This window comes from Lytechinus pictus, chromosome 4, assembly GCF_037042905.1.
Source record: "Lytechinus pictus isolate F3 Inbred chromosome 4, Lp3.0, whole genome shotgun sequence".
Taxonomy (NCBI): Eukaryota; Metazoa; Echinodermata; class Echinoidea; order Temnopleuroida; family Toxopneustidae; genus Lytechinus; species Lytechinus pictus.
In genome coordinates, this window is record NC_087248.1 from 26,571,479 (window position 1) to 26,815,949 (window position 244,471).

The window sequence follows — 244,471 nt, forward strand, 5'->3', positions numbered from 1 at the left end:
GCTTAGGGAAATTTTGCCCCCCCCCCCCCCCAATAAAAAAATAATAAATAAAATAAATAAATAAATAATAAAAAAAAATTAAATAAAAAAATCGCCTTTCATTGCAATGCTAAACCTTATCCAATTTTGCAAATTTAAAAGCAGTAAGTTTTGAAGAGTAGCCACCAAAAATAATTGTTAAAAATAATCATTGCCTGTCTCATAATATTATGTCTTTTTAAATTTTGCCTGATTATGACAGGGACCCATGACGTCCATCTATTGGAGAGTATGAGCGAATTGGAACAGCACCGGCAAAGCAGAATACATGAATTAATACAGACAGAACAGGCCTATGTAGATGATATGCAGCTTGCAGTTGAGGTATGTTCTTGTTTATGTAGTGTCAGTTTGTTTGTAGGAAGGAAGGGAGAGGGAGGGGGAGGGAGGGAAGTGAAGGAAGAAGGGAAGGGGGAAGGAAGAAGGAGAACGAAAAAAAGGAAGGGATAAAATTGCATTTGTTCACCAACAGGTACTAGGTTTGAAGACAGACATTTTTCCTCATTGGTATTATGCCTTTTCTTGTATGTACATGTACTTCTTTTATTTATTTTTTTATTTTTTGCTCTTTTCTAAGTGCCTTGATCATTTAATCAAAATGGTAAAGGCACCATATAAATCCTGTGTATTTACATGTATATGAGTATTACCAATAAAGAATGAAAGAGAAGAAAAATAGGAAGAGAGAATTAGAAGAAAGAAAAGAAGAAGGGAATAAAGAATGAAAGAAAAGAAAAGAAAAAAAAGAGAGGAAGAGGGAAAGTAACAAAATGAGAAAGGAAGAAATATAAGTAGAAAGGAGGAAAGAAAGAAGTGAATCCCCAACAAGAATTATAATTGTCAAGTCTTACACCTCTGCCCCTTACATGTATATCATTATATCTTTTTTCCCTGCTGACTGACCTCAGGTGTTCCAGAAACCGATGTTAGAATCTCAGATTATGACCCCTCAAGAGATGGCCGCGGTCTTTGTCAATTGGAAGGAACTCATTCAGTGCAATACAAAGCTACTCAAGTATGACACCAGGGCCGTGTCTTACAAAGAGTTGTGATTGATCCAAACAACCACAACTATGGAAAGCCAGTAACGTCAACATGTAAAATGCATGTTTGTTCAAAAAGTAAATTCTAGACATGCTGTTTATTCATACATTCCTTGCTTTTTGGAAAGTGAGGGTGCTTTTCTTTGTTTACAAAGGACATTGCGCAAATTTTCTGTCGAAAAACTGTCGAAAAACACATGACACTGATGGATTTTCATACATTTGAGGTTGATCGGATCGAATGAAACTCTTTGTAAGACGGGGTCCTCTTTTTACTCTCTCTGTTTCTTTTTCTTATCACTCGTTTCTGCCCTCTTGCCCAATTAAAGATACTAAAAATTGATATTAATTTTCTCCTCAAATTTGCAACAGTCAGTGATACATGTATCTATTCATTTCCATAAATGTTTTGATAAAATAAATCATGGATGTAAATGAAACTTTAATCAAAATATGTGGTAAGCAATAATTTTAAAATGAAATTAATATGTCAAGTGAAATTATATTTATCTCCATCTAAGTTTTTTTTCTATTAATGACCATAAAGTACATTTAGTTGAATTAATATAATTATTAATATGATTATCATATTGTTTAGTGTCTATTGTAAATATTTATCTACATGTATGATATTGTCATAATGTATATATTTGTATATTATTCATTTATATCTTTGTACTTTCTTTTCTTGTCAAATTGACTTGAGTTGAAATGAAAATAAACCAACTGAACATCCTTTTGACTTGAGAAGTTGCATTTAATCTCTGGGATATGTTTGAAGTACATGTACTGAAATGATCTTGTTTTTCAATGATCATTCTCTGTCTATCTTTGCCTGCAGAGCCCTTCGTGTGAGGAAAAAGATGAGTGGTGAGGACCAACCCGTTCATATGATAGGAGATATCTTGTGTGAACAGGTCAGTAGAATATCGAGGATTCAGTGGAATAATCCAAATAATTTCTAAATTATCCCACACATATACATGTATGGGGCGTTGTAATCCAGTGGATAAGTCTCCGGACTTTGAAACAGAGGGTCGTGGGTTCGAATCCCAGCCATGGCGTAATTTCCTTCGGCAAGAAATTTATCCATATTGTGCTGCACTCAACCAAGGTGAGGTGAATGGGTATCTGGCAGGAATTTATTCCTTGAAATGCGTGTGCGCTGTAATCTTAGTAATTACGGCAGCCAAGCTACAGCCGGGGTAATAATATCCAAGTCCTTTGGAAGCGCATAGAGACATTATTCATAATTGTGATATGCGCTATACAAGAACTGTTTATTATTATTATTATTATATATGTATAGGGGATTGGAATTATGGAATTGCTCAAGTCAGTATAAGTCTTGGTGAGCTTCTATCTCAAGATTCAATCAGAAATGCAGCCTATATATCAGACAAGAATATCTAGAGCTTTTTAAAGGTCAAGTCTACCTAAGAAGTATGTTAATTAAAGTCAATAGAGAAAAATCATACAACTTTAATGATGAAATTTTATAAAAATTGGATGTTAAACAAGAAAGTTTTGATATCGCTTATTTTTAACAAAACAGTGACATTTGCACAACTCAGTGATATTCAAATGAGAGAGTCAATGTTGCTTGCAATTTTATTTATACAGAAGTGACATTGAGGAGGAATAAGACTTTGTTCTGCATGACAATGAGAAAATTAGAATATTATTCATTTCATATAATGAAATACAAAAGAAATAATGAGTGGGTGGCGTCACCAGTCCCCTCATCTTCATACCGACCAGGGCCCCGTAACACAAAACCTAGCAATGATCATAGAACATGATTCCATTGACTACAATGTACAATCAGTCGAAAAAATCAAGCGTACGATCAATCACTAACCTTTGTGTTACGGGACCCAGGAGATGAATATAACTTTTGTGAAACTAAGCAAATCCGATTTTGATGAAACTTTCAGTGCTGCATGTTTGATTTTGCTCTTTTTATCAAATCAACTTTTTGGGGGTTTGGGTGGACTTGTCTTTTAGTTTAAGGTACATGTAAGCTAGCAGTTGACTACAATTCTGTTGATTTTTTTTAAATCTGTTTTGCTGATTTTCCCATTTCACTGCAGCTTCCTCGCATGACGCCCTACATCCGTTTCTGCAGTTGTCAGCTGAGTGCATCCAGCATGCTTTCAAAGAAGATAGAAAGTGATGCGGACTTCAAAGAGCATGTCAAGGTATTGATGATGATCATAATCATCAGTGGCATACAGATTGCCCCCCCAAAAAAAAAAATCACACAAAATCACACAAAAAAGGAGAGAAGGGTGAAATATGATATTATCTTCTGAACATTATGTTAAAGTCTATCACAAAATTTCATTATTTGTAATTAAAATGTAAAATTTTTAAAAATTAATTTTGCCCAATGTGCCATATCTCACCCCCTCAAAATGTTTGGCTAATAGCGGCACTGATAATCATGATAATAATAGTGCTTCATACTTTGTGTTCCTCTGTACATGTTATTGTTATTACCCCGGTCATTGGATCCCATCACTTTTTCCACCCATCCCATGCACCATCCCCACTCCCTGGGGAGCATCCTCACCATGGAGCAATTTTTATAATTATTATTAAAATAACCTGTGCTCACATGTCAATTTTTTCCACCTTTACTTTGCTCTTTCTGCATGTTATAACGATGTAGAGAACTTTTTCAGCAACTTTTTCCAATCAGTTATGAATTATTTGCTTGTCAAGTGAGCTGACAAATTGAACTTGTACTGTTAGAGATACCTGTCTCAATTGGCTAGCCAGAGTTAAACAACAACCTTAGACCACAGCTTAATGCCGATTTTAGAATATTGGCCATGGTATTTGAACAAAAAAAGATAGATAGATAGATAGATGGGTGGGTGAGTGAGTGGATGGGTGGATGGATGGATGGGTGGGTGGGTGGATTGATGGATGGATGGATGGATGGGTGGGTGGGTGGGTGGATAGGTAGGTAGGTAGGTGGGTGGATGGATGGATGGATGGAAGGATGGATGGATGGATGGATGGATGGATGGATGGATGGATGGATGGATGGATGGATGGGTGGGTGGGTGGGTGGGTGGGTGGGTGGGTGGGTGGGTGGGTAGGTGGGTAGGTAGGTAGGTAGGTAGGTAGGTAGGTAGGTAGGTAGGTAGGTAGGTAGGTAGGTAGGTAGGTGGATAGAAAGATAGATAGATACATGGATGGAAAGATAGATAGATAGATAGATAGATAGAGCAATGACGAGAGGGATTCGTGGTGTGAAATTGATGGATAGGAAAAAGACTGATGACTTGAAGCACATGTTGGGTTTAGAAGATGCTGTGGGCGGGTAGCTAACGACAAATGGGATATCTTGGTACGGGCATGTGTGGATGGATGAGAGCTGACAGGCATGTTATAAGAATAATTTTGAATTCAAGTTGGGTGGTTTTAGGAGGAAGACACGAAAGAAGCGAGTGGAGGAGGATAGTCGGAGGGTTGGATTGAGGATGTAGGACGCACTGAATCGGGCAAAGAAGAGAGAGGGGATATGGATGATTGCCTTGAGTATGGGGTTTAGCCAGAGGTTCCCTTTCTAACTACATAAATACAGACTGACAAGGGACAATACCAGTGTTGGCCTTTCATGTACACATATATGATAATAAGTCATGTACTATTTCTTTCAGAAATTAGCCACAGACACTCGAACGAAAGGTATGCCAGTCAGCAGTTACCTGATCAAGCCCATGCAGCGTATCACGAGATATCCGCTTCTTACACAGAAGGTGAGACTTAACCTATTGCCCCCTGGGGCCAGGTGATCCCTGTACAAAGCGTATGAGAATCAATGAATTTGTTAATCAAAAGGTTAATCTATTACCTTCTGGAGCCAGGAGGTCCCTGTGCAAAGCCTATGAGAATTACAGAATTAAGTAGTCGACATGTTAAAGACCCTTTCTCACACTGTTTAAAGGCCAAGTCCACTCCAGAAAAATGTTGATTTGAATCAATAGAGAAAAATCTAACAGCATAATGATGAATGATTTCATCAAAATGGGATGTAGAATGAGAAAGTTGTGACATTTTAAAGTTTCGCTTATTTTTCTCAAAACAGTTATATGCACAGCTCAGTGATATGCAGATGAGAGAGTCGATGATGTCCATCACTCACTTTTTCTTTTGTTTTTCATTGTTTGAATTATACAATATCTCAAATTTTCAATAATGTACATGTAAAACTTGACTGAACCACGTAATTAAACAATGTTAATTCCACATGTTCAGGGAGGAATAAAACTCAATTTCGCATGACAAGGGGGAGAAGATCAAAATATTTCATATACATGTAGTAGAATACAAAACAAATAGTGAGTGGGTGCTGTCATCAGTCCCCTCATTTGCATACCAACCAGGTTATAACTGTTTTGTGAAATTAAGCGAAACTTTAAAATGCCATAACTTTGTTAATTTACATCCGATCTTGACAAAATTTTCAGTGTTATGCTTGTTGGATTTTTCACTTTTTATTCAAATCAACTTTTGGGGTGGACCTGTCCTTCAAACTACTGAATTATGCATTGCAAAGTGTACATGTAGTAGACTATGAATGGACATTAAGGTCTACTCTCATTAAGAATCTTTTTTTTTTAATGCATTACTCAATGTAATTTTAAAACAAAAACCCAAATATTTGTATAGTGATCAGCTGACGCTTTCCTTTTATTTACTTTTGATGGGAGTACCAGTAATTATTTTACCACTAAAGGAGGCATTTCATAAACCAAACAATCAGTGGATTTCAGTAGCTTATAACAGTTTGCAGTGAAAATCACTTAACATTTGTTTAATAAAATGCTGCCATGATCTTTTTTTTCCCTCACATAGATTCTGAAATACACACCTGAAACCCATGCCGACTACGCCAACATCAAAACGGCGTGTGAGAAGGCAGAGGAACTGTGATTGTTCACTGACTTGTTCTGAGGCAAAAGGATGCAATGATTTCAGTAGCTTATAACAATGGGTAGTGAAAATCGTTGAAAATTTGTTTAATGAAAGGCTCCCTTGATCTTTTTTTCCCTCACGTAGATTCTGAAATACACACCTGAAACCCATGCCGACTACGCCAACATCAAAACGGCGTGTGAGAAGGCGGAGGAACTGTGTCAACAGGTCAACGAAGGGGTGAGAGAGAAAGAGAACTCGGACAGACTGGAGTGGCTCCAGAATCATGTAGACTGCGCTGGACTAGCAGAGGTGAGGTCAGAGGTCATGGACCCATTTCATGATACTTTGTTTTGTCGGTGCAGGAGTGTCTTTAGCACCACATTTTTGTGCATTGCATGTGCGCAGAAACGCCCTTTGCAGCGCGCATATGGGCATTGCATAAGGGTGTTTCTGCACTGATGATGATGAGGTGCGCGGAAGTACGGTGCTTAGGGGTGTCCTGCTCTGACATGACGACTTGTTATGATAACAAATTTGCAATAACTGTTAAAAGCTACTGAAATCCCTCATTCTGATTAGCTGACAGTAAAAGTCTTTATAGAAATTGTACATTTGTTATTATAACTAATCTTTATGAAACGGGACCCATATCGGGCATTGGCAAACAGTAGGCCTCGACTTTTATACAGATATTGCCTACCTAGAGTTTAAATATAACATTTCCTCTCCCCGACGGAGTTATATTTTTCCCAAGGGATTATATTCTCCCGAGGGAAAAATATAGCTTCGGAGGGGAGTTGAAATGTTATTTATTAAAACGATAGACCAGGCAATATCTGTTATATTATAAAGTCTATGTGGATTTGCCATCAGAGATTGCATTCATCATCTGGCTCCAACCTGAAATTCTTGCTACAGCTCTGATCCATCTACATCATAATAGAACTTTTTTTGAAAATACATCAAGCGCGTTCTTCATGCAATCGATGCGCTAACACTAGCGCGTACATCAAATAAACTGTTTGATTATGCAACTTGTAAGCAGCGAGTGACGTCACCTTAGTGAATATAACGCCGCAATTGACAATACAACGCAGTTATATTCACTGAGGTGACGTCAAAAACCAGAATATAACAAATGTGATCCTAGCAGCTATGGTCAAGTGATGGCGTATTGACCTATCACTGATTCGAATCTACATTACCTATGTAATATATATAGATATTTAATCGTGTTTACCTAGCCTATCTGTTGAGGCTTGAAACACCTGTTTAAAGCGCCCTACAAATGGTATTATTATTATGTGATGAAGTGTTATTCTGCTTTATAAAGCTCTCTTTAAAAATGTTGAATAATTTGTTCCTCTGATTGGTCAAAAGCTCATAAAATATAATTATATGGACTGCTTTGATATTAGAGACATGGTCGTTTCTTTTGTCTCGCGGGTAGCTTACCGGCCAGACCATGCCCTCGGGCATTGTCACATTGCGGTCCCCTTGTGCCTCTGAAAACAACCATGCCTCTCATAGCAGTCCATATATCTATGTTATAAAATGGTGATATGGGTCCCTATCAAATGATTGGCTGGAATCTATCACATGACCAGTCATCTATTTTTTATTATTGATCGTATCAGACATCTGAGCAGGGCAACTTTAATACATTATTGCCTGCTTAAGACTTAGATCAAGTGGTCGGTCAATAAGTCTCCATTCCTTTAACCACGGACAAATTTATTGCCCGCTCAGGAAAGTCGATGAGAAAATGCGTGGAAATGTAGCGGGCAATAAGGCAGAGTTAACATCCGGGTATTCTACGCGTTTTTTTACGCGCCCTTGAACCGCGCAGTGCTGTACGTCAAGTTGAGACAATGCGCTGGATACTGCGTCCTTGGGCCAGGGACGCGTCATGTCAATTACGTCACAATGGTTAAATTCAGAGTCCCGGTCTGCCCTATATAGATTCCCATTCTTAAACCGTAAAATACCTAAATTTTCATGATATTTGCTCTAGATGTCTGATTTGGTTCATAATAGCAATGTTGACTTGCCTGGGGGCAAAAGGACATGTATTGCCCTCACTAAATTGATATCACCCTCGTCTACGACTCAGGCGATATAAATAGAGTTTTGGCGATATATGTCGTATCGCCCCGAGGCCAGACAATATTGCTTAATTAGCTAACAGGAATATTTGCTACGACTGGTACTATTGACTAGTTTTGTTGACCAGACATGGTGCTAAGAAGAGGATGGTTTATCAAATAACAACAAGGACATCATCACTTTGTACGCTTGATACCTGTGAAACAATCCAAATTCTCTCGGCTGTGCCTTGGGCATGTTAGACCTGTTTCAAAGGTAAAATGTGCATGCGATTGATTTGATATCTTTCATTTGTATAATAAAGGTAATATAAAGTTGAATTGAGTTACGGCTATATGCTCTAGGAGGAATATGAGAAGAATTAAGATTTTTATCAGCTGAATGATTTACCTATTGAAATTAAGGCTTATCAATATAATTTGTTGATTATTTTATTTAATTACATTTTTTTTTCTTTCCAGGAATTGATTTTCAACTCACTGACTAATTGCCTAGGTCCAAGGAAATATCTCCACTCAGGAAGACTCAATAAGGTAACGATAAAAATTGATGAACTGATAAATAATCGATAAATTGTAGTTGATAAAAAAAATGATAACAAAGTGATGAATTGTAGTTTTGTCGAAATATATAAAACAAAATTGTTGAATACATATGCCAGTATTCCAAACTCTGGTTTGTAAACTCTGATTTGAAGTTGTGTTTTAAGTCTTACCCCATCTGGCATTTATTTTTAAACAAAAAGATCTCTTATACCCCTTTCACTCGCTTGTCCGGACCAGGCCCGGGCTCAGTCGTAAAATTTTGAGTTTATGAATGGCGCGGGCTAAAGAAGCCCATGCTCGGCTTGGGCTAATTTGGTGCTGCTTTTATCATCACCAGGCCTGCACCAGGCGCCGACCAAAGAGTTTATGAAGGATAGCAGCACCAGGCCCCGGCCACAAAATTTTTGCACGGACAAAGGAACAAAACGGAGCACTTCCGCTCTGTACATGGCGTGTTCAGTTACCTTGACAGTTATCCTTCATATGCTCAAGTTTTAAAATGGGTGATCGTAAAAGTAGCGAAGCTCTGCTATAGTTACTGAACGCAATTTTTATTGTGTGGTGTGCAGGGATGCCAGTTTTCAGGCAAAAGCCTGAATTCAGGCTCTGGCACTTTATTTTCAGGCCATAGTTTTAGCATTTTTGTGTACAAAATATTGTATTCTAGGTGATTTTCAGGCCCTCTGATCAATTCCAACTGGCATCCCTAGGTGTGGACTATTTTAGTGTGGGCCTGGTACGGACCAATTAATCAGGAATTACTGAAAGCGGCATTAGCCTGATACACATTCTGAATCTTTGTAATTTCTTGTGCAGCCCAGCCACATTAATTTCCCTTCATGGATTTTAAAAGTGACAGAGACTCATTCACTCTCCCTCTCCACTTCTCCCTTTTCCCTCTCCTTTGCCAGGCCAAGAGTAGCAAGGAGCTGTATGTCTTTCTCTTCAATGACTTCTTACTCTTCACTCAACCTGTCAAGTCCGGTCTCCCGATGCCTTTCACAACGTCAGATAACAAGAATGTGGTGGAATACAAAATGTACAAGCATGTAAGTTTATATTTTATTTAAAAAAAATTAATATTAAGGTAACTTTTCCATGCAATGGTAGCTTGTATAGAATCCTTAAAGGGGAAGTTCACCCTGACAAAAAGTTCATTGTAAAAATAGCAGTAAAAATATTGCCGATGGTTTGAGAAAAATACATCAAATAATTAAAAAGTTATTAGAATTTCAATTATTTGATTTGTGACGTCATATGCGAGCAGCATTCCTACATAGCGAATGGTAAAAAATCAATGAAATGTCATTTTCTCAGAAAATTGAAAATGGTTTTCACTGTACCTTTTGTATATCAATAGACAAATCATTTCACACCCGATCATGAATAGAAAACAAAATTAAGTCATCAGGAACCATACAAAATTTGAAATTCATGCATTTTATATTACATAACACATGGGGCAGCTGCTCGTTTATGACGTCACAAATCCAAAACTTTGAACTCTAATAACTTTTTTACTCTTTAACGGATTTTCCTCAAACCTTCACCAATATTTTTTCTGTTATTTTTACAACAAAGTTTTTTTCAGGGTGAACTTCCCCTTTAATTTTGATTGGCTGTTGATCAGCGTTACCATGGTAGTTACCAATGTATGGCAAAGTTAACATAGTAGTAACTTTTGTGCCACGGGGCCCTGGTACAGTCAAATAAACTGAACTTTGTGAAATCATGAAATTGAAGCTCAAAATGATCTCGCTGAACATTGCCAACACAGATATATACATGTGGGACAGTGTATTTTTATTGATTGGAAAAAGACCCAACAATTTGGTGGTGCTTATTTTGCTTATTTCTCAACAATTATGAAATTTCTTCCAGAATCCTTTGGCGCATACTTTTTATTCATACATACAGACACTTGAACAGTCCTTTTATTAGATTCTGTACGAACTAATTTTAGAATTGTAAACCAAAACCGGCATTTATCTTTTAAAAAAAAATTATTTTCCTTTCCATCCAGCCTCTGTTCCTGAACGAAGTGGAGCTAAAAATTCCCACTGACGCGGCAGCCGATGATTTCATCTTTCACATAAATCACATAGACAAGGTCTATGCACTGAGAGGAGAGAGCAACAATGACAGGTATCATTTCATAAAGGACTTGCAACTGTTGTAACTTTGCCATTGATTGATTGATTGATTGATTGATTGAATTTATTTTTTCTTCATTTCAAACAAATTGACAAAGTAAGTAGGAACAAAACACAATATGAATAACAGAAATGAAAAAAAGGGAACTCACTGGAAAGCTTCGCTTGTTTATGTGAGTCCCCTGAAATAAATAACTGATTAAAATTTATCAAATACAAATATAAATTAACAATGTTCAATAAAATATTTGAAGACTACTAATGGGGTCAAGCTTCGTATGTTTATGCAATATACAAAAATTAATACAATCAAGATGATATATTCATACCCATGGTATACAAATATATATATATACAAGATAACTATTCAAATATTGTATGTAAGATAAATTTAACAAGACAAGAGGGAATATTAACAGAGAAATAAACACAAAACAAAACAAAGACAGTGTACCGAAGAGGACAAGACAGGACAAAAAAGGACAGAGAACCAAAAAACAAAACAAACACTACAGATAACAACCAAAAGACCAGAACAGACAAAACAAACAAGAAATATGCACATTAAGAATAGAAAGAGAAGATGAAAGTGTGAGGAGAGGGGAATAGAAAATAAGAAAAAAAAATAAATAAAAAGAGAATGCTGCTTAAGTAGAGACGTTGGATATCTGCGGTTTATATTTGTGGAGAAGAATTTTCTTTAACCCATTACTGAAACTAAAATGTGTCGGTTTATTGCGCACGGATTCCAAAAGAGAGTTCCAAAGTTGTGTACCGGTAAAAATAAATGTTTTATTCAGAAGGATGGTTCTAGCTCTTGGTGGGTGAAATAGTCCGGCGGACCTTGTTGGATAATGATGAATATTGACATTTTTAGTGAACATGGAATAAAAAATATTTGGTAGTTCATTTCTATCTAAAGTATACATAAGCTTTCCAAGATTATAACTATATAAATCACCGACCTTCAAAATATTATGATTGTAGAAAAGTACATCAGTGTGTGCACGAAAATCTGTATGACAAATAATACGCAAAGCCTTTTTCTGCAAAAGTAGAATTCTGTTGACGAGGTAGTCAGCACAATTCCCCCAAGCTATTATGCCATAGTTTAAGTGCGGCAGAATCAAAGTTGAATACAAATTAAATAATATATGGGTTGGGAAGAAAAATTTTACTTTATTTATGATACCAATATTTCTCGAAATTATTTTACAAATGTGATCTACGTGTTCCTTCCAGGATAAATTGCTGTCAATAGTTATACCAAGAAACTTAGTACTGTTAACTCTTTGTATGCTAGTATTTTAAAAAATAACATTGCCTGGAAGATCATCTATAATATTACTGAAGAGCATATAGTTTGTTTTTTGAAGATTAAGTGATAATTTATTGGCTTTGATCCATTCTGAAACCTGTTCGAGTTCATGATTAATGGTGGCAAGTAAATGGCGTGGATCCTTGTGGGAGAAAAAAATATTAGAGTCGTCAGCAAACAAAGTAAAAGATAAAATATTGGAAGACTTGCAAAAATCATTAATATATATAAGGAAAAGTAGGGGACCCAAGATAGAGCCCTGCGGAACACCACAGTTAACCATTTTTGTTTCGGAGATAGTATTTTCGATAGAGACAAGTTGTTTTCTATTGTCTAGGTAGTTCCTGAACCACTCCAAGGCTATTCCTCTGACTCCATTATGACAACTACCATGGAAACCTTGATTCTGATTGGCTGCTGAGCCCTGTTACCACGGTAGTTGCCATAATGGCAAAGTTACAACAGTTGCAAGTCCTTTATGAAACGGGCCCCTGGTCCACGATCCAATTTTGTAAGAAATCTCATCTCGCTCATTTTCTGAAAATGTGGATGAAAAGTATCTAATTTTTTTTGGTTCAAATTAAGAATAAGTAAGAATACTGCTATACCAATTTTGGATGATTACAAGCCTTTATTTTGAAGTGAAGCCCATACTGGTTTCAAATCAGAGCTATGATCATGCAAGATGTCATTAGGACTATATTGAATTGAATTTCGCTTTTATTCTGACAAGGATGGTAGCATAGTCACAGATTTGAACATACTGTACGTATTTGTGCAATGCTTTAGAACTTTACACAGTTCGATGTTCCACGTCTCAATATTTTGAATTTTACTACATTTTATTTCAAAATCGGGTTGCACACCTATTGTAAGATGTTCGGTGGCCTGTATATATTTGCATCATGTCTCATTGTTGGCAGTCGTGTGGACTCGAGCATTACATGAAAGGGCTTGGTTGGGTTTATTTGCCAACAAATTTTGTTTAATCTGACAGTTACCATAGTAATTTTAACAAAGTGGTGCTCCACAGTCAATCAAATGATTAAAACCAAGGAAAGGTGTCAAATCTGTTCATGATTGAAATGCTCTTCTTGATAGAGGGGAGGGGGATTTGCCAACCAGCTATTATAAAAGACAATTTTTGCTTCCCTGAACTATTTGACAACCCCCCCCCCCCAAAAAAAAAAAAGAACAATATAAGGGTTATTAATCCTGAAGAGGATTTAATTTGCACCAGCCCCCCCCCCCCCCCTTAATGGGGTGGGGTATTATCACTTACAAAAGTAGGGACACTTCTCATATATATGTTGATATACAGTGTTCAGTCTTGACCGCATTTGGGGTCAGGTGTTTGGTGATTTTGCGTGTTATGGCAAAATATGATTTCTGATTAATTTCTATCAAGCAAATTTGTTGAGATGTGATGAAGTGTAACCTGTAGATCATTTTACTTTCAAGTGATGGGAAGTTGGTTTTCAAATCTGTAAGTGTTACTGAATTTTCTGGCACCAAACATCTCAAATAGCCAGAAAGTGAATTACCGTAATTCCTTCAGTTCGTCAAACCTTTATGTATTTTTCTTTGTACAGGAATCGTTGGAAAGACAAGATAGAAAAGGCTTCCAAACACTACATTGAAACAGAGAAGAAGAAACGGGAGAAGCTGCAGAGAGGTGAGAGATTTCATCCATCAAAAATCTGTAGAATCCTCAGTTTGTGTATCACCATTTTGTTCCCAATTTGCACTCAGTTAGGTATCTTTCCAGATAGTTTGTATACAACCTTTCTGTCAACTTACCACTGAGTCTGATTGTCATTTAGCCAGTTTCTTCTACATGTAAACTTCCTAAGGCTATATCATTTTGTATGTAACCCTCTTATTTTAATTCCAAAGTGTATATGATAAGATGAACCCTTTATAAACCAAATTTTATATTTGACAAAGAGTGATGAAGAAGCACAGTGACACTTAATAAGAGGACTCAACAGCATTTGAATTTGACATAAACTCAGCATTTGACTATGATACAGTATTCATTTATGAAGATATTTGTTAACCCCACAGCTCGGTCTCAGAGAAGCAAAGGTGTAGGACGTCTGATGGCAGTCATCATCGAGGGATACGATTTAAAACCATCCAATTCACTCACAGGTATGAACACATCCACATTTGTTTACCATCTGTTACAGTTGACCTAATGAAGAACTAGTACCTCTGTTCACATGTATTTTATCTGATGAGTGCACATTGAAAAGCTTAAGTGTTTTTATATTTCATTCATTCTCTTCTTCAAGTCGACTGATCCATATTGCAAGCTCGGCATAGAAACTTTTATACTGGCAAGCATTTGAATTTCAGAACCTTATTTTGCATGGGTTTTGATGTTCAGAACCATAGGGGATTGACCTCCATAGGTCCTTGACCTTTCCCAATCCCCTACATCCACTGAATATAGGTTGTTACCCTTTCCTCTTGTTCATTTTATTGATCTTTCATTTGTTAATTTCTAATTGCTCCTATATTGTATTATTTTTGTTCTTTTTTAATAGATGTGAATAGAGTGAATTCGAATTTGAATTTGAAAGATTGTTCTGACTCACTTTGCAAGCTTGGCATGGGATCACCGAAACTCAACAATCCACACACTATATAGTGATCTAAAACGGCTGAAAAACTTTGAATATATGGACCTTTTTATTTTCTTCAAAATTCTCCAGGTCGCTCTGACCCATACTGCGAGGTCAGCATGGGGTCACAGGAACACAAGACCAAGGTAGTACTTGATAACCTGAACCCGATCTGGGATTCCTCCATGCAGTTCATTGTCCGAGACCTGGAGCAAGATGTCCTCTGTATCACCGTCTATGATAGGGACTTCTTCTCCCCCAATGGTAAGCTTAGAAAGATGTCCTCTGTATCACTGTCTATGATAGAGACTTCTTCTCTCCCAATGGTAAGCTTAGGAAGATGTCCTCTGTATCACTGTCTATGATAGGGACTTTTTCTCTCCCAATGGTAAGCTTAGCGAGATGTCCTCTGTATCACTGCCTATGATAGGGACTTCTTCTCTCCCAATGGTAAGCTTAGCAAGATGTCCTCTGTATCACTGCCTATGATAGGGACTTCTTCTCTCGCAAAGGTAAGCTTAGCAAGATGTCCTCTGTATCACTGTCTATGATAGGGACTTCTTCTCACCCAATGGTAAGCTTAGCAAGATGTCCTCTGTATCACTGCCTATGATAGGGACTTCTTCTCACCCAATGGTAAGCTTAGCAAGATGTCCTCTGTATCACTGTGTATGATAGGACTTCTTCTCTCCCAATGGTAAGCTTAGCAAGATGTCCTCTGTATCACTGTCTATGATAGGACTTCTTCTCTCCCAATGGTAAGCTTAGCAAGATGTCCTCTGTATCACTGTCTATGATAGAGTCTTCTTCTCTCTCAATGGTAAGCTTATCAAGATGTCCTCTGTATCAATGTCTATGATAGGGACTTCTTCTCTCCCAATGGTAAGCTTATTAAGATGTCCACTGTATCACTGTCTATGATAGGGACTTCTTCTCACCTAATGGTAAGCTTATCAAGATGTCCTCTGTATCACCATCTATGATAGGGACTTCTTCTCTCCCAATGGTAAGCTTAGCAAGATGTCCTCTGTATCACTGTCTATGATAGGGACTTCTTCTCTCCCAATGGTAAGCTTAGCAAGATGTCCTCTGTATCACTGTCTATGATAGGGACTTCTTCTCTCCCAATGGAAAGCTTAGCAAGATGTCCTCTGTATCACTGTCTATGATAGAGACTTCTTCTCTCCCAATGGTAAGCTTGTCAAGATGTCCTCTGTATCACTGTCTATGATAGGGACTTCATTTCCCCCAAAGGTAAGCTTAGCGAGATGTCCTCTGTATCACTGTCTATGATAGGGACTTCTTCTCAACCAATGGTAAGATTAGCAAGATGTCCTCTGTATCACCGTCTATGATAGGGACTTCTTCTCACCCAATGGTAAGCTTAGCGAGATGTCCTCTGTATCACTGTCTATGATAGGGACTTCTTCTCTCCCAATGGTAAGCTTAGCAAGATGTCCTCTGTATCACTGTCTATGATAGGGACTTCTTCTCTCCCAATGGTAAGCTTAGCGAGATGTCCTCTGTATCACTGTCTATGATAGGGACTTCATTTCCCCCAAAGGTAAGCTTAGCGAGATGTCCACTGTATCACTGTCTATGATAGGGACTTCTTCTCACCCAATGGTAAGCTTAGAAAGATGTCCTCTGTATCACTGTCTATGATAGGGACTTCTTCTCCCCAATGGTAAGCTTAGCAAGATGTCCTCTCAATTACTGTCTATGATAGGAACTTCTTCTTTTTATGGTGGTACCGATAAGACAGCAATTTAATGTTGACAATGTAGATTTGATTTAGGAAGATTTCAAAAGAAAATAAATGTGAAATCAAATGAAAGAGGGCTTCATAATTGATAGGCAAGGAGACTAGAAGCATTTGAGATTTTGGTTAACTCTTTCTTGAAACAAGTCCTTAAAATGACAGGGGGGAGGGAGAGAGAGGGGCAAGTGTATCCTCTCTTGAGAATTGGTGAACTTCTTATAAGTCAACAGCAAGTCATGTACAATAGAATTAGAAGTTTTATTGTATGTGAATATGGCCCAATAAACAGAAAAAGAATTGGAATCACATTTCATATACCTATTGACCAATTAGCTGTCCTGTTTTTCCCTCTCTTTTATCAGATTTCTTGGGAAGGACTGAAGTGAGAGTTGCTGACATCCTAAAAGAGACTCAGGGAAGGGGACCGATGACCAAGAGACTCTTACTCCATGAAGTGTCCACTGGTGAGGTCAAGGTCAAGCTTACCCTTCACCTTTTTGACCAGTCATGACCTTTGACAGCAGCAAGGGATGATGTCGGTGTTTTCCAATTAGCAGAGGCTAGATGATATGTCTGTATGCTTGACTGATGTCTTTATTGTAATTTTGCAATTTGTTGTCCTTCATTGAAAAATGAACAAGAAAAAGTTTTCCTCTTTCCCCTGCATTCATTAGATACACTGAGTTTCACCGAGGTTTAACTTGGCAATGTAACTCATTAAATTTGTGACTCATATGGTCCCAATCCCCAACAGTATATGTTTGGGTTATTCAAAGGAACAACTGAATATGTAAGAATGAGGTGATTCATTAAAGGCCAGGGATTTCATTCATGTACAAGGAGCATTCTACAAAAAAAGAATAAATAGATAAAAGTGGGCCACTGAGCACAGGTGTAACGGTAAAAATTGTTTTTAATACCAAACTAATTGTCCATGGGCAAGACGCTACAAGCCAAAAGGTGGTTGGAACAATTAATTACAATGTGCTATTTTTTAGAATGGCCTTAACTTATACATAAAAACACAGTATATGAATCATTGCTCTGTAAAGTATTTGAATATAACACTTTTTTAATGAGAGTAACGTTTTCAAAACAATTTTATGTCTATCTCTGGTCATCAAATTTGTCAAAATAAGGTAAAGGATAACACAGAGCATTATGCTAAGTAAGGGATATGAGATACACTTTGTTTCTCCAACACCATACTTCTTTAACTTTTAAAACTATATCAATTATGAGACACGTATTATTTTACTTACAATAAAACTTCTGTTGACATGATGTTGTGAAAGTACCGAACATGTAATGTCAGTGAGACTGTACTAGCCCATCTGATTTTTACAACCTTAGTTTTAAAAAGGGTATCATAAAGTGTTTGAGAAGTCTTGCAATATTTCAACTGTGCCCATTGTCATTCATAAGCCTGCCAACATTCAGTAGGCAAAGTGTTCATTCAAAAAATAATCTCAATCTAAATTAATTTGATTGTTTTACATAATATATACACCAGGGTGCTTTTCATTCGTATTTTGTTTTGTTACTCTGTGTTTATCAATCATGCAAATCTCATCTGAAATATAACTCAGCTAGCGTAAATGCAGAAAAGGTGAGAAACCCTGATTTGAATTTTCTTGTCCTCCTATTAGATGGCTCTATATTTGTGATGGAACCTCTGACACAAGATATTCAAATATATTGTTGTGTGCCTGAGCAGAGCAGCTACTCCTTGTGTTGTGCAGTTGGGTGTGCCACAGACTCGACAGTGACACACCACAAACACACTGCATACACATTGTAAAAACACTGTGCGACTCGCTGCAAACACACTGAGTCTCAGAATACACTGAACACACAGAGAACACACTGTGAACACACCATGAACACACAGAGAACACACTATGAACACACTGGACACACTATGAACACACTGAGAACACACTATGAACATACTGTGAACACACTGAGAATACACTGAACACACTCAGAATACACTGTGAGCTCACTTAGAATACACTTTCAGCACAATGAGAACATATTGTAAGCACACTCAGAATACACTGAGAACACAATCCGAATAAACTGTACAAAATGTGAACATGCTGAGAACACACTGTGTACACATGGTGAACACATTGTGAACACACTGATAACACACTGAGAACACAATCCGAATAAACTGTGCACAAAATGTGAACATGCTGAGAACACACTGAGAACACACTGTGAACACACTGAGAACACACTGTGAACACACTGAGAACATAGCTGAACATGCTATGAAGACACTGTTAACACTTTGCAAACACATAGTATGACACTATTCTTTTCCAACTGGTCCATCTTCAGGAAGAGATTAAATACCCCTGCAGTTGTGTTGAATTGATTCACTGCAATATCAAATGTTACAGTCCTGAGCAAATATAAGATCTGTATTTCAGATGCGTGATTTGTGTTATATTGTTTTTAACCATGCGTACTTACATTCATACATTCCATTAGTTTCCAACCATGATACTTATAGTGGTTTATTTATACATGTAGTGAAATATACATAGACAAATTATAGATATATAATAGGATAGGCTAAAACAGGCCACAGTAGTGCTAAGTGTAGAAGTCCTTAGCATGTCCATGAAGCAGAAAGTTAGTTATCAATCTAGCTTCCCTGTCTCTTTTAATTGCAAGTTTAGGTTTGATACAGAGTACAATCATCAATAAGAATCGATAAGTTATGAATTCATGATATTGTCCCTCCACAATGTTTAGGCTGCATGTGTATTGAGAAATGTAAGTGATCATTGGTCAAGTTTCTGGGTCCTGTTTCATAAAGACCTGTTATAGTAACAAATGCACAATTTCTAAAGCAAGTTTAACTGTTATTGCACATTTATTATGAAACTGGCATTTGGACTCTGATTTTTGACCTGGGGTCACAAGTTCAGGGTTGAGTTCTAACAATGCACTGTACAGTCCTTTTGCATGGTATTCATCTAGTTTTGCCGCTCTCTACCCAGGTGCTAAGCTGGTACCAAATGCATGGGCCTGCAGTGTATTTTGAACTCTGATTAATGTAAACTGTGGTCTAAAGTTGTGGTTTAACTATGGATAGCCAATCTCTGTAACAGTATATGTCCGATACATCAGCTCATCTGTCTATTAGATCTTGCGTGATCGTCCGGGAATAATAATTGATCTTTTCCCCCCATTATAGCATGATGAAATAGCACATTGGAAATCAGATATATGCAATGTTAACCAAATTTTGGCTTTTCATAATCATAGCACAGGGTTAGATCATGGCCTGTGTCAAACAAGACTTCACAATATGGGCTATTGGGTATTATTATACAAAGTTAGAGTTTTTATCTCAATCTGAAGATCTTTAGCAATAATGACCTCTGAAGCACTTACACATGAAATACATAATGCCTACATACATAGGCCCGTATTCTGAACTCGGGTTTAAATTAAACCGTGGTTTAAACTTATGGTTTAACTATGGATAGCCAATTGGGGCACAAAACCCTATTATTACATGTTCAATGAATTAACTCACATGACACTCAAATCATTCATAACAGCTGGGAATGATAACTCAAGTAATTTTTCTCATTATGAAATCAAAATGCAAACGAAATAGTAAACATAAGAAATAAACAATGTAAACAGAATTTTCTAATGTTTGGCTCCCATGATTTTATCACAGAGTTAGGCCGCAGTCTAAGTTAAACCTGACTTCAAAATACGGGCTTATGTTTAAATTACTGCTCTCTCTCTGTCTTTATTTTGGAGAAATAGAGCCCTTTTTTCCAAGAAGCTGATGAGCAATCCCATTTTTTTTTTGCATGACATTAGACTGATTTGGGAAACCCAAATAGTTTTGCATGATATTCAGTTTCTTGCAAGCCATGGCCCCATTCGTTTTGAATAATTACTAAAAAATATTTTTTAATTGTACTTGCTTCTCCTACAGGTAGTAATGATAATCCCCATTTTTTAAGTCTGTGGAGTTACTGTGATAGATGTTGAATATGATTAACATAGTGCACGATAGTATAAATATGTATGCCCATCCACACATTAATAGTTCATGTATTTGAGACATTTTTTTTTTCACTCTAAGAGGTCTATTGAGCAATATGTATGTTTGCAATGTTTGTATTAACTAGTGTTCTATTTAATAGAAAAAATAACTTTATATTATTCCTTTAATAATACTTACTCCCCTTGCCTATAGAAAGATATCGTAAATTGATGTGATGCTACTTGAGATCAAACATGTGACACTTTGCTTGTAGTTAGTCTGACTTTATTTAGTCTGCATTTTCATTTACTGTATATGAAATTTTGTAATGAATATAAAAGTCATGTTACATGTAGTGTCATTATTGTTAGATTATAGCTTGGGCTATATCGCCATTGTCTCAGAACGAGAAACAAGGTAAGCTTGTTTTTCCATAATTGTTTGACAAGCAGTGTTTTTGTACACAAATATTGGTGGTTTATTTTTATCTACCTATTGTCTTTTTAATTATTGAATTCCACTTTGAGTGTTGGTAAATCTAAAATTATTCATGTTCATATTCAAATTCATTGTCGGGTTAAATGAAGAATCAAGTCATGATACAGATGTGGTCTAAAAGATGTGATCTGAGAAATGCAATTGAACTATGTAAATTGAAAATTTTGTTTCTGACCTTTATAGCAACCAGTAATTATTCGATTTTGGCATGCATAAAAACGTTCCTCTACTTTTCAACATAGATACATGTAGCTAATTCCTACACTGTTAATCACAGAACAAGTGGGTTCAGTAAACTTTTTTTTGGGGGGGGAGTTGGGGATGTTTATTTTGTGTGTCGGTTTTTTATTTCCAATGTTAGAGTATCAGCTACTTGTATTATTATTTTTTATTTATTTGACACATTGTAGCAATCTAAAGCACATAATTCTCAGTTCAGATAACCCAATCTCTTGATAAAGGTCTTATAATGTTAGAGAGTCAACAAAGCTTACTGGTTCCATTGTTGAAGATTACAAAAAGACATGAAACTGCTGAAATTAAACTATGCTTGATAATTAAAAGAAAATATGCTCAAAGCTTTTTAACTGATATTTCCTGGTATATACCCATGGGGTAAGACGTATCGTATGATATTTAGATGGAAGAAACATTATTACATGTATTTCAATGTCTTCTATGAATATAAAATGAAATCAAGTTGAATATATTATATTGCCAAAAATGCATCTAAGTAGTGAATTCAGTCCCTCGTGATGAAAATAACCATTCTAATTTGTTTATGTAAATTGTATCTGTGTACAATAATCCAATGATTCAAAGCTTATTAATAAAGTATGAATTTTTCAAACTAATTATTGGAGTCTACAATCCTTTCTATGAGATTATCTTTTACTTATATTTTTTGTTTTAATGTTTAATTCAATTCAATTCAATTCAAATTTATTTATTTCACTTCCATCAAACAAAAACAAATTGTATACCATATATAAACATAAATATTTGTATCCGTTGCAAAAAAAATTAATGATACATATGTTGTGAAAAAACACTTAGACAATTTGGGCAACACATTGTAGGTTTTAAATATGTATACTATTTTTCGATAGAAATTAAATTAAGATGGAAATGGGGGGACCCACTAAAAAGCAATGCTTGTACAATGTGGGCCCCTCAAAAAATAGATAACACAACAAATAACAAAATAACAAAGTATAAATACAGATAATCAAATGAGAAAAAATTAAATACATGAGAGGGAAATACTCACAAAATAAATACAAAGTTATCAAAAATATATAGTTTGATAAAGGACAAACAACCCGTCCTAAAAATATCCACCCTTCCCCACCCCACCCCCCCCCCCCAGAAAAAGAGAAGAAAAAGGGGGAGAATGCCCTGAGAAGATGGATGGGTGCTGCTGTACGTAGATAGAACACATGCCGTCGTGGACTCAAGCAAACTGGATTCAATGATGTGTATAAAAGGAGAAAAAAATATATAAAATAACCTGGAAAGAATATAATGCACGAAGAATGTGATTGATGCCGTGAACAAATTACCGGTAGGAAGGCGGATAAGCGGACAGGAGAGGAGAAAATAGAGAGGATAGACACAATAATGTATGAGGTTCAATAATGAGCACATCTGAGAAGGACTTGTGCCAGATTTTAATTTTTTTTTATAGAAAAGGATAATAATTATTTTATGTTTTAATTGTAGTCTTTAAAGTAATAATGATGACTTGACAGAGATGATGAATTAAACTTAATTTAGGAGTATATTATAAGGTTTTAATAGAGATAATTTGAATTTAGTCTTAAAAGAGTTCAAAGATTTTGCATTTGTTATATCATTATGAAGTGAGTTCCATAACTTCGGTCCATCATATATAAATGTGTTCTGAGCCCGCAAAGTTCTTAAAAGTGGTAAATGAAATTCACCCAATCGCCTTGTTGGATAGTTGTGAATGGATTGATTTTTTGGAAACATTGAATTAAATACATTTGGGAGGTTGTTGTTGTTATAGTTATACATAAACTGACCGAGATTAAACAAATATAAGTCTTTAATTTTCAATATTTTATGTTAAAAAAATAATGGGTCAGTATGAGACAAATATGCCGTGTGACATATAATACGTAGAGACTTCTTTTGTAATAGGAGTAATTTGTCTAAGAGTGTTTGTTGTGTATTACCCCACGCTAAAATTCCATAATTTAAATAAGGCAATATAAGGGATGAATATGATGTAAGCAGGGACGATAATGGTAAACAAAATTTAAGCTTGTTAATTATACCAATGTTGCGTGAAATAGTTTTACATGTGTTATCTATGTGAAATTTCCATGAGAGCTTATTATCGACTGTTATTCCAAGAAACTTAATATGGGATACATTTTCCAAGGGAGTTCCATCTAAAATAATATCAACAGGAAGTGTATTTATAGTTGCTAAACAACATATATTTTGTTTTTTGAAGATTTGGTGACAATTTATTTGCTCTTATCCATTCGGTGACATTTTCAGAGTTGATTATATTAGCAAGGTGAAGAGGATTTTTATGTGAAAAAAATAAGTTAGAGTCGTCCGCAAAGAGAATGAAAGAAAGAACATCTGATGATTTACAAAAAAAAATCATTAATATAAACTATAAACAAAATCGAGCCTAAAAGACTTCCCTGGGGAACTCCACAATTAATTTTTTTCATTTGAGAATTGCAACCGTTTAAAAAGACATATTGCTTCCTATTCAAGAGGTGGCTCCTGAACCACTCCATAATTGATGTTAGTGTACAAATGAATTTTACTCAACAACGTGAGCATATCGGCAAATAATGTCTATACACGCCAAGGTGCAGAGGTCGGCAAGTAGATCTTTGGAATAGAGATACTTGACCTAATACGGCTGTTTTTGTGCTCTTCTTTCTCGTCTCTTCCATTATTTTTTTTTTTTTGGGGGGGGAGGTTGCTTTTCTCCCTCGCCCCCCATGGGCCTGGGAAGCGGAGGTGCTCGGACGTTTTATCCGACAAGTCTCAATTTTATCTGACAGTTACCATAGTAACAGTGCTGCTCAGCCAATCAAAACCAAGGAAGTTGTCGGACCTGACAACTTGTCTTGTCAGATAAAAATGTTGATGAAACACTCCCCAGTTTGACAAGCGACAGAGATTTTGGAGCAATAAACTTAGTTAAAAAAAAGAATAATAACAATTGTTTCCAGCGCCCTGCCCTCTGTAGTGCCACACCAGCTCTTCAGTTGTGTTAATTTATCATCATCATCATCACCACCACCATCATCATCATCACCATCATCATCACTATCATCATCATCACTAACATCATCATCACCATCACCATCATCATCGTCACCATCATCACCATCATCATCATAATCATCATCATCATCTGTACGGGAGGGTAAGTAGTCCTGTAGATCTCCTGGTCGTAAACACTTGATGCATAATATTAAAAGTCTTAACAAGTACGGTGCGGGCGTGGATGTCAGACAATTTCAAAATGTTTGCTTGACCAAAAATAATCTAATCCGTGTTTAAATAAGTTGATGCTGGAGGACATTACTAGTGTTGCAGGCAAACTATTCCAAGATTGGATCACTCTTTTACTGAAAAAAAAATGCTGCGGGTGTTCAACCGACAGTGAGTAGTGAACATTGTCAGTCGATTAGAATGGTGTTTGTTTATTTATTTACTCGTGTTTTGTGGTGAAAAAAAGACGTATTGGGAATTGTTGAGATGTTCTCTTCTATGTCCTTCATTCAATTTTCTTTGTGTTTATCTTGTCTATATCGTTGTACCTTAATTTCTCTAGTTTCAACATTTGATCAATTTTGTCAATATTAGTCGTAAAGTTGTGAAAGCTACATGAAAAATGAAGCCTCACCTATCAATTGACTTTGCACAAACGTTACCAATCGGAGGAGGAGGTTGATACGAAGAAGAACAAAGAGAGAAGGAGTGAAAAAAATCAAATACATTTTTGTTGCAAATAAAGGTCAAGTAATACTTATTTTATTCGTTTTAAACAAATATTTACCCCAAAATAGTTTGCCGCGGCCAGCAAGCTAACGCGGACGATGAAATTGCGTCATGGGTTTACCCGGAACTTTTCAAGAATTTCCCAGACTTGTCATCTTCGAGGTAGGCTGCAGAGCTCCCTTTAAAGATTACAGCAAATGATGATGATGACGACAAAGATATAACTTATTACGTCACAATGCGCGCAACTTTTTTTCATTGATGACGCGCCTCTATTTCACCGAGCGCCATGGCAACCAACAGGTTGTTTTCATAGCTAGGGGCCGGTGTGCGATACGCGCCTTTCATTTCCAAAATTTATTGCATTTCGTTCATGATATTCATGCGAGATTTTCTATTTTTCGAGGATTCTTTGTTCTTCCAAACGGAAAAACTGATATGCCAAATACACGGAAACAGCTTGACCTTAACACCTGTACGGTGGACGATCTGGAATCCATCGACGGGCTGACGAGGCCTTTGGCAAAACGGATCATCTCTTACCGAAATCGAGAAGGTCAGTTCAACACCATCAGTGAATTGAGCAAAGTCAAGGGGATAGGTGATCGCACGTTGTCGCTGATCTCTGGCCGAGTCTTCATTCTTCCGTCCTCTCCGAGGAGATCACGTCGATCAAGTCTTGCATCGTCGAGAGCCAACTCTCCTCGGCGTAGGACAAGGGCAAGTGTTTCTCGGGTGTCGTTCAGCAGGTCTCCTAGCCCGACTCGTCGCAAGTCGCACAAGCGAGAAGGGTCGCCAACACGAAGGTCGGAGCGAATTTTGTCAAGGTCAAGTCTCTCTCGAAGATCGTCACAAAGTTCGTCCCCCGGTCGTAGTTCTCTCCCTCGTCGTACGTCACCAAAGCGGAAAGGAAGTAGCAGTAAGCAAACTCCTCGGACTAAAAAGTTGTCAAAATTAGGTTCTCGAAGTGGTCCAGTTTTCGTAGACGACGAGAAAAATGTCAGCATCGATCTAGGAAAACTTGCAAGAGACGGATGCAATCTAACCTTGCATAGCGGTGGTAGTAATGGTCAGAGCTCTCCCATTATCACCATAAACGTCAAGGAATTGGCTGGTCCAACTCCAAGTGTGGGTTTATCAATACCGAATCCTAGCAAAGCCATCACCGATCAACGATCATCTTCTCCAGAACGTCCCACCCGAGCGTCGTCCGTTGTCGGCGAGAACCTCAGGGAATACCAAGTTATCCGCGAGACAAAGAGAGTGATTGAGAACTTTTCTGAAGAACAAGGACCCATAGTTGAACTTCCCGAGGAAAAGAAATCTTTAAGACAAGGTCAAAATAGGGGTCCTCATAAGATTGAGCATCGTCATCGGGATAGGAGTGGAGGCCGTCACCATGATCGGAAAAGATCCAGATCTAGGTCTCGGTCTTGCACTCAGTCTTTATCCCGATCTCGGTCACCATCTCTGAAGAAGAGAATTGTACGCAGATCAAGATCTAGAAGTGTAAGCCCACATCATTCTCTCCCACGATCAGGAAGACGACATGCGTCACCGATCAACGATCGTCTGTCCCGCTCTGACATCGAAAACTGGCTGAAAGACGGATCAGCACCGCCACTTCATGTTGACAGAGGTGGGTTATCATGATGATTATGTTAACGTTTCCACTGGGCATGCGAATATTTTCGAAGGACGCCAATGTCCAAGAAAAATGGCAGGATAAATCTAACATTTTCAATTTCATTTTCCATTTATCCGTAGGTCTATACACTAAGAAATTCTTTAACCCTAAGACCTAAAGAAACACTTGTACCAACCTTTTAGATGTAATATTGCAACCTAAGTGGTGGGGGTGCAAACTGCACTTATTTCCGCTAAGAAATCCTCGTTTGCACCCTTAAAGGCACAACTCTTCCACTTTGAAGGTGCATAATACTTACTACAATACATAGTTCAACTCTACCCCCGTTATAGGGTGCTAAAGTATTTGAAGTGCGCCCTTAAAGGTGCACAAATGAGCATAATTGCTCTGCTATTGTACCAACCCCTAATGTTCAAATTTGAACCCATTTTTGTGTATATCTAATTCGTTGAACATGCTCGGGGTTCGGATGTGTTGTCAACTATTCGTTTCTTGTAGTTCATCAGAATATGAAAAAAAAAGGTTCTACGACTTTGTGAACAGATCCAGCATCCCTCAATATCAGTAGCCGGTAACTTAAAAGTCTTCTGAATTTCCGCCCCAAGTTTGGGGAATTTTTTAATCATACTGTAGATCTACTTTTTATCCGAGTAGTCCAGTCCTATATGCAGAACGTTCGCATGCCCATATACTTAATAAATTAAGACCTCATTTTATTTACTGTAAAGTTAAGATTTTACAACGATTATGTTTCCGTTGCTGAAAATTCGTTCAGAATCATCCTTTTGCCCACCCACCCCCCCCCCCCCCGAAAATATGGAAATCTTGATATTATTATCATCATCATCATTTTTTATTAGTAGTAGTACATGTATTATTAATATTATTATTATTATCATTATTATTTTTCATTATCATTATTATAAAAGCGGATCATCGATGTATTCTTAATAAGTATTATTGTGGACAGATATAAATGGAAACCGTGATTTCGATTGGCTATTGAACCATGTTGAGTTCCATGTTGATTGGCAAAGTTCTCATAACCACTATCCTCGAACATGCCAAAGCTACAATGTACACCCCTAGGATGAATACAATTTGAACAAAAACTTAAAATGGTAAATTAAAGCCTAAATTGTTTGGGGGTTACAACTGCAACCTCTCACTCAACCCCCCCCCCCCCCCAACCTGTTTATCTAGTTGTAAAGCAGCTAGTGTTTTCTTCATTCGGTTATCTTTTTTTAAATATTCACCCCCCCCCCCCCCCTCCTGGAAATAGGAATGACTGGACCAAAGGCCACTTCTACACCGGGACGGAGACGGGATAGACGTCGGTCTCCAGGACAGGAAATCGCAAGTACATCACGGGGGAACAACGATGACCATGAGAGCAGATCACCACGACGGAAGCTTGAGCTGGAAGACGATGACGTGCGTGGTCATCGACGAGGCGATGTTGATTCCAAGGACCACGCCGTGGAAACCATGGACAGAAGTCGCAGTCGCTCCCGCGGCCGTCGATCCACGGAGCGACCAGACGAAGATAAAGGCGGCTCAGGGGAGATGGTGTGTCGACATCGCAGCCGTGAGCCACACCGTCACTCGAAGACGGATGGGAAAAGTCACTGTCATCGTAGGCACGATGAGACGAATCCATATGCCCAGGCATCATGGTGCTCAATCGCTTGAAAACAATAGTATATTTTGACAATGATGATAATTAGCTAATCAAATTGGACAAGATTATGATCCAAATTAAGGACGCTGAATTTAAGAGTCCAATTTCAAAAAGCAATTTGACCCTTGATATTGTTGCCATTTCGTTACAATTCTGAGCGAGAATGATAATTATAAAAAGTTTCATTAAATAATAATTGACGAATTTCATTCGAAACATATGTATTTGGATAATTATTCGTGGTTTGACCAAGGATTTATGAATATGGTGTGTATGTAATAATGCAAACAAGTTTCAGATACGCACATTTCAGCAATTTGTCAGATTATGTAGGGGCGTCATGGTCTAGTGGTTACGACTCGGGTCTTTCAATCAGATGGACGCGGGTTCGAATCCCAGCCATGGCGTGTTTTCCTTCATCAAGAAATTTACATGCATTGTGCTGCACTCGACCCAGGTGAGGTGAATGGGTACCCGGTAGGATTCATTCCTTGAATGATTTAGCGCTTATATGGCGGCTCAGCTACAGCCGGGGTAATAATATGGTACAAAGTATGAAGCACAGTTGAATATATGCAATTATAGTAGCTGCGCTATATAAATGGAACATATTATTATCAGATGATTTTGATCAGATTATGTCATTTACCACCTGATCAAATAATCACTTGGTATAACTGTTAATCAGAATCATGCCCAGATGGTAGTGGCGGAATGAGAAAAAAAAATTGAGGGGTCAAGATATGGCGTTTCGCGCTTTTTCTTTTCTTTTTATCTGCGAGCGAGCATATATTTCGACATTTTTATTACAAAGATCCTACTTTGTGAAATATTTTGACATAATATTCAGAAAATAATATCACACTTTAGTAATCCCTTTTCTCTTTCTTTTTCTCTTTTTTTTCTTCTTGATCGTGATTTTTTGGGGGGCAGAGACCCCCCCCCCCCTCATCTGTACGCCACTACCAGATGTTGTAATTTGCCTAAATGTTCTACTTATTACTTTGTGAAATGAAAAGTTGGTTCATATTTCATTTCATCTAATTATGTACCAAGACACCTTAGATTAAGTGAATATTTATATAAATTGGCTGGCCTTGCATGCCTTGAGGGGGAACATCAAATTCATTGCCCGCAAAAGCGCTTGAGTCTTAAGACGAGGGCAATTAGGGTCTATTAAGGGCAACATATTTTATGTTCCCCGAAAGAAAAGCCAGTCAATATTTTATCTAGAGCAAAAAATCGTAAAAGTTTAGGTATTTTACCCTTTAAAAATGGGAAGCTATTTTGTCATGTTGAGCATGATAAATAATTGGAAACTTATTGACCCGCCATTTTGATCACAGTCATAAGCAGGCAATAATGTATTAAAGTTGCCCTAGCTGCTCAGATGTCTGATACGGTTAATCATAGACGAAATATGGCCTTGCGTGAAATTAGACAAAAGGATTAAATAGCAATAATGAGACTAAAATCATATATGGTTAGTGGACGACCTTGAAGGCATTTCGTGAAAAAGTCTTGTCATAACAAATGCACAATTTTCATAAGAAATTAATTTAGTTTTAGCCAATCATAACAGCGGATTCAGTACCATTGAACTGTTCTTTCAAATTTGTTAAAAGTTTTATGAAACGGACCCCTGGGGAGAATAATCATGAAGAGTTTTGTCTGTCTCTAATGCGACATCTGACAGTTACCATACAAACTGAAGGTAACACGATTTATGCTCCTGTGATTATGCTCCTGTCTTTATATCAGAGGGCATATGGTTAAAATAAATATTGTAATAGATTTGTAATGTAAAAATAAGGATTATGGTTTATTTAGTTTTGGAGGTAAGGTGCTCTGTTTGACTTAACGAGTATATTTTCCATAGAAGCAATTGTCGCCGGAGCAAAATACATGTACATTGGAACCGAACTGTATTCTCATTCCAAATTAAGGAAGATTGTCAGGGGTCCGTTGCAGAAATAAAAGAGTTGCATAATCAATCATAAATCCCTGATACGCGAGTTTCATTGGTTGGAAGTCAAGATAATAAATCTGATTTTTGTTGTTGTTGATGTTTTTGGGAATAGTTTTTTTGTTCCGTTTTATCGCAATTCTTTCCGTAACGGACCCCAGACCTGACGGTGACACGACATTCGCTCCGGCGACAATTGGGGTTACACTGCAAAAACTCGGGTGTTGATTTAACACCAGCCCGGAATCTATTATGTCCACACCAGAGAAGTATTGAAACAACACCAGTTTGGAATCAAACCGATGCTGTTTTAAAACTAATTGGAGTTGTATAAACACCTATCTGGTGTTAGACTAATACCAAAACCGGTTTTTTTTAAACACTTCTATGGTGTGGACCTATATACTGTAGATTCCGGACTGGTGTTAAATCAACACCGGAGTTTTTGCAGTGTAGGTTTAGGACCGGATATAGAACCCTAGTGATAAATCCAGGGTCGAAGTTGGTCATTCCATTAGTTTGTGGAATTTAGAGCGGAGCAGTTGTCGCCGGAGTAAATATCATGGAACCGTCATGACAACTTGTCGGAAGAAAAAATATTGATGAAACACTTTCATGGGTTCGAGGATTTAATCAATATTTGTCCTCCGATATCTTGTCAGACGAAGTGGAATTTAGATCTTATGCGCTCATTGGCATGGGCGGAAATCTGTCCCCAAAGGTAGGGGGACCAGGGCCTTAAAAATCTGGAAAGCAAAAAGATATGGGAAAAAGGTTATCACCCAAAGGTAAGGTCATTTTAACCCAAACAAAAATTTTGGTAGGGGGACACGTCCCCCTGTCCCCCGGGGATTTCCGCCCATGCTCATTGGAAGTGACAAGAAAAGATTCAAGAATTTTCAGAATACGGATTTTATTGTAACTATGATGATACAAGAATATTTGTCTTCTTAACAATTTTCAGAATACAGCCCCATGAATGTGGATGAGTCAAACGAAAGTAGATATAATATGGCCCGTATCCTGAAGTCGGGTTTAAAGTTGTGGTTTAAGTATGGAGAGCCAATCGGGGCACAAATCCCTAACAGTAAACATTCAATTTATTAACTCATATGACACCCAAAATGTTCATAATTGTCTGGGAATGATAACTGGAGTATTTTCTTCACTACGAAAGCAAAAGGAAACAAAATATTAAACATAAAAAATGTAAAATATAAACTTAATTTTTTATTTCTTGGCTTCCCATAATTTTAGTACGGAGTTAGACCATGGTCTAAGTTAAACCTGACTTCAGAATACGGGCCTATATGGGTGCAGACCGAATTTAAATTGAAATTATGAGATAACTTTTTATATCTCAGATAAAATTTGAAAAACTCATCACAGATAAGACGATGTCTCACGTAGATGTGAACATGTTACAAGTTCACTTTCCGCAAAATTATGGTAATATTTATAATCTTGTCTAAGGTCTAATTTGAAAACTGACCACGTAAATTTCAGCTTAAAATAGGCAAAATGCCGTTCACGATGGAGCACTCATCCCGTTCACATACGCAATCAAAAGTATCACATCCCAAGGCCGTATTTTTTCATGAATATTCCAGCGTATGTAAACGGGGTTAAATGGAGTTTTGTGTGTCCCATTTCATAAAATGCTGCTATGATAGCAACTCTTGGTAGAATGTCAATATTCATTGGAAGCGCCAATCAAACAGCAGAATTTTGACTGCTGTTATGATAGTTGACATTCCAGCAAAAGTTGTTATATCATTTTTTAATGATTTTTTATGAACCGAAGTATATACCCTAAACCATTTTATAACAAATTTGTTTCAAATTATTATATCTATATTTTGATGTTAATAGATGCTCTGAGACCTTATCTTTGACATGCAATTAACAAAAATAGATTTTGTTCATGCTTGAGCGATCATGGGACGTTTTTGTTGGGGGTTCAAAAAGAGGCTTGCGCCAAAACGGCAGAAATTAGAAATTTGATGATTAGACTTTCGGCTAAACAGCAGACTTCCTCTTAATCTTTTCATTATCTTTGCCATAATTTTCAAAATATGCTGTCAAATTTCATTTACATATTTATTTATTAAGTAACCTGAATTATTTTGTTTTTCATTTAAGCCTCTTTTACCTTTGAATTGTCCTTCATAAGTAAGAAAAGAAGACCTTTTTGTCAACCCAAGTAAGAAGATTTGCATTATCAATTGGGAGAATGTGTAATTATTCAAATCCTTTTATTATGTGAAACAAATTATGTTATGGTACCTATAAAAGACATGAATCCTATTTTCAAGGGGTTATTGAATCCTTCACCAACTATGTGCTTGACAGGACAAACAGGAAAGGATTCATGTCTTTCAATGGCAATGGTGTATTGAGTCGATTTTGAAGGAGCAAGATATGGCAGATCGGGTAAAACGTATTAAAAAGTTGTGAAGCGAGCAAGCAAAAAAAAATCACTTTTTTATCAAAATATCAAATTTTGTGATATAGACATAATATTCATAAAATGATATCATATTTCACTTTCTACGTTTTATGTCATTTTCCTTTCCACTTTTTTTCTTGGTCATTATCTTTTTTATGGGGGGGGGGCACCCCGAGCCCCCACCCATCAGTATGCCACTGTTCAAAGGCACCATAACCTTTGTAGCACACAATAAAAGATTTTCATACTTCGGTTACAAAAAAATGTTCTTGCCTAAAGAAGGAATATTCAAAGCTGAAAGAGAACATAATAAAAAGGAACAACAACAGAACTATTCAAGCAAATAAGTAGATTTGGAAATATAATTTTGACCGCATAATTCGAAAATTATGGCAAAGATAATGAAAAGGAAGTCTGCTGATTAGCGAAAAGTCCGACCATCATATTTATCATTTTATGCCATTTTGGCGCAAGCCTCCTTTTTAGCCCCAGACAAAAACATTCCGTGTTAGCTCAAGCATGAACGAAACTAAATTATTTTAATGGCATTTGAAGGATAAGACTAGCTCAGAGCACCTATTGACACCAAAATATAGAGATCATAATTTGGAACAAAAATTGTATAGACTTTTCTAATTTGTCCTGTTTTTTTTATGCGCACTGTATAATTATATGCTAAAATACTCTATGTCTGTTCAATGCGCATGAAAACCTTGAAAATGAAGAAGTTTTAGGAGTCTTCCGAAGCCCCCAGTGCTGCCGTATTCTGATGTCAGGTCTAATTCAGACTCTGGTCTAAAGTTGTAGTTTATCTATTGATACCAAAAATGTGGCACACATGTCTGACGGCAAAGATTCAATTTATCAGCTCATTTGACATTCAAATAATTCATAAATACTTTGAAATAGTAACTAAAAAGTTTTTTAGTCATTAAAGCATGACGAAGGAGCACAGCAAATGTTAGAAATATACAACGTAAGCAAATCTTGGTCACTTTGAGCCAGTTAGACCAAGGCCTACGTTAAACTTGGCTTCAAAATACGGCCATAATGTCTTTAATGTATTTATCTCACTGAATTAATGAACTCAATCTCACGGCATCGTCGAGTCGAGGAACTTACGCAGCCTCTCCATTACCTCATTGTCTCTCTTCAGCAGCTCACTTTTTTTCCTTTCCAAGGGCGACTGCACCGTTCCGTTTTTACTCTCCGACGCGTCGTTCAATGCGTCCCAACGCGACGAGTCTGCGGAATATACCTTGCAAGTTCTTGGTGTTCCCCTCGTACTACCACCAGGATCTGAAGAACTATGCGATCTTAACCCTCGACTTCCTTGATCGTCGATGTCGTCCTTGATCGTTGGCCTTGAAAGTCGGCGAACTGTTCCAGTTTTGTCCATAAAAAACTGCGGGGAGTCATTGTCCATATTATCTGATGTCGACGGTCGCCTTCTTTTGGGGTCACCGGGTCGACGGGGCAATGACGAACGACGCGCTGGGTGCAGTTGACCGAAAGTCGGTACAGGGTTGACTTTTTTATCTGCTGGTCTTGCCCACGAGGATTTACTCTGCTCTGCTGAACTGTTCCTCAAGATATCAAGGACCTGTGATGATCGTTCTGTTTCCGACGTTTCGGGCCTCGAGGATTCGCACTTCTCCGTCTCATTTTTCGGTTCAATGCTTTCAATTTTATCTGGCGTGTGCGTTGGAGCTAGTTTGTCTTCATTCGCGTGCTTCAATTGCTTTATCCAGTTTATGGTCGAGACACTCTTATTCTTTTCAAGTCGAACTGTTTGATTCTCTGATGTTTCACTCATTTTGTTCTTTTCAGGTATCTTTAATAGAGCTTTGGACAGACACACCGCCATTACTGCCGACCTGAACTTATTCTTTGCGGTGAATTCCGTGTTATCTGTTACGGCAAGGAGTGTCTGAGCAGCGTTCGATCTCCTCCGCTGCCTGACCCTGGGCTGAGTTTGGAATCGCTTCAGTTGAATCTTACGCCAGGACATGACCGGAGCAACCTCGTCATTGTCGATTTCCTCTGGCGTGAAGGTGTGCGTCATTCGACTCTTTTCCATCTGCATCTCGGAGAGGGTGCGTTGTAAGACCCGAACGTCCGAATAGCGCCGGACTCTCTCCATGTGCTCCTTCTGGCGCAGCTCGTCGACCCTGACGCTAAGGGCGTGGTCATGTTTTCGGTTGACTTCATGAACCTTGGTCATTCTGGAGAACAGTTTAGAAATGCCTTTACTGTCATCTTGGACCTTGTGCTGCGTGTTTGATGCCGCCGACATTCTGATCCAATCACTTCCCTCCACGTTATTATCCTTTGTCAACTGGTTTTGAATTTTTTTTCTGAGACAACTTGGATACGACTGCAGAATACGTTTCTTATCGCTCGACAACTTCTCCGACAGCATTAGAATTATCGGACATTCCCCATGGAATGGCTAGTGGTTGAAAAATTAGGAGAATATGAGACGACCTCCTTTTGGAGGACCTGCGATCATGATGATAACAAATGTGCATTCTATGAATATTCGTGGTATAATGTATAACTCTTAAGATATCCCTTTTCGAATGAGTATGAAATCACCTGAGGTTGCTACCCTTGTTTCAAAGAAAAGAAATGCCGATTGCGACATAATTTTCCAACTTGGATTTGGAAGACAGATGTTAACGCCAAGTCATCATGTGCCTACGGTAGTCATTGAATGTTTCCCCGACGTTACCTGCACGAAAAAAAAGAAGGAAACTGATATTATGCGAGGCAGTTTTTTTATTATTTAATTATTTCCTAATTTCGAATTCGCCAATGAATAATTATACACTGTAGTTGAATACTTATCGCGAGGTGCAATATCAAAAACTTCGGTTAAGTATACTTATTAGTAAAAGTATTGCTAATAAAATGGTGATATGGATCCTGCGCAAATGATTGGGCCGAAAATATATCACGTGACCACTTAGTAACTTTAGTTAATGTAAAATTCACTGAAATTAATGTCTAGTTCTACTGACCGGTCACGGCCGGTTATCACCATTTAAATCATTTTACTCTGGTATTGCCCAAATTATGCTACCTATGTAGTTCGGGTAAAAATTCTTACTAATGCCAATGATGTGTATTATTCATATACTATTGCCCTCCAGAACAACGACCAATCATGATGTGCTATTTTCGTTTCACAACGCCTACCGAAGTCGTATTCTTTTATCCGTACCTATAATGTAGGCTATTCCACTGCAGCCACTACGACATTACGGAGAATAGCTTTAAAGGACATATAAAATGTATTGAAAATGCCCGTCAAATAACAATGAACATCTGGAATGTCTTTGTCACAAATTGGTGAAGCGGAACAGCAATTGCCTCCTAAGTTTCGGATCTGACGAAAAAAAATCAAAAATGTCGTCTTCCAGAGTGCAGGGCGAAACAGCTGTTTTGATTCACCACTTTCGACAACCGACACCTTGGCTGTCCTTCGTCATAAAGGGCACTTTACAGCCCATTTTCTGTGTTCTTAAAAGCGTTATACGCAGCGATGCTAAAACTCCCAATTTATGAAAATTCTAAGAACGCACAGTAATACACCATGGTGTCTTCTAAAAATATGTCCCACCAGGTGGGTGTTTCATAAAGCTGCTCGTAAGATAAGAGCGACTTTAAGAACGACTGGTGATCCTTTCTTTTGGTAAATGGTATACACCATACATGCCATAGACGATGGTTTAGCGCGTAAGAAAGGATCACCAGTCGTTCTTAAAGTCGCTCTTAACTTACGAACAGCTTTATGAAACGGGCCCCAGGTTGGTTTATACCTCGGTCACATTTGCTCTACGGCGGCTGTACGGCGAGTCGAAAACACCCGGGTTTTTTAAAACATTTTTTGTACTAGCTATATTTAGGTGGTTTGAATAAAAATTGATAAAGCGGCTGTTTTCGACTCACCGTAGGCGAAATGTGACTGTAGCATTAGTAAGTGTATGGCGACGTATGTACATTCTTAATCGTATGAATTTAGAATGAATCCAGGGTCCCCTAACACAAAGATTCCATGACATATGCTCCGGCCAAGGGCGTAGGCTGGGGTGCACTGCATGGACGCACGTCCACCCTCCCGCTGAGGCGGAAGAGTTCCGACACTGGCAAGCACAAATGAAATTTGTACCCCTTCATGCTTCCAAACTTTAGTACCACCTCCCCAAGATGTGCACCCCCCGCGCCATACCACTTTAGTTCCACCTCTATAGGATGTGCAACTCCCCATGCTCAAACCAACCTACGCCCTTGCTTAATTGTCCGGCGACAATTGCTCCGCTGTAAATTCCACACATTCATGGACGGACCAAATTCAACCCTCGATTTAACACTATGCCCTATCCTTAACCTAACCCAAAACCTTACATAAACCCCTATTGTGACCCTAACCATAATCCAACATCTTAGCCGAAATAAAGCCCGAAGCAATTGTCGTCGGATCAAATGTCGTGTCACCAACATTAACTTGATTTTCACGATTAATTGTATATCAATTATTGTAACAAAAGGGGAAAAATGGTGTACGATGATTGTTAAGCTTTGTGTTAGGCCCTAGACAGTCCTTTATTGTTGTTAAGGACTATTTTAATCACGGACTTTATTTGAATTCTAAAAAAATCAATGTCAAATATCAAGGCATTTGAATATCTATTTTCCTCGTTAGATTGTTTTTTAAATCGATTCTTTAGGACTCATATACTCTTTATTTAAAAAAATAATCATCCAATTTATTTCCATTGGTTCCTACAGTCAATCTGGGTTAATTTTAATCCACGCAATTTAGAGTGCATGACTTGACAAGCTGTTTTATTATTTCATCTCATTTCTTAATGTGAATAAATGTCATTTAAAAACACAAAAATCCATGATATATGCATAAAATTTGTTTGTTTTATAAGATGTTGATATTTCGATTCAATATCTGGATATAGAAATGAAAACCCAGGTGTCAATTTTATAGAATATATTGCTATGCTATAATAATTCCACGCACTAACCGAATGATTAACTTCAACCCTAGATTAAAGATTATACCCTTACCCTATAAACCTAACCTAAAAAATGACTGCAATTCCTACCTTACATCATAGACGAAATAAATCCTTCAAAAATTGTCGCAGAGCAAATGTCGTGTCACCATCACGGACAAAGGTGACAAATTAAAGTGGAACATTGCAGTTCAGATAAAATAAAATGATAACCAGAACTAAACCTAAACACTTTTTTTTCCTATTGCGTATAAAATTTCGTTTATTTTATTAAGAACGGTGTCGAACCTAACCAAAGTTTTGCAGTTGGCCGTGGTATACTGGAATTTCATAAATCATAGCTACAGCTCTATCATTTGACTCGAAAAATAATTACAAAAATATTGTTAGATGATGCTAGGTATATGATAAATTTATTAAAAGTTACCACTGAATAAGGCTACTGGAAGAAGAAAACGAATAAAAAACGATGCTTATTGGATAATACACAACATTTTTGCGCACGACTTATTTTCATTGGTCAAATACATGGGTCGATATATACATAAGGGCTAAGTGGTTACATGTATATTAACATGTAGGTTGAAGCAGGCTTCACTCCTTGGCAAAATTGTTGCAGAATCACTATGACTATGAGGGTGATCATGAGGATTATAATAGAAAGTATTCTTCGTAACCCTGGTTATCCTGGTTATTCTTTTGCTTGTTTATCACTGTGTTTACGGCACCGCTCCACAGTACAATATCACTCTCATTAATAGATATACCCCTTCTCGATCTTTACGGTCCCAAAACTCAGGATTTCTGTTTGTTCCCAAATGTACATCAAAATGGGGGGATAGGGCTTTCATACATGCGGGTCCTTCACTCTGGAACTCTCTTCCTCTTGTTATCCGTGACACCAAGTCTGTAGAATTATTTAAAAAAAAACTGAAAACATACTTGTACAATGCTGCATACACATGATTAACCAATATTATTTTTCACCTCTATATATGCTATTTTTTCTCACTCTTTTCATTTTTTCACCTGTGCGCCTTGAGCATTATATTTTTAATGGATTTGGCGCCTTATAAATTGCATCTATTATTATTATTATTATTATCCGAATCCATTTTGTATACAACTTACCTCAGAACATATAGCTAAATAAATATCAGTCCGCTCGTTTATGATATTTCCAAATCATTCCATAATTCGATTTTTATTTTTATGGTTAAGTCCTCAAAGTATTGTCCAGTACTATCTTCCGATGTTTAGGAGAATAGAAGTGCCGGATATCAAATGATCTGCATTGATTGCATACGACGAAAGTATTGGAGATTGAATGGGTCACAATCACTTGCAGTAAATGTTTTAAGCTGACAAAGAGTGAATAAATCCTTGTTTCTGTTCGATTGGCACGTTGATTGGCAATCTGCTTTAAATGGTTAAATTATTATACAGACACAGAGTAGTCTAGAGTTCCGCTACTCCATAAAATGACTGATAAATCTCAGGTGACCGAATCCCGCACGGGCTTCTCAAGAGCTAGGTAAACGAAAAGCTACTGTAAATGCGATAAACCCTCTCAGGGTTAATCTCTCTTGTATCATTTTGATGTATTGATCGATATCCCTTCGATGTCATCAATCCAAGCTATTGCCAAAGCTCTATAAGCCGACTTATCCCATTCAATATTTCAACGCAATGAAAGAAACGATGATAATGCGATGGTCTACTATCTGTCACACGAACAATGCGAAGATATCAACAAGATTTAGAAGTCTATTGTTGCAGATTTCGGAGCTTGAATTCGTTGAAAAGGAATAACGGGATCAGTAAGAAAGGAAGCACTATTATCGAATTAAGATGCGAGGGAAGGTTTTTATCTTATTGAATTCTGGTTCTTCTCCAATCCGAAATCTCCGTCGCTTCCTCTGCATGTATGGTAAACTCTTCAGGTCAAAGGAAGAAATGCCAACGATTTTTATTTCCCGGGTGCATGTCCACTTTTCTAACACAAAAAATGCAGCAGAAACCTTAACTTTTGCTACTTTTCGCGAAAAGTCACAGTTTACAGGAGTAGTCAAGAATGATTGGAAAGCTTCATACAGACGAAGAATTCAGCCGAACTGTTTTTTTTTTCCACTTGGTGATTTTGGAGCATTCAAAACTGCCAGCGACGTTCTTCGATGTTTCAAACATTGTCACCATCTTTTCCCTGTATGTGACGCCCTATATAAGGTCAAGTCGCAAATGTCAATCTCCGCATTCTCTTCTTCGATTTTAACACTGCCTTTATATAAAAGATAATGACCATGCCACGGTCCAGCCATTGACCACTTGCAATGAAAAGTTATACGAGCATCACACATAATTATGTAACCAATCAATACTTCAATCGATAAAACATACCGCATTCGCGATACCGCGCGTAGCAATGAATGACCCGACGAAGGAATGAGAAGGGAACAGAAGAAAGGAAAATCGAACGACGTTGACATTTAACATAATAGCCATCTGAGATGGATAAGAAGGGACAATAAAACCAAATGTGAATCTAGGAGTTAGTTAAGACAATGAGAGAGTATACGAGGAGAATCGTCCGCTACCGCTTTAAGGAATTTGGTACAACGCTGTTTAAACAGTTTAAACAAGACGTTAGTGTATAAATCTATTGTAAATGCCCATCAAAATAAAAATGGACAGATTAGGGGTCATTATCGAAAGTTGGTGGATCGGGACAGCACATCGTCTTGACCGTCATAACACTGGCATTAATTATGAATTCGTATTTAATACAAATTCATAATTAATGCGAGGGTTATGAGGGTTAAGACGAGTGGAACATCCCCTGGCCAAAGCCATAGTATGATCTATTAATTTAAATAAAACATACTATGGCTTTGGCCAGGGGCTAGCTGTTCCACTGTATAGGTTTTCTGGTCCAATTTCGTCAAATTTCATCCGATTTAACGATGTAATCACTCTGTGATATATGCTGCAATGAAGGCAAATATCTAGATCTCTTTCTCCAAAAATAACAAAACTTCGCTCCTTTAAATACTTTAATAGTAATAAGTTCAAAGAGGATGTAAGTAAAGTTGATTAGAATGAATTTTATTCAGATGGTTTTGATGTTGAAAAGTTATGGCACTGCTATAAAAGCACCGTTAAATGTTTGTGATAGGCATGCCCCGATGATATTTGTGCATCAAAAATAAAGACGGGTGCCTTGAACAGAATACGTTTCAATTTTTTTTTTTTTTTACAAATGGCCAAACAAGGAGTGACAATGAGAAAAGAGATTTTTTGCACTAAATCCTGGAAAATCGATGTACAGTTTTAGTAATCTCAGTTCAATGTGTTTGGGAAAATATATGCATATTTAAGACAGAGGTAATATTGTAATTGATTGTTTATCATTTATAATCACATTTTCCAAGTTTCACCCTATAATATTCCAGATATCCACGGGTCATATCGTGAATAAGATCTTATATCTCTTGATGTTGTTAAGGTCTTTAGGTGTGCGCGGAAGTGTGCGAATCTCATAATAACACATTAATTTTTATATCACAAAAATCGTCTGCTTCTCAAGTTTGCTGCTACAACATGTTGATTAAAAGGTACAGTACATTCTGGAACAGGGCTTTAGACAACGAAGATCAAGTCCAGAGAAACTGTTCAGTTGTGAGATCAGGGGAGCGTTTCATGAAAGGACTTGTCGGACGTTTTATCCGACAAGTCCCATTTTATCCGACAGTTTCCATAGCAACAGTGCCTTTTCAGCCAATCAACATGCAGGGAAAGATGTCAGATCTGACAACTTGTCGGATGAAAATGTTGATGAAACACTCCCCAGATAAGCATTATAGTAGTCATGGTAGTCGCTAAATTATCGCAACACCTGTACGTTCTCATTAATGCACATAAGGTGACGGTGATTATCGGTGCGTCTAAGGAAGATCTGCCTCACTTCATAGGTATGATTATGGTGAGAGCAATACTATCAATACACTCCTAGCTTACTGTCGGGGTTCAGACCATCTTTTTTTCACTGCTACACGTTTAACTTAAGTTTTGTATGATAAACCTTTTAATCAAAACATGTTATTGGTGGTATGTATTTTCCTATAGATCTACATAAAGCTTATGATTTTATTCCTCACAATTTTATTCTTGCAAAGCTTAGCTGCTAGGCTTAGGTATCAAAGAGAGAATACGACTGGGTGAAATCATATTGAAAAAAAAGACAGGAGACAGTTCGTAATACAGTTAATAATTGTTTCAGTGAATCTGTTTACGTTTAGAAATTTTCAGATCCTGTCCATTAAACCATCGAACAGAAGATTAAGTTGAAATGGTATTGAACTTTTATATTGCTTTCAAGTCGAATATGACATCAACAGCCCACGATGGATTTGATGTATGAGTCTGTGGTCATACAGATTTCTGTTTCATTCAGTCAAAAGTACGGTGCCTTTAAAGTGTCATCGACTTGACGACTTGGCGAGATACTTTATCTTGCCATGCATGTCGACATAATAACCTTATTATGTCGACATGGCGAGATAAGTTATCTCGCCAAGTCGACTTATAAAAGGTTTTATGTCGACATGGCGAGATACGTTATCTCGCCAAGTCGACTTATAAAAAGTTATATGTCAACTTGGCGATATATTTGGACTCTCGCCGGGCCATGGACACTTCATATGTAGCCATGTCGACATAATGTTTTATAAGTCGACTTGGCAAGATGAAATATCGCGCTTTGTTGACATATAACGTTTTATATATAAAGTCAACATGGCAAGATAAAGTATCTCGCCAAGTCGTCAAGTCGATGGCACTTTAAAGGCTCCGTACAAATAAAGCACTCTTGATGAACATTTATCTTTTCTTTCACAGCCTCGTGCCCGCGTCTCTATCACACCAAGGATCCTACTATGATCACACCAATAAAACCACATAAAACCGACCGATGGTATATCATTGGGAATGACGTACTAGCTTTGATCCAAATGGAGATAATTTTCATATGATAATGTGACTGGCATGTGATTCAGCGTACATGAACCGACAGTTGGTCATGTGACTCAACCCAGCGATCACGCAATCGCGATCGAGGGTCATTCTGCAACCATATATTGGATATCCATGGAGCTGTGTTTTATAGCTCCATGCATGGACTGTTCCAGACGTAGGATCCATGCATGGGGTTAACGCATGCTGGTACCAAGGAGTTTTAAGACATGGAGGACCATCCAACACATTCCCTTTATAGCCACTTTGATGCCGCAATGATAAAATATGTTTCATTGCATATTTCTTGCAGATTGTAAACAAAAGATTCCTGCCTACACATGGCCTAAACAGACTTACAGGCGAATTACAAAATGAAACATGCTTTTGTAATGATAATTACTTTACGCTGCTTCTGGTTGGATAATATGAGCAGGCACGTTGCTTACTTTTAAAGGGGACAGCAAAAATAAATGTTGCAATATTTCATGAAATATGATTTGAAATTACTCAACTGGCCGCATTTAGCCGCAGTTCTGAAACATAGCTTCACAAATTTATACATTCCAACGAACATTTTTATAGTGTGGAAGTATGGGATTTTGTAAAATGTTGATTAAAAAAATGTCAAATTATTCGGTTTTATCACATTTTGAATTGTTATCATTCAATATTTTACCCAATATCAGGACACGATACGCCTTTAATAAATATTTCGTCATGTGTTCAATATCATTATGTTTGTGCTCAAATAAAAATGGAAATATCCCAGTTATCTTTTTTCGTCACAAATCATTTTTCAGTTTTTCCATGAAACTGGCGGCATCACAACTAGGTCGCCACCAAAGGCCACATTGCACCTGCGTATTTCTTCTGTACTTCTTTAGAAATTGGAAGCTATTTGCATGTCGTTGTCACTCCGTTCTTTTTCCCTCCATGCGGGTACTAAGCGAGTACATTCATGTCCTTCCGAACACGTCCCTGATCAGATATCAGATATCTTAGCATCCACTTCAGTCCCAGACGCTTTCTGCAACTTTCAGAATCTTTTGAAAATGCGCGTCAAATCATATAAAACATATAAAAGTTCATTGTCGAAAGTTGGTGGACCGCGGGACGGCGCATCGTCATATTCGGACTGTACAAAACAATTGAAAATATGTCGTTCTTCCAGATTCAAGGACGACACTGCTGTTTTGATTCACTGATTTTCGACAAAGGCTGCTTTGGTATAAATTAAGGGCCTTTGACAACAGATTCTCTGCGTTATAGAGAGCGTCTGCGAAGTGATTGCTAACATGCCCTACTACCACATTTTGCACATATTGCCCCGTATTCTGAAGTTAGGTTAAAGTTAAACTCAGGTTTAAAGTTGTGGTTTAAGTATGGACAGCCAAAAGTATCAATTTTTTTATTGAGTTGTACGTTTCTTCTGTTTGCTGTGCTGTCTCCTGATTCATCGATGGTGAAGACAATAATCTATATATGCTTCCTAGACAGTTATGAATGATTTGATAGCCAAATGAGCTGAAATATTATATCCCTACTAGGCGGTTTCAAACCGCCTCGATCACAAGAATCCCCGTTAAATTACGAGAACATTTTTAGGCTAAAAAATACCCATTAATTATTCCTGCATTCACACCGCCCCGAAACATACCCTTCGGGATAAATTCCTGAAGTTAGGAGCATGCGCAGTATGGTCTAATAAGCAGGCAAGGCGCGAGATTCAAAACCACTAGCCCAGCAGCCACCCACGGCGCCCGCGCCCAACGACACGCTAGGCTAAAAGTTCCCGTAAATTGCTTTCACATTGCCAAAATACCTGCGACCTTGGAAAAATCCCCGCGAAAGTTCTCGTAATTTTGCCAAGTACCTACTATTTAGCGGGTATTTTCTTTCGGGGAAATTACGCGTAGTTTGCTTTCACATTACCAAAATACCTGGTATTTTCTGATCGGGGTAAATTTCCCGATCAGAGAATACCTGGAACTGACGAACTTCGAGGCGGTCTGAAACCACCTTCTGTTAGTGATTTATGTAACAATTGGCTGTCCATACTTAAACCACAACTTTAAACCTAAGTTTAAGTTAAACTCGACTTCAGAATACGGGCCATTGTGTTTGCACATCTTCCCTGGTCGATAGACCTACTGTCCCATGGACGTGGTTGACGGTTATTCATTTTGGTAGGAATGTTAATTTGGTTTACATCCAAGCTCAAAGGTTAGAAAATATAGTATATTGATAACAAGCGACGTACCGTCTCACATGCAATGCCGATCCCTCGTTAACTAGAGCCGAATTGCCTTTATAGGCCTATATACCTAGCTACGTGAGACACTAGTTTTATTCATTCATTCATTTATCATTAGTTTTTTTTTACTGGCGTAAAACGCTTAACCTATTGTTCAGGGGGGGGGGGTCTATTTCTTCCCATTTCCAACAATATGACGTCACGGATTTATGGCATTGTTTTCGTATTCATGATTATTTTCTCTCTTTTATAAAGGGGTAGGGGTCTGTGACATCATTATCCGATAAATATAAGTTTAGTTATTTATTTGTACAAGGGCGATGATGTTATCGTGACAGAGGTAAACACTAATTTGGTATCCCCTCTTTTTTTTTTATTCCCAAAAGATGACGACTGCATAAACATCCACTGTACCTTTATAAAGGTGCAAAGTTTCTTTCTGACTTAATCTGCAAATTTGATATTCACAAACATGACAAAGAAAGATTGTGTCGGATGAAAACGGAATTAAAATCTAAAATAAGCATAAGCATTATTGGGTGAAAAATGTTAAATTGAATTAAAGATAAATATTTGTATGTTTCGGGGGAGGAGCAATCTTAGAATAGGCCAATTTGCTTTCAATCCACCCCCGCCCCCCCCCCCCCACACACACACACAATGTTTACATTTCTGTATAGGCTTTACAACTCAGTGGCTAATGTATTGAATGAAACAAAAATAGAATATAAAATAAGCCTACAGCATGGATTTTGTATGCTTTGAATCACTGTGATAATTGCAGCATTCAATGTCACATTCATGATTAAGCATTAACCCCCCCCCCCAAAAAAAAAAAGGGGGGGCGGGATGAACCAGTCCCATCAGAATCGCCTACCGTGAATGATCAAAATTGTTGTACTTCGGTGTCCCTACGCCGTCATGCTGATTGCAAGCGCACATCTAAGTCTATGATTAAATAACGTTCAGAAACAACAGAGGAAGTGTTTCGTTCGTATATAATTATACACCGAGACTTAACTGGCTGTTAGTATCCCGTTAACAGTTTTGGAAGTGTTTGATACCAACATGGCAAGGAACTTTTTATTTTGTGTTTTTTGCATGCTGTATCTCGGTCGTACAACAGCAACCGGTAAGCTTTTATCCCCTTACCTTATTATCACAAGAATAAGACCATATTAGGCATATAGTTAAATACTAAATGGTTCATAGATAACAGCGCTTCTTCATGCACGAACTTGTTTACTCAGTGTATAGGCCTACGGTTAATTGTTGGTTCATTTCTTGCTGTTCACTTTAAATCAGAATTATTGCATTAATTTTCTGGAGAGCTTATCATAACAAGTAAATGTAAACAATTATGCCTTTTCTAAAGGAGCATCTGGCTATTTCGTTTTAGTGGGGTATTGGTTGGGGCAAGACAGCCTTGTGACATCATACTGTCTTTCTTCCCGTTTCTTTCTTGATTGTGGTGGTCACCCCAAGGGTAAATTGTCAATTCGTCTATTGCCAGCTCGTCCACTCATCACATGATCTAGCTTCATTAAGGCTGCGTTTATGCGACCTCAAGCCAGAATCATGATTTGAATCATGATTTGAATCATGATTCAAAACACAAACATGAATCACAATATCACAGAATCAGCGTTTAGACGACCTTCATTCCAATGCTGTTTCTCCTCAGATTCGGGCCAATCCAGTGCGCATCACTAGTGCGCAGTTTGACAGAGGAAGTTTTTCGCATGTGTTTCGGCTCTCGAAAATTCTTTTGCTTCCATCAGAATTCAGTCTATACCTCATTTTGTTTACTTCTATCATAAAGGGTCCATATGCTTCTATTCATCTTGTTAGTTTATCCAAAATGGTGTTCGGAAGTGAATTTCAGCGTAGATCCAATATGATATTGATACTGTATACTCAACAACAACTGAGATCATTGTCTGTCCAGTTAATTTTTACTAGAACTTGAAGTTGAAGACATGACCAAAAAATGAAAAGTAGTGGACGATGCGATGACCAACACAGAACTTGAACATGACAAGAAATGAATTCATAGTACATAGTCATGTACATACAATGAGCATATAGAGCGCCTTGAGCTTGGCAAGAGTCAAACCGAAAGTAGCCCGACACAACAGTGAGGTCATATAATCATGATTGTAATCACGATATCGTTTATTCGAACATTTTCGTACGTGATTCTGCAGAAACGTCTTTCCAAACGCCCCTTTTTTCGTGTTTCATGTTTGTGATTCTAATCATGATTATATTCAATTTCGACTAAACGCAATCGTGATTCTGCAGAATCATGATTTGAATCATGATTCAAATCATGATTCTAGGGTAAAAAAGTGGCGGATAAACGCACCCTTAGTCTATGTAATGCCATTCCGTCCATCGATCATTTCGTCTAAAAACCATTCGTTCGATCCAATAACCATTTGGTCCAATCATTACTTCGTCTAATCACCAGTTCGTCTATAACCATTTCGTCTCATAACCATTTGGTCTAATGTCCATTTGATTTTCGTTCGTTTCGCCAATTAACACTTATTCCAATTAAACCAAATTGTATCTATATATGGACTAAATGGTTTTTGGACCAACTGGTTATTAGACGAAATGGTGAGTGGACGAAGTGGCAATTAGACCATAGTGGATGAACTGATGGTAGACCAAATGATAGTGGTCATCTTGGTAATTGGACTAATCGGCATTAGACCACTCCCAGCTGCCTCACCCCCTTGGCCCCGCATCTACTTCTATATAACAGGTGGTGATGTAGGCCTATCAGATTTTTTCCCTTCCTGTTTCCTTGTCTAGCCCGGGGACCGCGTTGCAGAAAGAGTTACAATCAAACATAACTAAAAATCTAACGCAACTTGATTTTCAGCCAATGAAACACGGGCATTTTAAGCTTGGACTTGCGTTTGATTCCTTGAGTTGCATCCCAATAAACGCAAATGTGTTATCATACCTCTGTATGAATCTTACCCAGATCACATTTACTCACGTATATCCCTGTGAAACCCTGCGTGGACTGTGCTGTCCCCATCTAATATTTCTGTTTATGGTAACTCCCGTATGAACTCTACAGGACAGCATTTTGCTGGTAAACACAAAGCAGGATGAGCACAAATAAAAGTTAAAAGTGTCCTTGTTAGCGGACAAAAGGTGCACAATTGGGAAAGGATAAGACGTCCCTTTTCTCTCCACCAACCAATTCAATATAAATCAGTATACTTTAGGCTCATATTCCGAGCTCTGGTGTAACCATGATTTAAATTTGCGGTTCAGTTTTGGCTAGCCAATTGTGACGAAGTTTTCCATAACTAAAAGTTCAGTCATCACATTTGGTTCTCACAGCGTTACAAATTATCTTGGCATTATAGATATAATAGTTTACTTCACTATCAGAACAAGGGAAAAATTCAAGTAAGCTGAAATGAAGCATACGATGTAAAGAAATTTTTTTTTTTAAAGAAACTTAAACCATGGTTTAATTAAGTTAAACTGGAGTTAACAATACGGGCCTACATTATTTTTTCTGGAGAAATTTGATTTTTAGTGTTATTCCCATATGCCTACATATCATTTGAAATAATTATGATTAATAACGAGATGTCTTGGGTGATTCTAATATCATTATTGTATCTTTCTCATTTCAAAACAGTTGTGAGGAGTTGTGAGGGAAATTCTCTGTCTCTGTCCTGTACTTCCGGGTTCGTGATCAGTATCAACAGGGCCAACTATGGCAGGACAACCGGAAGTGAGACCTGTCCTCATCCCATGATCTTGGTGACAGAATGTTACGCATCCAATTCAAAAGCCATCGCAAGGGAACTCTGTAATGGACAGGCAAGCTGTACCTTGTATGCAACCAACGATGCCTTTGGGGACCCCTGTGTGGGTACTTACAAGTATCTTGAGGTCGACTACACGTGCAGGAGATCAAACAGCATTGTGGTGGAAGAACCTACTTGTGTAGATGGAGTGGAATGCAAAACAAAACGCGCTTGTGAAGGTGGCGCCCTCTCTTTATCGTGCTATTCTGGCTCAGTGATCAATATCATCAAAGCCAACTATGGCCGTACGAATGGACAAGAGGCTTGCCCGCATAAAAGGATCCAGACAACGTCATGTTTTGCATCTGGTTCCGCAAACGCAATGAGGAACCTCTGCAATGGACAGACAAGCTGTACCGTTCCTGCGACCAATTCCATTTTCGGCGACCCATGCGTCGGCACGTACAAGTATCTTGAAGCAACCTACACTTGTGAGGATGGCCCTGAAACGAAACGAATCTGTGAAGGAGGTGCCCTCAGTCTCAGCTGCCCGGCTGAATCACCGACTATTTTCATATCAAACGCTATGTACGGCCGCCAGGCCCCCGGATCTCAGATCTGTCCCCATAGAAGTATCCAGACAACCAACTGCGCTGCTTCCAATTCTCTTGATACTGTCCGATCAACCTGCCAGGGTCAGTCCGACTGTACATTGGCTGCCTCGAATCGTATTTTCGGTGATCCCTGTACAGGCACCTACAAGTATTTAGAGGTCGGGTACACTTGTGCTCGCCGAGTTCGTGCCTGTGAGCGTAACGCAGTTCAGATCGTTTGTCCATCCGGGCAAAAGATCGAGATCCTTGACGCTCTCTATGGTCGTATGGAAGGAGGGGACGTCTGTCCTCACCTTTTTGTCTTCAATCAAAATTGTCGTGCATCTTCTTCAATGCGCATCGTGAAGGATAGGTGCAATGGACTGACCACCTGTACAGTCGCAGCCAGTAATAGTATCTTCGGACAACCTTGTTTGGGTACCTTCAAATACTTAGAAGTTCTCTATGACTGTAAACAGTAGGCCCATATGTAGACATGTGGTGTGTTTTACTCAGCGTTGCCACAGCGAAAAGTGTCAATATTGTTAATTAAGACCCGTCTATATCTTGTTCGTTCGTAAAAAATCATACTATCCAATTTTTAGAACTAGCATTTTTCACAAAATTCTCCTAATTAAGAAAAACAGAAACTAAAGGATTTCTCGCCATTTTCAATCACCAGATTCTCGCAATCTCTAAATCGTTTGACGTTATGCCACATTTTCATTTTATATTTTCATATTTTCTACTTGAAGTCTATGATATGTTGGGCCCTTGTAAAATTATGCCTGTTTTCTGTGCCAGGCTCATACACAGAATCATTCTATATTACATGCAAAAGAATGAAAACTGTGATAGAAACATTTAATTATTACTCCTCGCGTAAAAAAAACATCACATTGTGATGTAATTATATTTAAACATGTATATGGGGCGCGGTTGTTTCAAGTGCTCTAGTAAAAGAAAATAACGTGGTTACAATTTCATTGGTTAAAGACTATGCTCAATTCCAGTTTCATAATTTACTCTTTTATACCGTGATGGGTGTTAATCTGATGATGTCAATTAAAAATAATTTTTTCTGAAAACTGAATTAATTAATTAGCTTGAGGTACTTGAGTTGGTGAGCCTTTTCAGAAAGGATTGTGCATGATCACACCTTTATAAAAATGAATCGTACGTTCTTAATGACTGCGCTCCTATTGGTTGCAAAAGAAGTTGCATTTAATCTTTAACAATATTAATACCGCGTGTCATTTGCTGCAATGGGTTTCCGATCCTACTAAAGGGATTTCCCCCAAGCACATACCAAGGAAATAAACGTACCTGGACAACAAACCCGAATAACATTAGACCTGGATCTGTTATTCAAGTTCCTTCCTGAAACAGGTCTTAGATCTTGAAGGGTCGACAGTGGCGGATCTAGGATGGGGTCCCTTTTCCTTGGCTGAGATTTTGTTTATCTTTTTACAATAGTGTGTAAAATAATCACCTTTCCTGTTAGTAAGTCCTGGATCCTCCGCTGATTGGCAGTGTTAATCTATATAATAGCATGATTTCGGTCAACCACGTGGAATCAATCCTAGTTCATAGCAAAATGCAAGTAAAATCACGATGAAAAGCTGGGAAATCTTTGTTGAGAATTGGTGAATCGGAACAGCTGACCGTCCTAAGATCCGGAGCTGACGAAAAATGGCAAATATGTCGTTTGTCCAGAGTCACAGACAACACTGCTGTTTCGATTCTCCAATTTTCGATAAATTACTTTGTCATGGACGGGCTTTTGACAATAGATTCTCTACGTTCCAGAGAGCGTCTACGTCGTGATTGCAAAAAGGACCTAATGTCTTGGTGGAAGAGGACGGTTAAAAAGGAAAAAAAAGTCGCCAGAACACAAATGTGGGTGGAATCGGTTCTTGGGACTCGAGATGCGGGCGCATGAATATTGCTTTTTTCTATCGCCCAACTGCATATATGTGTAAATTGGCCTGGTTGTGATCAGCTAGATACCAGACAAATTTACGTTGATTTCAATGGGTCATGTAAGGCATTCGATAAAGGCCGAACCTTGTGCACATCACAATGAACCGATTCATTATAAAGCTGCAGGGTAATCACAAATGATAATTGTTACTCTATCTTGAGTCCCGGAAAAAATATAATTAAAAACTAATGCATGGTGACCTCTTGTATTGCATATATATGAAGCTGACAGGGGGATATAAAGCTTGTTCGTATTTTTTATGGTTTTTTAAATTAAATTTGAGTGGACTGCGAAAAAAATGCCTCTAGAACTCCATTGTAATTGATGTCTTGTGATTACATGTGTAATTCATGTTTATTTGGTTTATAACTATCAGTGAGAAGTGATAATTTTAATAAACTCTATTTCATCTTTATCTTACAGCAAGAATAAAATCTCTTCTTTGATTTGAGATTAATACTTGGTAAACTGTTCGCGTATATGACAGATTAAAAAAAAATAGATACCAATGTATGCCGGGAACAGTGTTCGCACCTAACTAGTGTATGAATCCAAATCTACTCTCATTTCGAGATTAGTAAAATATGATAACAGAAATTATATACAAATAAAAGGAAATGCGTATGAGCCTTTGTATCCTTTTGTTCTTGACCCATTTTCTGCTCAATTTAGTTTTGACACTGAAATTTCCAACTCTTCTTGCTCACCTTTGCATTATAACTTCATAACGTATCAGATTTCAAATGGCAGAGTTAATTGTGAACTCTCTAAAGGTATCCTAAACCAAATAGAAAATCATTTACTAACTCAAATAACATTTCAATATTCAATCCCACTACCATGAACCACACTTTATTCATGAACTGTATCTTCGCTGAATGATGCACCCCCTCTCCAATAATCGACGAAAATCGTCCGCACATGATTGGTCAAAGAATCCAACCATTTTAAATGTCTCAATTCCATAGATCAATGTTGACATTCTGCCTGCCTTTGTTTAAAAGTTCATGCTCCTCCTACGAAAACAATCCAGACTTTTCGCATTTACAACGAAGAAGCTCTCTACAACGCACAAATTCATTTGAAACTGCAAGTCATATCACAAAAGAGAGCTGTGAGGCTTTTGTCGAAAGTTGATGGACCGGGACAGTATCGGAGTCTCTTGACTCTGGACGACATAACTGCAATTGTTCGTCCGGTGCAAATCTTCGGATGGTCTGCTGTCCCAGTCCATCAACTTACGTCGGCGACAAAAGCCTCTCAGCTCCCCATTATTGTGATTTTAATTGCATTTTCAAATGAATCGATGAGTTGTCGAGAGTGTCCCCGTAGTAAATGCGAAAACTACCTACTATGAGTTTGACGACCACGCCTCGCTGCCGCCGACCTCGCTGAACAGCACTCCACAAGCTTCTACGTTGACGTTAATGTCGGGGGTGCGTATCCTGCCTCAGACTATAATGGGCCATCTATGATCAAATGACGGCCAGAAAATCACTCTCTACTGCATAGTTTTATTGATAGTTATCCATACACTGTTAAAACCCCCCTGATTTTACAGAAAAAAAAGATTTTGCAGAAAGCAATAACAGAATCATTCTGTAAATTCATAAAACGTGAATTTTTCTGCAATTTAACAGAACATGTCTGTTTAAAAAGGGGAAAAGGGTGTTTAAGGAAACTTGTAAGGTTCCATACACCAAATACCAATTTCCTGAAATTTGACATGATATAATGTAAGATTACGCATTCTGGTAAGATTACAGGTGTTCTCGAGACTCTGCTGCAGGAACTTCTTTAATTTTAAGGATAAATTTTCTAACAGTGTAGGCCTATAGAAAACATTTAAACGTCATACAAATTATTTAAAATCACTATTCCTTTCCTACTCTATATACTGCTATATAACAACTTATAAATACCAATGAAATGCTGACAAGAAACTGGGTATTCTCAAACGTTCAGCAATATTTTTTTTTGCAAATTGCCCATAAAGAATATTCATTCACTATAATAAGAAAGTATTATTTATTATAGATTATTGTTTCATTAAAAAAGGCCTACATCCCATTCATCTCTTTCATTAAAAAAATCCTACAAAAGCTCCAAGGTCACCTCATCGGTGGTGCTGAATTCCAATTCAAGATGCTCTCAACCAGTCAAGTTCAAGTTCATGTTTATTTAAACCAATCAAAACAAGAGACATATTACATAGTTTAACAAAAATGAGAATACATGATAGGTTTGGGACCCCATGGAAGCAGAGCTTGTGAGAGGGGCCCCTTATAAAGTACATTACAATGATAATGAGATGAAAAAATATTTACAATGATAATCTAGAGAGTAAATAAGAAAATACATACAAACACACACGCACACACACACACACAAATGGTTTATCAAGAATCATTTTAAGATATTTTGTAATCTTTCAAATAAATATTTTCGACATGAATTTTTAAATATAGGCAGTAATACCTTGGTCACATTTGCTCTACGGCGGCCGTACGGCGAGTCTAAAACAGCCGTTTTAACATTTTTTGTCCAACTACATAATATGTGGTTTGAATCAAAATTAATAAAACGGCTGTTTTCGACTCGCCGTATGGCCGCCGTAGAGGAAATGTGACCAAGGTATAAATGACATAGTCTACTCTCCGACAGATAGGCTTTTCTGCTATCAAACTTGATAACTTTGATTATTCAAAATCAAAGAAATCAGGAAGATCCTAATTTAAAGGTCCGATGATTCTAAAGACGAATTGCAATCATCAATACAATGATGATTCAAGATTCACATGTAAAAAGGCACGAAATCTGTTTTACAATGGAGGTTGACAGCAGCTTCTGGCAAATGAACGTCATATTGTTATTTCTTAATTCAACAAAATATAATAGCATGGTACAATTCATGGCCCTGGGAAGCGGGGTGCAGTGGGGCGAAGCACCCCCTCCCCCCAAAAAAAAATCCTGTGGGGTGCTGCGTGTATTATTCTCCATAGGCAGCAACCCCAGGTATTCTGGGAGATGTGTAAAAACTGAAAAAATGCAACCAAAAAGATCTGAATTTTGTAAAAAAAAAACCTTTCTTTCTTTTTGCTTTCTTTTTTTTTCCTTTTCAAATTTACATCAGCACCCTCACTTAAAAAATCGTTCCCAGAGCCTTGGTGCAGTGCCACCAATAACTAAAAAAAAACCAGCTATTTATAATATATTGTTAGAGAATAAGACGAAAACACATTTTCATATCAGGCCAATCGTCACGGAATGAAACGTTATTGGGTGTGTGGAATCAGCATTATTTCTTCGTTTGTATCGACCAAAACCTGACATGAAAAAAATATATTGACAGTGTATGCAATGTGCTATGCCCCCCCCCCCCAAAAAAAGGAATATTTCATAGATTGTGGAATTATGTTATAAAGAGTGTGATAATTCACTTTACCACGCATTACATGCTATCGGGAAGTTGGGGTGGGATATTTTAAAGCAAAACTACCCTGAACCATAGAATTCTCTAAAAGGGATGATTATAGGCTTACAGGACTAGTTAATTTTCATCAAAGAATCGATATCATGTTTATATCTTATTGCCAGACTTCGGTGCCCGGGCCCCCGGGAAGGCGAAAAAAAGGGGGAGGGGCGCCAAAAAAAGGATGGAAAGGGAGGAAAGGAAAAGGGAGAGGGAAAAGGGAAGTGGAGAAAGAATAGGGGAAAGAAAGAGAGCAAAAGGAAAAACGAAGAAGGGAAAACAGGAGAGAAGAGGGGAAGCGAAGAAGAGAGAGAGGGAGGGAAAAATAAGTAATAAAAAGCTTTAACTTATTTGACTGAATAAAGCTAGTATTTAGTAAGGACTTTACCCTCAGAGAACAACAAAAATCATGCAGCATTTAACTCTCGATCTGGAAAATATGGATGAAAGTATACCCCCCCCAAAAAAAAAAAAAATCATGCTTCGAAATAATCCTTTTTAGCTATAGGATATATCCGAACTTGGATTTCAGCTTGAGAGAGATACAACCATTACGGTAGATATGTGCCATGTAGCATGGTTAGGGTCTAGCAATGTATATCTTGCGATAATTGTGGTGTATGCAGAAAAAAGGCCGAGTAGAGAAACGTTGTTGGGAATACATGTAATCGGAGTTGTACGTTATCTTATCCCGCGCGAAGCGCATTAAAGCAAAATTAAATTTGAGAAAAAAATAGTGAAAAAAAGTTGATAGACTCACAAAGCTGCGTTTCTTCCCACATTCTTCCTCCAACCCCCCCCCCCCCCGATATCAGGCCTACTATGCCGAATAACCGTACTAGGCAAGTTAATATTTTTAACAAGACCAGTAAAAATCAACAGGAGCTGCCGTTGAGGGCAAATTAAGGATACCAGTTATTTTTAGTGTCTTAAGAACAATGACTTTGTTTGCAGATCATTACGAATTATGGAAAATGAACTTATTAAAATGACGGTATTATCATTTATCTTTATTATTAACATTATTATCAACCCCAGCCCCCATAATTCGTAATGATCTGCAAATAAGTCATTATTACGATGTTGGCAAGCGAAAAGATTTCACTGAATTCCATAGGTGTGTGTAAACGTTTGTCCTGTACTATATATATATATACATATATATATACATACATCCCGGATATATATACATATATATATATGACCGCCGAAAGACCGATTTTTCTTCCGTGGAAACGTGCATGAAATTAAAATTCGAAGCTCATTTCCACGGCAGAAAAATCGGTCTTTCGGCGGTCATATATATGTATATATCCGGGATGTATGTATATATACATATATATATATATACAAAAGCTTACACACACCCGCCTATGAATTCAGTGAAATCTGTTCGCTTGCCAACATCGTAAAATTTACTAGGGCGCCTATATCTTCAGAAATATAAATATTTACCATGACGATCTGATCAGTATCAAATGAAACGAGTGTATCAAGCTCATTCACATCATTTGGACTCGTTGGGATTAAAGTATATTTCAGGTGGAATTTTCTTTGAAAAAAAAAGAAGTAATATTCGTGCCAAATGGATTATATTGTTTTTATTATATTTTTCAAACATGCAGAAACATAATAATATAAAGTAAAATCTATGGTTTATATTATATTTTCTATCATGATATATCACCATGCACTGAACAAAAAGTGTAATCTGAAATGTTTGTGGTGAGTAACTATCACAAATATGAAATGTTTCTGTAAAGTTGTTATTTTTGATTTGTCTAAATTAGATTTTTTTTGGGGAAAAAACAATGCATGACACCTTGAAATTTTCCCGAGCTCCCAGTCGATCCTGCATGATGACAAATTAAAGTAGATACGAACCAATAGCGCCATCTCGAGTCCTCAACTACTCATACCTGGCCAGTTTCCTGACCCATAATGCTAATGTAGTCTAGTAATATAGACCCACTTAATGATAACATGCTAATTAACTACTCACTACCGCAAAAATTATGTTGCCAAGTAGCAAAACAATTACTTTTCCTCTCAAAACATTTTAGTTTCTCTACAAATACAAATATATTCTCTGTAGTAAATATCTGAAAAAGTTTATTTTAAGATTATGTATTTATAACACAAAGTCAATGAGAGACCACACTCACTCCCCCCCCCCCGGGGGGGGGGGGCAGTCAAATATATGTCTATACACACGCGTGACCTAAAAAACGCGTTTAAAGGGGTGTTTTTTTTTCAGTTTTGGACTCGTTAAAAGGTATCAAAAACACAGATTTTCAACTAAGAAAAGGGATGGTTTTGAAAGACTGGTCAATGGTCAATCGCGGGGTCAAACGTATTTAGGGTATGTTTTTTTTCCAAAGCTCTTTTTTTTTTATAAAGACTAGCCAAACGTGTTTAGGGTATGTTTTTTTCCCAATTAGCTTTTCCCCCCGAGGTCATATTTTGGCGACTCGATCCTGTTTTAGGGGCCAAAGTGTGTAAATAAAGCCAGCGAAAAACTTGTTTAGGGGATTATTTTGCACACAGAGAAAAAACTCGTTTAGGGGGTGTTTGACAATTTCTTGGTCACTCGTGTGTACAGCAATATATTTGACCACCCCCCCCCCCCCGGCCGGGTCCGCAGCAATGATGAAGGGGCATGACATTTGTTCGCATGGGTGTCGATCGGTATTCTTGGTTGGGGGGATGATTGACACAAATGTTCTTGTGGATGGGGATCTTTCAACATTACCCCCACTAAAATCACAAGTTAGGACAATTGGGAGTGGTTGATATGCATGGTGTTCTTGCAGTGGCGTACCGTGAGTCACGGCATTGGGGGAGGGGGGTACCAGCAAAATTTTTGAGTCACTTAGTGAGTGCGCGAAGCGCGCTCAGTTGCCAGGTATACTGACCTAATATAGGGACATTTTAAGGACAGTGCCATTAAACGGATATGTATCTCACTGCTCAAATAATGCGAGCGCGAAGCGCGAGCTGAAAATTTTTGATATGCAGACCAAAAAAAGGACATTATAAGCAAATTTTTGTAATCATGATACATACCTGTCTCGCTAAACAAACAATGCGAGCGCGAAGCGCGAGCTGAAATTTTTTTAAATATTTACCCCAAACAAGTACATGTTAAGGACTATATTTTAGGAATCCATTAAGAGTATACATATCTCACCATAGTCATCTAATGCGAGTGCAAAGCGCTTGCTGATTTTGCTACATCTAAACACATGAAGCACTTTTTGTAGTCATTGTAATCATGATAATACGCATCTCACTCATAAAATATTGCGAGCGCGAAGCGCGAGCTGAAAATTTAGGATATTCAGACCTGAAGAGAGGCATTCTAAGGCCTGTTTGTAAGAATTCACTAAGACCATACGATACGTATTTCACTAAACAAATGATGCGATCGAAAATTTTTGATATTCAGATCAGAAAAAGGGACATTTTAAGGACTGATTTTTAGGAATTCATGAAGAGCAGTCATATCTCACCAATCTACTAGTGCGAACGTAAGCACGGACAGGAAATTTTTATATTAACACCTTAAAATGGGGCAATCACTTTAAGTAGTCATGAAAAAGAACCATATGTCACTACATAAAACAATAATAAGTCAAAGTGCGAGGAAATATATTTGGTGTATATTGACTTAAAAACGTTAAACAGACAATGCGAGTACCGGGAACAATGAAGAAATCTAGGCCTGAGCAAAATAAAATTATGAAAAAAAAAAGTTTCTTATGTAATAAAACATAACATTATTATAATATAACATTATAATGAACAATAATTTCTTCATTCCCACTACGTTTCTCTTCCTTTCTCCTCTTCCCCGTTTTTTTTTTGGCCAGCCGATTGGGGGGCACGTGCCCCCATGCCCCCCCCCCCGTAGTTACGCCACTGTGTTCTTGGAAATTCTTTCATTATTGCAGTGTACTGTACTTATACTTTTTTTTTGAAAATTCAATTTGTGTTACAAGTAAGCCCATTCTAAACTCATACGAAAGAAAAAATGACAAAAATTGTCTGGACCATGTACAAAGTGATCTGTTTATTGGACATGATGTATACAACTTCTCTCTTAAATCTAACCCGACTGGCGATATTTTTTTTCTTCTTAATGCATGATGATAAAATGCAGATTCGGACAAATTAAGACTAGCACAAAGTACAAACTGTGTGGCTTCTCGTGCGCAATCGGGCTCAGTTACCGTCATTCCTTAGACGATTTTAACCCTGGATTTTAACATGTTTTAAATGCTTTATAAGTGCAATAAACAAAAACAAACATAAAAACAATCAAAACTCAACTGTCATGTTATGATATTTCTCCAACATTTTCTTGAACCATCAGTGTGTAATATCAGCTAATATATGTGTTAAAATGAAATTTACGTACCGCATGAGTGTGCTCATATAGAATGCAAAACTGTCATCCCTTTCCAAACTCAAAAGAGATTTCTTTTTGCCAAAATAAGAAAGAGCCAATCAAGTTTAGTTATTCAAGTCCATAACAATAACAAGAATAACATGGAAAAAAAATCCGATCTTCATATCCGAAGATACGCTTTAGAGAGAAATGAATGATTATTCTTTCTGAAACCATTAATTGATTTCACTTATTAAAAATTGTATAAAAAAAAATATGATCATATTACCACTGGTGGGATGGAACACCCTATCAACAAAAGTTGTTTTTCGTCGGGGTTCTTTTATGTCATGTGTTAAACAATATCATATACGTAAACATTTCATTCTTTTTCATCTTGAACCTCCACCCATCTGTTTAAAAGTCCTGGAAAAGAATGTTTTTATTTAATAACAATATACACAAATTGCGAGGGAAACAAACTGATTGATGGCATACTATAATCATCACTATAATCATCATGATCAAACCTTTACATTTTTTCATCATCATAAATTGTCTACCCTAAATTATTGGGGGGATGATAATACAGGCCATCCCCCCTACTTGAAATATTGGGGGGGATATATCCCCCCCATCCCCCCCGTGATCGACACCCATGTTTGTTCGAGATCAAATTCGTGATAGCATAAACATCTTATAAGATACAGTAAATTTTATGGTGTTTGGCACCTGTCCGCTTTTCTTTGAATTTCCTGGGTGTATCCCCGGGCGGCGTCATGCCTCAACTAGCTGTACCAAAATCCTCCGACATTTCTCCGAACTTGCTCAATTAATCCGGATGGCGAATGCGGATCGCACGTTTTTTTTTGCTTCGGGTAGGTATCCGTACCGGTACCGTATCGATATCCCGGGCGAGTCGAGTGACGTCCTAGTCCTAGACACAAACCGGCTCAAACGACTTACCTTTCTTCGTCTCTTGACAGGCTCCGGCTGACTTTTTTTAAATTGTTGATTCTCAGTGGCCATATTTGGTGAGTAATTATTTTCTAAATAATGAAAAAAAATCAGTTACGCGCAATATGTCTTGATTTGGTGAATGGTATCGTAATTCGTATACTTGTCTGATCCGACTGCGTGTCAATTTCCTCGTGCGGCGATTTACTTAGTGTACAATTCGAATTAGATTATCACGAAATCGGGATATCCCTATTTAATATGTGTGTAATAGAGTTGCATGTCCTGATAAACGCAATATCCATGTCAAAGAATTAGTTTTGCTATTTGCTATTTAAGCTTACGTAAAGTCACGAAGTACATGCACAATCCCCCTTCTCTGCGCACGCGTATCTGGCTATCTGCATGATTCTAGTAAAAAGAGTAAGGAGAGTTTTCTCTTGCCTTTTTGATTTTCTACAACACACATTTAAAAAAATCATAAAAATGTGATTTTTGTAACCAAAAATCCGTCCAGACTACAGTACAGTCATGACAGTTGCAATCTATAATATTAGTAAGGTATGGATCATATTTGTATTCACTGGAGAGACTGGAGTGCTCAGCACAGTGCAATTGTGGCATAGACTCACTGTGTACAACGGATAGACCATCACTCAGACTGAGTCAGAGTCAGACTCAGTCTCGTCTCAGAGCTCAGCGAATTGGAGACCGCTGATTGGTCAATGCGCAGATCATGTCATGACTACGACGGTCGCCAAAATAATTCCCTAGGACTGCGTGCGAAAGTATTGATACTTTAGCGATAACAATATCCGGAAATAGTCTTTGTGCGATCGGATCGCTCCAGTATCGATCGAAAATTATTGAGACTCTGGTGTCTGCAATTTCATGCATATTCATTTTATTATTATACATATTATTTTTGTGCAGGCCCTCTATTGGTGAAAAGTAACACTAAGAAAATTTTCAATTTTCAATCTCTATTTTTGATTCAGAAAAAAATACTTAAAAGACTTCAATTTTTTTAAGAATCAATATATGACGAATAGTTGTATGAAAATTGAGAAGTGTAGAGACCCTTTTTTGACTAAATAAACTGGGGCCTGTTGCATGAAAGGGTCTTTCGTAGAACCATTCTACGTAAGAACGAGATATCGCTCAACTGTTTCACAAAGCCGATTTGGGCGATACGAAGAATGGTCCTTGGAAAGACACCTCCAGACATGTCCTACGTAGGCATGATCTTCTTTGCACACCGCCCGCCACCGTCGGCATTGAGAGAAAATGCGTTTACGGCAAGCCACACTGACATATCACCTTTAAACATTTTTTGGGGTTGCACACTGATGCATTTTATCTGGGATGGCGCCAAGTTATTTTTTATATGGGGGCTATTTGTCATCAATTTCAGGTCGTCTTTTTGCACGGCAAGACGACCAAAAACAGATGTCATTTTAACTTCTCCGGGCATTATGTCCGGGCCTAATGTAGGCCCAAATATTTTTTAAATATGTTTTCTTTTATTCTCCGTCCTATCCCCATACCATTTCCATTAATTTTTTTTGAAATAACGAAATGGGCGGCACTATCTCTCTGACCCCTCATGCTTTCTCAATGTAGATGATTAAATAACATGAAAACAAATTTATTTAAAAGAAATTATGTAAGGTAAAAAACGTGTTAATAACGTTCAGCAAAAAAAAAACACGATACAAAACTAAAATGTTAAACATGGTAAATCATTCATTTATTTTTATTTCATTTTCATTATAATTATTTTTTTTTTGCTGAGATTAATTTCAATCAATGAAAATTAATTGTCGGATTTGGGCTAACTTGAGATGTGAAACAATGAAACAAAACAAAAAATCTGCAGTAACAAAATAGCTAATTGAATTTAAGATACAGATTAGGCCTATAGCTTACGAATCCATCACAATTATTACAAATGAAGATAAGCTAGTTCATTAAAGAAAAGATTATGGGAAGTCCATATGAAGATGCGTATTTCAAATCGTAGGGTAGGCCCCTTTCGGCCCCTATGTAGGCCTAATGTTAAAGCAATAATGTAGTCTCTATACTCCTCAACTTTGAAATGTTGAACATATATATTTTTTATATTCTTAAACCTTATATTCTTATATAAGCTTCCATAAATTAAGTGATCAACTTTAAAGATGACCAACGTTTATGATCATTGTAATATTTAGCATTATTTCTGTAAATAGTATTTTTTCCATTGCGGATTGCACACCTTTTCTATGTTTAAATTGTTATTACAAAGCACTACTTTATCCTCTTGGACATGTTTGCAGCAATTTTCATATTTTCCTGGTCTTCGGTTACTTATCATGCAACTGAGGTATGTCAGGGACTCGGTTTTATAATTATAAGGGGAGCAATAAAAAGCTCTCCTAGAACTTTTAAGGAGAGCGGTAGAGGAGCACTTCAAAAAGCTCTTCTTCAACATACAAGGGGAGCTTTTTGCCCAATTAACAAAATGGATGGAGGAAATGTATGTACTATAAAATTACAATCAACAACCAAAGGAAGTATTTATAATTGTTTTACAATGTATTGTAATTAGATTGTGTGTTGTAAAACCTGTTTTAGTTAGGTTTTGACTTTGGCTAAAAGTTAAGTCACTGACAATTTTTTTTTTTTTTTCGGGGGCTCCATTTTAATTTTTTTGTCAAATTCCGGGGGCTCTTTTTAAATGCTACTTTTTTGTATTTTGAGGAATACCTGTTCACTTATTAAGGAATTATTACTTTTTGTTTAATATTGTATTATTTTTAAAGTTATATATCATGTTTAGAATCTTGGATGTGGGTGTGTGTGGATGGGTGTGTGCGTGTGTGTGTGACTGTGAGTTGGACTTGGATATAAATGAATTCAATATCTAATTTCTACTCCATTTATTCCAGTACAATACCCTAGTCAGCCATGTACATGTAATAAAGGCCCTCTTACCCTAACTTTTCCTGAAGTTCTTTGAAAACGCAGATCTCCATGAAAATTTAATTTCTCTATGGGGGAGTTTAAATTTGGTGAGAATGTATTCATTAAGAACTTAAATATACATGACAATGAAGAAATCATCAAACTTTATTTGCAGTTTTGAATAATATTCCTGAAATGTAAACTCTGTCTGAAACAGAAAATCACCATCATTGAGGCCTTTACTGAGCGAATTGTCCCCCAGAGCTCTGGCAGAGAGACAGAGCTCCAACTGGCTAGCTAGTAAAAGCGCCAATGCGTGAGCCTGCCGCCGTCCTTGTAAAAAAGATGGAGCTTTGTTTGATGATTTATTGTCTGATATAATACCTCATCCCCTAGAAAAAGAAAACAAATGATTTTTTAGTTATAATTGATAAATTAGATAACTTATTTTGGAAGTTAATAAGCCGTTTTGAAAAGCAAAGCCGAATGACAACTCACCAATGCTAGGTTACTAGACTCTGGGATTTATTTCCTGTGTAATTCGAATTATTTTATCACAGAATTGTGATATCTGTAGGGGAAACATGTGCATTCGAAATGGCACACGGTGGTAGTCATAATGGACCCCTATACATGCAACTCTTTCCCGACCGTTGCGTTGATTTTTTTTTCCATACCTGGTACCATGTGTATGGAAATACGTGGTACAGAAAAAATAACGCAACTTCGGAATTTGAAACTGCGCTACTCGCTACTTTTAAGGCTTATTCGTGATTTTGAGTGTGGATTTTGGATGGTTTTTAAATGGTAAGCGGAGCTCGAGCATATGGCACTAGTGGGCCGTTGAGTTGTTATCACTCGGCAATAATTTCGGGGGCGACATTCAGATTTTATGTCGCCCCCGAAAGCATGATTTTGGGTGATTTCGAGGGCGACTTTAGGCATTTTCGCGCAGGTCAGCTATTGCGAGGCGCGCTATTAATCGCGCTACCAAAAATGGATTAAGGCGCGCATGTAGCGCGCGATCGCTCTCGCGCGCCTTAAAATCGAGTCCCTGGTATGTTTATACTCTAAACACTCACATTTGTATTTCTTGCGTTATATCTGACAAATAAAATAAATAAATTAGATTTTTCACAGGCAGCCTCTCATATTTTCCTTTTTAGTCTCATACAATCAGACACTGTTGATTTTGTTTACTTCATTCAAACCCTATTTTTACCTCAACAGATAACATATCAACGGATAATTTGCAAAATCATCATTATATATATGTATTCTATAAAAAATCAGTATATTGAACTAATAGAATGTCGAAATTACTTAGTTAAATCAATTTTTATGTCGGACAAGGGTCTCTTTCGTTGAAATATCAATGAAAGGTGTCTCTAAAAGGACACCGTGTTCTACATAAGGGAAATAATGAAAATTTCGATTTTATCCAGTTATGTTTGTGAATCTTGAAAGTTTTTTCTCTTTTTACCTCATAAAGTACGCTCCATACATCAATTCTACAATCAGTAATAGATAAAACATTATTTGACCCCCTTTTATTGAAATATATGATTTTATGAAAAGTCGTCATTCCGAAATAAAAGGTTCAGGTGACGATGAAGACTAAATATTTTTCCGATACTATCGATATCAAACGATGTCGCGGACTTGAAAGACAAAATTGGCCTCGTGAAACGGAAAGCGCTCATTTGTCGCCAATCTTCCTATCTCGGAAGAATGGTCCTAGGACGTTCCTACGTATCGCTCATCTCGTCATGCAACAGGCCCCAGATGTCTATGGATTTAATTGCACACACTGAAAATTTGACAGATATAGCCATATTTTGTTATGTATTTCCACTCTCCCATCATATGAAATATTTTAGGGCTAGCTATATTATTTTGAACCTTCTCCATATTTTCAATTTCAGTGGGGGGAGGGGGTACATATTGCCATTTTTATAAAGTGAAATAAAGCAAAAGTTTGCATTTATAATGATTTAATCCAGCTTGAAAACATAATACATCTGGGTTCCGTAACACAGAGGTTAGCGATTAATCCCTAAGATGAAATGGCCAATCATGGTCATTGTTGCATGCACATTTTGTAGAGTAAACTGAACAGGAGCCAATCACAATTGTTCTTTCAAATTAGCGATCAATCCCTAACCTTTGTGTTAAAGGGCCCTGTTTGTGATGCTGAGTTATTTTTTTTATTGAATTAAGAAGAAAATTGGCATCTGGGGCCCGTTTCATAATGGACTTTGCCATTATGGCAAAGTTACAACAGTTGCAAGTCCTTTTATGAAACAGGCCCAGGTCAGTCTAATGTATGTATAAAGTTACAACAGTTGCAATTTATTTATGAAACAGGCCCCAGGTCAGTCTAATATTAAAGGAGAATGAAACCCTTGAAACCAGCTGAATCCATATCAAAGAGAAAAATCAAAGAAACATATTGTTGAAAGTTTGAGGAAGATTGAATGAATAATAAGAAAGTTATGAGCATTCGAATATTGAGATCACTAGTGCCATGTAGATCCTCCCAACGGCAATGCGACCATGATCTGTGATATCACACACGTACAACTCCCTCATTACTTTAGTACTTATTTCACTTATATTCTCACTTTTATAGAGTCTATCACAAGGTGAGGTGTTCTCTTTATGAGATGACAAGTACAGAGGTTTCACAACATTATATCATTGATGAATCGTTTGTCATATGATTAAAATGAGCAAAAAGAGATGTTTTGGGGTATATTTTCAGTGTCCAAATGGAAGAGTTGTACGTGTGTGACATCACAGATCTTGGTCGCATTGCCAATGGGAGGATCTCCATAGCATTAGTGATCTCGACATTCAAATGCTCATAACTCTTTTATTGCTAGTCCTATTTTACTCAAAGTTTTGTTGATCTTATTCTTTGATTTTTCTGCTTTCACAAAAGCTAACTTGCTCCAAGAGTTTCATTCTCCTTTAATGTACATGTATGCAACTTGCATAAATATGGAGGAGAAAAGCTGGATGTTGAATTGCCTTCATTCTATGAGAGAGTTAAAATTCCTGCATGGAAGCTCAGGTTAAATTTTGATAAACACTCCTATATGTATCTGGTATTCTCATTCAGGCTGTATTTATAGGAATGGACTACGAATTCAAGCAGCAGACCTCACAGGTGCGGGAGTCCGTGGAAGACCTCTTTGACTTCGAGGGGTGCAAAGTTGGCAGGGGAACTTACGGACATGTCTACAAGGCCACCACCAAGAAGGAACCCAAGAAGGAATATGCCCTGAAGCAGATAGAAGGCACAGGAATATCCATGTCTGCATGTAGGGAAGTAGCTGTGAGTATAGTGCATCAGTCAGGGAATAAGTATAAATTATGCATATCAGGGCAATAGGGAATTATAAGGCACATCATTGAGGGTATGAATAATGCACATCAGACAAGGGCATTAGTATACAAATAATGCACATCAATGAGGGCATTAGTATACAAATGATACATGCACGTGTGGGAGTGCAGTACTACATGTACTCACATCAAGCGCAAGTCCCAAATGGGAGCTCTTGATTGGTTGAAAATCAAGTTGTGCATGATTTTTAGAGTTGCGTTTGATAGAAACTTTACTGCAATGGCCACTAGGGAGGGCATACATGTACAATAGAACATATCGTCGGCTTCCCGCAAGAAGGGACTTTTTTTTATTGCTGAAAAAGCATGTCAAAGTCATTAACTTTTTCTGGTACCATTCTCGAACCTAAATGTGACATCATTATGACGTAATAAGCAAAAACATTCCAACCTGCTTTATGCACATAGATGCATCCTTTCTGGGAACTGGATCGCGTATTTCGTTCCCGGAAAAAAGACAGTTCTTCGTTCAACGTGCTTAGACCAATAGACCGATTTTTGCCAAAAGCGACCTTTTTCCGGGAACTTGATCAGTGGATTGCGTATTTTTGTTCCCAGAAAAGGGCGTACGGTATTCATTCTTAAGATTAGAAAGCGTTTAGAGTGTTTTAAATAAAATCACAAAATATCAATGAATAAAAATCTAGCTTTATCAGAAAGTTTGAGAATAAGGACAGAAAGTAATACACCATCTGCTTGAAGCACAAAAATGATGTTAAAACATAATTTGCATTTTCGTAAAAATGTATGTTTTGTCCCTTCTTGCGGGAAGCCGACGATATATACTATTCAAGTTGCTTTTGGTACAATTCTAACATGCTCAATGAGATAGTCATGGATGTTTACACTTTGGACTAGTTTGAAGGTACCAAGAATAGTTTTCTATTCTGATGACCGATCAAATTAATGAGTATATTGTTTATTTGATGTGGATCCATGTTATATTTGACCCCCACCCTCTTTTTTTGTATGATGAGGCTATGAAATTAATAACCTTGGTTTCCCCTCTTGGCATAATGTGTCCAAGTGCCCATTTCATAAAGAGTTACAACTGTTGTAACTTTGGCATTATGGCAACTACCATGGTAACCTTGATTTTGATTGGCTGTTGAGCCCTGTTGCCATGGTAGTTGCCATAATGGCAAAGTTACAACAGTTGTAACTCTTTATGAAACAGGCCCCTGGAGGTGACAGTTGCTCCAGCAACAATTGCTCCGCTATAAATTCCACATACAAATGGAATGACCAACATTAACCTCGGATGAATAACACTATACCCTATACTAAACCTTACCCTAAACCTAACGTAAAACCCTATTGCCACCCTAAACCTAACTCTATATCTAAGACCAGTCCAGGAACTAAATTCTCCCCTCTTTATCTTTCTTTCCCAGTTACTCAGGGAATTACGTCATCCGAACGTGATCTGTCTACGAAGGGTCTTCCTCTCTCACAGCGATAGAAAGGTGTACCTCCTTTGCGACTTCTCAGAACATGACCTATGGGTAAGTGATCACTGCACCTGATTACACGGCACTCTGATAGCAATTGCTTGTAAGGTTGATCCGATTCATGATAACACATAATGGTCAATATAATCAATTGCAATTATCAACTCTTATGATTGATTACTAACTAAGGTTTGTGCACTGGAACACTTGTCTGACCAACTTAAAGGGAAAGTCCATCCTGTTGCTTTGTTGTAATAAACGCACTGAATAGTGAAACATCAATGAAAATTATTCAGAAAGTTTTTGATTTTGTACAGATTTACATTTTGATATTGTTCGCTTTCATGTTCCAACTCTTAAAATAAAGGGCCTTTTTTAATAGACCTATGCAAAAAAACGTCAGCATCATATTTTGCAGTGGTAACACTTCGTCTATCGGAAAAGACGCAAGTGTTGGTCCTGTGTAGGAGAGTCACAACATACCTGTATGCATGTTAAAACCATTGCGCAGTTCGTCAAAGATAAGGGTGTTCACCTGGACAGGTGTAATGCACCTGTCCATCCCTGGCAAAAGCTCAAGTAGTACGATAATACACCTGGGGTCCATAACACAAAGCTTAGCAATGATCATAGAACATTATTCTGCGATTGATTGCATTGACTACAATGTACAATCAATCGTGAAAATAAAGTGTGTGATCAATCGCTAACCTTTGTGTTACCGGACCCAGAAGGTGGTCTGTACTCAGAGAGGAAGGGATTTAGGTTACGTTTGTACTTTAGGTTTATGTTTGGTTTACTGCACTACGCTGATTTTCAATAGTTGTCGCAGGAGCAAATCTTATGGACCCATCTGAACTAGTCTTTGTTCTTTTCTATTTTCCCCTCTGTTGTTGGTGTAGCATATCATCAAGTACCATCGGGCAAACAAAGCAAGCAAGAAGGGTCCTACATCAGTGCCGCCCATCATGGTTAAGTCTCTCCTCTATCAAATCCTTGATGGAATCCATTATCTTCATTCTAACTGGGTGTTACATCGGGATCTTGTAAGTTTGCACAACTAGGGAGTGTTTCATAATGATGATGACAATAATAATGATAATAACGATAATGATACTTTACGGAATCCATTTTCTTCATTCTAACTGGGTGTTACATCGGGATCTTGTAAGTTTGCACAACTGGGGAGTGTTTCATAATGATGATGATGATAATAATAATTATATTAATGATAATGATTCTTGACCGAATCCATTATCTTCATTCTAACTGGGTGTTACATGTTTGTCACGATCTTGTAAGATTGCACAACTTTGGGTGCTTCGTAATGATAGTAGTAGTAATAAACTTTAGTTTCGGTTAAATCTCCAGTTCTCCTTTTTTATGAACTGCATATTTTAATCTCCATATTCTTTGTACTTTGATGACATGCCAAAAACATAAGGACAAGCAGGCGTTCTTATCACATTTTAAACAGTTTTCTGAAGTAGCCTTGTTCTTTGAAATACCAGCAACCTCCTCCCCCATTTTCATCCCTTGCTCTGTTATGTTTCAATTCTGTGTAAAACTAAAATGTAATTTCTCATTATTGACAGAAACCAGCTAATATTCTTGTAATGGGTGAAGGTCCTGAAAGGGGAAGAGTAAAAATAGGTAAGAATTCATAAAGATTATAATTTTAACACTATTAATTCATGGCTGCATCTTACAAAGAGTTGCGATTGATCCGATCAATCGCAACTATGGAAAGCCAGCAAAGTCAACATCTAAAATGCATGTTTGTTCGAAATTTGTTCTAGATATGAATGTATATCCATAAATTCATTGATTTCTTGACAATTTGGTGTGTTCTCCTTTGTTTACAAAGGACATTTTACAAATTTCCTGTAGAAAAAATTATGACACTGATGGATTTCCATAGACTTACAATTGATTGGATCAATTGTAACTCTTTGTAAGATGGGGCCCAGGTATTAGAAAATAGTCACTTTCAAAATGCAAAGTCTAATTTTGCTAGTGATGAGCATGAATTAACAAACGCCTTGACCCATATTCTGAACTTGGGTTTAATTTAAAATCTGGTCTAAATTTGCAGTTTATCTATGGAAAGCCACTAGTGACAAAAATATTTAACAGTGCAAGTATGATGGGAATGATAACTGAACAAGTTTTTGTCACCATTATAGAGAGCATGATGAACATCATGATAGAAACGTACAATACTAAACAGAATTTTGACATTTTCTGCTTTCCATAGTTTTAGCACAGAGTAAGACCATGGCCTAAGGTAAACCAGACTTAAGAGTATGGGCCACTAAATTAGCTTGTGATTAGCAAGAAAAAGAATTACATGTAGGTTCGATTCCTACATTGAGGATTGCATTGGTGAATCTGCCTCAATCAAATCTGTTGGGACTGGTCACTTCAGGGGCCCGTCTTACAAAGAGTTGCGACTGATCCGATCAACCACAACTCTGGAAAGCCAGCAACGTCAACATCTAAAATGCATGTTTGTTAAAAAAAATTTCTAGATATGCTGTTTATTCATACATTCATTGCTTTCTTGAAAATTCAGTGTGCCTCTCTTTGTTTACAAGGACATTGCATAAATTTCCTGTAGAAAAAAAAATATGACAGTCACACTGACGGATTTTCATACAGTTGAGTTTGATCCGATCAATTGTAACTCTTTGTAAGACGGGGCCCAGAACCATGTTTGGTTGCTGTGAAATTTACATGTAACTTCAAACACATGGTTTGCATGTTCTGATCACTTTCATCTTGAATACGCTGCACTGGCTCCCTATCAAAAATGGGATTATCTTTAAGATTCTGTTGCCTGCTTTTCATAGTATTCTTGGATCAACACCACAATACATTTATCAATTACTACAGACCAAGTAGGTCTTTGCGCTCATCCACTTCTGGCTACCTTGTTATTCCAAAAGTTTCAAAAACCTGGGGGGGGGGGAAGATTATTTGCTTTTGCATGTCCCACTTTGTGGAATAGCCTTCCTGAAGACATAAAAAAATGTACCTGTCAAGGCTTTCAAAAATCTTCTAAAAACTTTTTTATTTAACTCTTAGCTCTTTATGCGCTTTGAGCACTCTACAGAGTGGATTTGGCGCTTTATAAGTCACATTATTATTATTATTATTAGGAAAAGCACTTCCACTTTACACCATGTCAATGTTTTTGCAACTTGTGAATTGATATTACATGTATATATTCACAATTTATGTGATGATTCTGTTATTGAAATGGAATATGACAATCTGTATGACAACCGTCTCTTTTCAGCAGACATGGGATTTGCAAAGTTACATGTATTTAACTCGCCTCTCAAGCCTCTAGCTTACTTTGATCCCTTAGAACTTTTCCATACGGACCACACTGCTCATAAAGACCGCTTTTCTTGGCTCTCATGGGTGGTCCTTACACAGGTTTCACTGTACAATAATCACTTTATGACCATTTTCTCTTTTTTTAGCTGACATGGGTTTTGCAAGGTTATTCAACTCGCCTCTCAAACCTCTAGCTGACCTTGACCCTGTGGTGGTGACCTTCTGGTACAGAGCGCCAGAGCTTCTACTAGGGGCCAGGCACTACACAAAAGCAATAGGTAACAGTCCCATGTATCCGTTTCTGTGTTGTTTTCCCTATTGTCTTGAATGGATTTCTCTGATTTTAAAATATCTACCTACATAATTGCTAACCTTGATCTTGTGGTGGTGATCGTCTGGTACAGAGCGCCTAGCTTCTACTAGGGGCCAGGCATTGCACAAAAGCAATAGGTAACAGTCTCATGTAAATCTGTTCTTATGTTTTCGTTATTATAGTCTTATATGAAACTCTGTTCTTAATGTACAGATGCTTTCTATGTAAAAGTAAAGATATAATTAACGAAATACAAGTTTACAAATAATATTTGTAAACTTGTATGTTGTTGATTAAAAGGATGACACTGATTCGTAACTGAACAATTCATTGAATCTGATGTGTTAGAGGACACAAATGTCTGTGTAATGGTGATGTGGATGATGATATACTCTTCTGTATTTTAGGTGTATAAAATATGGTATATGTATTCTATATTTTGATAAAGGTTTTTATGATGACATTGCATAAAGAGTGTAATTTTGTTTTCTTTGATCTCCTTAGATATATGGGCTATAGGCTGTATATTTGCAGAATTACTAACTTCTGAACCCATCTTCCACTGCCGTCAAGAAGATATTAAAACCAGCAATCCTTATCATCACGATCAACTAGACAGAATATTCAATGTCATGGGCTTCCCACAAGGTAAAGTTGTTGTACCTTTCTTATTCATTGATAAAATTATATGTTTATTCATTAATTTATTCATTTGCCTATTTATTTATTCATCTATCCATCTATCTATCCATCCATCCATCCATCTATCTAATCTATATATCTATTGATAAAGCACGGGATTCGGGTCAAGTGTCAAGCCGACATTCAAAGCAATAATAGTACACTGCCCACGTGCGCTTATCTGTGTTGGTGATATATTTTTCAGCGTAGATTTCAAGATTTCTCAAAGTTCAGTTATAACTGTACCAGATCTAGATCCACGATGATATAGTAATACTTAACCTTGGTTTTACTGACTTTCTCGTGAAATCAGTTTTTACTGCAACTACTTTCATTTATCTTTCATCTCGGCCCAATTTTGCCTTAGGAAGCAGAGATGAACAGGGTGGATTTTCGGATAATTGGCTGAAATATCAATAATTACTGAGGTGATTGTATGCTGTACATATATTAAAGATTGCTTGTTTTGGGGATATACATGTATGAAGAACTGTTCGAGAATTGACTTTAAACTTAACTCATGCTTGCATTTGAGAAGAACAATGAGGAAGGAACAACTGTTTTGAAGTGTCCGAAATACCGTACCCATTTACATGTGAATGTAAGAGTGTAACACTTTTTGTTTTTTGTTTCAACAGAGAAAGATTGGGAGGATATAAAGAAGATGCCTGAACATGGTAATTTGATGAAAGATTTCAGAAGATCAAAGTGAGTAGTTTCTCCATCATTTAGGGTCAGAATATGATTTATTTAAGATTTCAGAAGATCAAAGTGAGTAGTTTGTCCATTTAGGGTCAGAATATTTCAGGATTGCTTTCTATAAGTACTAAATGTGTACCTTGATATGTTAATGAAAGTAATACTGAATTCAGCCACAAGATTGCTCAAGGCATCTGGACCTGGGTCCTGTTTCATAAGGACTTGTCACAATAATAAATGCACAATATCTATAACAAATTTCCCATCAGTCAATCAGATTGGAGGATTTCAGTAGCTTGCAACTGTTATTGAAAATTTGTTATTCTAACAAGTTTTATGAAACAGACTCCTGAAGGGAAACATTTTTACACCTTATTTCTTTGAAAGGAAAATGATGTTGACACACATTGTTGTATTATTGGAAGTTGCTTGTGATGTAAGCTACACTTGAGCATGGATCTTTTCCTCCAAGTTTAGATTAGTGCAAACTTGGATGAGGTTTAGTGATGGATCAGGGGGAAAAAAATTACACTAGGGATCAGGGCGATTCCTCGTCCTCTCTCCGCCTTTCACTGCCCCTCTTCTCCCCTTCTCCTGATTTATCCGCACTCTATCCTATCTCCCTCCCATTCCCTCTTATTATTGCATCTCTGGTTCACAACTGTCCTTCACTTTCTTATCCCCTTCTTCCTTTCTCTTGCCTCCCCTCTCTTTCCCCCCTCCCACCTAATAACTATCCTCTCCACTTTATTTTATGTACATGCATCTGTCTATTTTCCCATGTCCTCTCTCAGTCCCCTCTACCCCTCCTCTTCCCATTTGTCCCCACTCTCTCCTATCTACTTCCATCTTCCTCTTACTTCATCTCCAGTTCCCAAATTTCTCTCACTTTCTTATCCCCCTTCTCTCTTGCCTCTCTCTCCCTCCCCCATCCTCTTTCTTCCTTTCCTCTCTATCTCCATCTATATGCATCTCTTTATTCTCCTGTCCCCTCTCTGCCCCTCTCCCCATTCCCCCTTATACCCTTCCTCACTCTGCTCTCTTCCTTCACTTTCTATTATCCCTCGTCCACTCTCTACCCGTTCTCCCCCCAAACTGCCCCCTCACTTTCTTATCCCTGTTTTCCCTTTCCCTTGCCCCCGTCTACCCTTCTCTCTCTATCTCTCTCTTGCCTTCCCTCTTCCCCCTTTCTCTCCCTCACTAACTCCACACCCACATCTTTCATCTATATTTTACTCTCTCCCTCTCTCTTCCCTTTCTCTTTTACAGTTATGCCAGCTGCTGTTTGCCTAAATACATGGACAAGCACAAAGTGCCCAAGGACAGCAAAGCATTCCAACTGGTGAGTGGTCATACAGCTTCCAATTTCATCACTAGGTTGTACTTGCTTTTATAGTGCTTTACACTTTATCAGGGGCCCGTTCCAGAAAGAGTTGCGATCAAATGCAACTGAAAAAGTCTTGCGCAACTTGATTTTCAGCCAATGAGGCACCCGTATTCAGGACTTGCGCTTGATATTTTGACTTGCTTTTAAACGTAACTCTTTCTGCAACAGGCCCCTGATGTCTCTAAGCTCTAATGCAGTATAATTACCCTGGCTGTAGCAGAGCAGCTGTTCTTCAAGGAATAAATTCTTACCAGGTACCCATTCGGGGATATGACATATATATGCTCCTGCAACACTTGCTCCGGTCTTAATATCTCAGTGAATCAGTTTCTTGCTGTAGGAAAACACGCCATGTCTAGGAGTTGAACCCACGTCCCTCAGATTGAAAGACGAGAGTCATAACCACTAGACCAAGATACCGACATTTAATTAATGAATCAAACCTACTTAAGTTTAATAATTTTCCAGTTGCTTATCCAATGGTGCTTGATACATGTATTTAATACCCGGCTTGAGCTCCAAATGCTGAAGGCGCTTGGTGCATTCAAGGTACCCAGTCACCTCACCTGGGTTGATTGATTTGAAAAATAATATATACTACTTATGACAATATTCAGTTAGTAGATGTGCATCTAAGAATTGTATTTCAGTTGAGTATTGTAACATACTGACACAAAATGCTTTAGGAATAGAGTGAATGTCACTTCCCAAATAAAAGTAGGAATACTGACTATTGTAACACATCTTGGCCAAACAAAAGCACTTTTTTTGTCTTAAATAGGCCAATATTAATTTATTATTCTCCATTGCTATCTTTAATAATATTTTATTTACTTTGAAAATATTATATTACTTGTGAAGGTACAGTAGTGGTGATAGTGCTGCACTCCACATTGTGCTGCAATCGACCCAGGTGAGGTGAATGGGTACCCGGCAGGATTAATTCCTTGAATGCATGAGCGCTGAAAGGCAGCTCGAGCTAAAGCCGGGGTAATAATAATAATAACAACGCGCCTGGGAATAGAATATTTCTAGATAGATGGCGCTATATAAATGCCTATTATCATTATTATTATTACAGTCATAATTTCTAAAACAGTTGATGTATCCCTCTGATTATTGATAATTTTCAGTTATCGAAGCTTCTTACCATGGACCCCACCAAGAGGATGACATCGGAGCAAGCTATGGAAGATCAGTACTTCAAAGAGCAACCACAACACACAGCTGAGTAGGTTTTTAGATAATGATAGTGATGATGAGGAGGATAATGATAATGAGGATGATGATGAAGGCGGGAATAATGATGACAATGATACTGTTGATGATGATGATAAGGAGGAGGATAACAGTCAGTCCGCAAGCCCCTGTGTTAATGAGCAAATGAGCAAGATTTATCCAAGTCCTCTCGTGGCTGAATTCATGTCCCTGCAAAATCTCGTGAATTGTGAGACTTTCTCTCTCAAAGAATTTAACCACTTTCTCCTTGAGTAATATTGATAATTTTTGTACCATGGGCAAGAGTAAATGTTACTCTTTTATATTGGTCATTTCTTTTGAATGAAATATTTTGATAAATAAGTGAATTTTTTACCTGAAAAGATGCATCAAACAGAATTTTCTTCCTCTGTTTTCACTTGCAAATTGTGCAACATTTTGTGTTTTAGGCACCAACATTATTTATATCATCAGAAAGCTCAAACTCTATACTTTCTTACAATGTCACTCTTGATATGTGGCATCTTTTAGATGGGTCAGCAGCCAGCTTTTTCCATCAAGATGCAAGACGAGATTTCTGAAATTTCTGAGTAACATAAAATCCAGAGATCTGATTGGCTGAATACTGTTTACAAAACAAACAGGCTCGGGTAATTTGAAGAGATTACCACATGGTGAGTGTGACCTTGCAGAGGCCCAGTGTGGGGAACATTGGAATTTGCATGGGTTTTGTGGTCTCTATGACCAATCAGAACGCAGTATTCTTGTTTTTGAGCTGCAAAATGTACTTGGCCTATAAAAAGCTGGCTGCTGACCCATCTAAAATACATCTTCTTATAAAAATTATATCATATTAAAGCTTAGATCTTCAGCTTTATCATGATCTAAAAATCATTTGTGCCCAAACAGGAATTAAGTGTGAAAATAACAACTTTTGTTGCATGAAAAAAAATATTTTGTTTCATGTTTTAGATCAAAAGTTTTTTCCTATATTACAACATTCTTTTAAAAATCCAAACACATGACCTAAAAGAATGATTCTTCTTCTTTACAAAGATACCAAAAACATGAAATTTGGTCAATATTTAGAGCAGCAATGGCCGAATAAAAAGAGGTGTTTTGGTTCGCACCAAGCTCATTTACTATGCAAAAACCCTCCAGTCATGAATATCACTTGGATAAAAGAAGCTACTTTTTTAGGGCTTGCGGACTGACTGATAATGATGATAATGAGGATGATGATGAAAGCAAGGAGAATGATGACAATGATAGTGTTGTTGATGATGATGATGATGAGGATGATGAGGAGGAGGATGATGATGATAATGAGGATGATGATGATAGTAAAGATGATGATAAAGGCGAGGATAATGATGACAATGATAGTGTTGATGATGATGATGGTCTTGGTGATAATGATGGACCCCACCAAGAGGATGACATCGGAGCAAGCTATGGAAGATCAGTACTTCAAAGAGCAACCACAACACAGCTGAGTAGGTTTTTAAATAATAATAGTGATCGTGATGATGACGATGATGAGAAGGAGGAGGAGGAGGAGGGTTATGATGATGATGAGGATGATGATGATAATGAGGATGATGATGATAATGAGGATGATGAGGATGATGATGATAATGAGGATGATGATGATAGTAAGGATGATGATGAAGGCGAGGATAATGATGACAATGATAGTGTTTATGATGATGATGATGATTATGATGGACCCCACCAAGAGGATGACATCGGAGCAAGCTATGGAAGATCAGTACTTCAAAGAACAACCACAACACACAGCTGAATAGATTTTTGAATAATGATAGTGATCGTGATGATGAGTAGGAGAAGTAGGATGATGATGAAGATTATGATGATCATGATCATGATGAGGGTAATGATGATGAGGAGGAGGAGGATAACAAAGATGTGGAGGAGGAGGAAGATTATGATGATGATAGTGATGATGATGGTAAGGATGATAATGATATTGATGATGATGGCTGATGATGATGTTGAGGATGATGATGAAGGGGGATAATAATGATGATGATAAGGAGAGGAGGGGAAGGAGATGATTAGGAGGAGGAGGAAGAATGAGAGGAAGAGGATGCATTGTGTATGTCAAAATGTTTGTGAAAGTTCTGAGCAGATATTATATAACCAAAAGTCAAATGTATCCATGCATTTCTAAAATCAGAAGCATGTAATTTCTATTGGTATACCTGCACTTTGACCAATGACACCAACTGAAATTTCAATAAACAATGTTATCAATTATTGTTTTCCTTTTTTTTCCTTGAACATTCCAAAGTGTGTTTGATGGAAAACCAATCCCTTACCCTAAAAGAGAATTTCTCACTGACGATGACAACGATGACAAGTCAGACAACAATAAGGTAAAAATAATGCTCTTGTGCTTTGAATCCTTACTACACACTATTTCAAATGAGAGTACATATAGGGATTTGCATGTAAATATTATGTACATTTACCTGATGGATTTGTGTCTAGGTGTTTACTCAGTTTTCCAGTGGTGCACTCGTTAAATTCGACATGCTCTTTGTTTTTTGCCTTTTTTTATTTGTACATTTGTTTCCTAAATCACTGGCGCAAATAGAGGTGTTGAATTTGCATGACCAATTTGAAAAAAGTTAATAATTGAAAATCAGTTCCTTCATGTTTTGTTTCTTTCACCCATCAACTAGATAAGAATATTTGTCAGTCATTGAAATCAGTGCAGTTTGGAAATATGATTTATTTACATTTAAAATGCAAAGAGTTTCTTAAATCTAAACTGAATATTATTTAAAAATGTTAATTATGAAAGCTTAAATATTTTGTCAATCAGTATATTTGCTTAATATGCACTGCATATCACATGTACATGTATGGTTCTTATATGTTTATACACTGCATGGTTTGTTTTTTTTATTTCAAATAAAAATATTTTTTGTTTTCAAAGCGGTGACGATGCATGCTTGCTAACAAATCAAAGGAATGAATGCAGCATTGCTATGTGTGGGGAAAAAATACTTTATTTATGGAAATGGAAGTGAAATTGGTATTTTGGTCATTCTTGGCATTAGTTTGTACATGAAGCTTCTTATCACATCGGAGTGTGATTCTAATTGACTGTACACCGAGATCAGGGTCTTGTTTATGTTAACTTTACCATGAAAAATTCTAAATGTGTGTAAAATATGCAAAATTTATATACATGTAGCTGGTAGTGTGTGACATCATAGACTCCCTCATTTGCATAGCACCAATAATGTTTGTACTGTATTCACTGATTTGTGAATTTTAATGAAATTTTGGAGTGACTTGCTCATTTTGATATTTCCATATGAGATACACATAATTTTTTGTGGTGTTAAAACCAAATGGGACTGAATTGCCTTTTTTTGGAAAATGTAATTTGCCATCAGATATTTTGCCGTCAGCAACAAGAATTTCAATTTGCAAAGATTAGGTTCCTGTTACACAGAGGGTAGCGATTAATCCTACGGTTGATTGTCACATTGGATTACATTTCAAGGTCAATGCAATCAATTGTAAATATATTCTGTGATGATTGCTATTTAAAGGTCAAGTCCACCCCAGGAAAATGCTGACTTGAATAAAAAGAGGAAAATCAAACTAGCATAGTGCTGAAAATTTCATAAAAATCGGATGTAAAATAAGAAAATAAGAAATTTTAAAGTTTCGCTTATTTTTCACAAAACAGTGATATGCACAACTAGGTGAGTCAGTCGATGATGTCCATCACTCACTATTTCTTTTGTTTTTTATTCTTTGAATTCTACAATATTTCATTTTTTATAGATTTGACAATAAGGACCAACTTGACTGAACCATATCGTATTAAACAATGCTAATTACACATGTTCAGGGAGGAATTAATCGTTGAATCACTTGACAATGAGGAGAAAATCAGAATATTTCATATAATAAAATACAAAAGAAATAGTGAGTGGGTGACGTCATAGTCTCCTCGTTTGCATACCAGCCAGGATGTGCATATAACTGTTTTGTGAAATTAAGCAAAACTTTAAAATGTCATAACTTTCTTATTTTACATCTGATTTTGATGAAATTTTCAGTGTTATGCTTGTTGGATTTTTCTATTTTTATTCAAATCAACTTTTTGTTGGGGTGGACTTGTCCTTTAAGCTTTGTTTTACGGGCCCCAGATTTCAACTTGAGCTGATGGAAATCAAACCAGAATCTCATGTTAATAGTACATTCATGTAAGAACATAGTGCAGGTACAGTCATGTGACATTTTGTAAACAGCGTTGTGACCCCCCCCCCTTTCCGGCCTCATACACTTCAGAACCATTTGGCCTTACTTTTTTTTGTGGTGGCATGATTTGGACTTGGTCGTAGATTTCTTGTTCGGGCTTAGCCATTAACCTACATGTAGTCATAGATTGCACTGATTTTATGCTCCTACAACAATTGCAAAAAAAAAATTGTTTTTTCTTTCTTCAGAGGCACATACGCCATTTTTTTGTGTACAGATATTTCAATGATGTACATACATGTAGGGAAGTTCGCGATAATTCAATTTGACAATTTACTTGGCGTTCGTATGGGTATACATGCAGTATTTTCTAGCAATTGTTGGAGGAGCATATGGGTTACGAAGTCAGTAGAGCTCTCAACAACGTCACCTAACGTTATTATTTGCAAACATGCACGTACATGTATCAGTTTACCCTCTGACAGAGCACTGCACATCTCATTCAATTAACAAAGTTACAAAATAGTTACCTGTGCAGCTCCGTCGTCACAAATTGTAGGTTTTCACCTTTCTCACCCACACCATAGTGTAGTATGTCACGATCCGTGTGAAAAATATTGCCATATTATTTTTTTGTCCTCGATATTCATATTACCGTTCATTTCGTGACCTTTGAAATTCCTTCCCTTATTTGATAATAGCACACGTTCTTTTTGCAGATTCCCATTATTACTTTATGCACTTTTTCCCCTCCTTTCCCGGTGTTCCCCCTCCATACCCAAAACCTCTTCTCATCTGCAGAAATCGTCCTCCAGTCGCAACTCTACCCACCGACAGCGTGTCGCTACCTCCATGGCGGGCTCCACCTCACAGCAAGGAAGTGTAGGTGGAACACTGGTTAATTTAATTATGGGGGCTGGGGCAAGGGCAATTATTCAATAATTCTTATTTCATTCCAAGGCCACTAAGGCCATAGCCTTGGGTGCCATTTTACTTGCATTAATGTCCCTCATCAATGGCCTTGGAGATTTGCTTGTGCCCATTTGAATTTTTTCCTTTTGTGCTGTTAAGATAAAGAGATATGCCCCATAATAAAAGGGGCCTTGCCCAAGAAAATATTGAAATTTATTGTCTCATCGTTTGTACTTCATACAGTATATGTACATGTATGTGGCTTCTGAATCTCTTTATTTATTTCATGATGGTATGGGATAACTGACAGGGCTATGAAGGAAAATGTTATCTGGTTAAAATTAACATGAAGTATGCACAAATGTAAAACAGTAAATGGGTAAAGGGGAAGAAAAATGTTCATCCAATTATTAAGCCATTGTTTTTCTTCATAAAGCAGTGCATGCTTTGCATTTTAAGCGGAGTAGAAAAAAATGCTAACAAAATGCCATTTCAATTTTCACATGGGTGTTACATTCTATAAATCTTTAGAATCTTCGATAAATCTATCATTATTTTATTTACAAATACCTACTAGTACACATATGTTCATGTAAGGCTTTCTAATGCATCCCGTTTTGATTTTACCTCAATGGTTTGTACATTGAGGAAAATTGTTTGAACTGCTTCAAAAATTCATTTATTTTGCTCAATGCTCCATTTCGCTAGTTGGTGCACGCTATTCTTTTGCACTGCCATCATTGAACACACTGGCCCGTATTCTGAACTCGGGTTTAACTTAAACCTTGGTTTAAAGTTGTGGTTTAACTATGGAGAGCCGATTGGGGCACAAATCCCTAACAGCACACATCCAATTTATTAACTCATTGGACACTCAGATTATCCATAATTGTCTGTGAATGATATCTGAAGTATTTTCCTTCATTATGAAAGCAAAAGGAAACAAAATAGTAAACATAAGAAGAAATATATTATTAAAAGGATTTTAAAATTTTTGGCATCCAATAATTCTAGTACAGAGTTAGACCGTGGTCTGAGTTAAACCCGACTTCAGAATACGGGCCACTGTGTTTGCAATTGAGTGAATTTCATTGGAAAAAAAGGTGGAAATGTCATTTAGTGGAGTGTTGATAACTGGATGCTGTATTTTCACAAATGTACCGTATAAGTAAAGTGCTTGTACACCCACCCATCCATGTTTTTCACTTCTTTTTTTTTTTCATTTTGTGGTTGCAGCTTTTTATTTCACAATTTTTTTACCAGTCTATTTATCATCCTTTATTTCTATATGAATTACTGGACTTTGTTTAATAATAAACAAAAAAGTGGTATGCTGCAGGTATAGCGTCCGCATGCTTACGATAACAGCACATACAGAGAGAATCGGTCTTTGTTATTATTATTCTTATTACTATTATTATTATGACTATAATAAAAAAAAAAAAACTGTTACTTTTGCCTTCCAAATAAACAGTACAATGTACAATATGAAAATGTGTAACTTTTGTGTGCACCAGACAGGTCTTTGAATATTATTACCCTGGCTGTAACTTAAGTATTCTGATTCAAAATATATTCAGTGAAAACTTTTTATGTAATAATCATTATTTCACATTGAGCTAGTCAGTAAAACATATTAAAGATTAAGATTAATTTCTTGAAGAATTAGGTTAAATTCTGGAGTAAATTTTTGAAGAACGAAATATCCCTTTATATAAGGAAGCATTTTGCAATCAGTGTGTTAAAAAGTAAATTGAAAAAAAAAGGAATTTTAATATATTTTCAATAATACCTTTTATATCTGTCTTTCTTCATGTCTATGTCGGACTGTCTCCCTCTGTCTCTTAGTCATGTGTCTGTATGTCTCTCTTCTCTCTGTCTCTGTTCCTCCTCTGTCTCCCTGTCTGTATGCTATTTCTCTATCTCTCTGCTTTTTCTCTCTCCCCCACCCTCTCTATCTTCTCATGTATTGTTCTTTGTCATTTCCCGATGACCCTTTGTTCTCTACATCCGGGGAGCATTTCATGAAACGTAGAGTGACTGTCACTGACACCTGTTATAAGCTACCAAAATCCTTGCATCTGATTGGCTCAGAGCAAATTAATCAGTGCTAAATCACCGTCAGCAAATATTTGCTCTGTGAAACACCCCCGTTTTTTTTGCATTTCTCTTCTCACAGACGGGGGGATCTTCAAGCCACGCCCAGGGAGCGAAGCGGCTGAGGGTAGCACCAACCAACACCTCCAGCCATGGGGGAGCTCAGGCAGGGATCATGCCCCAGGAATACCAGCAACAACAGGTGGGCGCTCAAGGATTGTTTAAGGGGGCTTTTACACCAGGAATGGGGGGGGGGGGTTCACCCTGACAAAAAGTTGATTGTAAAAAGAGCTGAAAAAATCATAAAGAAATATTGCCGAAGGTTTTGAGAAAAATCCATCACAGAATAAAAAACTTATTAGAAATTTGATTATTTGATCTGTGATGTCATATATGAGCAACTTTCATATATAACTTATGGTTAAAAAAAATCAATGACATATAATTTCCTCAGAAAATTGACAATATTTTTTACTGTACGCTTAGTATATCAATAGGCGAACCATTTCACACCCTTCGTCAAGGGAAAACAAAAATAAGTCACCATGAACCATTGAAAAATGGAAATTTATGCATTTATATTACATAACTGCCTGTCAGTGCCCTTCTGAGCTTGATGTAGCGTCCCTGCCATGGCCCAAAGAAGCATATCTCTGAATTTCTTTCCTTCTTGATTTCACAGAGAATGTCTGGCTATCAAGGGGGTAACACGACACAAGGAGGCCAGTCTCAGAACAACAAACCTCAACAAGGAATGATGTACTCCTCGTCCGGATCGCATCACTCCAATAAGATGCAACACGGCCAGCACCACCAACATCAGCAGCAACAACAGCAGCAGCAGCAACACCACCCGCAACATCATCAAACTCACCATCAACATCAACAACCGCATCATCAAGGACACAACCAACAACGGCATTATTGAAGTTAACTTTGAAGGCATCTGTAGAACACTTTATTTTTTTTCACTTAATTGATGGTTTTGCTCTGCAAAATGGTGCAACAGACGGAGGTAATCTTCAGAACAGCAGCAACAAAATCAACAACCTCATCATCAAGGACACACCCAACAATGGCATTATTAAAGTTATAGAAAACTTGATATTTTTTTCTGGCTGCTGGTCTGCTAAATGGTACAACACGTGTATGCCTTCTTCAGAACAGCATCAGCAACATCATCAACCACATCATCAAGACATCAACAACTGCACCATCATAAACACAACAAACAAAGGCATTATTAATGTTAGCTTTGAAGGAATCAATGCAAAGACAGTGATGTTTCTCTTGGGTTGGTGATGTTGCTCTCCAAAATGGTCCAACACACGGAGGTCATCTTCAGAACAGCAGCAACATCATCAGCAGCAACATCACCAACATCATTATTAACAAAGATATCAACTCCATTCCCTAAAGGAACTAGGAGATTCTAGACTGCTAGGAAACTTGGGGCCGGACATTATGATTCATGTATTATATTTATCATTTAAAAAATGACCAAGTAGAAGAGATAGCAGAAAGCAAAGGACCTGCCACCTCCAACCAACAATTTTTATAGTCACCCAAATAAAATTTTGATATTTTTATTTTCTTGAAAAAAAAACACTCCCTAAGCTTTGCAATGACATTATATAAAAAAAGCATGTTGGAATTGATCAACAAATAACCCACACAATGCTTCATTCACTGTAGAAGAAATTCAGTGAGAGCATGAAAAAAAGAAGAAAGCAATGATTGATGTTTGGGGTTCACTCAATCATAAGAGTTTCACACTGTGTAATCTCTGTGAAACTTCGAAGCAGTCTGGAAAAAAGTGGTGTCAAACAATCTCTTGTATCTTGCCTTTTACTTAACTGTACCACTTGTTGTTATTCTTACTTTTTGATGACAAAATTATTATTTTGGCTATTTACAGCGAAGCTTCCCTATTGACTTGTTGATTTTGGAGTTAGGGGTCATACATGAATGGTATAGACATGGGCCCCGTTTTACAAAGAGTTACGATTGATGCGATCAATCGTAACTCTTTGTAAGACGCGGCCCTGATAAACTAATTTGACAAACCAAGAAATAAAATTGACAGGTAAAAGACTAATTGCCATCACAATCATGTCAAAGAACATCACTATTCATTTATTGATTTCTATTACAATTCAAAGCAGTAGAAGCTTTGTAATATGCCATTTATTATTTCTGACAAGTTTTGTGAAATCGGGCCTGTGCCTATCTCCTTACCACTTCCATGTACACGTATAAAACAGATTGAATTTCAAAAGGACTCTCATGGTCATATTTCCTGTACATCATGGGGCCGTTTAAAAATGGATACCTTAAAAAAATCTGATATGCAGCATTAAGCGGGATTCCAGCTCAGCGTCTTTTTCTTTCCTCCAATGTCTACATACATGTAGCAAAGCTCTGGATGGTAAACATTGATGCAATCCGGTGGATTCACAATACGGTGCGCCATCTATGGGCTGCAGCGGACAGGCCAATTTCTAGCTTCGGGGTAAACATCGCGCGCAGGCATAGGCAGCAAACAGTGCTGGTACTATAATGTGATCATGATGTTTAAAAAATGAAAGCCATACTGCAAAAGCGGAGGAAGAATTCCTCGAAAACGGTCTAAATTTCGCAAATAAATATACAGCAAATTTCTCTCCCACTTCCTGGACTGAGGTAAACAGCATAGTTTAGTGCAAGCCGGTCAAACCACGTCGGCCAGGTGAAGAGTGTAGTGGTTTCATGGTGCACCACATTTTCTTTCGTCGGAATATTGATTTACTTAGCTTCACAAGTAAAAAAAAGGAATTATTACGGATAGTGCAAGGAATAAAATTTTATTCCTAATTCACATCTATCTCCTCTGCTATCAATTCCATTTCTCACCTTGCCATTTTGGTTCTCTGATATCGGTTCATCATTATTGAAGTGCTCTTATCTCTTTTAAGAGATATTCTCCATGCTTGTCTAGATTTTAAAGAACAAAACCCCAAGGAAAAGTTACCTTGTGTGAAAACTCAAAAATCAAAGAATAAGGTTTTTAGAAAAAAATGACATATATTAAGCATTATATATGACATATATGAGCCTTTGAATGTCAAGATCACTAGTGCTATAAAGATCCTGTTATTGACAATGAGACGACAAAGATTTTTGATGTCACACAGGAACAACTCTCCCCTTTATATACTGAAAATAAACCCCCAAAATGTAGTAAAAACTTTTTGTCCATTATATATTTTTTGTCATCCAATGAAATGAACACTTGCTGTACGGATGGAGTTGATAAAAGTTACCATTTTAAGTGAAATATGTACAAAAGGCCAGAGGCAAAGCGGGCTTTGCCGAAGAATTTCCGGACAGAAATTATAAAGAATTTCATTTTTTACTGTAAATTTTCACACAATTCACTAAAATTCTACACAAAATCCTTCAAATTTACTTTAAAAAATACAAAAGCGCCCTAATGATAAGCTTGATCGCTTCGCTCCCCCGCCTTTGAGTTGTTGTTTTTTTTAAGAAAAAGTTTATGAGTACACTACCCCCCCACTCCCCCCCCTCGCGAAAAAAACCTGCGAACTGCCATGTTAAAGGCATACTTTTTTGTGAGAATTCACATACTTTAATCGTAAAGAAGGAAAGAAAGAATGTCATGTATGAAGATATGATCATACTCTGTAGGCTGATGTGTATTACTTGTTTGATTACCTTCCTAGCTATTGCAGATTAATAATGACATTAAATCATGTGTATACAAGTCAACAGAATCTACATATTTGTTTTCTATATCGCTGTGTTTCAAACTGATGTGAGTTCACAATAGGTGGCGGAAGCGAGGGGACCTGTCCCCCCCCTAAATTTGAGGTGGGGGGACGATCCCCCCTAAATTTATAGTTGATAACCTTTTTTTTTTTTTTTTGCTAGTCAATTTTGTTTCCTGCGTGGTCCCCCCTAAAATTTTGGTTGATAACCTTCTTTTTTTTTTCTTTTTTTTTTGCTTGTCAAAATATTTTGGTGGTCCCCCTCTAAATTTTTTGGCTTCCGCCGCCAATGGAGTTCACCCATTTCTTCAAAGGAATAAAACTGCTCTACGAGAGAGAAAGGGAGAGTATGTTTGGTGGTAACTTTGTTTTTTACGTGATCATGATTTAAAGTAACTGTAGGACAGTAGGCTTTGGAACTCTCCTGGGAATAATACCTCGGTCACAAACCTACGGTGGCTGTACGGCGAGTCGAAAACAGCCATTCATTTTTATTCAAACCACATTATGTAGCTGGTACAAAAAAAATGTTAAAACGTTTGTTTTCGACTCGCCGTACGACCGCCGTATGGCAAATGTGACTGAGGTATTAGTACTGTATGATAACAGAAAAATCAAAGAAGCAAATCAATGAAATTTTTAGAAAAATTTAAGAAATGTAAGAAAATTTATAAACAATAATGTTGGGATCACTAATGATGTGGATTTCTTCCCATTGGCAATGAGACAAACATTGTGTGATATATTTTTAGAACTCTCCAATATACTTTTCACAGTTTTTAAAATTTATTTATTTTGATTTGTTTACCCAGGGTAACCCCATGAGAGGACTAAGCACTGTTTTCTTTGGGGGCCCTGCATACAAGTAACAAATACCTACATAATTATAATAAATACAAACAATGAAAAAGTAAACAAGAAAGAAAATTCGTTCAAAGAGAATATCACCCTGCAGGACAGAAATACATGTGTGTATGTAGAACAAAATTAGTCAATATACATAATAATTGTCTATTTATATATCCATATCGATTTTTTTTTTTGTTGCTTTCTTTTATTGGAGGACAAGTAATAAAGGTTTAATGAAATATATAATGGACAAAAAGTTTGTACTATCATTAGAATGAACACAGACGAATATGTTTTGGGGTATATTTTCATTGTACAAAGGGGGAGATCAGGGACATGGCCATGCATGGAGGATTAATCTATTGTTACTGGGGGTGCTGAGAATGATCGTCACAGCACCCCCAGTATTAAACAATAGATCCTCCGCGCGGCCATGCAGGTCCAATATTGGTTGCATATAAAGGAGCTAGGATCTCCACCAACTGAGCATCCCTGAGAGATGGGGAGTGAGAGGAGAAGGGGGGGGGGGGAATTTCATCGTAAACAAATGAATGTCTTTTATGATTGCCATAACAGTATGCAATGATCATCAGCAAAGCTAGTGTTGACGACCCTGGTTGATGTTAATGTATTTTTTTTTTCTAGAGAGGTCGGTTTGATGGATAGTATCTTACCCCCAAGAAGTGCTCAGTAAAATTCATGTTTTAAGGTCTAAATATATTCATATATTATACAAAACAAAACAAATCATGCGGTAAGCCTATACATACATTTTGTTACATTATGTACACATCGCGCTTGATTGATTGTGTGGGGAAATTACCGGTAATTGCGCAAGCACGGATAATTTCAAGACACCATAGTGGTTCAACTCGATGACAGGTGAGTAACTCCCTCCCTTTGAAAATGTTTCTAGTTTGATCTTTTTCAAGGTAATTTTCTTATAACTTCATGTATTTATAGCTTATTAGACTCTTTATTCTCTTGATATTTTCGAATCAATTTTCGTTGATAACCTTCGCAGAACCTGTCCGTCGTTTTGTTGCTTCGTGTGGCGAGTCTTTGCTGCTGGCCGCGCGAACTAATGAGCGGAAACTCGATTGGTTATTCGCCGGGCCTGACGGGCTAGGTAAACTACGACGTCAAGCCTCGATTATTAAGGCTCGAATCTAGACAGCTGGCAGCCGTCTGTTTCGAGGAGTTTTAATTTTTTTAAATTTCTCCTCATACACAGACGGCTCACTATCGTGCAGCCAAGAATTGTGCCAAAATAAAGATTATATTCTGTTTTGGCCTGAAAGTGAAATGCACCAAAATGCACTTAAAAGTTAAATCTGTAAATAAAGTTTTAAACGGGTAGGCCTAGGCCTAAACCTAAATATAATAAAAAATACAAATTACAACAAGGCCAAGGGCAGTAGAGCCAGAGGCGCCGGTCCAAAAATTGGGATTGTCCCAAAAAACAAGGATATCCTCAGTCATAAACCAGGAGAAATCATGTCTTGATAAATTGAGATTGTCCTTGTTTATGGGGACAGTTTTTTTTCACTTACCCCTGCAAGACATAGACGGCAATTACGGGGATTGAGAGTGCTATTCATTCATTTGTTCATCCATCCATTCATCCATCTATTTATTCATTCATTCGATCAATAAAGATTCATTGGCCCATACGGCCTTTTTGCGTCCAAGTTAAAAACACGTTTTTCATTCATTCATTTGTTTGTTCGTTCGTTCATTATAATAAGTTCATTTAGTTCATAAGTTCATTTTATTTGTCTTCCAACTTTGAGTTTGAATACATAACAAACATATAAGTGTGTATGAAACAATGAGCAGAGTACATGATAAAACATACAGGTATATATAAAACAGAGTATGCAAAAAAACATTGTTTTTAAATGCATTATACAGCTTAAGACAGAAAAGAAATAATTTTAAAGGAATTAAGACGAGGAGACCTAAGTGAAGCAATGCTTGTAAATCAACGTTCTCGCCAGGTTCAGTTTCACGGTTGTCGGAGCGAAGCTCCGACGTGCCGCGCAGCGGCCTCGATGCGTGCGAAGCACGCATAGGGGGGTGGGTGCGGGAGGGGGGATGTGCCCCCCTCCCGCGCGAAGCGCGGTTAGCTTTTGACATTATCCGTATCGAAGAGCTTATATTGCAGCTAAATGCATCACATTAACCACTTTGCTGCGGCGGATAAATGATTTTTTTCGGCGGAGCGCGGTTAGCTTTTGACATTATCCGTATCGAAGAGCTTATATTGCAGCTAAATGCATCACATTAACCACTTTGCTGCGGCGGATAAATGATTTTTTTCGGCGGCTTCGGCATTGAATTCTATCAGCTAATTACACACAGGTCACAGCGCAATGTTGAACTGACAAACGAGCCGAGATTCTCGGCGAGTGGCGAGAGTTCGTGCCCCAACGTCTACCGAGCCTTGCCGTGGAATCCTGACCATGTGGCCGTCTATTCGATTGCGTTGGTGGAATATTTGTCAATTATTAAAATTGTAGGCTTATTACTGTTCCATGTCTCGTAATCTGCATCAATGAAGAATTAAAAAGTTATTCCTTGTTTGTAACCTTGTCCGTATTAGATGTACATTTATCTCTCTAGTACTAAGTTAGTAGTAGCCCCTTTCCTTGCAAACCGCACAAGAACCCTGCCGTTATCGTCAAAGACTTAGTGATAATCCTTCGATCGATCAAAAGGCGCAGCTAGCGCACAGGCGAAGGCTTCAAGATCTTTTTCATTAGCTATTATTTTGCGTCTTTCGATTCAACTTTACAGTTGGATTGGACGCAGTTAATTTATAACAAATGGAATAATTATATGTATTACGAAATCGCATTTTAATGATATCACTCGTTATTAAAAGAAAATGGGAAATTCAAGAATCTACACCTTTGGTTTTCATGTTAAAACTGAGGAAGAAAGACTGAAAGAGAGTGAGAGCAAGAGAGACACTGAAAGGTCCGAACTTGATTAAAATGAGATCAACTTGATACTCACTCTGTCATGGGTCTTTCATAATCACAAAACACGATGCATACTCATTTATTTTATGGGAAAGACTTACTGAATCGTATTTTTTGTCAAACATCTAGGTCTAACTTTTAACAAGAATACAAATCACAATTTGAGAAAAAGTAACGACTAAATATGACCATAAATAGGTCTATGATATGACATAATCATGATCGAATACACCTCTCTTTTCCAAGTACCGCTGTTCATTCTGTGTGTCCTAAAAAGGCACTGACTGACAATAAATCCCTTATTCCCAAGGGCCTCATGAGCTTGACCACAGCCAAGGATTTTCACTGCGTAATCATGATTCGGATCATTCAATTAAGTAGGGCACGCGCCTTTGTTTACAAAACATGCCAAACATGATGCTTGTCTGCAAGTCTGCATATTCAGACTCTATTTTGCTTTGAATTTTCTCTAAATCCGCGATTACAAGTTTTCTCAGGTTCTCATCTTTGAATCGAATCATTAGCGATATGTTGATTTAGATATACAAGTAAATTCAATATTACAGTTACAGGTTATTGATTAACAGTACAGTGCAGCCGAATTGAAGATTAAAATTAAAGCAATTGCAAGTGTGCGTTATAGAGAAAGACTAATCACCAATTGAACGTGGTTACCAACCAAGGAAAGAAGAAGTGGTCCGATTTCTCCCCACGTGGACATCGTGGCAAATCCACATTCATGGCGAGTCGGCCCTTAGTTACGATGCCGGTGGCGCATGGATGGTCAGTACCTATTCATACTTATTATCATCAACGGACCCATTTATCCCTATTTATTGACATGTTCATGATGTGATTCTATTTTGTATTTCTATTTTGTGGTAGTGCGGTATTTCTCATCGAAATCATCTTCAGGATTATATTACCGACCAAGGCAATGTATTTCATCGAACGAGCGAATTTCGAGAAATTGCATTCTAACAACATTCCCTATTATGCGCGGGAATATGTCCTTAGAGAAGGGTAGGGGTTGCCTTCTGATTTTCCGAGTGAAAATTGGGAAGGAGGGAGAAAGAGAAAGAATTGTAAGAAAAGTAGGAAAAACAGGAGAGGTTCGGGCGGGTCGTATTATTCTGATATCTCTATAATTCACAAAATACATTACAGAAAATCACATTGTCTTACGGCTATTGCCCCCTCCGCATTTCAAGTCAAATATCCTGGCACTCAATGCTCCTGCCCTGCCCCATTGAATTTCAATCAGAATATGGCAAAAACGGGAATTTATCTTTTTTTTCTCAGAGTGATAAAACGGCTTATTATTGATTTTGTATTTGTTGTTTTTTTAACTGCAACTTTCGAGGATTTAATATTAACCAAGAACGACTGGTTTAATAATAGTGTCCATCTGAAAACTAGATAAAGACTCAAGCATTGTTTTGGCAGATGATGACATATCCCCACTTGTTCTTATGTATTTTATTAAGGCGGCAATTGCCCTCACGAATACAATTTTTGAGCGAAGAGGAGAGAGGCCACTGCCGCCAAACACGAAGTCTCGTTAGAAAAAAAAGAAAAGGGGGAGAGACGGAGAGATATCCGCTCTGGGCGATATGCATGCAGCGCATGCTGCACAGTCATGACAGTGGGCCTTTCGAGCGAGTTGCACGCACGCTAAATAGTAAGGGCACTGATCGAGCGAAAAGCCAGTGAATGGAGAGAAGACGGAATTTAGGAGGGTTCTCTGCTCGAAACCGAAGCAGACTCAGTGGCGAGGCTCAAATTTCTGACAAGTATGTCTTAAAAACAAAACTTTCATGATGAATCTCGTTCATTTCAAAACTTAGTAATGACAATATCTAGCGTGTTTCACGGTTGTCGGTCAGGGTTGTCGGGGACATTCACGGTTGTCGGCCAAGGCTCACAAAACTTTCACGGTTGTCGGCGGCCGACAAAGGTGACGCGTGTTGGCGAGAACGTTGTTGTAAATTAAGGTTCCTCATTATGAATTCAAAGAACATTGGATAAACAACAAAGAAATGGCAATATAATATAATATGATAACTAAAGAGAGCTCGAGAGAGGAGGGGAGAGAAGAGGGACACATTTATGTACAAAAGGGACAAAAAAGGGGACATGAGGACAGAGACCAGCCAGGCCCGGGAAAGGGGGGGATGTTAAGTATTGATAATTTAGCATTAACTGATAAATAACACATTCATTCATTCATTCAACTTTCAAGATTCTTTTATTTCTTTCCTTTTTCTTTTCTTCATTTCCTTTTTTCTTTTTTTTCTTTCCTTGTAATACTAAGTAATACGCCTCTCCTAGACGGGACGTACAGTATTATGGTATCACGCTCGTTGTCCGTCCGTCCGTTAACTTTTCCTTGTAAACGCAATAACTTCAGTTTGAATTAATCTAGGCTCATATGATTTAGTGTATGATACTAGCATGGATCCCAGGAAGCTTATTGATGTTGAGGTCAAAAGGTCAAGGTCAAAGTGACATATTTTCATCTTACCCTTCTGCAGTCCTTGTAAACGCTGTAACTTCAGTTTAACTTAAAGGGGAATCCAGCCCTGGTCATAATGTGTTGTGTTTGAAAGGAGAAAAATAAATAAAACAGAATGGTGAAAGTTTGAAAGAAATCGGACAAGCAATAAAGCTATGGCTGTTTTAAAATTGAGATCTCTAAGACTATGTAGATTTCAAATTGGCAACTGGGTAAGTAAATTATGATAAGAGGCAAGGACAACTTTCCCATAGGCCATGTACTTTATTATCAATGATTTGTGGTTTTCTCCCAAGTACCCATTCCCCTGGGGCTGTAATCTAAATGAAGCCTAGGTAGTATATTGTTTTATGTCCTCATTAAAGAAAAATGTAATTTGAAGTAAAACATTTGAAAAAAATGTTATTTTAGTCATTTTATGTATTGGGGTACATGGAAGAGTAGTCCTTGCCTTACATCACTTTGACATCACATTTGTTGCCAATTTGAAATCTCCATAGGTATGATTACCAATATTCACAACTTTTAAGAATTCATAACTTTCTTATCGTTTGTCCGATATTGTTCAAACTTTCACCTATCAACTTGTCTGATTTTCTTTTTTCCTCTAAAAGCAAGTTTTTATTTGGGTTGGATTCCCCTTTAACCTAGGCTCATATAATTTGGTGTGTTTGATACTAGCATGGATCCCAGGAAGCCTTTCGATTTTGAGGTCGAAAAGTCAAAGGTCAAGGTCACACTGATATGTTTTCCTCTTGCCCTTCTGCAGTCCTTGTAAACCCGATAACTTCAGTTTAACTTAACCTAGGCTCATATAATTTTGTGTGTATGATACTAGCATGGATCCCAGGAAGCCTCTTGACAAATTGAGGTCAAAAGGTCAAAGGACAAGGTCACACTGACATGTTTTCATCTCTCCCTTCTGCAGTCCTTGTAAACGCGATAACTTCAGTTTACCTTAACCTTTAACCTCATATGATTTGGTGTGTATGATACTAGCATAGATATCAGCAATTCTATTGATTTTCAGGTCAGAAGGTCAAAGGTGAACTCGCATTTTCCACTTTTCGTGCTTGACCAATACCTCCATTTTCCGCATTACAGGTGGGCGTATTATGTGTTCGTCTTGGCAACAATCTTGTTTTCATAACTTGTCGCTGCTAAAAAGTAATTTCCAAAGTGAGAGTTGATAATCTGTAGGCCTTCAAATTAGAACAGTTCCCCCTCTCTGGCTTATGCAACTTTTTTGGAAAGTCGACAAAAACTTGATTTGAATAAAAAGAAAAAAATTCAACAAGCATAACACTGAAAATTTCAGCAAAATCGGATGTAAAATAAGAAAGTTATGATATATTAAAGTTTCGCTTCATTTGACAAAACAGTTATATGCACATCTCGGTCGGTATGCAAATGAGGGAACTGATGACATCACTCACTCACTATTTCTTTTGTATTTTATTATATGAAATATTTTGATTTTCTCGTCATTGTCATGTGAAATGAAGTTTCATTCCTCCCTGAACACGTGGAATTCCATTATTTTAACATTTTGTGGTTCAGGCAAGAAGGTCCTAATTGTCAAATTCGTAAAAATTGAAAAATTGTATAATTCAAACAATAAAAAACAAAATAAATAGTGAGTGAGTGACATCATCGACTCTCTCATTTGGATGTAACTGGCTCGTTCATATAACTATTTTGTTAAAAATAAGCGAAACTTTGAAATGTCATAACTTTCTTATTTTACATCCGATTTTGATGAAATTTTCAGCATTGTGCTTGTCTGATTTTTGTCTATTGATTCAAATCAACATTTTTCTGAGGTGGACTTGACCTTTAAGCAGGAAACCTGCTATAAAGATGCTATGCGCCTTGTCACGGCAGCGTTCGTGCATGGTTCCCCCATTTTATTGTCTATTATGAATCACGAGGATTGGTGATAAAAAAGCCACTTGTAGGATTCCTGCTGAAAGATGCAGCTTCGATTCTTGACAAGATGCCGCGTACGAAATGGGCAATGTTTCTTATTATTGCACTTACAGGTACTCGACACTCCATTGGCACAACATGATGCCGTAGATACTCATCACCTTGCCAAGGTTTGCTGACACGATGAAGTCACTACCCAGACTGACGAAAGCTGTGAGAGTGTTTGCCTCTGTGACTGCTGGTGACGAAACTCCAGATGGAGGGGAGATTAGTCTTGCACAGAAACGCATTTATCAATCACGTCGGAAAACAAAGCAAGGTATGAGCTGTGATTTTTTAAAAGAAATACATATACATAGAAAAGAAATGTATTTAAACGGTTTATTTCAACAAGGGTATCTACTGTGGCTGAAAAGCCGATTGCATTACCCTTTACAGAAATTTACATAAAAATACATTCAACATCCAATCAAAAAGCTCAATTTACACAAATTCTACATCATAAGAAACATCAAAACATACATAGGAAGGTTGTTCATCGAGTTGGGGACGCATGTATTAAATTATGACATGCATCCCCATCATGATAAACCAAAATTGAAAATACATGCGGCCAAATAACTTAAAAACAATGAGTTCTGACTAAACCAAAAAGCAGCATGGAAGGGAGGGAAGAAAAGAAAAAGAAAAAAATACAAGAGAGTAGGTGGTGAAAATAGGCGTATACCTTATGGACAGCTTCAAAATAGTTTTGAGTCATGTTTCATAAATGTAGCTCAATCCTTATTTTGTAAAGACCTGTATTTCTATTTATAGTATTGAGTAAACATCTGTTGGAAAGTAAAGTGTTATTGTGTGATGTTGTCGAGAATTGGTTTTATATTTTATCATTTTTTTTACTTTATCAATACCAGACCGAGGCCCCGTAATCTAAAGGTTAGCAATAAATCGCTAAAAGAGAAATGGCCTATCAAGACCAATGTTGCATGCGCATTTTGCTTAGTAGACTGACTAGGAACCAATCAGAATCATTCTTTCATATACATGTAATCCTGCCAACTGTCCAAATTTTCAACTTTTAAAATAGACGAAAATCTTGACGTCCAGATTTCTGAAATTTTGTGTAAAAAAAAAATTATGGGGGAAAAATGATAAAAATGCACAAGCCCACTTTCATTATCAATACAATATGTTTCAAAAGATTTGGCTACCATCATTACAGAAAGTTTGGAAATTGTGTTTCCTTGGCACCTACAAGTTGCTAAAATCTAGGATCTTTAGGGGACAAGCAGGTCCTGCGCTTTGATCCCGCCAGGGGTCCAGGCAGCTCCCTGCATCGCTGGCCATTAATTGTCCAGATTTTGCATTCAAAATGTTGGCAGGCTTGATTTGATTTTAATTTGTTTAAAAATAAATCTTCTTTTAAATTTTGTATGATTATGTTTACAGGTTTGACTTGGATAGAGTTTGGTGAAGCGATTATAAATCATACCTCAGCAAGCAGAAGTGAGGTCAGAGGAACATTGCGAAATATCATCCATCTTGCAAGGAGTTTTGGTAATATGATTAAAAAAAAATTAATTCATGTTCAAGCAAAACAGTACTTATGGCCCCCAAAATGCTAGTAAGAGCCCTGAAAAACTACATTGCATAAATCATTAACATTGGGTTAGCTTAAATAACATTTTAATGAATGGGGAAAGCAAATTGCCCCAAGTCCCCTTGTAATTTTTCCCCTGATGTTGTATTAGATACAGAATGAATGAACAGAAAAAATACCATCAAGTGTTTGTTGGAAATTGAGTATTTGCTCAGTCATTTGGCAAAATTGTATGTAGCATGTCATTCATCCGCCAGACAGGAACTTTTTTTTCCTACTCTATCATGTGCTTGATTCTCAATTTCTTCATTCTACAAAATCATTATTCTGTTCTCAAACTTATCTTTTTTCAGTGATTTTCCATTCTCTCAAAATGATGTAACATCTTTCCTCCGTCCACATGAGATTTGCCTATGAATTGTTGTATTTGTGAATGGATAATCCATAGTCGTACTGAAACATGGTGGCAGGCTGAGGTGTTCTCATTACTGAGTAATGCTTTATTAATAGCTGTGACTCTGAAATTATTAACATAAACTCAGTATTAATACAGTTTTCTCAAAAGCATGGAGCAAAATGTCTAAACCAGGGATTCTCAAATGGTGGCGCGTGCGCCACTTGTGGCGCACCGAGCCTTGCGAGTGGCGCTTGGGAGCTGTTATCAAAAATAGTAAAAATAAAGAAACATTGGGGAGAAAAAAATGTATCTACCAGTAACCTGGAATGAGGATTTGGTGATCACTTTGATACAAAGAAAAAACAAAAACTCTTTACTTGACACTTAATTGCTAATTTATATCCTCATTTTTTTCAAATTTAGCACTCGATAACCCGGCCTATTATGGAGGATCGATGGTGTTCTCCTTTTTATTCATTCTATGCTGTACAAATTTTATATGCCATGCAGGTGATCTGAAAACCCCGTTTGTAGGTTTTCTATTTCAACGGCGAGAAATTCCAGAGTATACGTTTTGGTTAAGAGTTAAACATCAAATAATGTTATATTCAAAGAACATCCTGATCATGAAAGATTATGAATTTGAGACATAACAAGCAGAAACTTTGTTTCCGGAGCCGATGTTTTGCTCTCCTAAAGCGCCTTGAGCATTTAATCAAAATGGAAAAGACGCTATATAAATCCTATGTATTATTATTATTATTATTATTAAAATCCGAAGTTGTAAAAGTGAAATACATGTATGCTCAGATGTATTGCCTGCCGTGATTGCCTGCATGCACACGAATGATACTGCACGTGAGTTGTAGAGAGAGAGGGGCAGTTTGGAGCGCTAGTGCAGTGCAACGCCTAATTCCCAGCCCTTGCAAATCGGGGAATGTAACTTCAGCCACTGGCGTACAGATGGGGGTGGGGATTGGGGGGCCAAATGTTTCACGGCCAAGAAAAAAAGGAGAAAAGGAAAGGGAAAGAGTGGAATATTGTATTATTATCTTGATATGTCAAAATATAGATTTTATATTGAAAAGTTCAATAGTTTTGCTTCAGCTGCCATATCTAGCCCCTCATTTTTTTACTCATTATGCCACTTGCTTCAGCCAATAGATCTGGTGCAGAACAGTCTGAACTAGTGGTATAATCAGTATGTTGTGAAAAAGTCACTGGTCATTTCTCTTTTAATATTAATATTGTGTAGCTTGTTGGCATTTGTATTTCTTCCGTTGATATTAATTAGAGCCCATCTGGGCAATTCAAAAGGCCTCATATTCCAAAAATTCTGGGGGGCTCTGCCCCTTAGACCCCCACCAGGGACCTCTGGACCCCTCCGCTGATACATTGCTGGATTGCGTAATGGATAGTGGAGCATTACAGATTCTCGACAAGAAATGTGGCGCTTTCAAAAAAGTAATTGAGAATGGCTGGTCTAAACCTTACACAAACATGAATTGACAGGCGAGGATTGTGATCCTTCACTGCCACTTGTTTTCTAGATTTTATTGCGAAAGTTTACTAAAAAATGATAATTATTACTAAAAAGATATCTTCTCTCTGTGATGTTTATTTAATTTTTGAACAAACCATTTTTTGATCTTTGCAAGATGAAGCCTTGTGATCAAACGGTTGAGTTGACACACTTCGGCAAGAAATTTATCCACATTGTGCTGCACTCAACCCAGGTGAGGTGAATGGGTACCTGGCAGGAATTTATTCCTTGAAATGCGTGTGCGCTATAATCTTAGTAATTACGGCTGCCAAGCTACAGCTGGGGTAATAATATCCAAGTCCTTTGGAAGCGCATAGAGACATTATTCATAATCGTGATATGCGCTATACAAGAACTGTTTATTATTATTATTATTATTATAGAGCAAAAAATTTTCTCTCAGAAGTTCTAACGGCAATTTGTTATAAATCTTGCGTCTTTTCATTCTTTATCCCTGATTTTTCTTCTCCAGCTGGAGCTGATGCGAGTCCTGAGGAAGTGTCAGAGACAGCAGTGTGCTTCTGTGAAGTTCTCTATGAGTCGGAGTCGCTAGGCCAGCTGGAAATTCAGGCAGTGCGCTCCAAAATAGGCCCATGCCAGCGAGATCTCCTGTTGAAGATCCAACGGGAGGTCCAAACCCTGGTTTCCCCTGTTCCAGGAGACGTTCTCATCTCTCTGTTCAGCCCCGCTTCGTCCGACACGGACGAAAAGGCCAAGGAGTTTGGTCACAGCTATGCGTTCTCGTTTGACGAGAGAGCCATAGACACGGATAACTTCTTGAGCACCGAAACCGAGACCAGTCCCGCGTCCCCAGCCCTGAACCTCCAGTTCAACCTGAACAATGCTGCCGTGTCCCGTGCCGCTAGTGAACCCACTCCCAAGGATGGGGGTGCGACCAAAGCTGCGCAGCCTGATGCCCAGATGGAGTGGCTTGAGAAGGAGGTGAAGAAGTCCGTAGGAAGCGGAGGTCATAACGCAATGGGTCTGACTGTGGATGCATTGTGTAGCAAGCTTCTGGTGGAATTGACCTCTGGCAAGTCCAACGATGAACTCCAGACAGATGTGAGTGCACACAGCATTTGCTCTCAATCATAAAAAAAGTTACAATTTTTCTGTTTCGAAGACTCTTTATTACATTCTCAACAAATTAAATTCAAAGATTAAAAAATTCAAATTGTATCAGGCTTAGTAATACAAGTAATCCACTGTATTATTTTTTTATTTATTTATGTGTATTTCCTTGTTTTTTCAAGGCCTTATTTTCTTCTTTTTTCTGAATTGCATTTCATTATGAGCAGTATAATTCTACTTATTTCAATTGTCAAATTAGAAATAGTAGCATCTTTGTGAATTTTAGCTGAAAACACATTTGCATGATTTTATACATCAAATCATATTTTTTAAAGCAATTCACACTCCATCATGCAGGTACAAATTTCTGCGTACCGTTTGTGCGCCCATCACAATTTCCTTTCAGAGATGCATGGGATTCATAACAATGAAGAATGCTTCCGTGAGAGCTTGTGTTACATACTATGTATATGTTACTACAGAAATGTCAAGGGGAAGGGGGGGGGGGAGACACGACCCTGAACTAATGCCTCTTTTTTCTTCCCTTTCAGTTGTTCGACCTGTTAGGGTTTGATTGTTTTGAGCTCATTCAGCAACTTCTTGCCAAAAGGACAGACATCGTTGCAGCAGCCACGCAGGCTAGCATGGCCAGAATAGCTGCAGGTACGGGTGGTATTTATATCATTGCAGAACCCAAGAACCGTTCTAAGCAAAATAGAACATGCATAGTAGCTCATGAGCTTTTTCAAATCTTTTTATATTACCCAGTTAAGTTGAAATAACTGTAGCATGGCCATGATTTCATTGCGACGATTTGTTGTGCATGTACTGACTATTTTAGTGACTCACAGGATATATTTTGGAGCAAATATATATGTATATATAAATACACTACTCAAAAAAAGTTAAGGACCACTTTTTAATGTGTGTATACAATTTTCAAACCGGGTGTTGTATTTCTAGAAATACCCGAATATGGCTGTCTTGAATCTCCTCAAACACCCTGTAACAATTTCACACATGGGTGGTTTCAGTTGTTGCATGATGTCTCTCGCATTATTGCATATCCTGAAAAGTGGGCCCATTGTGAAGTGGTACAAATGTGGATTCAAATGCATTTTCTGTCTTTAGTCTCTACAATCAACAAATTGCTGACAACAGCAATGCCAAGATACAGCTGTCCAGGATGCCATCAAACACAATGAAATCAATTTCACACATGCAGTTCTTTCATGTCTCTTGCATCATTGCAATGTGCCCGTACAAAAGTGGCTTCCAAAGCATTTTCTGTCTTTAGTCTCTACAATCAACAACTTGCTGACAATAGCAATGCCAAGATACAGCTGTCCAGAATGCCATCAAACACAATGACATCAATTTCACACATGCAGTTCTTTCATGATGTCTCTGGCATCATTGCAGTGGGCCATAAGACAAGTGTCTTCCAAAGCATTTTCCGTCTTTAGTCTGTACAATCAACAACTTGCCTACAACAGCAATGCCAAGACACCACCTAAGTGAAACAGATGTAGCCAGAGACCTAGGGATGCTGGAAGCTGGCCTCAGTCAGCGAAGAGTAGCCAGAATGATGGGCGTGTCACACAGTGTCATTAGCAGAGCAAATCAAAGACACCGAGAGACAGGGCTATACTCCGAGAGACCCCGCAGTGGCCGACCAGTTTCGACAACCCCTAGAGATGATCGCTACTTGACGAATCTCAGCCTCCGCAACCGCTTTCACAGTGCACGCCGCCTCAACAATGACTTCGCTGCAGCAACTGGAGTGATTGTTTCCACTCAAACAATCCGTAACCGACTTCACAGAGCCAATATGCATGCCAGACGGCCAGCTCAGTGTGTCCCACTCACCCCTGCTCACAGAAGAATTCGTCTCAACTGGGCCCGGGAGCATGTCAGATGGACCAGACAGCAATGGCGTAGAGTTCTGTTCACAGATGAGAGCAGATTTTCCCTTGACCACAATGATGGACGTTCGAGAGTCTGGAGGCGACCAGGAGAGAGATTTGCAGACCCCTGTATTGCAGAACATGACCGTTATGGGGGAGGCAGCGTCATGGTGTGGGGAGGCATCACCTACGCCAACCGTACTCGTCTCTACGTGGTCCCAGGGGGAGCAATGACAGGAGTGAGGTACAGGGATGAGGTCCTTGAACCTATAGTGGTGCCATTTGCAGAAAATGTGGGACAAAACATCATTTTCATGGATGACAATGCCCGTGCCCACCGAGCTAGGGTGGTGACCGAGTTCCTTGAGGGCCAGGGGATTGAGCGTATGGAGTGGCCAGCGAGGTCCCCGGACTTAAACCCGATAGAGCACGTCTGGGACATGATGGGGAGGAGTCTCGAGCAGCTCGAAGCCCATCCACTTGGACTGCAGCAGCTGGGTGTGGCTCTGGAGGCTGCATGGGATGCACTGGACGTCAGAGACATCAATCGCCTCATCAGCTCCATGAGACAGCGCTGTGAAGCCGTTATTGCTGCAGGAGGTGGTCACACTCGTTACTGAACTGCCTGAAAGACACTCAGACATTCGTTTTTACCACTTCATGTCGGTAGCTGATACCCCTCGGGGCCCACTTTTCAGGATGTGCAGTGATGCGAGAGACATTGTGCAACAACTGAAACCACCCATGCGTGAAATTGATTACAGCGTGTTTAAGGACATTTAGGACAGTTGTACTGAGGTATTTCCAGAAATAAAACACCTTGTATAAAATCTTTATGTACGTTTTAAAAAGTGGTCCTTAACTTTTTTTGAGTAGTGTATATACATGTATGTGGGTGCGTCGTGGTCTAGTGGTTCTGACTCTCGCCTATCAAACAGAGGGTCATGTGTTTGAATCGTAGCCATGGCATATTTTCCTTCAGCAAGAAATTTATCCACACTGTGCTGCACTCGACCCAGGTGAGGTGAATGGGTACCCTGCAGGAGTAATTCCTTGCATGCAATGAGCACCGGTGATGGTAGCTCGAGCTAAAGCCGGGGTAATAATAGCAAGCGCTTTGTATCCTCAGGCAAAAAGCGCTGTATAAATCAAGCTGTTATTATTATTATTAACATCTGTGAAATACAATGTAAATAATGGAATGGTTTGTGTATGGCATGATTCATTGAAATAAGTAAGTGATTTTTTTTCTTTGATTATTTAATGAATGAATATGCTTCTTCGATTTTCTACTGTTGGACGTTAATGAATGAATGAATGAATAAATGAATGAATGAATGAAAAAACATTCATGTTTTTATCTTGGATGCAAATAAAAGGCCATATGGACCAATGAATGATACAAAATAAAATAATGATGAATGAATAGATGAATAGATGAATGGATGAAAGAATGAACTCAATAAGAAATTGAACATTTTTGAAATTTCCACTGCTTTTGAATAGAGTGCCATAGAAGGGGCTTAGTAATCATAAACCTTTGTTTGTTTCACCAATCATCTTTCTGTTACAGGGACAAGACTTGGGGAAATGCTCTAACAAAATTGATGAATTAATGAATTGATTGAATGAATGAAGGCATGAATAAACAAATGAATGGATTAATGATTGATGGAATGAAAGAATGAATTAATGAATGGATGGATGGATTGATGGATGAATGAACCAATGAATGAATGAGTGAATGAATGAAAGAATGAATGAATGAATGAAAGAATGAATAAAAAGATCGATTGGAGGGTGGATGAAGGAATGCATTGGAAAATAAATGAAAGAGACACTTCTGCTTTTGCACAGAGAGTCGCAAAGAGAGGCTTAGCAATCAGAAGCCTTCATACGCCACACAGGTCACCGTCCAGTCGGAGAGGGAGAAAGAACTGGAGAAGGCTCTCAGAAAAGAAGAGAAGAAACTTCTAAAGAAAGAAGCCAAAGCTTCTGCAGGAGGGGAAGAAGGAGCAGGGAACGAACAAATCTTGGATCCCCAGTACCTGAAGGCTCAGAGGTACTTCATTTCTTCCTTGAAATATGTTAACACCTGTTGATAACTGATTTCTGTATTTCCCATACACCTTGTACAGGGAACATCCTGTTCCAGCAATTAAGCTCGGTTACTGCATACAGTCTATTTAACTTAATACATGTACTTGGTGTCATTACTGTTTAAAGACACACACATTCTTATAATAAATCAGTTGGAACAATGAAAGATGAATTAGAGGGGATTTACTGAAACTTAAGACAGGCTTTATTATTAGATGGATTATGAGAGGAGTTGTAGCTCATTAGATAAAGCCCCTGGACATGAACCACAAGGTTTGGGGTTCAAACTCCACCGAGTTCCTCTTATCCTTTGGAAAGGTGTTCAACATTTTTTATTCTCCACCAGTAGGAAGGAATTCCTTAGATACTCAAGCACCTGATAACGGTAGTGGTGCTACAGCCGGTGTAATAGTAGGCCTATGCAGCATCACTTAGAAACATTGTTTTAAGTGCTATATAAATGTTGCCTATTTATTATTACTATTATTATTATCATAGTTTTTGTCTCACCTGCATAGCAGTGTGAGACTATAGGCGCCGCTTTTCCGACAGCGGCGGCGGCGTCAACACCAAATCTTAACCAAAGGTTAAGTTTTTGAAATGACAGCATAACTTAGAAAGTATATGGACCTAGTTCATGAAACTTGGCCATAAAGTTAATCAAGTATTACTGAACATCCTGCCTGAGTTTCATGTCACATGACCAAGGTCAAAGGTCATTTAGGGTCAATGAACTTAGACCATGTTGGGGGAATCAACATCAAAATCTTAACCTAAGGTTAAGTTTTTGAAATGTCATCATAACTTAGAAAATATATGGACCTAGTTCATGAAACTTACACATAAGGTTAATCAAGTATCACTGAACATCCTGCGTGAGTTTCACGTCACATGACCAAGGTCAAAGGTCATTTATGGTCAATGAACTTTGGCCGAATTGGGGGTATTTGTTGAATTACCATCATTACTTTGATAGTTTATGGATCTGATTCATGAAACTTAAACATAATAGTAATCAAGTATCACTGAACATCCTGTGCAAGTTTCAGGTCACATGATTAAGGTCAAAGGTCATTTAGGGTCAATGAACTTTGGCCAAATTGGGGGTATTTGTTGAATTACCATCATAACTTTGAAAGTATATTGGTCTAGTTCATTAAACTTGGACATAAGAGTAATCAAGTATCACTTAACATCCTGTGCGAGTTTCAGGTCACATGACCAAGGTCAAAGGTCAATGAACTTTGGCCGAATTGGGGGTATCTGTTGAATTACCATCATAACTTTGAAAGTTTATGGATCTGATTCATGAAACTTGGACATAAGAGTAATCAAGTATCACTGAACATCCTGTGCGAGTTTCAGGTCACATGATCAATGTGAAAGGTCATGTAAGGTCAATGAACTTTGGCCACGTTGGGGGTATTTGTTGAATTACCATCATATCTCTGTAAGTGTATTGGTCTAGTTCATAAAACATGGACATAAGAGTAACCGAGTAATACTGAACATCTTGTGCGAGTTATGGTAGTTTTCAAAGTCAGCACTGCTGCTATATTGAATCGCGTGATGCAGGTGAGACCGCAAGAGGCATTCCACTTGTTATTGTTATTTATCATAATTATCATTATCATCATCAAAATTGATTTAATCTTTTATAGAGAGAAAGCCTTGAAGAATGCCAAACGTACACCCCTCTTCACCTCTACGTTGGGGTTAGAACGGACGACTGGAGCTCCCAAAGAAATCTTCCCGAACGTCTACGACTCTCTTGCTGCGGCTCAGATGTCCTCTTCGTTCATTGCAGGAGCTAAGGTAATAAAACAATTGACCATTCAGTGGTGCTTCATAACCCTGTTTCTCAGTGTGCAGTTCATCCGGCTTTACAAAGACTTCAGTATGACGTTCTGGAACGTGTCAGCTTAAGGTAGCTTAATAGGAAAAATTTCCCTATTTACCATACTTGCATCTACAGGGTCTTACCATCTTTACTTTATGCAACGGGAAATTCTAATGGCTTTCCAGATGGAATTGAATGACACTCCTATGAAATTAGATAATATTTACCTCATGGTATATCATCTATCCTGATATTAACACTAAGTCTAATTAGACCAAATGGTATATGGACTAAATGGCTATTGGACCAACTGGTTATTCGACGAAATGGTGAGTGGGCGATATGGCAATTAGACCATGTGGATATTGGACAAACTGATGGTAGACCAAATGATAGTAGAGGAGATGGCAATTGGACGAATTGGCATTAGACCAAATGAAAATAAACCGTGTTAACATACCAGGCGCCCGTAACACAAAGCTTAACAATCATTGTCAAACAGTTTTCTTACTATTGGTTGCATTGACTACTATGTATAATTAATCCTGAAAATCAAGCGTACAATTTATCGCTGACCTGTGTGTTACAGGACCCATATCTAGATCTACGGTGATAGGGTGGCAAATAACCTTGATTTTGAAAATTTTCTCATGGAATTTCTTGCTTTGCTCTAACAGATGATGTTGCCGATCGGCTTCCAGAAGTCCGCCACCAAGCTTTATGAGGAAGTGATCATACCCCCAGCAGACCGAGCCCCTGTCAGTGTGGGAAAGAATCTTGTACCAATATCCCAACTTGATGAAGTAAGTTGATGATGATGAGGATGATGATGGTGACGAGGATGATTATGATGATGATGATGATTGCAAATTTTGTCTCAAAAGATCGCAAGACTTGAGAGTTAGAAGTAAGTGTGCAGCACAGAATATTTTGTGCAGTGCAATGGTAGCATTTTAGGGATAATATTAATATGGTGGGTAGCATTCAAAGGATGAAGAGGTTGAACCACATTCACTCCGATAGAGCATTATAAGCAGTCATTGCATATCCAAGACACAAAGTGCTTGGATCACTTTGAATATGTGAATGAGTATAATTCCTCAGTTACATTTGCTCTACGGCAAATCAAAAACAGCTGTTTCATTCATTTTCATTCAAACCACCTATATGTAGCTATTACTGAAATGTTAAAACAGCTGTTTTTCACTTGCTGTAGAGCAAATGTGACTGAGGAATTATGCTCATTCACATATTCAAAATGATCCAAGCACTTTGTGTCTTGGATATGCAATGACTGCATATAATGCTCAATTGGAGTGAATGTGATTCAACCTCTTCATGTAGAGCAAATGTAACTGAGGTATTACTAGCATTAAAGGGAATAAAGAGCTTGAATCATATTGATTTTTCCTGAATAATTGTATCCACTATTTTTGTTTTCAACTGTAGATTGGGCGGGTAGCGTTTAAGGGGATGAAGAGCTTGAATCGTATCCAGTCAGTCATCTTTGAGACGGCGTACAACACTATAGATTAACATATCTGGAATACCTGTAATTGTATTTGCTTATTTCTTCAACTGTAGATTGGGCGGGTGGCATTCAAGGGGATGAAGAGCTTGAACCGTATCCAGTCGGTCGTCTTTGAGACAGCATACAACACCAACGAGAACCTGTTGATCTGTGCCCCTACGGGAGCGGGGAAAACAAACATCGCCATGCTGACCATCCTCCAAGAGGTCAAGAAACACATTCAACAAGGGGTCATCAAGAAAGATGAATTCAAGGTAATTCATTTCTCTCCATATTTAAGATGATCCCATAATTGTGAGACAAAAAATGACTTAAAGTTACATACATGTATACATTATTGATCATAGTTTAATGGTATCCTATAAATGGTTAAATGATAAAAAGATGAATTTAAGGTAAATGATTCATTTCAAAAATATAAAATGATATAGTAAATATTCATTTCGTATATAAACAATTTTTTTCTTCCATTTCACAAATTTCTCCATTTTTGTAAACAAAAATTCTTAGTTACAAAATGAATCTGCCATAAAGAATATTATATGTTTACAGAAGAAGATGTAAGTCCCTTGAAAGAAAAAGCTTGTGGCGGGACATATATCCAGTAATAAAAATAATGGGCAATAAATGAATGGAAAATAATGAGTAAAAGATGAATATAAGGTTAATAATTCTTAAGGAAAAATGATTTTTTTGTAATAATAGTACAAAAAATTATGAACTAAAATAATGGCTCTCAGCTTTTTGGTGTAAGAGCGGACTATGTGATTTTAGTGTATTATATGCTGCTTGGAGAATTTCTGTGCTGGTCGGTAAATTCAGTGATGATTGTAAGGCTAAAATTTTTTCTTCTATTTTTTAAGGTCAATATTTTAATGATTCTTAGTCATCCATTCTTATTCAATATGATTGTAGGATTATGTTTTGGTCCGTCATATTCTCAAAAATATTTGCCTACAATGATAACCCGTCTTCCGCAAGAGAATTTATGTGCAATGATGTATATTTCTGATGTATTGTCAAAAGCCTTTGTTACATGTATATTTAAGTTAACATGTGTAATGCAGAAGAAAAATAAATCAAAATTAATCAAATAAAAAAAAAATCATGGTTTCTATCACATTGTGTACATAAATGTACTAATCTCTCATGTAATTTGACCCTGATTAATTTTTATTCTTCTTTTATCTGTTAGATTGTTTATGTAGCTCCCATGAAGGCTCTTGCAGCTGAGATGGTAAGGAACTTTGGCACACGCCTGGCCCCGCTCGGTCTGTCTGTGAAAGAGCTCACTGGAGACATGCAGCTCACCAAGAATGAAATCATGAAAACACAGGTAATGTTGACAAATCAATCAGGAAGCAGTTTATTAGAGCAGAAACGAACCAATAGCCTTAACCCTAAAAAGACTGGGGGGGGGGGGGGGCTGATTCAGCCCCCCCTCGACATTTTTCGCGATAAATCTGTAAAGCATAAAGCTGGTGCCGCGCCGTTCCATGTCTTCTTTCTTTCAAGTCTTGCCCAACTTTTGAGATCAAATTTGTGATGTCCGGGTACGTGGTTCCGAAATTACGCAACATTTTGTAAGTGCATGTCGACCCAAAATTGCTCAAAAACGTGAATTTGTGTACAAATCCAATGCAAATTGTGTTTTTAGCCAAAATTAATAAATGTATCATTATTTTCAATTTTACTAATCAAACTCAATTAATTTCATCTTGTTTATGGTCAAAATAAAGTAGCGGACGATTTCCATTGAAAAAACAATAAAAAACAAAGAAATACATAAGAAATGTTAAAAACAATAAAATACATAAGAAAAGAATTGTGATATTGAATTTTTTTTAAAGTACATTTGATCAGAATCCTACAAAGAGTCTGTGAATAAAAAATTAGCAGTTTAGAGGCCTTATTTAGTAAATTAGAGCAAATCTTTGATTTTACGCATAAATTAGCATAATTAATGAATTATGAGATTTTTCTGAAAATTTGTTCCTACAGTCTTGGAGATTATGCCATGGGTAATGTACGTGCCAATTTTCATCGCGATCGCGCGGTCGACGGCCGAGATCATAGGGGGGGGGGCTGAATCAGCCCCCCCCCCCCCAGTCTTCTTAGGCATCAAAATAGCCCAGTCTATTTAGGGTTAATAGCACCACCTCAAGTCCTAAACTACTCATATATGACTGGTCAGCATAATGCAACACTCTTAGCTGTGTAGTCTCGTAATACATGTATAGGCCTACTTGAATGATAACACTAATTCACGACTCTATACATTCATACTACACTTGTAATGTTAACCAAGTAGCAAGGCAAGTACTTCCTTCCCCAAAACATTTCAGTTGCTCTTTATCTACATGTACATGTAGGTTATACATTTTTTAAACTTTAAATCTGCATTCACTGTAATAATTTATTCATACTATTTTAGAAAGGGTTACATCTTTTTGTATTTTGATTGATTTTTGGAAATAAATGAAATGAAAATAAATGAAATGAAAATAAATGAAATGAATGAAATGAATGAAATGAATGAAATGAATGAAATGAATGAAATGAATGAAATGAATGAAATGAATGAAATGAATGAAATGAATGAAATGAATGAAATGAATGAAATGAATGAAATGAATGAAATGAAATGAAATGAAATGAAATGAATGAAATGAAATAATGAAATGAATAAATGAAATCAAATAAAAGAAATGAAATGAAACAAAAGTAATGAAATGAAATATCTTTGTGTAGATGTTGGTGACAACTCCAGAGAAGTGGGACGTGGTCACACGAAAGAGCACCGGCGATGTGGCCCTCACACAGCTGGTCAAGCTCCTCATCATCGACGAGGTCCATCTTCTCCACGATGACCGAGGGGCGGTCATCGAAAGCCTTGTTGCCCGCACCTTAAGACAGGTTAGTGTCCCAGGGGCCTGTGTCATCTCATTGTAACTTTGCCATTGCGGCATCTACCTCGGTAACAGGGCTCAGCAGCCAATCACAATCAAGGTTTTGATGGTCACTACGTTCTTGGCAAAATTACCATTTGTGAAACAGGGCCCTGGCTTGGCAACCTATTCGCAGAATCAATAAGTAATTTGATACTGAGAACATGTTTTCTTGAGTCGATAAATGAAAGAGAGAGAAAACCATTGTGGCTAGAAGATACTGATGAACCAGTGGATACTGAAATTTTGGTTTTGGAGGGGAAAGGTCACAAAACCTGTTCTGGCTTGAAGACATTAATACATGTACCTAGCATGGATCCAACTCCCCTCCTGGCGGATGACAGATCTATTTCCACTGCTGCCCCACGCCTGTGGAATGAACTCTCAATGTGGATTAGGTCGTCGGCTTCCTAGCATGTTTTTCAGAAGTTGCCGAGAGGTCCATCTATTTAAGGCCCTGTCACACCGTTCAATGGAAGCCTTGCGGGTGAGGTGGGTGCAACTCACCTGCAGTTCAAAACTTTTCTACAGACAAAACAGACTAGCGTGCGCTCCTGCAGGCAACTGCTTGAGAGATACATACTAGACACTGTCAATGCTGGCAACCAGCGGGTAGCAAAATATAGTCACCTGCAAGTCATATGCAGGGCTTGTAACAGGGCCTTAACAATTGAATGCACCTGTATGTTGTTTGAATATTTTCATTGCATTTAGATTACTATCCTGAATTCCTGAATTCAATTTGTCTTTCAAAACAGAAATTGTAGATTTTTATGGAAGCATACTCTTAAAGATCACCTTCCACCCTTCCCGACAGGTTGAGTCCTCCCAGAGCATGATACGCATCGTGGGTCTCTCCGCCACTCTCCCCAACTACGTGGACGTGGCTCGCTTCCTGAACGTCAACCCGTACATTGGACTGTTCTTCTTCGACACCCGATTCAGGCCTGTTCCCCTGGGCCAGACCTTCATCGGGATCAAGACGCCGAACATCATGCAGCAGAGGAGGGATATGGACTTTGTCTGCTATGAGAAGGTCAGGGAGCTAGTGGACCGAGGCCACCAGGTGAGGCTTTCATGAAGTGTGTTGGTTGTAGTTTTCACCAATATGATTGATTCAACCAATCAAATATATGGATTTTAGTAGCGCGTATCAGTGGTTAGATAGATCGAGCATTAATTCATGGAGCTGTTGGATAGAAGCCATCAGGGCTCCATTTCATTCAAACAAGTTGCTATGATAACAAACTCCTGCAGGAATGTCAACTTTCATTAGAAGAGCCAATCAGGAAGCAGAATTTTCACTGTTGCCATGGTACAATATAGTTGACATTTCAGCAAGAGCTTCTATAATATCAAATTTTTATGAAAAGGGGGCCCAGGCTTTTCACAAATTGTTTGGTTTGTAGTTTTCAGTGATAAAATTGATTTCAACTTAACAAAATGCATAGATTTCAGTAGCCCATAATGGTTAGATCAAGCACTATAAGCCAGGGATTTAGTGGACATAGGAAAGGTGAGGCTTTCACGAAGTGTTGGGGTTGTAATATCCACTGATGATTTTGCTTTCAACCAATCAAATACATGGATTTCAGTAAGTTATAATGGTAAGATAGATAAATTGCTAATTCAGGAAGCTAGTAGACAGCAGTCATCAGGGGCCCATAACACAAAGCTTAGCAATGATCGTAGAACATTTTTCTACGATTGATTCCATTGGCTACAATGTACAATTAATCGTAGAAATCAAGTGTATGATTAATCGCTAACCTTTGTGTTACGGGACCCAGGTGAGTGTTTCACAATGTGCTTCGGTTGTAATATTAACTGATGTTGTTTTCAAACGATCAAATACAAGAATTTCAGTAGCTTGTAACAGTGAAAACATGGGGAGCGTTTCATGAAAGGATTTTATCCGACAAGTCCTGTTTTATGCGACAATTACCATAGTAACAGTACCTCTCAGCCAATCAGAATCAAGGAAAGTTGTCAGATTTGACAACATGTCGGACGAAAATGTTGATGAAACACTCCCCTGGGGCATGCAGCCTAGAGACTAGTAAGAGAGTCAGGGAGCTGGTGGCATCATCTAGTGGGTTTGTCAAAGTCATTCAGTTGTATTATTAGTAACATTCTTATCACCAATCATATGTTTGTATTTCAGTTGCTTGTAATCAATGGTTACATAGATGAAGCGCTTAGTTCAGGTAGCTAGTAGACGAAGGTGATCAGGGGTCCGTTTCATAAAGCTGTTCGTAAGTTAAGAGCGACTTTAAGAACGACTGGTGATCCTTTCTTACGCGCTTCACCATCGCCAATGAACAATTTGGTGTATACTCTTTACCACAAGAAATGATCACCTGTCGTACTTAAAGTCGCTCTTAACTTACGAACAGCTTTATGAAACACCCACCAGGAGAGGGCTTCATGAAGTGTTTATTCACTCTGTAATATATTTGTTTATCTTTACCTGTAATTTAGATTGCGATGAATTGTACGGACCTATGTTGTAATAATTACTGCTCTAATCTATTCATTATCATGGTCAGACTTACATGATGCTCTGTGTTCAGAGGAAAGACGTCTTGCCAGGGTGGGGAACAGCAAATCCCTGTATGGATGAATCTCTTGTTGCAGGGAATTAACGCTCGGGGTAGGATTTGAACCCATGGCCCTGTGATCAAGAGACGCAAGTCAGAAACCACTGCACCACCACAATACTTAATCTTAATATTTTTGTTTCATATTGTTTCACTATCTGCCGTAGGTAATGGTGTTTGTGCATGCGAGGAATGCTACGGTCCAGACCGCTATGTATCTGCGTGAGACGGCTAAGGGTAATGGAGAGATCGCCATGTTCCAAGCTCAGCAATCGCCGGAGTATGGATCTGCTCTCAAACAGGTATTAATCTACAAAACCTTATATTGTGAGAATTAAATTTGTTTATTTTTGATAAAATTAACCAAAAATGTGTTTGAATGATATTGTATCATTATTACGTCGTAAATGCATCATAATTTGGCCTTGATGCAATGAACCATTCATCTATCTATATGTATCTATCCATCCATCCATCCTTCCTTCCTTCCTTCCTATCCATCCATCTTTTTCACTGGCTGGGATACCCTCCACAAGGAAGGGAGATTGTGCATACCTTATTCCCTGAGATCATCATCATTGTTACTACATGTACATGTATGAATATGATTATGATTATGGTCCTGATAATAAGAAGATTATCATTACTGCTGGTATTACTATTCTTTCTTTTCTTATTATTAGTGTGGTTCTTGTCATATTTATCTCTTTAGGTGATGAAATCACGGAACAAGCAGCTGCGTGAGCTGTTCCCCGACGGTTTCTCCATCCATCATGCAGGAATGCTGAGACAGGATAGGAACCTGGTCGAGAGGTATTTTGCTGCCGGTCATCTGAAGGCCTTGGTCTGTACCGCCACCCTGGCCTGGGGTGTCAATCTTCCTGCGCATGCTGTGGTTATCAAGGTACGCACCTCTCTCATGGCACTGTCACACGATTCCTTGCAAGCCTCGTGGCAACTCAGCCGCAGCTAAGTTTTGTGCATGTTCAGAACTTTTCTGCCGGCAAACCAGACGTGCATGCACTCCTGTATCTTGCCTTTTATTCAACCTTATAACTTCAATTTTTGACAGTGTGAAGGAGAATTACTCTATCGAATATATTACATGTACATGTAATTTTCTACTTTTTTTGAAGACCAAATTACTATTTTTGCTATTAAAGTGATTGGTTAACATTGGTTTGACTTTAAAAAAATCTGAGTTACATGTAGAAGGTCACACTTGTCACCTGTGTCTGTGATATGTTACCAAAATGAAGCCCAGAAAAAATTGCGTTCGAAAATAATTATTTAGTGCTTCAAAAATTGAAATATAAAGTGACCGAAAACACCATCTTAATTTCATCCCATACACTTATGTGTACTATTTAGGCGTCTACAAGACGCCTATTTACAAAATCGGGGTTTGCCTTGTAGTTTAAGCTTTTCATTCTCAATAATGGTTGTTTTCAGGGTTTATTAGTTCTAATACATGCACTTGTACACATGTTTCATCTTGGTTTGAGAATTTTTTAAATCGGCTGCTCACAAAGTTAAACAATACCTTTAACAGAGAACCTTCCCTTGCGACTTATTGTTAAGGTGGCTGGTCACATATTGGGCATTGCAAGAAACTTAAGCTTAATTCCAAATCAACTGTAATTCCTACAATCAGGGGAAAGCCCTTTTATGGAACACAAATATGTTGATCTGTGTTCAGTTGTAACCTGACCTTCTTGCGATTTATTTTAGGTTATACTCATGGGCCCGTATTCTGAAGTCAGGTTTAACTTAAACTCAGGTTTAAAGTTGTGGTTTAAGTATGGGAAGCCAAAAGTATCAAAATTTTTATTAAGTTGTGTATTTCCTATGTTTACTGCGCTCTTTCCTGATTCATCGATGGTGAAGACAATCATCTATCTATACTTCCTAGACAATTATGAATGATTTGAGAGCCACATGAGCTGAAATATGATATCTCTACTGTTAGTGATTTATGTAACAATTGGCTTCCCATACTTAAACCACAACTTTAAACCTGAGTCTAAGTTAACCCTCAATCTCCCGGGGTATTTTGATTCTTGTCAATCCCGGGGGGGGGGGGGGGGGGGCCATTATGGCCCCCCCTTAAGATCTCGGCCGCCGATTGCGAGAGCGACGCAAAAATTTGCACACTGGTAGTGTGCGATGTAATCTACAAGGCTGTATGGTAAAATTTTCCAAAATAATGAGATTTTATTTTACAGTATATGAATTAATTATGCTAATTTATGCATAAATCATACTTTTTGCTATAATTCACTAAATAAAGCTCCTAGAATGCTAATTTTTGGTAAAAAAATTCTTTGTAGCAATCTTAACAATCGCAATTAAAAAAACTTCGGTTCGGAAATCAATTTCTTATGTATTTTATTGTTTTATGAATTTCTTATGTATTTCTTTGTTTTTTACTTTTTGTTTTTTATTGTTTTTTCAATGGAAATCATTCCAGACTTAGTTCTGATCATAAACAAGGCAAAATTAATTCAGTTTAATCAGTAGAAGTAGAAATAATGATACATTTATGAATTTTGGCTAAATACACAATTTGCATTGGATTTGTACATGAAATCACGTTTATGAGCAATTTTGGGTCTGACATGCACTTACATAATGTTGCGTAATGTCGTAACCGTGTACCCGGGCGTCACAAATTTGGTCTCAAAATTTGCGCGAGACTTGAAAGTAAAAAGTGAGCGGCGAGGTCAAAAAAATTTGCGCAGCAGATATATCGCGAAAATTGTCAAGGGGGGGGCCATTATGGCCCCCCCCCGGGAGAATTAGGGTTAAACCTGACTTCAGAATACGGGCCATCATGTACAATTCTTGCAATGCCTCAGGATGTATGCCAGTTGTGGTAATAATCTCATAGGCCCGTATTCTGTAGTCGGGTTTAACTTAAGCTCAGGTTTAAAGTTGTGGTTTAAGTATGGATAGCCAATTGTTACATAAATCACTAACAATAGAGATATTATATTTCAGCTCATTTGGCTTTCAAATAATTCATAATTGTCTAGAAAGTATAAATAGATTATTGTCTTCACCGTTGAAGAATCAGGAAAGAGCACAGTAAATATAAGAAACATACAACTTAATAGAAATTTTGACACTTTTGGCTTCCCATAATTTTAGCACAGAGTTAGACCATGGTCTAAGTTTAACCTGGCTTCAGAATACAGGCCATAGTCAGTAGAGCGATGGTTTCGGAGTCCAGTGATCCAGGTTCATTAACCATTTGTTGCGCTTTTTTAAGGTGCTTATCATAATTACCAGGACACTCAGAGGGGGTGAGGAGAGCATTTTACGAAAGGATATGTCAGGTCTCATTTTATCTGACAGTTACTATAAATAACACTGCTTCTCGACCAATCAAAATCAAGGAAAATTGTCAGATCTGACAACTTGCCAGAAAGAAATGTTGATGAAATGTTCCCCTAAAGTCTTTGGTACTCTAGTTTCTTACTTACAAGTATTCATGCTTTCTAAGTAATCAGGTAAAATAAAAGTACCCATACCATATGCTTGATTTAATAAGAAAATTGATGCAATTAATCATTTTAAGATACTTGATTCAATTGATCATTTCACTTGTAATTTTTGCAGTGAAACTTGCCTTCTCTTTCCAGGGCACTCAACTCTACGACGCAAACAAAGGAGCCTTCAAGGACCTCGGGATACTGGACGTCCTTCAGATCTTTGGACGTGCAGGGCGCCCTCAATATGATAGCTTTGGAGAGGGTTTCATCATCACGACACACGAGAAACTCAATCACTACTTGAGCCTGATCACCAGACAGAATGCCATTGAGAGTCAGTTCATCAGCAGTTTAGCAGATAATCTCAATGCAGAGGTCAGTTGTTAGTTAGGCTCGTATTTTAACCTAAGACTCTGTTCTCATTACCTTCCTAAAACTACTTTAGTGGAAAATAGTTTAATGTGTAATGAGAACGGTCGAAGCGATCTTCCAAACTGGTTCATAAAACCACCTTGCGATGTAGTTTTTAAGATCGCTTTGCCTCGTTAAACTGGTTTTAGACACAACCGTTATTCGGGAAGCGATCTTCGCACATTTTGAGCGCGCTACTCTACACACTGTGTGTAGAATGCTTATGATGCGGTTTCAAATTTTGCGTGAAACATGTCACCCCACTGAGAGCGTTCCCATAGCAACAAGATCACTTTACGTGAAGTGATTTTGAAAACCACTTTCGGGTGATCAAATGGGAACGCTAGCAAAGCGATCTTCCAAACTGGTTTCCAGTAAACTAGTTTTAGGAAGCGTAATGAGAACGGGGTCTAAAAGTCCATGGTCTAACTCTCCATAATTATGGGAAGCCAAATATGTTAGAACTTGTTTACATCATACGTTTCGTAAGTTCACTCTCTGTGGTCTTTCCTCATTCTTTGATGTTACTATCAACTGTTGTATTTATCTTTTTAAGACGGTTATGAGCGATTTGGGTGTCAAATGATCAGGTAAATCAAACCTTTACTGTTAACGATTTCTGTCACAATTGGCCTTCCATATTAAAACCACAGCTTTCGACCAGAGTTGAAATTAAACTCGAGACCACAATATGGGCTTAAGAATCCTGCGCAAGGAGAAGATGAAATGGAAGAAAAGAAAGAATTAATGTAGCTTGAGTGAGTTAGACATCATGAGTGTCAACAAGCTTGTTGAGTATGTAGAAGACCGAAATCTATTTTTTTTTCTCTCTCTATTTTGTTCTATTTCTCTTTCCATCTAGATTGCTCTTGGAACAGTGAGCAATGTGGACGAGGCTGTACGTTGGCTGAGCTACACTTACCTGTACGTGAGAATGCACCTCAACCCAATGGCCTATGGCCTTATGTACAAAGACACACAGGTGAGATAAAGATTAGGGAATGTTAGCCCTGCTGACTGTTATGGGATTTATCCTAATTTATTTATTTTTGTTTTGGGGGGGGGGGAGGGATGGCTGGTTGGAGATATCTAAGTAAATAATTACCCAATATCATATGGCCTTCTGTACAGAGACACACACGCGAGTGAGATCAAGGTCAAAGAATATTTGCGCTTTTATGTGGGGCGGGGGGGGATTGGAAGTTGCTGATATTTAAGTAAAAATTTATTTGTTTATTCTGTTTTTTACATTCATATATATGAATATGCTTGTTGTTATGTTCATTATTTGAAAATGGAAATAAATAACTAGAACTTGAAACTAGGCGTCTTTGAAAACTTTGTTTCTGGGTAAAAAAAAAGGTGTCAATTTAATGCGACCTTGCAACATTTACATGGATGTTCTACTGTGATTTTGATTTTCAGAGTGACCCAGGCCTTGCCAAGTTTCGTAACGACCTGATCATCACAGCTGCCCGTAGTCTGGACAAGGCCAAGATGATCCGGTTTGTGGAGCACACCGGCGACCTCCATTCGACGGACCTCGGACGGGTCGCAAGCCACTTTTACATCAAGCACGCCACCATCGAGAAGTTTAACGAGATGATGAAATCGGTCATGAGCGAGGCCGAGGTGTTCTCCATGGTCTCGCAGGCGCAAGAGTTTGAGCAAATCAAGGTACAGTTTGGCAGAACCTTTCTTTTATTTTGCATCTTATCTATTGAAATGGCAGAATTTCTATCAAGGTCCATGAATGAAATCTTGTAAATATTTCACCATAAGATCATCTTGAGTTGCCTACCGAAGGTGGAGTAGAGAAACTTACATGTTAAAAAAAATTGATATTTCCTGTGTGATCCAAACCACAGGTTTGTGAGGATGAGACAGCTTCAAGAGCATCCTGATATGCCTGCTCTAGGTTGAGAAGAGAATGTTTCTTGTGACAATGATGTTTCTTGTGTGATCCCAACCCTAGGTTCATGAGGACGAGATGAGAAGGCTGCTGTAGGTGCAGTAGAGAATATTTTTTGTGATGATGATGATATTTCTTGTTTGATCCCAACCCTAGGTTCATGAGGATAGGATGACAAGGCTGCTTGCTGTAGGTGGAGAAGAGAAATGATTCTTGTGACAAAGAGATATTGTTTAATCTAAACCCTAGGGTCATGAGGATGAGGAGGCTTCAAGATCATCCTGATATGCCTGCTGTAGGTGGAATAGAGAATGTTTCATATGAAAATGATGACATTTCTTGATTGACCCCTATCCTAGGTTCACGAGGATTAGATGACAAGGCCACTTTACATGTAGGTTGAGTAGAGAATGTTTCTTGTGACGATGAGATATTTCTTGTTTGATCCAAACCGTAGGTTCATGAGGCTGAGCTGAGAAGGCTGCTCTAGGAAGGAGAAGAAAATGTATTCTTGTTTGATCCAAGCCCAAGGTTCATGAGGATGAGATGGGAAGTCTTCAAGATCAACCTGACATCCTTTGCTGTAGGTGGAGTAGAGAAATGTTTCTTGTGACAAAGAGAAATTTCTTGTTTAATCCAAACCCTAGGGTTGTGAGGATGAGCTGAGAGAGCTGCTCTAGGTTGAGTAGAGAATGTTTCTTGTGACGATGATATATTTCTTGTTTGATCCAAACCCTAGGTTCGTGAGGATGAGATGAGAGAACTCCAGGACCACCTTGAAGACGACTGTGAGATGCCCGCTGCCGGTGGGGTAGAGAACGCTCATGGTAAGGTCAATATCCTCCTCCAAACCTTCATCTCCAGAGGCAACGTGGATAGCTTCTCCCTCGTCTCGGATTCGGCATATGTTGCTCAGGTGAGTGTTCGACATTTGCTCCGGCAACAATCACTCTTGCCACAATTGCTCCAGCAACATTTGCTCTGGAGACATTTGCTCCGGGCTTAATTTTGTCTAAGATGTAGGGTTAGGGTTGCAATGGGGTTTTATGTTAGGTTTAGGATAAGGTATAGTGTTAAATGCAGGGTTGAAGTTGCTCATTCCATTAGTGTGTGGAAATTACAGCGAATCAATTGTCGCCCAAGCAAGATTAATGTCATGGAAACGTGGACACATACAGTTACATCACATAGTTTTATAGATATCAGGTACATGTAGATAGATAGATAGACATATAGATTGATAGATAGATAGATACATGTAGATGGCTGTTTGGCATGTTCAAGACATTACATGGTCTGGGCCTTGTTGCATAAAGGTTACTATTGCCATCCAATGGTAACTAGCCTAAAATCCTAGATTCTGATTGGCTGCTTAGCATTGTTACCATGGTAATTACAATTGGATGGCAAAGGTACTATATTAGTAACTTTTATACAACAGGGCCCTGTGGTGTCAGTTCATAGCATTTTTTTTATCGGCATTTTGCTTTCAGTATCATTCACATTATATCTATGTTATGTTTTGTCACTTGATGCTATTCGAACCAATCATGAGGATTTAATTGAAATTGTATATAATACACTCTAAACTTTGTTCATGCATGATACAATATGGTTAACACATAGTATAAAGCTGATAAATGTGCATTATACACTTCAACTCTAAATAGATTGACCATACATGTAGTTATGTGAAAACTCATGACATCATTATGATGTCACAACTCACAAGATATGGTGTCATAATTTCATTACAACATCTCAAGTCACATTAGATGATGTAATGAGTTTGTTCATCAAAACTCTTGACATTTTTTTTTGCTTACTGATTAAAAAAAATTTGATTGGTATGCAGTTTCTTTGTCTTCTTGCAACACAAAAGTCGTCTCACTCTTTAAACATGCATGTATGGCAGGGGGTCCTAAAGCTGCGCGGGTCCTAAAGCTATGCACCACTCATCGCGCATGCAGTTTTTATGGCAAATGCGCACTCTGTGTGTGGAACTGTGACTGCAGAGTGACGAACGATTCCTATTCAATTTTTTCTACAGAGGCTGCAGTAAATCTCTAATTTAATGCAGAGAAACCAATAACTGTTTGGAATTTTGGAGTTATATTTGCTTGAATTTCATTTTTTCCTATAATAATATGAATATATTTTAGAAATTGAGGCACAGGAAATACTATTTTTTTGCATGATAAATCGAGTGCGTAGCTTTAGGACCCCTTCTACATCCGGTGGCGAAATCAAGAGGTGTTCGGAAAACATGGCGGGATTTTCGTATTAGTGAGTTTTGCGATATTTTCTTCTTGGTTAATGATCTTTAGAATGTTTGCCACAAATTGGTGAAAGATATTTGTTGAAATATTAAAATTGGTATAGTTTTTATTGTTTGAAAACAAAGTGCGTAGCTTTAGGTCCCCCCATCATACATTTAATTATGAAGTTTAATATAAGAACGTGCACAAACTTCTGCTTCCCCTTCTAGAATGCGGCACGTATCATCCGAGCCCTGTTTGAGATCACCCTCCGAACCGGTTGGCCCCTGATGGCTGCAAACCTTCTGATGCTGTCCAAGTCCATCGACAGACGCCTCTGGGCTTGGGAGAACCCTCTTAGACAGTTCTCCGTCCTATCCTTTGAGATACTACGCAAGCTGGAAGCCAAGAAGCTCTCCGTCGATAAGCTCAGGGAGATGGACTCGAAGGAAATAGGTAAGATCAGGTCACAAACTGGTCAAGTTTGAAGAACATTGAGTCTTTAAGAATGGTGTCTCCTCCTTTGATGTTGGATTTCTTGTGAGATACTTTTCAAGCTGGATGATAGGAAAGCTGACATGAGAGATGAACTCAATGAAATAGGTGAGATCAGAACCCCAACTTGTCAGGTTTAAAGAATGTTGAGAGAATTTTTTTTTTTAAAGGTGGCGTGAGGACATGATGTTTAATTGCTTCCTGTGGTTTCTGATGAGATTCTTTTTGAGCTCAGGGAGATGGACTCGAAGGAAATAGGTAAGATCAGTCCTAAAACTTGTGAGGTTTTAAGATTTTTGAAAGAATCGATTTGAAAGGTGTATTCTTGCTTGGGGACATAACCTTTGATTTTTCACGAGATACTACGCAGGCTGGAAGCCAGGAAGTTCTCTATTGATAAGCTCAGGGAGATGAACTAAAAGGAAAAAGGTAAGAATAGGCCATAAAACTTGTTGGTAGGTGCCTTTGAAAGCCGTCTCCTGGCTTGGGGACATGACGATTGATTGCTCCATGTGGTTTCTTATGAGATTTCTTTTCAAGCTGGAAACCAATAAACTCTGTTGATGGACTCAAAGGACATAGGTAAGATCAGTCCAAAAACTTGTCATTTTTAAAGATTTTTGAGAGAATCTTTTTGAAAGGTGTTTCCTGGCTTGGTGACATGATTTTGATTGCTCCATGTGGTTTCTTCTGAGATTCTTTTCAAGCTGGATGACAGGAAAGCTTTCTGTTATTAAATCTCAGGGAGATGGACTCAAAGGACATACATGTATTACATGTAAGTAAAATCAGAACACCACCTTGTCTCGCATGAAGAATTTTGAGAAAATCATTTTGAGAGGTATCTTCTGGCTTGGGGACATGACCTTTGAAATCTTATGAGATCATTTTCAAGCTGGAAACCAAGAAGCTCTGTTGATAAGCTCAGGCGACAAACTTGTCAGTTTTGTAGAACATTGAGAGAGTCTTTTATAGATGTACATGTATCTCCTGGGTTGGAAACATTTGATTTATGAGGTACTTTTCAAGCTGGATGGCAGGGAAGCTTTTTGTTGATAAGCTCAGGGAGATGGACTCGAAGGAAATAGGTAAGATCTGTTCACAAACTTGTCAGGTTTTAAGAATTTTGAGAGAATCTTCTTGAAAGGTTTCATGACGTATGATTTCTTATAAGATAATTTTAAAGTTTTCAGTTGATTAGCTCATGGAGATGGACTCAAAGGAAATAGGTAAGAACAGGCCACAATATTTTCAATTTTAAGAAACGTTAAGAGAGTCTTTTTGTAAATGTGTCTCCTGCCACCTACTAACTTTGATTATGAGTAATCAGACTATTAAAGAGAAACTGCAGATTGAAAGTTTCTCTTTACATGTATTTCAGAGACACTGCATGTATATGAATGGGGTTGTAAAAGTAAATGTACCAATAAGATCGCTTTCTCCTGAATTATTTTATTTTTTTCAGGTTTGATGGTCCACCATGTCAGCATGGGCCCCAAGATCAAGGGGTGTGCCCACCAGCTACCGGCCATCAAACTCGATGCCTCCATCCAGCCAATCACGCGCACCGTGCTAAGGGTGCGTCTGACCATCACGCCGGACTTCACCTGGAACGACCGGGTCCACGGCACCGGGTCCGAATCCTGGTGGATCTGGGTGGAGGACCCCGAGAACAACCACATCTACCATTCGGAGTACTTTCTCCTGCAGAAGAAACAGGTAATTTGGAAGTTCTTTTTTCTGCATTTTTTGGTCTCAACCAGGGAATATTCTTTGGCAGCCTCTATCGTGAATGCCAGCAATTACATATGGAATAGGATTAAAAAAGAAAAGATTTATAAAAAAAAAATTATAAGAAAATCCTTTTCTAGTGTAGGTCCTTGATTAAAGCCATGAAATGTCAGCTAATCATTGCACATTCTGAATTGGCAATGTGATGGAAACAATAAGATCAGTGTAAAGAAATCCAAATAGGCAACTTTTCATACTTTTTGTAATGATTTTATTAACAAGTTTTGGTGGAAAGTGTTTTTCAATCTTCCAGTTTACTGCAACAGATACTACCACTATGTGTGACTGTATATCCTCTAACTATCTTAGTGTAGAAGCGACATGTTTGAAATAATGAAATAATTAACATGTTTCTGTGGATTTATTTTGCTCACAAGTAAAGTGTTTGCTTTATGCATAACACTTTTTAGCAATATCTTGACTGGGCTACTTCAGACCAACATATACGGGGGGGGGGGGGGTTCAAATTGACCCCCCCCCAGATCTCCGCCGTTGATTCCGCAATGTTGTTCTCTCATTTTTATGCATACAGAATCAAGCAAATGTCAAGCAATGCCTCGCAAAAGCAGTTGCTACATTTTATGTATCTGACCTATTGTCGTTTTTTCATTCCTGGGTAACAGGTTTTAAGTGGAGAGGACCAATCTCTGGTGTTCACAATCCCAATCTTTGAGCCTTTACCGTCCCAGTACTACGTGAAGGCTGTATCGGATCGATGGCTCGGATCGGAGACCATCTGTCCAATCTCATTCCAGCATCTGATCCTACCCGAAAGACATCCACCGCACACGGGTGAGTTCATGATGGGAGTGGGAGGGAGGGAGGAGGGATCATGGTTTGGCACAAGGGGACCCTAAAGTTGCAACTTTCTGGATCGATGCCTGCTTTGAGGCAAAGATCCAACAAGGTGGATGTTTGCAAGGTTGACTGTACTGTTTTCTGATTTTTGTTGTTTTGCGTAGAATTGTTGGACCTTGTACCCCTCCCAAAGACGGCCCTCAAGAATGCACAATATCAGATGCTACAGAAATTTGACTACTTCAACCCTATCCAGGTAGGATGTCAAAATATTTGAACATGATGATGGTGATGAAGAGGATGAAGATGGTGATGGTGATGGTGATAATGATGATGATGATGAGGAGGAGAAGGGGGAAGAGGAGGAGGACAATGATGTTGATGCTAATGGTTATTTTGATATACATGTAGGTGATTATGATGGTGATGATGATCATCATATATTTGCTCAAATTTCTATGAGATATTTGGCAAACGCACCATTAGGAATATAGGAACAATATCAACATAATTTTGTGGAAATTTAATGAATTTAATGTTCAATATTAAGTTTAAGTTTTATGTCTGCAGACATGGGACCCCCTTTATACATCTAGTTCATTTTGTCCCTTTGTGTATCAACAGACGCAGATATTTCATACCCTATACCACACGGACCATAACGTGTTGCTGGGTGCCCCCACTGGCTCCGGGAAGACTGTAGCAGCTGAGATAGCCATGTTCAGAGTATTCAACGAACAACCAAAGACAAAGGTAAATATCATGGGACAATATATTTGTCTCAGCGTAGAAAATATGCATGTATGAGGGCGCCGGCGATTTTGCCCTCATGACGGCCCTAATGGCCTCTAAAGTTTCCCCAGAATGCATGCTTTATGGCAACCATTTTTTCTAGAGTCGCCCCAAGATCTGTCACAAACAATAGTCAAGATGATTTTGAAAAATTATTATCCTAACTATGGCGGAATAATGATATTTGCTTTTACTGCATAATTGCTCGCCCCTGAAATGGAAACAAATAGCCCCCCCCCTCCCCCAGATTCTGCACTTGCCCCAATTCATGTGGAAAAAAAGAAAAGCCCCTAAAAAATTATATCCTGATGCATCTGTTTTTTTTTTAACACTTCCATTTATCTGTCTTATAGAGCATTTCACAAAGTAAATCACCAGTAATTTTCACTGACAACTGTTATAAGCTACTAAAGTCCTTGCACCTGATTGGACGATAGCAAATTGATCATTGATTTTCACTGAGTATTTGCCCAATGAATCACTCCCCAGGTTGTATACATAGCGCCCCTGAAGGCTCTGGTACGAGAGAGAATCCAGGACTGGAAAGTCAGACTGGAGGAGAAACTGGGAAAGAGGTAAGTTCATCAATCATGACAGTTCTTCTGTGTTAGTAGAGGTAGTAGCACTAGTAATCTAGGTTTTAAATCTGGTTTAGTCCCCGACTGGGGGGAATCACCTTACACTTACATAGATTATCCTCACCCCCTCCCTCCACTTTAAAGGAGAACGAAACCTTTGGAACAAGATAGCTTGTGTGAAAACAGAAAAATCAAAGAAACAGATCAACGAAAGTTTGAGAAAAATTGGACAAATAATGAGAATTTGAATATGGCGATCACTAATGCTATGGAGATCCTCACATTGGCAATGTGACAAAGATGTGTGATGTCACCTGTGAACAACTCCCCCCATTACTTTAGTATATATTTCACTTAAATTGCCTCTTTTATCACATTTATCAGTACATGTGTAGATCATTGTTCCTTCTATAGGAGGGCATGTAATACAGATTTTTAAAGAATACATCATGGATAAAGAGTTTGTATCACTATAACAAAAAACAAAAAGACATTTTGGGGGTATTTTATAGTCCATCAAAGGGAAAGTTGTTCACATGTGACATCACACATCCTTGTCGCATTGCCAATGGGAGGATCTCCATAGCAGTAGTGATTGCAATATTCAAATGCTCATAACTTTCTCATTGTTTGTCCGATTTTTCTCAAACTTTCGTTGATCTGTTTCTTTGATTTTTCTGTTTCGACAAACGCCTACTTATTCCAAAGGTTCCATTCCCCTTTGATTGATTGATTGATTGATTGCATATATTCTTTTTCATTCAAAAATTCAACAAAAGTTACAATGTAAAGCAAGACACACAGATATAATATACAGAAATGAAAAAAGGGAACCCACTGGAGAGCAAAGCTTGTTAGTATGGGTTCCCTGCAATAAATAGTAAATTGAAGTATATCTTTCATCAATGAAATTCAAATCGTAAAGTTAAAAGGTTTGTACAATGAAAAAGAATACTAGTGGGGTCAAGCTTTTTCTGCCGACATCCTCCCTACAGTGCATCGTCCCTCAACCCATCCCTCCTCTCCACCACTTGCTTGTACCACATCTTCGGCGGTCGCCCCCTTCCCCTCCGACCAGCCACCTCAAACTTAAACGCCCTTCTCAAAAGAAGATAAATTCTAAGTAAGTTGAACAAGCAGACATTATGACAACACCTGAGAAACTAGTGGGACAGATGTATAAGTATTAAAGAAGTAGTAGTAGCTGCGGTTAATTTGGTCTTTGTCATAATGGTGGAAGTACCATAGTGTAGCGGTGTAACAATACATAACGAATAGGCATGAGTGCGATGGTGTGAGATTTCGCACAAGGTGAAAAAAGATGCTCTATTCAACGAAATGATAGTGGTGGAACAGAAGAAGTAGTCAATATTTGCATCAGAGTTTAAATTTCCATCTTTGAACAGGGTGGTGGAGCTTACGGGTGATGTGACGCCAGATGTCAATGCCATCGCCAGGGCAGACGTGATCGTGACGACCCCAGAGAAGTGGGATGGAGTGAGTCGTAGTTGGCAGAATAGGAACTATGTCAAGGCAGTCTCGCTGCTAGTCATTGATGAGATACATCTGCTTGGTAAGGAGTCGTGTGACTAATGATAATTGAAATCATATTGAATATTGAAATAATGTCATAGCAGTGGGGTCTTATATAGCGCTCATATCTGTCAGATATGGGCCTTGTTTCCTAAAGACTTGTTATAGTAACACACGCAGAATTTCTATAACAAATTTACCATCTGCCAATCAGACAGTAGGATTTCAGTAGCTTTTAACTGTTATCGCAATTTTTTTCTTATAACAAGATGATTTTCCTGTTTCGTTAACCAAGTCTCATTGATATCACTTAGTTAATTCCTTTTATCTTTGCTTGGTGAATATATAAAACAGGTGATGAGAGAGGGCCAGTTCTTGAAGTCATCGTTTCCAGGACGAACTTCATCTCGCACCATACCGAGCGGAAGGTGCGAGTGATAGGCCTGTCCACCGCCCTGGCTAATGCCAGAGACCTGGCCGATTGGTTGGGCATCAAGGAGGTAAGGGAACATTAGTCTCACTTTTGGGGAATGTGGGGGGGATGTTGCTTCGCAAAGACGGTTGTGATGATGATGGGAAGACGATGGAGGTGAGGGTGATGATTATGATGATGATGATAAAAATGCTGGTAGTGGTGGTGGTAATGACAATGATGATGATGGATGCTGACAATTATGACATTGATGGTGATGGTGATGATGATACTGAAGATGATGACGGTGTTGGTGGTGATAAAGATGACTGATGATAATGACGATGGTGATGATGGTGATGATGGAGGTGATGATGATGATGGTGATGGCGATGATGATGATGATGATAAACATTGATGGTGGATTATGGTGATGATGGTGATGGAAAAAGTGAAAAAATAAATGAATGCATTAAATTTCCAAGACAAACAACAAGGACATTGAGTCAAATCCAAAGAGCATATATTCTATAGTTTTTGAAGGCCTTGAATTTATGACCGCTCGGTTCTCCATGAAAAGTTTATTTGAAGGAAGGTTATTGTGCATTTTCATGGGGACTTTGACACTATTGGTAAATAAATCATCAGGGGGGGAGGAGATATTTATGATCAGCAGATGTTGTGTAATATTTTGTGAAGTTCCCTGGCCCGACAGTTGCCAGAGGTTAAGCAGGCTCGGCCAAAGATGTCTCTGTCACAGGGATTTCCAAATTTTCACAAAGTCTGGGGTCAGCAAATGATAATCCACTCCACATGAAAGGTGACAGCTATTTAATTTCAAATTTTGCCCTTCTATTGTTATATTATGTTTGTGTGATATACATGTATGCGCTTTGATATCCACTTTAATGACAGGTGGGGCTTTTCAACTTTCGTCCGTCTGTACGACCTGTTCCTCTTGAAGTCCATATCAGCGGCTTTCCAGGAAAACACTACTGCCCGCGTATGGCCACCATGAACAAACCAACATTCCAAGGTGAATATACGCAAGTTACTCTTATTTTAACACTCCTGAATGTTGCTTTCTCGCTCAAATGGCATGTTTTAAAGCTATACATTCCTGGGGTTCAAGAGGGCGCTGTTTGACATACCTACACCCTGCATGCTGCGCCAGCTGCCCATTGACGCCAACGTTAAACAACGCTTATGCAGGAGCCATGTTCTGAATGCCCGAACTCCTGACGAATCTCAGTTTGCGCATCCTTTGGAAGCTGTTCGAAAGACCCTGGCAAGTTGGCTCAGCCTCCTCCTACTGAGTGAAGTGATGTCAGCAGGTGTATCAATTGGCCAGCACCTATGTAGCCAAAATCAGTGCAGCATCTGTGTACTGTGCATGTGCTACATGACTGGCTGATGATTGACATCTGCATGCAAATTACATTGATGATCTTCCTAATAAAGATGGTGGTGAATACAGCAAGCAATAAAACTGTCCAATAGCATCCCCTTAAATCCCAGGAATGTATAGCCAGAAGAGTGCACCAAACTCTGAAGTGTAATCTCCTTCCCATAGGCCGATGGTCATGAGGATCGTCTTCATACCTGTACATATACCCTTTTATCAAACAGTCAGAAAAGTATGAATTTGGGCTCAAAGAACAGTGCATCATACGTCAGATCGAAAATTCCATTTTCCCTGAATATGTTGTTACAGAGGACTGATGAATACTATTTTCATATTACTCAAAAAAAAAAATTCTAATTAAACACAGATTCAATTAGAATCCTTGTGGATCTTCAGATCCATAGCTACATGTAGTCGTGGATCCATTGGATCTTTGACCTGGATCCTAGATCAACTTATCTAATCCAAATCCTTTCATTGATCCCACAGCCATCAAAGTGCATTCCCCGACCAAACCGACTCTGATCTTTGTATCCTCTCGGAGACAGACCAGGCTGACTGCACTAGATCTGATATCCTATCTAGCCGGAGACGACAATCCCAAGCAATGGATGCACATGGAAGAACGACAGGTAGAACGTTCGGAAAGTCTGGTTCAGAGTACCCAGTTTCCTGTGAAACAGAAAATGGGAAAAAATCACCTATTTCAGGGAAAAAACAGCATTAATGGAATTTTATGGAAAAACTCAATTTTTGTTGTCGGAAATTTGAAACATGAAAGTCAGCATCATATCTTATCTGGCAGTCAACACTTACAGCAGGCCTAGTCACATGTTTGGGATTGTGATGTCAAACATCATGATGTATTAAATAACGCGTTGTGGACATTAGGCCACGCTGCGATATTACCGGTTGCTACAGGGCTTCTGGTTTTAGCACTAACAATGTTTATGTGCTGCCAGTACTGATCTGTAGTTCTTGGTCCCATAGGGACAGTGATTTTCCGTTTCAAAAAATTGCCTTTTCCGTTTCAGAAAATCTCAAATTCCGTTTCAGCATGTCAGAAAACGGAAATTCCGTTTCCCCCATAGACTTTGTACACACGGAAAAGTGACGATTCCGTTTACACATTGAATAGCAAAATCACAACACTCGCACTGGTCAAAATTTATATCTGCTACTGTACCAACAACACAATAGAATCCGTTCTAATCGGATCTATGCGGGTGCATAAAAAGTTTTTCCAACCCCATTTAGCATGCATACATTCTCACCTTTCACATTATTAGCATTATTTCACGGTGAAATGATATTTCATCGATAATTTTGGGGTTTTTTGGACATCGTTATCATCAGTCAACGGCTTTTGCCAATCCGCCATCTTGGATTTTAAGACCACGATATCGTGCTGTTACATCTTCAAACGTAGAGGGCAGCAACACACGACCGTGCAGTGAACGATATGTGTGTGCATATCCATGTGAAGCCCAACCCGGCGCCGGCAGGGTACGGGTACGGTGCCAGTGCGGGGTACAATCAAGTGTGCTGATGTCGAGTGCAGTCACGATGTGTGAATTGTCATGAAAGTAGCGAAGTGAGATCGTGTTTTCTGGGGTTTTGTGGCCATTTAATATTCTCATTTTGTTGTGATTTTGGAGTAATTTCTGTTGCTATTCTGTGTATTTTGAGGGAAAATACGTTTTCCGTGATTTTCCGTTTGAAATGACACTTTCCGTTTCAAAACACCCTTTCCGTGAATTCCGTCCGTTTTCCGCGATCGCGAAAAATCACTGTCCCTAGTCCCATCTTACAAAGAGTTGCGATTGATCCGATTAATCACAACTATGGACGGCCAGCAACGTCAACATCTAGAATGCAAATTTGTTTAAAATATTTTCTAGATATGTATATTCATACATTCATTGTTTTCTTGAAAATTCACTGTGCTTCTCTTTGTTTAGAATGGACATTGTTCAAATCTCCCGTAGAATAAATTATGACACTGATGGATTTCCATAGTTACGATTGATTGGATCAATCGTAACTCTTTGTAAGACGGGGCCCTGATCTGTGGTAACCAGACAAACAGAGTCAACTTTGCTTCATTGTTGTTATTTCCAGATGGATCACATTATAGAGTCGGTGAAGGATAGTAATCTACGCTTGACATTGTCCTTTGGTATCGGAATGCATCATGCCGGATTACATGAGAGAGATAGGAAAACGGTGGAGGAACTCTTCTGTAACCAGAGGATACAGGTGAGAGGATGAGCAGTGATGAAGATGACGATGATGATGATGACAATGGTTGTGGTGATAATTATGATGATGATGGTGATGAAGATGACGATGATGATGATGGCAATGGTTGTGGTGATAATTATGATGATGATGGTGATGATGATTATGAAAATGACGTTGACGGTGATGATGATGAGGATAGTGGTTGCGATGATGACGGTGGTGGTGGTGGTGGTGAAGATGGTGATGCTGATGGTGGTTGTGATGATTATGATGATGACATACATGTAGATGGTGATGATGATGATGGTGGTGATGACGATGATGGTAGTGATGATGATGAATGTGGTTGTGGTGATGAAGATGATGGTGATGGTGGTGATGACTATGATGATAATATTGATGATTATGATGGTGATGATATTGATGATGATTATAATGAAGATAATGATGATGATGATAATGACGGTAGTGATGGTGGTGGCAGAGCCGGAAGCAGTGATGATGATAGTAATAATGATGAGGATGACTGTAGTGGTATGTACATGTAGTGTAACATACAACATGAAAACATGTAACATAATACAATTTTGGTTTTGATATTCTCTCTAAAACATCCTGCAGGTTTTGATAGCAACTAGCACCCTAGCCTGGGGAGTCAATTTTCCTGCCCATCTGGTAGTAATCAAAGGCACAGAGTACTTTGATGGCAAGACAAAGAGATATGCTGACTTTCCAATCACAGGTATGTAGCATTTTCAATACTACATGGTCTTTCGTGCACTATTTTACTTCATATTTTATAATCCAAAGGCATATAAAGGGTTCCTTTAGTATACATTTGCAGTTCACAAAAAGTCCACTGTATGTGAGCTTGCATTGTTATAGACATCTTACATGAAGTTGGATTTTATGTGCAAGATGAACCCGCACTGATGCACAGAATGTTTTCATCCCGGGATAGCTTTGAAGCTGCTGAAAGGGATTACTCTTCAAGGTTCAAGGAGACTTCCTTGAGCAAGAGATTTACCCACATTCTGCTGCACTCAACCCAGGTGAGATGAATGGGTACCCGGTAGGAAGAAATTCCTTGAATGCTTGAGCGCCTAGGCAGTCCAGCTGAAGCGGGGATAATGATCATAGCGCGGCCTGCTGGGAGAACACTTTTCGAAACTGAAGTGGGTACCCTCGGTAAATAGATAGGCCAGTATTATTATTATTTCTATTATTATAAGTAAAAAATAAGCGAGCAGCGCGGTCTTAATGATTAACAGAAACATCTAAGATTATTATCTTGAATTTTTTGTCCTCTGTAGATGTTCTTCAGATGATGGGACGAGCAGGGCGCCCTCAGTATGACGACCAAGGAACAGCCGTCATCTTGGTGCACGATATCAAGAAGCACTTCTACAAGAAGTTTCTTTACGAGCCTTTCCCCGTAGAGTCTAAGTAAGTCTAATGCTTTACCTTCACCTCCCCCCCTTACTCCCCAGACCGAAGGGGAAGGGAAGATGCATAGAATATGCTGGAAAAATGTTATTATCTCATCTGGAGGTGGAAGTGTGGTGTAGTGGTCCCTGTAGAAAGTTAAGGGAATCTGTCCAAATTCATTTTTAGACCTACACCGCAACTGGCATATATGTTTAGTTCCATTCGGCGGTCCGTTTCATAAAGGACTCGCAACTGTTGTAACTTTGCCATAATGGCAACTACCATGGTATCAGGGCTCAGCAGCCAATCAGAATCAAGGTTACCATGGCATTTGCCATAATGACAAAGTTACAAGAGTTGCAAGTCCTTTATGAAACGGGCCCCAGGTCTTTTGATACGTGTGCAGTAGTGGCATTTTTTTATAAGTTTTATTTTTTGTATTTCTTTACCCAGTCTCTTGGAGGTACTGCCTGAGCATCTGAATGCAGAGATCGTAGCAGGAACGGTGACCTCCAAACAGGATGCGATGGACTACATCACGTGGACTTACTTCTTCAGAAGGCTCGTCATGAACCCAAGGTATCCAGACAATCGGCGTAGGAAATACACGAGGGCGGCGGGCTAATTCGCCCACATGACAGCCCAAATCGCCCCTAACATTCCCCCAAGATGCATGCTTTGTGGTGACCATCCATTCCAGAGTCGCCCAAAGATCTGTTACAAACAATATACAAGATACTAAATAGGTTCATTATTGCGGATTGAAATAATCGCTAGAGGGTATTCATTTGTCTCGCAATCTACTATGGTCAACAAGGAAATTCGTGATCACTCTCGCAAAAAGTGTTCACTGGCTTTCTAGGAAATTCGTGATCACTCTCGCAAAAAGTGTTCACTGGCTTACAAGTTCACGAGCTTTCGAGTGCCGCTGCAACTCTTTATCAAGTGACGAAAATTATCTGAAAACGTACTCTATTTATACTAATCTCCAGGACCGTACGCACGAACGCGAGAACAATAGGTGGGCATTGATCCGTTGCGTCGGTATGCGGTGCGGCCGGTAATCCGTATATGCAAATAAGCCGGGGGTATATGCAAATACGCCGTGGGTCGGCAATATGCAAATTAGACAAAATTGGCGGGCTCGCTAGTTTCCCGTGGGCGGGGGCTGACTAGCTGAGCGGTCCCTCGTTCGGGGCCGGGAACGATCGGGTCGGCGTGCACTGCCAGGTAAGGGGGTATTGTGCTGTCGGATGGTTCGCATCCAGAAGTCGGGGATGTCGATCCCGCTGTCTCTGTTGAAGTTGTTAGGACAAAGACGTATACTAATAGCCTCCTTAATCCTGCGTGTATACCAATGTCTCTCTTTGGCAATGCAATGTACACCCTCCCAATCTGGGTGGTGTTGCTTCTCCCAAGCATGTTCTGCCACCGCGGATGTGTCATTTCGCTGTAACCGAACATCGCGCTTGTGTTCAGAAATGCGTTCAACTATCGGTCGGGCTGTTTCTCCGATGTAAGACCCGTCACTAGTTTATATATACAAGATTATTCAGAGAATCAGTATTCTAACTATGGCAGCTGAGTGATATTAGCATTGTTGCCCCTAAAAAGTAGCCCTTAAAATGAATGATATACATGTAACCCCCCAAAATTTGCAGTCGCCCCAATGTGGAAAAAAAAATTGCCGCTAAAAAATGAATATTATTTCCTACCTGCAAACAATTCGTTTTGGTTCTGTGCAGTACAAGATTCCCTTCCATGTTGGCCCGGTTGTTACAATGTGTTCAGTGTAAATACAAAGACTCCCCTGTCTCATTTCTATATTGTGCGCTGGGAATTTTTCATTTGGTTGGTATTTGCAAATCTCTCCTTTTTGAGTTGTTATGTCAAGTGTTGTTTGTTTTATTGATGTTTTTGTTTTGGTTATGATTTTGTTTATGTTTATTGTAGTATGAGGAGGGATAGCATTATTATTATTCATTAAAAATTGTTTTATCACCACCACCACCACCATCATCATCATTATCATCATCATCATCATAACTATCATCATCATTATTGCCATTACGATTATCTTACTAATTGTTTCTCCTGTTTATTTTTGTTGCCATAGTTACTATGAACTGGAGGACACTTCTCATGAAGGCATCAATAAGTTCTTATCTGGGCTGGTGGAGAAATCTCTCTTGGATCTTGCCTACTCCTACTGTATAGAGATTGGGGATGTGAGTATATATATAGTTGGGCTTAAAAGCTTGTGAACTCCACCACAAAATGCACTCCTTCGAGCTGAGTGTTGAATGTAGACAACTGACTCTATAATGTTTTGCAAGCCCAGAGAAACAAATTGAATGTAATATTTTATCACCTGACTTCACAATTAAATATATATAAAACCTGGCAGAACTTAAGCACTTTAAATATGTTTATTTTCTGGTGTGGTTCACTAACTCCTCAGTGCGACTGTACATATTAGCCATTCACAGGAATGGGACATACATGTTGATAAGTATAATAAATATACTTGCTTTTATAGGGCTTATTACTTTACTTTATCAGAACCTTCAAATCGCTTTACAGTAATGCAGCATAATTATGTTGGCTTTAGCAGGGCAGCTCTTATTGTGCTCAGGTACCCCTTTTTTTACCTCACCTTGGTCGAGTACAGCTGAATATGGACTAAATTCTTGCTCAGGGAAACCGACACCTGGAGTGAGATTGAACTTGTGATCTTGTGATCCTCTTAATTACGAGATCAGAATCAGAACCCCTACACTATTGCCATGTTACTCATTAAAAAATGCAATTCTGTAAGCATACATGTGTATCCACTCTGAGGGGTACTCAAGATATTAAAGGTCAAGTCCACCCCAGAGAAATGTTGATTTGAATAAATAGAGAAAATTCAAACTAGCAAAACGCTAAAATTTTTATAATAATTGGATGTAAAATAAGAAAGTTATGACACTTGGATGACATCATCAGTCTCCTCATTTGCTAGCACACCAGGATGTGCATAAAACTGTTTTGTGAAATTAAGCAAAATTTTTAAGTGTCATAACTTTCTTATTTAGATCCGATTTTGATGAAATTTTCAGTGTTATGCTTGTTGGATTTTTCTCTTATTGTTCAAATCAACTTTTAGTTGGGGTGGACTTGTCCTTTGATATATAAAAACCTGGCAGAATTTAAGTACTTTAAATATGTTTATTTTCTGGTGGGGTTCACTAACTTCTCAGTACAACTGTAATTAGCCATTCACAGGAATGGGAAATACACGTTGATAAGTATAATAATTATACTTGCTTTTATAGGGCTTATTACTTTACTAGAACCCTCTAATTGCCCTACAGTAATGCAGCTTAATTACTTTGGCTTTAGTGGAGCAGCTCTTATTGTGCTCAGGTACCCCTTTTTTACCTCACCTTGGTCGAGTACAGCTAAATGTGGACTGAATTCCAGCTCAGGGAAACTGACGCCTGGAGTGAGATTGAACTCGTGATCCTCTTCTTAATTACGAGATCAGAATCAGAACCCCTACACTATTGCCATGTTACTCATAAAAAATGCAATTCTGTAATCATGTGTATCCACTCTGAGGAGTACTCAAGACATTAAAGGTCAAGTCCACCCCAGAGAAATGTTGATTTGAATAAATAGAGAAAATTTAAACTAGCAAAACGCTGAAAATTTCAAAAAAATTGGATGTTAAATAAGAAAGTTATGACACTTTAAAGTTTTGCTTATTTTTCACAAAACAGTGATATGCACATCTCAAATGAGAAAGTCGATGTCCCTCACTCACTATTTCTTTTTGTTTTTTATTGTTTGAATTAAGCAATATTTCATTTTTTATAGATTTGACAATAAGGACCAGCTTGACTGAATCATATAGTATTAAACAATGCTCATTCCACATGTTCAGGGAGGAATTAATCGTTGTTTCACTTGACAATGAGGAGAAAAATAGAATATTCCTATTTCGTATAATGAAATACAAAAGAATTAGTGAATGGATGACGTCATCAGTCTCCTCATTTGCTAGCCCACCAGGATGTGCATATAACTGTTTTGTGAAATTAAGCAAAATTTTGTGTCATAACTGAAATTTTCAGTGTTATGCTTGTTGGATTTGTCTCTTTTTATTCAAATCAACTTTTTCTTGGGGTGGACTATTATCACCCTGGATGCTGCTGGCAAGGGTCCCAATTCATAATGATTTGTTACAGCGCAATTTCTATATCAAGTTCACTTACAGCCAGTCGAATCAAATGATGCCACTAGCTTAAAACTGTTAATGGAATTATGTTATTATAACATCAATCTTTATGAAATGGGCCCAAGCTTTTTAGGTGTTTATTGAAGCATATATGAAGGAATGAATGTTCCTGCCAGCTACCCGTTTACTACACCTGGGTAGAGTGCATATTGTGGGTACATTTCTTGCTGAAGGAAATGAAGCCACGGTTGGGATTTGAACTCATGACCTTCTGATTGAAAGGCCAATGTGTTGACTGTAATGGCCACCGCACACCTTACGACTGTTCGCGATCCAATTTTGGAACGAATCGCATTTTGCTCATTTTCTGAAAATGTGAATGGAACGTATCAATTTTTTTAGGTTAAAATTAATTGAAAGAATACTAATATAACCATTTTGAAAGATTGCAAGCCTTTATTTTGGAGTAAAGGCAAAATTGGTTTCAAATCGTAGCCAATCGTACAACTGCTACATGTATGACGTCATTACGACTACATGTAGGTGTTAAATTTGCTTTTATTCCAAAGATGATAGCATAGTCACAGATTTGATCATAGGTATTCGTACAATGACTTCGAACATTACACAGTAAGATATTCCATGTCTCAGTATTAGCATCAAATTCTACTAGGTTTTATTTCAAAATCGGGTCGCAGACCAATCGTAAGGTGTGCGGTCGTCTTAAGACCACAACACTCCTATTTCCCCTTTGTCTTTCTCTCTCTCTCTTTCTCCTCCAGGACAATCGTTCCCTTGAGCCCCAGACGTTGGGCAGGATTTCATCCTACTACTACCTCCACCATAGGACTGTCCGTATGTTCCAAGACAGCCTGGGACCAGAATGTTCCTTACCTGACCTGCTCACAATACTATCAGTAAGTATATTGCAATCAATTTCCATACAAGGCAATCTTTCTATAGGATTGATCTAAAGTTAATCATGTGATAAAATGTAGTTTTGCCGTCAAGCATCACTCATGGTAATGGAACTTTGCATTTGTTTCGCTGATCACTTCAGCCGATTGGATCATAACGCATTATGATCGGTTTTGAGTATGCGCAAAGTGAAAGTGCATTGCCACTCAGTTTTTTTTCTTGTTTATCTTTTTCCATCACACGTACTGTAGTGATGGTTGCTCATTACATATGCATGATAGCAATGAAATTTATGCGAAATAAAAGTGCATTGTACTGCGTTGGTTTTGTTGTGATGGTAAAATTCCTTTGTGACATTACAATTTCTTTGCTCAAGCAAGGTCTAAAAGCTCTGGCGCACTTTAAATATGTGCATACAGGAGCGGTAAAACAAGCATCAACTAAATTAATTTTTCCTAATAGATGTACATGTAGGAAAGTATAAATCTTGGTTTCTTCCTTTATAGTGGTTCCTGATGTGGAAAATATAAAGCATATGGGCTATTCCACGGTTACCCATGTTACATTTGGAGACACTTTGACTCATACTTGGAGCTGTAACTCCATTATTATTGATAGGAACTAAACATCTCTTTATCACAACAAAGTACGCAGTCTGACTATCCTTTGTATACAAACAAAACTTGGGAAATTTCATTATGCTCCTGGCAAATCTTTGAAATGTGTAGGTTACTCATGTTACATGATTTGGACATGCATAAAATGAAAAGTGGACATAAGTGAAAAATGTCCTCATACAAGGCTTTTATGAAAGTTCATTATATCCATTTCAAAGAAGTATATTAGGGAGACAAATTTGTATATAATAAAAAAAATATAGAACACATGGTTTTTACTAGGGGTGCAGATAAAGTGGTTACTCACGTTATGGTTCGGATGGGCTATACAGTACAAAGACACATTGAGCTCATGTCCACCAACCTATGGAATTGCCCATATAGTCTCCTCTTGTTTTCAGATGATGAGGCAAACTATCACTTCCTCGGAGAACTGGATGCGCAGGCTATCTTTCCTCAGCTTCTGGTCAATTGCTCTTGCTTATTAAAATTTCTCTGCAGATACGGGGCTTTGATAAGTGATTCTACATTTCCGTAAAAAATATGGATGCTTTTCCAAAGGTTTTGCAGAAGTGACTGGGCACCATTTATGGACAAACTGGGCTAGTTGGTCCTCATAGAAGTCTACTTTAGGGAAAATTGTTCTGTGATGTGATTTACAGTGACTTGGGATTAATTGGAAGATCTGCTGATCATTCAATAGATGAGAGGAAATAAAGGAAAGGAAGGAATAAGACATAACAATTATTTAAACTATTGATGAGTTTAATGTAAAAAGGAGTTTCAATAATTCCTGCACATGCTACATAAAAAATTCTCTATTTTGGCCTATTTTTAATTGTAGGATGCCCACGAGTATGAAGGTCTTCCTGTGAGGCACAATGAGGATTCACTCAACAGGTATAATATCATTGCTTCATTATAGCTTGCAAAATAAGTCAATATTTTTTTAATTGATATAGCCTAAATTTGTTTTTCCCCTTGATCACGTACCAACACTACATGTATAATGTAACTCTTCGGACTCGAAGTCAGCTTGAAGAAGACGGAAGTCCTCCATCAACCTGCACCCCGGGAAGAGTACCGCCTTCCTCACATCACTATTGGCGAGACTGTGTTGAAGAGCGTTCACCAGTTTACCTACCTGGGATGTACAATTACTTCAGACGCCAAGATTGACAGGGAAGTAGACAACAGACTGGCCAAAGCTAACAGTGCCTTCGGCAGACTGTACAAGCGGGTCTGGAGAAATAAGCATCTGAAAAGGGGCACCAAGATCAGCGTATACAGAGCTGTTGTCCTCACCACCCTACTGTACGGTTCTGAGTCGTGGGTAACTTACCGCCACCACATGCAACTCCTGGAGCGTTTCCATCAGCGCTGTCTCCGGATCATCCTCAACATTCACTGGACCGACTATGTCACAAATGTTGAGGTCCTTGAACAGGCGGAGATCCCCAGTATCGAGGCCATGCTGCTGAAGACTCAGCTCCGTTGGGCAGGACACATCTCAAGAATGGAAGACCATCGCCTGCCCAAGATAGCCCTGTACGGCGAACTTTCTACTGGCAATCGTGACAGAGGGGCTCCAAAGAAACGCTTCAAGGACAACCTGAAGAAGTCCCTCGGTACATGCCATATCGATCATTGCCAGTGGTCTACTCTGGCTGCTGACCGTGCTAGCTGGCGACATATAGTCCATCAGGCTGCCTCTTCTTTCGAGGAATCCCGAAAAGATCACCTGAGGGAGAAACGTCGCCGCAGAAAGAATCGCGAAGCCTCAGCAGCCACACCAAACGTGACTTTTGACTGCGGCCGCTGTGGCCGGGCCTGTCTATCACGTATTGGCCTTGTGAGTCACATGCGTGCCTGCAGTCGACGTGGACTGCCTTTATAAATCTTCGTTCGCGAAGCAAGCCAAGCCAAGAGATATATACCTGTGCAATATCTGATTATACTCTTATCTTACCTTATTCATAGGTGTGACTGTTCTTAATTGATTATATTCTGTAGATTTGCAAGTATCTATTCATTTCATCTATGTTCCGTAAACTTTGTATGTGTCAGTCTCCTGACTGTTTTACAATGTCTTTAATGCAATAAACCGAATTGAATTGAATATTGACTACTGAATTTTGATGTAGATTATCATTCTTATTGGTAACAAACATGTTTATTGTGAAGGCTTTTACCTTCTTGCAATTTATGGTACAAAACATATGGGGCATCTGCTTTTTTGTGACGTCACAAATCAAAAACTTTGAATTCCAATAACTTTCTCAATCTTTGTTTTATTTACCTCAAACCTTTACCAATGTTTATATCTTTTTCTGTTCCTTTTTTTTTTTTGGGGGGGGAATAAAGTTTTCATCAGTGTAAACATCGAATCCCAAGCACCGGGAAGAATGGGATTTATCAGTAGAACTATATTGAAAGAAAACAGATTTGTTATCAACTTGAAAGAATGACGCTGTTTTCAGTGCATGGTGTTGAGTAGACTATGGTCGACTAATCTTTTTGGATTTATGCAAAGGAATGCCATCAAAATAAGGCGCAAGTCGCGCATATTTATTATGAGGTTCACATGTCAACCAACATCTCTCCTGTTTCTTTCTCCCTTTGACGTACAGCAATCTGGCAGAAGGTCTTCCTTTGGAGGTCAACCGGCATTCCTTCGATAGTCCTCACACCAAGACACACCTCCTGCTCCAGGCCCACATGTCAAGAGCTCAGCTGCCATGCAGTGATTACTTCACTGATACCAAGTCGGTCCTGGACCAAGCCATTAGGGTGCTTCAGGTACAATATCAGGGTGGATTGTCCGGCGTGAATTTGGTGACGGTGTGATGATGATTGTGGTAGTAGTGGTTTCATTGTTCCCATTCGGCGATTACTTCTCTGATACCAAGTCGGTCCTTGACCAAGCCATTAGGGTGCTTCAGGTACAGTATCAGGGTGGATTGTCAAGTGTGAATGTGGTGATGATAATTGTGGTAGAAGCGGTTTTAGTGCTCCCATGCAGTGATTACGACACTGATACCAAGTCGGTCCTGGACCAAGCCATTAGGGTGCTTCAGGTACAATATCAGGGTGGATTGTCCGGCGTGAATGTGGTGACGGTGTGATGATGATTGTGGTAGTAGTGGTTTCATTGTTCCCATCCGGTGATTACTTCTCTGATACCAAGTCGGTCCTTGACCAAGCCATGAGGGTGCTTCAGGTACAGTATCAGAATGGATTGTCCAGTGTGACTGTGCTGATGATGATCGTGGTAGAAGTGGTTTCAGTGCCCCCATGCAATGATTACGACACTGATACCAAGTCCGTCCTGGACCCTTGAGGAAAACCGGGTGGGTGTACAAAAATGTTGATTGTTTATGATTGTTTATAAAATCATGACCCTTTTGCTCTCTTCCTTAGGCGATGATTGATGTGGTGTCCTTCAACGGTTGGTTGGTGACGGCCCTTCAGACCATGCATCTCGTACAGAGTATCATCCAGGCAAGGTGGTTCGATGATTCCCCTCTTCTCACCTTACCTCACATAGAGCAGTCACATCTACCACTCTTTAGGTAAAGTGAACATTCCGGGAGGGGGAGGGGGAAGTGTGTGTGATGCATTTACATGTAGGTTGTCAAAAACGCCCAAACTCAGTAAAAAGGGGTGTGCATTTTTTCGAAATTGAGTCATTGTATTTGATGTACATGTACAGTAGTTGACTGTAACAATTACGAATTGTGAAAGTTCTTGTGGACCATGAAAATCTGTTTGATTTACAAGAAATGTGACTTGTAAGAAATGAATGACATATATTTTGCGTAATGAGGGAGATTTTGACAAAAGTGGAAGTGTGATTAAAAGGTGGTTGGTGTACAAGTGCCAGTGCATCTGAACCCTCTGGTAATGTGTTATATACCACAAGCACCAAGGAACTTAAAGGGATGGTCCAGGCTGAAGATATTTTTATCTCAATAAATTGAGTAAAATTCACAGAGCAAAATGCTGAAAATCTTTGACCAAAATCAGATAACAATAACAAAGTTATTGAATTTTAAAGATTTGCATTATTCTGGTGAAACAGTTCTAGGCATGTCTTTATGAATATTCATTAGGTGGGCTGATGATGTCATATCCCAACGTGTTCTTTTGTATTTTATTATATGAAATGACATGTAGGTATATTCAAAAATTTTCTACCAAGAACTGGGGATGTGACATCATTAGCCCACCTAATGAATATTCATGACGATGTGCATATAACCGTTTTTACAAATATAAACTTTAAAATTCAATAAAGTTGTTATTTGTTATCCGATTTTGGTGAAATTTTCAGCATTTTGCTTTGTGAATTTTACTCTATTTAATTAGATATAAATATTTTCAGCCCGGACCATCAATTTAAGTCCCTAGGGCCCTGCTACATAAAGCCTTGCAATTGATCAAATAGTTGATGAATACAAGTGAGTGCACGCAATTGTCATTGCAATCAGTTGGAAAGTTGTGTGAAAAAATTGAATGTATGATCAATCAATCAGCTTTGATAGCATTGCTCAATTTTTATGACAAGTTCGCTATCAGCCAATCAAATCAAATGATTTCTGGAGCTTAAACCGTTATTGTTCATTTCTTATTAAAACAAGTTTCATGAAATAGCCCCCAGGTCTGTTTGATTGACTTAAGCAATTATTTATCTCGTGGTGGTTGATTTTTTTTCAATGTTGACTCACTACTAAGTAATCCCTCTCCTCATTTATTTCTACATCGCACAGGACGAGGGCAGGTTTGATTGAAGGCCTTCCAGAGTTGATGGATACCTGTTCCAACAAACAGTCCCTCAGGTCGATGCTCAAGAATAAGTTCAACGATCGTCAGATTGATGAGGTATTAATGGATAACCTTTTATTCAAGTTGACCAGTATCCAAGTGTAGAAAAGCAACCAAAGATGATTTGTGTAGAGTCCATGTCATTCTGTAACTGGATGATGTTTTTCATATATTGAAATATATTGAGGATTTGATTTGATTATATTCATTGATTTCTGTTTTACAGTTGTACCTACATGTAATATAATGAGCATAATATAAAGTAAATAAAAATACATATATATATTACAAGACATGTACATGTAATATCATAAATTATACATTTGATAAAGACAATTCAGAAATGAAACTAACCCAGATGATTTGTTTATTTTAGGGTGAAATGGAGGGGCTTGATTAATTAACAGATTAATCTAAGCCACAGGAATTACTTATCAGGAGACTTTTAGATCACATTTATGTGCTCTTGTCAACTGTTTAAAATGCTGAATAGAAGGATGATAATAATTGTTGTTTTCATAATTTTTTTAAATTTTTTGTATCCAGATATGGACAACAGTTCAGAAGCTTCCTGTGATAGAGCTTGGTCTATCAATGAATGGATGGTGGGTGGATGGGGGCCAACAGGAAAGCAAACACCTACCAACGACGTTTATACGTAAGTCGATTACATAAATCTGTTCGAAAGTTACAAGCGACTTTATGAAACACTGGTGATCCGTTCTTGACGTGAATTATCTTCACCAAATTTTCTCGTTAAACTTTGTGAATGGGCAGATTAAACCTCGTATCTCGAAATTGAAATGTCTTGATGACGGCTCAGAATACGCTTGATTTTAGAGTTGAAACATGGTTAGCAACCTTCTTTTGCCTTGAAAGAGTTCTTCACAGGTATCAGGAGACTGTTTTCAGACAATACGGATTGCCACCATTGCTATATATTTAAAATACAGCCTTTTCTAAGCTGCCCTCAAAATATTTTTATATTGAGATACAAGATTTCATCACCCCAGCCACGATTAGTGTGAATTAACCTCCCAAGAAAGGGTCACCAGTCGTTAATAAAGTCACTCGTAAATTACAAACAGCTTCATAATGAGACACCCACCTGGCTTCTAATCATAAGACCATTGTGTAAGACTGTACCCCTTCCCATCCCTGCAATTATTCTATGTCAGATGGTCCAGACTGGGATACCAGAATATTCCACGAGTTTAGGGCCAAAATTGGACAAAACGTAGATGAGAACATGACACTATTTTTCTCAAAGTTACGTGAAGCTGTTGATATATTTTTTCTTATCTCTGTATTTTTTCAGATGGTCGGGCAAGAGATAGTGACTTCATCCAGTGCCATGCTGATCAACAGTATGTCCTGCAGGTGGAACTCAGGAGACCCAATAGAGGAAAGGTAAATCTTTTGTTCTTTTGCCCCTTCCATCTTCTATCCAGATGGGCATGTTGTTATCTAGTGGTTATATCTACCCATTATACAAAAGGGGTTATTGGGGTTAGGATGATGATGATTATGGTGAAGAAGGTGATGGCGATTGGATGATGGTGACGATGGTTATGATTTGGACGGTGGTGATAATGATGATCATTGTGATGATGGAGGTGGTGATGTTGATAATGATATTGGTAGTGATTTTGATGATGGCAATGATGATGATGGTGATGATGATGATAAAGGTGATTATGATGGTGGTGATGAAGGTGATTGTACAGTAGTGATGATGGTTATGATTTGGACGGTGGTGATAATGATGATTGTGATGATGGAGGTGGTGGTGATGATGTTGATGATGACGATAATGGTGATGATAATGATGATAATGGTGATGATGATGATATTGGTGATTTTGATGATGATCATTGTAATGATGATTGTGATGATGATGATGGTGATGATGATGGTTACAGTGTTGGTGACTCGACATTTGCTGCTGTGACAATTGCGCTGGGCTGTATTATGCAAAAGATGCAAGGTTAGGGTTGCTATAGGGTTTTACGTATAGGTTTAGGGTAGGGTGTAGTGTTGAATCCAGGGTTGAAGTTAGTCATTGAATTAGTTGGTGGAATTTATGGCCAAGCAGTTGTCACCGGAGCAAATGTCATGGAACTGTGATGATGGTGGTGTTGATGATGATAATAATAGTAATAATAGGCATTTATATAGCGCCATCTACATGTATCTCGAAATATTCCTTTATGAGGCGTGTTGTTATTATTATTACCCCGGCTTTAGCTCGAGCTGCCTTTCAGCGCTCACGCATTCAAGGAATTAATCCTGCCGGGTACCCATTCACCTCACCTGGGTTGAGTGCAGCACAGTGTGGATAAATTTCTTGCTAAAGGAAATTATGCCATGGCTGGGATTCGAACCCACGACCCTCTGTTTCAAAGTCAGAAGACTTGTCCACTGGGCTCCACAATGCTCATGATGATGTGGTGATGATTATGGTATGATGGTGATGATGATTTACAAAACACTTTCTTGTGTGACCAATACAACAATCGTCTGAAAACCTTCCTCTATTATAAATCTCATATTATGCCGTAAATAGCCCTTTGTATCCCCTTGATCTGGAAAAGGTGCTATTGAGATCCAGTGCTGATTATTCTTATTATTCCTAACCATTCAGGATAGCAAAGCCCATTCCCCACGATTCCCCAAGCCCAAGGATGAGGGTTGGTGGTTGGTCTTGGGAGACGTTGATAACAAGGATCTACTAGCCATGAAGCGGTTAGGGTTTGTCCGAGGACGATCGGTGGTTCAACTCTCCTTCTACACACCAGAGAGATTAGGTAAGAGTTCTGGGTTCCGTCTTATAAAGAGTTGCGATTAATCCGATCAATCGAAACTATGGAAATCCAGCAACGTCACCATCTAAAATGCATGTTTGTTCAAAATATTTTCTAGAAATGACGTATATTCATACGTTCACTGTTTTCTTGACAATTCAGTATGCCTCTATTTGTTTTCAAAGGACATTGAGCAAATTTCCTATAGAAAAAAATTATGACATTGATGGATTTCCATATACTTGAGATAGATCGGATCAATCGTAACTCTGTGTACATGTAAGACGGGCCCTGTCTTACAAAGAGCTGCGATTGATCCGATCAATTTCATCTATATCATAAATCGATCAATGTCATATTTTGTTTTACAGGAAATTTGCACAATGTCCTTTGTAAACAAAGAGAAGCATGCTGAATTTCAAGAAAACAATGAAAAAACTAGATTTTAATTCGTCATGCGGACGAATTAGGTGGTCTGTCCTTATTCTCGCCATCATGATCACTATTACCATGTTCAAGCAGATCAATATGATCTTCATGATGACAACGGAATGTTCATTATGGATGGAATACTTGTGAAAGACGGGAGATGATAAAGCACTGTGAAAAGGGTCTCTTTGATATATGAAAATACATGTGATATGAAAAAAGTAATTATAATCTGTTTAATCTTTCATACCTTTTAAATACCAAAAAGGATCATGTACGAGGTGGTAAAAAGAAAGAAAAAAAAAAAAAAATCATGTTGTTCACCCCAGGACTCGAACCTGCGCCCCGAGAACGCAAGTCAAGTGCGTTATCCATTGAGCCACGATATTCCCCATAGAGATTACACGTAAGCAAATTTGAGAATTGCAAATCCAATTTTGCAAGCGAAAAACGGGCATGATCCCGGCATCTGATAAAAAAATAGAGGGCACACTTCTGAAAGCTGAGAATCTCAGCTACAATATATTCAAAGCTCAGAGATAACTGATAAAAGAAAATGGAGATATAGCTCACGAAATAGAGGAATATAGAATCTAGTTTTGAGAAAAAGTCATGTCCCATAGAGATTACACGTAAAATGAGGAAAAATGACATGCCTCTTTTCATCGCAATTTTACACCATGATGCGTTTTTCAAAATGAAAATTCATGATAACTGACGAGAAAGAGTACATTCTAAACTACAACATATCGAAATCTGGGCGAAAAATGATCAATATTCACGGAGTTATGATCAAATTTGCATAAATTTGATGACGTCATTTTTGAAAAAATGAAATTTTCAGTTTAGGCGCAATTTTGATGACGTCATGATCAAATTGAGGGACAATGGTGACATGAAATCAAATCTACAACTCATACTCTATCAATATATGAAAAAAAAATTGGGGTCAACGGACTATTTAAAGAGCTACAGTGAATTTTCAATAGACATGTTTTTGCCCATATATGGCCTGTAGTGAGAGCTCGCGCGCACACGTGCTGCAAAGTTTAACGGGTGATAATTTCGTTATTACTTGTCGTAGAAGGTTGATCAAGGTATCAACTTGTTCAGAATTATATTATCGGTGCATTGATATAAAAAAATTTGGCGATTCTATGTTGGAAGATGCAATTACGCGCGAAAACGCGCGCGCGTTTTTTTGCAAAATGCTTAAAATGGCCTGAAACGTATGGAAAATTAATTTGAAACGAATTTGAACATTTTAAAATTTTAATGCGCGCGTACGTGCGCGTCGAGGTGCGCGCGCGGAATTTGATGAAATTTTTAGTTGACCGTTGACTTGAAGTTGATGTATACCAAATATAGTTGATTTTTTATGACTCGTTATCGAGATATGATAATGACCTGATTTTTACAAAATGGCGCCTGGATGACGTCACGATGACCTAATGACCTTGAAAAAGTTGATTTTACTTGAAATCATATGGCTTGATGCCTGACAGAAATTTGAAGGAAATTGATCATGTCGATTTCGAGTGAACGTGTGTACAAAAAAGTGTACGGAAGAAATAAAAATAAATAAAGAATAAATAAAGAAAGAAAATTCTAGCGAAATCAATAGGTGATCTGTCGTTGACAGACCACCTAATGAATAGCCTATACATATCTAGAAAGTGTTTTGAATAAACATTCATTTTAGCTGTTGAAGTTGCTGGCTTTCCATAAATGCGCTTGATCGGATCAATCGCATTCTTTTTAAGACGGGGCTCAGTTTTATATAATCATAATTTTGTGTTTGGTGACATATTCAAGATTAAAGCAGCTGAACATAGTGAAAATCTTAGAAAACTCTTAAGTATCCTTGACATACATAAACTGCCGTATGCAGATAAAGCTTGGATAAGACAGACACTGAAGAGATTTGATCAGCAGATTTTCCACCAGTGCACAGTTTTGTTCAACAAAATGTGTTAGATTTTCATGATTTCCCTGTATTTTTTGTAAGTAATTTTTTTTCTGCCTGAAAAATTTGTTATCCATTAAATTTTATGTTTTTACAGAATTTCAAAAATTGTAGGTAAGAGACGATTTGGCTTTCCTCTCTCGTAAGGACAAATTTGCCATGTTTGGGTGTTCCTTTGAAGAGGTCAAACAACGTAAATTAAAGATGACAACAAAAACAAGTAAAGTTATTTAATATAATTAAAGTCAAAGTTGCCTTTGAGATTTCCTGTTTTCTTCTATTTTTTCTGCCTTCTCTTGCCGCTTATTGGCATCCTCATTATGTTTTGACCTAGGTGGCTTAATTTAGATTGGTCGGAGGCTTGTCTGTTGAGTATCAAATGAAAGAAGTGTGGAAATTCGTCAGACCAGTTAATATGGCTGAAATGGCTACCCTAGATAGATAAGAGATATCATTAAATTATTATTATGATAGAAGCATTCTGTTTTCTGCTCTGCCTTACAGGTCGCGTTATCTACAGCTTATACCTGATGAGCGATTGCTACATCGGAATAGATCAGCAGTACAGTGTATGTCTAGATGTGATAGAAGCCAACATTGAGACGCAACTCAACACAGAGATCAACCCTGATGAGCTGGACTCAGACCTGGAGCTAGAACTGGAGGCAGAACTTGATGGACTAGACCTGGATCAGTGATCTCTATCTTGTTGTTTTGGTCTTGTTCCTATCATGTCAACACAGAGATCAATCTTAATGAGGTGGACTTGGACCTAATGTCAGAGCTGGAAGTGGAACTTAATGTTGATTATATCTGGATCACTGATCTCTTATTTTGTGGCCCTGGTCTTGTCTTGTTCATGTCACGCAACTCAACACTAAGATCAACCCTGAGGAGCTGGACTCGAACATAGAGCTAGAGCAGGAAGCAGAACTGAATGGTCCAGATCTCTATCTTGTGGACTTAACCCTGGTCTTGTTTGCAGGGGTCATCTGCCATCCATGCATGTACCTCATCACCAAGCAACTGCTTCATCGGTAAGGACCGCCAGAGCAGGGTATGTTTGGACACAAAGGCCAACAAGACACAACTGAATACAGAGCTCAACCCTGACGAACTGGACTCGACTTGAACCTAGAAGCAGAACTGCTTCAGGACTTAAATACAGACCAAGATCTTGATCAGTGATGGCCTACCCCTGGTCTTGGTCATTCTCAATCATTCTTTTATCGTTTATGTGCCTTTTCTAGAAATGAACAAAGATTATTATAGAAATCATGTATTTCTGATCAGCTCATCTGGGATGATAAAGAATTCAATACATTATTGCATAATTAGCCGACAGTTCGTATGAAACAGCCTCTGTGGGTAGTAAGTTTTAATTGAGAAATAATGTACCAAATTATTTTCTTTAGGTTTTTATTAATAAATGGCAATGTATACAACATGTCAGATATTAGGCAGTTAAGGGATTAGGGAAAAATTATACAACAAGAAATCTATTGTCAACAGCCCTTCATGACATAGCAGTTTTTGTCAAAATCAATGAATCCAAAGAGCAGTTTTTTCAGCTCAAAATCTCACAATAATCTGCTGTCCTGGTTCACCAATTTTGACAAAGACCTCCTCTCAGCTGTTCATTGTGGTTTAACATGCATTTTCATTGGATTTTCTATGTTGTAGAATCCGTCCCCTCGCAATCGCAAAAAATCACTATTATCGAGAATAGAACTCTAACAAGCAAAACAAGGAGAGAAAAAATAACAAAGTATGGAAAGATTCTTTGTATAGTGAGTATAAAAATGTTACCTTCTCTTATTTACAAATTTACTTTATACACAATAAGATGGATACACAAATTTTATGAAAGTCATCTCCATTGGTTTTACATGCAATCAGGAGGGCATCTTTGGTATTCCATTGCTCTTTTGGCTACATGTAAGTAATAATAATAATATAGGTATATTTACCCAGGGAAGCCACTTAAGTTATGAAAAATGTTTCCCAGCCGGCCCTGCTATTGTTATTATTTCTATTTATTATCCTGCTATTATTGCTTGATCTAAGCCAGTCGCCTACCTGGCTTAACCCTAAAAAGACTGGGGGGGGGGGCTGATTCAGCCCCCCCCCCTCGACATTTTTCGCGATAAATCTGTAATGCGAAAAGCTGGCGCCGCGCCGTTCCATGACTTTTTTCTTTCAAGTCTTGCGCAACTTTTGAGACCAAATTTGCGACCCCCGGGTACGTGGTTCCGAAATTACGCAACATTTCGTAAGTACATGTCGACCCAAAATTGCTAAAAAAACGTGAATTTGTGTACAAATCCAATGCAAATTGTGTTTTCAGCCAAAATTCATAAATGTATCATTATTTTCAATTTTACTAATCAAACTAAATTAATTTCATCTTGTTTATGGTCAGAATAAAGTCACGGATGATTTTCATTGAAAAAACAATAAAAAACAAAAAGTAAAAAAACAAAGAAATACATAAGAAATTTTTAAAACAATAAAATACATAAGAAAAGAATTGTGATGTTGAATTTTTTTTTCATGTACATTTGATTAGAATCCTACAAAGAGTCTATGAATAAAAAAAATAGCAGTTTAGAGGCCTTATTTAGTTAATTAGAGCAAATCTTTGATTTTACGCATAAATTAGCATAATTAATGAATTTTGAAATTTTTCGGAAAATTTGATCCTACAGTCTTGGAGATTATGCCGTGGGTAATGCACGTGCCATTTTTCGTCGCGATCGCGCGGTCGACGGCCGAGATCATAGGGGGGGGGGGGCTGAATCAGCCCCCCCCCACGTCTTCTTAGGCATCAAAATAGCCCAGTCTATTTAGGGTTAAGTCTGGCTTGTGTGCAATTTACAAATGTGATAAATGCAGTCATACATTCTTCACACAGATGGATACATACATTGCACATTATTTGGCTCAAAATTTATGACGTCGCTACAGTTATTAGTATTTTGTTTGTAAGTAAATAATTTGGCTTGATAAAGTAAAATACTCAGACGCGATCTGAATAGGAATTAAAGCATTTTGCGTAGCCATATAAAATACTGAGTAAAAAACTTACAAAATCAATACTTATAATTGAATACCAGCCTATATCTCTAAGTAATAAAAACACTTAAAAATTTAGAAACATAAACAAAGCGTCTCATAATGAGTAAAAATTTGACCTTGTTTTATTTGACAAGTAATATTTAACATCAATGTTACATGTATGATTTTTTTCTTTGTATTTCCATCCATAGGCTTGTCTTTATGTTACACTGAATGTTCTTCATCTCAGTAAAGTATCATATAGGAAATATATACTTATGTGAAATATCTAAAAGATATTAATTGTACATAGCAAAATTAGGAAGCATAAAGTATGCTTGATGTGAGATTAATATAATATATTTATTTTGTCGTATTTCACTTTGCCACGACTCTCCTTTGAGGAAGTTTATGAAGAATTGTTTCCCTGAAAGAACAAAAAAAAAACGTTGATGCATTTGATTCTGAAAGCCTCTCACACTGAACTGGGCTGGGTCTTGTCCGTGGGCGTCACGGAAATTCATCTGATCCAAAGTCATACTCAAATATGCGTGGTCAATGATATCTTGCCATGTTCACACTCTACTTCATATTGATCAAGGAGACTGCCGTTGTGTTAGCATTGGCACTCACTTCATGTGAACATGACTTTTGGTCATATTCAGTGTGTAGAGGACTTCAACAAAAATTTATGTACCTGTTGGCAGTGCCAATTTGATATCATGTTTTTGAAACATGACAACATACATATGCATGTATGATGAAATAATATTTTTTGCTTCAAGCTTTTTCTCTTCAAGGTGGATAATGCCAAAGTGTTTCCTAATAGGAAATAAAACAAGTATCAGAATAAAGAAGTATTTTGTTCAAAAAACAAAAATATCCAAGTGAGGTTTGCAGTTTTTCTTTGGTCATAAATTCCATTCCATTGGATAAATTACAATATAAACACCTCGAGAGTAAGTTTAGCAATTTATCTTTGGGCTGATATTTATGACAGTTCATACAATACACAATTATCCAATGCAATCAGCCATAGAAAATATAGCCTGTGACGAATCGCTATGCTGTATGTTGAAGGGCACAGGACTGCAAAATTGCTTCAATATAGGCAATCATATGATTTAAGAACAACCAACATGTGCAAACTGGATTTATTGACCCACAACTCATTGGCAACAAAATTTTGAGCACGTTCAACTTGCAAGAGGCAAAAAATAAAGACACGCAAGGCTTGCATGGAACAATGCGACAGGGCCTTTAAAATGAACTGGGGCCTGTTGCAGAAAGAGTTGCAATCAAACGCAACTCTAAATATCACGCGCAACTTCATTTTTAACCAATCAACAGCGCCCATTTTGGACTTGCGATTGATTTTTTGACTTGCGTTTAAACGCAACTCTTTCTGCAACGGGCTCCTGATTGCCTAAAATTGATTATCTTACAGCCAATTATTGTGCTCATAGTACTTTTTGCTGCAAGGGTAAAATGCGGGGTCTTGTGAACTAACAATATAACGAGCAGTATGAAAAATGGTCTACGGAACTACATGTACAAAAGAACAAATCAAACGGTTGAAAAATGAGATCATGGAAACTGCGCAGTAATGAGGACACTCGTACTATTCATAGTACTTGGCAACACTGTATCCTAGCAGTCCTGAAAAGTTTGTAAACTTCAAACTCTTGACGTTAAATCCTACGCACAGCATTCAATCATTCTCAGATTTCTTCAATCTCTTTGTGCCTCTCTCCCTTATCTTCCTCCTTTCTCGGACATCCTCACTTCTATACGAGTCACCGCTTTGCTCCTGGGACTTCTTCTTTGGAAGATTTTCCATCGATCTGTCTCTACCATCATTCACCGACGATAAAACACTCAATCTCTCATGGAAACTGGTGATTACTCCTAGCTGGTTCTGTTGATTTTGAATGGGTTTTGAACCAAGGGCCTGCGGGAGGCCTTGGTGTGGTCCAGCTGGTTGGGTGTTCTCGATCTCGAGAGATTGCTCAATATTTGCTATTCTCTGATGCATGGTGCACATCAATACCTGAAGCTGGGAAAATAATAAAAAAATCAAATGGGATGTATTTTATGCCTGTACATTGCTACTGGTATTGGTCGTGGGGAAGTTGCATGTGACAACCCCCCCACCCCACCTGACCTGAAAGAATACATGTACCACAAGGTCCTTATAAATTGAAGGGCAAGTCCCCCCCCCCCATCAAATAGTTGATTTGAAAAGGGACGTGAGAGGGAGTTGACTTGAATAGAAAGAGAAAAATCAAACCAACTTTTTTAACAATGGTGAAAATTTCATCAAAGTCAAATATAAAATAAGAAAGTTTAGAATAATTTGACAAAAGCATACCCCAGTCGGTATGCAAAGGAGGGAACCGATGATATCACCCAATCACTATTTCTTATGTATTTTATCGTATGAAGTATGAGATATTTGTACATGTATTTTCCTCTCTATGAAAATGTGGAATGGCCATTTTGTATCAAACCTATTCAGATTCGATTGAAGAATTTCCTCATTGTCAAATCTGCGTGAATGACATCAACTCATTTGCATATCACTCTGATGTGCAGAGAACTGTTTTGGGGGAAAAATAAATGATGTTACATGAAAAAATGAAAATGCATATTTTATTGTTTGAAATAGACACGAAATGAAATACTCCGAAAATTTGCTTTGCCCAAATTGATCGTGGGCCCGGCAGCCGCTGTGCAGCTCCAGATCGACGAGGCTCTATCCCTTTTATTGTTGAATGCCTAACAGGGTAGCAGCAACTCCCATCTTTAAACGTCTAATGTTCTGACGCGACTGGGGTTTGAACCCCCGACCTCCCCGTTGTGAGACGGACGCTCTACCAACTGAGCCAACACACTGGTTACATGTCATAATTTTCTCATTTTACATCCAAATTTGATGAAATTTTCAGCATTAATTGGTTTTTCTCTTTTTATTCAAACAAACTTATTTTGGGGGGTGGACTTGACCAACCCAACTTTTTTACTTTTTTTGCAATGCCCCATACCTTCATAACTGTGTCTTTCAATGTCCTTAGATCAGTGATGCTTGGGACAGAACGAGAAGGGCCATCTTCTAAGAAGAGGCTTGTAGTGGAAGATCCTATTTGGTAACTGCAAAAATAAACAGACGCTCATTTTAATATCCGGCAATATAGTAATGATAGCAACAAGAACATGCAATTGTTCATGTCAGGTTGCAAACAGTGCAAGTAAAAATGAACGAAAGAAGAATTACAAAATTCTTGTACATAAACTTTTGCAGAACTTGTCAATGAATAATTGCAGTAATCTTATATTACACATTAGTCTAAATGATCAAATTACACGTTTATTAACTTGTTGAATGAAAACTAATTGACAGGATTAATGTTATTAAAATAGCTGAAAGGTTGATCATGCATGTATATCAAAGAAGAATTATTGAAATAGCTGCCAAATATAATTCTGGGAGTGCATTTTTGCATCGAATAAACAATGAATCATGATAGTATTTGCTTTTCAATCAAACAAAATAGATACAAAGTAACTATAATGGGCTCAGTATTCCTCTCTTGCTATTGAATTTATAGTCTCTGAATAAAAACTACACAAATTAAATCATAAAATGTGTGCCCTTGTACAATGCACTATGTAGAAATAATCCCAATAGCGGCTTGTCATAAAGCTAAACTGGAATGTCTGTGCAATGCGTTGACAGAGTGAAGATCCATGTTTACCACAATGAATGATGGCTATGTGATTTTTTTTCTTTTCCTTTCTATTAAAGGAAACTACTGGTATGTTTAGCAAGTTTGTATTTCAGTCTCCAATTTCACCATCAGATTAAACCTGAACATGTTATAGACTTTATGATTTTATGATTGAAATAAATTGAACTGAACTATTATTTACAATTAAAAAAGTGATGTGCGAACAGATGTGAACTTGTGACTTACATTAAAAGTTTGTTGGCATCTAAGGTGTAGTAATCCCTAAGGTCATCCAGGAGTCTTGGAGTTGTTTTGTAAACCTTCCCCACTACATTGTGGCACTCCTTACATTCCACAGGACTGTATGTACTGAAAAAAATGAAGTAGAAGTACGGTAGGTATTTGTATCTCACAGGTCAGATTCAAATTCAAATTAATTTTATCAGTCCATAAAAGGGAATCAGGTTTCATCATATTACTTTGCTAAGAACTATGCGATGTAAGCAAGAGAACATGGGAATAACTAATCCTCAGGAGACGATGCAAATGGATTGGACATATTCTTAGAATGGATGGCCAGAATATCACCGGTGTAGCTCTCCGACTGGACACCAGAAGGGAGAAGAAAGAGGGGACGGCCCAAGACCACGTGGCGCAAAAACAGTAGAGGGAGAACTAAAAAACCTTAACACACATGGAGAACCAAGGGTAGACATAGCTTATGATCACAGATTCTTACCTTCCTTGGTCCACACCGTGAGTTGATGTTATTCGTCTTGGTGAGAGCCCAACAGAAGAGTTTACTCCTGAGGAAACAAAACAGAAGATAATTAAAAAAATGATATGTGCTACTGTAGCTCTGTATTTGGTTGTGTCAAATTTAGATTGCAAGTCACAGGTAGGACTAGGGACATCATCTACACACACTGTAGTTATTCTAACAATTAAGGGCACCCCAAAATAGAACTTCATTTCCGACATATACCCTAAAAAAAAATTTAAATAATAAAGCTTAAAAAAACAAATTTGTTATGATAAAATGGGATATTACTTACCGATGTTTACATGGCCATCTTTCCTTCTTTGTTGGTACATGTAGCTACAATGCAATGTAAGCTACGAGGCGCATATATAGAGGCCGGCAGACATTTTCTACGCTTTATTATAGATCTTAAAACTTTATTTAAAAGCATATACATGTTGGAAATGAAGTTCGATTTTGGGGTGCCCTTAATTGTGAGAATAACTACGGTGTGTGTAGAGCAAGGCGTTAGTGAATTTCTTTTACTCTTAACCCTAAATAGACTGGGCTATTTTGATGCCTTAGAAGACTGGGGGGGGGGGGGGGGGCTGATTCAGCCCCCCCCTATGATCTCGGCCGTCGAGTGCGCGATCGCGACGAAAATTGGCACGGGCATTACCCATGGCATAATCTCCAAGACTGTAGGATCAAATTTTCCGAAAAATCTCATAATTCATTAATTATGCTAATTTATGCGTAAAATCAAAGATTGGCTCTAATTAACTAAATAAGGCCTCTAAACTGCTAATTTTTTATTCACAGACTCTTTGAAGGATTCTGATCAAATGTAATTAAAAAAAAATTCAATATCACAATTCTTTTCTTATGTATTTTATTGTTTTTAAAATTTCTTATGTATTTCTCTGTTTTTCGACTTTTATTTTTTTATTGTTTTTTCAATGGAAATCGTCCGCTACATTATTTTGACCATAAACAAGATGAAATTAATTGAGTTTGATTAGTAAAATTGAAAATAATGATACATTTATGAATTTTGGCTAAAAACACAATTTGCATTGGATTTGTACACAAATTCACGTTTTTGAGCAATTTCGGGTCGACATGCACTTACAAAAAGTTGCGTAATTTTGGAACCACGTACCCGGGCGTCGCAAATTTGGTCTCAAAAGTTGCGCAAGACTTGAAAGAAAAAAGTCAAGGAACGGCGCGGCTCCAGCTTTTCGTGTTACAGATTTATTGCGAAAAATGTCGAGGGGGGGCTGAATCAGCCCCCCCCCCCCCCCCCAGTCTTTTTAGGGTTAAGCCTCCTGGCTAGTTAAGACCAAGTGCACACACAAAGGAAATACATATATTGTAGATCTAGACCCTGAAGATTTTAAAGAATTTTCATAAGCAACTCGCTTCCTTTGTATTGATCCATTCACTAAAAGCAAGGCAGTATGTTTATTTCTTTCATTCATTCTAAATAGGCATGCAAGGCTACAGCACAGTACTGTACTTTTATTCTATGATCGACATGGACTAACTATATTTCTCAGGCACTCACACTTCTGCAACTTGATGTTGTCTCTCCTCCTTTTATTTGCCTCTCGTCATCTCTTTCTCATTCATCTTCTTGTAGTGCTGGCTGTTGCCTCTAGCTATATCCTATATTGTGCTCCTTTGTCCCAGTGAGGCGTCCCGACAAACCCTTCCCGGGACACCTATTTGTCCCGTATTTCAGAATATTGAACAAAATATAGTCAATTTATTTAAAGGTGAAGAATTTTCATCAAATAACCAACAGATGACGTAGCAGAAACAACAATAAAATCGATAACTAGATCTAGTTGTGTCAGCTTTCGTTTTGAGTCTTGTTGTGACCGATGCGTACTAGTAATGGGATGGGAGAGATGCCTGTGTGTGATGCCGCGTTGTTTCATACAATTCTTAAGTTTGACACTGTTTCACTTTGAAATTTTATTAATTTCTAAATTCTTCCTGCTTGCCCTACGTGCGTCCAAGTTTCAGTTCATCTTCGTGATAGGCTGCAGAGCCCTTTGAAGATTACAGCAGATGATGATGAGATGATTTAAGTTTATTCAAATTAAAAAAATAAATTAAAACCCCAAATATCATTAAGATATTTGTTAGATGATTGTATTTTTTTTCCTTGAAGTTTGAACTTTTTTCCTTATTTTGTTCTTTCTTTCATTTTTCTCTTTTCTATCCTTCTTTCTTCCTGCTTGCCCTATTTTATTCCATCTATCTTTCTTTCCTGATCCTTTCTCTCTGTTATTTTTTCTTTCTTTCCGTCTTCCTCTTACTTTGCTTCTTTTTATTTCCTTCATTCTTTCTTTCCTTAAACTTTTCTTTGCTTCCTACTCCCTTTTCTTATCGTTCTTTCTCTCCTTCCATTATGTTTTTTTTTCATTCTCTCCTCCCTTCATTCTTTCCTCCCTCTCTTTCATTCTTCATTTTTTTCTTCCAATTATTTTCCCTTTAGTCTTTCTTTCCCTCCCTTCCTGTTTTTCTTCTTTCTTTGTTTTTCGCTTTCTGAAGGAAACATTTTTCTTTCCTTCATTCTTTCTTTCTTCCTCCTTTTTCTTACTTCTTTTTTTCCTTTGGCTTTATTTTTCTTTCACACATTTGTGTTTCTTCCCAATTCTTGTTTTATTCCTCTCTTTCTTTATATCGTTTCAAAGAATGACGGAAACCTTTCTGCTCTTTTATTCTTTCTTTCATCCTTCTTTAAATTTTATTCTAACTTTCTTTCTTTTATCCTTCATTATCACAAAGCTTCATTTTTTCTTTCTTTCTACTCAATTCATATCTTTCCTTTCCTCTTTTCTTTCTCTCCTTCATTCTTTCGTTCATCCTTCCTTTCAATTCTTTATAATTTGTTTACAAGTCTAACAACATTGTGTAAGTTAGCCTTCATCTGCCTGGCTCGGTCGATCCGCTCATGCAGCGTGAATTGCCTTTGTCGATGTTCCATATTTCACTTTCCTGAATCCTGGTTCACCGGAACAGCTCACACTCACAGGTATTCGTGCTTTCTTAGCTTAGCAGTCAGGTAAAAAACCTCGGTAAAATAATTATAATAATAGAGACCAAAGCTTTTGGTTTTGCTATAGACTAGCCTAGACTACTACGAAATATCATTATCAACACGCACAAATTATATTGAGTGGGACTACAACTACACGACGTCCAGCACTAGCGATCGAGCTCTTCAAACCGACCGGTTGCCGGGGGATCTTCGGGGTGAAATAGACCTTCGGTACCGTACACGTGTACGGGAGCGACAGACATACCGCGGTACTCACGATTTACGGTGATAGTTTTCAAATCATCATTCGCTGTAAGGAAAGCCAGTGAATCACTCAAAATTGATCTACAGCCCTGACACTGGAACACAACAGGCAATTCTGCGCTGCAATTTTCTCCGTCGTTTTCAGAATCTTTCAAACCATCCATTTCTTTCCTGGTGAGATTCTTACCGGGGCAGGAAGCAGCGGGCAGGGCGGACTTTGCACTACGTACCGTACCGTATACCGTACCGGGGCGCCGCTGCCTGCCCGCCCGGCCCGGCGCCCACCACCGGCCCGGCCCGCATCGGACCCTAGCTAAGCTAAGCTGACACTGACAGACACACCGATGTAGATCATTTGGAAACTATGAGATGAGGCATCTTCGAAAACGAAGGAAAAACAGAATGTCGCGATATACAAGTAAGTAAAGTCGGATTATTATATCTTTTTTGTGGTCATTTGGTAGACCAAAATATGCTGAAAAAGTGAAATGACCAATGTCAATTGTCATGAAGTAGTGTCTAGTGAGCAGAAGGACCAGGCTCTGAATTAAGTTGGCGACTGATTTCATTTTAAGTCTCAATACCGATACTATCATCTTCACAGATGGGTCTGCATTGTCGAACCCAGGTCCTTGCGGAGCAGGCATTGTCATCTACTGGACAGGACTGAACTGCATACCAACCTGCATCGGCAAGCCTGTTGCTAGAAATTCGAGTAGGAGTTTCATGCTGAAATGGTCGCCATAGAAACAGCTGTGGAACATGTCACCCTGAAGAAACCAGCCCTAGTCGTCGTAGTGCACATTCTCACTGACTGTCAAAGTGCTGTCATGGCCATGACCAGTTCTCTCCACTCTTCATCGTTCCCAGAGGTTGTGTCTCGCACTAATAAAAACATCACTCTTCTAAGAAGTAGAGGCACTAGTACCGTACTAGTAGTATACCCAGTTGTTGTGTGTCCGGACAGGTTGTGTGTCCGGACGATCAATTTTAGAAAGTCATTTGGAAGAATTTACAAGCGAAGTTTCGTAATTTTTTAGTACAAAATGTTAGGAAATATTATAAAGAACAAAATAGAAGATGATTACAAGTATTGAATTCATATTTTTAGTGTAATACAAAGACAAAAAAGAAGGCTTCAAAAATATAAAGTGTCCGGACACCCGACCCCCCATCCTAGTACTGTCACCATCACATGGATCGCTGGGCATGCAAATATCATGGGAAATGAACTTGCTGACCAACTAGCCAAGGATGCTGCTTTGGAAGCGCCGTGGCAGGAGGCTATGCGAGAAGGGAAGTCCGATGTATTTTTCGGAAGCTTGTGTGCGCTTTATTCGAGCTGAAACTGTGGATCAATGATGGGTTACTATTATAATTACACCCTGACTTTTAGGAATAATTTTATTGACAATCCTGAAGAACAGAAGCAAAGTGGAGTTTTTTTTTCCTACTTTTACTTGGGTTGATCGGATTCGAACATTTTCTCTTTCGTGAGTGAGCTAGCCTGGCGCTGGCTGGCTGTGCGTGCTTGCTACAAAAAGGCAATTTTCACAGGAATCCCTCGGCCCTCAGACTTTAAACAGGCCACATATAAGTCTTTACAGGGCCAGGCAAGCCCATCTTCCACTACTGCAGCCCTTTCCCCCTCTGGATAATAAAGGTATTTTCTTGTTGAATGCATTCTTTTGTGAATCATTTTATGTTCTACTGTATTGCCTGAAATCAGGCTTGAACTTATTTTTTTAGTCAATGACAGACAATTCATCATTTCATGAAATCTCTCTAATGTGCATTTAATCTATGTGCCAAAAGTTTTGATGGTTTAGACATCTGTCGGATACTATCAAATGTTGTTTCTTAATGAGTTTTGCTACCCAAAACTCCCGTCCGTGGGACATTTCGCCGCGCGCTCCCTCACAAAATCATACCTCCGCGAAATCTTCTGGATTCTATCATCCCAATGTTGGCAGCTGTGACACAGCTCTCTTCCAAGATCCACAGAAGTGAAGCTGATGGGGATGCTCACAGGACATACCAAACTCAATGACAATATGCACAGAATTTTCCCTCACAACCACCCTTCACCTAACTGCAGTTGCAACAGAGACAGGGAAACTATAGAGCATGTCCTTCTCCACTGTTCACTCTATGAGTCCAGTAGACTGAAGATGATACAGACCATAGAGATAGGATACAGCAAAACTAACACTCCATACCATCTCAGAGAGATCTCAGTGGTCACCCTCCTGGGCTTCAACCCTGCAATGACCAAGCAAATGCAATCTATTATTAGAGCATCGGTGGTAGCATTTGTCTCATCCACCAGCGCTAACATCTAGCCAAACTAGCCAACAAAACAATTAGGCTACCTAGCAGTTTTCTACCTTTGAGTTCTCAACACTAAGTGTCTACCGAGGAGACTACTAGGGCGTGAAACAGGCCCAAAACGAACAACAACAACAACAACAATGTCATGACTATTAAATTCAATCAAGCTGGCCCACATCTTTTTTCTGTCTTTTCATCAGGGGCGGTGGAACATATTTTCGTTTTGGGGGCAAAGCCAGGAAAGCAATAATAATGTCAAAATGTGCATTTTGGGGTAAACAGATATATATTTTTCTATGAGTTTACCAGCTGCATGAAGTAGTTGCATATTATGACTATGATTGTGATAACTAAGTAAGTAAAGTAGAGCAAAGCCTTTTTCACTGGTTTTTGAAGTGATTTCTGATGAATGATGAAATATATATTCATGTTCTATTTTTTTCTGCGAGCGAGCATAGTGAGTGAGCGGTTTGGAAAATTGTCAAATCTGAAGTTGTGAAACTTGCTCTTTTGGCGCTATTCACTGTTAAAAGGGCATCCTTGACCTTGTCGCTTTGCGAGATTGATGTTGCCATGCAGCGAGAATCGAAAGCTCAAACTTTTGTAAATTTCATTTAATAACTAAAATAAGACATGAAAACTGAACATCAAAGCATTTTTTTAAACATGAAAAAGTTGTGTAGCCTATCCTAAAGAAATTGACTTGAGCATGAAGTGCGAGCTGAAATTTTTTATATACATGTATACCCAGCTCAGTTGTTGTGTGTCAGGACAGGTTGTGTGTCCGGACGATCAATTTTAGAAAGTCATTTGGAAAAATTTACTTGCGAAGTTTCATAAATTTTTAGTACAAAATGTTAGGAAATATTATAAAGAACAAAATAGAAGATGATTACAAGTATTGAATTCATATTTTTAGTGTAATCCAAATACAAAAAAGAAGGCTTCAAAAATATAAAGTGTCCGGACACCCGACCCCCCATCCTACAGGCCAGAAAAGGGACCTGATAAGGATTGCATTTAGTCACTGTTTATTAAGGGGAAGTTTGAACATCCTGACAAAAAGTGTGTTTTCAAAATAGCAGAACAAATAATTAAAATATATTTGTGAAGTTTTGAGGAAGATCTATCAAAGAATAAAAAGCTATTAGAATTTGGATTATTTGATTTTTGACGTCAAGATATGCGAGCAGATTTCCTATATATCGTATGGTAAAAATATCAATGAAATGTAATTTTCTAATAAAATTGAAAATTTTTGAAAAAAAAAAAATGAAAATGTTTATTGTACCTTCAGTATATCAATACACAATTCAGTTAACATTTGCTCCTAAAAAGAAAATAAAGAATAAGTCATCACGAACCACAACATATGTGGTAGCTGCTCGTCACAGTTAAAAAAACACTATTTCATTCTTGTAAGTTTCTTAATCTTTAATGAATTTCCTCAAACCTTCACCAAATTTTTTTTAATTTTACTATTTTTACAACAGGGTGAACTTCCTCTAATAATTAGCATACATATATCTCATAAAAAATAATGTGAATACAAAACCCGAGCCATAAATTTGTGATGTTCCACCCCGAAAATTGGACATTCTATTGAAAAGCATTTTTGTAACCATGCAAGGACAGAATGAGTACCATACTAACAATGGGCCATAAGGCCTAATTGATGCCAAAATTTTGTGATTTTTTAATCTAAAAATACATACTTCAAAAAGGTATTTCATCTTGAAAAAGGGCACTTTCCATGAGGAAAAAAAGAAATAAGGGTATTTTTTCCTATTTATAAGGAAATTTGCACTTTGGTGATTTTTTGATCTAAAAGTTTTTAAATCTAAAAATACATGTACTTCAAAAAGGTATTTCATCTTGAAAAAGGGCACTTTCCATTAATAGGAAAAAAGGAAATAAGGGTATTTTTTCCTATGATTTTGACGCCCCATGTACATGTAGAAGGGTTCCTAAAGCTATGTCAAATATTCTGTGCCTCAATTTCTAAAATATATTATTACACCATAGGAAAATATGAAATTAAACTTTCTGGTTTTCTGTGCATGTAGTGATTTATTGCAGCCTCTCGAGAAAAATTGAATAGGAACCATTTGTCACTGTGCAGTCACAGTTCCACACATAGATTGTGAATTTTGCCTTTGAAAGCATATAGCTTTACCAGGACCCACGTAGCTTCAGGACCCCTAGCCATATATATTGTAGATCTTGGCCTACTTTTTGTATGTAGATGAAATACTGCAGGATTAATAACCAACATGTGACTAGAGAAAACAAAGTTGAACATTGTTTGTAGTTTATCCTTTTAATGAATTAATCTCAAATATACAGTGTAATCCTTATTTGTTTTCATTTTTTTGTTCTCTCCCTTTTCCATTTCTCTCCACCACAAACACCTTCATTAGAATTACTGCCATCATGCACAACAATGGCGTGGCTACACCGCTATCAAATATAATCCTTATTTGTTTTCATTTTTCTCTCTCACTTTTCCATTTCTCTCCACCACAAACACCTTCATTACCATCACTGCCATCGCGCACCACAACGGCGTGGCTACACCCTATCAACGTCATCATCGCCGGTGTCTTTGCATCCCGTGTAGCAGTATCGGTGGACCATGAAGATCAATACATCTTACTGATGAAGTGGATGAAAGAACATGGATTTAGCTGCAAGCGTTGCTGTCTCAAGCCTGCCTTCTTTCCAGGTAATTAAGTAAAGGGACCCTTATATTCGGAACTTAAGTCGAAGTTCAGCTTAACAGTATAGGCCTCTTTAGCAGGCCGTGTCATGTCAAAGATTGTTGTAAAGTAGCCCCGGGGGGGCCACTTACATTGACGAGTGGATACCATGCGCGACCAAAAAAACACGTAAAAAGGATGTCTTTTTCACGATAGGGCACGTTACGTACGTAACGTGATAAGGGTGTCAAAAACACAAAAATATTGAAAAAAGGGTATCTATTTCGCTAGGACAATTACGTGTTTAGGGTCGAATTTGCGGGGATGATAAAACAAAATTAAAATGTTTTATAAAGGATGTCCTTTTTGCCCCAACACTTCGTGTTTAGAGTCCAATTTGCGCGAGGTGTAGAAGGTGGGGTCGTACTTAACCAAATAAGGTAAAGCCGACGACCGAAGGACCCGTAACAATAAAACATTCCTGTAGGCTGTACTTGTTTAGGGGTTCATTTCAGGGAATATTTGCCAAGAGTATCGTTTTGTTTCACGCCAATACTTATTAAGGGTGCATTTTCAGAATATGGAAATTACGTGTTTAGGGTTCTTTTCGAGACCCCATGGTCGCGCATGGTATCCACTCGTGAATGGAAGTGGCCCCCCCGGGAAAGTAGCCTACACTGCTTCATGCAAAGTGTATTTTGGAATGGATAGGTGGCCCCAAAATAGCCCCATGAAAATGTAATAAAATGTACTACCCCTTTCCCTCCTATTCTGTCATTCAGTATTACATTACCGTTATGAATGCATGAATTACTAACTCATGTACATTTAGGTTTGTATTGTGGACTTGTGGTGTTTGAACAATTTTTATGTTTTGATGAAATTTAGAATTAAAAATGGGGGTGGATCGTTGCTGATTTGTCCCAATCTGCATTCTTTCATTTATAAGTATTATTTCGATAACCTTTTTTTTTTCTCTCTTCATATTATGATGAAGGCTAATTCATATAGAAGTACTGTAATTACATGTGGTCAATTCCAGCGTAACGGACATGACGTTCAGACAAATTTGTGTAATTCAAAGCTTTATACAGTAGAATTAGCAGTCTTTTGATAATTGTTACTGAGCTTATCAGACACATTTAAGTATCAGTTACATACACATGAAATTTCAAATCGTTTCGTTGAACAGTTGCGGAGAAATAGCACTCTTTGTGAGCGTAACGGACATGACACGAAATGGACGAAGCATTTTTACCTCCTATGGCTCATCGATATTCCTGTGAATTCTTAGAACGTATGCACCTGATGTTGGTGTTAATTTAAGTAAGATCATGCTCTGTTCATAAAATGGTGTTTAACAACAGTTTTGCAGTGCATTCTGTATTCATAGCTCAAAATGTAGCGTAACGGACATGACACATGAAGCGTAACGGACATGACAGTTTCGTCCACGTTTTGTAAGCGGATATAATTATGTTATTACAAGATATGGTACAAGTCTCATTGTTTACATGTTAAGGCTAGAGGTTAGAGACACACATCATAACTGGTAATCTGTAATATCTCCTATCATTTTGCAATTTGAGAGAGGGGCTTTTCGTACAATATTTATAAAACCAATTTTTTTAAAGAAAAATGTCTTTAACACCAGTTAACAACAGTTAATGAGAATTTTCCAGTTACTACCATCAGCCACACCTAATTAAAAGAGAAAAAGTTGATAGTAAAGATTATTTTTTATTCATGGCTTACTATTTGACAATATACACTAGCGTAACGGACATGACACCCTTACGAAGTGAACTTCATCATCACTTCTTAATATCAAAATGAAAAAAATATGAATAATGAAAGTTATTATGTAACAGCAAAGTACCTTTACTAACATTCTTATGAAAAACATGTAGATATTATTGGCAGGTATTATTAATTTAATAGCTATAGCCTACATGATAATTTTATATAGAATACAATGCTTACATAGTACCACTACAGCACACTGAGAAGACCAAATCTCATCTTTTGTGAGAAGAAAACAAAATGTACCAGACCTGTATAAATCCAAGATGAACATATGTTATGAAATGTATTTTGTGATAAAGAATGTACTAGTATTAATGTCAGTTTTAAGATTTAAAAAAATGATATAAAAAAGTATTTAAAAATCTAATAGCAGTACCTGGAAAGGTAATCGGAATGTTTGTAAATTGCTTCTGAGATTTTTTTTTCGTTCAAAATAAATATCATCCTGAGTATAATCATCCTTTCATCAAATCTTGGATGTTCTAAATCTTACGACCTTGCTTGCTAACAAATGTGGCGACTGGCTGTATCTAATTTTGTTGCATTGTCTGCGCTGCTTGTGTACAAATGAAGATACATCACTCAAATCGTGATTATGGTTGACCAAAATACTATGATGACATAATTTATTGATTGCACCACATTCCTTCCATGGCCCCTTTGCTTTGTGATATTGCAAAGAAGTGCCACTGTAGATTCATGGATTCACAGAGCTGCATCATGTAACACAGATATCTGAATACAAACTTGTTTTTAAATGTGAGCCCGTGCCATCACTGAAGAAGTTGAGGTTGGTGAAAGTCAGATACTTTGAAGCAATATCATCAATGATCTCATGAATTCACAAGTTGGAATTTTATCATGCTCCAAACTGTCAGCAAACACCTAGATAATCAATTGTATTGTTCAAACACAAATGATGCAGATTGTGATCTGAGTATGTTGCCAGATCTAGCTGCATCTTATCCTAATATTATGTGGCATACCGTTAATTCTCAGAAAAATATACCAGAACAAGAGCTGAACTTTCATCATTTACCAACTACTAAAAATAGCTTGAAAGACATGCAGATTCTAGGAGTTATTACATCCAGCTATCCTCAAGCAACTGAGACTGACCTCAGTCTGTGACACTGAGCCTAATATTTTGTTTTTGTGAATGCTGCCTTTTGTCATATATAAGGCGTCATGTCCGTTACGCAAAGTGTCATGTCCGTTACACCATTTTTATGAAAATGAGAAGTGGTAAGGGAAAATGATTGCTACACATGGTAGGGGGTTTAATTCTAACATAGAATCTGAATCTGCAGTACCTTCAGACAAATTTCCTGAAAGCTGTGAAAACTTTAAGTGAAAAACGTAACGGACATGACACTGATAATGATAAAGAAATCACACAAATCTGAAGATCGATTTCTCTAAAATTGATGAATGGCATAAAATTTAACGATGATTTTCTGTTGATGTAAACATTAATCAACTATTCAAAAGTTAAAAGAGACCCCTGGGACCTTATTTGCTTTTATTAGAGACAGGAAAGATGAATTGTTTAAAAATAGCCACAATTTTTAGATTTTGCAATTTACCATTCTATTTTTTTAATGATGGAAAAAACTACAAAATTTTGTCAATATTGCGATTTTTCAATTGGAAATTGAAACTTTATAGATTACTTTTTAAGAAAATATGACTGCTTAAGTGAGATCTGAAACTTCATTTTTTCTCTAAAGTGAACATTTTCCATGGAATTGCCCATGTTTAGATTTATTGTTATTTTGTGTTATTCCATGTAGGCACCAGCCAATGTGGAGAACCTCTCGACAGAATTTTCAATTCTTTTACTGTAGGTGACCCCCAAGCATTGGCTGGTGCTCAATTTTACATATCTTTTGTAATGTTTCTATTGCTGTCATACTTTCTTGCCTGGAAACGAAATAAATAAATGAATAGATCGTTGTACATTATTTCCAGGTGCCAATTTCATTTAGAATGTAAAGTTATGATTTGGAAACCTTGATTTTAATTGGCTGTACATGTACTGTAATGTTTGTATTGCTGTCATACTTTCTTGCCTGGAAACGAAATAAATAAATAAATAAATAGACCGTTGTACATTATTTCCAGGTGCCAATTTCATTTAGAATGTAAAGTTATGATTTGGAAACCTTGATTTTAATTGGCTGTACATGTACCGAGCCAGGCTGTTGCCACGGTAGTTACTGTAACAAAGAAGTTATTGCAATCACTCTGGGTTAAAGATGTTTATCAAAATATGTTTTGTTGGTAGGTCCACCATCATCATGTAAGTACCATTACAGAGTAATCAAGATGAAAACAATTATTATTCATTTCCGATACAGATACTGGACGAGGACTAATGGCAAGAACGAATTTTAGGGTGAGACGGAGAAGATTATTTCCACCTTTGAAGCCAAAGGTTTTAATTCTAAAGTTTATTATTAATTTTTTTTTAATGAAAGAGCAGAAACAAAATAAAAGTTGTGTGGTTAAAGCTGCATTGTAAATTCTTGATATGGGTCAAAATTTACAATTGAAAAGGCTAGGTTTATGTTTGGCAAAGCATTTCTGAGGCATTGATTGAAATTAAAATGAAGATTTCAGGGTAAAATCATCCCATATGTACCTGTAGGCTCTCTGGTTGGTGCTTCATAAAGCTGTTCATATTTAAGTTAAGAGCAACTTTAGGAACGACTGGTGAACCTTTCTTATGCGTTAAATAATCACTGATGAACATTTCATGGTGATATCATTAACCACAAGAAAGGATCACCTGTTGTTCCTAAAGTAAAATCACTCAAGATTGTGAACAGCTTTATGAAATTGTCCCCTGATGTGCTACCACACCATTTGCAAAATACTCTGATATTTCAGTCATACACTTTAGAAATATTGTCAATTACATTTGAATACATCATCTTTTTAATATGTAGTCAAAATATATGCAGGAGAATCAGTCATGCTCATTGTGTGTTTATACTCCAGCCCGGTGATCTGATAGTTGAGATTCCACGGCGTCTGCTGGTGACCCCGAAAGATGTCTTGAACACAGAATTAGGACCACTTATAAAGAGGTATGAATGATTCTTTTGTTTCTGGTGATTTGTAACGAGATGCACCAGTCGCTCCATGTTAAAGAAAAAGTTATGTGCTTCTAAATGTAATACAGATCGATGGGTTGAGAATACATTGTAGCCTTTTGTTAAGGTTTTGTGACTCATCCTGGTCAAGTAATGCCTGAGACGAGTCCAAAGATCGATAAAGAGTTAGCGAGTCCTGGGTGAACGCGCGTTTGAGATTCTGGCAAAAGTGTGAAGGTATGAATTATTCATGAATGGGTACGTTCGGTTCTGTGGTATGGGGTTCTTTGATGTGAATGATATGCTTACTGCATTGCCGCTCCCTCTCAGGTAGCAATCGCAAGTCAGAAACAACGGTTAATATAAGAAATCCCAGTCGGTTTTCCTATGCACTGTGGCTGAACATGCATTTATTGTTAATCTTTGTTCAGTCAGTAAGCGTTTGATAAGAACACTATAACGACACATAGCCTTGCCTGAAGGCCAGCTTTGTTTTGTCTTTGATTCTATAAAAGGATGATTCTGAAAATAAATAACACATGTATTGCAAATATTGGTTTTCCAACATGTAGGTGGGTGATTCCATACGTGTCGTACGGGACATTTAGAGAACATTTGACAGTTTTTTGACAAGAAAAACAAAAAATATTCCAGTAACTAAAGGTGATCATGAAGTAATACCAGAGTGTTAGAAAAACCAAGACTTAACATGACTTGAATTCACATCCTGTATAATACAGATTTAAAATAGTAATGTGTCGTACGGACGCAGAAAAAGTGGCTTTTTTAGAAACCTCAAGTTTGTACTCTAAAGTCTGTGAGTTGGACAGATAATTTTCATAGAAACTGAACTCAAATTGATATTCAATTACCCAAGAACAAACACATCTATGAAAAAAAAAAAAATAAACATTCATGAATAAATAAAGCAAATTGCAATTTTCGAGAACATTGTGGCGTACGGGACACTCAAAATGTGTTGTACGGGACATCTCTAAATTGAAGCCAAACTTTCTTACTTCATGTCTCTTTGACTTCTTCAATCACTTTATTTGGCTGATGATAATGATAATCCTATCAAACTAAAGACATTCATTATGTTAGAAACCGCTATTGGCTGAATATTTCTGTCAATTATCATAAACAAAATAATGTGTCGTACGGGACACTTGTGTGTCGTACAGGACACTTCTGTGTCATACGGGACATTTCTGTGTTGTACAGGCACTTGCGTGTTGTACTCGGCAGTCTGAATAAAACAATGAACTTTTTATCAATCAGAAGGGGAGCATTGCCGCTAAATTCTTCCTTTTTAATGAAAAGTCTTTTAATAAGTAGTCATTCAGGACAATATAATTAAGTAACCTCAATATATACAATCGGGAGCGAAATGTTATCATTGTTTTTCATGATGGGAAATATACAAGGGTTCACAGCATTTTTATGAGCTGAAAAACTTGAGGTTTTGTGTGAAGTTATATTTAGTGGATCAATTGATGATTTCCAATACACTTTTTAAACAATGAATGAATGAAACTGTAAATTATGGGGCTAAAATGTTATAATTTTTCATATAAAATGTATATATACATGATATATGTCACAACTGTCACTAGTAATTCCACAAAGTATTTTTTTCTAAAGAAATGCGGTTCTACTTTTTCAAACCTTTCTGCATTTCATGAAACCATATGGTTTGTCTTATTTTCCAGATTTTTTGTGAACAACATGGTTTGTCTTATTTTCCAGGTTTTTTTTACAACTTGAAAAAAGGAGTTTCAATACTGTATGTACAAAATAAGTGATCATCAAGGGAAGTCCAAATAGATGACTGATATGTATTTTTTTTTACATCTTATAATAATTCCACATTAGCATGCAAGAGAAAGTCATCTTCCAGGCTAGGGTAAATTAATTATAAAGGTTTTCTTCTCATGCTCAGTGACAAAGAAATTAATCTGCTCTGACCAGTGAAAATCGCCAGTTTAGCTGGAGGGGTTCAGAAAAGAATACGCCTACATGAAATCATATTAAAATGGTTAAAATCACCTATTTCATGTTCTATGGAGATAAAAAAAAGTACTTTTTCAGTTCACTTTATGTCAGATCAATTACTTGAATTAAAATAGGTCTACTATTTATAGTTTCTGAATCCAAATCCTGCAATTAAATGCATAATATATTGTGTGTCGTACGGGACAACTATTAATAGGACAATTATTGAAAAGTGAAGGGCAGTAATTAGATTTTTATGGGATAAATCGATCACTCATGGGTCAAAGATAGAGAAACTGATTTTGTGAAATTGCATCATCAAAAATAAAATTGTAGGTAAAACTTTTGCACTTTCATGTGTCGTACGGGACATTGCCAAAAATAGGTTCGAAAAAATCAGGGCTGCCCCTATTATGGATCATGAAAATGTAGATACTATTTGGAACCATCAATGATACATTATTCCATTGACCTGCAATATTTTCAATCTTCTCGTGCTTTGCCAATAATTGTTTCAGGCAGTGTTTGTACTTGACTATAAGTCTATTTAATCAGCAAAATTATTGAAAATTGAAAATTCCATTGTTCCTTCCAAAAAAAAACTATATCTGACTTCACTTTTGGTTAAAACTCATTATTTTCATAAAATTTAGGTATCATAGTAAAATATTACACTACTTATGACTTATTGAATGCATGTTGAAATTTATGATATTTTTGAAGTTCTAGTGTGGAATCGCCCAGGTAATCCTCAATAGCCAATTCATCCACTATTTAATACCAAAAGGGTGAAAAGAAAAATGCATTACTGTCTTCACTCAAGAATTAATTCATGATTAAATGAGGTATATGTAGGGTAATGCACCATATTACTTAAGAAGCTACTTTGAGCAGTACTCGCTCTATCTACTAACAGAATAGTTTTGTAGATTTTATGGCTATTTCATTCTCGGCCCAACTCCAGACAACCGCAGAAACCAACACCCTACCAAGCGGTCTGTGCATTCCTGATCACCGAAAGGACAAAGGGCAAATCTTCTTTCTGGTACCCTTACATCAATGTCCTCCCAAAGGACTTCACCACACCAGCCTTCTGCTCCGCCACTCAAGCCCAATTTGATCTGCTGCCCTCTCAGGCACGGATCAGTGCCATCAAACAGCTACAGGATATCCGATCAGCATTTGAGAGCGCTTCATGTCTGTTTGAAGACATCGAAAGGACCTTTCCCCGGTACAGAGGTGTCTTCGACTTCGGGTCCTTCCTGTGGGCTTGGTTCGTGATCAACTCTAGGTCGATCTACATGGAGCCCAGCGGCTGCGAGGCGTTTCAACCGAAATCAAAAGACGACTTTGCTCTAGCTCCTTTCCTTGACCTTCTCAACCATTCTCCAGGTGCCGAGGTATGTTCAAGTGATGTGTTGAGTTGTCGAAATGTCACTTTAATTTATAGACCCATCAGGGTCAGGGTCATGTCCGACACATTGGTGTATCTTGGGGTTGGGGCAAGGGATTAATTGTCTTATATGTCTGTTTCTGAGGTGCAAAAAAAGGAAAAGTGAGGGGGGAAAAGGTTGAAATTACTGTAACTCTTATCTGATGGATCGTCTGAAGAATTCATGTAGGGGTACACTTTTAGTGTGTGTTAGATATGTCACTTGTCGGCCATAGCTCGGGGGCTTCCAAACTGCAGATGAAAAGAATATGAAGTGGAATCAATATGCAAAGGTATTGGTATTTTCCCCTGTGATTAAATTCCTGTGTCAGTGTTTTTCCAAATATGTCTGCAACCTGGCCTTGATCAGATAAAGCTACTGGGCAAGACATTTTGAAACTTTCCCTGATGTTCAGTAATATTTGAATTCACACTAACCTTATTTTTGCTTATCCCATATGGAAAGCCCTATACAGTTTTACCACTTTCTGATGTCGCAGATCACAACTGGGGACATTTAAAGTGACAACTTGAGAAAATAAAGTCAGTTTTGAATTATCCAAAGTTTGAATGTATACTGCTGTAACAAAATGAAAAAAAAATTTTGATGTAAATTGGATCAAACAGAATGTCATTTGATAAAATCTTACTTTGGTTGGCCATGTGAATCATACTTGGTAGTGGAAACATGGTGTGGTGGCTGCGACTTCTTTTCAGTCAGAGTGACATCCCCCAACTCCTTTCACCCTATATGCCTGGGAGGCATCATTGTCATTATCACCAAAAATCATCATTATATTTTTATTATTATTGTTGTTGTTCTATTTTACCTTTTTTATCTACCGCCAGGTCAGTGCAGGCTTTGATTCAGCATCTAATACGTATCGGATCAAGACACTAGACAACTACCGTACCTATGACCAAGTCTTCATTCACTATGGCCCCCATGACAATGTGAACCTACTCTTAGAGTATGGCTTCGTGATCCCCTCCAACCCGCATGATGTAGTTTGCTTTGAGCTAGGTGAGCTCTTAATATATATTAGGCAACAATTATTTATGCTTTTTGGGGGGAGAGGAGGAGGGCCTACTTTTCACAACTTACTGCCTAAATCTGTTACTTTGAATAAGCTTTACGCTTGCGATGAATGGAAATTTCCAGAGCTCCTCTGTGTAGTTTCAGGATTTTTGAGCATTTGGGGGATAAGTTGCCTCCAGCCCCCATGAATTGTTCCCCTGGCATGCATTGAGTCCTCCTTTACCCTATGAGATGATCAGTAGTGCTGAGCGATATTTTTATTTTAATAAAATCATGCAATATTTTGAAAAATGTTAAGATAAGATTTTATTAAACTCTATCGACCCCTGATCGGGAGTATGAGAGTCTCAAAAAGAAGATAATACAATAATGGATTTGCATGTAAAAATGAACATATTTACAATAAATAATATGCATGTAAAAATAAACATATTTACAATAATCAATATGTGTATGAAAATGAACATATTTGCAATCAAATGTTTGCATTGTTAAAGTACATTTTGCAAAAGGCTAATACAACAACAACAAAATTCAGAAAGGTTTATGATTATGTTGATATTTCACAGTAACAGTATGCGACCAAAATAATGTTGATTATGAAAAGTTATTTTTAGTCTTCCATCATTTCAAATGTAATCAAGTCTCTCTTGACATTTTTATTTATATTTATGAAGGTGCTGTTGTGGATGCAGTGAAATCCCAACACCAGGGCCCTCTTAGCTGCAGAAGAACTCGAGAGGTCACTGATTTGTGGGAGGTCAAATCTCGCACTTTGAAGGCTGCCAATCTAGATCTTGACCTGTCGTGCAGTATGTCGGGTCCGTCTTGGAATCTTCAGACAGCACTGAGAGTTCTCTGTATGGAGTACAGCGAAACGTAAGTCAGCGAGAGTGGAAACAATGTTATTTATTTTGAGCCAAGGTGATTCATGTTTCAGGAAACTTGGTTCAGAAATGCATAACGTATCTGTGGAACGAACATTGGAAACAGAAATCAACATCATTATCATGATCATCCACATAATCTTCAACTTCATCTTAATTTTTATGTCATCACTAACTCCATCATTATTATAATCATCATTATATTAAGTCCCCCTCCATCGCTGCCAACCACAGCAGCAGAAACATCATATCACTATCACCATCATCATCGTCATCATCATTCCTGTAATCATTATCACCACTATCATCATTACCATCATCATCATCCCTATAATCGTTATCATCATCATCATCCCTATAATCGTTATTATCATCACCATCATCATCACCATCATCATCACTATCATCATCTTCACCATCATCCCTATAATCGTTATTATCATCACCATCATCATCACTATCATCATCTTCACCATCATCGTCATCATCATCCCTATAATCGTTATTATCATCACCATCATCATCACTATCATCATCTTCACCATCATCTTCACCATCATTCCTGTAATCATTATCATCACCATGATCATCACTATTAGCATTATCATCATCAGTATCATCAACATCATCACTATCGTCAACATCATCACTATCGTCATCATCACTATCATCTTCACCATAATCATCATCATCACTCTCATCACTATCATCACCATCATCATCACTATCACCATCATCATCATAATAATCATCATCAATATCATCATCATCATCATCATTATTATTATTGTCATCATCACTATCACCATCATCATCATAATAATCATCCCTATAATCATCATCATCACTATCATCATCACTATCATCGTCACTATCATCATCATCATTATCATCATCAATATCATCATCATCATCATCATCATTATTATTATCATCATCATCACTATCACCATCATTGTCATAATAATCATCCCTATAATCATCATCATCATCACTATCATCATCATCCATATAATCATCATCATCACTATCATCACCATCATCATCACTATCATCGTCACTATCATCATCATCATTATCATCATCAATATCATCATCATCATCATCATTATTATTATCATCATCATCACTATCACCATCATCATCATAATAATCATCCCTATAATCATCATCATCATCACTATCATCATCATCCATATAATCATCATCATCACCATCATCATCCCTATAATCAATTTTATCATCATCTCCAACGCAGTCCGGGCTTAAGCCAGGGTAATGATAATAGTGCGCCTCAGAATAGATTATTTCTAGATGGATAGTGCTATACATATGCCTAATATTATGATCATCATCACCCTCATCAATACCATCAACATCTTCCGCACACGATATGAGTGCCCTGTCATGGGCATTATTGTAAGTGTTTTTATTATCTCCCTGACATCTTTTCAAGGTTGAGAGACTTTTTAAGTCAATTCATGGGCCCTCTTTACTTCAATTCAGTTGTTCAACATCTTAATGGATTGCTCTTTTCTTTGTGTTATTTGTTTGCTTAGAGTGAACTGGAAGAGAGTTATAGCAGAGAACAATATCCCACCATCAACCAAGAACTTCATCGCAGGAGCCTTAAATAAGTTAACCGCTGATGAACAAGAGAGGGTGCTGTCTATGCTTCAGGTAAATTTATCCATGTGGGTTTTTTTTTTTGCTTCGTTTTGAATGAACTTGTCCATGCTCATCATGGTGAAATTGTATTTGTAAAAGCCTCTATTGGACTGGGCTGGGCTCAATTACATTCCAAATACATTCCTAAATACATTTTAGAGATGATCCAGCTACTTAAAGGGGAATCCAGCCTTGGCTATAAAATGTTGTGTTGGGAAGGAGAAAAATAAATTAAACAGAATGGTAAAAGTTTGAAAGAAATCGGACAAGCAATAAGAAAGTTATAGCTGCTTTAAAATAGAGATCACTAATACTATGTAGATTTTAAATTGGCAACTGAGTGAGTAAATTATGACAAGGGGCAAGGACAACTTTCCCATAGGCCATGTACTTTATTATCAGGGATTTGTGGTTTTCTCCTAAGTACCCATTCCCCTGGGGCAGTAATCTAAATATAACCCAGGTAGTATATTGTTTTATGTCCTCATGAAAGAAAAATATAATTTGAAATAAAACTTTTGGGCAAAATGACATTTTAGCCAATATATGTATTGGAGTACATGGAAGAGTAGTCCTTGCCTTACATCACTATGACTTCCCATATGCGGCCAATTTGAAGTCTCCATGGGTATAGTGATTACCAATATTTATAACTTTTAAAAATTCATAACTTTCTTATTGTTTGTCCAATATTGTTCAAACTTTCACCTATCAACTTGTCTGATTTTTCTTTTCCTTATAAAAACAAGTTTTTATTTGGGTTGGATTCCCCTTTAACATAATTAAAACTAGATTTTAATTCGTCATGCGGACGAATTAGGTGGTCTGTCGTAGAAAGATAAATACTAGTAGATAAGCATACATAATTATTTAAACAAATGAGTAGATATAAGATTGACAGATAAATAGACAGAGAGATAGACATACATATTTAAACAGATACACATAGGAAAGATAGATAGATGGAGAGATAACTGATCAGTGGATAGATTGATAGAAGAAAGGTAGATAAATTATATTTTGATATATAGATAGATCGATATAGAGATAGATATATATATATATATATATATATATATATATATATATATATATATATATATATATTGTAAAGAAATGGATGAAGAGAACAATGGTAGGCGTAGCTTAAATCAAGGTTCCCCAGAGCTATCTACCCTTTGGAAAAATTGGTGATGCCGAAAAAATGTCTCTGCCGGGAATCGAACCCGGGCCCCCAGCTTTGAACGCCGGTGCCTTAACCACTAGACCACAGAGACGGGTTAGTGGCTAGGGCGACCCCGATCCGATTGACCGTCAGATAGACAGATTTTCGACACTATACCAATTATAATTTCCTTTGTCGGGTGAAGGTGGATTTCGAACAATGACAAGCCGCCATGCCGCCATATATATATATAAACATATAAATACATGATGTGGTTTACGGTACACCATGTGAAGTGTTATAGAAACAGTGGATAGAAGAAGAGAAGAAATGGATAGGCGAGAAAGTGGAGATTTGAGAGTAGAGTATTCTTTCTTGAAAGTAGTCCTGAAAAGGACTGTAAACCAGGAAAGATTGATGAGTTGAGAACAGCTTGAGTAGTAGAGCTAATGAGGAGATGCTGGCTTGAGTCGGCGAGTAGAGGTGATGAAAGAATACTCTACTCTCAAATCTCCACTTTCTCGCCTTTCCATTTCTTCTCTTCTTCTATCCACTGTTTCTATAACACTTCACATGGTGTACCGTAAACCACATCAGCGATTGTACATACCACCATGCAAACCTTCAAACAACATATAAATACATATTAGATAGGTAGACAGATAGACATTAGATAGATAGATAGATAATGATTGATAACAAAAATTACGATGATGATGACGATAAAATGATTGATGACAAATAAGATGATAAAGGTGATTATGATATTATATATACTGTACACAGATGGACAGACAGAAAATATATCGATATATTTATTGATAGATGAACAGATAGAATAACATATTAAACAGATTTAATAGATAGATAGATATTAGATAGACATAGACATAAACAGACATAATTATTTAAACAGTGGCGAGCGCACAGAAGCGTTGTTAGCGTACCAGAACGCTAACATTAGGGCCAGTCACACCTTTCACGGGCGACCACCGCTAGACGCATTGTTTCCACTAACAGACCACTAAAAGTAGGCCTACCGGTATCGATAAACTCACAGAAGCTTACTCGAATTCCTAATAATCTAACAATAAAAGGCTTAGCAGAAGCTAACAGTGGCGCTAATGTTAATACAAATCACTAACAGTGCCAAGGGCACCAAAAGTGATGATGTTAGTGAATAATTTCTCTCTTTAAAACTTGTCTCCCTTTCTTATACCAAGTAATTTATAATATACCTCGACCGAATTAAAGGGGTATTCTGGGCCCAACAATATATGAATAAATTGATTATAATTAGATGAGCAAATTGCTGAAAATTCATCAAAATCTGATAAAAAATAACAAAATTTTTTAATATTAAAAATTAATTTTTTTTTTGGGCAACTGATATTACTGAGCAGCATGTGGCCATGAATATGCAATAAATGGAACGATAATGCCATATCCTCTTGCTCTTTCCCCTTCTGATTTTATTGAAAATTTGAAATGAACTCGTAATTGTCTCAAATGTAGGTATGTCGCCCGAGTAACAAAATGATGATCTTTGAAGCAATATTCTGTGTGGACAAAATTTAACCCTCAATCTCCCGGGGTATTTTGATTCTTGTCATTCCCGGGGGGGGCCATTATGGCCCCCCTTAAGATCTCGGCCGCTGATCGCTCGAGCGACGCAAAAATTTGCATGCTGGTTGTGTGCGATGTAATCTACAAGGCTGTATGGTAAAATTTTCCAAAATAATGAGATTTTATTTTATATGAATTAATTATGCTAATTTATGCATAAATCATACTTTTTGCTCTAATTCACTAAATAAAGCTCCTAGAATGCTAATTTTTGGTTAAAATATTCTTTGTAGCATTCTTAACAATCGCAATTAAAAAAAACTTCAGTTTGGAAATCAATTTCTTATGTATTTTATTGTTTTATGAATTTCTTATGTACATGTATTTCCTTGTTTTTTTTACTTTTTGTTTTTTTATTGTTTTTTCAATGGAAATCGTTCCAGACTTAATTCTGATCATAAGCAAGGCAAAATTAATTAAATTCAATCAGTAAAAGTAGAAATAATGATACATTTATGAATTTTGGCTAAATACACAATTTGCATTGGATTTGTACATGAAATCACGTTTGTTAGCAATTTTGGGTCTGACATGCACTTACATAATGTTGCGTAATGTCGTAACCGCGTATCCGGTCGTCACAAATTTGGTCTCAAAATTTGCGCGAGACTTGAAAGTAAAAAGTCAGTGAGCGGCGAGGTCAAAAAAATTTGCGCAGCGGATATATCGCGAAAATTGTCGAGGGGGGGGGCCATTATGGCCCCCCCGGGAGAATTAGGGTTAAATAAACCTAATTTTGTATGATACAACAGACCCTCATTGCATATTCCTGGAGACATGAATATAAATTTCACCGAAATAGGGCCTAATGCAAAATTTTAAGAAACCATATTTTTTTCTACTCATTTCCAATTTTTATCAATTTGTCAGTGTTTTGTTTGTCTCACTTCACTGTTCGAACAACCTTCAGCCTGGAGTACCCCTTTAGGTATATAGCGGGGGATGTTGATTAGTGCCAAGATATGATCCTTTTCAAAGATTTTTTCTTCCAAGATATATCTTGTATTTAGATGTGTGAAGACATTTTTTATGAATAGACCCTACATTAGAAAGAAGAAAAATAGCTGATGAAATTTATCGCATGATAACCATCATTGGCAAATACTCTATCATGAGCATGATGAGTGAAGTCTGTGAAGAGCATTTGAAAACAAAGAAACTGATGAAAAGTGGTATTGCATTTTTTTGTACAGAATCTCCATCGTTATCATGATAGGCAAATTAAAAAAAAAAATCTTTTTAAGCTTATTCGATATTTTTAAATTAAATTAGTAATACTACCTGCTGCCATTTCATGTTTAAAATGTAATAATAATTCAATTTTGTAGGCCTATATGATAATGAATTACATTCCTTTACCCTTTCCTAGACAAGATTTTAAACTTGTAGGATGTGCAAATAATCATAAATTAATCTAAGTTAAATCTAGATCACTACCAAGACTACGCACAAATCATAGATTTTGCCTAACTCTAATCCCCTAACAACAGCTTTCTCTGCCTTCTTTTTGGTAATTCTACCCATGTTGTTAAGGGCTGATTTGTTAATGGATAATAATGGATAATTTTCCGTTTGAAATGCCACTTTCCGTTTCAAAAGGCCCTTTCCGTGAATTCCGTCCGTTTTCCGCGATCGCGGAAAATCACTGTCCCTACACCATGCAAACCTTCAAACAACATATAAATACATATTAGATAGGTAGACAGATAGACATTAGATAGATAGATAGATAATGATTGATAACAAAAATTACAATGTTGATGACGATAAAATGATTGATGACAAATAAGATGATAAAGGTGATTATGATATTATATATACTGGACACAGATGGACAGACAGAAAATATATCGATATATTTATTGATAGATAAACAGATAGAATAACATATTAAACAGATTTAATAGATAGATAGATATTAGATAGACATAGACATAAACAGACATAATTATTTAAACAGTGGCGAGCGCACAGAAGCGTTGTTAGCGTACCAGAACGCTAACATTAGGGCCAGTCACACCTTTCACGGGCGACCACCGCTAGACGCATTGTTTCCACTAACAGACCACTAAAAGTAGGCCTACCGGTATCGATAAACTCACAGAAGCTTAGCCGAATTCCTTATAATCTAACAATAAAAGGCTTTATAGCAGAAGCTAACAGTGGCGCTAATGTTAATACAAATCACTAACAGTGCCAAGGGCACCAAAAGTGATGATGTTAGTGAATAATTTCTCTCTTTAAAACTTGTCTCCCTTTCTTATACCAAGTAATTTATAATATACCTCGACCGAATTAAAGGGGTATTCTGGGCCCAACAATATATGAATAAATTGATTAAAATTAGATGAGAAAATTGCTGAAAATTCATCAAAATCTGATAAAAAATAACAAAAATTTTTTATATTAAAAATTAATTTTTTTGGGGGGCAACTGATATTACTGAGCAGCATGTGGCCATGAATATGCAATAAATGGAACGATAATGCCATATCCTCTTGCTCTTTCCCCTTCTGATTTTATTGAAAATTTGAAATGAACTCGTAATTGTCTCAAATGTAGGTATGTCGCCCGAGTAACAAAATGATGATCTTTGAAGCAATATTCTGTGTGGACAAAATTTAAATAAACCTAATTTTGTATGATACAACGGACCCTCATTGCATATTCCTGGAGACATGAAATATAAATTTCACCGAAATAGGGCCTAATGCAAAATGTTAAGAAACCATATTTTTTTCTACTCATTTCCAATTTTTATCAATTTGTCAGTGTTTTGTTTGTCTCACTTTACTGTTCGAACAACCTTCAGCCTGGAGTACCCCTTTAGGTATATAGCGGGGGATGTTGATTAGTGCCAAGATATGATCCTTTTCAAAGATTTTTTTTTCCAAGATATATCTTGTATTTAGATGTGTGAAGACATTTTTTATGAATAGACCCTACATTAGAAAGAAGAAAAATAGCTGATGAAATTTATCGCATGATAACCATCATTGGCAAATATTCTATCATGAGCATGATGAGTGAAGTCTGTGAAGAGCATTTGAAAACAAAGAAACTGATGAAAAGTGGGATTGCATTTTTTTGTACAGAATCTCCGTCGTTATCATGATAGGAAAATTAAAAAAAAAATCTTTTTAAGCTTATTCGATATTTTTAAATTAAATTAGTAATACTACCTGCTGCCATTTCATGTTTAAAATGTAATAATAATTCAATTTTGTAGGCCTATATGATAATGAATTACATTCCTTTACCCTTTCCTAGACAAGATTTTAAACTTGTAGGATGTGCAAATAATCATAAATTAATCTAAGTTAAATCTAGATCACTACCAAGACTACGCACAAATCATAGATTTTGCCTAACTCTAATCCCCTAACAACAGCTTTCTCTGCCTTCTTCGTGGTAATTCTACCCATGTTGTTAAGGGCTGATTTGTTAATGGATAATACTATACAGATTGTGATGTCAAGCGTTGATCTCAGATGTAAATAATGCATTAAAGCCATCGCGGCGAGATTACCGGTTGTAACAGATGCCCTTTGTTAGCACAGTGTTAGTGAAATGTTACGCTAACAGTGACTAACAGCGTTTCTGTGCGGCCGATACAGATCAATAGACAGATTGAAAGTTAAAAAGATAGACATACAGATAGACATACATATTTAGACAGATAGATGGATAGTCGGATAGATGGATTGGGTGACATATACAATATAGCAGGGGTTCTCAAACTTTTTCTTTGAAGGGCCAGATGAGACTCCAAGTAAACCTGAAAGGGCCAGGGTGAAGTGGATACTTAGACAAAAATGTGCGCGAAGCGCAAAGACCCTTGCGGTCGGGGTCCTAGATGCTCTATAATCTGGCCCTTATTTTGGGAGCTTTTATTCCAACAAATTTATAACAGTTTCATACAGAACGCAGGCAAAATTAAAAAAGATTTCAAAATACAGCGAGAGTCAATATTAATGATAACAAAATTGCAGCACTTTGTTAGAAGGAATCTAGATTTTACCTAGTATACATAACTGGTATTGGGGAGACAGATTATGTCTTGAAGTATCAATATTTTTGCAGTCAAAGTAGAATGAATAACAGAGTATGTCTGTTGTAGACTCTAACAAGGATGTCAGTCTTTTAATCACTTTCAATATGGGAAAAGTGACAGTCTGTCAGCAACAAGTTGCTTGAACCTTGGCACAAAAGGTGTAATTACCAGACGAAGGCACTGGTGCAAATGTTCACTGGTCAAGCAGGGGCCGCGGAAGCGGGGGGGGGGGGGGCTTCAGCCCCCCACTTTTTTTCAAAACCATTTATATAAACGTAAAAATGACCATACGATTGTGATTTTTTGCATGGCCAGCGCCCCCCCCCCCACTTTGAAAACCGTTCCGCGGCCCCTGTCCAGGTACTTCGGTATGAGTTAGTTCTTTAAAATGTTCATTGTGGAAAATGCACTTTCACACCTGTATGTAGATCCAAACATGGTGAGAACAGCGCTGGTCATCTAATAAGTAGATCGAACAGACAGAAAAGACTCCACTAAACTTTGTTTAAATGTCAAATTAATTTGACTGCCATTACTTTTATTACGGTTAGGTCTACATGGATACACAATGTAATCATATTGAGCTTTGTTTCATATTGTGACTTTAGTGATTAAAAAAAACCCAGCAGAGTCTCGCGGGCCGAATAGAGAAGCTCTGCGGGCCGGATCCGGCCCGCGGGCCGTAGTTTGAGAACCCCTGCAATATAGGTAGATAGATTGATAGAAGATAGATGGATAAACGTACATAATAATTGAAACATATGTATATTGATAGCCAAGACAGATAGCCAAGCACGATTGGTCCATAGCGCATCACGTGATATGATCGAAATCAATGTATTTTCCCAGCCGGTCCACCTTCGATGAATATATTGACCAGCCGGTCCATGAATATATTTTTATACGTGTATGGCGCCCTCTTGTGGATTAGATGTTACAAATTACACGGAAATAACATACGCGGGACTAAAGTAGATAACGTAAGTAAGTGTTAGCAAAACAGTTAGATTTGGTCCTGGCCCTGGTTCGACAACAGAAAGATCAGGACCACCACAAACAGTAGTCTGACATAGTCATAGATCTAGATCTTACTTAGTCATGTTTATCTCATCCCCAATTAGATCAGAATCTGCACCTCACCATGGTTCAACATGCATTCTCGATCTGACTTGGGTCTTAGACCTGGACTGGACTCTGAATTAGATCTAACAAGTTAGGCCTAAACAAACTTGATTTTGATTAGAAAATGGGCATTGAATGCGTTAGACTAACATTACTTATACCAGTTCCATCAGTCACTGTGAATATCGTACACAACTGATCTACTGCACACACCGTAGACATAACTTAATGTTTAGATTTAACGTTAGATCTATCTTCATCATTCAGGGCTATCTAATATAACACATATTGACTGATGGGGTGTGTAAAAAACATTCTTTGGACCGCCTAAAGGATTTATATTTTCCCTCATGATTATATTTTCCCTCAGCGCTGCACGCTTCGGGAAAATATAAATCCGGCGGTCCAAAGAATGTGTATATTACACACCCCATCAGTCAATATCTGTATAATATATTAGATTGAAAGATAAATGGATCGATAGAAAGATAGACAGACATATTCAAACATATATGTGTAGATATACGGTAGATAGATAGAACATAGATAGAGAGGCAGACAGACAGACAGACATATAGATAGATAGATAGATAGATAGATAGATAGATAGATAGATAGATAGATAGATAGATAGATAGATAGATAGATCTATAGATAGATAGATATACAGATAGATGGACAGACAGACATACATATAGATAGATAGATAGATAGATAGATAGATAGATAGATAGAGAGAGAGACTGAGAGACAGACAGATAGATTGATATAGAAAGATAGACATATTCATACAGATAGATATATATATTAGAGAAATAGATAGATAGATAGATAGATAGCCAGACAGAAATACATATATTAGATAGATAGATTAGATTAGATAGATAGATAGATAAATAGAGGCAGATAGATGGATAGTCGGATAGATAGATAGATGGATTGGATGATAAATAAAATATAGGTGGATAGATTGATAGAAGATAGATAAACATACATAATAATTGAAACATATAAATATATATTAGATTGAAAGATAAATGAATCGAAAGACAGACATATTCAAACAGATAGATATATGATAGATAGATAGATAGAACATAGATAGAGAGACAGACAGACATACATGTACAGATAGATAGATAAATAAATAGATAGATAGATATCATTGTAAAGCTTAGAATCTCCTCTTTCATCTGAAATTACTTAGAGTATTTCTCATTCTCGCATGAATGAGCAAAAACAATTTGAAGAGAGGATGCCAAAAAGTCATTTGGCGGGCTGTTTTTGCGTTTCAAAAAGAAAACCACAATTTTAAAAAGTTCAATATCTGCTCTTTAATTTTATGCCTCAATTACAGAAAATGGTCAAGAAATAAAGTTCTGGTTATTTGAAATAAGGCTTGAATTTCAATAATTAATTTCATAAAATGAAGAGGTTTATTAGGCTAGCGTTCAAACTCACTCGAACTCTGTTTTGTTGACGATCAGCCATGCATTAAGTCTTTTGTTATTATAGCTTCTGTGGGAAACTGGTGAAAACGTTTATTTAATGAAATTATGGAAATACAAGCATTGTTTTGAGGCACCATAACTTTTTTACTTCTTGACCATTTGTTGTGATTAAGGTATCAAATAAAAGAACAGATATTGAAATTTTTAGGCATGTGATTTTCTTTTTGAAATTCGGATACCCCCGCCAAATGAGTTTTTGGTATCCTTTCTTCAAATTGTTTTGGCTTACTCATGCGTGAATGAGGAATAATCTATGTAATATCAGATGAAAGCAGAGATTCTATGCTTTACATTGGTAGGTCATTTGTCTATTGTATTTATGATTAAGTTATGATAAATCATTGCTCAATCTTGGTTTCGTTTTTTTCTGGGACGCACTGTATATTAGAGAAATAGATAGGTGAGACAAAAATGGGGGCTTTGGAGTGGGATTATTGTAAAAAGGAAGGTCCTCGGAACGGGCTTCGGAATAACAAATGTTTGTGAAAACGTGGGTCCTTGGAACGGGTCTCTTGCTTGTAAGTGCGTATGCATCCCTATGGAACAGGCATACGTGCACGCAGCTAGCCCGGCGGCGTGGGAGCCGGGTGCGATGGTCAGACAGCGCTCTGCAGGCCACTTTTCACTAAAAATACAGATTTTTGTAGCAGATCAATACAGCTGGAACAGCGTAACAATCAATATGTGAAGCTTTGGAATGGATTTCTTTCTTCTTTCTTAATGCTATGCTTTGGAGCGGCTTTCTTTGTTCTTTTTCTCAATAAGATAAAAATGCTATGCCTTGGAATTGAATTAGGTGTTATTTGGTTACCATGGCAATGGCTTCAAATGTCTTTGTTAAAATTAGGGACAATTAAAGATTAATCAGATTCTGGGCATTTTCACCACAGATGGACACAGAGGCAAAAAAATCAAGTTGATATTCATGTCAAATGCTTTATGTTTTATGATAAAACAAGACCTGAAGTTTCTGAGACAAAATTTTTTTCCGACTCTGGCAGCCATTTTTTATTTCAAAATGGCTGCCAAAGTATGGATACAAATTAGTGTTGAAAATAGTATTTTGATACATATTTTGTTTTGACAGATTTTTAAAGAACAGGTTTGATCATGATGTTTTCGCCTGTGATTTAGCTTGCTATTATAACACTTTTTAAAATCCCACAGAAAGAAACACCAGTAATTCATTCATCTGATAAAAAAACATTGATGAAGTATGTGATATGGTATGTAATGTCAGTTACCGAAAACATGAACTTTTTTTCTCATTTCCTGGAAAAGAGGATATATTATATGAAACTTGGTACGTTTCCTCTCTAGGTAATACCCCTCCCTTCTACACCAAAATTAAAGATTACCAATTAACAATGAAGCCATAGGGTACCATTAAATATATGTAATGTCAGTTACCAAGTGGAAAATGTAATGTCAGTTACCGATATGTAATGTCAGTTACCATGATAAAACGTTGGTTACCAATATTGAAATGCAAATATGTGGTCAATTTTATGGTGAAGAAATATTGTATACTTGTTATTTAACCCTAAGAAGACTGGGGGGGGGGGGCTGATTCAGCCCCTCCTCCACATTTTTCGCGATAAATCCACTGCTCGAATGTTTTTGACCGCGTTGCTCGCTGACTTTTTACCTTCAAGTCTCGAGCTACTTTTGAGACCAAAATTGTGACCCCCGGGTACATGGTTCCGAAATTACGCAACATTTTGTAAGTGCATGCAGACCCAAAACGTGAATTTGTGTACAAATCCAATGCAAATAGTGTTTTCAGCCAAAATTCATAAAATGTATCATTATTTTTTATTTTTACTGCTAAAATCAACTAATTTTATCTTGTATAGGGCCAAAATAAAGTCCCTGACAATTTCCATTGAAAAAACAATAAAAAACAAAAAGTCGAAAAACAGAGAAATACGTAAGAAATTTAGAAAAAAACAATAGAATACATAAGAAAATAAATGTGATGTCGAAATTTGTGAAAAATAAATTTGATCAGATGCCTATCTAGAGTATGTGAAACAAAAATTAGCATTTTAGGGTCATTATTTTATTAATTAGATCAAACTTATGATTTTACGCGCAAATTAGCATAATTAATCAGCAATGAGATTTTTTGCAGAATTTGATTTTATAGTTTTGTAGATAATGCCATGGGTAATGCGCGTGCCAATATGCGTTGCGATCGCGCGGTCGACGGCCGAGATCACCCCCCCAGTCTTCTTTGGCGTCGAAATAGCCCAGTCTATCTAGGGTTAAGTCTTTCACTTTAAAAGTCACACCAGAAGGAGCTTGCTATTGACTTTTAAAAGGTATAGTTCACAAATGTTCACAACATTTTTTAAGCTTAACATTGTGATGAAGGGGATTTCCAGGGTCCCTTTTTTAGTTTCTAGGATTCTTTTGAGCATTGCCTCGCTAAAAGTAAATTCCTGGTTTTTATACCTGTTAGTAGTGTGGATGTGTGATACAATTTTGTTTTTGGTTTACAAGTATCTTTTTATAGATGAAAAGTAAAATTTGACAGTTCTGATCAATGTTGCATGGATCTACTAAAATTGTGGTGTTTTTTTCTAATTTACAAATAGTTCAGTTGCAGTTTAGAAGCTGGAGTTTATTTTTTGTTGACAGCTTATAAAAGGAATTAGCAAAGAAAATGATTAAACAAATTGTGAAGAGAATTGAAATCCGACAGATATGGACAAGCATTGCTTGCACTGACCAGAATAGAAATCAATAAGACACATTTTTGCTTGCTGATGCGTTAAAAAATGTGGTTACATAGGAAAACTTAGTATCAGAGTATACAGCAAGGTTCACTTTATTAACTCTATCAAAAGCAAACTCCCATCATTTGTTGTTTTAGAGATACACACAATGAAAGGTGTGAAAACATTGTGCCGTGTAATGTCAGTTACCGTGAAAATGCCCTTAAAATGGCCTGAAACGTATGGAAAATTAATTTGGAACGAATTTGAGCATTTTAAAATTTTAATGCGCGCGTACGTGTGCGTCGAGGTGCGCGCGCGGAATTTGATGAAATTTTTAGTTGACCGTTGACCTGAAGTTGATGTATACTAAATATAGTTGATTTTTGATGACTCGTTATCGAGATATGATAATGACCTGATTTTTACAAAATGACGTCACGATGACCTAATGACCTTGAAAAAGTTGATTTAACTTGAAATCATAAGGCTTGATGACTTGATTTGGCCATCTATACCATGTTTATTTACGATTTACATGAGAATGTATGTTAATTTGGAAAAATTAATCCGTTGTCATGGCAATGGCCGAAAATGGCATTTACAAATTTACCTCCCATTTTTAAAATAAATCTTATGGCATATACCAGATGTATTAAATACTTGTAAAGTTTCTTGCTTTTAATTTGCACAACTGTTTTTAGAGCTTTTCCGCTCTACCAGAATGGAAATTTGAGTGTAAAAATGGGGGTCCTCTTCGCAGCACATACCCACCATGCATTATTATACTGAGTGCACCACCCCCCCCCCATCTCATCTTAACTGCCATTAGCGATTAGACACTTTGAAATACTAGAGGCATGAATTCTGGATGATTCTTTCCCTGAGATAATTAGAAGCTTTTTTTTTAGAGAGAAGTAAGGCGCTTCCTCTTTATAATGATCTAAACAATTAATTTAGGTGTGCACGCTTGGGGGATGCCCTCCCACAGAGCTCTGTTTTGTTGTCTATTTTAATATTGTTTTGTGTATTCTAATCAAGATCAGTTGCTTATTCTTCCTGTATGTATGTGATTTTGTATGTCATCATGAAGCTACTGCTGTGGAATAGACTCCCTGAAGACATAAAAACTGTATTTCTGTTCACTCCTTCAATAGTATTCTTAAAACTTTCTGTTCACTTGATAGTTTCTTTACGGACCTCGAGCTCTCTACAGAGTGGATCTGGCAATTTATAAGTCACATGTATCATTCATTATTATTAGTCTCAGGATTCCATATTAATTTTGGTGCTCTCTAGACATAGCATATCATGAAGATCGTTGGATTACCCTTTGTTGATATCCTTGTGTTTGACATTTCCACATGAGAAAGAAGATGGTCCCTATCATTGCAATCTTACATTGATATCTTTTTTCACCTGGATATTCCTTCTCTCAGAACAACAATGTATATCTTCATATTCCTACTTACTGTTTATGGAAGGGGCTGTAATTCACAATGTCAGGATCCATGTCACTGTGAGCAGCAGGGTGTGAATTTTAGAATGACATGTACAGATCATTATCTAGAAGATGTTCCAAAGGATCTCCCATGTCATGTTGGTATACTTAACTTGCGTAGGAACTTCATCACCACGCTAAACAGAGAGTCATTCCCATGCCAACACAGGTTGAGGAAACTTCTTCTGTCCAATAACCATCTACACTACATCGAGAAGCAAGTCTTTGATGATGCAGGAGAACTTGTACTCCTAGAACTTCACTCTAACTTCCTTCAGAGCATTCCATACCTTGGTTCGTTACCCATCATTCTACAAATATCTCTCATGCGGAACTCTCTGGCAGAGTGGGATCATCAAACACTTCAGAATACAACACACCTTACAGAACTTGAACTGGCATACAATAAACTCACAAATCCACCGAAAATTCCATTCAAATTATCAATTTTGAATTTGAAGGGAAATGCTATCAATGACCTTCACACAACAATGATGGCGTATCCAAATGCCATATCACATCTGAACATTAACTACAACAATATTGAATATTTGGATAGACTGCAAAGGATGAAAAGCCTGAAGATACTTATGCTTGAATTCAACTACATAAGAGGCATCAGTGACAATGTATTCTTAAGTGTCCCTTTGCTAGAAATAATCAAACTCCAGCACAATAACATCGTAGATGTCTCTTCCTTCTGTAATATGATGTACATCAGGCATATACTTTTGGAAGAAAACAAAATAAGAATTGTGAAAAGACCTGCCTTTACTAACATTCCAAACATAGATACAATCAATTTAAAGGGCAATGAAATTATTCAATTATCATACTCTTTCTTCAGTACACCACAAAGCCTTGTTCTTCGAAAAAACAGCCTGACAAGATTTGAATTATTTGAAGGAGGGAATTATACAAAGTTAAGAATTCTTGATGTTGATATGAATGACCTGCAAAATATTTCAATCTCGTCCTATCCTAACCTGTATTTTCTATTTGCTGCATTCAATAAAATAAAAGATGTTGACTTTGGCATTGATAGTCATCACCATTTACAATACATTAATTTGAATTCTAATCGAATTAAGAACATGAAAAAGTTTGGAAATTTGCCAAACCTAAAGTGGCTGCAACTCTCTTCAAACTCTATCACATGTTTGGATGACAAAACCCTGATTTGCCTTCCTCACCTGCGTGAGCTCAGGCTCGATAACAACAGAATATCAATATTATCAAACCTTCCAACTTGTCCTGAACTTACAAATCTCCAATTATGTGAAAACATAATTCACACCATAGAAAACTCAACATTTGACTCTTCACCAAGACTAGCAATATTAAACCTGGCCAAAAATAAAATTTCTGATCTTAGATTCCTTCATTCCATTTATTCACTTTATGAGCTGAATATGAGCCATAACAGACTCAGAACCATCAACTCCCCAGACTTCTTGACTCTAACCCATCTTAGGACCTTAGACTTGTCATTTAATTTATTCATGGAGATTAATACACCCAACTTGCAATACCTACAAAGCCTTGATATCAGTCACAACCTTTTATATCATTTAAACTTGAATCACCTCTTTGGTGACAGAACACTCGTTAACATCAATGCAGAGGGCAACAGAATCACTGATATTGTTTCTACTTCAGCACTTCATATAAACGTTAATAATAATGCCTTTGGAGCTTCAAATTCAAGTGAGCTATCAGGAACCAATATATTTGCATGTAACAACAACTTGACTGATTTCAAAAACATCAAAATTTCTCCTAATTTGGTGGGACTATACCTGAATAAAAATCATATTGTCTCCATACCCAATTTCACTTTCACATCAGCATCCTCACTAATGTTTCTTGAATTGAATGATAATGACATAGCTGATATATATCCTGCAGCATTCCATGGTTTAAGAAAAGTTATGAGATTGAAGCTGGAAAGGAATGGCATAACACATCTTCGTTCTGGTCTTTTCTCAAACATTCTGGATTTAAAGTTTGTATACTTGGGTGAAAATCCTTTGACACACGTCTCAAATCACCTGTTTCCAGCAAGTCAGGATATAGAGGGCATATCTTTTCCTTCTATACCATTTTCAAACACATCCTTGAGCATGTTTCAAGACATTCCAAATTTACTCTACTTGAAACTTGATGAAAATTTGGCTTTTCGGGCGCACTTTGTGAGAAACACAAGTAATCGTGAAGGAACCATTTTGGAATTCTCAGATCTATGGTTTTTAAATCTCTCTTCTATCAACCTTGGGGACCACTGTCAAAACGTGCTAATAAACACTGTAAACATACTTGATTTGTCCAACAATGCAATTACTACCATCCCAAAATACTGTCTGCCAAGAAGTAACAAAGCATACAGTCTAAATCTGTCTCAAAATAATCTAAAAAGCATCTTAAACGATTCATTTGACAAGCATCATCAATTTTGGTTTCTAGATTTAAGTTACAACCACATACTGTTCTTTGAATTTGGCTCATTACGGCATCAGACATACTTGACTAGTCTTCGCCTTCAAGGCAACCAACTTTCAAAGCTCGATCTCGGCTTACTGACCTTCCCTTTGAAACGCATCCAAATTGAATTGGAAAAAAATCCTTGGACATGTAATTGCGACCTCATCAAATCTATTTCGGCTCTGAAACCCACACACACTCCCGTAAAGTGTGAAAAGCCTGTAGCTTATGCCAACTATTCAGTGGCTGATCTTGCTGCCAAGAACAGCTTCACCTGCCGACCACTGCTGTGCTCTAGGCCCTACCAGACTCTACTTTCATTCCTTGGTGACAAAATGGTTGAGTTACCTTGCCCAATAATAACATCAAATGACATTTACTGGTCAGTCACATTTCAAGGGGAACAACTAGACACCGTAAGAGACACCCTACCAGAAGCAATTTCTATCCTCCCACATAATGCACTTCTTATCAGTGACGTTACTAAGGATATGATTGGTCTTTACACCTGTTGGAGTAGGAATGAAGGTGGGCAAACAAAATTTACAATAGATTTAGTTGTAGAGGAAATGGAAGAGAAGTGTGTCGAAGATAGTTCTAATACTAGTACTACAACATTAGCCAAAGAATGGAAAGATACACTCCAATGCGGTATTAATAATAGTTCAAATTCAGGTATGCCTACTTCTAATGTTATCAGTAATTCATGTTATGTATTGTTTGTATCGATGTTGGCATTCATTTACTGTCAGTAACAAAATATTGATTATGCACACCTAAAAGCCTTTTTCAGAGGCAATACAGTAACTTTTTGGAATAAATATGCATTTATTATTGGAGTGAAAATTTTGAATTGTTTGAAATGAAATATTGATGACACACCTGTTATTTAAATCTTTTTGGAGACAATACAGCCATTTTTAGGAATCATGTTAATACTTCATGCTTGTATTGGAATGAAATTTTGAAATGAAATGAAATATTGATACACACATGTATCTAATTTTATTCTTTTTGATGGCAAACCAGTATAGATTTTAGGGTTTAAAATACTAATACTTCATGCTCTAATTATTGGAATGATTTTTTTTTTTACTTTAATGAAATGCTGATAGCACACATGCATTTTAAACCTTTTTGGAGGAAAGAAATTGATATGTTAATTATACTACATGCAGATTATTGGAATGAAATTTTGATTTCTTAGTGATGAAATATTGATTATACAAATCTAAAAAAAAAGGTTTTGGAGGCAATACAGTAACTTTTTAGGAATAAGTATGCATTTATTATTGGAGTGAATAATTTTGAATTTCTTAAAATAAAATATTGATTACACGGATGTAATTTAAATCTTTTGGAAGCATTACAGTAATTTTTAGGAATATGTTAATACATCAGTCTCGAATTTGAAATGAAGTTTTGAATGCTAAACTGCTTGTAATGAAATATTGATTACACACATCTAATTTGATTCTTTTTGACAGCAAAACAGCAAAGCCTTTAGGATTTAAAGGGGAATCTAGCCTTGGCATTAAATGTGGCGTTGGGAAGGAGAAAAATAAATTAAACAGAATGGTGAAAGTTTGAAAGAAATCGGACAAGCAATAAGAAAGTTATAGCTGCTTTAAAGTTGAGATCACTAATACTATGTAGATTTCAAATTGGCAACTGAGTAAGTAAATTGTGACAAGGGGCAAGGACAACTTTCCCATAGGCCGTGTACTTTATTATCAGGGATTGTTGGTTTTCTCCTATTAAAGTACCCATCATCAAATTGTACATTTGTATAAAGAACTATCATTACAAGAAAAGGAGGGCAACAAAAAGTTTACACTTGAAAATAAGAAGCCTCCAAAAAATACAATAATTAATATACATGTATGTACTGTACACATCAGATGAAGAGGGGGGGGGCGAAATATGCTCATTCACAGACAGACACAACCACGGAGAAACATCGTCATCATCACACACAAAAGCACACCCGAACATCCATCATCTTGGTTCATTCATGAACAAAAATAATACATGTATAAATGAGGTGAGTTCAAATTAGGAGTAGGTACTAATAATGATCTTTTTTAGTTTGCATTTAAACGAAGAAACAGTTGAACATGAAAAAAGGCATACATTGAGATTATTCCAAAGTCGTGGTCGGGTAAATTTAAAGGAGTTCAGAATTAGGGTTGAAATTGTTTTAGGGTAATGAAAGCTATTACATGTAGCAGAGCGAGTATTGTATCGGTGAAAGTCGTAGTTATATTGAAAAAGATTGATGATATTAATAGGAGCATATATATCTAAACTGTGTGCATAAGTGTAGCAATCTTAAATTTTTGAATATCGTAGACTGTCATTGTTTTTAATCTAAAAAAATATGGCCCTGATGGTGTCAGATATGGAGAATTGGTGCAAATACGTAGTGCTTTTTCCTGGAGTTTATGGATACAATCCAGTTTAGTTATTCCAACACTGGCCCATGTTTATGTTGCAATTTAAATTTGTGTATAAGGGGTATCAACTTTCACTGTATATAATTCTTATAAATGTATTAATGGTTTTATATGTTTAATGTGGCATTTTTTATGTTTGACTTGAAGTTGTGAACAAAACAAATTTCCAGTATGGATAAATAAAGACCAACTTGAAGTAAAGACAAACTTGTATTTATTTAACAAACATAGTGCAATTTGAAGTTTGTATAGCTTATCCCTTTGACTATAAAAGAAATCTGTTATTCTACAGGCATTGTACTGAGATAACTGGTTTTCAGAAAGCAACCCAAACAGATAAAGATGTACTTATATCAGATTGGTGATTATTATGGTATGTGATCTGTATATAATGTTTTTCTTTCTTTATCACTGTTGTTAATAAAGCTATTGTGAGTGCAACATGGTCTTTACACGAGAATGAAGCTGGGAAAAATAATTACATGTACACTGTACTATAAACCTACATGTACCAGGCATGAAATCATTATCATTATTGTTTATTTTCGGGGTCTACGTTTTGCAACCTTCTGCCAAATTCTGCAACATTGAATACATGTAAGTTTGAACATTGCAATGAATCAAAGGTGATTTTTTAATATAATTCTGGGACTCTCTGTTCTGTTTCATTAAAACGGGATGGACAGTTTTACAAGAAAATGAAATTATGCTTAATTGGCAATGATCTACATGTACATGCATGTGCGATGTGTGGTGGTATTTATTACAAAATATGAGTACCGGTATATCATCTTAAAGGTCAAAGGAAGTATTTGCAGTAAACAATTATTTCATTAGAAAGTCTTTTTAACAAAGGTTAATGGTCACAATATCATCATCGATCTACATCGGGTATATTAGTGTAAACTTATCTTTAAGAAATCATGAAATCTTAGCTGAAAACAGATCATTCTGATGATCACTATCACAAAAAGACATGGATGGGACAGTGTATTAAAGGTAAATGCTAGTTTTGGTAACGATATCAAAATGAGTTCGTACAGAATCCAATGAAATGACCACCAGAGTGTCTGTTTGTATAAATAAAACGCATGCGCCAAAGGATTCTGGAAGAAATTTCGTAATTGCTGAGAAATCAGCAAATAAGCACAGGATTCGGGTAGAGCGTCGGGCCCGAGGCTCAAAGCAATAATTATACACTGTCCCACGTGCGCTTATCTGTGTTGGGGAAGTTCAGTCTGAACATTTTTCAGCGTAGATTTCAAGATTTCACAAAGTTCAGTTTATGTAACTGTACCAGATCTAGATCCTATGATATACTGACAATTAAACCTGGTTTTACAGACTTTCTCATGAAATCAGTGTTTACTGCAACTACTGGAATTTCTCTTTACTATTGCTTGGAAAAGTACCAGACATTTGATGGAATTCCATGTAGCTTGTTTCTTCCAGAGCCGATTGGCACATATGTTTTATTTTTACTGTACAAACACTTGTGTGGTATTTTTTATTGGATTCTGTTCGAACTCATTTTGAGGTCTTTACCACTACTGGTATGTCTTTAACATGCAGTTTGTGGATACATACATGTACAGAGATCTTGAATCTTGAATCTTGAAGAAGTACTCTCCCAAAAGCGTACACGCTGTCCTGGAGAGGGTTGTGCTGTGTCAGGTGCTGCCAGTGCTTCAGGTGATGTGGTGATCCTGTGGTGGTATTCTTGGTGCACTATATACAGTGTGCTAGGTGCAGTGTGCGGGTGGTGCGTGTGTGTCCCTCTTACAGCATCTTAAGGGGAGGGGGAGGCAACATTTGCTGAATGATAGGCAATGTTGATCCCCGGAAGCCAGCTATAGAGGTCGAAGTTACAGCAGCGTTTGGGAGAGTATTCCAAATACGGATAGTTCTTGGGAACATACTGTACATGTAGCAGTTCACTCTACAAAAAGGCTGGGTGTACTTGAGCTGATGTCCAGTGTGTTGTGAACGTTGTGGACGAGAACTGCTGCTTAACTTAATCTGATGTGGCATGTTGATGTAAACATAATTGTGATGAATTTTGTAGAACATCTCACATTTTAAATGAAATGCCCAACTTGTTTTAGATTTACTGGTGTTTGTATACTTCTGTGATATTTCATATTGATGTAATCAATAGTCCTGCTTGTAGGATCATTCGCTCAGAGAGAAAGTCACTCATGAATATTAAAAAATGCATATAATAGCTAGGCCTACACTAGTCTGCTATGCAGACTCTGAATGGCTCGTGAAGTGGGATCTGCAGCTGGTTTGCGAAGCAAACCAGCCTGAAAGGGCGAGCGAAGCGAGCCATTTCAGATCTGCAGGCTCTAGTAGACCTGGGCTGCGTTTATGCGACCTCAAGCCAGAATCATGATTTGAATCATGATTCGAATCATGATTAAAAACACAAACATGAATCACAATATCACAGAAACAGCGTTTAGACGACCTTCATTCCAATGCTGTTTCTCCTCAGATTCGGGCCAATCCAGTGCGCATCACTAGTGCGCAGTTTGACAGAGGAAGTTTTTCGCACGTGTTTCGGCTCTCGAAAAATCTTTTGCTTCCAGAATTCAGTCTATACCTCATCATGTTTACGTCTATCATATAGGGTCCATAACTATGCTTCTATTCATCTTGTTAGTTTATCCAAAATGGTGTTCGGAAATGACTTTCAGCGTAGATTCAATTTAATATTAGTACTGTATACTCAACAACAACTGGGATCATTGTCTGTCCAGTTAATTCATTTACTAGAACTTGAAGTTGAAGACATGACCAAAAAATGAAAAGTAGTGGACGATGCAATGACCAACACAGAACTTGAGCATGACAAGAAATGCATGCGTAGTACATAATCATGTGCATACAATGAGCATGTAGAGTGCCTTGAGCTTGGCAAGAGTCAAACCGAAAGTAGCCCGACGCAACAGTGAGGTCATAGAATCATGATTGTAATCACGATATCGTTTATTCGAACATTTTCGTACGTGATTCTGCAGAAACGTCTTTCCAAACGCCCCTTTTTTCGTGTTTCATGTTTGTGATTCTAATCATGATTATATTCAATTTCGACTAAACGCAATCGTGATTCTACAGAATCATGATTTGAATCATGATTCAGATCATGATTCTAGGGTAAAAAAGTGGCGGATAAACGCACCCCTAGTCTAATTCCAGATCTGCAGGCTCTAGTAGACCTAGTCTGCTATGCAGACTCCTTGAATCAGCTGTGATACACACACTGCAGATGTGGGTCTACAATTGTAGACTAGGCCTACACTGTAAAAACTGTGGTGTTAAAACTGACACCAATTGGTGTTAATAGAGGACCACACCCTGAGGTGTTAAAATAACACCCTAGAGATTCACCAAAGAGTGTAAATGTAACAACCATAGGTGTTGTAATAACACCTATAGGTGTAAAACTAACACCACCAATTTAACACCGGTGTAAAATAACTGGTGTGGTCCTCTATGTACACCGGTTAACACCACAGTTTTTGCTGTGTATAATGTATCTTAATCAGACAAATGACAAGCTAATCCAATGGTCCATAACACATTTCTTTGTCTGCAAAAGATTGATTGCATAATTCAACATACAAGTAGCTGTAAGCCTCTATGGCAATCCATGTAGAAGAAAGTTGTAGTAAATGTAGATATCGAGCATATCTCCAGGGTGACCAGACGTCCCGTATTTCCCGGGATTGTCCCGACAAACCCTTCTTGGGACGCCTATTTGTCCCGTATTTCAGAATATTGAACAAAATGTAGTTAAAGGAGAATGAAACTCTTGGAGCAAGTTAGCTTTTGTGAAAGCAGAAAAATCAAAGAATAAGATCAACAAAACTTTGAGTAAAATAGGACTAGCAATAAAAGAGTTATGAGCATTTGAATGTCGAGATCACTAATGCTATGGAGATCCTCCCATCGGCAATGCGACCAAGATCTGTGATGTCACACACGTACAACTCTCCCATTTGGACACTGAAAATATACCCCAAAACATATCTTTTTGCTCATTCTAATCATATGACAAACGATTCATCAATGATATAATGTTGTGAAACCTCTGTACTTGTCATCTCATAAAGAGAACACCTCACCTTGTGATAGACTATATAAAAGTGAGAATATACGTGAAATAAGTACTAAAGTAATGAGGGAGTTGTACGTGTGTGATATCACAGATCTTGGTCGCATTGCCGATGGGAGGATCTACATGGCATTAGTGATCTCAATATTCAAATGCTCATAACTTTCTTATTATTCATTCAATCTTCCTCAAACTTTCAACAATATGTTTCTTTGATTTTTATCTTTGATATGGATTCAGGTGGTTTCAAGGGTTTCATTCTCCTTTAATACATAAAGTGACGAATTTTCATTAAATAACCAACGGATGACGAAGCAGAGACAACAATTAAATTGATAACTGTAAACTTTTGCAAGTTCTGCGATGATTTTCTTGCTAATTCATTAATTGCAAACGAACTGGCCTCCTGCCTGTGTGTGGCAGGCTACAACCTAGGCATGTAGGATCAGAGCAAATTCTCAATGGTGCAAACAATCTCACATGATAAACAGTTTTTCCACCAAAATAATCACAAAATCGGCGGGAAATTCTTATAATTATATTATGGATTCTCAGATTAATGATTTTGAGATGTATTAGGAGGAACAAGTTATTGACTTTTCATAGATCTAGTTGTTTCATACCCCTTTCATAAACCCAATAAAACCCAATTATGCGGCTAATAGCAGCATAATTTGGTCGTAAAATCAGAGGAGGACAAGAGTTATCCGTATTATTCTGATGCTGCTATTATCCGCATAAAAGCGGCATCGGGACAAGATTTTGAGTTTATGAACGTATTTCCAAATAATGAGGATAATTGCCATGGTGCGGTCACAAGGTCGCCCTTTTCCAACACAACCGCATCGGAGCTGGCGTGTCCAGTTTTCATGACGATTATCCGCCTTTTTCAGGACGGGCGCTCGTAAAAATAATGCGGACAATTTTCGGAGTTTGTGAACGCAATTTTTACTCTTAGGCGGCTAATTGGAGGATAGGTTTTATTGGGTTTATGAAAGGGGTATAAGCTTTCATTTTTAATTTTGGTGTGTATGATGCCGCGATGTTTTATCTAATTTTTAAGTTTGACAATAAGTTTCACTTTGAAATTTTATTCATTTCTAAAACATTTTACTTTTTGAAATTTTTAAAACACATTTTAAAAAACACCAAATAACATTATGATTTTCATTAGATGATTGGATTTTTTTTTTTTGCTTGAAGTTTGAACTTTTCCCCTTTTTCTTTCTTTTCTACCCTATCATTCCTGCTTGCCCTATTTTGTTCCATCTATCTTTATTTCCTATCTTTCTTTCCTGAACATTTTTTTTCTCTCTCTGTTCATTTTTTCTTTCTTTCCTTTTTTCTCTTTCTTTCCTTTTTTATCAAATTTCCTTTTTTATTTCCTTCATTCTCATCTTTCCTTAAAATTACCTTGGCTTCCTTTTCTCTTCCTCTCCTGTTTCTTTTCGTTCTTTCTCTCCTTCCATTATTTTCTCTTTTTTCGTTCTCTCCTCTCTTCATTCTTCATTCCCTCCCTCTCTTTCTTCCTTTCTTTATTTTATTTTTTCCTTCTAATTCTTTTCCCTTATTCTTTCTTTCCCTTCTTTCCTTCCTCCCTCCCCTCCTGTTTTCTTCTTTCTTTCAAAGAATGAAGGAAACATTTCTTTCCTTCATTTCTTTCCTCCTCCTTTTTCTTACTTTTTCCCTGTAATTCTCTCCTTTATTTTGTCTTTCACACATTTATTCATCTTCCCTTTCTTTCTTTTTCTTTATTTCTCTCTTTCTATATTCATTTCAAAGAATGACAGAAACCTTTTTTATCTCTTATTCTTTTTTTCATCCTTCTTTTATTCTAACTTTCTGTTATTTTTTCCTTTATTTTCTTTCCTTCTCAATTCAACTTTTTTCTTTCTCTCCTTCATTCTTTCATTCACCCTCCCTTCTAATTCTTTATATTTGTTTTTTTTTCACAAGTCTAACACTTTGTGTGGGCTTCTTGGTTGATCTTTGTTTGTCAATTGTCCCGTATTTCATTTTGTAAAATCTGGTCACCCTGCATATCTCTGAATTAATTAATTTGTATTCGACGAATACAAAATGTGGCAGCACAATTAATTTTACAGGTTTCCCTAGATCTTCAATCCTTCCCAACCACTCTTAAAGTTGATACTGCACTGGCTTCCTGTGAATGTTCAAATTAGTCTATTTTTGTTTGTCAATAAAGCACTGAAACAAGCGGAACGCCTCTGGCAGTCTCGCCTGCATTACATGATTTGATATACCAGCAGTGCTGACTTTCAAAGAGACTATTAAATAATTATTCATAAGAGAAAACACTCATAATAATAAAATACTATGTCCATTTACCCAGCATGACCTTTGACCATGATCATGTGACCTCGGACATGTGCAAAACAACTCCATTACTGTATGTCTATGTTTCATGAACTACATGTGCAGATCCATAAACTTTTAAAGTTATGATGGCAATTCAACAAATACCCCAAACATTATCAAAGTTTGTTGACCCTAAATGACCTTTGACCTTGATCATGTGACCTGAAACTCGCACAGGATGTGTAGTGATACTTGTTTACTCTTATGTCAAAGTTTTATGAATCAGATCCATAAAAGTTCAAAGTTATGATGACGATTCCACAACTACCCCCAACATGGTCAAAGTTTGTTGAGCCAAAGTGACCTTTGACCTTGGTCATGTGATGGGAAACTAAGGCAGGATCTTTAATGATACACTATTACCCTTATTTCCAAGTTTCATGAACTAGGTCCATACACTTTCGAAGTAATGACGACATTTCAAAAACTTAACCTTCGGTTAAGATTTCAATGTTGACGACGCCGCCGTCGCCGTCAGAAAAGCGGCACCTATAGTCTCACTCTGCTTCGCAGGTGAGACAAAAACGTACTGCCGTATTTTGGTTGCAAATAAGGACTAAATACGCCAAAAACATACTGGTCGGCAGGTCTGTGTTTACCACGTATCTTTGGCGTTCACCCAAACAATTGTATTAATTGGTTTTGGGCAAACAGATCAATTTTTATACGCCCGTCTTGACGGGACGTATTATGGTATCACGCTCGGTGTCCGTCCGTCTGTCTGTCCGTCCGTTAACTTTTCCTTGTAAACGCGATAACTTCAGTTGAACTTAACCTAGGCTCAAATAATTTGGTGTGTATGATACTAGCATGGATCTCAGGCAGCCTATTGGTTTTGAGGTCAAAAGGACAAAAGTCAAGGTCACAGTGACCTATTTTCATTGTACCCTTCTGCAGTCCTTGTAAACGCGATAACTTCAGTTGAACTTAACCTAGGCTCAAATAATTTGGTGTGTATGATACTAGCATGGATCTCAGGAAGCCTATTGGTTTTGAGGTCAAAAGGTCAAAGGTCAAGGTCACAGTGACCTATTTTCATTATACCCTTCTGCAGTCCTTGTAAACGTGATAACTTCAGTTGAACTTAACCTAGGCTCATATAATTTGGTGTGTATGATACTAGCATGGATCCCAGCAAGCCTATCGATTTAGAGGTAAAAAAGTCAAAGGTCAAGATCATAGTGACATGTTTTCATCTTATCCTTCTACAGTCCTTGTAAACGTGATAACTTCAGTTGAACTTAACCTAGGCTCATGTAGTTTGGTGTGTATGATACTAGCATAGATCCTAGCAATTCTATTGATTTTGAGGTCAGAAGGTCAAAGGTGAAGTCGCCATCTTCCACTTTTCTTGCTTGACCAATAGCTCCATTTTCGGCGTTACAGACGGGCGTATTATGTGCTCGCCTTAGTGACACTCTTGTTAGATTTCTGCTAAAAAATAAAAGTGGAAATCTTATTTTCTTTTCTGAGATAGGGAAACATTTATTTTCAAGGCAAGGACACCAAAATCTATAGTGATCGAACAACGTACTGCAAGCAAAATCACTTACAGCAAAACATCATGGCTATCTGCACATAACAGAGCGATACAACAGGGTGAATGGCTGTGGGTTACTTTTTGAATTGCGATCAGCTGTATTACATTCCAATCAATCATTGTTGTTATATTGTAAAGAAAAATTCTAGTCTATCTCAAACAGATTAAAACCAAAATGTCAAGCCACGTAGCTAGCTCGCTTTAAGATATCTCCTCCAGTTCCTTATTTTGAGACTTGTGTAGGCAAATTTAAGAGGAGATCTTGGGTATTCTGATCATGTATTTTTCAAGGAATACATTTCTCATATATATGGCTTTTCTGAAACAGTATCTAAGGGCTATATATCGTACATTTTAATATTGTATTGATGATACAACGATCCAGATGGCCGTCAGCCACATTTAAAGAAAACTAATTGAACGTTATAAAGCTACTTAGAAGAAATTGCAACAGGTCCAAAATTTCAACAACAAAGAGCAAGAGTAGGCCCTATTTTACATACCTGGTTGCCCCCCAAGGGCAAATATCTCCCCATTGTATCCACTGGTATCTCCGTTGATGGAAACACGCCCCCCTCCTCCACCACCTCCTGTCAACCCCATAGCACGCCCCCCATTTGGCTCTATACGCCCACTTCCTACCAGGGAGGTTGTATTGATATAAATACTGCCACCACCACCATGACTTCACTCATCATGCTCATGATAGAGTATTTGCCAATGATGGTTATCATGCGATAAATTTCATCAGCTATTTTTCTTCTTTCTAATGTAGGGTCTATTCATAAAAAATGTCTTCACACATCTAAATACATGATATATCTTGGAAGAAAAAATCTTTGAAAAGGATCATATCTTGGCACTAATCAACATCCCCCGCTATATACCAATACCTAAAGGGGTACTCCAGGCTGAAGGTTGTTCGAACAGTAAAGTGAGACAAACAAAACACTGACAAATTGATAAAAATTGGAAATGAATACAAACAAATATATGGTATCTTCAAATTTTGCATTAGGCCCTATTTTCGGTGAAATTTACATTCATGTCAGGAATATGCAATGAGGGTCTATTGTATCATAAAAAATTAGGTTTATTAAAATTTTGTCCACACAGAATATTGCTTCAAAGATCATCATTTTGTTACTCAGGCGACTTACATACATTTGAGACAAAAAAAGTATGAGTTCATTTCAATAAAATCAGAAAAAGAGGAAAGAGCTGAAGGATATGGCATTATCGTTCCATTTATTGCATATTCATGGCCACATGCTGCTCAGTAATATCAGTTGCATAATACAGTGTTTAATTTTGTTATTTTTTATCAGATTTTGATGATATTTTCAGCAATTTGCTCATCTAATTTTACTCAATTTAGTCATATTGTTGGGCCCAGAATACCCCTTTAATTCGGTCTAGGTATACTTTAAATTACTTGGTATAAGAAAGGGAGACAAGTTTTAAAGAGAGAAATTATTCATTAACATCGTCACTATTGGTGCCCTTGGCACTGTTAGTGATTTGTATTAACATTAGTGCCACTGTTAGCTTCGGCTAAGCTTCTGTGAGTTTATCGATACCGGTAGGCCTACTTTTAGTGCTCTGTTAGTGAAAACAATGTGTCAAGGCGGTGGTCACCCGTGAAAGGTGTGACTGGCCCTAATGTTAGCGTTCTACGCTTCTGTGCGGTCGCCACTGGTCATTAGCTGGCTTAAGCAGCTTATTGTTATGTTAATTAGAAGCTGGTAAGTAGCTGGATCATCTCTGGAATGTAATTAGGAATGTAATTGAGCCCAACCCTGCTATTCGAACACCACACAATACCCATATATTTTCAATCATGTTACGAGTTCATGATTGTGTATTAGAATCAAAATGACAATTTTCAACAGAGCTGTGATTGTGCATTTTGTGGTTCCATGACAGTGGCGTACGCAGGGGGGGGGGGGTGGTTCCAGGGGTTTACCCCTCCCCCTTTAATTTGTTTTTGATACCCAAAACTCCCCTAAAATTTGTTCATTCAGCTTGAAACCCCCTCCCCCTTTATACAAATCTTGTGTACGCTACTGTTCCATGACATTTGCTCTGGCGACAATTGCTCTGATGGAAAATCTACATGTTAAGCCAAACATAAAACCTAACCTCCAATGCTAAATAAACCCTATTCCTTTTCTTTATTCTGAACAAATATCTCTTTCAATCCTACTATCCTGTGCCCTCAGATAATTATATTAAGACCGCAGCAAATGTCGCATTACTCCATTTTGTACATTCAATACAAAATAAGCAAGGTGTTTTCCCTGCATGAATGTTAGTTGACTTTTATTTTCCTTTATTTGATTGTGGGCTTGCTGATTAAAAAAGATAACATTCAGTTACTCTTGAATGGAGCCTTATAGCAGCAAACAATCCTTATTGGCTGTCAAAACGTTGATGAACATTGCATCTAATTTATCCATGGGGAAGATAAATTGTGAACTTACATACATTATGATGAAGTGTTTCTGATTCATATTTCAGTAAAATGTATTGATTCATATTTTGAAACCCAGATCAACCTTTGATTTACTATATATATATGTTAGGGAAAGTTCTATTGTGAATGCCTTATTTTATCACTTCAGTCAGAGGGTCATGTGTTTGAATATCATTCAGCAAGAGCGTATATTGTGCCGTATTCAACCTGGGTGATGTAAATATTGCATTGGCGTGAATCTATTCATTGATATGCAGAGCTGACGAAAATTAATCTGCATTAACTAAACAATTCTGATAAAGAGTAATATGCTATTTAAAGTAAGCAAGAAAATCACCACCATATTGTGTTTCTTGCTTTTTCAGATACTTGATCGTGCAGACGTTGGAGAGAAGATGGCTGATTATATCCAGAATGTTAGAATACTGTGGAGCGAAAGACTGAACATCCTCCGGGCCACTCGAGCTGAGTTAGATCCCAACGGTTGATTGGGAATGAGGAGATGACACAAGTATTCCAGGACAAGACAGTCCATTGGACATGAATCTTCAGGACCAATCAGGCAGAGTTTGGAGAAGGAGAAGACAGGAGTATTCTGGTATAAGGCAGTCCATCGGAGACCTATATATTCAGGACTTCTCATGCTGAGTTAGATCCCAACGGTTGATGGAGAATGAGGAGATGACAGAAGTATTCCAGGACAGGACTGTCCATTAGACATGAATCTTCAGGACTGATCGGGCAGAGTTTGGAGGAGGAGTATTCTGGTATAAGGCAGTCCATCGGAGACCTATATATTCAGGACTTCTCATGCTGAGTTAGATCCCAACAGTTGATGGAGAATGAGGAGATGACAGAAGTATTCCAGGACAAGACAGTCCATTAGACATGAATCTTCAGGACTGATTGGGCAGAGTTTGGAGCAGGAGTATTCTGGTATAAAGCAGTCCATCGGAGACCTATATATTCAGGACTTCTCATGCTGAGTTAGATCCCAACAGTTGATGGAGAATGAGGAGATGACAGAAGTATTCCAGGACAGGACAGTCCATTAGACATGAATCTTCAGGACTGATCGGGCAGAGTTTGGAGCAGGAGTATTCTGGTATAAGGCAGTCCATCGGAGACCTATATATTCAGGACTTCTCATGCTGAGTTAGATCCCAACAGTTGATGGAGAATGAGGAGATGACAGAAGTATTCCAGGACAGGACAGTCCATTAGACATGAATCTTCTGGACTGATTGGGCAGAGTTTGGAGCAGGAGTATTCTGGTATAAGGCAGTCCATCGGAGACCTATATATTCTGGACTTCTCATGCTGAGTTAGATCCCAACAGTTGATGGAGAATGAGGAGATGACAGAAGTATTCCAGGACAGGACAGTCCATTAGACATGAATCTTCAGGACTGATCAGGCAGAGTTTGGAGCAGGAGTATTCTAGTATAAGGCAGTCCATCGGAGACCTATATATTCAGGACTTCTCATGCTGAGTTAGATCCCAACAGTTGATTGGGAATGAGGAGAAGACAGTTATATTCCAGGACAAGTCAGTCCATGAGACATGAATCTGCAGGTCCGATCGGGCAGAGTTTGGAGAATGAGAAGACATGTCTTGGTTGGGGACATCCCGATAGACCGCGGGTCCGATAGACCGCGGGTCCGTTAGACCGCGGGTCCGATAGACCGCGGGTCCGATAGTCCGCGGGTCCGATAGACCGCGGGTCCGATAGTCCGCAGTGTGTGTAAAATTATGATCAGATATATCAAATGTCATCGAGAGGTCCAAAGGTCAAATGATACAAGGCCATGGGGTTATATCAGGTGCGGATCCATGGGGGGGGGGGGGCGAGGGGGAACTGCCTCACCCCCAACCCCCAGCTCAAAAAAAGAGGGGGGAAGAGGGGAAAAGGAAAATAATAAAAAAAGAAAGAGGAAGATGGGAAAAGAAGAGAATAGAAAAGAGAGTAAGAAGGAGAAAGGAAGAGAAGAAAAAAAGAGAAGAAAAAGGGGAAAGGAAAGACAAAGAAAATGGGAGAAGAAAAGGGGAAAGAAGAGAAAAAAGAGAGGAGGGAAAAGGAAGAGAAGAAAAGAAAGGAGAAAGGAAGAGAAGAAAAGAAAGGAGAAAGGAAAAGGAGGAAAAAGAAGAAAAAAAAGAGGAAGGAAGAGATGAATATTTAAATAGAGGAAGATGGGAAGAAAGATAAGAAAAGAGAGAGAGAGGAAGAGGGGAAAAGAAGAGAAGAAAGAGAGAGAGAGAGAGGAAGGGGGAGGGAGAGAAAAAGAAAAAAAGATTAAAAGAAAAAAAGGGGGAAAGGAAAGAAAAAGAAAAAGGGAGAAGTAAAGGGGGGAAGAGAAAAAAAAGTGGATGAGGGAAAAGAAAGAAAAGAAAAGAACGGAGTAAGGAAAAGGGGGAAAAGAAGAAGAAAAAAAGAGGAAGGAAGAGAATAATATTTAAAGAGAGAGGAAGATGGGAAAAGAGAAGAAAAAAGGAGAGAGTAAGGGGGAGGAAGAGAAGAAAAACGAAAAAAGAGAGAGGAAAAGAGGGGAAGAAAAGACAAAAAAAGAGAAGAAAAGGGGGAAATAAAAGATGGGGGAAAAGGAGAAGAAAAGGGGGAAAGGAAGACAACAAATGAGAGAAGAAAAGGGGAAAATAAAGAGAAGAAAAAGAGAGAGAGAGCAGGAAAAAAAGAGAAGAAGAAAAGGGGAGAGGAAGAGGGGGAAAGAAAGAGAGAGAGAAAGAAAAAAAGAGAAAGGAAGGAAGGGGAATGAGGATAAGAGAAAGAAAAAAAAGAAAGAAAAGGAGATGGGAAACGGAAGAGGGATGTTGACCTGGACGTCGATTTGATGGCGCCAAAATGACGTTCGAACTATGGGGCGCCGAACTGATGTTTGAACTGGGAGGGGGGCGCCAAATTGATGTTCGAACTAGGGGAGCGCTAATTTGAATTTTGACCATAATGCGACAAATACATGTTTCAGAGAGGGGGAGGGAGGGCAAAGTTATATTTCACATGGGGGCGCCAAGTTTATGTTCAACCGAGGGCGCCAAATCGACCTTGAACTTAGGGGGCTTCATGCAAATTCAGTTTCGACCGGGGGCGCAACATTGCTCGTATTGCCTGTTTATAGTAAAATATATGTCCTGCCCAAAAAACTTAAATTAAATGCGACTGAATTAAAATATATCCTGTTTTTACGATAACAGACAAAAACAATGTTTTCGAGTTTTAAGTCTGTTTAGCGAGATAGATACCCTGTTGAGGGTCACAAAAAGGGGTTATTATAAAATTCAGCTCGCGCTACGCGCTCGCAATATTTGATTAATGACGTATACATCCTCTGCATCAATCCCAGTGTTAGTAAGTGTAAGTGTTAGTGTTTTTCAAGTCAACATACATAGGCCGATCCAGGGGGCAAAGATTTTGCCCCCCCCCCATGGTGGCGCAAAAAAGGGGTAAGAAACAGAAAACAAAGAAGAGAAAAAGGACAAGCAATTAGAATAGGAATTATACCTTAGTCCTTCTTAAGTCAGTATATAAAAAAATTGAGCTCGCGCTTCGCGCTGGCAAAAATAAATTGTTAAGTTATATACGCATCCCGACCTTACAGTTTTTTTATGCGAACGAGAAGCACAAGCTGAAAATATTTGATATTCTAACCTGACAACTGAAAATGTATTTTTCATTTCATCATTATAAAAGTTTTCAGCTAGCGCTTCGCGGTCGCATTCATTTCTTAATAGATATGCATCGTGTTCATCATAACAACTACTAACATATGCGGATCCAGGCGGCCCGAGGGCAACCCCCCCCCCCTCCCCCCTATTGACAGAGCAAATAAATTGGGAAAAACGGGGAAAGAAAAAAGGGGGAAAGAAATGAGAAAAAAAGAAGACGAAACATAAAAGGAGGAAGACGAGTGAATAAAATAAGGTCAGGAGAAGACTTGGAAAACAATTTTTGAAAATATTTAATGTCACTGTATTGAAGTTTCGCTCGCGCATCGCGCTCGCATTGCCTGTTCGATGAGATACATATCTTGCTCAATATGATGATATGTAGTTTAAAATATCAAGTTTTGATATCAATATACAAAACATAATTCAGCTCGGACATCGATCTTTCATTATATTGTTTTATTTACCAATTTATGTTTTTAAGTGCTCTGGAAAATGTCCGTTTTAAAGTTTGAATCAACATTTACAACATTTTGTGCGCTCGCACTATTTGCCAAGTAGACCTACATATTGTCTTTTTTTATTTCATATAAGATACTCTAAATATACTTTTTCAGGTGTCTCGATTGTAAAAAAAATAATAAAGGCCTATGAGCTAGCGCTGTGCGCTCGCATTTTGATTGGTGAGTTATGTATACCTTTTTATCAATTCTCTAACAATTAAACTTCTTAAATTCCCCCATTAAAAAATTCCGGATCGCGATTTGCGCTCGCATTATTTGCTAAAAATATATCAACCAATGAATCCTATTCATGATTACAAAAATACTTAAAATATCAGGTTTTCAGGCCTCATGCACTGTCAACAAATTTCACACACTCATTAGGCTAAACAGATTAATAAATATGAAATAAAATTTGTATGAATTCCTAATAACTAAATTGTCCCTTTTTCAGAAATAAATATTTACAAGTTTTAGGAAAAGAAATAGAAGATAGTCATCATTCTTATATGATGACAAAATGTCCTTAGGCCTAAAATGTCTCGATCCTAGGTCAAAATAATAATAAAATATCAGCTCGCGCTTCGCGCTCGCATTATTTATATAGTGCTATCAAATTTCCCTATATACACAGTGCTGTAAACAGTGCTTAAATTGACCCTTTTCACATCGGAATTTCAAATATTATTTTCAGCTCGGGCTCTGCGCTCGCATTATTGATTTTTATGATGAAAAATGAAATGTATTCAGATTGCCAGGATTCTGTCTAACTCTAAAACACGCGCACGCATGTTTTTTTTGCGCTCGCATTATTATTGTAGGAAGATATCAAAAATTATCCATGCTTTTTCATGATTGACAAACATGAATCGAATGTCCCATTGGGGGATTTGAAATCTCATCTTTTTAGGTTGGAATATCAAAAATATTCAGCTCGCGCTTCGCGCTCGCATTATTTAATCGTTGAAATATGTATCATCTTAATGGCTAACTGCAAAACATCCTTAACAGGTCCCTTTTCGACCAGGTCAGAACGAATATTTAACATTTCTGCTCGCGCTTCGCGCTCGTGGTAATTATCTAGTTACATACGCGTCCTGTTCAGGTTCACAAACATTGCCCAAAATGTTCAATTTTCAGGACAAAATACATGAAATTTCATTTTTAGATTACATAGGGCTTAAGAGATTATTACACATTTATGTTGCTTATAAAGTAAAGCTAGGAAATGACTGTTAGGACATGGGCGTTTTGCCCCCCCCCCCCCAAAAAAAAAAGAGAGAATCAAGACTAAGAAAAAATAGAGAGAAAAGGAAAGGGATTAGGATGAAATATAATATTATTTTCCAAATATTATGTCAAAATCTATCACAACCTTGTATTTTTGTAATAAAAATGTCATAATATTTGCTTGCTCGCTTCGCTCACTGGCAACTTCTTATCAATTTTATGCGATACACCATATCGAGCCCCCTCGAAATTGTTGGCTCATTACGGCACTGGGACAACCCCTTCAAAGAAACAAACAAAAAATCAACTTTGAGCGGCCGATCGGGGAAAATATGGGTGAAAAAATGACCCCTCCCCCTATTGGCGGAAGCTGGGTCCGCCCCTGACTTAGGCTTTCAGGATATAATACTTGAAAAATCTATTTAAAAAAAAATCAGATCGCGCTTCGCGTTCTCATTATTTATTTAGGCCTTTTGAGATACCTCAATGTGTTTTTAAGAATGAAATCTCAGATTGTCTTTAACGTCTACCCCCCTCCCACTTCATTTTTTTTTTAACTTGGTGCCGTCGCCACCCCCCCCCCCCCCGTGCACCCATGCTGAATAAATACGCCGCTGATTAGGAGAATTAGTCGATTGCTTCGAGATTGCATTATTCCCAAGAGGTTATCATTAATATTATTGAAGGGTATTCTAAAACAACAGTACAGAAACAGCTCCCGTTCACACAATATTCTAGTAGGGCCTACTCTGGTTAGAAGTTAAACCAAATTGAACCCCCCCCCCAAAAAAAAAAAAAATAATAATAATAAAAAAATCGCTCGTGCTTCGCGCTCCCATTTATATTACATTTCATGGATTTTTTTTTTTTTAAGAACAGATGAAAAAGTGGTCTTTTTTTTTTTTTTAATGTGATTATAAGATAATTCAAAATCCATTTAAGGCACTTAAGTTAGCCTGGCCGGGAGGGAGTGGGCGCCATTTTTCGAAAAGTACACATGGGCGCCAAAAATCAGGTCAAATCCCCCCCTCCCTCCCACGAAATCCTGGATCCGCGCCTGGGTTCTATAACAATAACCCAATTAGGGCAATCACCCCCTGACAACTACTTCAAGGAAAATATTATCCCCATATTTTTACCGCCGGGGACTGTTACCCCCCTCCCCCGGAAATTTACCCTCCAGACAATTACCCCGGATAATTACCCCTAGTACGGAGCCTTATAAATGCCATCAACGTGACGACATGGCGTGGTACTTTATCTTGCCATGTCTTAATTAATCATTATCGGCGGAAGAAAAAAAATTTAGGGGGGTCCACCTGAAATTTTGGGATGGACACAGGTAAAAAATTTAACAAGCAAATCAACCAAAATTTATAGGAGGGACCACCAAAATTTTTTGACAAGAAAAAAAAGGTTATCAATCAAAATTAGGGGGGGGGGACAAAAAGATTTTAGTGGGGGTCCACCTCAATTTAGGGGGGGGGGGCGTAGAAAACAAATTGACAACCAAAAAAAGGTTCTCAACTAAAAATCTAGGGGGGACCGTCCCCCACCTCAAATTTAGGGGGGAAAGATCCCCCCCCCCCGCTTCCACCGCCTAAGTAATTAATACGCTTATTATTTCGACATAGCGATATATTCTATCTTGTCAAGTCGATATGTCCACATGGCGAGATATGAAGTATACAAGTCCCGATATATCGCCATGTTGACATGTAACTTATTTAAGTCGACTTGGCAAGATAAAATATCTCGCCATGTTGACATATAACTTTTTATAAGTGGACTGACTTGGCAGGATAACGTATCGCGCCATACGGACATAATAAGCTTATTTAGTCGACAAGGCAAGATAAAGTATGTCGTCAAGTCGATGGCATTTAAGAGGCTCCGTATGGCGTCTAGAGGGTTAATTTCCGGGGGGGGGGGGGTAACAATCCCTGACGATACAAATATGGGGATAATATTTTCCTTGAAGTAGATGTCAGGGGGCGATCGTCCAATGGGTCATCGTTATAGAACCCCATGGACTCGTATCATTGGCCTTTTGACCTCTTGATGACATTGGATCTCACTATATCCTGATCATAATTTTACACACACCGCGGACTATCGGACCCGCGGACTATCGGACCCGCGGACTATCGGACCCGCGGTCTATCGGACCCGCGGTCTATCGGACCCGCGGACTATCGGACCCGCGGTCTATCGGACCCGCGGTCTATCGGACCCGCGGTCTATCGGGCTGTAACCGTCTTGGTTCTTGGGTGGTACAGGAATGATTAGTCAAGACTCGGTTGTAGTCGGATCTTTTTTTGCCAGCCAGATCAAAATGCCATTACAATGATAATAAAAACCGAAACGGAACAGAGACAAAACCTTGCAAAGACAGGAAAAATACAATCATTAAGTACACTGTACTACAAGGCAGTCATATCTATGATATGCATATTATTGTATCAATGCTTATAATGTTATTGTATACATGTAGTCATATTAAAGATAAATACCAGTTGTGATGATCTCAAAATGAAAATACCACCAAAGTGTTTGTGTGTATGAATAAAAAATGTGCCAAATAGCTCTGGACGAAAATGCCTAATTGCTGAGAAATGAGCAAAATACTGTAAGCACGGAATTCCTTCAAATGTCGGGTATGTTTCGAAGCAATATTAATACACTGTCCCACATATGCTTTTCTGTATTAGTGATCATCCGAATTATCGATTTTGAGCTAAGATTTCATGATTATACAAAGATATGATTACATTGATGTACCCGATATAGATGTATGATAATATTTTGACAATTTAACCTGGCTTGATTTAATAGACTCTCATGACATAATTGTCTGCTGCAAACACTATCTTTTTCCGTAAAGTATTTTGATGAATATGAAATTAATAATTCCTCTAAATTCAATATAGAAATGATATTAAAATCCTCAGCTATAACAATACAAGTTATTCATTAACATTTAACACCCTCATCTGTATCATTGAATCAGATAATGAACAAACTGTATATCTCGAGAACATCATCACCTCGAATGTGACGTACAAACCCTCTGACTTGCTTCTCAATAGCTACTTCCTCGTTATCCTCTGATAACACTCGTCATCTTGCAAGGCAAGAGCAGAATAAATTTGGAAATAAAAATCTAACTCCAAGCATGAAATAAGCCCTAAAAGATAATGTTGAACAAAATGCATATGTATACGTGTGAGAGTACTTGGAATCTTATTGCATATTACCTATAATTTCTCACTACTATCATACATAAACTGCCATTTTCAATATTCTATTACAATAAAGATACTTTATATTTTACTTCAATGTTCTGAAGCAAAAACTATTTTATCAATCTTCAATTTAAAAAAGATCTAAAGATTTCATCACATATTCTGGTCCATAGCATAAACTGTTATATGTACAAAACTTAATTAAAACTAAATGAAAAAAAATGAAAATGAAAAAATGAAAAATGAAATGAAAATGAAAAATGAAGAAAAGAAAATCCATATTTTATTGTTCAAAATAGACATGAAATGAGATACTCCGAAAATTTGCTTTGCCCAATTGATCGTGGGCCCGGCAGCCGCTGTGCAGCGCCAGATCGACGAGGCTCTATCCCTTTAATTGTTGAATGCCAAACAGGGTAGCGGCAACTCCCATCTTTTAACGTCTTTTGGTCTGACGCGGCCGGGATTTGTACCCCCGACCTCCCGGTTGTGAGACAGACGCTCTACCAATTGAGCCAACTATTGAGTGAGTGCTCACCCGGATTCTGCATCTCTAACTCTTAAAGCGACCTTCCATTGACAAATCATGGGGAAATCAAGGCCAATCTCAGAACAGAGAAGGGATTCAAGCCTTTCACTCGGCTGCATGCCTAGGAGTGTTATGTAACAGACTCCGGCATGTCTGGGAGGTCTATTATAGGAGAGCAGTAGTTGGTAGACTAACCAACCAGAAATAAACTGCGTGTTTTCACTTTAAAACATGTAACTTCACAGAGGTTATTTATTTTTGTTTAGCAATCAAGAGACCTGCTAAGAGACTAGGAATTGGGATTGTTGGAAACTCGAACTGCGACGACCCGAAGTTAATAACGATCACGAGTTCGGTCAAATTTGTGCTGTCCGAACTATTATCGCATTAGTCCGACAGACTCTCATGACGGACGGATTATATTATGCAAGTCAATTAGCCTTTTGCAAATTTCGTATTGATTCATTTTCCCCATGATTTGTCAATGGCAGGCCGCTTTAAGGCCTTGTCACATTGTGACCATCATAACTTAACAGCCAACAGGCAGCTAGAAGATTTAATCAAAATTCACATTACCAGCCTATACCTAGCCTCTTGTCGAGGCCCTGTCGGCTGCTTTCCGAGCGAACATGGCTAAGCAAGGAAGAGAGCGAAGCAGAGCGCCGCGCCAGGCCTAATTCGCTTCGCGAATAAGGAAATCCCTGGGCCTCGACAAGAGGCTAGCCTATACCCTACTCCAACATTTAAATGCTGGTTGTTACTCATAGACATTTATTAAAGGACAAGTCCACCCCAACAGAAAGTTGATTTTAATGAAAAGAGAAAAATCCAACAAGCATGAAAATGCAAATCGGATGTACAGTGTATAACAAGAAAGAAATGACATTTTAAAGTTTCGCTTAATTTCACAAAACAGTTATATGCACATCCTGGTCAGTATGCAAATGAGGAGACTGATGACATCATCCACTCACTATTTCTTTTGTATTTCATTATATGAAATATTCTAATTTTCTCCCCATTGCCAAGTGAAACTACAATTAATTCCTCCCTGAACATGTGGAATTAGCATTGTTTAATACTTCATGGTTCAGTCAAGTTGGTCCTTATTGTCAAATCTGTAAAAATGAAATATTGTATAATTCAAAGAATAAAAGACAAAAGAAATAGTGAGTGAGTGACATCACGAAAATTGGCACGTGCATTACCCACGGCATAATCTCCAAGACTGTAGGATCAAATTTTCCGAAAAATTTCAAAATTCATTAATTATGCTAATTTATGCGTAAAATCAAAGATTTGCTCTAATTAACTAAATAAGGCCTCTAAACTGCTATTTTTTTTATTCATAGACTCTTTGTAGGATTCTAATCAAATGTACATGAAAAAAAATTCAACATCACAATTCTTTTCTTATGTATTTTATTGTTTTAAAAATTTCTTATGTATTTCTTTGTTTTTTTACTTTTTGTTTTTTATTGTTTTTTCAATGAAAATCATCCGTGACTTTATTCTGACCATAAACAAGATGAAATTAATTTAGTTTGATTAGTAAAATTGAAAATAATGATACATTTATGAATTTTGGCTGAAAACACAATTTGCATTGGATTTGTACACAAATTCACGTTTTTTTGCAATTTTGGGTCGACATGTACTTACAAAATGTTGCGTAATTTCGGAACCACGTACCCGGGGGTCGCAAATTTGGTCTCAAAAGTTGCGCAAGACTTGAAAGAAAAAAGTCATGGAACGGCACGGCGCCAGCTTTTCGCATTACAGATTTATCGCGAAAAATGTCGAGGGGGGGGGGGCTGAATCAGCCCCCCCCCCCCCAGTCTTTTTAGGGTTAAAATTGAATTCAAAAGTTCCACTTCTGATTTTAACACAACTATCAACATTCATAGCACTTGATATCACGTTTACAAGAAATGCAGAGTCAAAGTAGGCGTGGCATAAATAGAGTGGGTCGGCCATTTTTAAATGCCCTATTTTCACTAGCAAAATCTAAATACAACACCTAATTAATTCAGATCTTCCAATTAGTTATATTTTAATATATACATTTTATAAGCTTCCAAAAATCTACTCCTGATTAATCTTAGCTTTTCGTAATCCTGATGATACACTCATAAAACCTCAGCGAGATATGCACCTATGCGGTTAATTATGCTGACATGTTCTGTAAAGAAACACACTTGATATGAAACAAATATAAAGTAATATAGAATATTTATTATTCCTAAAACAGCGTATGTACTTTCTCTTGTACCTAGCACTTGTAATATTCCAGAATCTGTTGTCAATCACATCTTATGAACAACCGAACTCTCTCCTGTGTTCTTCCTCCGCTATAAGATCGGAGATCAACGGCACCGTTGGAAGGGCCGCAATTCATTGAAGGCTCAAAATTGCAATCATGAAGAAGTACTGAGTAGGTTTTTGGCGAGTTGTGTGGAGGTTGTGTAAGAAGTATAGAATAAGCGTATGCAATTGGACTTACGTGTTGCTGATACGCCCTGGAGGTAGAAAAAGGACTGACTCTACAAAAAGAGCAGGGGTAGATTCAAAGCATGGTCCAAACTACTTGGTGTTGGGATTAGCCTTAACCTGCTGGATGAGGTCCTGTCGGACAGGTGCCAGGGCTGCACAGGTAGCAACCAGATTTTCCACATCCTCGCAGGCTGACATGCACAGACGACAGCAATCATCAGATGCTCTGCCAATCTTGGCGAGCCTGGCTTGAGTCAGACTCGGCAAGAAATCTGAGCACGGATGGTGATGGCTGACAGCAGACTTGGGTTGGCAATGTGCCCAGGGTATACAGATCCTTTGTCTTTGGTTTAGGGGGTCCATAAGGACAAGAATGTCTTGTTAGTAAGGGTGTTATGCTGTCTGGCCTCGGACACCTGAATCACTGCCGACTGAACCATTCGCTTCCATAGATGGTACAGTTCCTTGATCATCTGTTTTGACAACTCCCTTCCACTTGACTTTTGGACGGCCATGCCGAAAAGGGGAATTCTGTAAAGGGTTTCTTATCCTTGACTAATCTTGAATCCCTACACCTGTAACATTATGTCCTTCCCCCTTGTAAATTACACCTCTTGGCTTTAGCAGGCAGGGAAGGCAATGGCTCACTGCGATGATGGGACATTCAAGTGCTGGTCATTGTAAGGATAAGGGTTTGTGTACAAATCCATCAGTTCTCCCTGTCAGTGACTTCTCAGCAAAATCTGTGGTCTGGCTATCCTGAAGAGGTAGACTGTTCCTACCTAACTGTTGGTGTGTACGCACTTCCTCCCCTGTGCGAGGTACATGTAACTTGCCAAGGTGCTGCTGAGATGACATCTCTAAGTTGCGTAAAGGATGATGATCAGTTTGAATCCTGCCCTCCTTACCATCGACATTAAGTGTAACAACAGGAGAGGCACACTGGCGAGACAGAGATTTCATTGACCCTGCTTTGACCACCGGGCTTCTACCAGAGTTATGTTGCTTCTGAGCATGGACCTATTAGCTAGGCTTTGTGGACACGGAGCCATTTGATGTTGCATTGCGGCTCAACAACGATTCATTAGGCAGACGGGTGCTGCTTTCATCCCCAGGAATCCCAGAAACCACATCAGTATCAACAGCTAAACTTTCAAATCTGTTGCTAGTTGAATTTTATATAGGCCAGTCCTGTCTTGATGTGTGGTGTCTGCAGCTTGGAAAGGAGGCGATGGGTATTTGCTGTTGCTCCCAAGATGTACGGCGTGAACTTTTCCAGGAGCAGATTGCAGAGGGCCAACCTGGTGTTGACCCATAGGTCAAGGAGAAAGGTTGGTGCGGGCCTGTTGACCACGGTGGTTAGAGATTGGTGATCCAGGTTGTGAGCGATGGTGGTATCTCTCATTATTATTGTTATCCCTACTCTTCTGACGCTGGGCACTATCTGCTCCTTTATAGTCTTGGAGGATGTGATGTATTAAGACCAGGTGGGCTAAGTGATGACGACCTATCCAATGAGGCAGAATCAACCCGAGATATATCTTGGAGACCATGGGATTTGCAGACTGCTGACAAAAATTCAACTTGCAGTTGGAGGGATCGAAACTCGGCTTCTTTTTTGATCAGCTCACTTTTTAAGGAAACTAATTCCTTGTCCTTATTTCCAAGTAGGAGCTTATCATCAACACGCTGGTCTTGGAGACTCTTAGAATCCCTATGTAGCTGTCGGAGCTGATTCAGAAGCTGCTCATTCTCCATTTATAGTATAACAGTGTTGATATTGGATTTTCCCCCTTTAATTCTTCCCTGAGCGCTTTAACTGTTTAGAAGAAGAAACACTCTCCAAGCAAGTAGTTGGCCGGCTATACTTGGTATTATTACGGATAGCATCGTTTGCTGCCACTTCATGTCTACTGTCTCCCGGGTTCAGAGAATTCTTGTTTCCATCAGCACATTCACAATCAACAAATGCTGGGTCTTCTTTTTGGTCAGTGGCACGAGTAGCCATTATATGGATGGCATGATCTTCATCATTGGGTGCATCATCACTGTTTTCCTTAAATTTGTTACTTACTTCAGGCTGAGCTGGCGAGATGGAAACATGTAACAGACCGTTGATGGAGGAGCGAGGGTTAGAAGATATGGAATGAGCATCCCCGGGCATGTCAAAAAATCTATCTCTGTTTCAAATTGGTCTTCTGTAAAGGCTTCTCTGGATAGATGGCTTAATAGCGAGGAAACCCCACTATGCTTGCCATGGGCAGGCTTGTCTTGGGAGTGCAAACTGGCAGGCAATTAAGGGTCGAACTACACTTGGGCATGTCAGGAAGTGCATGACTGTGTCTGATTGCTCTAAGACTCTAATCTCCTCAACCAAACAGCATAGACAGTAAATGGAGGTAAATTGAAGAGTGATTTCCACTTCAAACTACGCGGCCTTCTCCATCCACTAGTCCCAAAAAAAAAGCAGGCTCATGATTACTGTAGATCAAATCAATCCGCTTCTTAATCTTACATATATACTTGAAAGTATTCATAAAGAGCCTCTATCGATTTTGATTGTAAGGACACATGTTCTAATATACACAAATACAAATTCTTTCTATTATTTTAGACTGCTGAAAATTTCCAAACTACGGAACTACTTTTGACACAAGGATATGAGTGAAGCGTCTCACTATACAGTGCGTATAAAAAAACGGGACAGATTTGAAAAGTCTATAAAATCTTTGTTTCAAATTATGATGTCTATATTTTGGTGTTAATAGGTGCTCTAAAGTCTTATCTTTCAAATGCCATTAAAAAAATTTAGTTTCGTTCATGCTTGAGCGAACACGGAATGATTTTGTATGGGATATAAAAGATTAGAATGGCATAAAATTATAAATATGATGATCGGACTCTTTGCTAATCAGCAGACTTCCTCTTAACCTTTTCATTATCTTTGCCACAATTTTCACATTATGCGGTCAAAATCCATTTGTTTGCTTGAATTGTTCTGTTGTTTCTTTTTAATATGTTCTCTTTTAGCTTTGAATATTCCTTCTTCAAGCGAAATTTTTTTTTTTCAACCGAAGTATGGGATAGCTTGTATTTTTTTTTAAATCCTTTCATTGTGTGCTACAAAGGTTATGGTGCCTTTTGAACAGTGACATACAGATGGGCGGGGTTCGGGGATCCCCCCCCCCTCAAGTAAAAAAAATCATGACCAAGAAAAAAAAGTGGAACGGAAATAAAAGGAAAGATAGAAAGTAAAATATTATATTATTTTCTGAGTATTATGTCAAAATCTATCACAAAATTTGATATTGTAATAAAAAAGTGGGAATTTTTGTGTGCTCGCTTCGCTTGCTCACAACTTTTTATTACATTTTTCCCGATCTGTCATATCTAGCTCCTTCAAAATTGACTCAATACACCATTGCCATTGAAAGACATGAATCCCTTCTTGTTTGTCCTGTCAAGCATATAATTAAACTTGGTCAAGGAATCAATAACCCATTGAAAAATTGATTCATGTCTTTTAAAGGCACCACAACATAATTTATTTACATAATAAAAGGATTTGAATAATTAGAAGTTCTCCCAATTTATAATGCAAATCTTCTTGCTTGGGTTGACAAAAAAGTCTTCTTTTCTTCCTTGAGGGAAAATTCAAAAGTAAAAGATTTAATTGAAAAAAGAACAAAATAATTCAAGTAAATAAAATAAAATATTTGTAAATAAAATTTGACAGCATAATTCGAAAATTATGGCACAGATAATGAAAAGGTTAAGAGGAAGTCTGCTGATTAGCAAGAAGTCTGATCATCTATTACTCATATTCTGCCATTCTGGCGCAAGCCTCTTTTTGAACCCCCGACAAAAACGTCCCGTGTTCGCTCAAGCATGAAAAAAAATTATTTTTAAAATTGCATTTCAAAGATAAGATTTAAGAGCATCTATTAACATCAAAATATAGATATTATAATTTGAAACAAATTTTGTATAGGTATTTCAAAACTGTCCCGTTTTTTTATACGCACTGTATACTTCGCTGCCCAGCTAGTGCATACCAATCTACATCTTAGACGCTTGCACCTGCTCTAAAGAATGTACGACATTCAAGAGAACCATATCATCTATGCACTGAACTATTCTCAAGAATCTAATAATGATCTAGTTTAAAGTGCACTGCAGTTCTAAAGCAATAAAAAGAATTTAGTTCTGTAATTACAAACAAGCATAATTCCATGCAACCACCGACGTTAATGCGGGCGTTAATGTTACTTGTATTTATTTGGGTCTTGGCGAAGATGACTTTTTGAGTAATTACTAATTCCTACTCAGTTTATATACCATTAATTTTCTTGTCTAATTTACAATACGTTAATAATACTGGTATAATTATGTCCAAAACAAATTATCCTTGTACATATCAACTATTTTCTACAATTGTAAAGTTAATAGGCCAACACCACTCCATAACTTATTACAACATATGTATGTATTATAAATTAAGTATTATTATTGTTTAATGAAGAATTCATACACAATTCTTAGTATGTTGAAATATCATGATATTAATATACTTTTTTTATTGTTATAGAATTAATACGTACTCTCTTATTCAAATTAGATCTTTAAAAGTTTCATTTTCTATTTCATGTATGCATCTTTGTATGGCATTATTATTGTATGTATGTCACGTATGTATTGTCTATGTAGTACACCCTGCCAATGGCACAATGATTATATTGTTATAGTTCTGTGCCATGGACCTGGGTTGAATGTATAACTTCTTTTGATTAATAAAGATGAAACATATATTTGAGTGTCAAATGAGCAGACAACATGTATCTATTTGGGTCTTGGCAAAGATGACTTTTTGAGTAATTATTCCTAGTCAGTTTACATTTGAGTGTCAAATTAGCTGACAAAATGAACTTGTACGGAAGGCCTACATATGGAGTTTCATAAATCATACTCTTAAATTTTTTGAGGAGCTCAATTGAGCTCCTTAAAATCACTCTTTTGCTTTTGAAGCATGAGGCGCTAAAATTTCAATTTTCCATAGAAATTGGAAAGCAGTACTTCACCTATTGATTATTTATGCAAAACAAAAATATATAACCAACATTGACAATAGAAAAAGAAATGTCACCCTTAATTGATTTCTTTTATTTGAGTATTTGTCTTCATCTTCATGGTCAATTGTAACTTTAATTGTTTTTCCCCTCAATAAACGATAATAATTCATAGAAAGTGAATTTTGCAAGGAGGGGGGTACATCATACAGGCTTTGTTTTTAGGAGACCCACCCTCCTTTTGAATTTTTTTACCCCCCCCCCCCCATATTTCAAAACAAAGTTTTATAGTTTTACATATTGGCCAATTTTCAATTTACATAAATTGATGTATCTTTTAATCCTCCTTTTTTCTAAGTGATTTTATCTTGTCCAGCATTACATCGAAAATTCATATGCTCTATAAATAGGGGAAGGCGGGGTAAGTTGAGCATAGGGGCAAGTTGAGCCACCACCCCCAGGCAAATAATGATGAGTCAGACATTGTGGTGGTGTCATGTATTGATGACCCATTACAAACCCTTTATCCCACCACATTGTTTTCGACTTTGAAACAAAAGGTACTTTTTAGAGGGATTTGTAATTAAAAAAGATCACAGTATATGTATATATATATATATATACACAACAAAAAAAGTAAGTTCCTCCCTAAATCAAATTGCTGTAACTTTTGAACGGAATTATTTTGAGATATGATATTCCGTATATGGTTTTCTACACTCATTAAGCAACTCCTGGAAAAATATAAGATTGATCTGTTGAGTCATGCATGAGTAATTAAAGATTGAATTAAAAATGATTATTTTTGAAAGTCACAAGAGTCGTTTTTCAGATTGTGCAAATACAATGTTGGGCAAATGTTGTCTTTAGGTGAATTTTATGGTGTTATGCTGTTTTAATATCCATCATTTAGCCACTCCACACACAATTTTGATATCAAATGTTCATGGTTGATTGAGCACAATGTATTACAGGGGCCGCGGAAGCGAGGGGGGCTGGGCGGGGAGCTTCAGTCCCCCCCCCCCCTTTTTCAAAAGCATGTACAAAAATGTAAAAATGACCATACGATTGTGATTTTTTGCATGGTCAGCCCCCCCCCCCCCCACTTTGAAAACCCTTCCCCGGCCCCTGTATTGTGACGTATCATCATAGGGGTTTATGGTAGTATCCTCTTCAACTTGTTAGATCATGTTAAAATTTGAAAATGTTGGTGGCAACCCCGATTATAGGCCCCTCCCCCATTTTAAAATTCTGGACCCACCACTGATTTGTCCATAAATTAAACTGATCATGAGAAATTGTTAGGAAAAGAATACATTTATGCAGTATAAAGAGTATTCATTCCTAAGTTTTCGAATGTGCTCGTTCAACCATGAAAATGTTTAAAGTTCGGAAAGTGTGTGGTGATAGAAATGATGGATGATAAAACAATAGCAATTTAAGGACGTTCCACAGTTATGTTTGTGCACATTATGATCTGCGCATAATTTATACTCTGCGCGCTGACGTCACAATGGATGAACAGGTGATTAATTAGCTGCGGGTATGAGCTGATTTTTCTCATCTTCTGCACTTTAACTGCAGATCCGATGCGTTATTTCATGAATATAAAAAATGGAATTATCCCATGGACCATTCAAAAAAATATTCTCTACAATTTCAAAATACTTTACTCTGCAGTGCTGCCAAGAATCACGAATATTAGCCCGAGTTTGAATAAATGGTAGAGTGGTTTTTATTTTTTCTTCACATAGATACTAAGCATTCGGCGCATTTTGGTGTTTTAAAAAGCACATTTGCTCCAATAAAAATGGTGATAGTTTAAAAACAAGCACATGAACCCCTATTTTTTAATGTTTGTACCTCTTAGGTATACCTTCCTCTACAACTCTGCAATATTTTGTGAAAATGACATGGATTTTGAATAAAGTGCAGCATTTATTGTACGTTTGTAGTTTGTTACTGAAATTTTACATTTTTTAGATTGGGATTTTGTTATCTTTTACGCCATTTTTAAGAACTGACAGTGCTGTTAAACTTAAAATTGCAAACAAATAGCACTATAAATATATTCTCCATTCTAACGATACAATTATTAACTCTCTTGCGAAATTTGATGACTTTTTCATGTATTTTGACTGAGTAATAGAGGTTTAAACTCATTGTAGTAATCTTGGGCGGTCTAAAAATGCCAAATTCTTTTGAATGCGCAATTCTTAAAAACATAAATTTGGGAGAACTTTGAAGCTCTATAGCAAAAAATCAAGCACATGGACCTATGTTAATTTTTGCATATTTCGAATATTAAGGTTCTAAAGTATCTATGTGCAAAGTTTGGTGAAAATGACATGGATTTCACTTTAACTGTGGAACGTCCTTAAGTCTTATTTGAAACCGAATTTGCCCCCAATATTCACTTTATTACCCTATAAAATGAGTCTGTGACATTGAAAATACCCACTTTCCCACTTTGATGCGTCCATAAATATCCAAATCCATAAATAACCAAATCGATTTCATTTTTGCACAAAATTCTGCCCATAGGTTGATAAACATTACTGCCAAATGACATTGCTAAAGACAGCCGTGAAAAAAAGTTCCACCATATTGAATAAGGGATTACTTATTCTTAAACATGTGCACCCATAATGTACACAAGTCTATGAGAGACGAAGTCAAAATTTTAACAAATATGAAATGAGGGTTTGTTTCATGGACGGTTTTTGTTACTTCTGCCAATAGTTATTTCATGAAACTTCGTACATTGCTTCAGAGTAACACTATTCAAAAGGCGCGCACACCAAAATAACTATTCGATACGACACAGAGTGGGGCCAAGGCCTTGAACTTTCTTCTCATTTGCATAATTTTCGAATATTGTGTGCTCACTGATGCATTAAACATCGGGATTTTCATAAAAATCAAATCAAATGAACTATGCAAGGAGGTTTGTGACAGATATCCATAGTAACAAATTGCATTTTTTCCAATAACGTAAAAAAGAGCTAATCGCATTCCACATGTTCATTCAAGCGTGGATATTTAATTAAACGCCTTTGAATCATTGAAGCATGTTAATTGGTCATGAACATAACGAAAAAGTTGAGAAAAGATCATTTTCAGTTCCCTAAATGAACCAATACTTGCCTATGATATTTCAAAATCGTATTTTTTGTTTTCCATAAATGTTCATTGAACCGTGAAATGATGAATATTGTTGAAGAAACTCTTCCAAAAATAACTGTCATCATATTCTATCATTTTTATTGATATAAATGTGTAAAAAATCAAATTATAGCAAATTTGGACTTGTGTTTATTCAACCGTGAAATTTAGCCAAAAAAGTTGTATCGTCTTTTAGAGAGTACCTTTTACAAGTCTTCTGACTATTTTTTTATGATGAGAATGTGGAATTAGTTCCAATAAAATGGAATCAAAGTCATGATATTTGGCTTGTGACTTTTGAAAAGTGACATTTTTGCCTTCTGACGGTGCTCACTGAAGCATGAAGTGAAATACGTCCATAACGTTTACTCAGAGGGTAGCTTACAAAATTACCTACACGCTCATGTAAAAATATATTAAAAACTCGCATTGGTTCGGAAATTATTGATGTTTGTTTAAGGGGGGGGGACTTACTTTTTTTGTTGTATATATATATATATATATATATATATATATATATATATATATATATATATATATATATATATATATATATAGGTGTAAATAAATCAAGCATTAACGCTAGACGTAGCTTCCAAGTATCTCTTTTATTGCGAGCTTTCGGCCAGTAGGGCCTTCATCAGGCCTATAATGCATTGAAACAAACAAAATAGAACAAAACCATACAAATAAAATCGTAATAACAACAAAGTATAATGTGTAACAAAGGGTACAGAACAGAAGGATTACACTAAGATAACAAAGGATAACAACAGAGGGGGTTGAATACAGAACTACAATAGAAACGATTGGGAAACTTAAGTGTGTGGAATAACACAGTATTACCTACACAAGACTTCCTACTCCTCCAGATGAACAGAAACCAAAGTTAATTTCAATGCCGGTAAATACCTTGTCTTTCCACACACTTAAGTTTCCCAATCGTTTCTATTGTATTCCACCATCTCGTTTAAGCCATTACCCCCTCTGTTGTTATTTTTTGTTATCTTACTGTAACCCTACTGTTCTGTACTCAACCCCCTCTGTTGTTATTTTTTGTTCTGTAGGCCTACCCCTTGTTACACATTATTTACTTTGTTGTTATTACGATTTTATTTGCATGGTTTTGTTTGTTTCAATGCATTATAGGCCTGATGAAGGCCCTACTGGCCGAAAGCTCGCAATAAAAGAGATACTTGGAAGCTACGTCTAGCGTTAATGCTTGACTTTATTTACGCCTAAACGTAGAACATGACGCGCTGCAATACACGTTGTGCAAAGGGCCCTCTTCCTTATATATATATATATATATATATATATATATATATATATATATATATATATATATATATATGTATATATATATCAATGTGAGTGCGAATATTTCCCAATATTATGACGTTAAGACGGAAAATACAAAAAGTTATATTTTTTATCATAAACATTATGTGTGTCTTACTAAAGAACGAATAAGAGCGCGAAGCGCGAGTTAAAATTATTGATATTCAGACCTAAAAATTCATTAAAAATACCCTTTTTGGAATTCATATATGATAGATATCTCATTAAATACATCGACCTAATACGAGAGCGAAGCATGAGCCTTTTTTTAATATTAAGATCTTAATCATGACTGGATTCTCAGCACTTTTGTAATCATTAATATTTATGATGCATATCTAAACAATTAATGTGAGCGTGGAACTCGAGCTGAAAATTATTGATATGATTTATACCTGAAATCGGGTCATTTAAGTTAGAAATAATCCCACTATATGCGTATCTATCTAAGCAATTAATTCAAGCACGAGGGTGGGCTGATTTTTTTTGTATATTATAGGGGCCTACTTATCTGAAAGCGCGAGCTGGTTTTTTTTTTGTTATAAATATATATCCTCACCTAAAAGGGAAATTTTAATGATTTTAATTCAATACAATTTGTATCTCCCATACGAATTCAGCGCTTGATGAAAAGCTTTGACAATTTAACCAGAAAATATGTATTTCAGAACTTTTTAAAGAAATAACGAGCAACGTAATGAAATGCAAACCCACAGCTAGAGATGAAAACTTATATTTGCGTAAGAACAAGGACATTTTTAAGGACTGTTCGTTGGAATTCTAGAAGAGAATAAGTTTATCACTAACCAAAGTTGGTCCTAATATCCATCCCTGGGTAAAGATATGCAAGATACATCATCTAAATGTGTTGGGAACTGCACTACCATACAGGACGAGAGCATTAATATTTTCAGTGGTATTCCTTTTCTGTGCCTTTATTCCTTTACATTCTTTTCCTTTTTTATTACTATTTTGCGCTCCCTTTTTTCCGTTTTTCGTCCCTAAAAGTGGCTCCCGGGGCACGTGCCCCCTTGCCCCCCGTAGATACGACACTGTTATTCCCCTCTTAACTTACCTTTTTATTCCTCTTTCCCTTCCCCTTATTTTCCTTTTAGTCCATATGCTCCCTTTTTTGTTGGGGGGGGGGGGAGCAGATAGGCAAGGCACTTCTCCACTGGATCCGCCCCTGGGATGTCAAAGAACTCTTCTAAACCAGTGTCCCGTCTTACAAAGAATTACGATATTGATCCGATCAATCCAAGTATATGAAAATCCATTAATGTCATAATTTTTTATCCAGGAAATTTGCTCAATGTCTTTAGAAAACAAAGAGAAGCATAGTGAATTTTTAAGAAAACAGTGAATTTATGAATATACATCATTTCTAGAAAATATTTTGAACAAACATGTATTTAAGATGTTGACGTTGCTGGCTTTCCATAGTTGTGATTGATCGGTAATATCGTCTTTGTAAGACGGGGCCTTGTTTTCATTGATGTGTCTTTGTCATATGTTCGCAAAACCTTCTTTCCTGATGGTTTCCAACATCACATCGACTGACTAAATACTACGGTCTAACTAATTACTAGTTTAAAACATTGTTTCTTTGTTTAACAAATTTTCCAACCCTATGAACATTATGGAATTGTCGACTTAATTCCTACCACTTTCCAAAAAGCCAAATTCCAACGTTGAGCCATTGTCGACTGTCCATTAAATATCTTTAAAAAAAGTTTCAAAAGTAGTGTCATTATCGACCAGCAACTTTCTTACTTTCCAACGTTGCAGGCACGTAGCCAGGGGGCGGTGGGGGCGGTCGCCTCCCAAAACGTCCCCAAAATAGAAAACGGGAAAAGGGAGAGGAGAAAAGGAAAAGCGAAGGGAGGAAAGGGAAGAAAGGTAGCTTTGTGTTTTTTTCTTTTCCTTTGTTTTTCTCAACAGAGAAACTCCTTCACTCTTGCTCTAAATTTATATATATGAATTTTGCTTCCGCGCTGCGCGCGGTTAAATGACAATATTGTAATTCTCCTTCGTTTCCCCCACCCTTTCTCTAACCCTGTTTTTCCACCTCAGCTTTATGTGTTTCTTGTCAGTTAAAGTTCAAATGTATACATTAGGGCATGGAATTAAAATATATGGGGCCCATATGGGTTACTTGTGGGCTTATCAGGGTTAAAATGTGGGCCCCATATGGGATGCCCATGTGGGCTATGTATGGGCCCATCTGGGCCCCTTGTGTTTTTTGCACCGTACACCCCGTCTGGGGCCCATATGGGCCAGGGTTTCGCGTGGGGGTAAATAAGGGCAGGCCCACATCGTACCCATGTAAACCATATGGGGCCCATTTAGGCTATGTATGGGCCCATATGGGCCCCACTTGGCCAATCTGGGACCCATATGTACACCCTATGTGGGGCCCATTTGGGCCAAGTGGGTTTAGTGTGGGTTGAATATGGGCAGGCTCACATTGCTCCCATATGGGCCCCATATGAAAACAATACTGTGTTTTTATATGGGTCCCATGTGGGCCATGTGGGTCCACGATGTTTTAATCAATTAAAAAAATATATTAATTTGTATCATTAAGGTGACTTTATATACAACCCAATACTCTAATCTTTATCATTTTATCATATCCTATAATCCTACATTCTAACCCTAAATCCTAATCCTATCCTAATCCTATCCTACACCTAACCACTGAATCTTGTTATTGACTTCTATATATAGAGCGAGTTTGCTATACTTGACAGGCTATGGTTAATAACAATTTTCAATATTTAAACTGAAGATTTTCTCCTGAAATTAAATGTTTTGATTTTTAATTTTATGGTAATAAATTACATACTTTTCTGAAACTTTTCATGGTGGAATCCTTGCATAAACATAAGCATATTAATTGTTGTAGCCGTATTAGCTAAAATTTTGGTCATTTACTGTTGTAATGAATATTCATGAGTGCAGTCCAGATCGATCATCCAGTGATATTGAGCTCAGATGTGACCCATCTGGGTCCCAGAAGGCTTATCTGGTACATATGGGCTCAGATATAACCAAGATTGGTCCCACATATTTTTGCCCATCTGGGTCCCACTTGAAAATGCCCATCTCCAGCCCAGATGATATTCATCTGGTACATATGGGCCCAGATATAACCCTGATGGGTCCCACATATTTTTGCCAATCTGGGTCCCACTTGGAAATGCCCATCTCCAGCCCAGATGATATTCATCTGGTACATATGGGCCCAGATATAACCCAGATGGGTCCCACATATTTCTGCCCATCTGGGTCCCACTTGGAAATGCCCATCTCCAGCCTAGATGATATTCATCTGGTACATATGGGCCCAGATATAACCCAGATGGGTCCCAAGTGGGCCCCATGTGGACCTACCCACTTCTAGCCCATTATGGTTTCCATATGGGCCATATGGGTCCCAGATAACCCACATTGGACCCATATGGGTCCCAGATATTTTGCTATCTGGGGTGTTCTCCTTTGAAAATTCAAAAATTTTCTTTATTTTAAGATGCATTAACACGATTAGAACCTAACCTGTGAATTGTAAGATCACAAACATTTTTTTTTATCCGTAAGCTATTAGCCGTAAACATAGGGTACCCGATAAATCCCTAAAATCAACGCTAAACATGTGATTTCTAGAAAAGGCAGGCATTCCAAAGCGAACTTTTATGGGATTGAGTTCTCATCATAAGTGTATCAAAAAATGTGAAAATGAAGAAAATCTTTTTTTTCTTCTTCTTTTTTCCCCTTTTTTTTACCCCTTCGAGATTTACCAACAATGTGAAATATACCTTGATTACTATCTATGTCGAGCTTTAAAATACATGATCGGATTTTAGTGTCAAGTAACAAATGCAAAGGCTAACATACTAATTAACATTTATCAATCAAACATGAAAATAAAGAACGGATTTTGTCAAAAGCTAGAATTATTTATGAAAGATATAGGTTATTCTCATATTTGGGAAAACCTAAATACATTTTCTAAACGAAATAAAGTTAAATCAGTGGGTACAGTTTCAGGAAGATAGATACTGGAAGAGAATTATTGTAGTAAACTGAGAACGTATATAAAGACATTAAACGTAGGCCCTACATAGAGAAATATTTATAACTAGACATTGATAATCTATAAGTTAGGAATTATTTGAAGATAAGAATTAGCAATAGTAAATTTATGACTGAACAAGGGCGACTAAAACAACTAGAAATCAATCAACGTACTCGCGCTCATCCTTAACCCGCAACGAGAAAAATTATGATAATAGGCCTATACAATAGTGCCGTCATTTAGAGAACTGAGCGAATCAGGTTACTTCTTGTACATCATGCAAATAAAAGTAATGATTACGATATGAGTAAAATTTATGTAACTAAATAATATGAGTAATTATAATGATGGACTATGATACATTCGTGTTAATAGATGACGCCATGGACGTGTTGTAATGACTTAATTGTAATATCTTGTAATCAGTAAGAGTTTGGCAAAATGTTTAATAATGTATTTTCTTTTCGAATGGACACATATTTTGGCGATTGCTTATATTTACTTGTTTATATATATATATACATCTCTGTTTTGCCACGTTCATTATTTATAATATTTGATTACAATCCTAAACTGTGGATTTTATTTCAATAAATTGATTTGATTTGATTTGATTTGTAATTTAAATGTTCTTCAAAACATATTTTTGACCAACCGTGTTATTTTGTTTTGAAATCCTCCTAATATAGTGATTTACCCCCCCCCAAAAAAAAAAGCAACAACAAACAAACAAACAACAAACAAAACAAAACAAAACAAAAACATACACACATTTTGATAGTTTTTCTTCTTTTTATGAAATAATTCCCCGTGAAGTGATGAGTTAACCATTCCCCTGCACAATATCTAAAAAAGGCGAGTGCGAATTAGCGTGAGCAGATTTTTTTCCACGATATAACGGCCTATATTGTTCCCAGCCCCCCCCCTCGTCTTTTTCTTTAATGTAATAATAATAATAGTTGGGCATTTATAAAGCGCCATTTCCTTTCGGTTACATGCAAAGCCCGGTCTCTCTCTCTCCCACTGTATCTTTTCTCTTTTCCTGTCCACTCTTATTTTTTTCCATTTCCTCTCCTTTTTGTTTTCCTCTCTTTTTCCTTTCCCCCCTGATTTTTAGACCACCAATATGGGGGTGGGGGGCGGTCCCTTCGGCCCCTGTATCGCCAATGTATACATACAGACCCATTCGATACACATATGTGTGTGCTACCTATGGATTTATTATGTGTCTATCAGTAGATTAATACATTTATATCAGACCAAATCGCCTACAGAGATACTGCATATGGCCAATTATTAGTTCTACTATTTTATGTGGGTTGTAGTTTGGAGGATTCATTTGGCCCCGTATGGGTTTAATATGTCTCAATCTTGGCTAAGGCGATAAGCCACACCGCCCATATAGATACCACATGGAGCCTATATGGTTTTATTTCATGGGTTCTAGGTAGAACCCAGATGGGGCCAATATGGGTTTGATATGTTTCTATCTGGGCTCAGGCGATGAGACACATCGCCCATATAGATACCACATGGGGCCCATATGGTTTTATAATGTGGGTTCGTGGGAGGACTCATATGGGTTTGATATGTCTCTATCTGGGCTCAGGCGATAAACCACATCGCCCCTATAGATGGCGCATGGGGCCCATATGGTTTACTTATTTTTTGGTTTCAGGTAGGACCAATATATAGGGCCCATATGGGTTTGGTACGTTTCTTTCTGGGCTCAAGCGATCCCATATTCATACAAAGTGGGGCCCATATGGTTTTACTTCGTAGGTTCTAGGTGGGAAGACCCATATAGGCCCCATATGGGTTAGATATGTCTCTATCTGGGATCAGGCGATAAGCCACACCGCCCATATGGAAACAACATGGGGCCCATATGGTTTAATAATATGGATTCGTGGGAGGACCCATATATGGGCCCCAAATGGATTTTATATTTTTATATCTGGGCTCAGTCGACCCAGAAATATGCCACTTCGCCCATATAGATACCACATGGGGCCCATATGGTTTTATTATGAGGGTTCTAGGTGGGAAAACCCATATGGGTTTTATATGTTTCTATCTGGGCTCAGTCGATCCATAATTATGCCACTTCGCCCATATAGATACCACATGGGGCCCATATGGTTTTATTATGTGGGTTCTAGGTGGGAAAACCCATATGGGCCCAATATGGGTTTTATTTGTTCCTATCTGGGCTCAGACGATCCATAATTATGCCACTTCGCCCATATATATACCACATGGGGCCCATATGGTTTTATTATGTGGGTTCTAGGTGGGAAAACCCATATAGGCCCCATATGGGTTCTATATGTTTCTATCTGGGCTCAGTCGATCCATAATTATGCCAATTCGCCCATATAGATACCACATGGGGCCCATATTGTTTTATTATGTGGGTTCTAGGTGGGAAAACCCATATGCTGGGCCCCTTATGGGTTTTATATGTTTCTATCTGGGCTCAGTCGATCCATAATTATGCCACTTCGCCCATATAGATACCACATGGGGCCCATATGGTTTTATTATATGGGTTCTAGGTGGGAAAACCCATATAGGCCCCATATGGGTTTTATATGTTTCTATCTGGGCTCGGTCGACCCTGAAATAAGACCACATTGCCCATATAGATACCACATGGGGCCCATATGGTTTTTATTATCTGGGTTCTAGGTGGGACAAACCAGATGGGCCACATATGGGTTTTACATGGTACATATGGGCCCCAGCAGGCCCACATGATTCCCATATGGGCCCCCAGATACTTTGCTATCTGGTTAAGGTTAGGCCGAAGTATATGAAGTTATCTTTTTTTTAATAGATCGCGCAACTTCTGGTCGGGTCGGCTCCGGGCGGGTAATCTTTATATCAATTTCTGCCGTCACCTCCATATAGGCAACTTCTCCCGCTTTTCAGCTCATTACTAAACAACCACAATTTTGGGGCAAACAGGTTCCTAATTTAAAAAGAGGAAGGTATACGATTTGTGTCGTATTAAATAAAAAAAGTACAATATTTTTTTTTATCAAATTCTAAAAACTTCATGTTATTTTCCTGCACATTCACCTTCTGTCCTGTTTTGCGCCCTCAGTTTGAAATTCAAAATGAAGCGCTTCAGGATAAGTCAAAGAAAATATATATCATCCTTTTTCATATAATTTCAATAAATCACAGAATTTTCAACTTTTTGCGCACTATTTTCCTTGTAATGAAGTTCAATAATCTTAGAAAATCAATTGAATTAGAGCCGATGGGGTATTAAAGATATCTGCATTTGATGAAACGTCCGGAATATCTTCCTCCCGGCATATACCTTTCTTCCCCTCTGTTTTGCGAGTTAAAGATATGCACTGTCGCTAAATTGTTTGTAATCAAATCTGATCTTTCCAAGGGAAGTATTCAATATATCTTAAAGAATACCCTTTTCTCGTGACCCTTTTCTTTGCAAAAAAATTGATAAAACGCTTTAGCTTCCGCGCTTCGCGCGGGGTTATTATTATTTTGATTTCCTCCATTGTATTCCTTTTTTGTGCGTTCACAGTCACTTTTGAAAACAAGGTTCAAAATCACAATATAGTCAACTGAATTGGAGCCGATATAGGTACTAGAGACAAGAGAGACGGCTTCTTTTCATTTTAATTTATGAAATACCGAAAGCTTCGCGCTGGAGGGGGAAACTTCCCCTCCTGCTGCACCCACTACCTAGGGAGCACGCTTCGCGCGCTCTGTAAGTGTTGGCACGCTTAGCGTGCATTTACCGCACCTCCAAAATGAAATCCTGGCTACGCGGTTGCAACGTTGTGCCATTCTCAACTGACTAGCAACTCTCCAAAGAACTAGTTGACAAGGTCATTAATTGCTGTCTGCCCAACAAATTTCAATCAAACCAGTTTCCTTCGTCGCGACTGACGTTGACGTTGTATATCGATGTCAAAAGCCATCAAAATTATAACGTTGGCCCGCCATGCATATCTTACTATATCCTTTTTATGTGTTTATGTCATCCAGGAAATACTGGCAGCTCGGGAACGAAGCTCGGAGGGCGCTACACAAGTCACATGGCTGGGTTCATGGACAGTGGGGGTTCCAAGTATCCATGTGACCTAAACGTCATAATTGAGACAGATGACGTCATCCATATGATAGAAAGATGTGATCGTCAAGAAGCCCGGATCAACGGAGAGATCAACTGTTCACTGTTATCAAAGGACCCTGTCCGGTTTTCTGCTGGCAAGTTCTTCGTTCTTAGCTCTGGCGAAAGTAACTTGCATTTCAAAAGCATGGTCTACGAGGCCCTATTGCCCATAGGGGAAAATGGTTGCTTCTTTGAAGGGAAAAGACGAGCCAGCGATAATTCGTTCAATGGGAATAACGCTGCCGACGATTCGTCACTGAACATTGTCATCAAGAATGGGCCCAATCATACTGATGAGACTTTTACCCTTTTTACACACGCTAAAATTTCCTTAACCCCGTACTATAGGTGGGGCTAAATTGCTATTTAGCCCCACCTATAGTACGGGGTTAAGCTTAGCCCACTTTCTTTTTACACAGCATTTTTGCAAAGTGGGCTAACCCCACCTTTAGTACGGGATTATTTGGCCCTGCAAAAAAGCAGGGTTATATCCCAGCAATTGCGGTGCTAAGAGCGATAGTACGGGGTTAAGATCGCTAGTGTAAAACGAAAGTGGGCTAAGCTTAACCCCGTACTATAGGTGGGGCTAAATGGCAATTTAGCCCCACCTATAGTACGGGGTTAAGGAAATTTTAGCGTGTGTAAAAAAGGTACGAGTGAACTACTTGTACTACGAATAATCGACAAAAACCACTAGTCCGGGGTTAGCGAGTTTCGTGTCTGAAAAGCAAGCATTCCTTATCCGGGGTTAGCAATAACAATTTGGCATGTGTGAAAATGAAAAAAAATAGTACGGGGTTAAGGATAGTACGGGGTTAGCGATAGTCCGGGGCTAAGAAAATCCTGTGTAAAAAGGGTATTTAATTACCGGCCAAGTTTCTGCAAAATTGGTGGATATTGCCAAAGAGCTCACCGAAATTGAAATTACAGGTAGTGGGGATGACGAGAAATTGAAAATGGAGTGGAAGGCGAAATTCGGATTCTTTCTCGGGGGCGTTCTCCTCACGATCAGCGATATCTTCTCCCCCACTGAATTCTGTCCAAAGACTTCTGCCCGGGAGAGACGCCATCTGGACAAGAAAGGCATAAAGCCTACGGTGTATAACTTAACGGCCACAGACGGCGTACCTCTGCTAATGACTCGCTACAAGTGCGGAAACAAGGGGCCGATCTTGCTCCTTCACGGACTCTGTGTTACAAGTAGAATATTTTCTCTAGATACCATAGACAAGAACTTCGTAGAGTTCTTGTGTGAGCATGGATACGATTTATGGTTCCTAGAGCTTAGATTATCAGTTGCCCTTCCTTCACACCAAAAATCTTCTCAAATGCATGACCCTGCGGGGAAAGATCTCCCACCTGCTATAGACCTGATTATAAAAGAATCCAATTCACCGGACATCCAAGTCCTTGGTCACTGTATTGGGTCTATAACGACGCACGTGGCTCTGCTTGGAGGCCATATTGACCGAAGAAAGATCCGATGTTTCATTGCTTCTCAAGTCGGATTCAGCATGATATCATCAGCCATGAATCAAGCCAAAGCCAAAACTAGGCTTGACAATATTGCCGTTGCATTCGGCTACAAAGGACTATCCGCGTATACAGACAAGAACGACCACGCGCGGGAGAAGTTCATGTCTGCAGTGTCCAATGCACTAGCACGAACGGCACTCAACAAAGAGAACCAGTGCGGCAGTGTCGTGTGCCATAGAATTACAGCAATGTTTGGACTTATGTGGGAACATCGTAACATGAATGAAGAAACGCACCAAACATTGTCCGAGTGGTTCGGATTCGGACACGCCGACTATTATCACCACCTCTCGGTTGCCTTCCGAAAGGGCCGATTAGTTGATCCGGAGGGGAAGGACGTTTACCTTCCGGATTTCAACTCGAAAAACCGGCTCGAATCACCACTGTATCGTGAGGCCATGAAGAAAGTGGACATTCCAATCTTATATTTCGTCGGATCATTGAACAAAGCTTGGGAGATCGATGCATCGAGAGATAGCTACCAGAGAGCCAATGATGCAAACCCTGATCAGTATTACGAATGGTTCGAGGTTCCTACCTATGGACACCTGGACTGCATCATTGGGAAGAATGCCGCAGAGGATGTGTTTCCCCGTCTTTTGACCTTTCTTGACAAGTACGCATTGCCTGAAACGGTATGGGAAGGAAATGATGATGGCACTTGCTACTACAAGTCAATTTAGGAAAAGACAAAATAAAAGCTAGTGAAACAAACATTTTTTTTCGTCGCCCTTTCCTTATAAAAACGAAATCTTTCGACCAAAGAAGATGCATGCCTCAAAGAATGTGCTTCCTCGCGCTTTAACCTTCCCAACAAGTACGCAATGCCTAAAAATGAATAGAAGGAAGACAGTGATGATGGTACTCGCTGCTACAAACCAAATCTAGGGAAAGAAAATCAAAGTGAAACGAGCATTCTTTTTGTGGCCCCTGCCTAAGTTATCAAATATTATGGAACGTTTTGCCCAATCATATTAAACTCACTGCAACTATATATTAAAGCTTCGTTAAAAGGCACCTACTATCCAGGTATATCACCTGCACTTGCACTCACTTGAACACACACTTTATTGATCAATTTTAGACGTCAGAATTTCCCTTACAGACCCAACTATTTTTGGTTTCCATGTAGCCCTTTCATTTTTGGTTACAATAACTCCAGTATTGAAGCTTGAAATAATCATCTCGTCATGTGTACATCCCTACAAAAGATGATGAGCTGACTAGATCTCGGATCTCATGTCTACATCCCGTGAGACAGATGATGAGAGGACAAGATTTCGTCAGGTCTATATCCCGTGGGAGAGATGATGGTCATTATTTACTATAGGCTATTACTAAAAACAACTTGTGACCAATCAGGAACAATCATTAGAATACTATTGGATTACCATCAAGCCCGTAGCGTGGGAGGGGGGTGGTGTTTGGGGTTAAACTTTTAAAAGCAAGAAGAAAAATTGGGGAGGAAAACGGGGAAACGCCAACAGACTTTTGATTGGACCTATCATTCACCCGGCCAACAGAGATCCAGCTATAAATGAACATCATTATGATTTACAATTAGAACACCACTGGAAATACAATTCACCGTCGAGACACACCATTAGAAATCCAGTGAAAAATACATTAATTCACCATTTAGAACACCATTGGTTTTCAATTAGAATACCATTGAAAAACACATTAATTCACCATTGAGAACACAATCTACCGTTGGAATACCATTCACTGACTATATTCGAGCAAACACCACTCAGACACAATTGAGATACTTGGACACAATGAATTGGTTAATAGGCCTACCATTGAGAACATGATTTACCGTTGGACTCATGCTCCACTGACCGACCATACAGCTGTTATTAATACCATTCAGATACCATTGATCAATGAGCACACCATTGGTTATATACCACTGAGAACATGATTTACCGTTGGACTCACCACTGACAGACCATATACAGCTATTATTGATACCATAAGATACCATTGATCAATGGGCACACCATAGGTTATACAATTGAGAACATGATTTACCGTTGGGCTCACCATTGATACCTCGGTCACATTTGCTCTATGGCGGCCATACGGCGAGTCGAAACCGGCCGTTTTATTCCTTTCTATTCAAACCACCTATAATTATGTAGCCGATACAAAAAAATGTTAAAACGGCTGTTAACGACTCGCCTAACGGCCGCCGTAGAGCAAATGTGACCGAGGTATGACCGACCATACAGCTATTATTACCATTCAGATACCATTGATCAATGGGCACACCATTGGTTATACAATTGAGAACATGATTTACCGTTGGACTCACCATTGACAGACCATATGAAGAGTTTAGTTGCAAAAGGGGTTAGGTCCGGCCACTTTGGACCATTCCGAGAAAACCGTGTTTTTTATTCTCACTTATTGCAATATTCTTATGAGAAACTAAATTGTCATGATGTACTACCCTATCATGTGAACATATAATTGGGTAGAAAAAAAATTACCTGTCTTAATTTTTTTCTATATATTTTTGAAAAAAATTCTCATTGTGGACCTAACTCCTTTTTTTAAGTAAACTGAAATGAATCCAATCTCTTTTGATTAAAAAAGTGATTTTTCTTGCCACTTTCATTCACGTTTTCATTTGAATTTCAAATTTTCTTTGGTATCATCAAAGAGACTCAAAATTTAGAGGTTTAGAGACAGAAAACAATAACATTTATGAAAAATGGACCTAACCCCTTTTGACAAATGAGTTCTTCAGAAGAGTTTGGTTGCAAAAGGGGTTAGGTCCACTCCAAGAAAATCATTTTTTTTTATTCTCTCAAAATTGCAATATTCTTATGCGAAACTAAATGTTCATGATACCCTACCATGAGAACATAAAATTGGGTATAAAAGAAATCTTCCTGTCTTCATATTTTTAAAGATATTCTTTTCCAAAAAAATTCGGTGTGGACCTAACCCCTTTTGCAACTATACTGAAATGGACCTAACCCCTTTGGAAAAAAATTATTTTTCTTTGCCATTTTAGTTCACTTTTTAATAAGAATTTCAACTTTTCTTTGGTATCATCTTATAGAGCTACTAAAAATCTATACATTGAGAAATAAAAATCAAATTTAATGAAAAATTGACCTAACCCCTTTTGCAAGTGAGCTCTTCATATACAGCTATTCTTAAATACCATTAAGAACCATTGACCCAATGGTCATACCATTGGCATCCAATGGTATTCCAATGGCGCCATTGAAATACCATTGTAAGGGGAGATGACAAGATTTCGGATCTATTCATGTCTACATGTACATCCCTTGGAAGAGATGATCAGATAACAAGATCAATCTTTGATCCGTATATACATGTACATATAATATGGCCCTTTTAGAAAACGGTGGTAATGAATTTAAGATAACAGAATAAGTTACCTACAATTTATTTTGTGTAACTAGATAACATAAAATAGGGGAATGGATCTTGTCATAAGCCAGTGTTATTCAATTAACTTATCAATTTCATTATACAGTAGTTGATATGAATTAGAATTATAGACAGCGGGGGCACCATTCTCATAAAAATAAGTCAGAGTAAACACGGTTTATTGCATGTGTTGTAGCATGACCCAAGACAAGGCACTGTATTTTGGAGCAGAAAACTAAGATTTTGAAATTAAAAAGAGATCAGTCGGCTCATCTTGGAGCGTTTCATCAGCGTTTTTGTCTGACTACTTTTTAGATCTGACAACTTTCCTTGATTGTCATTGGCTGATGTACATATAGTTCCTATGGTGATTGTGGGATAAAACCTGTGACAAGGAAATGCTTCCCTTGCTCGTTTCTCTGAATTCCCCCGCAAGCACCTAAATGCTACAGCCTTGCAATTTTTGTTCGATTGTAATAAAGATGATCAATCTCCTTTCTTAATCCCGCCTCGTGTAAAATTACTTAGTCACATTTGCTCCATGTCGAGTCGAAAACAGCCGTTTCAACATTTTTTTATACAAGCTACATATTATAAGTGATTTTTATAAAATGTTAGAAAGGCGGCCGTTTTCAACTCGCCGTACGGCTGCCGTAGGGGAAAGGTGACTGTAGCCTATTTAAGTGTTCCCAAATCTGGGGTGTATTGTTTAATTCATGAATTGTTTTCTGTAATGACAAGTTATCCTCATCCGATAGCTGTAGAATACCGAAACGATGATGTCAGTTTCCATTGTTTATAAATCTGTATATATTCATCCTTGTGTATTCTTAATTGCATCTTTATTCAACGATCTTCTATTTTATTGTAGGCCTATTTAAATGTTAACATAAGGGGGTCGATGTCAGAAACAAAATGACTCTGAACTGCAAAAATTGCTAATCTGCTTATTCTGCAACAGACTTTTCCTTTTTATGTTTTATGTTTTTTAAATTATGTTTTGTGGTCTCTTTTCCTATGTTGGACTCTCACTCTTTTGTTCATGTTTATATCTATAATAAAACTAGCACATTACATTTCTATCTTGGCAATGCTTGTTTCTTACATCTGAATGCCATTTTGATTTGATTGTCAAATGAGCTCACAAAACGAACTTGTAGGCTACAGCAAGAGATACCTGTCACAATTGGCTATCCATGGTTAAAAAACAAGTCCACCCCAACAAAAGTTAATTTGAATAAAAAGAGCAAAATCCAGCAAGCATAATAATGAAAATTTCATCAAAATCGGATGTAAAATAAGAGAAAGTTGTGACATTTAAAAATTGGCATGCACATTACCCATGGCATAATCTACAAAACTGCAAGTTCTGCAAAAATTCTCATTGCTTAGTAATTATGCTAATTTATGCATAAAATCAAAAGTTTGCTCTAGTTAACTAAATAATGCCCTTAAATGCGAATTTTTGGTATACAGACTCTTTATAAGGTTTTGATCAAATGTACTTTTTAAAAATTACAACATCACATTTATAATCTTATGTATTTCATTGTTTTCTCAATTTCTTATATATTTCTTCGTTTTTAAACTTTTTATTTTCTATTGTTTTTTCAATGGAAATTGTCGGGGACTTTATTTTGACCATAAACAAGATATAATTGATTTTAATCCGTAAAAGGAAAAATAATGATACATTTATGAATTTGGGCTAAAAACACTATTTGCATTGGATTTGTACACAAAATCACATTTTTGAGCAATTTTGGGCAGGCATGCTCTTACGAAATGTTGCGTAATATCGGAAACACGTACCTGGGGGTCGCAATTTTGGTCTCAAAAGTTGCGCGAGACTTGAAAGTAAAAAGTCAGTGAGCGACGCAGTCAAAAAATTTTGCGCAGCGGATTTATCTAAAAAAATGTTGAGGGGGGGGGGCTGATTCAGCCCCCCCCCCGTCTTCTTAGGGTTAAACTGTCATAACTTTCTTGTTTTACATCTGATTTTGATGAATTTTCAGCATTATGCTTGTTTGATTTTTCTCTATTGACTCAAATCAACACTTTTCTGGGGTGCATGGACTCGACCTTTAACCCTAAACTGACCGGGGGGGGGGGGGTTGAATCAACCCCCCTCATCATTTTTTACCGCGCCACTCACAGAGTTTATACTTTCAAGTCTCGCGCATCTTTTCAGACCAAATTTGCGACGCCCAGGTATGCGGTTCCAAAATTACGCAACATTTTGTAAGTGTATGTCAGACCAAAAATTGTTCCAAAACGTGATTTTGTGTACAAAGTCAATGCAAATTGAGTTTTCTCATCTTATTCATAAAGATATGATTATTTTTGCTTTTAACAGCTGAAATCAATTTATTTTAGCATAATTATGCTTCAAAAAGGTTGTGCAATAAATCTGGTGAAAAAAACAAAGAAAAACAAAAGGTTGAAAAACAATGAAATACATAAGAAATTCATAAAACAATAAAATACATAAGAAATTGATTTCCAAACCGAAGTTTTTTTCAATTGCGATTGTTAAGAATGCTACAAAGAATATTGTTACCAAAAATTAGCATTCTAGGAGCTTTATTTAGTGAATTAGAGCAAAAAGTATGATTTATGCATAAATTAGCATAATTAATTCATATAAAATAAAATCTCATTATTTTGGAAAATTGTTCCATACAGCCTTGTAGATTACATCGCACACTACCAACGTGCAAATTTTTGCGGCGCTCGCGCGATCGGTGGCCGAGATCTCAGGGGGGGGGGGGGGGTTGAATCAACCCCCCCCCCCCCCCAGCCACAGAACAGCCAAAAAAGCCCGGCCTAGTTAGGGTTAAATCACAACTTCAGACCATAGTATAAATCAGAATACAGTCCTTTCAGTGATTTTCCCCCATGATCATACTCAGCCTGACAAGACAAAAAAAAGTAAATAAAATTATAAATTTAACATGGGTTTATATTTCATTTTGTTTATTTCTAAAATTTGAAAATGGCACTATGAAAAACAAAGATAGATTTTTTTTAAACATTGATCTTCAAAGATAAATATATATTCATTAACACAAAATTATTATACGTGACAAACCAAAAAAAACAACAAGTCACCAGGGAATGTTCTCTATAAATAGCAAAAATAGTATATATCTGGTCTTCAAAAGCAAAAATTTGAAAAAGTTCATTTCGTAAAAAGGAGTTGGAAGAGAAAGGAAACAGAGAATTAGATAATAAAAATATAACCTTTGGTTTCGATGAGAAAAGAAATGATGGATTGAATTGTTTGGTGTATCATAATAAAACATTTATTTCTACAAAAGTTAGAAGGAAAAAGGGTTTGCATACACGATGTATGCAATAAAAAATAATTAAAGGAGAATGAAACTCTTGGAGCAAGTTAGTTTTTGTGAAAGCAGAAAAATCAAAGAATAAGATCAACAAAAGTTTGAGTAAAATAGGACTAGCAATAAAAGAGTAATGAGCATTTGAATGTCGAGATCACTAATGCTATGGAGATCCTCCCATTGGCAATGCGACCAAGATCTATGATGTCACAGATGAACAACTCTCCCCTTTTGGACACTGAAAATATACCCCAAAACATCTCTTTTTGCTCATTCTAATCATATGACAAACGATTCATCAATGATATAATGTTGTGAAACCTCTGTACTTGTCCTCTCATAAAGAGAACACCTCACCTTGTGATAGACACTATAAAAGTGAGAATATAAGTGAAATAAGTACTAAAGTAATGAGGGAGTTGTACGTGTGTGACATCACAGATCTTTGTCGCATTGCCAATGGGAGGATCTACATGGCATTAATGATCTCAATATTCAAATGCTCATAACTTTCTTATTATTCATTCAATCTTCCTCAAACTTTCAACAATATGTTTCTTTGATTTTTCTCTTTGATATGGATTCAGCTGGTTTCAAGGGTTTCATTCTCCTTTAAGTATTATGAAGATGAGAGTTCTATATCAGGTTTGTAATGTATGTCACTCCATTTCTTACTTACTTGAGTTAAATGTGAAATACTATTATTGTTAGAGTTCCTTTTTATTAATTATTTAATAATTTGTACTTGTGCACATTTTGAAATTTTTTGACTAAGTAAAAAGCCTTTTAGGGGCTAAACATTATTTTTGTTTTAAAATAGCTCATCTGAAAGAGTAATTGTTCTTCTTCATACTATTAACATCTCAAGTTGTTATGTCAAATAGAAAAGAAGGTTCAAGAGTTTCTTTGACATAAAGTATTGCGGAATGCTTAACAGCGATATTGAGATTGCACATGGTATACATGTACATCTTGTGCTTGAGTGAACCCAAACTTCAAACATTGTTTTATCCTCATTTCTTGAAGCTCTTGCCGAGTTTCTTCTGCATTCAATCAAGTACAAATGAGGATAATTTTTGATCAATTTGACAAGTATATAATTGTCTTAAAGCTTAGGAGTTGCTTCTTCAATTTCAGTAAAAAGACAATGTATCAAATTCATGCTGGGCGAATTACTGTTGGTGTTGAGGTTGTTGGTCACATATACTTAAAGGAGAATGAAACCTTTGGAACAAGATAGCTTGTGTGAAAACAGAAAAATCAAAGAAACAGATCAACAAAAGTTTGAGAAAAATCGGACAAATAATGAGAACGTCATTTGAATATTGCGATCACTAATGCTATGGAGATCCTCAAATTGGTAATGCAAAAAGGTGTGTGATGTCACTTGTGAACAACTCTCCCCGTTACTTTAGTATATATTTCACTTAAATTGCCTCTTTTAACACATCTATCAGTAGATCATGTGTTCTTTCTATAGGAGGGCATGTAATACAGATTTTTAAAGAATACATCATGGATAAAGAGTTTGCATCACCATAAGAAAAAGCAAAAAGAGACATTTTGGGGGTATTTTATAGTCCATCAAAGGGTTTGTTCACATGTGACATCACACATCCATGTCACATTGCCAATGGGAGGATCTCCATAGCATTAGTGATTGCATTATTCAAATGCTCATAACTTTCTCATTGTTTGTCCGATTTTTCTCAAACTTTCTTTGTTCTTATTCTTTGATTTTTCTGTTTCGACACAAGCCTACTTGTTCCAAAGGTTTCATTTCCCTTTAAATTTCAGAAAATAGCTTATCAGGAATCATTTGGACCCATGCTTTGGCAAATATATT

The 244,471-nt window shown here is 37.6% G+C and overlaps 9 protein-coding genes across 12 annotated transcripts; 7 read left to right on the top strand and 2 right to left on the bottom strand.

Moving 5' to 3' along the window:
• The first annotated feature begins 234 nt into the window (after positions 1 to 234).
• Positions 235 to 21,910, top strand: LOC129258252 (intersectin-1-like). Its single transcript, XM_064098005.1, has 13 exons — positions 235 to 363; positions 948 to 1,054; positions 1,924 to 1,999; positions 3,176 to 3,283; positions 4,757 to 4,855; positions 6,159 to 6,326; positions 8,585 to 8,656; positions 9,580 to 9,717; positions 10,692 to 10,813; positions 13,732 to 13,814; positions 14,207 to 14,293; positions 14,860 to 15,033; positions 16,894 to 21,910. Exons 1-13 carry the CDS (start codon positions 235 to 237, stop codon positions 17,040 to 17,042), a joined length of 1,512 nt encoding a protein of 503 aa, XP_063954075.1. The 3' UTR covers positions 17,043 to 21,910.
• Positions 21,911 to 25,493: 3,583 nt separating this feature from the next.
• LOC129259220 (serine/arginine-rich splicing factor 4-like) lies at positions 25,494 to 28,395 on the top strand. The gene is made up of 2 exons (XM_054897523.2): positions 25,494 to 26,704; positions 27,993 to 28,395. The coding sequence occupies exons 1-2, from the start codon at positions 25,494 to 25,496 to the stop codon at positions 28,393 to 28,395; spliced, it is 1,614 nt and encodes a 537-aa protein (XP_054753498.2).
• A 2,851-nt stretch (positions 28,396 to 31,246) lies between these two features.
• Positions 31,247 to 43,603, bottom strand: LOC129258251 (uncharacterized). Of its 3 annotated transcripts, XR_010293422.1 has the most exons (3): positions 38,964 to 43,603; positions 31,669 to 35,533; positions 31,247 to 31,373 (listed from the first exon to the last, which is right to left on the bottom strand). XR_010293422.1 is itself a non-coding variant. In XM_064098745.1 (2 exons), the coding sequence occupies exon 2, from the start codon at positions 35,219 to 35,221 to the stop codon at positions 33,893 to 33,895; it is 1,329 nt and encodes a 442-aa protein (XP_063954815.1). In that variant the 5' UTR covers positions 35,222 to 35,533; positions 38,964 to 43,603; the 3' UTR covers positions 31,247 to 33,892. The 3 variants fall into 3 exon arrangements, 2 of the variants coding, with proteins under 2 accessions (XP_063954815.1, XP_063954816.1); XM_064098745.1 differs by having other exon boundaries at positions 31,247 to 35,533; XM_064098746.1 differs by lacking the exon at positions 38,964 to 43,603 and adding an exon at positions 36,754 to 37,036 and having other exon boundaries at positions 31,247 to 35,533.
• Positions 43,604 to 45,815: 2,212 nt separating this feature from the next.
• Positions 45,816 to 52,092, top strand: LOC129258250 (rhamnose-binding lectin-like). Its single transcript, XM_054896554.2, has 2 exons — positions 45,816 to 46,228; positions 48,770 to 52,092. Exons 1-2 carry the CDS (start codon positions 46,165 to 46,167, stop codon positions 49,954 to 49,956), a joined length of 1,251 nt encoding a protein of 416 aa, XP_054752529.2. The 5' UTR covers positions 45,816 to 46,164; the 3' UTR covers positions 49,957 to 52,092.
• An 8,058-nt stretch (positions 52,093 to 60,150) lies between these two features.
• LOC129258766 (cyclin-dependent kinase 8-like) lies at positions 60,151 to 86,504 on the top strand. 2 transcript variants are annotated; one of them, XM_064098747.1, is made up of 14 exons: positions 60,151 to 60,354; positions 66,348 to 66,563; positions 68,029 to 68,139; positions 68,988 to 69,131; positions 69,681 to 69,738; positions 71,577 to 71,708; positions 72,248 to 72,391; positions 73,063 to 73,132; positions 74,393 to 74,465; positions 75,644 to 75,741; positions 78,043 to 78,127; positions 80,778 to 80,858; positions 83,068 to 83,187; positions 83,668 to 86,504. In XM_064098747.1, exons 2-14 carry the CDS (start codon positions 66,363 to 66,365, stop codon positions 83,911 to 83,913), a joined length of 1,563 nt encoding a protein of 520 aa, XP_063954817.1. In that variant the 5' UTR covers positions 60,151 to 60,354; positions 66,348 to 66,362; the 3' UTR covers positions 83,914 to 86,504. The 2 variants fall into 2 exon arrangements, with proteins under 2 accessions (XP_063954817.1, XP_063954818.1); XM_064098748.1 differs by lacking the exon at positions 80,778 to 80,858 and having other exon boundaries at positions 60,225 to 60,354.
• Positions 86,505 to 88,410: 1,906 nt separating this feature from the next.
• Positions 88,411 to 150,348, top strand: LOC129258764 (activating signal cointegrator 1 complex subunit 3-like). Its single transcript, XM_064098749.1, has 42 exons — positions 88,411 to 88,483; positions 95,146 to 95,351; positions 96,482 to 96,589; positions 99,045 to 99,634; positions 100,195 to 100,306; positions 103,408 to 103,612; positions 105,312 to 105,465; positions 106,168 to 106,293; positions 107,075 to 107,275; positions 108,217 to 108,357; positions 109,773 to 109,937; positions 110,787 to 111,035; positions 112,737 to 112,871; positions 113,282 to 113,473; positions 116,214 to 116,438; positions 117,337 to 117,456; positions 117,900 to 118,151; positions 119,126 to 119,302; positions 120,875 to 121,100; positions 122,605 to 122,858; positions 123,554 to 123,722; positions 123,893 to 123,984; positions 124,353 to 124,481; positions 125,010 to 125,095; positions 126,505 to 126,671; positions 126,986 to 127,131; positions 127,959 to 128,079; positions 128,938 to 129,080; positions 130,570 to 130,707; positions 131,314 to 131,434; positions 132,006 to 132,138; positions 132,574 to 132,699; positions 134,237 to 134,348; positions 137,125 to 137,259; positions 138,722 to 138,777; positions 140,508 to 140,676; positions 141,298 to 141,449; positions 142,647 to 142,758; positions 143,248 to 143,359; positions 144,020 to 144,111; positions 145,346 to 145,508; positions 148,405 to 150,348. The coding sequence occupies exons 2-42, from the start codon at positions 95,216 to 95,218 to the stop codon at positions 148,596 to 148,598; spliced, it is 6,636 nt and encodes a 2,211-aa protein (XP_063954819.1). The 5' UTR covers positions 88,411 to 88,483; positions 95,146 to 95,215; the 3' UTR covers positions 148,599 to 150,348.
• A 727-nt stretch (positions 150,349 to 151,075) lies between these two features.
• Positions 151,076 to 159,241, bottom strand: LOC129258763 (uncharacterized). The gene is made up of 5 exons (XM_054896994.2): positions 158,757 to 159,241; positions 155,425 to 155,491; positions 154,932 to 155,054; positions 154,002 to 154,107; positions 151,076 to 153,013 (listed from the first exon to the last, which is right to left on the bottom strand). The coding sequence occupies exons 1-5, from the start codon at positions 158,905 to 158,907 to the stop codon at positions 152,669 to 152,671; spliced, it is 792 nt and encodes a 263-aa protein (XP_054752969.2). The 5' UTR covers positions 158,908 to 159,241; the 3' UTR covers positions 151,076 to 152,668.
• LOC129258762 (SET domain-containing protein 4-like) lies at positions 158,718 to 205,337 on the top strand. The gene is made up of 9 exons (XM_064098006.1): positions 158,718 to 159,161; positions 163,695 to 163,799; positions 167,940 to 167,977; positions 168,583 to 168,671; positions 171,637 to 172,072; positions 172,954 to 173,128; positions 173,821 to 174,022; positions 175,590 to 175,710; positions 205,215 to 205,337. Exons 1-9 carry the CDS (start codon positions 159,113 to 159,115, stop codon positions 205,335 to 205,337), a joined length of 1,338 nt encoding a protein of 445 aa, XP_063954076.1. The 5' UTR covers positions 158,718 to 159,112.
• A 26,310-nt stretch (positions 205,338 to 231,647) lies between these two features.
• Positions 231,648 to 236,550, top strand: LOC135153835 (uncharacterized). Its single transcript, XM_064098007.1, has 3 exons — positions 231,648 to 231,651; positions 234,205 to 234,637; positions 235,197 to 236,550. The coding sequence occupies exons 1-3, from the start codon at positions 231,648 to 231,650 to the stop codon at positions 236,548 to 236,550; spliced, it is 1,791 nt and encodes a 596-aa protein (XP_063954077.1).
• Positions 236,551 to 244,471: the final 7,921 nt, after the last annotated feature.

Excerpts from the sequence above, each read along its gene's own strand:
- LOC129258252 (XM_064098005.1), top strand. The coding sequence starts at position 235 with ATGACAGGGACCCATGACGTCCATCTATTGGAGAGTATGAGCGAATTG. Across the intron at positions 3,284-4,756 it reads ACTTCAAAGAGCATGTCAAG|AAATTAGCCACAGACACTCG; the intron begins GTATTGATGATG and ends TATTTCTTTCAG. Across the intron at positions 14,294-14,859 it reads ACCATCCAATTCACTCACAG|GTCGCTCTGACCCATACTGC; the intron begins GTATGAACACAT and ends AAAATTCTCCAG.
- LOC129259220 (XM_054897523.2), top strand. The coding sequence starts at position 25,494 with ATGCCAAATACACGGAAACAGCTTGACCTTAACACCTGTACGGTGGAC. Across the intron at positions 26,705-27,992 it reads GTTGACAGAGGTGGGTTATC|TGGACCAAAGGCCACTTCTA; the intron begins ATGATGATTATG and ends AATAGGAATGAC.
- LOC129258251 (XM_064098745.1), bottom strand. The coding sequence starts at position 35,221 with ATGCTGTCGGAGAAGTTGTCGAGCGATAAGAAACGTATTCTGCAGTCG.
- LOC129258250 (XM_054896554.2), top strand. The coding sequence starts at position 46,165 with ATGGCAAGGAACTTTTTATTTTGTGTTTTTTGCATGCTGTATCTCGGT. Across the intron at positions 46,229-48,769 it reads CGGTCGTACAACAGCAACCG|TTGTGAGGAGTTGTGAGGGA; the intron begins GTAAGCTTTTAT and ends ATTTCAAAACAG.
- LOC129258766 (XM_064098747.1), top strand. The coding sequence starts at position 66,363 with ATGGACTACGAATTCAAGCAGCAGACCTCACAGGTGCGGGAGTCCGTG. Across the intron at positions 68,140-68,987 it reads TCTCAGAACATGACCTATGG|CATATCATCAAGTACCATCG; the intron begins GTAAGTGATCAC and ends TTGTTGGTGTAG. Across the intron at positions 75,742-78,042 it reads CAACCACAACACACAGCTGA|TGTGTTTGATGGAAAACCAA; the intron begins GTAGGTTTTTAG and ends AACATTCCAAAG.
- LOC129258764 (XM_064098749.1), top strand. The coding sequence starts at position 95,216 with ATGAAGTCACTACCCAGACTGACGAAAGCTGTGAGAGTGTTTGCCTCT. Across the intron at positions 118,152-119,125 it reads AAGAGTTTGAGCAAATCAAG|GTTCGTGAGGATGAGATGAG; the intron begins GTACAGTTTGGC and ends TCCAAACCCTAG. Across the intron at positions 144,112-145,345 it reads GGAGACCCAATAGAGGAAAG|GATAGCAAAGCCCATTCCCC; the intron begins GTAAATCTTTTG and ends CTAACCATTCAG.
- LOC129258763 (XM_054896994.2), bottom strand. The coding sequence starts at position 158,907 with ATGGATGGTTTGAAAGATTCTGAAAACGACGGAGAAAATTGCAGCGCA. Across the intron at positions 155,055-155,424 it reads CACGGTGTGGACCAAGGAAG|TACATACAGTCCTGTGGAAT; the intron begins GTAAGAATCTGT and ends CATTTTTTTCAG. Across the intron at positions 154,108-154,931 it reads GATGCCAACAAACTTTTAAT|TTACCAAATAGGATCTTCCA; the intron begins GTAAGTCACAAG and ends TTATTTTTGCAG.
- LOC129258762 (XM_064098006.1), top strand. The coding sequence starts at position 159,113 with ATGAGGCATCTTCGAAAACGAAGGAAAAACAGAATGTCGCGATATACA. Across the intron at positions 172,073-172,953 it reads ACCATTCTCCAGGTGCCGAG|GTCAGTGCAGGCTTTGATTC; the intron begins GTATGTTCAAGT and ends ATCTACCGCCAG. Across the intron at positions 173,129-173,820 it reads TGTAGTTTGCTTTGAGCTAG|GTGCTGTTGTGGATGCAGTG; the intron begins GTGAGCTCTTAA and ends ATATTTATGAAG.
- LOC135153835 (XM_064098007.1), top strand. Across the intron at positions 234,638-235,196 it reads CATACTGATGAGACTTTTAC|TACCGGCCAAGTTTCTGCAA; the intron begins CCTTTTTACACA and ends AGGGTATTTAAT.